This window comes from Balaenoptera musculus, chromosome 10 (assembly GCF_009873245.2).
Source record: "Balaenoptera musculus isolate JJ_BM4_2016_0621 chromosome 10, mBalMus1.pri.v3, whole genome shotgun sequence".
Lineage (NCBI taxonomy): Eukaryota > Metazoa > Chordata > Mammalia > Artiodactyla > Balaenopteridae > Balaenoptera > Balaenoptera musculus.
In genome coordinates, this window is record NC_045794.1 from 84,251,110 (window position 1) to 84,497,050 (window position 245,941).

Sequence of the window (245,941 nt, forward strand, 5' to 3'; positions counted from 1 at the left end):
GTGAAGAGGATGGGCTTTGGCGTCAAGAGCCTGGATTCACATCCCTGCCCTACCGTTTATTAGCTGTGTGACCAGGGGCAAGTTAGATAATGGCTCTGAGTCCATTCGAGTGAGAAATGGACCCCTGAGCCCACTACAGAGTAAGCACTCAGTTCATGTTAATTAAATATCCTTTTTATTCCACCCAAAAGAGTTTTTTAGGCTTACCATTGCAAGTTTAAAAGACACCAATAGCCAAGACCTAGCACAGTGCTGGGTATGTCATAGATGCTTAAAAAGTGGGAGTTCACTGGTGGGAATGTAAGTTGGTGCAGTCACTGTGGAAAACAGTATGGAGGTTTCTCAGAAAACTACAAATAGAACTACCATTTGACCCAGCAATTCCACTTCTTGGTATATATCCAAAAAAAATGAAAACAAAATTTGAAAAGATACATGCACCCCAATGTTCATAGCATTATTTACAATTGCCAAGATATGGAAGCAACCTAAGTGTCCATAAACAGATGAATGGATAAAGAAGTTGTGGTATGTACACACACACACACACACACACAATGGAATACTACTCAGCAATAAAAAAGAAGAAAAGTTTTGCCGTTTGCAGCAACATGAATGGACTTGGAGGGTATTATGCTAAGTGAAATAAGTCAGACAGAGAAAGACAAATACTATAAGATATCACTTATATGTGGAATCTCAAAAATACAACAAACTAGTGAATATAACAAAAAAGATGCAGACTCACAGATATAGAGAACAAACTAGTGGTTACCAGTGGGGAGAGGAAAGGGCGTAGGGGCAGTATAGGTGTAGGGGATTAGGAGGTACACATTATTATGTATAAAATAAGCTACAGAATATATTGTATGACACAAGGAATATAGCCAATATTTTATAATAACTATAAATGGAGTATAACCTTTAAAAATTGTGTATCATTATACTGTATACCTGTAACATATTCTTCATCAACTATACTTGAATTAAAAAAAAAAAGAATGCACTGGTGAGAGAGGCACTAGCATCAAGAAAAAAAAGTGGGAGTGCAACATAAGGGTGCAGGGGTTCTCATACTTGAGTGTGCATTAGAGTTAGCTTGAGGGCTGGTTAAACCACAGAGAGCTGGGCCCCTCCATGAGTTTCTGATTCAGTAGGTCTGGTGGGGCCTGAGAATTTGCATTTCTAACAAGTTTCCAGGAGATACTGATGCTGCTGATACAGGGACCACACTTTCAGAATGACTGACAGGGGTTAAATACACCAACCAACTCTGGGTGCCAGACTGGTTGCATTCAAGTCCCAAGTACATCTCCTCACTAGGCATGTGATCTCCAGCAAGTTGCTTCATCTCTCTGGCCTCAGTTCCTTTATCTGCAAATAGAGATAAAATAGAGCCTTCCTCTAGAAGTTTAAATGAGGCCTTTCACCTTGTAATTGTTCAATACACATTGACTGTTATTTGAAAATAAAAACCAATTAAAATGAATTTTTAACAGTGCTATCCAGTAGAACTTTCTGGGATTATGGAAGCGTCCTCGGCGCTGTCCAATTCGGCAGCCATTAGCTGCACGTGGCTACAGAGCATTGAAATGTGGCTAGCACAACTGAAGAGCTGAATGTTTAATGTCAGTTTCAATTAATTTGAATTTAAGTAGCCACATGTGACTAGAGAAGCACAGATGTCCAGTTAGCATTCCTCCCCGAGACCTGGGCAGAGCCATCTTGGTGGCAGCTCTTTGGAAAGCTGACAACGCAGGGTGGCGTGAAGACCTGGGTGTGCGTGGATCTGCCACTTTCTGACAGCTGACCTTAAGCAAGCAGCTCAACTTCCCAGTAACTCAATCCCATCTGTAAAATGGGAACAGTAACACCTGTCCTGATTCCTCAGGAATTCTCTGTGTGTTTTAGTGGGATAATTAATGTAAAACCATAGATGCAGTACAACTGCAAGGATTTCCTTAAAGCTTTATATCACTTCTTCAGATTTTCTTCCCTAGGACCTATTTTAAGGGTTATGATTCTTCAGCCTTTTGTGTCCACAGTGTCCAACACATAGTAGGTCATGAGTTAAAATGCAGCCTCCACACAGACTGTCTTCTCAGTTGGCCTGCGTATATCAGTGCTCTATGACATGTAGCAAAAAGGAGGAAATATCTATGTTATTTTAAATACACCAATATTCCTTTTAAAATTTTACTGAGGGAATTCCCTGGCGGTCCAGTGGTTAAAACTCCACACCTTCACTGCCGAGAGTGTGGGTTCGATCCCTGATCGGGGAACTAAGATCCTGCAAGGCACGCAACATAGCCAAAAAGAAAAGTTATTGAGAAGACTCTGGGGCTGGTGCCCACCACTGGCAGGTGAAGCCAGGTCCTGGGGTTGGTTTAGTGCCGGTCTACCAGCAAGCAGAGCTGGTTCCTGGAGTCTGGCTTCAGGGCCCAGGGATCCCAGACCTCGTTTCAGATCGTTGAGGGAGGGTGGGTTCCTAACACAGTTGGGTATGTGTTCTTTTTTTTTTTTCCCCCCCTATTATTTTCCTTCCAGCTTCTGCTGTATTTAACTCTTTTTTTTTTTTTTTTTTAGTTTTATTTATTTATGGCTGTGTTGGGTCTTCGTTTCTGTGCGAGGGCTTTCTCTAGTTGCGGCAAGCGGGGGCCACTCTTCATCGCGGTGCGCAGGCCTCTCACTATCGCGGCCTCTCTTGTTGCGGAGCACAGGCTCCAGACGCGCAGGCTCAGTAGTTGTGGCTCACGGGCCTAAGTTGCTCCGCGGCATGTGGGATCTTCCCAGACCAGGGCTCGAACCCGTGCATTGGCAGGCAGATTCTCAACCACTGCGCCACCAGGGAAGCCCGAGCATGTGTTCTTGAGTGTCCTGAAGGTTGCGCTGTTCTGCTAGTGGGCAGGACCAGGGCTCAGATGGTCCCAGGATAGGATCTGGCCTATGTTCCGGGAACCGTAGTTTCTTGCTTCTGGTGTCTGCCCCCTGGTGGATGCGGCTGGTCTAGAGGCTCATGCAGGCTTCCTGGTGGGAGGGGCCAGTGCCTTGGCCCTCCGGTGGGCTGGGTGAGCCCAGAGGAGGCGGTGGGCCCTTTAATCTTCAGAAAGCCTGTCTGCTGATGGGTGGGGCCGTGTCCCTGCCTAGTTAGTTGTTTGGCCTGAGGCGTCCCTGCAGGCTGTTGGGTGGGCTCAGGTCTTAGAGCTAATGAGCCAAGATGTCAGCCGCTTACATCAAACGGGTTCATGCGGCTGAATGTTCCCCAGTGTGTCTGACACCAGTGACACCAGTGTCAGTGTCCCCAAGGTGAACCACGGCCGCCCCGGCATCTCCAGGAGACTTTCCAAGACCAGCAGGTAGGTCTGGCTCAGGCTTCTATCAAATTACTGCTTTCGCCCTGGGTCCCGGTGCACGTGAGATTTTATGCCCGCCCTTTAGGAGTGAAGTCTCTATTTCCCCCAGTCCCGAGGGGCTCCTGCCAATAAGCCCTGCTGGCCTTCAAAGCCAAATGCTCTGGGGGCTTGTCTTCCTGGTGCCAGAGCCCTGGGGAGCCTGTGGGAGAACCTCTGCAATATTATTATTCTCCAGTATGTGGGTCACCAACCCAGGGTGTATGGGATTTAATTATATTGTGAGTCTGCTTCTCCTACCCGTCTTGTGGTTCCTTCTTTGTGTTTTTAGCTGTAGAAGATCTTTTCTGGTAGTTTCCAGTCTTTTCATCGATGGTTGTGATGCTGAAAGCTCGGCCTCTCTGCACCCAGTGCCGAACTGAATCTCGGAGACAGAGTTTTGGGTGAAGTAGAAAAGAATAGCTTTATTGCTTTGCGGGGCAAAAGGGGGACACAGCTGGCTCCTGCCCTTGAAAACTATGTGTCCCAACCCAGGAGGATTTGATGAAGAGTTTTATAGCGATAGTTCAAGTGTGGGCTTGGTGACGAGATTAGGGTGTGTGCAGGGTCTCAGATGGTCAGTCTCCCAATCTTGATGAGCTTCTCTGGTGCCCCCCTCCCCCACCGCCTTTTTAAAAATTTTTTGGCCGTGCTGCATGGCATGCGGGATCTTAGTTCCCCAACCGGGGATCGAACCACCACCCCCTTCACTGGAAGCGCGGGGTCTTAACCACTGGGCCAGCGTCTGGTCCCTTTAATCTCGCCTCAGGGGGTTTCTTGCCTGCTCCTCCCTTGATTAGCAACTGTTCGAATCTGCCCTTTGGAACTCACGGAAGGTCATGGAGGCTGGAGTCTTGCCTACAAGAAATGGGGGACCAAAAAAGGCTTCCATGCCCAAGAGCCCCACAGGGTCCTTCTCGGTTTCAGTTGTTCGGCAGATCGTTGTGATTTTGGTGTGCTCGTGAGAGGAGGTGAGCTCAGGGTCCTTCTACGCTGCCATCTTGGCCGCTCTCCCCATTCTGAAATGTTTTGCCTAGCGTTGGCACTGAAGGTGGAAGCACGTTGTAGGAACCAAGGGAGGAGATAGACCAGCAGGCTTCAGGGCCCACGGAGAGGACTGGCTGGAAGAGGGTAGGCAAAACACTGCCTCTGCCCACCTGTGAGCCCACACTAGCCCCGGGGGCCCCCTAGGATTCCGCAAGCAGCCGCCTGGTGACCGGGCCCTACTAAGCAGCACCCGTACAAGGCAGGGCCTGGCGACCAACCAGACTCGGGGCCTACATGACCGCCCACGTAGTTAGCCCATGAAGGACCCATGCAGCCCTCTTTTAAGGGGAGCCCCTAGAGCGTAAAAAAGTTATTGTTCAAAAATAATGTTTATTTTGTCACAATTATGAACAACACATACTTATTTTAAAAATTGGAAAACGCAGGGCACTATATAAAAAATATTTAATTCTCCCACAATCCCTCCACCAGAGATAACCCTCATTAACTTTTTTTTTTTAAACTTTGATCACACCGCACAGCACGCGGGATCTTAGTTCTCTGACCAGGGATTGAACCCGTGCCCCGTGCAGTGAAAGTGCAGAGTCTTAACCACTGGACTGCCAGGGAATTCCCACCCTCATTAACATTTTGAGGCATTTCTTTCCAATTATGAGTATGGGTGTGTATTCATTCATTCATTTAATAAATATTTTTTGAATGCCTGCTATGAGCCAGGCACTTTTCTAGATGATGGTAATACAGCAATGAACAAAATAGACCAAAAAAAAAAAGTTGCCCTCATGGAGCTTACATTCTAGTGGATGATATTTGAAAACTCAGTAAAATATACATACAAATTTAAAAACATAATTAGGCTAATATTGTTTATACCATTATATATGCTGCTTATTGTGTTTTCCCCTTTGCATTATGTTGGGAGAATTTTCTAATTTTTGTTTTTTTAAGTAGGTCTGTCCTTATACCCATTGCCTGCTGAGCCAATACACGGGGCTTGCTCAGACAAAAGGAAAAATAAATACTTAAGTTATGTGTTTAGAACCTTGAAAGCCTGGGGTGTGATGTTCTTAGGGGATCAACTAGACTGTCCAATACTGTGTCCCTTGGAATATCCTGTGCAAAAGCAGATAATCCAAAGTCCAGGAGTCAAGGTTCACATCTCGGATTTTACTGAGTCTTTAGGCATCACCGTTTCATCTGTGACTCTGACACATTTCTTTAGGTTTTAAAAAAAGTTTTCTGGAGTCCTCAGGACCCATATTGTTTGTGGTTCACCCTCTTCTATTTCTGCACGACTAACCTGGCGAATTATTCTACTCCTTTGTAGGTTCAGGTGAAAACAACTAAAACTTGAATCCTGAAAGAGGCTTCTGAATCAGACTAGTGAGGAGCATGGGCGGGGGCAGCAAAGCTCATACTATGATGAGGGGAGGGTAGTAGCCACTGGACAGAGAGAGCAAGAAGAGTTTGTCCTCTTCTGTGCCCTGGGCCTTGACAACCGTGGTCCCCTCCTTTAAACACGGAGACTTTTTCTTCTTATTTCTTCCCTTCCTCCTCTCTCCCACACCCCACAGACTTTGCCCCTTAGGGTCTGCAAAAGGAACCCAAAGGAACCCGTATTTCCTCAAAACATCAAGGGCAGGGATCTTGTCTGACTTGAGAATAAAAGAACAAATCCATGAGTGAATGAAATTCACTAGGGTAACCTTTGATGGGCAGCAAGTGTGTTCTGTGGATGGGCCCCAAGGTAAATCATCAAGAAGGGTGTTTTTTTCTGTTGTCTAGAAGGCAATAAGGAAGATGTCAGTTGGTTGCTGGTGTCTGCCCATCAAAGGTTTCAGCCAAGACAGAGTCAGAAATGAAGAGACATTCTACACAATGAATAGCATCACAGAGCTATATGTGCTGAAGACAATAGCCAACATGTCTTGCTGCTTTGGGATTTTACTGCTGATAATTTCAGATGACATCTCTGCTTCTCTTCTTTTGTTCCACATTCTTCACTGCATCATTCAGGTTGACAATTCATTTACGTTGCTAATAGTCATAAAAATGCAACCATTAGCAATGAAGGGCTTTGCTACCAGAGGAGGAGACCGTATAACGTAGTATAAGAGTGTGGAGCAGAGCTGTCCAATAGAAACAGAATAAAAGCCATGGATATATTTGAAAATTTTCTCATAGCCACATGAAAAAAGAAAAAAATAGATGAAACTAATTTTGATCATGTCTTATTGAACGCTGTGTATACAAAATACCATTTTAACGTGTAATCATGAGAGAAATTGTTAGAGATATTTTGTATACACGCCTTCAAAATCTAGCGTGTATTTTACACTTACAGTGCATTTCAATTCCCACTGGCGACGTTTCATGTGCTCAACAGCCACGTGGGCCAGTGGACACCGTATTGGGCAGTGCAAGTGTGGGCTCTGCACTCGATACTAGGATTATACGAGGGGTATAATCCTAGGAAAGTAACATAATCTCTGTGTTCAGTTTCCTCATCTGTAAACTGGAGGAAATGTTAGTCCCTACCTCATTTAGAATTAGATTTTATGAGGATTAAATGAACACTTAGAACATTGCCTGACACAAAGTTGGCGATTAGTAAATGTTAGCTCTTACGATCTTCAGATATATTATGTTCACCACCGTCCTTATAATGATCAAAGCTGTCTTTCAGTATGGTCTTACTCTGGGCTTTCTAAATTGGGACTGTATGTCTGGTATCTTGCAATGATGAAATTATATGCCACTTCAGAATTCCTATCTCACTTCAAAGATTTTCAGGGAGAGTTGTGTCCTGAGCTGTGCTTTCACAAAGCTGGATAACCTGTAATTTAACGAACTTCTTTAATACTATTAATGTCTGCAATTAGAATCCTTTTGAATTTTCCAAGTAAGCAGTATCATATTTTTATTAGGAGGTAAAATTAGGTTGACAGCTATAAAGTTATCCAGCTTGCTTTTTGATGATCTCTTTTTTTTTTTAATTTTTTTTCATCCATTGTGCTTAGCACTCTGATGGGCCCTTTTAATTTTTTTTTAAAGATTTATTTATTATTTATTTATTTATTTTATTTATTTTTGGCTGCGTCAGGTCTTAGTTGTGGCACGCGAGATCTTTGTTGAGGCATGCAGGATCTTCACTGTGGCGCGCGGGCTTCTCTTCCCTAGTTGTGGCGCGCAGGATTACAGGGCGCGTGGGCTCTGTAGTTTGCGGCATGTGGGCTCTAGTTGAGGCGCTCGAGCTCAGTAGTTGTGGCACGTGGGCTTAGTTGCCCCGCGGCATGTAGGATCTTAGTTCCGTGACCAGGGATCGAACCCACGTCTCTTTCATTGCAAGGCGGATTCTTTACCACTGGACCACTAGGGAAGTCCCTTGATGATCTCTTAAGAGACTGAAACCATGTTTCACTACAGTAAGAAGATAGCACTTGTCTTCTTGAAACTATGGCTTACAGCCACAAATCCTTATTAATATCTCAGGATGTATTTCAGGGCCTAAGCACCATGATATAGAAATTGTTACCTGCGGCGCTTTTATGACAGCTTTTGAATAAACAATGGAGTAATTTTACAACAGTTGTTTTGGACCACTTTAAAAATCAGATCTTCCTCGACTTATGATGGGGTTACGTCCCCATACACCCAGCGTTAAGTTGAAAATATTTAAGTCAGAGATGCATTCAATACACCTAACTTGGGGAATATCATCACTTAGCCTAGCCTACCTTAGTGTAAGTGCTCAAGAACACTTACATTGACCTACAGTTGGGCAAAATTATCTAACATAAAGCCTATGTTATAATAAGGTATTGAATATCTCAAGTAATTCATTGAATACCGTACTGGCAGTGAAAAACAGAATGGTTGTCTGGGTACAGGATGGCTGTAAATGTATCAGTAACTGCGTGAGCGCCAGGCCTACTGGCAGCTGCACCGGCTCCCACTGCCCAGCATCATGAAAGAGTATGTGAGAGAGTATCCTACTGCATAAGCGAACCAGGGAAAAGATCAAAATTTAAAATTCAAAGTACAGTTTCTACTGAATGTCTATTGCTTTTGCACCATCATAAAGTAGAAAAATCCTAAATCTAGCCATCGTAAGTTGAGGGCCATCTATATATCTTAGAAGTTTCCACGTCTCTAATTCTTTTTTTTTTTTTTTTTAAAGGCATACTCTTTTTTTTCTTTTTTTAAATTAATTTATTTATTTAATTTATTTTTGGCTGTGTTGGGTCTTCGTTTCTGTGCGAGGGCTTTCTCTAGTTGTGGCAAGCGGGGGCCACTCTTCATCGCGGTGCGCGGGCCTCTCACTATCGCGGCCTCTCTTGTTGCGGAGCACAGGCTCCAGACGCGCAGGCTCAGTAGTTGTGGCTCACAGGCCTAGTCGCTCTGCGGCATGTGGGATCTTCCCAGACCAGGGCTTGAACCCGTGTCCCCTGCATTGGCAGGCAGATTCTCAACCACTGCGCCACCAGGGAAGCCCCCCACGTCTCTAATTCTTTCGTTTATTTATATATTCACTCATTCATTCATTCATTCATTCAACTATTTGTTTATTCAACAAATATGCATTGAAGGCTTACTATGGGCCAGAAACTTTGCTAGTTACTGAGGAGTCGATAGTAAGCAGAACATATAGTCCCTGCCCCCGCAAAATTACAATCCAGGCGGGGAGAAAGATGTTAATCAGATAATCATGCAAATAAAATTGCCAACTGGCATGATTGCTATTAAGAAGAGGAAAAGTTGCTTTGAGAGTCTATGAGGAAGGAATTTGATTTGGTCAGAGAAGTTTTCCCCAAGGAGGTGCTAATGGGGCTGAGAGCTGGAGGAGTAGGAGGAGTTAATGAGGTGGAGATGGGAGGGAACTGCATTCCAGGCGGAGGGAACAGCATGAACAGAAGTTCTGAGGTGGCAGGGACGTGGTGAAGGGAGAGATGGAAAGAGGACCATGAGCCTGAAACAGAGTGAGGGTAGGCTGGCTGAGGTTGAGCTGGAGAAGTAGGTAGAACCAAACATTGCAGGTTCCTGATGGGCACATTAAGGATTTTATATTTATATTTTTAATTTTATTGAAGTATAGTTGATTTACAATGTTGTGTTAATTTCTGCTGTACAGCAAAGTGATTCAGTTATACATATATATATATATATATGTTCTTTTTCATATTCTTTTCCATTATGGTTTGTCACAGGATATTGAACTTAGTTCCCTGTGCTATACAGTATGACCTTGTTGTTTATCCATCCTATATATAATAGTTTGCACCTGCTAATCCCAAACTCCCAATCCATCCCTCCCCCCACCACCATCCCCCCCACCTTCCTTGGCAACCACAAGTCTGTTCTCTATGTCTATGAGTCTGTTTCTGTTTCAGAGATAGGTTCATTTGTGTTGTATTTCAGATTCCACCTATAAGTGGTATCATACGGTTATTTGTCTTTCTCTTTCGGAGTTACTTCACTTAGTATGATAGTCTCTAGTTCGATCCATATTGCTGCAAATGACATTGTTTTGTTCTTTTTTATGGCTGAGTAATATTCAATTGTGTGTGTGTGTGTGTGTGTGTGTGTGTGTGTGTGTGTATACACACACATACATACCACGTCTTCTTTAAGGATTTTATTTATGTGAAGAGCATTGGGAAGTTGTCATTGGGAGCCCAAAACTCGGGGATGCTTTTCTTTGCTGGGTCAAATCTCACTCTGATTCTTTGTAATTATGATGAAATTAAAATCTCAGGACACCAAGACGTAGAGACAAGGCAAAGGGCTACAAATGACCCTTATTCCTTACCAAGTGCAACCCAAAACAACAGCCACATTAACTCCTGCCTCTGGTCCTTCCTTAAGCTGCTTTTCTTCAGTTTTCCAACCAATTCTGGGCCTTGATCTTTGTGTTTCTCTCTTGGTGTTTGGAAGAACAGACAATAGAGGAGTTTTGACCATAGCTTAGATGTGAACCCCTGAAGAGACCAACTTTCCCAGAAAAGGAAGTGAAGCTCTTACATATTTTAAATCAGACTGATGAGTCTCAATTCTGGATAGGAGACAAAGAGGAGAAACATGATCATATTTGCCTTTTGAAAAGATAACTAGATACAGTGTGAAAAAAAAAAAAGAGGAGGTTAAGAGAGGCTACAGAGAGACAAGAAAAACTATTGCTGTTGTGGTGATGTTAAGGCAGAGGTGTTAGGAGCCGATGTTAAGAGGTGATGCTAAATGTGAATGCAAGTAGACATATTTACAAGATAGAAGGCAAAACCAACTGGACTTGGAGATGGATCAGATATAAAAAGTATAGGAGAGGAAGATGTCAAGATGTTCTAGAATCTTAAGCTGTATAACTAGATGAATGGTCATAGCATTCAAGATATGGAGCACAGAGAGAAGATTTAAGGGGAAAAAACGAGTTGAATTTTCAACTGGTGGAATTTGAGATGCTTCAAAGATTTCCAAGAGATGGGATTTAAGCAGTGGATGTTAAGCTCTGGCATTCAAGGCATACATTCTCCAAGATGCTTGATGGATGTTTTCAGTCCGGAAGCTCAAGTCCTTCAGTCTGTAAAATGCTCTTGAATTATTTCTTTGAGGCTTCCCTTCCCTTCATTTTTCTCTGTTCCTTCTACAACTCTTGTTATTCAGGTGTTATCTTTTCTCTATTTTAAAAAAAAATTATTTATTTATTTATTTATTGGCTGCATCGGGTCTTAGTTGTTGCACGTGGGCTCTTCATTGCAGTGCGTGGGCTTCTCTCTAGTTGCAACATGCGGGCTCTCTAGTTGTGGTGCGTGGGCCTAGTTGCCCTGTGGCATGTGGGATCTTAGTTCCCTGACCAGGGATCGAACCAGCGTCCTCTGCATTGCAAGACAGATTCTTAACCACTGGACAACCAGGAGTCCCTCTTGTCTCCATTTTTTATCTCTTTTTTTTTTGACATATTTTCTGGAAGATTTCCTCAAATTTGTCACCCAACACTTCTACTGAGTGTCAGAGAAAAAGAAGTAAATGTAGGCCTGGCCTCACAAGGAGATATCTAAAAATGATCACACAGAGCTTCCCTGGTGGTACAGTGGTTGGGAGTCCGCCTGCCAATGCAGGGGACACGGGTTCGAGCCCTGGTCCGGGAAGATCCCACATGCCGCGGAGCAATGAACCCGGGCACCACAACTGCTGAGCCTGCGCTCTAGAGCCTGCAAGCCATGACTACTGAAGCCCACGTGACTAGAGCCCATGCTCCACAACAAGAGAAGCCACCGCGATGAGAAGCCTGTGCACCGCAACGAAGAGTAGTCCCCGCTCACTACAACTAGAGAAAGCCTGTGCAGCAACAAAGAACCAATGCAGACAAAAATAAATAAATTAAATAAGTAAATAAATAAATAAATAATAAAATAAAAATGACCACACAAACCTGAGTGGTGATTGGTGCTGCTATAGACAAAATGTTTGTGTCCCCACCAAGGTTCATAGGCTAAAACCTAATCCCCAGTGGTATTAGGGGGTGGGGCCTTTGGGAGGTGATTAGGTCATGGGGAAGGGGCTCATGACAGTATTAGTGTCCTTATAAAAGAGACCCTGGAGAGCTCCCTTGTCCCTTCCACCATATGAGGATACAGTGAGAAGGCAGCCGTCTATGAACCAAAAAGCCATCTCTCATCAGACACTGAATCTGCGGACGCCTTAATCTTGGACTTCTCAGCATCCAGAACTGTGAGAAATAAGTTTGTTGTTGTTGTTTGTTTGTTTGTTTTAAATATTTATTTATTTATTTGGCTGTTCCGGGTCTTAGTTGCGGCATGCGAGATCTTCGTTGTGGTGTGCAGTATCTTTAGTTGTGGTACGTGGGATCGTTTAGTTGCGGTATGCGGGATCATAGTTGCAGCACGTGGGATCTTAGTTCCCTGACCAGGGATCAAACCCAGGCCCCCTGCATTGGGAGCACAGAGTCTTAACCACTGGACCACCAGGGAAGTCCCAAATGTTTGTTGTTTAAGGCAACCCAGTCTATCGTATTTTTGTTATAGCAGCCTGGACTAAGACAGATACTTTCCTAAAATCTGTCGATTGTTGCCTCTCTTGCTATGATGACTCCTCCTCCCTTCTTCTACTCCTTCATATTATATTAAGGTTGAGTTCTGCCATGCACCTATGCAGTGTCCATGGGTATTACTGGAAAATCTTACATGTAAGAGAGGAAGAATCTAACAGAGATTCAGAAAATGAAAAGAAGAGGTAAAAGGGAGAATAGTTTATGATGGGAATTTGGATAGCCTCTATCTCTGCATATCTTTGATTAATTAATTTTTCTCTTAATTATTCTGTCATCATAATTTGGAGGGGGAAAAAAGATACTAGTTGCATCTAAAAGGTCATGATTTCAAAGCAGTCCAGGCTAACCAAACTCAGAAAATGAGTTTGAAGAAAGTGTCCTCATGGCTTAAAAGTAAAAGTTGCAGCTATTGCTTCAATGGGAGATTCCATGAGGGACAGTGTTTTTGTTTTTGTTTTTGTTTTTGGCTGCATTGGGTCTTCATTGCTGCGCGTGGGCTTTCGTATTTGCAGCAAGCGGGGGCTACTCTTCATTGTGGTGCGTGGGCTTCTCATTGAGGTGGCTTCTTTTGTTGCAGAGCACAGGCTCTATGTGCGCGGGCTTCAGTAGCTGTGGCGCATGGGCTCAGTAGTTGTGGCGCGTGGGCTTAGTTGCTCCACAGCATGTGGGATCTTCCCAGACCAGGGATCGAAGCCGTGTCCCCTGCATTGGCAGACAGATTCTTAACCACTGCGCCCCCAGGGAAGTCCCATGAGGGACAATGTTAGATGGTGCATTGTCCATATTTTTTGAAAGAGAGGCTTGAATTGACATTTAACATATACTTAGGTTGACCTGAACCCTAACCTGATGCCCCTGATAGAGAAGAGAATCTCTATCAGGGGCATCAATAATGCCAAGTGAGAAGTCAAGTTAACTTCCTGGAGTATGATTTCCCAAAGTGGCCCTATGCTTTAAGCTGACCTTTTTCAAGATATACATGCCTCTCCTCCACTTAAAAAAACAACAACAGCACCATATTGATTTCTTCCTTTTATTTAAATCCCCATCCTCTAAGCTCCAGCATTTTGAGTTCACTAAAAAATATTTTTCAAGTCGCCTTTGCAAACTCCTAAAACAGAGTCCTGAAAATGTACTAGGATAACAAAGGCAGTCCCGTCTCCAGATGGAGTGACCCTAAATAACTCTCTGTGTCTTAGTTTCCTCATCTCTCAAAGGAGAGTAATAATAGTACCTACTTCAGAGGGTTGTTGCAGGGAGAAAAATCAGTCTATACACGGAAAGTGTCTATATGCTTAGAATAGTTTCACTCAAAAAGTGTTAGTGATACTTTGTTATTATTATCAATGCTATAATTATATGAGAACTGAGTGGCTGGTAGGAGACATTCCTGGCCCAACATTCTCTTGGGATGATATCAGAAAGAGAATGAAGTGGTACTTGAGGGGTCTTGATCTGTCCAGGATGGATGACTGTGTTACAGTGTCTTTCTGTACCCACCTGAGACTCATGTGGACCTTAAACTTTGCCCTTGAGATTTTCTAGGGTACCTAGAGTTGCCAAGCAGGCAGAAGATTCTTTGAGATTCTAACCAATTGTTATTTAAACCTATAGATCCAGAAGATAATGCCCTTCACCCTTATGAGGAGCTCAAAGGAGACAGGATTTTTTATCCACCCCAGAACCATAACACAAACTAAAGCAAAGGTGCCGTGACTGTGATATGGCTGGTGTGGCAAAGTACTGTCTCACGAAACAGGCCCTGCTCAGCTTTTTATTTACAGAGTGTTGGGCAGTTCTATTCCTAGGGCTGATCTATTTGCACAGCAACCCCTGCCCCTTGCTCCTCACACAGGGTGTGATTTATGCCTGGCTGAAAGCACACCAGCTAATTCTCTTTGAGCCTGACTCTTTCCCCAGCTTGCCATTTGAAGATGGTTTATGGACACAGAGCTCTTGTCTGGAATGCTGAAAGAGCTAAAGGTTTGCCCAGTGGGCTCTGCACCAAAGGCGGCCCCAGCTTTATAGCCGTGATGGTTGATTCAAGGCAGGATTTTGCAAATCTATCTTGTAGCCCCCTTAACCAGAGAGATAGACTTCTCGCCTTTAGGAAGGCATACAAATTCACAATTCCTTTTACCTAAACTGAATCAATCCTCCACTCCTGTCCCAGGTTCCTGATTCCAAGAGCAAATCTTTCATATTATTTCTGTAAATTAACTATGACTAGAGAAGGGTCAAAGAGCTTCAGATAAAATTCAGATTAATTTTGAAGTGCGAGATTATCGCAACTGAATTTGAGGTGGTCCATTCTTTTCAGCAGCTGGTGTTATATTTTCATATGTTGTATAAAAGTATTCTGTACAAATGTCAATCCTACAGATCTGGGGGCAGGACATAAGGTAGATTTAACCAATCGGGAGATATTTTTCATGCCATCTCAAAGTAACTCACAGATGCCTGACAGCTGCAGCTGTCCTGGCCCCTCTCGATGGCATTGCTCTATGACTCAGAGGGATGTTTATGCCAGAGAATGCTGCCACTGCAACACTACCCCAGAGATGCCCCAGGAGAAAATAATTTGGAGCAATGAGTGAGAGAGGAAGGTCCCTAAGCAGATTTAGTCAAACCCAGCATCATATCTGAGTGCAAACAGTGGTCTATGGAGAGGCGGAAAATGCATGAGCTTTGGGGTCAGATAGACCCAGCCACCATTCTTAGCTCTGGGCACTTTATATTCAGTCAGTCAGTCATCCAACTGACAGTTATTGAGGCTCTACTATGTGCCAGAAACTGTGCTATATGCTGGGATATAATGATAAGCAGGACTGACTACATAATTTGTGGGGTCTGTTCAAATAAAAAAAAATGCAGGGCCCCTTGTTCAAAAATTATTAAGATTCAGCGTGGCGACATCAGAGTGTTAAAGCAAGCATGGGGCCCTTCTGTGCATGGGGCCCTGTGCAACTGCTCTACATGAAGCTGGTTCTCATGAAAAGCCTTAGGAAACAAGAGACTTTGTGCTCATGGAGCTGAATTTCTGGGGAGAAATTCTTTAATCACACCAATTAATCTAAAATTATGGCTCTATAAGGACTGTTGAAGAACAAGAGCATGGTTCTATGAATACCTGTCAGAGCAAGTATCTTAGCTCAGACTGCTACAGTAAAACACTGTAGAAGGAGTGGCTTAAACAACAGATTTATTTCCTCACAGTTTGGAGGTTAGAAGGCCAAGATCAGGGTGTCAGCATGGTCAGGTCTTGGCGAGAGCTCTCTTCCTGGTTTGCAGGTGGTCTCCTTCTTCATGTCCTCACATGGCAGACAGAGAGAGCTCTGGTCTCTCTTCCTCTTCTTATAAGGGCACTAATCCCATCATGCGGGCCCCACTCTCATGACCTCACCTAAACCTAATTGTCTCCCAAAGGTCCCATCTCCAAATACCATCGCATTGGAGGGGAGGGCTTCAAGATATGAATTCTGGGGGGATACAAACATTTGTACCTGTCAAGGGGGTTTGATTAGTCAAGGAGACCAGGAAAGACTTCCCCAAGGAACTGATGCTTAAGATAAGGTTTGAAGGATGACTAAGCATTAACTAGCAAAAATGAGACCTGATCTTTGAGGGACTCCATCATTCCAAAGCCCGGTGGGCAGTTATGAGCCTGCAAAGGAGAAAGAGGAGACCATGTAAACGTAGGAGGAAAATGGAAGAGGCTTGAGTCATGGGAGCCAAAGGAGGGAAGTGTTTCAGGAAGCACAGAAAATCTACGTGGGTGACCCTGGCAAGTGACGTCTTGTATCAACACAGGGAAACACTCCCGGAGGTTTAATGGGATTCCTGAAATACACATCATTTTTATTCCTTCCTGGTAATTAATTGTCTCTACCCAAAAGTTGGTGCATCTTTACCCAAACAGGTGATTCAGTTCTGAATCTTGGTGCATAGTTCAGAGAGGGAAGTTGAGGCATAGAGAAGCCAAGTTGAAGAGACTCTTCTTCTAGGAGTGAGATAATGACCTTCTAGGGACAGACCTGTTAATACATGGGGTGTGAAGCCACCAGGCACCACTTCTAGTTCCACCCCCATCACCCGACTCTCACTGTGCTTTCAGTACTGGGATGTAGCACAGTCTCTCCCACGCCACGACCTTTGCAGTGCTGTTGGTCTGCCTGGAGCACTCCTCCGTTTCCACACTCAGGCATGGCTCAGACTCTTACTCATTCTTCTGACCTCAGTTTACTAATACTTCCTTAAAGAGCCTCCTGCCCCCAAAACTAAGTAGGTGCTCCCTGTTTTCCCCTTTTATGTTATCACAAATATAATATGTAAATAAATAACAAATACAAAATATAATTCTTCTCATAGCCCCTGTTCTTTTCTTGATACCATTTTTCTACTTATGTGTTTAGTTTCTAGTGAAGGTACATTGTTTCACCATCAACTCCTGGCAGGCAGATTCTGTGTCTGTGTTCCCCACTGTATGTACACCAATCACCTGGCACATTGAAGCTACTCAGTGAATGAGCATAGAAACGTGTTTGCCACAAGCCAAGGGAGCCCAGCAATGCTCTTGTCCAAGACTGACTTCGAGAGGAAAATATTCTCGAATATTATTTAAGCGTCACTTACAGTCATTTCTGTAAATGCCTCTCAATTCCATGGCTCTCTCATCACCATAGCAACCCACATATCCAAAGGGAAGTTTTCTGAAGCTTGCACTCTGTCTCTTCATTGAGGTAGTGTGTGTGTGTGTGTGTGTGTGTGTGTGTTTAGAGGAGAGGTCTTACAATCCATCAAACAAGATGTGACATCAAGATCAACACTGTACTCTGAGATCTCCTGTGACTCAGAATTATACATCAGTAGGGTTGGGTTCCTAACTGGGAGAAGGGAATGGGGTAGGGCTGGGGTAGGGAATGTAAACACTTGGGATTGATTATGGAAATGTCAGTTTAGACACATTCATGCCAGACTCCTAACAAAGAAAAGGAAAAGGAGCAGCTTCCAAGTTTTTTGTTCCTCTGAGTTCATTCCAACACCGTCTGAATATCAGACCTCCTTATAGATGATGTTGGGCTCTGCAGCATTTGTTTTCTGCAAGCTGCACTTGCTGACACTCGTCAACCAATACAGAAGCAAAGAAATGGAAAACCATATGACTAAGCTCACATGGGGAGGGACTCTAGGTGTCTTGTTCACCAGAGTATATCCAGCAGTTCAGAGCATACCTGGCTTAAAGTAGATATTCCTAAAGGAAGCACTAATAAAGAGGTAAAGGCCAGAACTAAGTATCTGTTGGGCCTGTGTTTGAGTTCTGGCTCTATTGCTTGCTGGTTGTATGACTTCAAGCATGTCATTTAACATCCTTGAGCTTTAGTTCCTTCATCTTGAAATGGTGATAACAGTAGTATCTAATTCAGGTTTGCTCTGAAGATTAGGTGAGATATGCATAACATATGATTACTAATACTACTTAATGACTTCTAAATTCAATGAATGAATAAATAGATGAATGAAGAACTCTATATGAGACACCGCTAAGTGAAAAAGTAGAACGGGACATGTGTGCTTTATATTAATTTTGTAAAAATTATTTACACAGTGATTAAAATCAAAACATCGAAAAGTTTGTAAATGTTAGTAGTTGGTATTTTAATGTGGAATTATTTGCCTCTTTAATTTTATTGACCTCTAACTTTAAAGTTGGTTAATTATGTAGTAGCTTAAATACGTATATAATATTGAAAGCAAATCTGAGACACAAAATTACTTAGCAGGCTATTGTTTGACAATAAGAAGAATGTGCTTGGGACAAATGTTTATTATGTCTCTCCCCACACTACTTCACACCCACACATTCCAGAATATCTCCATAGTCCCTGGGCTGCTCATCGAACTTGTGGCTGGCAGTTGCTGTCTTACCAAAATATGGAGTCTTCTAGGATGTCTTACCAGAAAGACCAAGGTCCAGGCTGGCAGAGACATTTGGAGCAGATTCACTCAGACGGAGATTGGAGAGCAAGGAACACACAGATTTTGTGTACTTAGTCAGGAAAACTATATAAGCCTGGTTTAAAATAATAGAAGAAGAGGGACTTTCCTAGCTGTCCAGTGGTTAAGAATCTGCCCTTCTACTGCAGGGGGCGCGGGTTTGATCCCTGGTTGGGGAACTAAGATCCCGCACGCCGTGTGGTGCCACCAAAAAAAATAATAATAATAAAGTAGAAGAAGCAGCCCAAGTTCCTTAGCAGGGCAGATAAGGCCCCTCTGAATCTGGCTTAGCCTCCTTGTTAGTCTCTACTCCTGGCACTGGGCAGGGCCCTTGCTCCAGTACCACCAGCCCTCTGGCCAGTCCCTGAGCATGGCATGATGTGCATGCCTCCATGCCCTTGTCCGAGCTATTTCTTCTGTTGGGAACGTCCTTCACACCCTCCAAGTTCCCTCTGTAAAAATTTCCTGATCATCCTCTTCACCTTTTCTGCAAAAGATGGAATCACTGTCTACTGTCCCCAGCAATGGATACATTTCTCCACCAGAGCACCTACCACCCTGTACTGTTAACTATTTGCTTCTATAATGTGAGACCCTCAACTAGAGTAACATCCCTACCCATTTTTTGTTTCTCTTTCACCCTGCACCGTCCCTCATAAATAACAGGCATCCAAGCCTGTTGGCTGACAAAATACATGGCGAATGAAAACACAGGAAGAAAATTGCTTATTCACTGATATCCAAGGACAGTTTAATTCAGCACCTTACTATTACACAACGAACTCTAGCAGAGCATTAAGTATAAACCTAGGTCATGTTCAGATGTCACCCAGAGGGTCCTAGTTACAGGAAGCACGAAAAGAACTATGAAAATAATTTCACCTAATTTTATCTCTGCCTTCCATGAACTCAAACATAGTAATATACACCACTAGATGTTAATTTCCTTTCTTTCTTTCTCTCTTTTCCTTTTTTCCTTCCTATCCATTTCATTCATACAACAAATTTTGACCAAGCACCTAGTATTTGCTTAGCATCATGATATGGGTGTACAAGCATTGATAAGATGTAATTCCTGCAGTATTTAGACTTAGAATCTTGGCACTATCACTTAAGAGTAGAATAAACTTTGGGGAAAACAATCTCTCTGACCCACAGTTCCCTCATCTTTGAATTGACCTAGCTTTTCTTCCACAAAGCAAGAATTCTCTTGCTTTGGGAAGAGGGAGAATTCTCTTTGGCAGGGGAGGGAGGAAAGGAAAATTGTGGATACTCTTACATGTGGTTTGTTTTTTTTTTTTGGTCTCATCACAAGGATGTTTGGCAACCTGCAGGAAAGAATGTGTCAGAGTCAAATGTCAGAGGAGAGTGGAAAGGCACATGACAGGAGTAACAACAGGTGGGTTTGCCAGGATGGACAGATGGAGTGACCCAACCATCTGATTGTAACTTAAAATATCTTTTTGACTCTATTGATATTGGATGTTACTAATGTGGTAGAATTTGAACTGTTGATGAATGGATTCTATCCATGGATATAAGGTAATCTGATGTCTTTGGAGAAAATGTTATTCCTTAAATTTTAAGTGCCATGTGTGAAAGAGAATTATTGAAGAATCAAATCAAGAACAAACACATCATTGGACTGTGCTCAAAACATATGAACAAGCTTATTTTTAAGTGGGGAAGATAAAATGAGAGACTGAGGGTGTCATTTAGCTTGTGTTTTCAGAATATGGACTGGGAGCCTGAAAATCTAGAGTCAGATCTCATCTCCACCACTTCCTAGCTGTGTAACCTTGGGCAAAATACTGAAACCTTTATTCATGAGTTTCTTCACCTATAAAATGAGGATAATAATACTACCTACCACATACAATTGTTGTATGTGATGAATAGTAACCAGTAATATTACACTAGCCTGCTTGAGATGGAGAGTTGTGAATGGTTTTCTTCATCTTTTTTTTTTTAAATTTATTTATTATTGGCTGTGTTGGGTCTTTGTTTCTGTGAGGGCTTTCTCTAGTTGCGGCAAGCGGGGGCCACTCTTCATCACAGTGCGCGGGCCTCTCACTATCGCGGCCTCTCTTGTTGCGGAGCACAGGTTCCAGACGCGCAGGCTCAGTAGTTGTGGCTCACGGGCCTAGTTGCTCTGTTGCATGTGGGATCTTCCCAGACCAGGGCTCGAACCTGTGTCCCCTGCATTAGCAGGCAGACTCTCAACCACTGCGCCACCAGGGAAGCCCCTTTTTTTTTTTTTTTATAAATTGATTGATTGATTTTAGTTTTGGCTGCATTGGGTCTTCACTGCTGCGCACAGGCTTTCTCTAGTTGCGGTGAGCGGGGGCTACTCTTTGTTGCGGTGCTCGGGCTTCTCGTTGCGGTGGCTTCTCTTGTTGTGGAGTGGAGCACGGGCTCTAGGCACGCGGGCTTCAGTAGTTGTGGCATGCAGGCTCAGTAGTTGTGGCTCGCAGGCTCTAGAGCACAGGCTCAGTAGTTGTGGTGCACAGGCTTAGTTGCTCCATGGCATGTGGGATCTTCCTGGACCAGGGCACAAACCTGTGTCTCCTGAATTTATAGGTGGATTCTCAACCACTGCACCACCAGGGAATTCTGGTTTTCTTCTTATATCAAACCTTTTGATGAACCAGAACTTGAGCATTATAATTAAATCTAAATGGGATGAGGAAAGAAAGCAAAGAGGCTAGGAGAAACTTTCTTTTGGCTGAGTAGTTATTAGCTTGGATAATACAGTCGTAATATATCACAAGCAAATAGAGTACTGCAGAGTTTTGGCCAGGTATTCATGGAAACCATTAACACTTAGTATATCAGAAGTTAAAACCTAACCCCATGAGTGAGGCAGTTTGAGCCTATATTTATGACTGTCCTGGAAGCCTGTTGCTGAGATGAAAGATCCTGACTCATTTGGGATCTTTGTCAAGTTCAGGCTAATGGTAGGAAGGGGTGAACGACTTCAGTTGGCTGGTGCTAATCTAACACAGGGCTTGGGATCGATGTCTTCACTTGTCACAGAGCTGTTTTCCAGAGCAGATACTGAGTGATGCTGAACTTGGAGGGAAGTTAATATTATGGTTAATAATATGGTTATCCAACTAACCATAGTGTGACTTGTTTATTCTTTTTAAAGTGTTTTTGTCTGTATTATTATCTAAACCTTATTCTCCTGTATCTGTCATAGGAGAGGCTTAAAGGCTTGAATATTCCTGAACTGCTTATCTGCAAGGAAAACTGACTTTGAACATACGTTCTTGGTTTTGCTATTTTTCCTTTTCTAATTCAACTTCCACCAGCACCCAGTGCAGTGCTATGAGGACAAAGTTGGCTAAAACCAAGTGTAACTAGAGTTACTAAGATTTTTTTTACTGTACCTGTCACTAGCTATATCAGATGCCCACTCTGTGTTTCATCAGTCCTATCAAATGTTCCTTTAAGCAGACTATTATAAATGCTATGGAGAAAACAGGGCTAAACATAGGTGTGGGAATGCTATGGCTTTTTAGGAGAAAGGCAGACCAAGAGAATGGAAAAGACTCCGATTCACTAGCCTTTTGATTGGGGTTTCACAGTTGCTTCAGATTCTGGGCACTTAAAACACTTTACTCCTGTCTGCAATAGGATAAGGCAAGGAGAAGTTCTTTGTTCAGGGTTCAAGTACTCTTGCGACCATCTCAAAATAACTTGAGTGTAATACAGTAGGGCCTCACGTAGCTAAACCCTCAAGCCTTTGACCTGTCATGATTGTTACCCCAATCGTTCTTTGCTCCTTTTTTAGGCAAGCCAGGCACTTGAATAAAATTTTCCGTCAACACTCAGAGTTGCATAAACCCCCTCTTTTTGCTTTTCCAAATCCACTAGGAGTCTCCCTGTCAGTTAAAGAGAAGAGTACATAAGCTGGACTTATCAAGCACTTCTCTTCTAATAAGTTTTCCTAGTGGCTTATACTGTTCTTCACTCAGATTTGAATCAGGTTAAGTCCATCTTCCCAGTTGCTTTCGATTCACCAAAGGATCTTACTTTCTTAATTTGTCAGATTTTGCAAGGATTGTGACATTTTCAACCAGCCCTTTATTCATGGGGCCGTGTTTGTCACTGTTCAGCATGTATTTATTCCATCAGGCAAGTTGTTGTGCTGAGTTGGACATTAAAGAAATCTGATCATTTCCTTGCTCTCTGTTTTGGAAGATGCTGGAGTTTTAGCCTTGGTGACAGCATGAAAACAATACGTAACTAGATTGACAAAGAGAAGGGGTTGAGATGGGAGGGTAAAGCTACGAATATTTTGTTTTAAATTACCTTAAGTTGCAGCTGGGAAATGAAAAAAAGAGTGTCTTTAAAACTAGGAGTTTCTAGAGTTTTTGTAATGTGACACAGAAAAGCAGTGCATAAAATATACATGTGAATAGAACAGTGTGAAATTGACACCAAAAGGAAGGAAATACACCAGTAACATCAGATACTTGGAAAATGGAATTGCAGGTGATTTATTTTTTTCTTTTGTATATAGTATGGGATCTTTCCCTTCTTCATTTCCATAGCTTTTCTTTTTATTTATTTATTTATTTATTTTTGGCTGTGTTGGGTCTTCGTTTCTGTGCGAGGGCTTTCTCTAGTGGCGGCAAGCGGGGGCCACTCTTCATCACGGTGCGCGGGCCTCTCACTATCGTGGCCTCTCTTGTTGCGGAGCACAGGCTCCAGACGCGCAGGCTCAGTAGTTGTGGCTCACGGGCCTTGGCATGTGGGATCTTCCCAGACCAGGGCTCGAACCCGTGTCCCCTGCGTTGGCAGGCAGATTCTCAACCACTGCGCCACTAGGGGGAGCCCTCTATAGCTTTTCTATATCTTCTCTATATCTACATGATTTTACACAATCTTTGCTATTTTGTGCAGGTGTTTTTTGTAGAATAAATTCCTAGGAAAGGAAGTGTATATATAAACCAAAAATTTTAAAATAGGGTATAAACCATTTTTATTTTATAAATGTATAAAATCTAAATAATAAAACATTACATAAGCTAAAACCTTACAAATTTTTCATTTTCCTTTAAATTCATTTGTGTTGGTTTCCTTTTATCCTGGTTGCAAATGGTATGTGTTACTACATTACGATAACAGTAACAGTAACAGTAATTGAAAACTGTTACTATTTTAGTGAACAATCCTCCATATTATTATTATTTACAAAACAGGATCATATTATAATACTGTTCTGCAACTTGCTTATTTCTCCTGACATATCTCTAACGTATCAGTCCATGTCAATATATATATATAACTCAACTTCTTTCTTTTTGATGGCTGTAAGCTCCTTTGTATGTACCTTTTCACTGTGTAGCAGATATATATATATATATATATATATATATATATATATATATATATATATATATATATATATTCATAATATATTTAATCAGACTCCAATTACTGGGCACTTGGCTCATTTTCTTAGTAATTGCAAACAGTGACACAATAAACATCCTTTTACATCATCTTTACCATCCTGTACACAAAGTTTTGTAGACTAAATTTATAGAAATGGAAGTTTCTAAATCAGGCTGGAGAATGGGTTAGACAGTAAGCTTATCATGACCACGGGATGATGACTTGTGTATCCTGCACGCTGCAGTGTCTGAAAAGACACTCAGTTTTGTTGGAAAAATGGAAAAGTTTTCAGTTTCTTCACCAGTAGATGGCACCTAGTCTTTTATCTTGACTAAAATCCCCCCTAAATTTAGCGCATTCCCGGCGTGTCACTACACCTGCACTAACAAAGCGATGATCGCATCACATACAAATGCCCCAGTCTCATTCCACTTATCCCATGTTTGTATTGTTCTGGTTCCAGGACGCTGAGACTTTAAGCCGGAGGCTCTGACTTGAGCAGGAAGTGTTTATTTTGGGATGAAGAATCTTCCCCCATAGGAGGGCCTCTCAACCAGTGTCTATTTCTTCGTCTTTAGAAACTGGGAAATGCTGGAGGAGAAAATGTTTTCTAAATCTGCAGCATTGCGTCTTTCTCTCAGAAAATATCAGATTCATGTGTTGGTCTGATTTTCTCAGTCTATCGTAGGGGAACAGAGTTGCAGAGAGGTTGAGGGGTCATGCTGAGAGCGATTTCAGTCCATTATGCTTAGGAAAATGACCCTATAAATCTCCTTAAGTACATAGAGTTGATGGTTCAAATATACACAAAGTATCCATTTCATCAAACCTATAAATATACATGTTTAAAGTGGCCAGGGAGGAAGGAAGAGCAAACTGTAATTTTTAAAAATGTGATGACACATCATTTTGTTTTGTGTAGGTGTCAGTTTTCTTTAAAATAAATATATCTGAAAAGCTCAGGCTAAAAGTTTAAAATTTTACTTCTTAAACATTTTCAACAGAGTGACTGTAAATTTTCTCCCACCCAGAATACATTAGTATGACCTTGAATAAACGTTTAAGAGAAATACAGGAGAGAACTGGAAATTCATGATTTGCCTTTTCTATAAATATGGAAATGTCTCGACAGAGTTCCTGTCTCTCCTAAAACAATGATTCAGACACCTGGGTTTTTCTCAGAATAGATAAGAAGGATGAGCTTTGGGTTTGGTAGGAGAAGACAAAGAACAGTTATGATACATTTGGCTAATTGTGCCATGAGCACTGTGAAAATTCCACTTTGGGCCCTCTGGGGACCATTTTACACTATCATGCACAGAATTTGCTTATCATCACCATAACTTGCAAAAGTATAGTCCTTAAAAAATACCGAGATCTTCTTCCTCCCTTCCTCCCTTTTCCCTTTCAAATCCAGATAGAGAATGTAAGGCTAGGGTCTTTTCGAACAGAATATTTCATAAATGATTAGGCGATATGGCCCAGTAAAATACAAAAACATGTTTTGTTCTAAGTTAGCTGAACACATTATTAGGTTGATCCCCCTCCCCCCAGAATATCATGATATCGACATTGAGGAAAGAAATAAGTGGGGAATTTTCAACTTAAAAATTTATAAAATGTAAAATTATTGGCTCCCATATTTATGCAACATTCTTTTTTGGCTATAACATTGTGTTTTTAAATCTTCTTGTCCAGCTTAAGTCTGATACATCAAAATCCCATCTTAGCCTAACTTGAGATTTTATTTTTTTTAATTTTTAATTAATTAATTAATTAATTTATTTATTTATTTATGGCTGCATTGGGTCTTCAGTGCTGCGCATGGGCTTTCTCTAGTTGTGGCAAGCAGGAGCCACTCTTCGTTGTGGTGCGCGGGCTTCTCTTGTTGCGGAGCACGGGCTCTTGGCGCAGGGGCTTCAGTAGTTGTGGCCCGTGGGCTTTAGTAGTTGTGGCCTGCGGGCTTCAGCAGTTGTGGCTCACGGGTTCTAGAGTGCAGGATCAGTAGTTGTGGCACTTGGGCTTAGTTGCTCCGTGGCATGTGGGATCTTCCCGGACTAGAGCTCGAACCCGTGTCCCCTGCATTGGCAGGCGGATTCTTAACCACTGCACCACCAGGGAAGCCCCTAACTTGAGATTTTAAAGGAAAGGTAAGTGATAACTTTGGTAGGAAATGGGGAAGAAAACTGTTTTTTTTTTTTAATGTGACTGATGAACAGAATATAACCTTTTATACTCAGCTCAGTATTAAACTTTCTAAAAATAATCACAAAACTGTTCACTACAAGATTCCTTTTATATCCTCTTTCTTGGTGGATTTAGTGATAGTTATTAGGTCCTTAGCTACTTGACAAAGAAGCTGAAGTGTCAATGAACAACTACAAATGAAAAAATAGGCCTTTTGAAATTATAAAGTTAGTGAGTAAGAGGTGCTCTAATACAGTGACCTTTCGAAAATACTTCCATTGTATAAAGTCAGCTATGCCTGTAGGAATCCTTCCTCTGGACCAATCAACTACACCATTTGGTCCTTAAAACTGTTGAGACCTGTGGTTAGAAACCTGGCTGCACATTTTAATCACCTGGGTTGGGGGGGACATTCATAAAAAAAAATACTGATGCCAGCCCTGTCCCACCCACCCCAATTAAATCTGAATGTGGGTCTGGATAAGGCAGTGAAAGCCCTAGTATGGGTACTTCTTCAAAGTCCCCCAGGAGAATTAGACCTGTATAAGGGTTGCAAACTACCGATCTAAACCTAAAAGAAATTCTCCATTTCAAATTCCCTGAGCAACTTACAAGCATCTGGTTAGAACTTGAAGTTTCTTCCTCTCTTCCTTAGAAGGGGGCAACTGGACTGTGCTAATGATGTAACCAAGACAGTTGGGGAGAGAACAGAATGTGACTTATGGAAAGGTCCAAAGATACCCACAGAAATTGTTTAAAGAAAGTAAGCTTTTCTTGCTCAGGGTGCCTCATGGCTACTGTTTATGATATCGTGCTTGCCAAGATCTTTTTCTCCTTTCGGAGACAGTTTCCTAAGAAAGGATGAAGCTGGACCGTTTAGTTGGCTTCCTCCAGTATCTTGTCCTAGCTCCCATTTAGTAAGCCCTAAAGATGACTTGAGCCTGTGCAACTTTCAAGTGGAGAACGGTTCTGGTCAAATGGAGTCCTCCTAGTTTAGGTAATGGGAAAGCGTCTTATCATTTCTTCCTAGCTTTTCGTGTGCATGAGAAGCAGTGCACCATGGGAGTTAAGGTAGGCATTGGAGACAGACCACCCAGGTTCAAATTCTGACTTTTTTAAAAAAATAAATTTATTTATTTTATTTATTTATTATTTGTGGCTGCACTGGGTCTTCGTTGCTGTGTGCGGGCTTTTTCTAGTTGCCGCGAGCTGGGGCTACTCTTTGTTGTAGCGCGCAGGCTTCTCATTGCAGTGGCTTCTCTTGTTGCAGAGCACAGGCTCTAGGCGTGCGGGCTTCAGTAGTTGTGGCTCGCGGGCTTCAGTAGTTGTGGCTTTTGGGCTCTAGAGCGCAGGCTCAGTAGCTGTGGCACACGGTCTTAGTTGCTCCGTGGCATGTGGGATCTTCCCGGACCAGGGCTCAAACCCGTGTCCCCTGCATTGGCAGACGGATTCTTAACCGCTGCGCCACCAGGGAAGCCCTCAAATTCTGACTCTTGTACTTGCTAAATATTTATATATTTGGACAAATTACTCAATTTCTCTGAAGTTTGTTTTCCTCATCTGTGAGATGGTGATATTAATTTTCAGGGATATCGTAAGAATTAAATGGAATAATGAATGCAGAATGTAAGGATTAAATGAAATCATGGATGCAAAATATTCAACATAGCGTTTGACTCAGAGTTAGTAGTCAAGAAATAATAGATATTATTATCTTAATTGTCTTTATCCACCTCCACTTAGCTGACTGGCAAAATTAACCACCTCTCTTTACTCCCTCTAAAAAAACATGCTGACCGATGCCTCTAGCGCCCTGGAATACTCTTTTTTTTTTTTTTTTTTTAAGAAATTCACGTTCATTTATTTATTTATTTATTTATTTATTTATTTATTTATGACTGTGTTGAGTCTTCGTCTCTGTGCGAGGGCTTTCTCTAGTTGCGGCAAGTGGGGACCACTCTTCATTGCGGTGCGCGGGCCTCTCACTATCGCGGCCTCTCTTGTTGCGGAGCACAGGCTCCAGACGCGCAGGCTCAGTAGTTGTGGCTCACGGGCCCAGTTGCTCTGCGGCATGTGGGATCTTCCCAGACCAGGGCTCGAACCCGTGTCCCCTGCATTGGCAGGCAGATTCTCAACCACTGCGCCACCAGGGAAGCCCCCCTGGAATACTCTTAAGCACGTAGGCTTACTTCTCCTACCAGTTGAATTATAGCCTTATCAAGAGTATTATTTGTTCCCAAACTTGTTAATGCCAGTTATTCTTGTTATTGGAATTTAATTAAATATTAAGTAAACCGATGAAATACAAATGTGGAGAGTTGTTTCTATGAAAACTAGGTTGAATGCATAAATAAATGCAAATTGCCAAAAAAAAAAAGTAGGTGTGGTACAATAACTAACTGTAACAGACTTAGAAAATGGTAAAAATCTAGAAGAGTTTAAGGCATAGTTTGATTTTTAAACGACCTTAACTTTTGTCTCTGTTTTTGAAAAACAAATATTGGCAGTCATATGAATGTTTTATGTAATAATGATAAGAATCTCTAATCAGCGTATCTAATAAGGAAAAAAACTTGGTCTTACATCAAAAGGTTGATGATTGAATGCACACTTATAGAATTTACATTAAAATATTGGTACATATCATTTTTTAAATTATCAGATCTTTTTTGATTAACCCACCATCTTGTCATATCAGATAAAGGGGCTTTTACTGAATAATTTTCCAAAGATTTCACAATAGGAGAAAGGTGGGAAAGGTGATTTTGTTCCTTCAGGGCAGCCTCTTTCCGGTTAAAATTAGCATGAGATAGATGAGAAGCTTTTTTTCTCCTGTTTTTGTGTTTTTACTACCCAAATTTTTAAACATAAGAATATTATAATGTATGCCCACTCTATAGGTATAATGATCCATCATCCAGATTCAATAGCAACTAGATTGTGTAGGCAGCATCTAGACTGAAAAGCAGAATATTACGACTTCTAACTGCATAGATTATTAGCTTTACCTATTTTGTTCTTCATAAGATGGAAGTGTATAGTGTGTTATCTTCTGTGTCCAGTAGCTTTTGTTTAGCACATTAGTTTGTGAGATTCATCCATATCATTTATTCTCATTCCTATCTAATATTCCTTTGTGTGAATAGATCACAATTTATCCATTATAGTGTTGATGAACAATTGGATTATTTCCAGTTTTTTGATATTATGAATATTGCTGTTATCTTGTGTGCATAAGAATATATTCCTATTGGGTGGCTAGCAGTGGAATTACCAGGTCATGTTCAGCTTTTGTAAATGGTGCCAAGCATTTTTTCCAAGTTGGTTGTCCTAGTTTCAGTTTTTAAATATTTGCTTCGTGGTGTTAGCCTGGGGGATTCAGACAGCACATGAGGATCAGAAGAAATTTTGTGGTGAAGTTCTTAATCTAAGAGGCTCTTGGATAGCATAACTGAACCTCCTCCTTCTTTAAGACCTTTCTGGAGAAAATTTTAAATTTCCTAATTGGGATTATAGAATAGATCCAAACTTCATGGGAGATGGCCAGGGTCCTGTGTGGAGGGCGCAAGATGACATGCAAACTGTAGGATTTTAAAAGTGCTACTGGATAGAGTCTGTCATACAGAGTGAAGTAAGTCAGAAAGAGAAAAACAAATACCATATGCTATCCCATATATATGGAATCTCAGGAAAAAAAAAAAAAGGTCACGAAGAACCTAGGGGTAAGACGGGAATAAAGACACAGACCTACTAGAGAATGGACTTGAGGATATGGGGAGGGGGAAGGGTAAGCTGTGACAAAGTGAGAGAGTGGCATGGACATATATACACTACCAAACGTAAAATAGATAGCTAGTGGGAAGCAGCCGCATAGCACAGGGAGATCAGCTCGGTGGTTTGTGACCACCTAGAGGGGTGGGATAGGGGGGGGGGGGGAGGGAGGGAGACGCAAGAGGGAAGAGATATGGGAACATATGTATATGCATAACTGATTCACTTTGTTATAAAGCAGAAACTAACACACCATTGTAAAGCAATTATACTCCAATAAAGATGTTAAAAAAAAAAAAAAAAGTGCTACTGGAGGTTTAGGTCATTTATGTAAAATAAGTTTGAGATGTGACTCTGTTGATCTTATACTTGGGAGTATGTCCCAGGAGGCAAGTTATACAGAAGCAAAGACACTTGAATGTAACAGGTGACTTGATCTATGTGTGCAATTATGATAATCTCTCTTTGTCCCTGAGAAGAGAAATGACCATGGTGTTACGGTGGAAATAGACTTAGTAGATCTTGGAGAATGGTGGGGTCAATGAGGAGTCAAATTTTCTGGCTCAGATGATTGGGTTAATGGTGGAGTTATTAACCCTGATAAAGAATATGGGAGAAGCAAGTCGTGCTGTGTGTCTAATGCAACTCTGACTCCAGGAAGTCTTTATGTTGGGAACGTATTCTTTAACCAGTGAAAGAAGTCATATCTGGCTTCTTAAATAGTTTCTTGGTTTCACCAGCAAACCATACTTAACCAACAATGGCAAGATGGCACCAGCAACAGTGAGCTCTAGTCTACTGGGTGGTACTGTGAAAAGATGTTCAACCCGTGCACTACTTTGAGGGTGATAATGTGGTGAACTGCAAGGTGTCTGTCTCCCCAGCAAACTATAGGCTCTTTGAGGGCAGACGCTAGGTCTTTTCATTGTTGAATACCCAGTGCTAACACTGTGCTAGGCCCAGAGGACATGCTGCATAAATGGGCGTTGAGCTAAATTGAATTGAGGTCTCTTTTAAGGATTGGGCATAGGAGTCTTGTTTATTTCGAGACTGTAATTGAATTAAATGACAGGTAAAAGATGCTTCCTGTGCATGGAAGGTTTAGGGTGGAGCTGGAAGCTTTTGTATGCAGAAAAGATTATTCAGAGTTTACTTTGGAATAAAAAATCAGCCTGAAATTGATTATAATCACACATTCATAAACCTAGGGTTTTTTTTTTTTTTAAGCTTTTAAATTGAGCTTACAAATCTAGTGATTATGTTTTTACCTCTGGCAAAATTTAGCCATCACGTTTAAGGAGATAGCATAACCAGATTGTTCCACTTACAAATCTAGTTAGCTAAATTATCTCTCTAAACAGCACATGACTCTAATAGGCTAGATTTTATAAATTTAATATATTTGGTTTTATTTTTAAATATTTTACTTTTATGAATTTAATAAAACTTTAAATACTTAAGTAACCCTGTGTGTATGTGTAAAATAAAATTCTCTGAGATCTGCTAATGTTGCCCATGAACTCAATGAGATTTCAACTTAAAACCACAAATCTAAATCATTTATTCAATTACATATTTAAATTGGAATTACAAGACTGTCTCCTAAATAGCACAGTACAAATGCCAAATGCTAAATAAAGATATTATTACCATGGTTTAAAAATTTTTTTATTGGATAAATTTGATATGTAACATTGTGTAAATTTAAGGTGTACATCATGTTACTTTGGTACATTTATTTTTTTAATATGGTTGCCATTGTTATGATATTTATCACACTACATACTTATAGTGCAATATTATTGTCTATGTTCAGTAAACTGTACATTAAATCCCTATCACTGTTTTAGTACTTGTTACAGGTTTGTACCCTTAAACACTATTAATCTTATCCCGCCACCCCCTATCCCCTGGTAACCATCATTTTGCTCTCTGTTGTTGTTGTTGTTGTTTTTATATGTTTTATTTTTTTAGATTCCACATATAAGTGATATCATACAGTACTTGTCTTTGTCTGGCTTATCTCACTTAACATAAAGTGCTCAAGGTCCATCCATGTTGTTGAAAATGGCAGGATATCCTCCTTTCTCATGGCTGAATAGTATTTTATTGTGTATATAGTCTTTTCCACACCTTTTTAATTCATTCATCCACTAATGGGCATTTGGGTTGTTTTCATTTCTTGGCTATTGTGAATAGTGCTGCAATAAGTGTATTTACAATAATGAGTATATAAGTCTCATCAAATTCCTGTTTACTTGCCTTTGGGTATATTCCCAGAGGCAGAATTGCTGGATGGTATGGTAGGCCTATTTTTAATTTTTTGAGGAACCTCCATATTTTCCATAGCGGTTGGACTAATTTACATCCCACCAATAGTGTATAAGGATTCCCTTTTCATCAATAAGTGCCGGCACTTGTTGTCTCTTGATAGCCATCCTAACAGAATACCATGGTTTTGATTCTCTCAACCTTTGCTACACTTAGTTCTAAATCTTCCTGGAGTTTAAAAAAAAAATTCATTATTCTCACTTAACGAAGAAGCTTACTGTGATAGTTAACTGAGGTTGCCCTTTCACAATAAAGATAGATACCTTCCAGTTAGTGGTGGTCTTTTAGGACTGGAGATTTGGTCCAGACTTGAGACTTGGAACTCCAGAGATAGTTAGCGATTCTTCTCCTGACTCCACTGTCAACCTGAGCTGCTTCTCACAGTCACTGTGTTTTGGGTCTTGAAACTTGAAAGGAGGTTGCCCTCTAATCTGCATTACCCAATTCTCTGTCTATTGTCAAGTATCTGAAACTCTGGACCAACTCAACACCCAGCTGATCACTTCCTTTCATTTTGTGTTTCTTCAGCTTTTAAGATATGCTCCTGGGTTTCTCAGTTATATCTAAAGATTTTTGGGCTTAACAGGATTTGAAGATACATAAATGTTTTTTTCCCTTTAACTTAAAAGACTTCAAACTTGACTAAATACTAAGATATGAAAATGTGTCTCTATTTTTCTTGATGGAAACTAAGGCCAATCTAACTTTCAGGAATATTTTATATGATGCTTATGACTTTGTCTGACTTGTGGTCCTAAGTCATGAAATCATTCTATTGATATATCCCTCAAAATTAAGACACTGAAACTCTTATTTCTGGAAATTTCCCCTTCATAATCAATAGATAGACATTCTGAAGGTCCTTTGCAGACTTTGCTAGTTGATCACTGCATTTTCCTCATTTTCCCAGAGCCCTTAAAAAGTAGCATTGCAGGTGGCACTACGAAGATCTATGGACTGAGCCTAGACAGGACACATCTTTGCCACCTTCTTTGTCATGCTAAGGGATCAATGAACATCTTAGGATTGGGAGACATGTGTTTTCAAATGAAAGATATTCACCTAAATTTATTTGCGGAAATATAGTTTAATGGTTAAGACCTTGGATTCTGGTAAACATACCTTCTTTCAAATACTGGCTCCACCTCTTCCTAACTGTGGGCTATGGAAAATTACCTAACTTCCTTTTACCTCAATTTCCTCATCTTAAAATGAAGATAGAAATGCAGCATTTTATCAGTATGAAAGGAGATAATGCATGTAAAATGCTTAGCAGAATGCCTGGGACACTGGAAATGTTTACTAAATGCTGATGGTCACTTCCCTGAATTTTCTGGGAGTGAGATGAGGGAAGAAGCATACCTTCAGCCAGGGAGGAAAATGAGGGCACTGTGTGACAGCAGCAATAGTCCGGGCAGCTGAGCAGGACCAGAGTCTTTTCAAACAAAGGCACCGGGCAGAAAATAAATCTGAGCTGCAGAATCCCATCTCAGAGGCCCCAGCACTGCAAATAGCAGCTGCAGCTGCAGACCAAGGGCTGGTCTTTACACGTCCACAGTGTGAAAAGACTCACGGTGACAAACTGATCTTTTCCATCACACCCACACAAAGCCAGCAATCGCACATAGGAGTAAATTCTGAATATTTAGCAGCCATATTTTAGTAGAGTATAGTAGACTAACTGATAATACAGATTACGTATATGGGAAATAGGGCTTGGTGAATTTTGCATACTGATTAGATGTTCTTATATGTTCTATAGATGATTCTGGACTGTTTAGCTGCCAGTAGTAACTCCTTCCATCTGTAGGACATTTACCAGGTCCAGACACTGTGCCAAGGACTTCACACGTGTCAGCTCATTTAACCCTCCTGCATCTCTACAAGGCAGATGTGATTGTTGTCCCAGTCTAAATCTTGAAATGGGACCAGCAACAGATGAGGAAACTAATGCTCGGAAAGTTAAATACTTTACCATACATTGCAGGATTCTAAGTACAGAGCCGAGATATAAACCCAACTCTGTCTGACTCCACTGTCTCATCTGTTAAAACTTTGCTGTGCTGCCTTAAAATGACAATGATATCTTGCTCACAAATTATTTCATGTGCTTATTTCTTGTTGTCCCAAATAGTACCCCCATGAGGCAGGGCAAGGTGCCACACTTGCTTGTTTTGTATCTCCAAGCTTTCAATGCCTAGTAGAAGGTGAATAAATACTTATTGAAAGATAAGATGTTATGATGAAATAGGGGAATGGGAGAAATTGGTCGGATTCCATTGACATTACCTCAAAGTTACAAAAATAAAAATAAAAAAGAAGAAAGACTTACCTGTCAATCCATAGGCATTTATTTTTTTCAGCTACAAATTACTACATGCCTGTTGCAAGCTATAAAGACAATTAAGACAAGGTGCTGCCTCAAGAATACCAAAGTTTTGACTAAGTATTGCAAATTCAAATGCCCACCTGGGCTCCATACTTAACATAAATGAGTGAAGTGGCCCAAGAAGCAAACTGGGGTGATCCCTCCTCAGCTCTAGCCTATTGTTTCTTCCTGGACCCAGTATTTTCAAGAGAAGCCAAAAATTCATGATTTAAATGATTTTTATATTTTTTACATGAAACAAGTGTCCCGACCAGGCAAAATTCACTTGCAGACTGGGTGTAGCTCACAGGCTACCAGGTCAAGTTCTCTGGTTTAAACAATAAGACACATAAGTAAGAACAATAGGAGTTAGACTGTAATTACCATACAAGGAATATATGTAAAGTATTCAGTGAAGTCAGAGATAATTTCCAGCTGGGGCATTAGAGAAGACTGTGTGGAGGAAGTCACCTTTGAGTTTATCCTTCCAAAATGCATCAGCTTTGGAACCACTGTGGTGGGAAGGAATGCTGTTTCAGCTGCAGGAAATAGTAGGAGCCAAGACCTGCAGATGGGAAATCATAGGTCAGGGTCAGGGACCCCTGAGTTACACTGTACTTTGGTCTTTTTAACTTGTTTCATTTTGGTTTGTTTTTTCGTTTCCTACTAAAAATAAATTTATTGCACATGTAACCTATAGTCATCAGAATTAGGAAAATGTGTTTTTCCTATGAACAGTATAAGCATGGAGAAGACATGGAGGCTGAAAATTGTTAGGGTCCATAAATTAAATGAAATTTTAAGGCAATGGAACTCTCAGTGATTGTAAACTACTGCATGCTGTGTGACAGGACACGAAGCTTAAAAGAATATCCGAACCTTGGAAAGGATCCAGCAAAGGCACCAGGACTAATTTGGGAGATGAAGGGTATGTCTTATGAGGAGAGGCTTAAAGAGCTTAACATGCTTCAGCTTTAAAATAAGGCGGGTGAGCAGAGTTCTATTGATAGCCTGCAAAGCTTCCAGTATGAACTTGTACTTGGTGTGAGATAAAATTCAAAGTCACACTAAGGAATGTCAAGAAGGCGGGTTTCTTTCTTTTTCATTTTAAGAATGGTGAGTCCAGGAACATTTTGTGCAAGAAAGTTTTTAAAAATGGAATGGATTTCCATAAGTATTTGGGGGAACAGCTTCAATTTTATCACCACCCATTCACTGAAGTGCTAAATTTAAATGTCAGTTATTCATGATATCAATTTATAATGTGAGTAGAAACATCAGTGTCCTGGTATCTGCAAGTGCACATAGAATACACTTGAGACACACACAGAGATAGAGGCAGAGATAGAGAAACGAGAGAGAAAGAGAGAGAGGGAATTTACTTAGCAATCACTTAGTAAAACTCTGCTAAAATTTTACAGATTCACAAAACCTGCACCACCCTCGCCACTTGTTCCTTCTTGTTTCACATATAATGAGGCAGTTTATGGCAGGGGGAACTGGTAGACCTAAGAATGTCAGTAACAATTCTGTGGGATCAGGCTTCAATTTTTAAATCACTTGATAACCTGCTTTCTTTTGTATTTTGACTAATTTCATTTTGCATCCTGGACTTCTGCTCTTCACGACTTAGTTAAAGCTCAGAAATCTTCACAAAATATGCATAGGAAAAAACTGGGAGAAAATACTACAATTTTAACAATTTTTTATCTCTAACTGTTTAAATTTTTAATATTTACTATACATTGTAGGTTCAGAAGTAGAGCTCAGGATCAAGGTCAGAGGTGGATTCTGAAAGTTGTTCACACAGTAGTAGCTGAGGATGTGAGAGGGGACTAGCTCACCCAGGGAGAGAATGTACACAGAGAGGCAGAGGTCCAGGAGCAGAATCTTGGGCAAAGTTCTCCCACCTCCACCTCTGCCCAAGGGCCCAGGCAAAAGAAAAGAGGGAAAGCAGGGAGAGAGGCAGGGTCTATCTACTGCCATTTAGATCTGTAAGCCCCTTCCTCCTGATCACTTATTGGTCATCTAAACAGAGCCCGTTAGCTATTCACATATCTTTTTGCTATGGACTGAATTGTGACCCCTTCCCCCCAATACATGTGTGAGCCCTACCCCACAATGTGATGGTATTTGGAGATGAGACCTTTTGGATGTAATTAGGTTTGATGAGGTCATGAGGGTGGGAAGCTCACAATGAGATTGGTGCCCTTATAAGAAGAGTCACCAGAGAGCTTTCTCTCTGTCTCTGTCTGTCACGTGAGGACATAATGAGAAAGCAGCCATCTACAAACCAGGAAAGGAGCTCTCACCAGAACCTGACCATGCTGGCGGTCTGATCTCAGACTTCCAGCTTCAGAACTGTGAGAAATAAATTACTGTTAAGACACCCAGTCTATGGCATTTTGTTACGGCAGCCTGAGCTGACTAATGCACCTTCAAAATTTTTTTTTTGAATAATCTTTACACATTTTCAAATTGAAATTTTAAATTTTCTATCATAAGTTTAAATCATTTCAAAGAATGTAATTTCCAGCCTTCTGTGAAAGATGACATTAAAAATAAAACTGTAACCTCATTATTTTAAATATCTCCCATAGAATAAAAATGTCATAGTAATAGGATACCCACCATAATATATTAAAGACATATAAATAAGATTATATCAGACAGAATAGATTTTAATTCAAAAATTGTCACAAGAGACAAAGTCCATTATATATTGATAAAAGGGTCAATTCATTAAGAAGAGGCAACAAGTATAAGCATATGCACACCAAACAACAGAGGCCCAAAACATATGAAGCAAACATTGACAGATTGAAGGGAGAAATAGACAGTTCTACAACAATAGTTGGGGACTTCAATATCTCATTTTTAATAATGGATAGAACATCTGGACAGATGATCAGTAAAGAAATAGAGGACTTTTTAACAACACTATAAACCAACAAGACCTAATAAACATCTATAGAACACTCCACTAAACAATGGCAGAATGCACGTTCTTTTTAAGTATACATGGAGCACTCTCCAGGGTACACCAAACGTTAGGTCACAAAATAAGTCTCAATAATTTTTTAAAAATTTAGATCATACATATATTTTTCTATGACTACAATGGAATGCAGCTGTAAATCAATAACAAGGAAAACTGGGAAATTCACAAATATGTGGAAATTAAACAACACATTCTTAAATAACCACTGGATCAAAGAAGAAATCACAAGGGAAATCAGAAATCACTAAGAGATGAATGAAAGTGAAAACATATCAAGATTTATCAGATGCAGTGAAATCAATGCTAAGAGCGAAATTTATAGCAATAAACACCTACACTACAAAATAAGAAAGATCTCAAATTAATAACCCACTGTGCGCATTAAGGAACTAGTAAAAGAAGACAAACTAGATCCAAAGCTAGCAGAAGGAAAGAAATAATAAAGATTAGGGCAGAGATAAATTGAAAATAGAAAGAATCAATAAAACCAAAAGTTGGTTCTTTGAAAAGATCAACAAAACTGACAAAGCTAGACTGACAAAGGAAAAAAAGAGAGAAATGTAAGTAGCTAAAATTATAAATGAAAGTGGAGACATTACTACCAACATTACTGAAATTAAAAGGACTATAAGAGAATACTATTAACAAGTATATGCCAACAAATTACATACCCTAGATGAAATGGGAAAAGTTCCTAGAAGACACAAATTACCAAAACAGACTCAGGAAGAAATAGAAAATCTGAACAGATTTATAACAAGTAAAGGCATTGAATCAATAATAAATACTTCTCAACAAAGAAAAGCCTAGAACCAGAACCTGGTGGCTTCTCTGGTAAATTCTACAAAACATCCAGTAAAAAATGAACACTAATCCTTCTCAAACTCTTACAAAAAATAGAAGAGGAAACATTTCTTAACTAGTTTTTTGAGGCCAGTGTTATCCTGAAGCCAAAGCCAAACAAAGATACCACAAGAAAACTACATAACAATATCCCTCATGAATATAGGTGCAAAATCCCCACAGAATAGTTGCAAACTGAATCCAACAGCATATTAAAAGGACTGTACACCATGACCAAGTGGGATTTGTCCCAGGACTGCAAGGGTGGCTCAACATAAGAAAATTAATCAATGTTATACCACATTAATAGAATGAAGGGAAAAAACTCACAAGATCATCTTAATTGATGTAGATAATGCATTTGGCAAAATCCAACACCCTTTCATGATAAAAACTCTCAGAAAACTAAGAATAGAAGGGAACTTCCTCAACATGATAAAGGGCATTCATGAGAAACCCACAGCTACATCATACTCAATGGAAAAACTTTTCCCTTAAAATCAGGAATAAGACAAGAACACCCATTCAGTACTGCTATTCAACATTATACTGTGAGTTCTAGCCAGAGCAATTAGGCAAGAAAAGATAATAAAAGGCATCCAAGTTGGAAAGTAGGAAGTAAAAACATCTCTTGGGAATTCCCTGGCAGTCCAGTGGTTAAGACTCTGCGCTTTCACTGCTGAGGGCCTGGATTCAACCCCTGGTCAGGGAACTAAGATCCCACAAGCAGTGTGGCAAAACAAAACAAAACAAAATAAAAAAACCCAATAAAACGAGGCTTTCCTTGTGGCGCAGTGGTTGGGAGTCTGCCTGCCAATGCAGGGGACATGGGTTCGAGCCCTGGTCTGGGAAGATCCCACATGCCGTGGAGCAGCTAAGCCCGTGCGCCACAACTACTGAGCCTGCTCTCTAGAGCCCGCAAGCCACATTTACTGAAGCCCGCGGGCCTAGAGCCTGTGCTCCACAACAAGAGAAGCCGCCACAATGAGAAGCCCATGCACCGCAACGAAGAGTAACCCCTGCTCACTGCAACTAGAGAAAGCCCACATGCAGCAACGAAGGCCCAACACAGCCAAAAATCAATAAATAAAATAAATAAATTTAAAAACAAAAACCCATCTCTCTTTGCAGCTGACATAATCATGTATATAGAAAATTCCAAAGAACACACACACACACACACACACACACACACACTATAGCTAATAAATGAATCCAGACAAGTAGTGGGGTACAAGATTAACACACAAAAATCAGTTGCATTTCTATATACTAGCAAGGAGCAAATCAAAAAGGAAATTAAGAAAACAATTCTACTTACAGTAGCATCCAAAAAAATAAAATACCTAGGAATATATTTAACCAAGGAGATGAAAGACTTGGACACTGACACTATAAAACATTGTTGAAAGAAATTAATGAGACCTAGATAAATGGAAAGACATCTCATGTTCATGAATTGCAAGGCTTAATATTGTTAAGATGGCAATATTACCCAAAGCCTTCTATAATTTCAATGCAATCCTTATCAAAATTCCAATGACCCTTCTGAAGAAATGGAAAAGCTGATTCTTTTTTAAAATTATTTATTTTTTAATTGAAGTATAGTTGATTTACAACATTGTATTAATTTCTGCTGTACAGTAAAGTGACTCAGTTATACATATATATATACATTCTTTTCTATTTTTTTTAAACCTCTAATTTTTTACATTCTTCTTTTTATACATTCTTTTCTATATTGTTTCTTTTAATTTTTTAATTTTTTTAATTTTTTTGGGGCTGTGTTGGGTCTTTGTTTCTGTGCGAGGGCTTTCTATAGTTGCGGCAAACGGGGGCCACTCTTCATCGCGATGCGCAGGCCTATCACTATCGCAGCCTCTCTTGTTGCGGAGCACAGGCTCCAGACATGCAGGCTCAGTAGTTGTGGCTCACGGGCCCAGTTGCTCTGTGGCACGTGGGATCCTCCCAGACCAGGGCCCGAACCTGTGTCCCCTGCATTGGCAGGCAGATTCTCAACTGCTGCGCCACCAGGGAAGCCCTATATTGTTTTTTTTTAATATCTCTAATTTTTTTTTTGTTGGCTGTGCTGCACAGCTTGTGGGATCTTAGTTCCCTGACCAGGGATTGAACCCTGGCCTTCAGCAGTGAAAGCGCCGAGTCCTAACCACTGGACTGCTGAGGAACTCCCTTTTATATTCTTTTCCATTATGGTTTATCACAGGATATTGAATATAGTTCCTTGTGCTATATAGCAGGACCTTGTTGTTTATTCTATATATAATACTTTGCATCTGCTAAACCCAAACTCCCACTCCATCCATCCCCCAACCCCCTCCACCTTGGCAACCACAAATCTGTTCTCTATGTCTGTGAGTCTGTTTCTGTTTCATAGATAAGTTCTTTTGTGTCATATTTTAGATTCCACATCTAAGTGATATCATATGGTACTTGTCTTTGTCTGACTTACTTCACTTAGTATGATAATCTCTAGTTCTAGCCATGTTGCTGCAAATGGCATTATTTCATTCTTTTTTTATGGCTGAGTAGTATTCCATTGCATATATGTATCACATCTTCTTTATCCATTTATCTGTTGATGGACATTTAAGTTGTTTCCATGTCTTGGCTATTGTGAATAGTGCTGCTATGAACATAGGGGTGCAGGTATCTTTTCTAATTATAGTTTTGTCTGGATATATGCCCAGGAGTGGGATTGCTGGATCATATGGTAATTCTATTTTTAATTTTTTCAGGAAACTCCATACCATTTTCCATAGTGGCTGCACCAACTTACATTCCCACCAATAGTGTAGCAGGATTCCCTTTTCTCCATACCCTCTCCAACATGTGTTATTTGTAGACTTCTAAATGATGGCCATTATGACTGGTATAAGGTAGTACCTCATTGTAATTTTGATTTGCATTTCTCTAATAATTAGCGATGTTTTCTTTTCATGCACCTCTTGGCCATCTGTATGTCTTCTTTGGAGAAATGTTTGTTTAGGTCTTCTGCCCATTTTTCGATTGGGTTGTTTGGTTTTTTGTTGCTGAGTTGTATAAGCTGTTTGTATATTTTGGAAATTAAGTCCTTGTCAGTCTCATCATTTGCAAATATTTTCTCCCAGTCCATAGGTTGTCTTTGCTGTGGTTTCCTTTGCTGTGCAAAAGCTTGTAAGCTTGATTAGGTCCTGAAAAGCTGATTCTTAAATGAAATGTCAAGGGACCCTGAATAGCCAAAACAATACTGAAAGATAAGAACAAAGTTGGAGGACCCAACACTTCCCAATTCCAAAACGTACTATAAAGTAAGTAATAAAAATAGGGTGGTACTAGCATAAGGATAGACATATAGACCAACAGAATAGAATTGAGAGCCTAGAAATAAACCCTCACATCTATGGCCAAATGATTTTCAACTAGAGTGCCTCCATTCAATGAGAAAAGAATAGTCTGTTCAACAAACGGTGCTGGGACAACAGGATATCCCCAGGCAAAAGAATGAATTTAGACCTCTACCTCACACCTTTAAAAAGTTAACTCAAAATGCAACAAAAGGAAGGAAGGGAAGGAGGGATAGAGGGAGGGAGGGAGGGTGGGAGGGAAGGAGGGAAGGAGGGAGGAAAGCATTAACAACCTAAATATAAGAGTTAAAGCCATAAAATTTTTAGAAGAAAATAGCGTGAAATCTTCATGACCTTGGAGTCGGCAATAGATTCTAAGATATGACACCAACAGCATAAGCATCAAAAGAAAAATCAGACTTCATCAAAATTAAAAACTTTTGTGCATCAAAGGACATAATAAAGAAAGTGAAAGCGCAACCTACAGAATAGGAGAGAATATTTGCAAATCATCTATTTGATTATTGTTTAGTATTCAAAATGCATAGGACTCTTATTACTCAACAACAAAAAGCCCAATTAAAAAATGGGCAAAGGACTTGAATAGACATTCTTCCAGAGAAAATATACAAATAGCCAACAAGCACATACAAAAATGCTGAACACCATTAGTCATCAGAGAAATGCAAATCAGAACAACAGTGAGATATAACTCCACACCTTCCAGGACAGCTATAATTTTTAAAAAGGAAAATAATAAGTGTTGACAAGAATACGGAGAAATTGTGACCTTCATACATTGCCAGTGAGAATGTACATAGTGCAGCTACTAAGGAAAACAGTTTGGTGGTTGCTCAAAAAGTTAAATACGGAATCACCACATGATCCAAAAATTAATCCTAAGTATATATCCAGAAGAATTGAAATCAGATATTCAAAGAAGTACATGTACACACATGTTCATAGCAGCATTATTCACAAAATGTGGAAATAACCTAAATATCCATTAAAGATGAATGGATAAGTAAATTGTGGTATATCCATATGATAGTATATTATTCAGCCATAAAAGGAGTGAAGTACTCCTTTTTACATACCACAATGTGAATGAACCTTAAAAACATTGTTATGTGAAAAAAGCCAGACCCGAAAGGTCATATATTATATGATTCCATTTATATAAAATATCTAGAATAAATAAATCCATAGAGACAGAAAACATATCATTGGTTGCCAGAGAATAAGCAAAGAGGTGAATGGGAAGTAACTGCTTAATGGGTAACAGGTTTCCTTTTAGGATGGTGAATGTTTTGGAACTAGATAGAGGTGGTGGTTACACAACATTCTGAATGTACTAAATGCAACTGAACTGTTCACTTTATAGTAAATGGTTAATTTATGTGATGTGAATTTCACCTCATTAAAAAATTAGTTTAAAAAATAACCAAAAGAACTTAATTCCTTAGAAATTAAGAAATGCCCTTTTAGGGGCTTCCCTGGTGGCACAGTGGTTAAGAATCTGCCTGCCAGTGCAGGGGACACGGGTTTGAGCCCTGATCTGGGAAGATCCCTCATGCCGCGGAGCAACTAAGCCTGTGCACCACAACTACTGAGCCTGCGTTCTAGAGCCTGCGAGCCACAACTACTGAGCCCGAGTGCCACAGCTACCGAAGACTGTGCGCCTAGAGCCCGTGCTCCACAACAAGAGAAGCCACTGCAATGAGAAGCCTGCTCACTGCAATGAAGAATAGCCCCCACTCATCGCAACTAGAGGAAGGCCGCGCGCAGCAACGAAGACCCAACACAGCCAAAAATAAAATAAATAAATTTAAAAAAGAAAGAAATGCCCTTTTAAATAACTCCTGGATCAATGAGAAAATAAAAACCTAAATCTAAGATTATTCATAAATTAATGAAAAAGTAAGAACTCTAAATCAAAATGTATGTGATACAACTAAAGACCTAGGCTGTAAATAAAGTCTAAATTAAATTCTCAACATAGAAAACAACAACAACAACAGACCAAAAGAAGTTAGGAGAAGAAAAGATAATAACATCATAAACTGGTTCTTTCTTTTTTTTACATTTCACGGAAAACCTCTTGTTGGCCTTTTGGATAGAAACGGGAATATATTTGCCAGGAAGGATGATCTCATCATACTTCTGCTGGAACCAGCTCATGGCCTCCTTTTTGCTGATTCTGTTTAGCAAAGGAATGCAGAATTGTATTAATAGAATAATATACCATAATGAAATAGGATTATTACCAGGAAGGCAAGGATTGTCCAACATTTGTCAATTTTTCAAAATATGTAACTCATTATATAAACAAATTAAAGAAGAAAAACGTGATTACAATGATGTATACAAAAATACATTTGATAAAATTCAGTAGTTGTTACTAATAGTTAAGTAGAAAAAAAGGAAACTACCTAAAAATGATAGACTATTTACTACAAATAGCAAATATCATATTAAAGTTTAAATACTAGATCCATTTCTAGTAAAATCAAGAACAAGAGAGGAAGACCCACCTTCTGCATTATTATAACATATTTGGGCTTCTAACTAATGTAATAAGAAAATAAAATAAATAAAATTGAAAATTAAAAAACCAAAATTATTATTTGTGCATATTATATTATTATCATAAATTATAGTAAATAAATCCAAGTGACTTTCCTAAAAATCCTATTTGAACTAAAAAATTATTTGATTAGGTGTCTGGATACAAAATAATTAAACAAATAACTTCATAGCTTTTCTTTATACTCTCAGTAACCAGTTACAAATGGAAATGGAAAAATGAGATTCCATTTGAAATAATAACAAAACTATAAAATGTCTAGGCACATATTTAACATGAATGGTATAGGATTAAAAACAATTTTTTTTAAATTAAGGTATAGTTGATATACAATATCATATAAGTTTCAGGTGTAAAACAGAGTGATTCACAATTTTTAAAGGTTATACTCCATTGATAGTTGTTATAAAATATTGGCTATATTTCCTCTGCTGTACAGTATACCCTTGTAACTTGTTTATACTTCTCTGCCCTCTTTGGTTGTTGCACGGAACATTACTGCTTTTATTTTGAAAGGTGTGGCAGAGATTGATATTTACCTATTTAACATTCATTCTCATTCTCTTTAGTAAAAGAAGCTCATTGCCACTGACAATGAAAGACTTTATTTCCCAGCTTCTTTTGTAGCCAGATATGACCATGTAATCAAGGTATGGCCCATGGGAGGTATCAGATATTTTATGTGAGACTTCAAAGAAGTCCCAAAGATATTAAGAACGTGAGTCCTTTTTTCCGCTGCCTGGAATGTGGATGTAATGGCTAGAGCACTAGCAGCCATTTTAGACCATAAAGTTACCTTGGATGATAGAGCAGGATGAAAGAGTCTAGATTCCTGATGACAGTGTGGAGTCACTACAATGACTCTAAACTAATTACTTTTGAACTTGCTTTATGTGAACGAGAAATACTACTCTCTTGGTTTAACTGTTATTATTTTGTGGTTCTGTGTTATATTTAGCCTAATCTCATCCTAAATAACACAAAAGGAAAAACCCAGTAAAGGATTTAGTAAAAGAAAAAAAAAAAAGAGCCCTATTGACCATTTTCCCCCTTCCTGAGAGTGAGGTTGGAGATACGTTCTAGATGAACGTATGACATCTGAAATAGAGGTCATGTGTTCTTAAAACGATACAGTCCTGGGAAAATTACACATGTCTACTTATTATTCTAATTTGAAATCTTACTTTAACCATCTAATACACTCTACAACTATTTATCTTGAAATTTGTCCATACTTCCAATTCCTCTAATAATGTTTTATCTTTTTATAATCAAGTCCTTAATTACCAAAAAGTTCCCTGGGTCGTAAAATATTTTCTTCATGGGTTGCAATATTTCCTGGCACGTGTTCACTTCAGTAAAATGATCAGTGTGTTAAAAACCCAGTGCAGTGTCTGCAGAAGCCAAAGATGGCATGGCACCTCTTTTGTGGCATGTGTGAAATCTGCCTATCACTATAAACATTCTTTGCAACATGACACTTTACCCTTATGTCCATTTCATATGTGGTATTCAGTGTGCTGGGAATGCTGAAAAAAATGATTTTTTTTTTTTAAGGTATAGAATCACAATGTTAAACCTAGAAGAGGCTTCAGAGGTCATTTTTTAAAACCCCTCATCTTACACAAAAGGAAACTGAGGCCCAGAAAGGCCACTTGACTTTCTTAAACTCTGCTAGTTAATGGCAGGTCCAGAAATAGAAACCAAGGGTCTGACTTCAAATTCTAGGTTCTTTGTTTCATCTTAATTGATACTCTTATGATAGACTTGGTAAAAAAAAGTTACTGTTTTTTTCTTTCAATATATCTGACTTCGTATTACAGAATATGCTGTATTCTGGCTGACATTTAGCTGTTTGGCATCTAAGATAAAGGAATATTTTAAAAAGCAAAACAATGTGCTCAGTAGCACGATGTGGTTGAGAAAACGCTTTCTTTGTAGAAGATGTTCATTGACCTTCTTGACTGGCTTTCCTCCCCCCTCCCCACTACAAGTAGCTAAAGCATGATGCTATTGAGTTCTAAGTTGAGTTTCCATCCTTATATGAAAAGTTAAGAATTTGGTAGAGCTAAGTCTGACCAGCTGTGCTCTCAGCCTCAAGGGAAATTAAATGAGACAATGTGGCTGGTTCAGCACAGATCAATCAAAGTCTCTTGAAAATGGTCTTGAAAACACATAGCAATAAAAGCACACAAGTAGTTGTCTTTTCATATAAACTAATTTTAGTCCTGGTCTCTAAGGTGCCATGCATGTGGACAAAGAAAGTAAGATGTCTTTTTTAGGTTGACCATTTGGTAGCTCATATTTCTCCATCAGTTCCATGAGAGTTTGGGGAGAAAGTGGCCAAATCTGATAGTCTACCAATACCTTAAGTTAGATTTGTGTGTATGTTTGCCGTCTTGAAGCAAAACAATTGCTACTGGTCTATCTGAATTTCTTTGCCCATGCCCCATATATTTTTAAATGTATAATTCAGTGGGTTTTTTTTTAATATATTCACAAAGTTGTACATCCATCATCACTACCTAATTCCAGAACATTTGCATCATTCCCTGAAGGAACTTCATGTCTACTAGCAGTCACTCCCAATCCCACCTCCCCTCAACCCCTGGCAACCACTAATTGAGTTTCTGACACAATGGATTTGCCTATCCTGGATATTTCATATAAATGGAATCATACAATATATGGTCTTTTGTGTCTGGCATCTTTCACTTATAATGTTCTCAGGCTTCATGCATGTTGTAGCGTGTATCAGTACTTCATTCTTTTATATGCACTGTAATTTTTTTAAAGGATGTTTTTTGAAAAGAAGGTAAATGCTAAGCATTCCTTAATAGAAAACCTTGCTATTCTTGGAGGAGAAAATGAGACAAGATATTCAACGTAGAAATTTGGCATGACAAATTAATGTTAATATGTTGATAAAAAGAAGAAAAAACTTAAACCTAATAATTAAGAATAGACAAAAACAAAAAGCTAATGGGAGCCTAACATTATCATCAATATAGAGATTCTTCTTTATAATGTTAGTGAAAATTAAAGTAGATATTGAATTAGCATGTTATAATTTTTAATTTGATTTAATTTTTTATTATCAGGCAAACTTTTTGCATTTCTGAGTTGACACATGTCTCTGTCAGACAGAAAGTGAAGAGCAAGAAGGAGCACAAGACTGCAGCTGAATTTAGAAAGTTAGAGGTGTCCTCATAGCCACATGAGATGGACAGAAGATTCCTTCCAGTAGGCGAGAGAGCAGAATACAGACAACAGATGTGAGAAAGGTCCTCATAGCTGTCAAGTTCCAGCATCCTTGTGCTGCAGAGGGGGCGGTGCCAACATGATTGATATTCACAGGGAATATAAAAGCACCAGACTTCTACCCAACTGCTTGTCACACTGACCTGTACCATCTCTCTACTGCTCGTGGGGTTTCTGTCAACTAGTACTGGAAGGGAGCACACTCGTTGGAGAATAACATTTTATTGTGGCCATGCCAGAACCCACTAAGAAAGAGGGTAAGAGTCAACCATAGATCTTTTTCTTGTACTTTTTAATAAAGCATGTTTCTTTTGGTATTTTCAAACAAATATCCAATTTCTTAAATAGACTGTAAAATAATAGAATCACTATGATTTAAGGAAAAGATCCTTTAGAGTAAACAGACCAGAGGGAAAGTAAAGGAAGAGTATAACCAATTGAAAAATATCTGATAATTATTGTTTATGAAGGAATATTAACTGAAATGATCAAATTATAATTTTATCATATTTTTCAAAGAATCTTTAAAGTTTAATGTAAGGGTGTTAATTGGTCATGATGAGCAGATTTCATCTCCAAGTGTATTTTCTTAGGTGCAATCACAAATTTTTCACCATGTATTTGCAGTTTGTGGGGGGCGGGAGGGGCTTGGAATGCTTTCTTAAATAGTAAATAAATTTGATCAAGGTTTCGAAAAAGAATTTGTAACAATATTTCCAGATTTGCTCTATTTTTCTACTGGAAAGACATTTAAAATATGCAGATGCATGTATTTTTTTGCTTTTATCATTTTGGAGCTTTATTAGTTATGACATTCTTACGTTCTTGCATGGAAAGAAAATCTAACACCAGTGATATCTTTGAATATCACTGATAGATTGTGTTCTTTATGAGCTTTATTGAAGATAATTTCACAATATGTAGACGTTTAAAAATAATTAAGCTGAAAATAGTCTTCGTTAGAAGAAATGTTTCCTCCAATAAACAGTTTCTCCTATACATAAAAAAATCAATATCTAAAAACTACTAATTAATTACATAAATAAGCTGGAATTAGAAATTACTAAAATAACTAATGAAAAGCACAAATTAACAGCACAAGTATATTGAGTTTAATTTTAAATGGAGACATCTTTTAAAAATATTTTTTCATTCATAGTAGTCTTCATTAGTGCTTAGTAAATCTTTATTTTTCACTTCTGTAAATAAAAGCAACAAACAAACAAACATTAGCAGGGAGCCAGGGAGCATAAAAATGGTATTTAGTTTTTTTCATTTTTTAATTCTAAAAACTCCTTTTAACCATTATTTCAAAGAACCCTGAAAAAGATGCTAGACTTGAATCCAAAGTTGAAATACTAACCAAATTATCAAAAGTCTTTGAAATATATTTTCTTTATGTAATTAAGTAACCAGTGTTGACAGGCTGTGGTGATCAGTTTACAGGTTGGCTTTACTTTGTGGCGGAGGGCATTGATGGATGAAGTCTTCCACCCAAAATAACCACACCAAATGCATGCATTAATATGGGAACTTAATCCTATCAGGCAGTGAGTCCAACCCCTGCTAAAGTGTCTTATTTGTCATGCAAATGATTTGCATGTGTATTAAGTGTCCTTTTCATTTGATCTGTCACTTGACTAGCCTCTTCAAGGCTTATTTGGATGAAATGCATTCTATGTTTCCTGACTGAGGACAGAATATTGTTTTAATTATCCTGCATTTAGTGGATCAATTTGCATGTGTTATTTTAAAGCCCATTGGAAAATGATAAAAAAGCTGAGAAACTAATAAATAAGATGACAAGCTGTGGAGCCTATAAAGCTAATTAAATTATTTGGATTGCAGATATGATAAAGTTTTACTTTTTGTCTGACAACTCAATCTGATCCATTCTACTTTTAAAGACAATGAAATTTTAGAGTGGCAAAGAGGAAAGTATATCTTCAACTTCAGCTCCCCCCGAAAAACCACGTATATATTTTGGTTATAAATCAACATACATACCAAAGTGCCCATGATCTTTTGCTATAAAAGCACTGTTGATATTCTGTGTAGGAGTTCCCCTCACCCAGCCCAGTAATTTTATACTGATTCTTTGGTTAGTTTAAATTTGGATGGTGGGGAGTGGGGACAAAAAGAAGGTTTTTTTTTTCATTTAAAATCCTTGGAGGAAGTACAGGGATTTTTTGGTTTCCTTACCAGCAGAACTGATTTTTAAAAGATCTACACCTTGAAGAGTTTTCTTAGTGAAATCATTGCATTTTTATTGTTTACATCAGAAGAGTAAGGAGTATGGCAATTCTGGAAGTTTTCTGGTCCTTGTACCTTCTCCTAACTGATTTCACTTTTACTGGGGTTGGTTGGTTTTGTTACATATGAGCATCCCTCTGAAAGACAGCCTCAAGAATAAAACATGCCACCAAACCAATTCTTCAGAGTCATTTCAAACTATCTGCAGAAACATTCCCCCAACCAGGTTTCTCCAGTCCCTACGGGTCTTCTTACATCTCTTCCTTAGCTGGGAGAACCATGCTCAGGAATAGCATGGGCACTTGCTGTAAATCTTGATAAGACACACGAGCTGGTTTGGCCCTCCTATGATCCAGGAGCACCTGACAACTCTTAAAAAGAGACTGAGTTTTCAGCATCTGAAGGTGCAAAAGATGTCTCTCTCAACTGCCTCCCAACCTGCAGTGGTCTAATTCTGGGAGATTCATGTTGGGTCCTGGGAGAGCTGGTCCTTCTAAGGAGATGGGGGAAGGACAGGTGTACCTTTAGACCTCAAGGAGGAACTCTAATGGAAGTAATTGGTCAACGGTCCTTACTTAGACCCTTCAAAATATTCTGGATGGCTCTGTAAGCCCTTTCTGAGAAAGAAAGCATTATTTTTAAGGAGAAACCACTTCCCATTGTCCTCCTCTGCACCTTTATCATTTGTATGTCTGTTCACTGGAGAACTATACTCTTGGTACTGTCAGTTCCAAAGTTAAGGTCTGTCTTACACTTTAGATTGATGCAGAACCTGAGACCCAGTAAAATTAAATTGTTCTAATCAAATAGCAAGAGAAGATATGGTAGGAAGTTTCAGATTTGTGGGAATCTCCCAGGATGTCTCATTTACATACCATCTATTAATTGAGCACTTACTATGAACTAGTCGCTGGGATTTCAGAGATGTACACAACATGGTCTATGTTCTAAAAACCCTTACAGTTAATTGCCCGTGGGTCCTACTGAGTAAAGGAATCAACTTTCACTAGAATTTTCTCTTTTCCTGTCAAAAAGTTATTTTATCAAACTAGAAATTAGATAAGTAATTTTATGAAATTAGAAATTTGCAATAGCCTTTCTTCTTTGTTTGAATCTCTAATAGTTTAAAAATACTATTAATATTATTTTTGCCTATAAATCATTTCTTCAGAATTTTATCTCTGTAGTACGTGATGATTAAAACCATAAAGCCTGGTTCTTTCATCTACTTAGACAATTGTTAACTATCAGATTCTATAGAACCTAGAAAAATTCTTTTCTAAAACACCAAGTTCGGGCCTTAACATGAATTTTACTTTTTGTTATGTGATATATCAGGCCCTATTATATTTTATGTACTTAACTTGTAGGAAAAAGGCAAGAGTTCCTCCTTGGTGCTTGTGTGTCATTCAGAAAACCTTGGAAGAGTCACTGTAACTTTCCTATCCTCCATGTAAGATTTCTTCTTGAAAACTCAATCATATGGCAAAACATAGCTCCATTGATGACCATCATTTTAAGGGGCCATTCTGATAACTCCAGGAATCAAAGTATGGCATTGTTGTTACAGATTCTTTTGCTATATCAACATGAAATATCTATCTATCTATTCTACCTTGGCCTATTTCAGTAGGATTAGGTGGAAACATGGGCATGGAGAATAATGTTTTCAGTCCACAGGAGTTTTTCCTTTGCTATGTCTTTTCCTTGGTCCCTAGAGATTTCATTACATTTTAATGTTCTGCTAAGCCCCAAACCTATCTGAATGCAGAGCAGCATTCATCACCTCTTACTGTTTCGCAGCATAACTCAAGGCTTAGTCATCATCAGAAAAGGAGGCCTGGTGATGGGAAACCTTCCTCTGATATTTACTCCTTGACCTTCAGTTTCCACCTGCATCTATTTCAAACACCAAAATAAATTTGTCTTTGGAGAAGTCATCTTACATGTAGGCTATTACCTTTCCCTCAAATTGGGGAAAAGTACCTTTGTTGGAAGTAAGCAAAAGAAAGGGAGAAGAGGGAGGAGATATTTGATCGAGGGCAGCTATTTTCCTCCAAACTTCAAATGGTTCATTTAGGGCACATTGAAGATTTGGATGAAGAATAAAGAAGTTGCATGAATGAATGCCAATGTTTTTCCCCCTGAAGAAACTTTGCCAGGCTGTACTGGAGAGGCACAGGGTAGGTTTGAGCTATCTGCTGTAAGGAGGAACACGCTAGAGGGGCTTAATACTTGGCAAAATCATTCTTTTTCAGTAGCCTGCTTTTATGACTGTCCGACTGCACCTGTTAGGAAGATAAATAAAGGACTGGCCAATTCTTTCCTCTCAAGCGCCCTAAATATATCGCTTAAAAAAAACTTTGAAAAAAACAGGTCGTATCCTTGCTTCTCATCCAGTAAGTCCGAAGCAGTCTCCCCCAGGCCTTGCAAAGAGCAGGGGTAAGGGAGTTCCTGAAATGAACAAAGGTCAAGCAAGGTTAGGCTCTCTGGCTGGTTTGAGAGACCCAAGAGAAAGGAAAAAGAGAAAAACGTATAATCCTTTGTTCTCTCAATGCCTCACTTTATTTTGGCCCAAGATACGGCCTTGAAACATTTTATTTTAGGTTCCTCCTGGACACACAATTCACAGAGTTTCCTTATTCATAGCAATTTCAAAGTATCCCTTAATTTGACATGAATGTTAGAATAAACTGCCCAAGCTGAAGTTGCTTTAAAGAAATGCTTGGACACAAAAATAAATAAATAAACCATCTTTTAAAAAGCTTGAGCGAATACGAAACAATGTTTTTGAATCTTTTTGTAAACCCATATATGCTTTTTTTTTTTTTAGAGAGAGTTGTGAGAAAAGGCTGTCATGAAAGGAAATAGTGCTGTTGTTTTTACAGCCCTAGAAAGCAGTTTTGTTGTTTTTGCTTAAATTTCTTATGATTGTTTGATTTAAAATTTATTTTTCAACTCTTTATGGTCAAACAGAAGAATTTTTATTGTTGTTAATAATTACTATTTTTATCTGCACTCCTCCTTAATTAGTTTATGAAACCTATATTAAGAGACACAAGATACTCTTGGCAGTCCATGACTGTGGTAATTCTAGACCTCATCTCTAGACATACTTGTGTGTGTTAGATAATAAAGAACAGGATGAAAGCTCTAGCAATCAAAAATAAGCAGAAAACTATTAATTTCATGTGTGTACCTGCATAGATATGGCCATGTCTTTTCCTTTCTTTTTTCTTTTTTTTCCCATTTCACTTCTTGATGGGAACAGATGTCTTTTCTGGAGTCCTTAGTTTGTTCGTAATATTGCACCCTGGGGAAGCCCAATAAATACACAGAAAGGTAGTTATTGAAATACAGTGTTTTGAGTTAGGTTAATCATGAAGTAGCTATTGCTTATTCAAGAGCAGTTTTCTAAAATTTGAAAGCCTAGTGATTAAGGAAAATGAAACTGTGAAAAAGAAGAAAAGGCTTTATCACTTAATTTCCTACATGCATGCAAATTGTCTTGTAACTGGAGAGAACAGGGCATCTGTCCCCACAGCTTTTTACAAAAACAGCCCCAAAATATCAAAGTGATGATATTGTTGCACCCAGATCTCTTCTTCATGGATAGGCCCAGTTATAATTCACAAAGAGTATATTTGTTTTGGACAGCCACACAGATAGACAACAAGCCAAATTTCAGGATGTTCCCATGCAAGGGGCAGATTATTTATGCACTTTTACATGCATTTCCAGAGTAAAGTTTTAGATTCCATCAGATCGGGTCATGAAGTGGTTGATTTGGCAAAGAAAAAGACAAGGATCATTTAATCCCATGCCTATTTTTCTCTCTAAAATTAGTTCCCAAGAAGCTAACCATAATCTGACTTTCATTATGACTTTCAAGTCTGAAATCTACTTTGATAAGACTTTTGCCTTTTTATGCTCCCTAGGAATCTTTTTATGGGCCAGTTTGGCATATCAATACAATACCTAAAATCATGTTTATTAGTATGTCAGATGTTAGATCTTATAATTTTGTTTTTGTTTTTTGAATTGCACTTTAGATATTTACAAGAATTTAGGGCTCAAATTATTCTTTTTCTCCAAAATCATCCAGTTCTTCCTCTAAATCACATCAAATCTCTTTCGAAGTTCCTCAGGAATTCTTTGCTTGTAGCAGGTAATAGCTTCTTCCTTCTATAAAATTTTACGTTTTGGAGCAGAATGTTCTGCTTATAACTAAGAATCACCTAAAATTATGCAATTCTACAATTTAATTTCTCATTTTTTTAGTTACATGTCTTTAGACTTGTTCTGCATAGAGTATGTATTTTTGGGTTTTCCTCACATATATTGAGTAATAGTCATCATTAAACATAGTGACATAAACAAAGTATACTATTCACAGAACTTTCTAGACTGTTCAAATTCTAGCTGCACATGTATTGAGTTAGTTATACTTCATATGCCTCAGATTCTTCATCTGTTAAATGTGAATAGTAATAGTACCTAACTCACTTTTTTTTTTTTAATAAGAATTAAATGAGATAAATCTGGTAAAAAGCTCAGAATAAATCCTAGCATGTAATTAGAACTCAAGTCTTTTCCTTCTAAAGCAGCAAACTCAGAAATCTTGTCGGGCATAAGGCGTTAAATGTCTCACATTTAATATAAAATTTGAGGGCATTTCCGCCCTCTTATCAGTCACTGTAAGGTATGTAACAACCACTGTTCACCTCCTTACCTGCTGTTAATATTTATCATACGGTCCCAGACAGCTGTGGTTATTATCATAACCATCATTGCCACCACGACGAGTATTTCCTCTTTTTAAACTTGTGGTGAAATATCTTCCCTTTCACCCATGGAGGCTCAGATCAAATTAGAGGCCTACACTTCAGAGCCTCTGTTGTGTTCCCAGTGAAATGTGTTATGTCCAGCTGGGGGTCCCCAGTTGTTAGCCAGATGGTGATAACCATTGTGGGAGCATGGCCTTTCCCACTTAGATGAAAGAGTCACCCAGCACAGTTGAACATATAACTATATCCTCCACCAAAAGTTGTAAGGCTTGGGTGTTGGGGACATTAAGATTTTTCTTCCCACCCGGGGTGCTGTTGGCAGGTGGGGTCTTCCTCTGGTCTGAACATTTCTGAGATAACCACATAAAGAACTCTGCATGACCACATATGGATATGGTGGGTGATTGATTGAGTGGCTGTATTTACTGCTGTGGAATTTTATTTTTATGACCCCACCTGGCATCAGGCCTGTCTTTCCTCTATTTTTAAAAAGTCACCCAATGTGAGGCCTAGCAATAGCTTGGGGCAAGGCCTGTAAGGGATTTATTCTGATAAGCCTATAACCACAGAAGAGTGATACGATTGTAGGAATGGCCCACTCAGGAGCAGACCCCCAGGAAAGGCATACAAAGGGACTAAAGGGAGAAATCGTTAACGATTCAAATCACTTTTGCAATAATTTCCTTTTGACCTGTGCTAATTTTTTTTTTTTAAGTATTAATTATCTCAACCCATCTTTTTTTTTTTTTTTTTTAATTTATTTATTTTTGGCTGTGTTGGGTCTTCGTTTCTGTGCGAGGGCTTTCTCTAGTTGTGGCAAGCGGGGGCCACTCTTCATCGCGGTGCGCGGGCCTCTCACTGTCGCGGCCTCTCTTGTTGCGGAGCACGGGCTCCAGACGCGCAGGCTCAGTAGTTGTGGCGCACGGGCCTAGTTGCTCCGCGGCATGTGGGATCTTCCCAGGCCAGGGCTCGTGGGATCTTCCCAGGCCAGGGCTTGAACCCGTGCCCCCTGCATTGGCAGGCAGATTCTCAACCACTGCACCACCAGGGAAGCCCCGACCTGTGCTAATTTTTTAAGCTTCAATTTGAGTAAAGCTTCTTCTACACTATTGTTCACATCTATGTCACTCCCAACCCTCATTTGATTCTTACTTTAAGACATGGCAAGAATAATGATAAACAGACCAGTCATCAGATCTTAGCAAAAGGTCTCATTTTCATCCAGCTCCATGTTAAGAGTGAGAAGCTATTTGTTGCTGTGTAATAATAACCAGATTTTAATCTTCCTGTGTGGAATGACATCTTAAGTTAAAAACATGTATAATTAGAACGATGGAAGAACAAATTGACTAGGGAAGGGAAAAAACCCTGTGGATTCAGGGAATTTCCATCAAGCTAAATAAGGAGTCATTGAAAATTTACATACTTGATGCACGATTAGACTCCACCTATTCAGAGCCTTAGAATATAGTCTTGGGTGATATTTGGCCACGGTAAATAAATAATGGATTAAACTGATTGAATCAAATTCTGAATAGCTGGATTCGATGGATAGCTAATAGTTCATTTTGTTCTTGAACCTTATTATTTCAACCAATTTGGTCATCAACATGCCTAAAATGTAATATATTACTTCTTATTTTGAAAAACAAAGTACAGTGGATATAATTTAACTTTGTCATCAATTATAGATATCTGTTATCTTACCACATGATATCCCGAGAGCTCAGATTATTTGCCTTTTTGTTAATGGGCCCACATTGATTTGTATTTTGAATTTGTGTCCAACTTTTGACAGCTTTCCTGTTTCATCCCTTGCCAGGAGGCTGCTGTCTTCTTTAATTACTCTTACCAGTCAGTATGTGAAGCTGCCCCCTTCTCGCCCCTCTGCTGTTTGCTTTGGATCCCAGCCAGGTCAATAATCTGGCTGAGTAGGGCTGCCCTGCAGAGCACTGTATTTAAGGAGGCACTCATTCTCAGCGTCGTGCAAATGCAAGGTCCGCACCTGAGGTCAGTGCCTCCTTAAGTGTTGCTCCCTGGGCACCTGGCTCGCCTCACCCTAGTTCCAGTTCCAGGGCTGGGGACCTGGGGTGGGGGGTGGGGGGTACTTCTCTTGGGAGTAAAGCATTTGCGCTCTTAGTGTACCAAGTAGGAGGAGCTTGAGACAACTCATTTTGCTCTTCAGAAGCCCTTACAATTTGCTGGTCAGCAGCTGTTATGTGGATAAGTGAGGTTGCTAGATAGCTGAATTCTAAATAGGGGACGTGGTACTAGACAATATTACCCTTTTGTTCCCATTATTATGCACATTGGAAAATAAGTTACTGCCCTCCAAATCAGTTTATGGCTTTTATTTTGATGGCTTCATTCGTTTTATTAAGCAAGGCTACAGATTTTTCCTAAATGACGCATATGACATGAGTTGTTTTTTTTTTTTAAGTGTACACACACAAAATAATTTTTTAAGAAGATTTACCATAAATTCTCAATGATTCTCAAATTTTTGGTCTCAGATCCATTGGCATTCAATAATTACTGAGGAAACTAGAAAGCATTTGTTTCTGTGCATTCTATCCTTCAATATTTACTGCATTTGAAATTAAAATTAATAAACTTTTAAAACTTAAGAGTACAAAGCACATGTTCTATTCACTGTCAGAGTGTTGGTGTCATCACACATTATATATCCTCTGGAAAACTCCATGGCCTGTTTGTGAGAGAATGTGAGTGAAAAAGGCATATAATGTCTTAGCATTATTATGAAAATAGTTTTGACCTTTTGGACTCCCCAAAAGGGCCTCAGGGGCTCTTGGGGATCCCAGACCATACTTTGAGAATCTCTGTGTATAATTCCCCCTTAAATCCCAAGGTGTAAAATATCCAGACCTGTAGGCTATAATGAATAGAACAAAATAAGTATATAACTGTGAAAACATTAAATTACACATTAATTTATGTCCAAAAATCTTTACCTCTGCTGCATAAACAATGTAAACAATATGGCCAGTATAAATGCGCTGCCACTTGTGTTTGCTAATTTTTTTGGTGAAACTTATGATTCATATAATCAAAACTTCAGTAAATGTTATGAATGTCCCCATGCAGACAACATTTTACATTAAAGCAGTTTCCATTGTGCTGTTATCTAGGCATATGAGAGATAGGCTGTGACATGTACACAGTGCCAGACCTCACTATCAACAGGGGATACACCTGACAGTGTTTACTGCATATTTAATCTAAAAGGGAGGATAACTTGCTATATTACCAAAAGTAACAAAACAAGGGTTGGCCAGATAAAACCTTATTCACCGTGATTTCACAATACATAAAGCATTCACATATTTTATTTCAAACCAAGAACTTGAGAATAAGAAATAATAATTAGTAATAACATAAAATTTTCTCCTGTACCCCAGATTACCAAAGAATAGTTATAGTGTGTGTTTTATCCCAAAAAAAGTGGCAAAAAGAAAGCCACACATACATATACACAAAGATGTATAACCCTACCACTCAATGATAACAACTGTTATTATGTTCTTATCTTTTCTATGCCTATATAACATATTCATATGATGTAATTATGCTCTCCATGCTATTAAATGGCTAAACTGAATTGCACATGAGGGCCCGTAAAATAATTTTAAGTAAGTCAAGCAACGTATTATTTGAGCAAGTGAGCCCACGGGAAGGAGAGAACTCAGTTAATCATATCATTTTGGTGTACAGACACAGAGGGAGAGGCAGGTTCATGCCTCCTAAAATTAAAAATTTTTTTCCCTTTGGAACTTCCCTGGTGGCGCAGTGGTTAAGAATCCACCTGCCAATGCAGGGGACACAGCTTCCAGCCCTGGTCCAGGAAGATCCCACATGCCACGGAACAACTAAGCCCGTGCGCCACAACTACTGAGCCTGTGCTCTAGAGCCCGCGAGCCACAACTACTGAGCCCGCGTGCCACAACTATTGAAGCCTGCGCGCCTAGAGCCCGTGCTCCACAACAAGAGAAGCCACCGCAATGAGAAGCCCGCGCACCGCAAGGAAGAGTAGCCCCCGCTCGCTGCAACTAGAGAAAGCCCGCATGCAGCAACGAAGACGCAATGCAGCCAAATATAAATTAATTAATTTTTAAAAAATCGTTAATTATAAAAAACAATAAAATAAAAAAATAAAAAATTTTCCCCTTTAATTTACTGACGATGGGACACTTGATTATGGAAAATAGAAATGGACGGCATTGGAGGGAGCCAACCATTTATGGAGTGACCGGGTTCCTGGTCTTTCAGCAAAGCACGAAGTCCACTTATGGGCTGTCTATTTAATAGCGGCCACCAGTGCCCGTCAATTAGAATGCCCTGGCACTCACTGTGCAGGCCTGCCATTGGTGGCATACCTGCGCTTTTTACAGTAGGTGGTCATAGGAAAAATCCACCATAAATAGATCAAGCCCTTTGAAAGCACGTCAGCGTTGCAGAGGGAAAGAAAGTCTATATCTGCGAATTAGAAAAGATCAAAGCACAGCCTCCCTTGCTGAAGTAGGAAGGAGTTAGCTTTAGTTGCTGGTTCAGAATCTGGTTAATTTTTATGTTGTCCATGAAAATATTTCCTTGGGCTTAATTTTTCAAAGTATCCTGGTTTTTTTTTTTTTATTATTATCATTCATAAAAAGTTTAAAAACAACAACTTACATAACCCTGCTTCTTGAGTCCATCCTGTTGGTCTGTTTTCCAATAGTGACGATGGGTGAGGACGGATGAGGGGGACGAGAAGCTAACTTTATTCACCTGGCAGAAAAGTCCCATGGAATTTGCCCTGTGGTGTTTGAATAAGCAGGAGTATAGTAGGACCTCACTTCAATAGATACCTGTTAGCTCAAAATCTCAAGCTTTAGAGAGCTTCCCGAGGCCTTGTGCTTCCTGACAGTAACAACATGGCGAAACTAGGGGACAATGGAGTTGGCGTGGTTGGCTGAGGGTTTTTGCTAAGACATCAAGCCCAGATTTTGAAAAAGGAGAATCCTTAGAAAAGCAAGTGGTGTTTTTTTTTTTTTTTTTAACTTTTTTTGGGTTTATTTATTTTATTTATTTATTTATTTATGGCTGTGTTGGGTCTTCGTTTCTGTGTGAGGGCTTTCTCTAGTTGCGGCAAGTGGGGGCCACTCTTCATCGCGGTGCGCGGGCCTCTCACTATCGCGGCCTCTCTTGTTGCGGAGCACAGGCTCCAGATGCGCAGGCTCAGTAGTTGTGGCTCACGGGCCTAGTTGCTCCGCGGCATGTGGGATCTTCCCAGACCAGGGCTCGAACCCGTGTCCCCTGCATTGGCAGGCAGATTCTCAACCACTGCGCCATCAGGGAAGCCCCGCAAGTGGTGTTTTGAGGGCCAAAACTCTAGTCCTAATTGCTCTCCCAAAATGGAAGGCGTGCTGACGATAAGAAGAAATCTAAATGATGGGGTTGGGTGAGTGCCTGGGAGCGGTCAGCCAGCAGGAGGGTCACCAATGGATGACATAGTGTTCCCTGTGGGTAAGGCAGACGAAGAAAGCTGCCTTCGGAGTGCCAGGGGGCGGTTCTTGATTTCTTGGCAGCGAGCGGAAGGGGCTTTTGTGCGGGTAGGAACAGCCTGCCAGTCAACTATATTTACAGAGCACCTGCTGTGCAGAATTTGAAAAGGAGGAGGAGACAGGCCTTGTCCTCAAGAAGCTTGTGATCAAAGAGAGAAGAGAAGTTCCCATGTACTGTGAACCCATTACCTTTCACAGTCATATTTGGAATGCAAGAGGATTTGATGACCTTGAAGGCACAGTCTGAGCGTTCTTTTTTTTTTTTTTTAAATTTTATAGCTACTTTTATTTTTATTTATTTATTTATTTTTGGCTGTGCTGGGTCTTCGGTTCGTGCGAGGGCTTTCTCTAGTTGTGGCAAGTGGGGGCCACTCTTCATCGCGGTGCGGGGACCGCTCTTCATCGCGGTGCGCGGGCCTTTCACTATCGCGGCCTCTCTTGTTGCGGGGCACAGGCTCCAGACGCGCAGGCTCAGTAGTTGTGGCTCACGGGCCTAGTTGCTCCGTGGCATGTGGGATCTTCCCAGACCAGGGCTCGAACCCGTGTCCCCTGCATTAGCAGGCAGATTCTCAACCACTGCGCCACCAGGGAAGCCCTGTCTGAGCATTCTTATTCAAAGTATGGGTCGTGGGCCAGCAGCATCACCAGGGAGCCTGTTAAAAATGCAGAATCTGGAACCCTGTGCAGACCCCCAGAGTCGGAACCTGCACTGGACCAAATCCCTAGGGGATTCGTATGCCCATAGCAGTTTCAGAAGCACAAGAGGGGCTGTGGAGGTGCTGAGTCTCGAATGTTTTGAGAGAGAAAAGCCACCTGGCTTGGTAACTAAACTGATAGAAAAAGGCAGTTCATTTACCTGAGATTCTTTTTTTAAAAAAAATATTTATTTATTTATTTATCTGGCCGCACCCGGTCTTAGTTGTGGCATGCAGGATCTTTGGTGTCGCGTGTCGACTCTTAGTTGCGGCATGTGGGATCCAGCTCCCTAACCAGGGATCGAACCACAGCCCTCTTCCTTGGGAGCCTGGAACCTTAGCCACTGGACCACCAGGGAAGTCCCTACCTGTGAGATTCTTAAACACAAACATCTCATCTTAGCCAACTTTATAAACCCCGCCCTTGTTAAATTCATAATGAGGCTCGATGAATTCTGGTTGCATGGGTGCTTCTTCTACAGTCCCTGTTCAGTGGGGTACACTGGAAATTGTTGTGAATGAATTATTGTTATAGAGGCAGCTCATGGATTTGGGGAACATGCAAATGATTCTTAGAGGCGTGGGCAAAGCTGGGCATGACAGAGCCTGTCAGAGACAAACATGAATAAGAGAGATGCATGAACAGTTATTTTAAGGCAAAAGTGGGGAATAGCTCAAGGCCCTGAGACTTACCCACAGTGGTTCATTTTCAGTCTAAGTCATGTGCTGCTTGGCCTTCACCACTCCTGGTCCCCCGTCTCTCCAGATTTAGAACAGCTGGAATTCTTTGTCTCAACTGCCTTGAAGTCTACTGAGAGTTCATCTTCTTATCCTTTCTGTCCCACCAGGACTGATTGATCAGTTTATTTATATTGCACAAACTCTATAATGCATGTAGAACTCATCAAAATAATAATTATTACCATTTTACAGTAGGAGAGTGAGGGCCCTCCCTCCTCTGTTCATTTCCCGGATGCTTCCTCAGCCCCGACCCCAATTCCAAACATGTTCTAATGTGATGCAGCCCACAGACCTAGACATAAGGCAAATCCCAGCAGGTAGCATGTGAGGAAAGACTTGAGTGTCATTCTCCCAGGTTATGTCACAGTAAAATCATGATCATAATGACGAGAGCCATGAAAAGAGAGAGAAAGCATATATGACGTTTACCACATTCCCTGCCCCTGCAGGAACTCCTTCATTCCTGCCAACAAACCTAGAGATAGGTTTTGCTATTATTTCTATTACATAGATGAGGAAATTGAGGCATATTCCACTCCCCATTCCATAGGGCAACATCCAAAGGAGGCTCTGTGGCCATGACAATCTGACCGATCGATTCAGCAGGGAAAAATGCAGGAAAATCTCTGAAAAGCCCATCAGCCCACTTCTGCCTCCACAAGCGTGAGCAGCTGAGAAGGGAAATGCAGCCCCAACCTGCAGAGGCCAGGTGCTGACTCTAGCCGACCTGGGGCAGAGCCTGGTTCCACCCTTCATGGGCGGTGGGACCCCGCAGGGCCTCAGTTCCCATCTGCAAAGTGGGGATAGTGATAGTACTGACTGCATAGCGTTGTAAGGATTGTAAGAACTAATATATACTAGGTCATGCATGCCGTGGGTGCCCATACATGGTTGTTATTTATTTATTCCTTCACTGGCTGTCAAATAATGGGAATTCTATGATTTTAAGAAGGAGAAGTTGTGGCTCTGCCTATTCACCAGGCAGGCATGCATTTGCCTACTTCTATTTGTCACGGCTATCCTAAAAATGCACCAGCATTAATATCCTATCATGTTTCTGTAGTTCTGACTATCTGATACAGTTGGCTGTTAATGATGGATGTTCTGTGGATTTGTTGGAAGTGGAACTAAGCCCTTTAAATTCTCATTTTGGTCTGATTTGTTACATAGAACACTGGGGCTATAGACACCATGGAAATGAAGAATTCACATTCAGGGCACTTTTACAGTTTCAGTGTCCAGAAAGTTTCTCTTTTATTTATTTGATTAGAATTCACCCTTGGCCTTTTTTCCAAAACAGGATTTTAAGCAACCTCAGCTTCCCTTACAAAATAAGCCTTCGTTTCCAAAGATGCTGAGAAAGAATAGCCAATTTGATAGCTCACACACAGACACCAAAGAAACCCTTCTTAATTCTTTTTTATCAATTCATTTTGCATTTAATATGGTTTCAGCAATTAGAGGAGGTACCAGGGAGACAGGAAAGGAATGAAAGATCTGTGTTTTTGTTTAGTTGGGAGGGACAAGAAACACAAATATATGGAGACAACTGGAAAATACTTTTAAAATAATTAGGAAATAAATAGTGTATCATGAGGTGGTCCAGAATGCCTCCAGAATAAAGGAGGGGAACAGAACTGAATAATCAGCTCTGAGAGTCTTAAGAGAAATGTCAAAAAGACAGACCAAGATTGCCAAAGAATAATAATAGTAATAGTTATTGCTGTAAATTATAGAGCTCTATCTACACGCCAGGAACTGTGCTATGCATTTTACATAGGATTAGCACCCTAAGAGGTCATTTATCTTATTATCCTTATTTCACAGATGAGAACACAAAGATTGACAGAGATTAAGGAATTGTTCCCAATTACACAACTTGTAAGGCGTAGTGTCAGGATTTGAACCTAGATCTGTCTGACGCAATCACATGTAGAGGAAAAACAGAAGGTCTGTTGGGGAGAAGATCACCACTCTTCTCAGTGGCAGGAAGGTCAGAAGGTGAATAGAGAAACCAACTCTAGAACAGGGGCCACTGGGGTCACTAAGAAGAAGGAGAGGCAGGAGGTGCCTGCCAACAATGGCTTTGACCCTTAACCTGGAGAGTGTGGACCTAACCTAGTAGGTAATAGGGACCCTCTTGGGTAGAATAACAGGATGAAACACAGTGGTAGCATAAGTAAACCTGCAGCTGTGGGAAAAGAGACTGGAAGGCAGAGAAACTTGTCTTAAAGGGAGCCAGGAAGATGTCCATGGGCATTGGATGACGATGGCCAAGTCCAAAAGATAGAGTGTCAAATAGGCTCCTCGCTCTTGGTATTCTGATACCTGTGTGTAGCCCCAGCTCACCCAAAGCCAAGAGGTCAATATTAGATTTCCATTGCTGCGCTCAAATCTCTGAAAATAAAATGCTTTGACAGAGGGTTTCGTCTCCTGGTTGACACTGGCAGGAAAGATCCTTTCATGACGTGGCAAAGAAACGAAAGTGTTTCTGGTGTGCCATCTACGGGACACTTGTGCTATCACCGTATCTTCAAACCACATCACATTGACCACATTATCTTCTGCCTGTCTGTAAGGTGATATGTCTTTTCTCCTTTGGTTAGATTTCCCCACCCCCACCTCATTAGTAAATCGTAATATACTTGTTTAGGATCATCTGAATGAAAATACAGTAATCATGTATTTTTAAACAATAAATTGGAATTTGTCCCCAGCACAAAAAATTAGTGATGAAAGAAGACATTGCTGTTTCCTGGCAACCCTGCATCACTCCTCTCCTGATTGCTATTGCAGGGCAGGCTACTCCTTCTTCTGTCTCCTCCCAGCCTGCCTAGACTAAAACGGGGCACTTGGCCTGCCCAGTGATGACTCTCAGACCAAACTACTTGTTGTGAGGTATTGTCCTCTTTCCTTGGAAAGAGCCACTTGTGGAAAAAATGTGGAAAATCCTAGATCTGGACAAAGATAAAGCTCCTGGGATCCCGCAGTGTGTCTATACTACAAAAACTTTTCTTTGATATTTATTTATCAAACAGAAAATCATTTTTAAAAAGGTCACCTTCAATAACTGCCTCTTCCTCCCCTGGAGTAGTAGCAGCTGGCTCACATGCCCATCACTAATTCCCTGTTCTGGGCATCCGTGGGGATTCAGCAGGGGAAACTCTATGCCCGTTGGTCATAGGATATGCCTTTAGCTACTTGGACATAGTATATTCTTTAAAAGAAGTTTCTTTAACAGACTTTACCACCAGACTGCTCTATAATCCTGGATATCCAAAGCCTAGGATAAAAACCTCAAAACCAGAGCTCAGAAACCTTTGGATAAGTGTAGGTGAAAATCTGCTCCAGGCATACAAACTTCCAGAAATGACTGTGACGGAGGGGGGTTGATTCTGTTTCCCAGAACAGAATAGTGGTTCTGAACAGTGATTTGCCTTGTAATAAAAGGAAACGCTGCAAAGCCAGAGGACTTTGGTCTCAACATCATTCAGAAAGTATGTCTCACGAGGGCAGGATGGTGTCAGAGATGCTGCAGTGTCCTTGCACTCTGGGGAAAGTGGGGTCTCATTTACAGAGCACCTTAAGCTCTAAGGGACGTGCTGGGTACTCACGGTGTCTCATTTCGTCCTCACAGCAACCCTATGCATATGAGATAGGTGTTGTGTCCATTTTTCCAGAGAAGGGAAACAGGCTCAATGCTATTAAATGCCCCACCTGCTGCCTGAGGGGATAACTAAGTGGAAGGATGTCTGGATGCCCATTTTACCTGCGCTCTGTCCGTCACTAAACGCTGCCCCTCCTGGAAGTCTACATATCTTCAAACCGCATTTAGATCCTCACCTCACACCATACACCAAAAGACAGTGTGTCTTGAGTTGATGCTTTTCTTCTCGTCAGGCCAGAGAAGATGGCTGCCTGGAGTTGAGCAGAGCCTGGGGCTGTGGAAAATATCTTTTCTCAGGATAAATGAGACTAACACTTCCATTACTCTTTTCATTTCCAGAAAATGAAGTGCTGGCCCCAGCACCAGCTCCACCCCGGGAAGGTGAGTAAAAACATGGCCTTATATGTTTGGGCCGCAAATACAGAACATCCATCCCAGCATGAGCTGGCCTCCACTGAGGCTGTGAACTTTAACCCAACTCCCATGGAGAAGCTGGATGACCACAGTTCTTATAGGTTTGTAATAATAACCATACCTTGTGTTTGTATAACTTTCTTATGTTAATCTGACTTGGATGGCACGTCATATACTTATAAAACCTTTGAAGTTATGCCGAAGTTGTTGTTACGCCCATGCTTTAGCATTGTGGAGACTGAGTCTCCAAGGGGCCGAAGGATTCACAGTGATTTTTCACACATAACTAAAGGCAAACAAAGCCCACATCTTTCTTGTGAGAGTGGGGTGATCCTACCTCAGACCTGGAAGATGAGCGGCCCTTTCCTTACTTGAACTATGTCACCATCAAGCACCTCCAGAAACTCCTAGGGGAGTTTCCAGGAAGGTTTGGTGGCCTCCAAGGCTCAACATCAGCGACAACTTCTCCAGTCTTTGTACCCTGTTGTCCAGCAGGGGGCAACAAAAAAGCAAGCAATAAAGAGTTCCAGTGAACTGCTTGGCAGGTAGAGGTAGTGCCCAGCAACACAACAGGTAAAGCCTGCTTTTATATCCACCAACACCTAAGGAAGAGAACAGGATTAGAAGAATGGCAAGCCCAGGACTTCCCTGGTGGTGCAGTGGTTAAGAATCTGCCTGCCAATGCAGGGCACACGGGTATGAGCCCTGGTCCGGGAAGATCCCACATGCCACGGAACAACTAATCCCCGTGCGCCACAACTACTGAGCCTGCTCTCTAGAGCCTGCGAACCACAACTACTGAGCCCACGTGCCACAACTACTGAAGCCTGCGTGCTCTAGGGTCCATGTGCCGCAACTACTGAGCCCGCGTGATGCAACTACTGAAGCCCACGTGCCTAGAGCCCGTGCTCTGCAACAAGAGAAGCCACCGCAATGAGAAGCCCACACACCGCAACGAAGAGCAGCCCCTGCCGCAACTAGAGAAAGCCTGCACGCAGCAAAGAAGACCCAATGCAGCCAAAAATTTAAAAAAAGAATGGCAAGCTGAAGTGGAATCTCCAGAACCATTTGTCTGCTCAGCCCCCCGGGTGGGGGCAACCAAAATTACATGCATTTTCCCATGAGGGCACCAAAGTGCCCTCTCTCATCACTCTTCCTCCTAAACAAGATGAGAAACTGGCATCCATTCAAGTATTATTCACAGGATATTTACCATGTGTACACCTCTACCCTAACCCTTCAGAAGGTTACAGAGCTACCTATCAAATACTTATTGATAGCTAGATGCAAACGTACTCTACCAGATGTAGTCGAGGAATTCTAAGTAGGAAATATTTCCCTGTATTCAGTTTGCTTACAGCCAAGTAGGAAATGAAATACAGCCCAGAGAACAATTAAGTTAAATACAAACACAATATTGAAACATCAGACATTACTGTAAGAACCTCACAAGGCAGTATGTGACTTAATGCAGGTTAGTTGAATTGACAATGTGGTGTGAAGCCAAGGGCTAGGAGGTCACCATAGCCCAGTCCAGCCTGGGTGAAAGCAGGAATTGAATAAGGCCTCAGTTGCTGGTATTTTTGCATGGAAATTTATAAGAGGATATGACGCTCTTCTGCTTTAGAGATTATTTCCGGGAGGGCAGTTTGAGAAATCTAACTGCTCAGAGGAATCCCCTCCGTCCAGCTAAGAATACTAGATTCACACACTCAAAATCCTTACATAGTAAAGAAGAGTACTGCTATGTGTTAAAATGAATGAAACAGGGTCAGTGCCATGTTCGTTCAAACAAGGACAAGTTCAAGTTTAGTTTTCTTTCAAACCCATGTAAGATGTGTGACATTCTTCTTAGGAACTTCTTCTTTGGTGTGTTTTCTCCTTGCACATACAGATTTATTTTTTGCCAGCACTGAGGACACTGAGAACCTGCAGGCCATTACTGACATAACCTTTCCCTTCTGCTCTTCAGATCAGCAGCTGTCACTGGGCCACTATAAAGTTTCCCTTGTTACGCCACGTTTCATATTCATTATACAATACTGACCTCCTGTTCCTAAAACAAGTCTTCTTCCAAAGTCTACTAAAATTATCCATATTAGTTAATTAAGATTCAGATGTCAGGGTTTCCCTGGTGGTGCAGTGGTTAAGAATCTGCCTGCCAATGCAGGGGACACGGGTTCGAGCCCCAGTCCAAGAAGATCCCACATGCCGCGGAGCAACTAAGCCCATGCACCACAACTGCTGAGCCTGCACTCTAGAGCTGGTGAGCCACAACTACTGAAGCCCGCGTGCCACAACTACTGAAGCCCGTGCGGCTAGAGCCCACGCACCGCAACAAGAGAAGCCACCGCAATGAGAAGCCCGCGCACCCAAAGAAAAGTAGCCCTCGCTCACCGCAACTAGAGAAAAGCCCATGTGCAGCAGTGAAGACCCAACGCAGCCAAAAAATAAAATAAATAAATTTATATATAAAAAAACTTTAAAAAAAAAGATTCAGATGTCAATTCATTGATCAAAAAAAAAAAAAAAGGAGGCATTTATGGTTGAAACAATTCTTTTCTTATATATACCACGAGTCAGACACCATTTGCAGGTATCTAAACTGTAATATGATTCTAAATAGAGAGAGATGCAAACCAGAGGGTCTCAACTGATATAATCTGATGTTCCTGCTCTTGTATTGCATTTATTGCCACTTAAATTCATCAAGAAGATTAATATGTGAATCAAATATTTTCTTTCAAACTACTGTACAATTGCAGATTTTATATGCTGGCTCTTTACTATATTATCTAGAAATCCAAACTATTGGAACCATTAGATGGATCAAACTTCTTTAAAAAGTCTGTCCCTCGTTGGGGTCTAAAATGAACTGACCCTCATTTTACACTCATTCCATACCAGCATATTACAATATAACATGGTCCCAGCATAGCTCAGCTATTTTAACAAAATCTGTATTGCATATTTCTATGTATACTTTTTTTCCAACATGATCAGATTTATTAACTGATTTTATTAGAAGTTTAATGTAACTCTGTATTATCATTCCCAAATTCATAGTTCATATATAGCATAATAAATGAGTATGTAGCATCATTTATGCTCTGTTCTGTTGTCATTAATTTCTTCTCTCTCCACCTCCACCCTGTTGCTCATCACACAATAAAATGCTTTCTTTAAGATACTTTTAAAAATGTGTTTGGGGCTTCCCTGGTGGCGCAGTGGTTGAGAATCTGCCTGCCAATGCAGGGGACACGGGTTCGAGCCCTGGTCTGGGAAGATCCCACATGCCGCGGAGCAACGAGGCCCGTGAGCCACAACTACTGAGCCTGCGCGTCTGGAGCCTGTGCTCCGCAACAAAAGAGGCCACGATAGTGAGAGGCCCGCGCACTGCGATGAAGAGTGGCCCCCACTTGCCACAACTAGAGAAAGCCCTCGCACAGAAACGAAGACCCAACACAGCCAAAAATAAAAATAAATTAATTAATTAATTAATTTTTAAAAAATGTGTTTGTACTTTCTACACAGCACCAAATAAAGAGAGGGAGGCCAGAACTTCAATAGCAAAAGGTGAGTTGGAGGGATGGAGAGTGAGGCCGAATTCAACAAAATTAGAAGCAGAAACAGCTCAGTAATGATTACCATGGAGGCCCCATAGAATTTGTCCTTATTAGTTAACTGAGATTCAGATGTCTATTCATCAATTTTTAAAAAAGAGAGAATTCATGGTTGAAACAATTCTTTTCTTACATACATCACAAGTCAGCCACTATTTGCAGGTATCTAAATTAATATGATTCTAAACAGAGAGATTCAAACCAGAGGGTCTCAACTGACAAAATGTGATGTTATTACTCTTGTATTGCATTTATTGCCACTCAACTCAACCGAGATTACTATGTACACCCAAATATTTTCTTTGAAACTACTGTACAATTGCAGATTTTATACCCTGGCTCTTTAATATTATCTAGACGTCCAAACTATTGGACCTCAAATTTCCATAAGAAGTTGTCCCTTGGGCTTCCCTGGTGGCACAGTGGTTGGGGGTCCGCCTGCCAATGCAGGGGACACGGGTTCAAGCCCTGGTCCAGGAAGATCCCACATGCCGCGGAGCAACTAAGCCCGTGCACCACAACTACTGAGCCTGCGCTCTAGGGCCCATGAGCCACAACTACTGAGCCCACGTGCCACAACTACTGAAGCCCGCGTGGCTAGAGCCCATGCTCCGCAACAAAAGAAGCCACCACAATGAGAAGCCTGCGCACCGCAATGAAGAGTAGCCCCCGCTCACTGCAACTAGAGAAAAGCCCGCATGCAGCAACGAAGACCCAACACAGCCAAAAATAAAAAACTAAATGAAAAAAAAAGAATGAGTTTAAAAAAAAAAAAAAAAGTTGTGCCTTGTTGGGATCTAAAATGAAGTGATCTATATTTTATACTGTTTCCACACCAGCATGTTATAATATGTTCCCAGAATAGCTAAGCTATTTTAACAAAATCTGTTACATGTTTCCATGTATACTTTTCCCCAAAATGATCAGATTTATTAACTACTTTTATTAAGTTTAATGTGACTCTACATTATAATTCCCGAATTTGTAATTCACGTATAGCATAATAAAGGAGCATTATAGCATCATTTGTGCTCTGTTCTGTTATTAATTTCTTCTCTCTCCACCTCCACCCTGTTGCTCATCACACAATAAAATGCTTTCTTTAAGATACTTTTTAAAATGTGTTTGTACTTTCCACACAGAACCAAATAAAGAGAAGGAGGCCAGAACTTCACCAGCAAAAGGTGAGTTGGAGGGAGGGAAAGTGAGTCTGAATTCAACAAAGTTAGAAGCAGAAAGAGCTCAGTAATGATTGCCATGGAAGCCCCATAGAATTCCTCTGCATTATCTTTCATCAGTGTGTTTCAGAGTTCTTCCTTTGCATCTTATCTGCATAACCCAATCAGCATAATGACGAACGGCGCTTTGATCAGTTTTCATTACATTTTTTAAAGAAAAACAACAATGATAAAAGTATCACAAGCAGTTGTTGAGATGCCAGCAAATTTATTTGTAGTTTCAAAGTTCCCATGTGCATGTGAAGGAAAAGAGGTGTCTGGTCTTCTTGGGATTATACCAATTTGGAAAATTATCTTAATTACCCAGATTTTAAAAAATTTAATATTTTCATGTTACTGTGTAAACTGTTCCAGGTTTCACTAGTAATTTTGAAAACTAGCATCTCATTTTGTAACATTTGTGTTCATGGAGACTTATGTAATGATTTATATAGAGGGACAATATCTTAAGCAAACATCACGTTATTCCTTATTGAATTGGAAACATTTGTTTCTGTCCTGTTTTTCTATTTTCACTTTATATGGAGGTAGTCCAGTTTTAGAAAATGAATAACCTTTATCATATACTTTTTCATGGATCCATGAAATACTAATTCCTTTGTCTCCCCATGGAGGAAGTCATTGTCATTACTGACCATTTGTCTTAAGTAAAGGAGCATTAGTCTTCTACAGAAGAAAGTTTTCACAGAGGTAGACCTGACAATTTTGCTTTGTATGTTTGTATCATCATTTTAAAAATTTATTTTTTATTTGTGCACTGAATAACACAGTTTAGATTCTGGAATAACCCATTATTTCTTGACTACAATAAGACCTTTCTCTTTTTTTCTGGACACCACTCAAAAGCATGTTAAGTATCTCTTTGTTCTTACTATGTCATATTTCATTAACTAATTCATATGATATTTTTGTCTTCTATATATTAGTAAAATACTTTTTTTCTTTCAGTACATTGGACCACTTTTCTTCAGCTAACTTGAATTTACAGCTCTCATAAATGAACACATAGTGTTAGTATACTTACTTTGTCCTTGACCTTCAGTGGCTCCGTGAATAGTAACATGAATCCTGGCCACATGGGCCACAGTCTGAAGGTTATTTGCATATGGAATGCAAACAGTGCAAACTCCTAGAACTCCTTCCATGAGATGGGTTCAAGGAGGTTTGGACATCCTGGCTGAAGTTATTATAACATTCTTCTTTACAAGGCTGATGGCATACGCCTCTGTTTCCAAATTTGGAAAGGTGCTTGGACCAGGCTGTAAGGCTCAACCAACAGAGCAGATGATGTAATCCCAGAAGGCAAACTGTCAAATGTTTAAACAAAGCCTGTGCCTGACCCTTAATCTGAAAAGTCATATTATATTTGTATGCTTAAATGTGAAAATGCCTTTCTGTAAGTTAAAATCAACCAACCAACCAACCGACCAACCAGTCAACCAACCAACCAGTCTACCAATCAACAAAAACCCTTTTCCTTACACAGAACACAATATGATGAAAGAGCAAGGCCAGATGACCAAGAAAGGCATCCTGAAATTAGTAGCATTTTTTTCCTGACATTTGCAGAAGTTAAACAAGGTCATGGCCACATGCAGTCATGTGCCCAGGTACATAAACTGCCACGTATGTATTTGCTCTACATGCCTAGAAAGCAAATCAATTTAGGATAGAAAGGGACATCCCTAAATAAAGAAGATAGGTGGTGGAAGTTATTTCTAAATATACAATCCCCTTCAACCATTACTTACTTTCATCAAGGACAGGGAAATGTCAAAGAAAATACCCAAGTGAAAAGTAGACACAGTAATCATTGCTATTATGTATAGCCCTGGTTGAGAAAGAATTCTTGCATGAGCATAAACAAGATTGACAGGTGCAACAGACCTGCTCTCCAGCTTACACTAGAATCCCTGTCCTCTACCCTCCCCCAACCCTCAGTCTATCTAATTGTTTTTTTTTTTTGAAAGAAAAGTAATGTATTAAAAAAAAAGAAGAAGAAGAAGAAAGAAAGAAAAAAGAAATTTACGGAACCATTCAAGTCAAATGTCACTCCTTTGTGCATCTTTCCCCTGACCATCCTAACTCACTTTCACTTTCCTTCCAGAAAAATTACTGCCCTTGGTAATTGTTGCAATGGAAGTAAAAACTTACTTTCTTTTCCCAGGCATCATCACTAACATTACCACAAACTATCATGAATGAACCCTGTGTGTATTAACGACCTCATAATTTGAGATGAAGATTCTTTTGGCATGAATGTGGTTGTCAGATGAGGAAGTGAATCAGCAGAAGTTCCAGCGAATTTCTCCTACATGCTATGATTTTTTTAAATTAAAAGAATGATTAAGTTTTTTCTTCATTTAGGTCCCTTTACATCTGCAATATCTTTATCTTGGTGCTTCTTACTAGCATGCTAAAATATTTTTGTGCCATTTTACCTTTAGGTATCAGACAATCAACCATCTACTAAAATGTCTCTGCTTTACCTGTGTATTCCAACTACATGATTTCTTTGTAATGAACTTTGTTAAAAATTAATATCACTGTACTTCACGATTTTAAAACACAACGATTATAAAATACAACATTGATTTAATAGATTTGGGGGAGAAAAAAACTCATTAAATAAACGTATTTATGATAAGATGAATCCTGATTTCAGAAGCACCAAAGCATGGAGACATGTGTCTTCTCATTCAGAAAATATGATAAATGAATCAAATGCCTTACAACATGATGAATTAATGTTAGCTGTTTTTGTTATTGCCTTCCATATGTGGTTGTTTTTGTTGCTGCTATTATTTTGGTAACATATGCCAATATTTACTACAACTGATTACTCTGCTTGAGGAATTCATAAATTTGTCTACATCAAACAAGGTATTGTATCAGTATTTAACTGAGGTTTGTTTACAGTACATTTTAATTTTATATGCTTTTATTCTAAAATCTCAACAATTGTCCCAAGTACATATACTTTAAAAATTGATTTAAAAGGCAATTTAAGTCAACCATACGTAGAAGTTATTTTATGCCCAAGAGAGCTTGGAAAATTATAGGAATGTACACGTTCCACTGTCTCTGGCGTTCTCTCCCTCACATTCCAGATTTCCTTCTGTGGACCCCCCAAAAAATTCCAGGCTTGTAATATGAGACCAAGTTCTTTCCCTACTTTCCAGGTGTTCTTCATTGGGAACTTCTGTGTTGAAAGAATCATTTTTATGGTTTTATAAATGCGATTTTCGCATGACTTAAAGACACATTTTGGTAAATTTCCTTTCTACATAGCTAGGGAAGATAGGTCTGTCGCTTTCGGTCCGTGGTGTCATGTAGGCCGTATTCTAAAGAGCCAAAAATAGATGTTTAAGTTTTCATCATCACTGTAGTCACTTTTAAATAGAAAACAAGAAAATATGACATATATTTTATTTTTTGTTTGAAAATGTTCTTTGTATGATGCCATACCTTTCATATATGTGATGTTGGATCAGGCATAACCCAGAAGATTTGGATATTCAGTTTCCCTACTAGCAGTAGAACCTGTTTTTCTATGGTAAATAAGAACAATTAAACCTTTCATTCTTAACCAACTCAACCAAATTCAACCAGGCAACTTTTCAAGTATTTTGGGTCAGAATCCCAACATCTTAGCTATATATCCCAATCTAAGGGGATGCCAGGACCAAAACTACTTTTATTTATTTATTTATTTAAATATCAACATTTTGTTTTATTTCTATTTATTTTTAAAATTTGCATTTATTTATTTATTTATTTTGGGCGTACTGTACGGCTTGCAGGATCTCAGTTCCCAGACCAGGGATTGAACCCAGGCCACTGCAGTGAAAGCCCAGAATCCTAATCACTAGGCCACCAGGAAACTTCCCAAAACTACATTTAAAAGAAGGGAAACAATAAATGTTGGCCCTCGTCAACTGTATTTTTCTAGCACTTCAGTAAATTTGAAAATGCATGTACAATGACTCAAATATTGCCCACTGAGAAGTAATTACTGTTTGGAAATAATGTTGGATCATCTAGAGTATCTTTTATGATACTTTGAAGCATTGCTTTCATATGTGTTGTCTTAATAGTCTAAAATAGTTGTGTATGTCCCCCACATAGTCTTAACATTTAGTGGACTTTGAAACTACTCACCCATCAAATTTTTGCTTAAAATATGGCTTCTCTTTTTATTTCAGTTTTATGAACGTGTGTGAACACTCTTTTCCCAATCATTTTGCATTCTAAACAATTAACTCAAGGGTTTATTAGGCACTGTGCACAAAGCAAACAAACAACCACCAAACCTGTATAAAATGAAGTGTTCATCTGACTAAAAATGGTTCTAGTTTCTAGTTTATATAAAACAAAAGAAGCTCCTTTCTAGGATGTGGTTGAGTTTTAAAACTTCATTTTCAAGAATTTTTACAGGACTTTAGATCAAGATTCTTTACATATTTTAGTAAATAAAAGCCTTCAAATAGGTGTCAAGAATAAAATACTACATACTGAGTTAAATGTACGGCAAATAAAATAGAAAAATTGCAAGGTATTTTATTTTTGGTTATGTAAAATTTTAATTATTTAGCAGTCTTCTGAAATACAGAATTCCCCTAAGAGCTCAGAAATACCTATACTTCCCCAAATGCAAGATTTTGTGGAAAGTTAATGGATATTCCAGGAGAAAAGGATTCAAATGTGAACTAAGTTTGGGAAATGCTAATAGTGTGTCATTTCTTATCTCCATCCCCAGTGCCAACACACATGAGCACACTGATGGCTTTGAGATATCCTTCGGTAAAAGCACACAAACAATACAATAAAACACAAGCATTTAACTTTATTTAGCCTAGCGTTTTCCAAGCTTCTTTGACCACAGAAAGCTTCCTCTGAAGAATCCCGAATCCCACGGTATCCAGTGAATCACCTCTTGGGTTCTGAAGATATGACATTAAGGTTTTCTATATATTACATTAGTTATTTTGTTAAAAAGTAACAAAACATATCTCTGGTTGACAGTTTAAGAAATTTCAGACTAGTAAATAATATATGTTGTAAATATACTAATAGGTTATACCTGTGCTCTTTTACCTCTTCTTGTCAGAAATTTTTAAAGCACTTTTTAATTAACAGTCATGTGCATTTGTTTTCTGTATCCTATTTTATATAGTCATTTAAGTTCATATTTTGAAACCCATAATTATTCTAATATTTTAAATACAAAGATTATTATTATTTACACTAACACTAGTCTTCATGCTTTGGGAGGGAAGGAGCAGAGGTTCAGATAACACCAAATACCTATTTAAGCATCTAAAGTGTAAGACACTATGAAATTTAGACATGTTAGAAAAGGGAATATTCAGTGTCTGTGCACAAACACTACAAGGCATATTTTGAATTTTACAAATGGGTAAATATTTTACACATATATAAAATATTTGTAAATATTTTACAAATTGGTAAATGTTTTTCAAATTATATCGGCCAACACCAATATAATCTTGGGAAAAAGTAGATAAAGTCCCTATAATAATTATTGGTGAACTTAGTAAGTATGACAAATTGATTTATACTAGTTAATGTTGACTTTTGTTACCTAAATATAGAAGGGGAATTAATTATAAGGTTTTCTGGGGGTATTGAGTTTTCAAATTACATAAAAACATATGCTTTTATGTCTGTGTCCAAATGGATGTGGTATATGAATTATGCTGTCAGTGACTTTGGCTACAAAATAAGAACTCGAAAACCACCTCCATTGTTGATGTTATCAAGGTTAGATTTTTAGCATTAATTTTTTTCCTAGCTTACAATTATATAAAACGTTTGCATAGAGTACCATTTTTAAAGCTACTTTCATTGGGATTACCCAACTCTCTCACCCTTTTATTTGTTTATTTTTCTCTTTGGCCTTAAACACTGAAGTTTAATCTTTCAGGTGGAAAGTCTTCTAAGGCTTAGTAATCAGTTGAGTGTTTTGTGTAGTTTCTCTTCTTCTTTTGCAGATTTCTCTTTTCTCAGGATACTCGGGATGAAGTTCTTTTCTCCTTAACTTTTTATTCCTCTTTCTTATTTCAGATGAAGAGGAAGCCTCCCCGCCTAGTGCCCTGCCTCCAGGTTAGGATGATTCCAACCCCTTTCCCCACTTTGTAATTTATTACTAATTGACAGTAAAGATAATGAACCGACAGAGCACCTTGATGAAACAACGCTCAGAGCAGGGGACTCAGATCTTGCCAGTGCCAAAGAGGGAAAATGTTGGCTTTAATGGCAATTTTTTTTTTAATTTAATTAATTAATTTATTTATTTATGTCTGTGTTGGGTATTCGTTTCTGTGCAAGGGCTTTCTCTAGTTGCGGCAAGTGGGGGCCCCTCTTCATCGCGGTGCGCGGGCTTCTCACTATCGCGGCCTCTCTTGTTGCGGAGCACAGGCTCCAGACGCGCAGGCTCAGCAGTTGTGGCTCACGGGCCCAGTTGCTCCGCAGCATGTGGGATCTTCCCAGACCAGGGCTCGAACCCGTGTGCCCAGCATTGGCAGGCAGATTCTCAACCACTGCGCCACCAGGGAAGCCCCAATGGCAATTTTTTTTTTTAACATGAGAAACTTCTTAAAAAGAGGCTCTCTTTGTGTCTTTATTCCTGTCCTGCCCCTAGGTACTTTGTGAAATAAATAAAAGTAGTAACTCTTGGGTATAAATTTTAGGGGCAAAAATGTCTTTCATTTCCAGCTATATACTCTTTTCCCCTGTTCTTTAGATATTTGGATTTTTAAAAATTTTATTATTGTTTTTTAAATAAAACACATACATTTTATAGACGTTTTCAAAATTAAAGCCCTACTGATTTTCCATCCAAGCCAACTTCTAGCTTTTTGTCTCCCCATCATGAAAAGAGACAGGATTTGGGGGATCCGAGAAGGTTGAAGTCAGCACTCCATTTTCTCCCCCTCCCCCTTGTATGATCCAAATCACTCTTTCCTTTCAGGTTCGGGTAGTCGGGCCCTGGAAAGAAAAGATTCAGGTGAGCACATGCCAGAAGCAAGGCGTCCCGACCCCATCCTAATATAGTAATCACTAATGATCTCATTTCTTGAAGCTGTATTTGATTCTAATCTTGGTTTTATTCAGTTTGTAGCTTTTATAGCAATCTCTTATTACATTCCTCTGACTAGAAAACTAATGCATTGAGAAACAATTAATTTTTCATGATGCACACACACACACACACATAAATTCAGGAATCTAGCCACGTATACCACAGGTTCATTTGTTTCATTATCACTATCATTTTTTTTTTTTAAATTTTATTCATTTATTTATTTATTTATGGCTGTGTTGGGTCTTCGTTTCTGTGCGAGGGCTCTCTCCAGTTGCGGCAAGCGGGGGCCACTCTTCATCACGGTGCGCGGGGCTCTCACTATCGCGGCCTCTCTTGTTGCGGAGCACAGGCTCCAGACGCGCAGACTCAGTAATTGTGGCTCACGGGCCCAGTCGCTCCGCGGCATGTGGGATCCCCCCAGACCAGGGCTCGAACCCGTGTCCCCTGCATCGGCAGGCAGACTCTCAACCACTGCGCCACCAGGGAAGCCCTCACTATCATTTTTAACATTTGGCAAATACACAGAGATGAAGAGACTTTTTAAATCGCCATTCCTGGGATGTATCGACATTAGATAATAATTCATATTTTTATGGAAATTTACATACAGTTGAAAGAACACCTCCAAATTCTGCATGGGGCCACAATTCTGGATTGTTATTTATTTATTCGTTCATTTATTCATTCAACAAATTTTTTTGAGGGCCTACTATGATCCTGCTATGGGAGTCTTATGGGCCAGACATTTTTGCAGACGCAGATATAGAAATGAACAAAACAAAAAAAATCCTTGTCCTCTTGTTCCAAACATTAATGGCCACTATTTGCTATTACTTATGAATATTACAATTACACACAACATAAAATTTTAACATCAATTTGGGTATTTTAAAAAATTGTGTAATCACGTGACTACATTGCCTAACTTCATTGTGAAAATGATGGCCTATGAATAGAAATACTAAGCATGATTGATACATGGGAACTAAAATAACTAAATCTACATTTCCTCCTTTTCAAGGAACATTAACAGGTTGAGAGTTGGCAACCCACGCATTTTTTTTCCAGTTATTAAGTGGCTAAAACGGAACTTCTCTTCATTCAGTTCTCAGAGACAGGGGAACTTTCTACCGTTCTCTCTCCTACCCTCTTCATTGGAGTTGACTGCTGATTAATACCTTCTAAGCACCTGGAGTGCAAACTAGAAAATGCAAAATAAACTTCATTTCTAGCTTGTCTGTCTTCATGGGAAAGCCTCAAAGAGTTTATTTTTCTTTCTGTTTTTCTAGTTTTTTCCTTCCCTTTCAAGACGCTCCTAGAATTCTTGAAATCTGTGCCTGCAGGTCATGATCTGTTACTTGTCAAACTATGGCCACATCTATACAACCCTGATAGAATTATCTAGTCATACAACAGCGAGGCATCTAGAAATTCAAGGCCAGGCTTGTTTGACCTTTCCCACTTGAGCTGCAAACTGATCCATCCCTTTAGTCTTTTCCAACTCAGATGTTGTATAGACATGGCCTTATAGCCGGTCATCTGGAAAAACAATGAGAGTCCTGCTTTCGTAGCCTGCCCAACATTATTTATCAGGGGAGAGGCAGGATTGGGAAACAAAGGAAACTTGGCTGCCAGGAAAGAGTAACAACCTTCCTGAAAAGTTTTGCTATTTCTAGGAATTAGAAAATGTTCCTTGATCCCATCGTGGAAGAGATATCCCTGTAAGAATGCGAATCTGTCACTCTCTACTGATGGCTGTCAGGGAGGTGGATAGAAAGAAAGATGTTATATTTATCCAGGTTAATTAGACAAAGAGAAGCTTCAGCGTTGACAAGAACAACAAACCCAGGTAAGTCTGCCCTGGAAGAACCTGGCCCTGAAATGATCCTTTTCCTCCTTTCTGCTCATTAGAATGGTCTGTTGGCGAATCACCAGCAGGGGAGGAGCAGGATAAGCAGAATGCCAACAATCAGCTGTCCACCCTGTTCGTGGAAAAGCCTCAAGGTGGAACAGTGAAAGTTGGTGAGTGCCAAGCATTAAATCCTGGGTTTTTTTTCAAATAAAGATGAAATTCACATAACATAAAATTAACCGTTTCAAAGTGAATAATCAGTAGCTATTAGTACGCTCAATGTTGTGCAACCAAGTTCCCAAATATGTTCATCACCCCAAAAAGAAACCTTGTATCCCATTGAGAGTTATCCCTCATTCTCCCTCCAACCCCTGGCAACCACTAATCTGCTCTGTCTCTAAGAATTTCCCTATTCTGGATATTTAATATAAATGGAATCACACAATAATATATGACCTTTTATGTCTGGCTTCTTTCACTTAGCATAATGTTTTCACGGTCTATCCAAGTTGTGGCATGAATCAGCACTTCATTCCTTTTTATGGCTGAAAAATATTCTATTGTATTATGTACTAAATCCTGCTTTTTATAACCTGAAAAAGTGAGTGACAGCTTTCATTTCAGTAACCCGTACACGTAGTAGTTGAGTGACTGGACCCTGGAGCCAGGGTAGGTTCAAATCAGTTTCCTCATCTGTAAAATGGGGATAATACCACCTGTGAAGTACTTTGAACAGTACCTGGTACATCTTAAAGCTCAGAACCAGTGTTTGCTGCCATTTCAACACACCTCATTCCATAAGATGATTATAAATCTGCAGACATGCTGGATCATGAAATGTAGTATCTCAGAGAAAGCTGGTCAGACAGATGGCTCAACTTTGGATATATCCATTTGAAACGTATCGATTACACACCTCCTGTTTTAGAAACTGTGCTGAACACTGAGTAAAATATGTGATCACTCAGAATTTACAGTCTTAATGGGAGGAGCAAACAAGAAGAAATTTAAAAAAACAGATCATCACAAAAGCCATCACAAGTGCCATGAAGGAAATAAACAAGGTGGTAAGCCAGAGAATGACCAGGGGGTCCAGGAATTTTAACTAAATGAATTTTTATAAGGAACATATTGTAATCAGAACTAGTCTTTGACACTTACCAAATATTATGCAAATGAACACACAGCTGACTACAGTCTGAAAATTACATCTTTCAGGTCTAGAATGTAGAAGCACACTGGATGTGAATCAAACTGTTTGCTCCCCTCGTGTTTCTGCAAGACACCAAAATGCTAGGATGGCCACTGGGCTAATCCTTTGAGTCTAATGAGTCAATACAAACAGGAGTGTTGAAAAAATAAACTCAAAAAGATGGCAGAGTAGAAGGACATGCTCTCACTCCCTCTTGCAAGAACACCAGAATCACAACTAGCTGCTGGACAATCATCGACAGGAGGACACTGGAACTCACCAAGAAAGATACCCCACATCCAAAGACAAAGGAGAAGCCACAATGAGACAGTAGAAGGGGCGCAATAACAGTAAAATCAAATCCCATAACTGCTGGGTGGGTGACTCACAGACTGGAGAACACTTATACCACAGAAGTCCACCCACTGGAGTGAAGGTTCTGAGCCCCACGTCAGGCTTCCCAACCTGGGGGTCTGGCAACAGGAGGAGGAATTCCTAGAGAATCAGACTTTGAAGGCTAGTGGGAATTGATTGCAGGACTTCAACAGGACTGGTGGAAACAGAGACTCCACTCTTGGAGGGCACACACAAAGTAGTGAGTGCATTGGAACCCAGGGGAAGGAGCAGTGACCCCAGGGGAGACTGAACCAGACCTACCTGCTAGTGTTGGAGGGTCTCCTGCAGAGGCGGGGGAGGTGGCTGTGGCTCACCAGGGGGACAAGGACACTGACAGCAGAAGTTCTGGGAAGTACTCCTTGGCGTGAGCCCTCCCCGGAGTCTGTCATTAGCCCCACCAAAGAACCCAGGTAGACTCCAGTGTTGGGTTGCCTCAGGCCAAACAAACAACAGGGAGGGAACCCAGCCCCACCCATCAGCAGTCAAGTGGATTAAAGTTTTACTGAGCTCTGCCCACCAGAGCAACAGTCAGCTCTACCTACCACCAGTCCCTCCCATCAAGCCTCTTGATAGCCTCATCCACCAGAGGGCAGAGAGCAGAAGCAAGAAGAACTATAATCCTGCAGCCTGTGGAACAAAAACCACATTCACAGTAAGACAGACAAGATGAAAACTCAAAGGGTTATGTACCAGATGAAGGAACAAGATAAAACCCCAGAAAAACAACTAAATGAAGTGGAGATAGGCAATCTTCCAGAAAAAGAATTCAGAATAACGATAGTGAAGATGATCCAGGACCTCGGAAAAACAATGGAGGCAAAGATCGAGAAGATGCAAGAAATGTTTAACAAAGACCTAGAAGAATTAAAGAACAAACAAACAGAGATGAACAATACAATAACTGAAATGAAAACTACACTACAAGGAATCAATAGCAGAATAACTGGGGCAGAAGAACGGATAATTGACCTGGAAGACAGATGGTGGAATTCACTGCTGCAGAACAGAATAAAGAAAAAAGAATGAAAAGGAATGAAGACAGCCTAAGAGACCTCTGGGACAACATTAAATGCAACAACATTTGCATTATAGGGGTCCCAGAAGAAGAAGAGACAGAGAAAGGACCCGAGAAAATATTTGAAGAGATTATAGTCGAAAACTTCCCTAACATGGGAAAGGAAACAGCCACCCAAGTGCAGGAAGCACAGCGAGTCCCATACAGGATAAACCCAAGGAGAAACACGCCAAGACACATAGTAATCAAATTGACAAAAATTAAAGACAAAGAAAAATTATTGAAAGCAGCGAGGGAAAAACGACAAATAACATACATGGGAACTCCCATAAGGTTAACAGCTGATTTCTCAGCAGAAACTCTACAAGCCAGAAGGGAGTGGAATGATATACTTAAAGTGATGAAAGGGAAGAACCTACAACCAAGATTACTCTACCAGGCAAGCATCTCATTCAGATTCAATGGAGAAATCAAAAACTTTACAGACAAGCAAAGGCTAAGAGAATTCAGCACCACCAAACCAGCTCTACAACAAATGTTAAAGGAACTTCTCTAAGTGGGAAACACAAGAGAAGAAAAGGATCTACAAAAACAAACCCAAAACAATTAAGAAAATGGTCATAGGAACATACATATCGATAATTACCTTAAACGTCAATGGATTAAATGCTCCAACCAAAAGACACAGGCTTGCTGAATGGATACGAAAACAAGACCCATATATATGCTGTCTACAAGAGACCCACTTCAGACCTAGGGACACATACAGACTGAAACTGAGGGGATGGAAAAAAGATATTCCAGGCAAATGGAAATCAAAAGAAAGCTGGAGTAGCAAGACTCATATCAGATAAAATAGACTTTAAAATAAAGAATGTTACAAGAGACAAGGAAGGACACTACATAATGATCAAGGGATCAATCCAAGAAGATATAACAATTATAAATATATATGCACCCAACATAGGAGCACCTCAATACATAAGGCAACTGCTAACAGCTGTAAAAGAGGAAATCGAAAGTAACACAATAATAGTGGGGGACTTTAACACCTCACTTACACCAGTGGACAGATCATCCAAAGTGAAAATAAATAAGGAAACAGAAGCTTTAAATGACACAATAGACCAAATAGATTTAATTGATATTTATAGGACATTCCATCCAAAAACAGCAGATTAGACTTTCTTCTCAAGTACACATGGAACATTCTTCAGGATAGATCACATCTTGTGCCACACATCAAGCCTCAGTAAGTTTAAGAAAATTGAAATCATATCAAGTATCTTTTCTGACCACAATGCTATGAGATTAGAAATGAATTACAGGGAAAAAATGTAAAAAGCACAAACATATGGAGGCTAAACAATACATTACTAAATAACCAAGAGATCACTGAAGAAATCAAAGAGGAAATCAAAAAATACCTAGAGAGAAATGTCAATGAAAACACGATGATCCAAAACCTGTGGGATGCAGTAGAAGCAGTTCTACGAGGGAAGTTTATAGCTATACAAGCCTACCTCAAGAAACGCGAAAAATCTCAAGTAAACAATCTAACCTTACACCTAAAGGAACTAGAGAAAGAAGAACAAACAAAACCCAAAGTTAGCAGAAGGAAAGAAATCATAAAGATCAGAGCAGAAATAAATGAAATAGAAACAAAGAAAACAATTGCAAACATCAATAAAACTAAAAGCTGGTTCTTTGAGAAGATAAACAGAATTGACAAACCATTAGCCAGACTCATCAAGAAAAAGAGGGAGAGGACTCAAATCAATATAATTAGAAATGTAAAAGGAGAAGTTACAACAGACACTGCAGAAATACAAAGCATCCTAAGAGACTACTACAAGGAACTCTACGCCAATAAAATGGACAACCTGGAAGAAATGGACAAATTCTTAGAAAGGTATAACCTTCCAAGACTGAACCAGGAAGAAATAGAAAATATGAACAGACGAATCACAAGTAATGAAATTGAGACAGTGATTAAAAATCTTCCAACAAACAAAAGTCTAGGACCAGATGGCTTCATAGGTGAATTCTATCAAACATTTAGAGAAGAGCTAACACCATCCTTCTCCAACTCTTCCAAAAAATTGCAGAGGAAGGAACACTCCCAAACTCATTCTATGAGGCCATCATCACCCTCATACCAAAACCAGACAAAGATATTACAAAAAAAGAAAATTACAGACCAATATCACTGATGAATATAGATGCAAAAATCCTCAACAAAATACTAGCAAACAGAATCCAACAACACATTAAAAGGATCATACACCACGATCAAGTGGGATTTATCCCAGGGATGCAAGGATTCTTCAATATACGCAAATCAATCAATGTGATGCACCATATTAACAAATTGAAGAATAAAAACCATATGATCATCTCAATAGATGCAGAAAAAGCTTTTGACAAAATTCAACACCCAGTTATGATAAAAACTCTCGAGAAAGTGCGCATAGAGGGAACCTACCTCAACATAATAAAGACCATATATGACAAACCCACAGCAAACATCATTCTCAATGGTGAAAAACTGAAAGCATTTCCTCTAAGAGCAGGAATGAGACAAGGATGTCCATTCTCACCACTATTATTCAACATAGTTTTGGAAGTCCTAGCCATGGCAATCAGAGAAGAAAAAGAAATAAAAGGAATACAAATTGGAAAAGAAGAAGTAAAACTGTCACTGTTTGCAGATGGCATGATACTATACATAGAGAATCCTAAAAATGCCACCAGAAAAGTACTAGAGCTAATCAATGAATTTGGTAAAGTTGCAGGATACAAAATTAATGCACAGAAATCTCTTGCATTCCTATACACTAATGATGAAAAATCTGAAACAGAAATTTTGGAAACACTCCCATTTACCATTGCAACAAAAAGAATAAAATACCTAGGAATAAACCTACCTAGGGAAACAAAAGACCTGTATGCAGAAAACTATAAGACACTGATGAAAGAAATTAAAGATGATACCAACAGATGGAGAGATATACCATGTTCTTGGATTGGAAGAATCAATATTGTGAACATTACTATACTACCCAAAGCAATTTACAGATTCAATGCAATCCCTATCAAATTACCAATGACATTTTTTATGGAACTAGAACAAATCATCTCAAAATTTGTATGGAGACACAAAAGACCCCGAATACCCAAAGCAGTCTTGAGGGGAAAAGACGGAGTTGGAGGAATCAGACTCCCTGACATCAGACTATACTACGAAGCTACAGTAATCAATACAATATGGTAGTGGCACAAAAACAGAAACATAGATGAATGGAACAAGATAGAAAGCCCAGAGATAAACCCACGCACCTATGGTCAACTAATCTATGCTAAAGGAGGCAAAGATATATAATGGAGAAAAGAGAGCCTCTTCAATAAGTGGTGCTGGGAAAACTGGACAGCTACATGTAAAAGTATGAAATTAGAACACTCCCTAACACCATACACAAAAATAAACTCAAAATGGATTAAAGACCTAAATGTAAGACCAGACACTATAAAACTCTTAGAGGAAAACATAGGAAGAACACTCTTTGACATAAATCATAGCAAGATCTTTTTTGATCCACCTCCTAGGGTAATGGAAATAAAAACAAAAATAAACAAATGGGACCTAATGAAACTTCAAAGCTTTTGCACAGCAAAGGAAACCATTAACAAGACATAAAGACAACCCTCAGAATGGGAGAAAATATTCGCAAAGGAATCAACAGACAAAGGATTAATCTCCAAAATATATAAACAGCTCATGCAGCTCAATATTAAAGAAAAGAACAACCCAATCCAAAAATGGGCAGAAGACCTAAATAGACATTTCTCCAAAGAAGACATACAGATGGCCAAGAAGCACATGAAAAGCTGCTCAACATCACTAATTATTAGAGAAATGCAAATCAAAACTACAATGAGGTATCACCTCACACCAGTTAGAATGGGCATCATCAGAAAATCTACAAACAACAAATGCTGAAGAGGGTGTGGAGAAAAGGGAACCCTCTTGCACTGTTGGTGGGAACGTAAATTGATACAGCCACTATGGAGAACAGTATGGAGGTTCCTTAAAAAACTACAAATAGAATTACCATATGATCCAGCAGTCCCACTCCTGGGCATATACCCGGAGAAAACCATAATTCAAAAAGACACATGCACCCCAATGTTCATTGTAGCACTATTTACAATAGCCAGGTCATGGAAGCAACCTAAATGCCCATCGACAGACGAATGGATAAAGAAGATCTGGTACATATATACAATGGAATATTACTCAGCCATAAAAAGGAACGAAATTGAGTCATTTGTTGAGACGTGGATGGATCTAGAGACTGTCATACAGAGTGAAGTAAGTCAGAAAGAGAAAAACAAATATTGTATATTAATGCATGTATGTGGAACCTAGAAAAGTGGTACAGATGAACTGGTTTGCAGGGCAGAAGTTGAGACACAGATGTAGAGAACAAACGTATGGACACCAAGCGGGGAAAACCGCTGTGGGGTGGGGATGGTGGTGTACTGAATTGGGCGATTGGGATTGACATGTCTACACTGATGTGTATAAAATTGATGACTAATTAGAACCTGCAGTATAAAAACAAACAAACAAAAAAAACAACTAATACTAAACTTTCTTTGGGTTATTTGTATGGAAATATGTTAATATAAATGTTTCAGACATTACATGAAAATTCCAAAAATCTTATATATTCTGGTATAATGTTATAAGTCATAATTCTAGTTATTACTTTAAAATGTATATCTCAGAAATAACTAAAAAAAAAAAAGGAGTGTTTACGTCAAAAAGATCAGTTTCATTTAGTCATATTCTTATGATTCCAGACTTGTCATTATCTTGCCTAATAAGGATGGAAAAAATCTATGTGTGTATATATATATTATATATATAATATATATACATACATATATATGTATACATATATATGTATATTGTGTGTGTTTTCCAATTTTTTTATTTCATTTTTTTCATATTTATGCATACCTTGAAGATACTGTGGATTTGGTTCCAGACCACCACAATAAAGCAAATATCATACTAAAACGAGTCCCAAGAATTTTCTGGTCTCCTAGTGCATACAAAAGTTATGCTTACACTATACTATAGTCTATTAAGTATGCAATAGTGTTGTGTCTAAAAAATAATGTACATACCTTAATTAAAGATACTTCATTGCTAAAAAATTCTAACCGTTACCTGAGGCCTTCAGTGAGTTGTAATCTTTTTGTAATAGTAACATCAAAGATCACTGATCACAGACCACCATAACAAATACAATAATAATGAAAAAGTTTGAAATATTGCAATAATCACCAAAATGTGACACAGAAACATGAAGTGAGCAAATACTGTTGGAAAAAATGACACCAGTAGACTTGCCTGATGCAGGGTTGCCACAAACCTTCAATTTATAAGCAAATGAAGTGACCGACAAGGGATTAATCTCCAAAATATATAAACAGCTCATGCAGCTCAAGATTAAAAAAACAAACAACCCAATCAAAAATAGACATCTCTCCAAAGAAGACATACAGATGGCCAAGAGACACATGAAAAGCTGCTCAACATCACCTCACACCGGTTAGAATGGGCATCATCAGAAAATCTACAAACAACAAATGCTGGAGAGGGTGTGGAGAAAAGGGAACCCTCTTGCACTATTGGTGGGAATGTAAATTGATAAAGCCACTATGGAGAACAGTATGGAGGTTCCTTAGAAAACTAAAAATAGAATTAGCATATGACCCAGCAATCCCACTACTGGGCATATACCCAGAGAAAACCATAATTCAAAAAGACACATGCACCCCAATGTTCATTGTAGCACTATTTACAATAGCCAGGTCATGGAAGCAACCTAAATGCCCATCGACAGACGAATGGATAAAGAAGATCTGGTACATATATACAATGGAATATAACTCAGCCATAAAAAGGAATGAAATTGGGTTATTTGTAGATACGTGGATGGGCATAGAGACTCATACAGAGTGAAGTAAATCAGAAAGAGAAAAACAAATATCGTATATTAATGCATATATGTGGAATCTAGAAAAATGGTACAGATGAACTGGTTTGCAAGGCAGAAATAGAGACACAGATGTAGAGAACAAACATATGGACACCAAGGGGGGAAAGTGGAGGGGTGGTGGTGAGATGAATTTGGGAGATGGGGATTGACATATATACACTAATATGTATAAAATAGATAACTAATAAGAATCTGCTGTATAAAAAATAAATAAAATAAAATTCAGAAATTAAAAAAAAAAAGAAAACTCACTATCTTCAAAGTGCAATAAAGCAAAGTGCAATAAAATGAGGTATGCCTGTATATGTTATTTTATACATATTACTTTTGCTTGAATTCCAAACAAAAATTATTTCCACTGATTTCCCCATTGCTCTTTTTCTGCTCCATAAACCTCAAAAGCAGAAGCAGTTAGAGTATCCTAAGAACTAGGGTACTCAAAAAAAAAAATCAGGGCCCTTTCATTGTTCAATTCCAGCAGTGCCAGTCACATCATAGGCTATGCCGTGTATTCCTGTCTAACTCCTTCCATCCAAGAGCAAAACAAACGGCAATTTTAAAACCACAGTCTGAATTACTTGTGCTTTTTTCCTAGGTGAAAATATCACCTTTATAGCCAAAGTCAAGGCCGAAGATCTTCTTAGAAAGCCCACTATCAAATGGTTCAAAGGGAAATGGATGGACCTGGCCAGCAAAGCTGGGAAGCACCTCCAGCTGAAGGAAACCTTCGAAAGGCACAGTCGGGTATGACCCTGACCTCCTGCCGCAGGGGCTCAGCCAGCTCATTCCTCTGTGTGCGTAAAAGGTCATTTTCGGTTCATCTTTGACAGACTTCAGTCCCAGAACATCTGCTGGAGTTCCCATTTCTAGTGTTTACACTCCAGTGTGGTTGCCCTGCTGTCTCCAGGGGCTTCAGAGCATTGCATTGACCCCTCCCATACTGAGAACATTGTACCGGAATCCCCAGATACAGACACGTCTTTAAGCCAATGCTGAGGAACTGGGGAAATAACTGCAATGTGATGGCCTCTTTCTGTCGGCAAGGTAGGGCTGAAATATGTCCGGATACATTTCATTGCAGGTGTACACATTTGAGATGCAGATCATCCAGGCCAAAGAGAACTATGCAGGAAACTACAGATGCGAGGTCACCTATAAGGATAAGTTTGACAGCTGTTCCTTCGATCTTGAAGTACATGGTAAGAGAGACTTCTAGTCTGGATAAGTTTAATTTTTTTTTGTTTATGAGGTATGAGAGGATAGAGGAGAATAAGGCCATTTATTAGTATGAGATTTTGGAAATAAAGTTTCCTTTAAAACTGTGTGTGTTTCTGATTGTGGTAGTCTCAGCAAGCTTGCTGAATTAAATTGTCATGAGACAATTTTAAAACAGAATTTGGAGGAATTTATTGTAAATATCTCTTATCCATGCTATCCATGCTATTCAATCTCTCAGATAAGGGCCAATGACTTTTTTTGCTGCTACTGAATGTACCTGTTTCATTTGGTCCTCTTATTCCCACTCAGGTTTGGGGATAAGTTAATATGGGATGAAGATGCTAGGATACCCAGGTAGAAGGGAGGATTTCTCTTATAAGGACTGATGTCAGATATGGAAGTTCTCCATCTATATGTTCTGTGTACTGCCAAGAGTGAATTTAGTAGGAATAAATTAAAGATATGTATGTACATAGGGGAAAAGACAATACTTTGATAAGTATACAAAGGGAAAGTTGACTTGGCAGCAAACATCATAAACTTAAAATGAATCCGAAGTGTGATGTAGCTACAAAAGACAAAGCTGAGGTAATTTAAAACCAGAGCATTACAAGTGTTATAGGATCTAGGTTTAGGAAGTGATACCACTCTCTGTAACATGCTACTTGTTCCACATTTGAAGTAATGCCTTTGGCCATGGGTACCATACCTCCACTGGGATCCCTCCTGGAGCAGGGTAGCTGGGAAGATGAAGAATCCAGGAACTATGCCCCATTCAGCTTGAATATGTAGGTGAAGGAGGCCAGGCATTTATGACTCATTGTAAATAGGGGAAGGGCTGTCACACAGAAGGAAAAGGCCATTATCCATGTCCTCGAGAAGTGTTTAGGCAGATTAGAATCAAAAGGTGGAAATTAAGAGAAGGTGAATTTTGTCTTCACATTAGCACAAGCTCTTTCCTTAAAGCTATATAGAGACACAACAGAAGGTTGTGAGGGTCCCAGTCCGAGAGTTGTCAAGCAGAGGCTGGGTGACCATGGGTGGTGGTGCTGTCGAGATTTCTGTATTAAGTGGGAATTTGGTCCTGAGCGCTGCTTCTTCAACCTGGCCAGGCATCTCTGAGAATCACCTGAGGGGCGTTTTCAGAATATTGATTTCCGGGAGCCCATCCCTGATCTGGTGAATCAAAATCTCCAGCAGGGAGATCAAGAAGCTGACATTTTTTAAGCTCCTCAGGTGACTCTAATGGGCAGACAGGTGGAATGACAACTGGATACGGTAACTCCTACTAAATCCCTTCATTGATTCCGTGCCAGGGGGGGTGAGGTGTGATACCTCCGCAGCTCACCCGCTGGGAGGAGAGCCATCCCCCCCTCACCTGGCATCCCTTCCATCTGAAGAATCCCCACAGCGGGGAAAGGAACTGAACACAAAACTGCCTTCTTAATGGGTATTTATTTTACTGTTTTCTTTCCTTTCAAAGAATCTACTGGGACTACCCCAAGCATTGACATCAGATCTGCTTTCAAGAGAAGGTAACTTCAAAAGGGGAATCTAGGTAGCTTTTGTATCACATGAAAGTGGAAGATTTTCAAAACGCACTTTCCCTTCCTCCACACTCTATATTCCAAATGAGATCAACTCTTTTCACTGAAGTCAAACATGCTAAATATTCAAAAGTTAGTGTTCAAGAGAAGCTGTGGGTTTAATATGCCAACTCGTGTATATGCTGATCATTTTTCAGACTATTCTTGTTATAGGAAGCTCCCATTTTACGGGTCTATGAGGCTTCTTCCTTAATTGTATTATTTTCTACCAAATGGCCCACAAAGATTATAACAATACACATCTCATACAGCATCAGTTAAGTGATATCAGAAAACTTATATTGCCTTTTATCTAGAAATCACGTATGGAGCAATTAAACCATGTGCCCAGGAAACTGCAATTAAGTAGCTACTTACTGAAGTTAGCGCTATTTAAATGTGGAATTATCCTAAATGAAAGACCACTGAGTCTGCTGGAATAAAGAACATTGTAGAAAGGCAAAATATAGATACTTAATTGATTTATTTTGCAACTGCCAAGGCTGAAATATCAGGGGGTCAAAGAAGAAAAATGAAAAGAATTTTCTAGCCTATGAGAAATGTGACTAGCCTTTTCCTGCCATTATTTTATGCTCTGTACTTAATTCTTCCAAAATAAAAATTCATTCATGAGAGCAAATGTTTTGTTCTTCTTAAGACAGAATCCGCATAACAGTGTTGTTGAATAAGGAAAGTCATCTGAAACTAGCATAAAACAACGATTTAGTCTGTTAATAAAAGTCATAGTTCCCTCCTAAATTATGAACAAATGAAAATTGTAATTACTTTTAAAAGATATTTAATACTTCCTGATCAGTCAATTGTATTTTTTTAAGTCATAACTTTCAAAATCTCTTACCTTCCCGTCACCCCACGTTCAGCAAATGCATAGATCTAAAACTACATTCATCTTATGTATAAGCCTATTTTAAGAGAGGAAGACGTAATCTACTAAGTTTTGGGCTTTAAGAGAATAGAAATGTGTTTATGTCAAAAGGTCTTCTCCAAATATGTGCTATTAGAGAAATTTTGAAAACACACGATTTGAGCTCAATTCTTATAACTTACGTGTTATACACGCTGTTTTTAAACCCACAGACTCTTTTCTTAGAAACCATAACTAACATTTGTAAAAGAGCAGGAAACAAAATCTTCATTAAAAAATTAAACACGTAAGTAAATATGTAGTGCCATTTAAATGTCAGTTCCATAACTTCTGTTATATTTAGAATTTACATGAAATCATGAAGGTGGCTGCATGCCTAAATTAAGATGCATTTCTCTATAGGAAAGCACTTTTAAAAACTCCTAGTAAAGGGCTCAACAATTCCAAGACAAATTTTTGGAAAATACATTTTAAAAGGTATAAATATTAATAAGAAAATGAAAAGCTTATAATCCTTTCTCTTTAAAAGAGAAAGGAATGCATCTTTTAAAAAGCTCTGCACTAGCTCCATTTTTGTTATGTTGGTATCACATTATCTGATTAATCTATTGATGGACACAAAGAGGTTACCTTTAAATATAAGTTTGGTACTTATATATTTGACACTGGTACACTTCGTCCTCCAAGCCAATCTCTGTCTGACATGAATAACAGAGATCAGCAAAAGTCCTTTGCTTTTTACACAGGTATGTTTCCAGCGCCCCCAACTTGCAAAAACAAAGTACTTTGTGTTGCTTGGCTTAAGCGCATTTGTGTTCCTCTGTTTGAACACAAATCCAAGCAGTTCTATATATGCAATCTACAAAAATGTGCCTTCCGAAATCGTAGAGTAACACAAGCTCCTCATGTTTACTTTTCCACAAGTACATTCTCCAAAACTTAAAATGTCACTTGTGTGAAAAGAAAGTGTTTGTGTTGGTTTAGTCCTGTGACTTGTGTGCTAGTACAAAATTGCATATACGTTATATGTAGAGTGTTTGGGGGAAACTGTTGTGTATGTGTCTCAGCATTAAACCCGGATTTGCTTTTCTTTTGTTAATGACAGTGGAGAAGGTCAAGAGGATGCAGGGGAACTTGACTTTAGTGGTCTCCTGAAACGTAGGTGAGAATCCAGTGATGGAGTGAGGCGCTTTGGCCTGGAAATCTTTTAGATACCCACTCAGAGGAGTCAAGTTTAAAGTAGATGTTTTTCAAAGAATTTCTCATTTCTTAAAATGCGTTTTGCTTATGGAATACTATAACAGCGTTGACTAAGAAAGAGACAGAGAAACAACTGCATACTAATCTGTTAAAGATTTTAGCTGATGCTTTTACTTTCTTTTTAAATGTTTCATGAGTCTTCACATACTTTCTTAGAAGGGGATGAGGAAATCTGAAAACTGAGACAGAGACTTAAATACGTGAATACTTTTTATTTCTCTCATGATTTCTGTTATTTCAATCATGATTCCTTGTCATGATTGAATAAATAAAGCCTCCATTCTTCTGCTTTTGATATTTGACTGAAAAATCAATTTCAAAATTTTGGTAGAAGTCTTTTGGTAGAAGTCTCAGCAAGTATATATATATATATATATATATATATTTTAACATAGTATTGGTGATTTACTATATTTCATCAAATCTAAGACACCATTCATGTTAATATATACCTGTATTTTATAAATCACTAAGCAATGAAAAAAATTGCTCCAAATTGTTTATTATGACATACTATTGACTATAAGGTACATCCTTATTTCAGAGATGTTTAAAATGTCCAAAAATGTGCATTTTTAGACGAGATAAAATATAGTAGTAAAATGGAGATGTGTTTAGTATTATCACTCACACTCCCTTAACTTTGTACTCTCCGGCAATAAAATTTATAGATTTTCATTATGGATATTTAGTATACAACCATTTTATAGAATTTCTGCCCATAAATATGCATATACATAATCATAAATATACTATATTATATATATGTTATATATAAAGATATACATATCTAGATATTTACTATAGCACAGAAGCAACAAAAAGAAAATGACTTTTGCTGGGATTGTGTTTATCTACCAAACTTGTGAATAAACAGTAAAACTATAATTCTAAATTAATGATATATAATATTGATATGTTTTCATTTAGCATTTTAGATTCACTTTTTATTATATTTACTGCTTTCTATGGTTACTAAAAAATCGTAAGTATAGATAGAAATGCTTCAAAACAAATTACAAATAGTAATAAATGGGCTTGTGTTCATTCTCAGTTTAGTTGGATGGCTTTATTCAAGTCCCTGTGAATGAAAAATTCACCCCCAGCTCTAAACATTTAGGTTGAGAACAGAAATATTAACAGGTGCCATTTATTAATAATCAAATGGATATTAGCCAATCAATAGACTTTGGCAGAATCAAAAACATTTTTCCTTCTCTGGATACTTCAAATAATCATTAGTCTCAATAATATTTATTAATTCCCCAGATGTATTTAAAGCAATAGTATATGAATTGACCTTAAGCGAGGCTCACTCTTCCTGTTCTACAGGTGAGAAACCAAAGACCAGAGATGTTGAGTGACTTACCCCAAGTCACACAGCTAGTTAGAGGAAGGGCAGGGACCTAAATCCAAGTTTCCCTTTTCTGAGTCAGCACATTTCCTGTGACTCCACATAAGAAACGCCACTCTGAATCTGCCTCAGAAGTTGGCGCCTCGGACATTTATAGCACAAATTGAAACTTTAGGAAGACAAGAGAGGTTTTTTGTTTTTTGGGGGTTTTTTTCCTGCATTTACTCAACCAGGAAAATACTAAATGCTCTCTTTGTGTAGAATATAATAGTAGGTGATGTGAGGAAAAGAAATCCAGTGCCTTCCAGCACTTGGCACGTAGAAAGAGATAGATACATATTTGTGGAAAGGAAAAGGTAGTGGTTAAAACATGGATTTGAGTCTCAACTCTCCCATTTACTAATTACTGTGCATGACTTTGGTCAAATTATATGTCCTCCCTGAGACTTGTTTTCCACATCTGTAAATGTGGAGAATAAAACTACTTAAGAGAATTATTGTGAGAATTAAGTTAAACGTAAAAGGCCTGGCTAGTACAGGTGTCAAATAAATATCCACTTCCCCCCAAGATGTGACATTTTCCCTTGAAGAATTTATATTAGTAAAGTGACAAAATACACATACACATACACACACACACACAATCAATAAAAATGTAATACAGTAGATTATTAGGTGCCAAGTCTGATTAAAAGGAAAAAGAAAGAAAAAAGAACAGACTAGTTCTGCCAGTAGTTTGCAGAGTAAAAGAAATCTAATTAATGGTCAAAATGACTAAAGAAAAAAAAATTACTAGAAAAAAAAATTACTAGAAAAAAATGGGCAGTCAACATGTCTCCAGTTCTCATTTTCTTTACATCCTCTAATTATTATTTTGACTCATAATTAGATTATTGTTATCATAAGACTATATTCATTTAATATACTATATACTAGTGCACCAGTATAACTTTAGAAATCATTGTGTTTTCCTACTAATTTGTGAATTGCATGTGTTTTCATTGTGGTAATGACATGTGGTTACCATTTCTACTCCTCCAAGAGTCTGTGGCAAAATCCGTATGAGTATAAATATCATTACAACCAACATCTTTATACAACGAAAGATCTCCCTGCCCTGAACAAAGTCAGCCTATTTCAAATAGACATTAGATAAATGACAGACAGTCTTTTGGGCAGTATCTTGTTATGGGACTTGACCTATATAAATAGTTAAAAGTTTATTCTACATAAAATTTCTATAACTGCTTTATATTTCACTAGGAGTGTCAAGTTATAGAAATTTCGATGTAGATGGAAGTACTGTAACTGTTATATAGGTCTATCCCCATGCTTGGAAAGGAATCAGTAGTGCCTATAAAAATTTGGCTTTTTCTCCCTACTGAAGCTTAATGTAGCCATGCAGATAGGGTCATGTGCAGCTACCACAGTAAGTATAGATGCATTCTGAATGAGTAAAGGAGATGCTACAGATGGCAGCCTTGACCTCACGTTCCAGTACAAAATAATGAATCCATCTCCTTGCAATTTGGGATTCAGTGAAGTGATGGAGAGGAAAGGAAGAAGGAAGAGGCAAGAGGTCATTGGTGTTTGTATTAGGATTAAGGTCGTAGTAGAGTGGGGTGTATTTTGGTGTTTTAATGAGAAAAAAATGGTGAGGATGATTGGTTTTATGAATCTACCAACAAAAGTGACTCAAGAAACACACTGAAAGTGATGATCTTTATTACTGGCTTCCTCATATGAACATTCACCTCATTCATCTAGGTATATCTCAGTGTTTGATTTGTGCCTCTTGTTATCTATTTTAATCTAGTTTGATATCTTTAAATCTTTTCATCAATGTCAGGAGGACACTTGAAATGTGTATGTAATTCTTCTTGGTTGAGATACAAATTGAACACAATGTAGTATGGCATAATTTTACAATGTGGGAACTCAGGCTAATGTGACAAAAATAGAGCAATAATAAAGTGGATTGAGGAAAGACCCACAGAGAATATATACATATATACACACATACACATTTTAATTGCAATTCTCCAAGACTTCCTACAAAATATTTAAATGTTATATTTGAAATTTAGACTGCTTTCAGGCAGTAGATATAGTAGATCAGGCAAATTATTACCAATATTTCAACTTCAGGACAATTTTCTTAAGCTTTTCAATTTCCCCATGTTAATAGAGGGTGTAATTACCATTTCAGTGAAATGAAGATACTAGTTGTGTCTTGAGTCTTTAAGAGGCACATTTTCCTAATGGTGTTGCTAGTCCTTCCCACAAAGGTTACTGATGGACCAATGACCTCTCACTTCCTTCCATGTCCCAGATTTACCTCAGCATCCTCTACTGGGCAAAAGACTTACACAACAGTGGAAATTAGATATGCAGAAGTCATCCTTGCCTAATGCCACCCTAAACTCTATGTTCATATTTATATTCTCCTCCCCTTCCCTATGATTGCAACCCAGTCTTTCCTCAAGAAATTCTGAAGCAGGTGTAATTAATTGGACAATGCAAACATATGCAACTCATTATTTGCTAACATGATAGCATGAATCTGTTTTCACACTGATGTTTAAGATGTGTTGACCAGTTTTCCTGGAAAAATCATATCCAAACCAGCATTATTCACAGTAAGCAGTCACTATAACATTTCCAAATTAACCTTAGTTGATAAAAAGAGTCAACTAAGCTTAAACAAAATTAGGACTACTTAGCTAGTGAAGGAAATCAATTTGAATTATATTTTGCATTTATACTGTCTCTTTCCCTAAAAGTGTTTATTCCTGAGTTTTGTTTCATTTTTTGGTTTTAAAATACAGACAAGTGTATGTACTTTAAATCATATATATGTGTGTATATATATTAGTTATATATGTTCTTTATATGTTCTTTTGCCAGTGATCAAAATTTAGAGTTATAATTTTGATAATTACGCTAAGAAATTACTTTCGCCTTGTTCATGGAACGCTTAATGACTTGCTTTACAGTTTCACATTTATATTTTCATGATTCATACCCAACCTGCTTCCAAAAAAGTTCAAGACAATACTTTAAGATGAAATACGAGAGATTTCTGGATCTCATTCTCTTTTTTTACTCTGACAATTTAGAAAAAAATAGTTTTCTCTTAAAAAGAATTATGTATACACAAAAACCATATGAAAAACAACCAAACCAAAACCAAAACAAAAAACAAACGCTTAGTCACAGTTTCAAATGTTTTTTGTATTAACAAACAGCAAAAATGGTTAATGTACACATTTACTAACATGGTAGGAAAAATGCTATTTGCAAAATCCGAAGATTTGAAATACTGTATTTGTACCATCTCCATATAGAGCTAGGGTATGCACGCCAATGAAGGTAGAAAGAGAGCATTGTTCTTTCACAGACCAACACCTAAAATCTTCTAGTTCTTAATCCTTATTTCAATACCGATATCCTAGATGAAAACATTTAAGTTCCTTAAAATCTCACCTCCTATTTAGACTTGCAAGTTGAAAATAAGTAAAAATATCTTAAGGATATTTCCTGGTATCCTCCTCTCCCCCTAATATTGTGTTTTTAACTAGGATAAACGAGAGCGTTAATATAAGTGCACGTATCTGATCTTTGACTATCTGGAAGTTTCCCTGAGACTTCAGGCAAAGTACACTTTCCCCTCGGCTTTAAGGACTCAAGCTTTAAACAGAGCTTGTAGCACTGACCCGAAAAATCGGTGCCATACTCCGACCTTCCTTGTCTTTAAGGGCCAGTGGGCAGCTATTAAACTAGGCAATGGTTCTCCCCGGTTAGGGAGGTGAAGCAGCAGGAGGAAGTACCTGAGGTGGACGTGTGGGAGCTGCTGAAGAATGCGAAACCCAGCGAGTACGAGAAGATCGCCTTCCAATACGGCATCACCGACCTGCGCGGGATGCTTAGGCGGCTCAAGCGCATGCGCAGAGTGGAGAAGAAGAGCGCAGGTGAGCACCCCTGGGGCAGATCTTAATCCTTGCTATTTCCTACTGGGTTTGGGGACGGACTAGTTGGGGTGGAATCTGCAGGGGTTACTCTTCTCTTCGTTAACTTGACTTCAGGTGAAGTAGTTTACTGCCCCGCACATCGCACAGGCTAAGCGGGTAGCAGACAGCTGCTGAAGGTTTAAGGTAACAGAAGGTGCATTACAGTGACACATACAATGTATTATATAATGGAATATTAAACATTCCCGCTGTTACTGGGAATTTCTCAGCGGCCCCTTTCTCCAGCCTCTGCATCTCCCCCTCACTCTCAAATTCCTGATTCTTATTTAGGCAGAGTAGATTCTCTGTTTCTTTGTTTTACTGTTATATTCTTCCACCCATTTGATGAGGCATGGGGAATTCACTTCTCACACCCGATATGGTTACGCAAGTGTTTAAACATGCCAATATTTGGGCAAGTTTCCACAGTACAAAAACTTTGATAAGCCTACTATTTCAGTCAGTCAAAGGCATTCCATTTAAGCTCACGAGTCATCGAAAGTATCTCATAAATTATATGATAAAAAACTGTGACATAGATGTACACAGATAATCCCAATGATCCTGATAATAATCATATTAGGAGAATGAGCATGTTCTTCAAGTCCAAATTTCATTTGGATACTTTATATCATACATTCCCTGAAGAATGAAGGTAATCATTTTTGAAGCCTCTTCAATAATTCTTTTCTTATGTTTCTTCCAAAAGCATGTGGATTCTCTTTACATTTTTAAACCATCTTATTGTTTATAAATCGATGCAGACTCCTAAAATATAAGGGATAATTTGGAAGGTTCCTAATTCTTTCTTCTTCAGTCTCAATTTTTTATTTAGCTTTAGGTTCTCATACATATATTGACTATTTAAATTCATAGTATATGCATGTGAACATAGTTTTGCTTCTTCTCTCTTCCAGCTTTTGCAAAAATTCTCGATCCTGCATATCAGGTTGATAAAGGAGGCAGGGTAAGATTTGCTGTGGAACTGGCGGATCCAAAGTTGGAGGTGAAATGGTATAAAAATGGTCAAGAAATTCGACCCAGTACAAAGTAAGTGGAATTTGTGAATAATCAATGGTAACTATACAAATCAAAGAGTAATTTGACTTAATTTTCTATGCCTAAAAGCACTTTTTAGTTATACCTGTATGATACAAAATCATATAGAGGGACAGCAAAAACTTTTCATGTATTTTGGAACCATCAAAATTATAGTACTATATAAATTAAACCCTGTTTTATGTTTTAATCCTATACAAACTATTTCAAGTGATTCCTAACTATGGATTTGTGTCACTGTAGGTTATATGTGATTACTTCAGAGCATTGCCAAACTTCTCCCAGTATTTTTAAAATCAAATTTTGAAAAAAATTGAAATCTATATTTGATATACCAGCTGGGAATCACACCTTATAATTAGATAACTTTTGTTTTTCCAGAGTAGCATCTAAAGCCTGTGTTTTATTGTTTTTTGGCCCTTTCCCAAATGAAGGAAACAGACTAATCCCCGATATCTGATGGTATCGCTAGTCTATTATGAAACTACTTTACAGAGATCCTTCTCAGTCTGAGAGATTTTCAACTCCAATATATATTTTGTAACTTAACAGGAGCCACTTGCATATTTATAAAAGACTTTAATCCTGAATATCTGTCACTTCTGTGGTACAATTAGGTGGATTCCAATTTCTTAATGTGGTCATGCTCTCAGAGTGACTTTGTGATAATAATGTTTATATCTGGTAAAAATCTCTTGAAGGCAGCCTGAATTTACCAAAAACATAACTTTACTTGGTTATCTTTATCTAGAAAATTGTTGCTTAGTGTTTTGTTCTTGAAGTCTTCAAGTTGAGAATTTCCCAAATGAGAACTTTTTCTTTAGTCCGTTATGATGCCCTAATATACCCATCCATAATCTAGGTCACAGATAATCAAATTTTGCAATCTTCTTAGATTTCAGGTTTTTGTTTCCAAACACTCAACTTCTTTCTTAGTAGATAGTAACTGTGATATGATAACACTAGTTCTTAAGCTCATTTAAGAGAATATCACATTCTATAGAATTCACCATCTATGTTAATGGTTAAGTTCATATTATTGCTTAAATTGTATAATCATTTATTCACCCAATAAAATCTGTCTCACTGGGCTAGCAAGGAGTGAAATCAATGAATCAATGAAAAAGATCGTCTCTGTCCCTCTATAAAGTAGATGAATTGCTCATTTTTTAAAATGTACAGAGTTAAAAATCTTAGCCAACCCTATTTTCCAACAATAGGTTCATTGGCAAATATGTGAGTACTGATTTATATTTGAAATGAAAAACATACATAAAAGAAAATGACAAATATTATGTGTAAATATGCATATGTGTTACATTACGTGTTATAAAGATAGAAATTGGTTTCATGTTTGATGTTTATTAAACTATGTAAGACATGGCTACATAAATTGCAGATCAAAATTACTATTTCTGACTTTCAAATATTACCGAATTATAAGCCAAATTTGCTGGCAATAAAGAGAAGAATAAAATCAAGTTCACGGACTCTGTTTATCTTCCTTCTGTTTAAAACAGATACATCTTTGAACATAAAGGATGTGAAAGAATCATGTTTATCAATAACTGTGTGCTAACAGATGATTCAGAGTATTATGTGACAGCTGGTGAAGACAAATGCTCCACTGAGCTCTTTGTGAGAGGTAAAGTGAAATTCCTTACTGTAGCCAGCAAGAGCCAACAGCTCTCCTTCTCTCAGGGGTAATAATCAAAATGGAAATGATGAAGTGAGCTTTTGAGCTCCAGAGCAGAGACGGTAGTACCTCTAGAGATGGTTTATCTTGGGTGTTAGACTGGCTCTGGATTAAAGCCTCTCTGTACTGGCAGTTATTGTGTATCCTAATTAATCTTCAGGTTTGTTGAAGACTAGAAAAGCCATGGGGAGAAAAAAACTGCTGAGTAAAAGTGCCTTGTAGTTTTGGCTCAAGCAAGCAGTATTTTGCCATATAATTGTTCTCGTGATAACTTCTGAAACCCAATAAAGTCTACTGGATAACCATTTAACACACTCAGCTGATCACAAATAGATTTCCCTTGAAACAGCTTCATTAGTAAAGGGCATCAATCGTTGGCACTGAGATCACTGAAGACCATCATTTACTAAGACATTGTGAAAGAGCTGGAGGGTGTCAATGAAGCCATGAATCACTTATTTTCTTTATGAGGACCTATGATTAAGGCAGCTCTGTAATCTTGAACATCAACTATACTTCAATTAAAAAGTTTTGTAAAAAGACAATTCTGCAATCTCTATCATCCGTCTAGAACCAGAAGTAGAGAATTTTAGTGTTATAGGTTCTCCTTCCCCAGAAATGCCTACCATCTGGTATCTTATTTGCCAAAAGAAGGATATCTGATACAATGTGTCTGCTCTCTAAAACAATAATTTATTTGATTTGAAGAGTTCTTAGAAAATTGGAAAAACTTACCCAGGGTTGCCAGCTATTTATTTTGCCATGAAAAAATCATAAAAAACCTACCTACTACCTACCACCATCTAACCATGGCTCTATGATGGATGATACTTTCTTATTGTTGGTTTTTCATCTGTGAACAAACCCTGGGTCACAAGGCAGGTTTTTGGACATTTAATGATTCTGATTTTCCTTTTTTTCACACTAGAGCCTCCAGTTTTAGTGACCAAACAGCTGGAAGATACAAGAGCGTACTGTGGGGACAGAGTGGAATTAGAATGTGAGGTGTCTGAAGATGATGCCCATGTAAAATGGTAAATAGCTTTCCTGAGGTCTGTCCTTTTTTTTTGGCTGTGTTGGGTCTTTGTTGCTGCACGCAGGCTTTCTCTAGTTGCGGCGAGCAGGGACTACTCTTCATTGTGGTGTGCGGGCTTCTCATGGCGGTGGCTTCTCTTGCTGAGGAGCACGGGCTCTAGGCGCGCAGACTTCAGTAGTTGTGGCTTGCAGGCTCAGTAGTTGTGGCTCGCAGCCTCTAGAGCGCAGGCTCAATAGTTGTGGCGCACGGGCTTAGTTGCTCCGCAGCATGTGGGATCTTCCTGGACCAGGGCTCGGACCCATGTCCCCTGCATTGGCAGACAGATTCTTAACCACTGCGCCACCAGGGAAGTCCCTGTCCATTTTTAATAGACAAAAAAAGTACCTTCATAGTTTGGAGAACAGGAAATTGCATTTACAGATATGAAAAGGATTTCAACCTCATTCGTGTTAGAAGAAGTTTTAACTAAAACTATACTAAGATACTGGGGTTTTTTTTCACCTGTGAAACAAAACTGAAAAAAGATCCAGAAATCTATATTGGTAAGGATATAGGGAAATAGGCACTTACTAATAAATGGATGGCTCAAGGTTCTCCAGGTCTATTTGACTCCAAAGCCCATGGGTGCTCTATACCATGCTTACTCTCACTATGCCATACTGGCAAGTTACGTGGAAAATATACTTTTCTTCAAAAAAAAAGAAAAAGAAAATATACTTTTTTCATGTTATTCCTAGTAACTTTATTGCTACAGTGTCTCAGAAAAATACTTTAGACTGAGAATTACCAATTACTTTAACATTTCTTAAAAATAAAAAGCGTAGTTTTGGGGTCAGATGGGAGGTGTTTTCTCAAGTTCTCTGTGAGTAACCTCAAAATTAAAGACTAGACGATTCGGAATCTTAAAATCTTAATTGAGAAACAGAGTAAATTATGCAGCAGGAATCTCTAGTAATTGGTACGAATAGATTGTTCATTCTAATCTAGAATCACAATTGTCTTTAAAGTGTATTAAAATGATATTCTTACTAGTGTGCATCAAGAGCCCAAACATAGGTAATATCCGCTGTTAGCATCTTTATCTGATTGATCTTAAATGGAAAGAGTGAGCTTATGGTTTTAATGTCATTTTTCAGGCAATACTTGTTACAATATTAATCTCTTGATACATTGATCCATACATTCTTTAATTCAACAAAAAGTTCTTGAGTGTCTGGTACCTGTCTCCTGAAGGGTCTTTTATAAAACTTTTTTTTAATAATCTATTTTGACTCAGGTTTAAGAATGGTGAGGAAATCATCCCTGGTCCAAGATCAAGACACTACATTAAAGTTGATGGCAAAAAACACATTTTGGTCATAGACGAAGCAACAAAGGCTGATACTGCAGAATATTCTGTAATGACAACAGGAGGGCAGTCATCCGCTAAACTTAGCATTGACTGTAAGTAAGACTTCCTTGGATGTCTTCCAAGCTGTTTTACTAGTGTGTTGTGTTTGTTAATTCAGTTTTAGGAGAGTTTCAATCTATTTGACTTCTACTTGTGGCAATTTTCAATATGTAAAATTAGATTCCATTCCAGCTGAGTGTCTATGTCATATCAATCAGGGTCTCTAAGAACTTACTACTCAGTTTAATAGTAGAATACCAATATTGGGAAGGAAGTATAAAAATCACCTGCCAGAGAAGTTACCCAAATGATTAAGAAATATTTCAATCCCCAAACCACATAAATAGATGATAAATACTTAGATATGATATCAAATCCTGATATCCTGTTTGCTTAATCCTTTGGTGACCTTTGGTTTGGTGAACTTGCTATCTCTTCAATAAACATTCAGCATTCTTCAATTACATTTGGGCTGAGAAGTTGCTCAGACTAATGGGCCTCAATTGAGAAGACTAAGAGCTAATTTGCCGATATGCTTTATTTATTTTTTTTAAACAATTTTTTAAAAGATTTTTTTGATGTGGACCATTTTTTTTTTAAGTCATTATTGAATTTGTTACAATATTGCTTCTGTTTTTTATGTTTTGGTTTTTCGGCTGTGAGACATGTAGGATCTTAGCTCCCCAACCGGGGATCGAACCTGCGCCCCTTGCATTGGAAGGCAAAGTCTTAACCACTGGACCACCAGGGAAGTCCCCTGATATGCTTTAGAGGCGTGAAAGGATTCATGTCCTTTCCCAAATACCCGCTAACGGTAGTCAGCTCTTAATGGCAGAGTCTGTCCCTTCCAGTTAGCTATGAAAATTAGAATAGCAAACTTCACAAGAAGATCGGCAATACATGCAGAGCAGAAACCCTGCTTCCTTATTTCTTTCTAAGTCCAGTTGCAATTCATATGATTATTGAATTATTTGGAAGTAATCGCAATACACTGCTTATGTTTTGTGGAATGATGGCCATTGTAGTGTAATATCAAAAAGTTTTTTCAACCATAGGCAGATCCTTATCTGATATTTGTATCCATTTAAAGCAATTACAGTCAGTCCTGCTATAATGTAACATATGCATTTCTAAAAATTACTGTGCTGTACAACATCATGCAATAAAAATCATAAGGCTAATGGGGAAAGTGGGGTTAAGGACACAACACTCAACAATTTTGTCAGGGACACATTTTTTAAAAAATAAAATGATAAGAACCTAATAAGAAAAAAACAGTAGTACAGTTTTACAGATGTTAAATGGTTAATAAATACTACAATAAGTATGGCACTTTACCTTGAAAAAGACCTGAAATTTGCTTGTGGAAGTGGTATCAGAAGTGTTGCAGTTTGTGAGCTATTGTGAAGTAGTGGAAGGAGGTTATTTGAAACTGGATGGAGAGCTGTCATCTTGGATGTGCATGGATCTCAGATGCGCATGGATGTGGCTCATTTAACGTGGGTGAACTAAAGTAGCTGGTCGATGTCTGAGGTGTATGTGTGCGCTCTGTGCAGTCCTACCTGACTCAGTTCAGCTGGGTGCCATTTTCTGGATTCATCTAGTCTTTCTCATGAATAAAATCATGCATAATCAAACGTGAAATGTGTGTTATGCTCTAATTGTCCCCGAATATTTCAACTGCATTGAACAAATTCTCATTTTCAAAACAAGCATTATAGTGAAACTGTACCATTGTGAAATGACACCGTCTTGGCCTGTCTGGAATTTAGATTTGGCACTTAATAACCATCTATTATTTCTGCAGTAAAACCTCTGAAGATATTGACACCTCTGACAGATCAGACTGTAAATCCTGGAAAAGAAATCTGCTTGAAGTGTGAAATATCTGAAAACTTATCAGGAAAATGGACTAAAAATGGCCTACCCATTCAGGAGTCTGACCGTCTAAAGATTATTCACAGGGGAAGGTAAGTAAGCTAGGGTGGTCCCTAAGTGAGGGCTGGTCCCCATCTTCACTTCTTCTGCTTCCTAAATAACATGACTGGTAAGGATGTTTGGAGAGTACTCATAGGGAGAGGCTCTATTTCCAGTTCTTTGCTTTCAAATAGCAAGACTATGTGAGTTCTCTCTTGTACATCATGTCCTACCTGTGATCCTGTACCTGTACCTTACAGTGAGGTGCTGTGTTATTTCAAAACCCATTGACTGAGTCTTTCCATATAAACATGAGCTTAGAGGAATGATACTGTATTCTAGTTGAGGAACTGGTTGAATTGGATTCACTGTCCCTGGTTGAATTGGATTCACTGTCCCCTCATATGACCTTTCCACAGTTTTTTTTTGCTGAGGGGGGGACGGTTTGCATAATATCCTAGAATCTAACAAAGATGTAGGACAAGAGTTCTTAAACTAGGATCCATGGATTTTTAGGAGACTGTGAATGAACTTCAGGGGCCCCCACAAATCCTTTGAAATTGTAAGCAAGTTCTGTGTGTGCAAAAATACTTGTTTTTCTCCAGATTGAGGAGCCATAGTGTCCATCAGATATTCACTGGCTCATGATGCCAATAAAGTTAAGAACTATTGCTCTTATGCCAATACTTTATAATAACTATAAATGGAGTATAACCTTTAAAAATTGTGAATCACTATGTTGTATACCTGAAATATATAATAATGTACGTCAACTATACCTCAACCTTTTTTAAAAAACAGAACAATTGCTCTTAGGTTTGCATAAAAAGCCAAAGTCAGGTTATTCTTGGTAATTTCTTGAATCTTAAAATATGGCATCAGTGAGGTGTTATCTTCTATCCTTTTTTAGGCTATGAGATTTTAAAAAGGCACAAGAGATTCTTGCATAGTAAGCAGGCTGTATTTGTAGAGATAGTTTCATATAGCGCAAAATAAATACTGAATGTGGATCAATAAATAGGATAATTAAGGCATCACATTATTCTCAGTCTCTCTCCAGGCTGCACTAAACAAGTTAAGATAAAACCAGGTGTCTCCTCAGTTTGGGTCCTACACAGTCTAAATCTTTGCAAAGTCTTAGAAATATGTTTTTTCATTTCCTTAGAATCCACAAATTAGTGGTAACCAATGCTCTCGTTGAGGATGAAGGTGATTATGTATTTGCACCAGATGCCTACTCTGTTATTTTGCCTGCCAAAGTTCATGTTATTGGTGAGTAGATAAAAGAAATCATTGCAGAGTTATGTTCTTGTTTTTCTGGTTTTGCTTACCTGGAATTATATTCAAAATATGATATTTAAAGAAAAATACATGAATTGGTAGTAATCACTAATCATAATAGTTGATTCTTAAGAGGTCTTAACAATGAAGTAGTTTTGCAAGGTACCAGGCACCAACTACTTTGACTCCGCTTATATCCTTTTTGACCAGATAAAATATTGGTTACTACCAATGTTTAACACTAGCCGAGTACTAACCCATATGATCACATGGAAATAACCGTCTGATAACAAAGGCCACGGTTAATATTCCAGATCCTCCAAAGATCAACCTGGATGGTCTTGATGCTGACAATACAGTGACAGTAATTGCAGGAAACAAGCTTCGTCTAGAGATTCCCATCAGTGGAGAACCACCTCCTAAAGCCATTTGGAGCCGAGCAGATAAGGTTTGTTCTACACACACACACACACACACACACAAACACACACACAGCCTACCTTACTCCCTGCTTCCCATGAGTCACATGAAAGAAGGCAGCAAATAAATGTACAGTAAAGATGTAATTCCTTTAATAAAGAAAGATCACTGATTTTCAGGCAAATATAATAACTATTCATTTGCTTTTCATATTTCTGACTACCTACTATGTGACCCTGTGCATATGCATATGAATGTTATTATGTGCAGTGAAGAGGTTCTACCTTTCCTTCTAATGTGTGTCAGGGAATGGGGTGGAAGAGAAATAGGCAATGAATTATTAAATAAATAAATAAACAAAGTCACTTTGGATAGTAATGAGTGCTACGAAAATTAAAAAAACAAAACAAAACAGGGTGGGACTTCCCTGGTGCTGCAGTGGTTTAAAATCTGCCTACCAATGCAGGGGACATGGGCTCAATCCCTGGTCCGGGAAGATCCCACATGCTGCAAAGCAGCTAAGCCCGTGTGCCACAGCTACTGAGCCTGCTCTCTAGAGCCTGCAAGCCACAACTACTGAGCCTGCGTGCGACAACTACTGAAGCCTGTGCGCCTAGAGCCCGTGCTCAACAAGAGAAGCACCACAATGAGAAGCCCGTGCACCGCAAGGAAGAGTAGCCCCCGCTCGTCGCAACTAGAGAAAGCCTGCGCACGGCAATGAAGACCCAATGCAGCCAAAAATAAAATAATTAAAATAATTATTTAACAACAACAACAACAACAAAAAAACAGGGTAATATGATTAGTAAGTGACTGCATGGGGCATGAGAACAGCCTCTATGAATGACAACAAGGAACCATTTTGAGAAGATCAAAGCAAAGAGATTTCCAGTTGATGTCAATGCAAGTGCAAAGAACAAGAGGAGAGAATGCACTTAATGTGTTGGAGGAATACAGAGAAGGCCAGTGTGGCCAAGGCAGTGTGAGTGAGGAGGAGAATAATAAATAAGATTGGAGTGGTAGAGTAGAGCCGGCTCAAGTGTGACTCTGCGGCTTCCTATATAAACTGTTTTAGGCGCGGTAAAACTGTTCCATATGATACTAAAAGTATGGATATGTGTCATTATAGGTTTGTCAAAACCCATAAAATGTACAACACCAAGAGTGAACCCTGATGTAAACTATAGACTTTCAAAGATAACAATGTGTCAGTGTAGGTTCATTAATTATAACAAGTGTACCCACTCTACTGGGGGATGTCAGTAGTGGGGAAAGTTATGTGTGTGTGGAGACAGGGGTTATATGAGAACTCTTTGTACTTTTTCCATTCAATTTTGCAGGGAATGCAAAGCTGCTCTAAAAAATAATTTGTTTTTTTTTTAAATGTTGGAGAGTGTTTCCTCCTTTTCCATTTTCTGGAGGAAAAAAAAAAAGCTTTAGTGAGCTATGGAACAACTTCAAGCAGTCAAATCTATGTGTAATTGGAGTCCCCAAAGAGGGGGACATAAAAATATGTAGAGAAAAAATGGCCCCAAATTTGATAAAAACTAGAAAATCTCAGATACAAGAAGCTCAATAAAATCCAAGCGCAAGGAGCATTAAGACGTCTACACCAAGACCCATCATAATCAAATTGCTCAAAACGTGTGGTTAAGAAAAAATCTTAAAAGTAGTCAGAGAAAAAGTCACATTAAACCCGTGGGAACAAAGACAAAGATGACAGCTGATCTCTCTGGAAACAAAGCAAGTGAGAAGACAGTGGAGCAACGTTTAAAGGGGGAAAAACTGTCAACCTAGAATTCTATACTCAGTAGAAATAATTATCAGAAATGAAGGCAAAATAAAATTATTTATATACAAAAGCTGAAAGAAGTCATCTCCAGCAGATCTGCACTACAAGAAATGTTAAAAGAAGTCCTAAAGTCAAAAGGAAATGATACTAAGATGAAAACATTTTCACAAAGGAGCTATCAATAAGTGGGTCAGAAATAATAACTACATGGATAAATATATAAGAATTTTTTTCTTATTATTTAAATCTCCTTAAAAAGATACTTGGTTGTTTAAACAAAAATAATAACAATGCACCATGGCCTTCAAACATAAGTGTAAGTAAAATTTGTAACAATGAAAACATAAGGCCAAGAGAGGAGAAATGGAAGTAAGGATTGAAAGGAGTGAAATGGACGTATGCTATTGTAAGTTTCTTTTGCTAAATGTAAAGTATCATAATACCACATGAAGGTAGACTATACTATAAACCCTAAAGGAATCACTAAAATAATAAAACAAAGAGTTATAGCTAATAGGCCAACACAGGATGTAAAATGGAGCCACAAAAACGTATCTAATGAATCCAAAAGGAGGCAGAAGAAGAGACACAAAGGACAGATGGGACAAATAGAAAACAATTAGCAAGATGATAGAATTACAAAGAAAAATAGGTAAGTTAGAGATTTTACTACTTTTCTCAATAGCTGATAGAACAAATGTACAAGTTTTGAGAAATACTATCAACCATCTTGATGTAGTTGACATTTATAGAACACTCCATTGAACAAAGTAGATTGGGCATTATTTTAAAATGCACATGGAAGATTTACCAAAATAGACCATAAGTAAGTCTCAGTAAATGTGAAAGGATTCAGGTCATGCAAGGTATATTCTCAGACCACAGTGGAATTAATTAGAAAACAATAACAGAAAGATTTGGAAATTTTCCAAATATTTAGAAAGTAAGTAGCTTTTTTAAAAAGTAACTCATAGATCAAAGAAGAAATTACAAGGGAAATTAGAAAATATTTGTGAACACAACACATATCAGAATTTGCAAAATACCACTAAATCAGTACTGAATAGCCCTATATCTATGAAGAAATGGAATTTGTAGTTTAAAATCTTTTCACAAAACAAATTCCACATCTAGATGGCGTTATTGGTTAGTTCCACCTAACATTTAAGAAAGAAATAATACAAACTCAATACAAACTCATCCAGAAAATTGAAGAAGAGAAGATAGGAATACTTCCCAACACATTCTTGAAGGCCAGTATTACCCTTATAGCAAAACCAGAAAAAGACATTACAAGAAGAGAAAACTACAAATCAATATCACTCCTGAACATAGATGAAAAAATTCTAAACAGAATTTAGCAAATCAAATCCAAAAATACATAAAAGGAACAGTACATTATATCCACGTGGGACTTATCCCAGGAATGCAAAGGTAGGTTTAACATTTTCAAATAAGTTAATATAATTCACCATATTAACAAACCAGAGAAAAAATGTGGTCATCTCGATAGACACAGAAAAGCATTTGACAGAATCCAACATCATTCCTGGTAAAAATCTCTCAGCAAACTAGGAAGTGAAAGGAACTTCCTCAGCATAATAAAAGACATCCATAAAAATCCTACAACTATAATCCTACTTAATAGTGAAAGGTTGAATTATTTCCCTTTAAGATCAGAAAGAAGAGAGAAAAGATGTTCACTCTCACCACTTCTGTTCAACATTGTACTGGAGGTTCTAGCCAGGGCAGTCAAGCAAGAAAGAGAAGCAAAAGACATCCATTTTGGGAAGGAAGAAGTAGAACTGTCTTTATTTGCAGATGACATAATCATCGATGTAGAAAATCCAATGTAATCTACAAAAAAATCTACTAGAACAAATGGTCATAGTAGCCTTATTTGTAATATTCAAAAGCTGAAAACAATGCAAATTCCATCAGTGGGTGAATGGATAAACAAATTGTAAGAAATTCATACAAGGGAGTACTAAGGAATAAAAAGGAATGAATTAGTGATATACTGCAATAACTTGGATGACTCTCAAAATAATTATGCTGTGTGAAAGAAGCTGGAACAAAAAACAAAGAGTATTTTTTAAAAGCCATTAAAAAAAACCTGACAGTACCAAATGCTGGCAAGGATATGGAACAATTAAACTCTCATACATTGCTGGTGGGAATGCAAAATTGTACATCCACTTTGGAAAACAGTTTGGCAGTTTTTTATAAAGTTAAGCATGAGCTTACCATAAAACTCCACAAGGCTATTCTGAGGTATTTACCCAGAAGAAATGAAACACATGCCCACACAAAAACTTGTATAGGAATGTTTATAGCAGATTTATTTATAATTGTCAAAACCTGGAAATGACTCAAAAGTCCAATTGTACAAACATATTCCAACTGCACGTGGAATATGCAATGGAAAACTACTCAACAATTAAAAGGAACGTACTAGTAATACAAGCAGCAACATGGATCAGTCTAAAAATATGCACTCGGAAGACTACATACTGTTTGATTCCATTTATATGACATTCTGGAAAAGGGGAAACCAAAGGGGCAAATAACAGACCAGTGGGTGCCAGGGACCAGGATGTGGGGTTAGTGGGTTGCATGCCAAGGAGCATGGACACACTGTGAGATGTGATGGAAACAGTCTGTAGCTTGATTATGGGGGTGGTTATACACTCACATAAATTTGTCAAAATTCTTAGATTATGTATCTAAAACTATGAATTTTATTTTATGTAAATTATAGCATAACAAACAAAATAAAACATAGAAATATGAAGAGGATAATATAACACCACCCTAAGTAAGTTATTTTTCTTTTCAAGCAGAACATCTTTTACAATCTTAAGATTAGAATTTGGCTAAAATGAGGAAATTTTGTTCTATTATAAAATGAGAATTATGAAAGCCATTTCAAGTATTCTTACCGTTGTCACAATCTTACGTTATTGAAGACTTACAAGTCCTAATCCAGACACAAAAGGGTAGAGCTGACAATAGTGGCAAATTACCCTGTTTCTAAATTGCCTTGACCTTCTCTGTTTTTCCTCTTTGTATATTGACTGTCCATTATTGCATGGAAGATATGACCTGGGAATCAGAAAAATGTAATGCTGCTTTAAACTTCTGGTGTAAGAAAGAAGGAAGGCGAGAAATGAAGGAAAATAAGAAGGGGAAAAGGAGAAGGAGAAGAAGGAGAAAAGAAAGAAAATATAATAGAAGTCTCAACCTCACTCTGTCTTTACTTTGGGAATTAGATGTTCATTCTTTCATGTCCTACTGGAAGGGAAAAATCAGTACTCAACTTGTATGGGAAATTGGCACTGTGGCCTTCTTCAACCCTTTTCAGTATTTTTAAATTTCCAAGACATCTAAAGAAATGAACAAATCATTATTTAGTTTCTGATATGAGTTTAAGGATTTCTAATTTCATGTACAAAGAAACTCTTCTCCTAGAATGACACTTCTGCGCTTATATTTTTGGTCCTCCAACTTTCTCTTTAAGGAGTTAATGGGTAGTGAACTTTGGAGTCAAATCCCAGTTCTACCACTTCTTAGCCGTGTAACCTTGGGCCACAGTTTTTCCCATGTGTAAAATGGGATGACAATACTTTTGTCCTTAGAGGTGGTGGAGGATTAAACTAAGAACACATATTTCAGGCATTAGCACCATGTCCAGCTTAAGTGCCCAGGCACTCTGGAGGTGTCCTTGTTGTTTGCACAGGTCATGCCACATTGTATTTCTTTCCTCCATAGGCTATTATGGAGGGCAGTAGCCGGATAAGAGCTGAACATTACCCTGACAGCACCACTCTGGTTATTGATGTAGCAGAAAAAGATGATTCTGGTGTTTACCACATAAATCTGAAAAATGAAGCTGGGGAAGCACATGCAGCCATCACGATTAAAGTTGTGGGTAAGCCCTCTGAGTCCACAGACTTCTAGAATCAGGCTGACATGTCTAGATCCAAAGTAGATTTGCAGGTTCTTGGTTCTCTCAGCTTTTCTGGGTAGCCAACAAAGAAGCACACGGTGTAGCTGTATTTTATAAATCACTGCCTTTCTTTTTTTTTATCTTTGCCACTTCTTGATATGTCTTTCTTTCTCTTTTCTTTCCTTTTTCTTCCTTTTCCTCTCCTTTCCTCTCTTGTCTCTTTGTTTGCCTAGAGGACTAGTTGTGGCGAGGAGTAGCTAAGGTTAGCCTTTTGAGGTTGCTGTCATTAGCTCTCCACAGCCACACTCCCTTTCAGTGCCCTCTACAGTCACTGACACACAATTGCTAAATAATTTCCAACATCACACTCACTGTAGAGGAGTGAGATCTGCTTTGGTTCTTAGACGACCATTTAAGTACATTTTTCCTGACCTTGAAATCAAGTGAAATGAGTATGGCAGATTACTGGTGCGCCAAGGTCTCATGATCTCTTCATCCCACTTTAGCTTTCCCTTAAGAAACATATTCCTTTTTTTTTCTTTTCTCTCTCTCTTTTTTTTTTTTTTTTGGCCACGCCATGTGGCATGCGGGATCTTAGTTCCCCTACCAGGGATCGAACCCGTACCTGCAGCAGAAGTGCAACATCCTAACCACTGGACCACCAGGGAATTCCCAAGAAACATATTTCAAACTGATCCAAAACTAAGGTCACTTTGTTATGTACTGAACTATATTTATAAGACATGGTAACTTGCAATTTTTGACTTGGATTTCTACCAGTCAACATCTTATACAACAACTGATGTAAAATGTGCAGTAATTAGTCCTTGATTCAGTTCTGCTGCAAGTTCACTTCTGTGGTTAAAAGACAAAAAAACAAAATCACGTCCAACACTTAGGCAGTAATTTCTTCGTCGCCATTTTCAATGTAAATACCAAGAGTCTTGGGTTTCATACGGCTCTGTAATGTGACAGTAGTTTAAAGGATTTGGAGACATCATGATTTTATTTGTATTGGGCTCATCTTCCCTGATTCCATATGGAGCATGACCTTGTACCCAAATTAGTTACCCGTGCATTTCAGTAAACATGGAAAAATAATACGAAATAACCTTGCTTCTATGATTATCATCCAAAAACATACTTTCCAATGAACATTCTTCTTTGTGCTCTCACTCCCTCAATTTTATTTTTTTTTATTCTATTCTATTTTTTGTTTGCTACAGACGTCCCTGATCCTCCAGTGGCGCCGAGTGTGACACATGTGGGAGATGATTGGTGCATCATGAACTGGGAGCCTCCTCTCTATGATGGAGGGTCCCCACTCTTAGGTAACTGCATGTTGGTCCAACTGTGGAACTGCCAGTGGAGTTGGTGTCCCCTTTATGCATATTAGTACAAAGTACATTTTAAAATACTGCATTTAGAAGAAAACTTTTAAATATCCATTCACACTGAAATATATTGGGGGATGCTTTATAAGTACTTGAGATTTAAATAGCTCTGATGAATATCATCTGATTGCCTGTCCTCTTTTTTTGTTTGACATTTCTGTTCAATATCTAATTTTGAAACAACTGTAAGTCTAACTTTATTCTGGTCAGTAAATGCCTAGATCCATAGAATTATGTCTATGAGGCAATTTCTTCTAGAGTTAAATACTTAGAAGAATTTGCTTCCCCTGTGGAACAGGAACCTTCTTCTACTTGCTAATAATGAAACTCACAAAACTGGTTATTTCCCCCTTCTTACATTGCTGAGACTCAAAGCCACATCTGTTGCTCAAATAGAGTGACTATGTAAGTTTCTATGGCCTACATATCTGTGGTTTATTTTTTTCTCTTCTCTTCCTAATACAATTTTAATTTTTTCTAGTCTTGTTATTTTTATCTATATCCCATGATGTTAATATTTGTATTCTTTATAATCTCTCTCAAAAAACCAATGGAATAAGATGGGTTAAAAATACATATATGACTATTTCACTTAGAGTGCTGAGAATATGGGAAATTTTTGAACATTATAATATCTGACAAAGTTTAATTTTGGAGACCAAGGAAAAAACGTCAGTTTCCATTTTGTGTCCCCTTCAGGTTACTTCATTGAGAGGAAAAAGAAGCAAAGCTCCAGGTGGATGAGGCTGAATTTTGATCTCTGCAAAGAAACAACCTTTGAGCCCAAGAAGATGATTGAAGGTGTGGCCTACGAGGTCCGCATCTTTGCCGTCAATGCCGTTGGCCTCTCCAAGCCCAGTATGCCCTCCAAACCTTTTGTTCCATTGGGTGAGTCAAGAGAGGTGTGTCTTTGTCATGAAAATCGTTGCCCCAGATTGTGACTGCTTCCTACTGACCTCTAACTGGAGCAGACCTGGAAGCTTCTTAGAGTGATACAGGAGTAGGAGACTAGAGGTGGTTAGGGGCAATTTTCTAAGAAATTACAAACAACACAATAGAGTTGAATGCCTTCATAATGTAGGCCCTGGAATTTATTACCAGAATTCCAAGGACAGCTGTGGGTGGCTCTGTTTGCCCCTCCCCACTGGAAACATGTAGCTGGGCCCATTGACACAAGACTACCCCCATTTGTCCTTCTGAAAGTATAACCCAGCACCCTGGTGTAAACACTATAACTAAAACAAATTGACATCAAGTCAACCAAGCACACTTGAAAGCTAGTCTCTTTGCTTTATAGTCACACTTTAAATGTTATCTATTGAACCAAAAAGTCAGTTCAGTAAAGGCAAAGAAAGAGAAGACAAGACATCTCCACTATTTTCTGATAGTGAGTAGATTTTTCAGTAGAAATATTTAGTACAAGAGTTTGCACTTTAAAATTAGAAAGTTATGGGAAATTTACTCTAGATCATTAGATCTCAAACTTTGACTTTTTCAACTTCCTGGGCCTCCCAGACTCCCATGTCAACCTCCCAAATGGAGGGAAAGTGTGACAGCGTTGATAAAAAAATTTTCACATCTGGCAGATCTTTGCCGTAAACACAGCATATGCTCGAGGAGTCTCGTTGAATTTTATTAACACGTGGGGGGCTTCTGTGTATATTTTTTATTATTTATTTATTTATTTACTTACTTATTTTTAGCTGTGTTGGGTCTTCGTTGCTGCGCATGGGCTTTCTCTAGTTGCGGCGAGCAGGGGCTACTCTTCGTTGCAGTGCGTGGGCTTCTCATTGTGGTGGCTTCTCTTGTTGCAGAGCACAGGCTCTAGGCGTGCAGGCTTCAGTAGTTGTGGCACAAGGGCTTCAGTAGTTGTGGCTCGCGGGCTCTAGAGCGCAGGCTCAGTAGTTGTGGCTCATGGGCTTAGTTGCTCCGCGGCATGTGGGATCTTCCCGGACCAGGGCTCGAACCCGTGTCCCCTGCATTGGCAGGCGGATTCTTAATCACTGTGCCACCAGGGAAGTCCCTGTGTACATTTTTATTTGTATCCTAGTTCATTTTATCACAGTTCCTGTGCCATAATTCTGTAGTGAATAATTTCTTCTTTTTCTGTCTCTTTTATCTCTGAAGCTGTAACCAGCCCACCTACTCTTCTGGCTGTTGACTCTGTAACTGACACCACTGTCACAATGAAGTGGCGGCCCCCCGACCACATTGGTGCAGCAGGTTTAGATGGCTATGTGCTAGAGTATTGCTTTGAAGGAAGTAAGTACAACTAGTAGTTCAAACGAATACCCTCATCAATAGGTGACATATGCCCCCCTTTTGTTTCTCTTTCTTGGGAACTCATCTCCTTCCTCCTGAAAATGACAACGAGCCAAAGGTCATCCTTCTATGACGGATGAGAATTTAGCCCTTCTTTGTTACTTGACTAACAAACTGAGATCTCAAAAATATCCCAGGTAGGCTCCCAGATCCGACAACACGAGCGATCTAGGACATAGGAGGAGAGATTCTGACCAAACTTCAGGGACTCCCACTTCTTGAATTGGTGGAATTAAAATGTACCAAAGCAAAATAAAATTCTAGGTAGGATAAAGCAAGTTGGAAATTCTAAACTCTATACTGAGCAGAGGTCAGCTATCAACAGAGCTGCCTATTTCTGGGTAATAAAGAGAGATTATATACTTGACTATCTGGTGATCAATTCTGCCTTCTTAAAGGGAAAAAAGAGAATAATTAAGGACAACTTTCAGTGTTTAAAAGAATCAGCATTAAATCCCAGAGGGTGTAAGAAATAGATTCAACATTATGGCAGTAACTTGTCTCAGGATATGAGTGCATAAAAATTTAATGGCTTAAATTTAGGAGGGGAAGAGAAACAGGCAAAAAAACCCTTGTTGATAGAAATAATAGAAAAAGAAAATGACACAAGAAAATATAGGCCAGAGTGTACCTAAAACCAAAAAAAGATGTGAAATTCACTAAAAGCCTCTTGTGTTTTTGATTTCATACTTGTCATGATTTGGAGATGGGTGAATAAAATTGCCCCAGCTCTGGACTCGGGCTGCATTCTAGGTCATGGTAGGGAAACAATCCACCAGGGAAGTTTGTTCCTATCTCCACAAATGAGAGGCCAGACTTGGCCTCTAACTCTAAGAAAACTCTTTGGACCCCAAACTTTAACGTGGATCTTACGTGAAGGAAAGAGAGACTCCAGAGCACATTTGGGAAACCAGGAGTGTGAACACCTCCCCAGAAGGAAAACCTCTATGGAGAAGAAATTTCTAACTTTGAAGAGAAAACTGCTGAAAAAGAAGCCCCAGGCTTCTGGATGGGGGCACGCATGGAAATAACCAGTGTTGGTCGGGAGAGTAGAGAGAAAGGGGGAATAAAGCATCTTGTTAACACTCAGTTCCGTTCACATGCACTCACTCACAGAACACTCTTGCTGATTTTTCCAGGGCTTAGAAAGCCACTAACCAAAACCTGTGGAGACATTATAATCTTGAGTGCTTTGGAGTATGGTTTATTCCCATTCCATTCCCCTCCCCCAATTTGAAAAACTCCCAAGCCCTCCTCTCTGTTATTTATACCACCCAGCTAGCAGAACCTCCCAATCTTCTGTGTGGTGGGGCTGCTGAGTACAAACCTTTTGTGTATGTATGAAACAGAGCAAATTGTTTACTCTTTTCTTTCTGATAGGTTTAAAAAGTAAGAAGATACAGCAAAATGATAGATGGCTGTCATTTTGATGTGACCCACCTTAGATAAAATACAACGAAGTGTATTTTGCATAATTCTGTGTGTGGTCTATGTAGATATATATGTATACCCGCATATACATATATATATGTACGCAGTCATTATTATGTATATATTTTTGCCACATAACGTTTTGGAATTAGCTTTCTATGGAAGTTCTTTTATAACGTGTATATCTTTCTTCTTGCAGTCTTTTCTTACTTCCTTTATGTGGCTGCCCTATTCTTCATTCTCTTTTAATGGCTGTTGTCCTCCAGACTAATTTTCTGTAGTGTTTAATGCTTTTAGATATGGCAGGTTTTATTCTGTAAGAGAATTCTTTCTTTTATAAGATCGTGTGTTGGTTTGGACTCTGTCTTTCTCTTGGTGTTTATTTTATTGTTTAATGCCTGCACCATTTTACTCTTCATCACCCTGGTTCTTTCTTTTCTTCCTTAAAAATTCTCCTCATGTATTAAATAACTTTCACTTTCCTTTCCCTTCCCCTGGACACCGTTTTCTTTCTCTCTTTCCCTCAAGTAGTTCAAATGCGAAGAGATGTTTTCGTTTCCCTCTGATCTTGTTTCATCCTGTTTTCTCTTGAAATTTTCTTCTTCCCTAGTTCTTCACTCTTTCATGCATGTTTTCTCAGTCTCCTCTTTCACGTTCTCATCAATCGTCTCTTGATTATGAAAACATCAACACAGTAGCTCCCAAACAAACCATTGGCTTCAAGATGTAGCTCTTTTTCCAAGTCCTAAGTAATGTGTATCATCCACATGCCTCTCGCTTGCTGCTCCTTCAACCTGATACTCCTAGAAGGGTTGAAATAAGAGAGAGGAGAAGGTTCCAAGAGGGGCCAGTCTAGTCCCCATCCCCCTGCTCCATTCCCTCCACCCATGTGGAATGCAGCTCAGTTTGCCAGACCAAGAGCTTGTTGTCATGGCAACCAGGGGCTGCCTCCTGGGCTGCTGGGGCAGTTTCCACTTCCATGGAGAGCATTTTCATTTCCTGGTAAGACAGGGCTGGCCGTATCTCAAGTGCCCTCACTCCCAGACTCTGATGTGTGAGCCCCATAGTGGGAGAACTGTGTTCCCTGGGGACCCACAGGACCCTCCCAGGCTGAAGTAGCAGGGACAGGAGCAAGGGTAGACTGTTCCACTGGGCATTGCTCCCCTGTGGAGTCCAGGACCTGCTCCGCCTTTGTCTTCAGGATCTTGCTTTGTTGTTCTCTACCTCTTGCTCCCACAGTTGGAGGTGCCCCAGCCTCCTTTCTCCTCCTCTTCTCTGTGGCAGGTGCCTCAGGACAAAAAAAGCCCACGGTCTGAACAGAGCAGGCTGTGCCCCTCCTGAGGAACTCCCCCCTCCTCTAATGTGTTTGGTCTCTTCTCACTGTTCTGAAGACAAATATCTTTGCATACGTTGCATACTTTACTAACAGAGAATGCTGACTACTGGTACGATATTCTTCTGTTGTGAAAGTGGGTGTGTTTAATTAATTTTAATGATGGATTCTCAAAGGTACATCAGCAAAACAGTCTGGTGAAAATGGGGAGGCTGCATATGATCTACCAGGTAAAGTATTCTCTGAAAGCTCTCAAACTTTCTTACTGTATGATAAAGTTTCTGGGAATGTTCCATGCCCCAGCCTGAAGTACACCCACACACAAAAAAGCCCTTAGAGATGGAGGGGGAGGGCGGGCGGTGAGTTTACAATGTGGGATCCAAGCTTCTTTTTTCCCCCCCGTGGTTATAATAATGCATACAAACTTTTAGAACCTGAAATATTTGTAAAACCTGGATGCTGGCTTTAAATTTTCTTGCTGTTGTAGACAAAGCCACCAAAAGCATTTTAAAAATCAGAACTTTTGATTGCGGTAGAAGATTGTGCCAATTCCTTATGAGGTCTTGGCTCCTGAGTTGTGGTTCCTTTTGCCATGGATATAAGCATCTTTTCTTCATCATTGGGAGCATGATCAGATTTCCCCTGCCCATATTAATGTCTTATGATAATAAACCAGCCAGGATAAAATGGAGAGATCATATGACTGTAAAGGTTGATGTCTCTCATTCATAAGAATAGCATTTTCCTCTTTTCTGAACTTTAATGTGTATAGATGGTTAAACATCATGGTTACATCAATTGTAAAAATGTACCTTGTAAAACCAAATTGGGATAAACTACTACAAAATTCCTGGGACAGTTACCATTGTTCAGGATACCCTAGTATCCTGAATAAGAGGTTTTTCAAAGATGGTAGAATCTGATTATCATTCTTCCTGCTATTTACATTAGCCATTCTAGGCCATTTTTCATTTAAATATGAAAAACACCCAGCCATGTGGTCTGAGTCCAGACCAAAGTCACATTCCCTCCAAATGATTTAATTTTGAGTAAAATACTAATTTGGAGTTGACTGTTTAACAGGATGATTTCTTTCACTAACCACCATTCTTCCTTCTTGTCTTTTGGTTTTGTTTTTTTTTTTGCCTAATGGATTTTAGCTGACAGCTGGATAGTTGCAAACACAGAGCTGATCGAGAAGACCAAGTTCACCATCACAGGTCTGCCAACGGATGCAAGGATCTTTGTGCGCGTGAAAGCTGTGAACGCCGCCGGTGCCAGTGATCCCAAGTACTACTCTCAGCCCATCCTTGTGAAAGAAATCATAGGTAGGTGGCAAGCCTTTCAAAATTTTGTCTCCATTTCACATTTTTTTTAACCTCTTTCTTTCTCAAACCCTCCTATTTTGTTGTCACTCCTTTGATATTTTATTAATATCTCCTGGGAGTTAGAAATGAACAAAACTGCCCTTTATAGGCAGCGTGGGGAGTCAGCTCCCGGTTTATAACTTGGTATGAGGACCAGATAACTACACCAGGTTCCATGAGCCAATAGGCAGCTGGGCTGCCTAGTCACAAGGGGTGGGGGGGAGCGGCGGGGGGGAAGCATTTCAGACGAACCATACAGCAGCAAAATGGCTCAAATGAGTCTGCGAGGTCAAAACCATTTTCATAATAATATGAGCACATTGTTTTCCCTTTTCAATGCTTGACCTCTGCACGGATGGTACAAAAGTGATGGTGTGTAGAACTGCTTGTGCCTTAGCACAGCTCCAATCTGTGCCACCAAATTGTCTGGCTGGTCTATTCTTCCTCACCCCCATGCACTCGCAATTAAAATTAAAGGGCCAGTTTTGCCTTGGAGTGTTCTTGATGATACACACAGATCATTCATATTCTTTTTTTTTTTTTTTTTTTTTTTTTTAAATTTTTTATTTATTTATTTATTTATTTGTGGCTGTGTTGGGTCTTCGTTTCTGTGCGAGGGCTTTCTCTAGTTGCGGCGAGCGGGGGCCACTCTTCATCGCGGTGCGCGGGCCTCTCACTATCGCGGTCTCTCTTGTTGCGGAGCACAGGCTCCAGACGCGCAGGCTCAGTAGTTGTGGCTCACGGGCCTAGTTGCTCTGCGGCATGTGGGATCTTCCCAGACCGGGGCTTAAACCCGTGTCCCCTGCATTGGCAGGCAGACTCTCAACCACCGCGCCACCAGGGAAGCCCATCATTCATATTCTTAAACCTTGGTTCTTGAGTACACTTTTTTCCTATACTCTGTATGACAATGAAATGCAAAGTATATGTGAAACTCTTACGCTAAATACCGTAGTACGATGGTTGTCTCTAGGAAAAGCATTTGTGCAACTGAATTAGAGCCTAAACTCGTGACCTTTTCCATGAAACTCCATTCTTCCTCGAAAGAATGACAGAGTGACAAACTCTGGCTAGTCAGACTTGGGTATTTGGCAGACATTTTCTAGAAAATGAATGGAGTGAGCCTGTTACTTGAAGGAAAACAACTTACAGTATTTATTGTCCACTTGTCAATGAAAAACTTTAATCTTTGAAGCAAAAATTAAAATTATGGAAAACTGGTATCCACCGTCATGGACTTGGCAGCTTTCCAATACTTAAAATCTTTTCTGATGAAGTAGGTGGTGATAGTAGCAAATGTAATTTTTTGACATTGAATAATGCAGTATTTCAACATTTGGACAATCTGCATAATTCATTGAAGCAATATTTTCCAAATGACCAGTGCAAGTTAAAAAAAATCATGCATGGGTAAGATACATTCAAAATGGAAGGCAGACCAATGGGCTTTAATGTAACAGATATGAAAAGTTCATAGAAGGTTTCAGATTCCATCCTGCAGCTAACCCTTAAGAAATTACAACTCGTGTTTTAGTGTAGAATCAAAGAGGAATACCCACAATTGTCTGAAAAGTTTATTAAAATATTCTTTCTGTCTGTGTGAAGCCAAATTTTCTTCATGTACTTCAACCAAAACAGTGTATTGCAACAGATTAGAGGCAGAAACAAATAAAGTCCAGCTAGCCTCTATTAAGTCAGAGATTAAAGAGATTTGCCAAAATATAAAATAATGCCACTCATATCACAGATTTTTGTTAATGTAAATATGGTTGTTTTCATTTAAATGATATTTATGTTGTTATTATTTTTCAAGCAATAAATATATAAGTATTTCAAAATTTATTGGTTTTAATTTCTAGTATGGTAAATATGATAGATACAGTCCACATAAACAAAAGCTTTGCGGGGCCTTTGATGATTTTTAAGAGTGTAATGGGATTCTGAGACCAAAAAATTTGAGAATCGGTGCTCCAGGGCAAAGAATACTGGGAAGGGGCCTGAACATCTGGGTCTGGACCACGTTGAGCCACAGACTTACGGTGTGACTGCCTGAAACCTTTTGGGAGTAAGTTAGAGGATGGATGGATGGATGGATGGATGGATGGATGGATGGTAGAAAGTATGAAGCATGCACATTTTCTTAGTAGATTCTGGAGACAGACTATGAAAGCTGAGTCCTGTTTCCTTCATTTATTAACCATGTGGTCTCAGGCAAGGGACTTGATCTTCCTGTGCCTTAATTTCTTCATCTGCAAAACGGATACAATAATAGTACTTACCACATCAAGAGGTTGTGAGAGTTGAATAAATTAATCCATGTTATTTGCTTAAAGAATGCTGGCCACATAATAAGCCCTTGGTATATGTTAGCTTTTATTATGATGATGGTGTAATGTGCTACAGAACCTCGCTGAGTCTCCTTTTCCTCCTATGTAAAGTTAGGGAGTTAGAGGATCTCTCAAGTTCTCTTCCAGCTCCAACATTCAGAAGTCACCACCACTACCATCATCATCATCTTCTTCCCCTAAAGTTTATTGAGCACTTACTATTCTCAGCCATTATGCGAAACGCTTTATATGGATGACCTTATTTAATCCTCACTACAATGCTGTGAATTAGATGCTGTTATCATACCAGTTTTACGGAATAGGCTGAGACCAGATCTACTGTCTGATCTGGAACTCAAACCCAGATCTCTCTGACCCCGCAGTCCATGTGTCTAAGCAGAGCATAGGCACCGGAAGCTGATTCCAGGTCTAATCCTGGCTGTGTCACCTTGGGGCAGGTGACTTAAACCCCTGTTGCTTTAGCTTCTTCATCCTGAAGTAAAAACAGTACCTGTGTCATAAGGTGGCTATGAGGTTTAAACTGGTCCCTTCGTGAAAAGCATTTATCCCAGTATCTGTTCCATACAGAGCCCTCAAGTGATATGACCCACCTCATCGCTGTGAGCCATGAGCCTTGATTCTCTGCTTCTGATGGGTTTACATCCACATGTTCTAGTATCTTCGTGGTGTTTAATGACTGAACATTAATATACAGTGGGCTAGGGCTGCCTATTATATACTTCACCTTAGTCATAAAGGGAGAAAGTTACCATCAAATTCTAACATAATTACATAAATAACAAGTGCTAGGTGCTAAAGCCTTTTTTATTATTCTTTTCTGGTGAGAAAAAATGGGCAGTCCTACCAGCTAATGTGGTGACTGCAGATCTTTTATGGAATGTTCATTGGAGAATATACTCACTGTTAGAAACTAAGAAAACAATATATAAGGCCCTAAGAGAAAATTTAGTGTTTTTCTAGAAAGTTGCTTTAGGCTTATAATAAAAATAGGAAGTTGTAGTAAAATTAAGGAGGTCAGGGAATAATCTTGTTGAGTCAAACTGTTAAAACATCTCTCCCTGAAGGGAACATTTGGAACCAAAGTTACCACATATAATCTGTTAGTAGCCCAACTGAGGTTTTACTTCAGAGACATGAGCGTAGGGAAGTCCTGGTGAGTATCATGACAAGTATGCTTATGTAATGCTGCTTCCAGTGTATGATACTGACTGCAAAATTACACTCTTCTACTCTCATTCAGAGGCTCCAAAGATTCGCATCCCAAGGCACCTAAAGCAAACCTATATCCGCAGAGTTGGAGAAGCCATCAATCTGGTTATACCTTTCCAGGTAATAATTCAGGGTCGCTCATTTTCTCTCTCCCATGCTGGTGTGTTTAAGGAGTAGAGGGAGGGACTTCAGCATTTAAGTTATTCATGATTCAGAATTTCCTCAGAAGAGGAGCAGGAAAGGATGGAGGAGATTTGGAGAGTGATTAAACAACCTCCTGCTTTACAAGTACAGAAATCTATAAAACTGTCATAGATTTTCCTTCTGCATGAGATAAATGAGACCTAGTCTTGTCTGAAGCTCAGGGACCACAGGGTGCCAGAGAGGAAACACCCAGGAGACACCGCAACAAGAAATGCTTAAAGATCTTTCTGGTTCTATCCATCTGTAAAACTGATCTTCCTTTTAAGGGAAGTTCTTGGTGTAACATGCAGGAAAACAACATGTGCTTACTTCCCATGATTACCTCAAACCACACTCAAATCACCCAAATTCCAATGAGGGATAACTGAAATTTGAAATTTTGATGCCCCTAACTGAAATAAACGAACATTGTTAAATCATCGCTCCCTCAAAAGAATCTGTTGTTTATAAGATTAACCAGGCTTTGCATATGATAATCACTTTTGGTCTCTCTCTCTCTCTCTCTTTCTCACACACACACATACACACACACACACACACACACACACACACTGCACCATTACCTCCTTACTCATTCGATTCCTTTTATGCCTCTAAACAGTGCTGTTCAATAGAACTTTCTGTGATGATAGGAATGTTCCGTATATGCAATGTCCAATATGGTAGCCAGCAGCCAAATGTGGCTGTTGAGGACTTGAAAGGTGCAGCTAGGAACTAGGGCAACTGGGGAAATGAATTTTTAATTTTCCTTAATTTTAATTAGTTTTAGTTTAAATGGCCACATTGAGCTTGCGGCTGTTACGTCAGACAGCATGGCCTTAGAACTAGAATTTAGGTCTCTGCAAACATTTGGATACACACACACACACACACATACACACACACGCAGAGCTGGTTCAAACACAGGCTCCCATGAAAACTAACCTCAAGGGACAGCCAGTTCAGGCCATTCTCATTGCACCTGGGGCCCAGCCTTAGAAGAGGCAGTTAGCTTCTACATACACAGCACATGAAATCAGAACGGAAGTCAAGGAGGATGTGAGTGTGAACACAGCAGAGGAGGAAGGCGATGGCTTGGCAAGGTTCCTCCCACTCCTGTCCTCCCATAGCCTAAAAAAAAAACCAGGAGTTGGCACAAGGCGGGCACCCAGGACCCAGCCCCAGCCCCAGCCCTGGACTGGGGCTGAATCAGCTCTCTAGTTTCCACATCATGTCAACAGCTAGGGCTAATCCCAGTTCCCGGATCTTGTTGGGGGTGGGGGAGTGTATTCAGCTCTGTCCCTGGGTCTGGGAGAGGAGAGAGCATGAGAACAGGGACCTCATAGGTATGGCACCCCAGGGGCTGGTCAGCTACCAGGAAGGGGGTGATGAGACTGGTATGTCATGTTTGTATATTTATGTAACCTCTAGAGTTCTCGAATCTTTTCTCATTTGAGCCCCAGAAACACCTTGTGAGGCAGGAATGGCAGATTTCCTTACCCCCCTTGAGAAGGGAAGAAACTGACATTCAGAGAAGTTAAGTGACTTGCCCAAAGTCACACAGCAAATAAACGGTAGTGCCATGAACAGAGTCTATATCTCCAGATACTGAATCCAGTGCTTTTTTCACTCCATACGTTATCAGAGAACTCAAATTTTTTCCCCAGTAGTTAATAGTAAATTGTACACTTAAGGAAATGAGACTTGGAACTATTTTTCCCATCTTTAACAGTATTGTTCTCTACTTCCCATATGCACATCTGAGCACCTGCAACCATTCTTCAAGCCCTGTGGGGAGGGGTTTGATGTGTGTCTCTCACATTCCTTAGCAGAACCTATCAACAAGCCACATTAGGAGCCCATGGTTAGGCTGTGCGTTACCCAACGGAATTAATGCTTGGTTCCTGTCTGTGGGGTGAGCCTGGGCGCTCAGGAATCCTAGGAAGTTCCTTTGTAACGTAAACTGAAACTCATGTCCTTGAATGAGATTATAATTACTCAAAGTCTGCTCTTAAAGAATAGTTTCAGCTGCTAGAGAGAACAGAGAGAGAATTACAGACAAGTCTGAACTGAGCAACACAGTACAGTGGAACAATAATAATCATTAGCATGTAGATGATATTAATGAAACACCTCTGCAGCGCGCCGAAGCTTTCTAAGAACTTCAGTTGTGATAACCACCCTGAAGAAAGGTACTCTCATTCCATTTCACAGATTGGGAAACTGAGGCAGAGAGTTTAAGTAACTTGCCCAAAGTCACACAGCTATTAAGTAGTGGAGTCAGGATCCAAATACAGATTCTAGGGTCCCAGGGCCCATGTTCTGAACCATTAGGCTGTGATGTGCAGGCTTTGGAGCTGAAGAGACCTGGCTAGAAGACCAGGTTCCAGCACTTAGCTGCAAGGCCTTGTGCAAGTCATTTAATACCTTTATCAAAAAAAAAAAAAATGAGGATAATGATACTTATCCTGATGTGAAGAGTAAGGGAAGTTATAAATATCGTGTACCTAACATAGTACCTTGCATACAGAATGCAATCGATGGGCAATAGTGGATATTACGTTACTGCTGTAACTGCCCACCACCAGACCATTTTCCAACCTTGCCTAGGATGGGGTAAGCCACTGCCCATTTTTTTAATGCTGAAAAAAAATCTGGAGACAATCTGATCCCCTCCCGCCTCTACTTTTTCTGTCTTTTTTTTTTTTTCTTTTAAGGGAAAACCAAGACCAGAATTAACTTGGAAGAAAGATGGTGCACCTATTGATAAGAATCAGATCAACATTCGCAACTCTGAGACCGATACAATCATATTTATCAGAAAAGCAGAGAGGAGCCATTCTGGGAAATATGATCTGCAGGTCAAAGTGGAAAAATACGTGGAAACTGCATCCATCGATATCCAGGTTGTTGGTAGGTTTGGAGGAGGGAACTAGAACATTCTATATGGAGACAAATTGTTCTTGTCAATAAGGCAAGAGTCAGAATTTCTTCTGTTAGGCTGGCTCTACAGAAAATTCCTCTGTTTAGAATTAAAAAAAATAGATAAATTAGGAAGATTGGTTAGCATATTAGAATAATTTTTCACTGACTAAAAGGACTAATCATGGGAGACTTAGGGCATATATGGTAAAGAAAATTAATGTATGTACTTTCTAGTGAAAACTATCAGTGCTGTTTTACAATCCACTTCTCTCTTACTGTTTCTCAACGCTTCAATGCTAAAACTCTTTCCCATGTTGAATTCTTGCATTAAGAAAACATAGATTCTAGATATAGTTCAACATGTTTCTTACTACATTTAAAATTTTCTAATAGTAACGTTAATGGAGAATGAAGAATTTTTATTAAATGTAAGAAAGGTATACCTAAACAGAGTTAAACAGTTAAAGACTGAATTGTGGTTGGTCGTGCAGGGCTTAGATACTTACCTGTCCAAACAAGGTTAGTTCTTACTTGTTTCCACAGTTAGGGCAATAGAGGGAGGGTCTCTTACAAGTAGACCCTTCTCGCTTGAACTGTTCTAGAATTTTTGCAATGTCAAGAAATAAACTTAAGAGCAGAGTTAGGAGAAGCCTTGTCTCCAATCAATTTTATGATTACAGTTTAGCACACGTGCTAGAACTAGAGGTTCTCTAACCAAAGGAGCAGCTTCCTGTGGCAAGCCTTCCCTTAGGTGAAAGGTCATGTCCTTTGAACTAAGCAATCTTTTCGTGCTGACTAAACTGTCTTGATTTTTGTTAAGTTGAAAGGAGTGTTGAGGATGTTATATGTGCCCTTGGGTCTGGCCTGGCTCCGTTTTATTTTATTTAATTTATTTATTTTAAACATCTTTATTGGAGTATAGTTGCTTTACACTGGTGTGTTATTTCTGCTTTATAACAAAGTGAATCAGCTATACATATACATATATCCCCAAATCTCCTCCCTCTTGCGTCTCCCTCCCACCCTCCCTATCCCACCCCTGTAGGTGGACACAAAGCACCGAGCTGATCTTCCTGTGTTCTGCGCTGGCTCTATTTTAATGGAAGCCCTTGTGGTTGGGTCTGGAAGAGCCTTGCCCTCTGAAACACGAGGAGGGACTTTTTTATTTTTCCTACTTTGCCATGTAGTTACTTTACCAGGTAGTTACAAGTCCCTGGCACGTCACTCACACGCTCAAAGTGTTCAATAAATAATAACTATTAGTATCCTACTTATTTTATTAGTCCCAGATTTATGTTTCTGCCATGACTGTAAAAATCTAGCCATTTACTGTTGGGGAGCAAGTGTTTGAAAAGCCAACGTGAACTTTGAAGACAAAGCAGACCTGGGGTGCAGGTGGGAAGTTGAACTGGGAGAAGACATCTGTCTGTAGGACAAGTTGGTGAAAACAGGAGATAGAAAGCTGTGGTTGTAGAGACTCGTTGTTGGTAATCGTAGAAAGGGCTCCACCCCCGGAGCCCATGAAGACTGCATGTTAAATGTTGCTTAAAAGAGAGAAAAACATGACCAGAAAGCACTCTGATGTTTATTCTTTTCAATCTGACATTTCAAATAGAAATAATTATAGTTGCCTTTTAAAACCTGAAAAATATTTCAGGGCAGAAAGGGTACTGCTTGCACTGCAAAGGATAACAGATGTGAAATTTCCCTGAAAACATTAAGAAGTGCTATGCAGATACGTAGTATGATTATTGTCCTTCCTTGCACCTCTATGCGTGATTTTTTTTTGAGGGGGGGCTCCCAATGAAGATTTAGTTTTCTTTTTTATTAATTAATTTTTCTTGAAGTATAGTTGATTTACAGTGTTGTGTTAGTTTCTGCTGTACAGCAAAGTGAATACCTATACATATATCCACTCCTTTTTAGATTCTATTCCCATATAGGTCATTACAGAGTATTGGGTAGAGTTCCCTGTGCTACACAGTAGGTTCTTATTAGTTATCTATTTTATATATAGTAGTGTTATATGTCAGTCCCAACCTTCCAATTTATCCCTCCCCCCAAGTTTTCGTTTGCTTGACTTTTGGCCTTTCTGAATGTTACTGCAATTTACTGGAAGGTCAGAGGTCACAGAAATTCATGGTGCAGAAAAATAAAGTGAAGAAAGACTTGATTTCTTCATTAATGCATTCTACTTCCATAAAATGGAAACACTGATAAATACAAATGAATCTTGGAGGGAGAGATGGCAGAGGAAATAAGTTTTCCTCACTCCCATTAAAGGTGCTTTTTGAGTGCAGCAGAGGACCTCTCTCACAGACTGTGGGCTTCAGGGCTCTCACCGAAAGCTGGCGCTACACAGCCCAGGTAGGCTCTATGATTTCAAGTCTAGCATCAGCTTACCTTTCCATTAAGCAGGGTAGCCTGTGACTCACTGCCAGTTAGTCGGCCCCTGGAGGGATGGTTAATGATGTTTGAAGTTTCATTTACATTTTCTTTTCAAAAATCCTTTTCTTTCCATGAGATGAAAGTCAAGGGTTTCCAGATAAGTTAGTAGGAGTGCATTGTACTTCTCCGGAGAAGAAGAATGCAAAAGAAACGTGGGTAGAAATACAAGAAGAAAAGGACATTTTTAAATATCCTCTTGTAACAAGGTCTAGGTTGGGGGGAAAGTGACCTCACAGTGATGCCATGAATTCATCCTACAGACCGTCCGGGTCCACCCCAAGTTGTGAAGATCAACGATGTCTGGGGAGAGAATGTTGCTCTATCATGGTTACCACCAAAGGATGATGGAAATACTGCCATTACAGGGTACACGATCCAGAAGGCCGACAAGAAGAGCATGGTAAGGTCTGGCTTTCTCTGGTTCAGCAGCAGCAAAATAACATTTCATCAGAAGTAAAGGGGGAAGCCTGAGGTCCTCTCTGGTGAGGAGCTCATGAGGGTCATGGAGAAGTGATGTGGCACAATGGGAAGGGTAAAGCCTTGGGAGCCACGAAGAGTTGGACTTGCATTTCCACTTAAAACCACATACACATGGACAGTCACTTAACCTCTTTGATCTCCATTTCCCTCATCTGTAAAATAAGGACACTGATGTTTACCTCGCTTGTTTATCAAGAGGCTAAAACAGGGACTCCCCTGGCGGTCCACTGGTTAAGACTCCATGCTTCCACTGCGGGGGGTGTGGGTTCGATCCCTGGTCAGGGAACTAAGATCCCACATGTCGCGCAGTGCGGCCAAAACAATATAAAGCAACTGGCAGAATGCTCAGTAGAATTCAATAAAGTTATTCGTTCAACAAATATTTACTCACTCTGGATTCTGACTCAGATCTGCACCCATGCAACTTCTTTCTCCTTGTAAAATGAATATTGGTAGCATGGACTGATGTCTTTAAAAAAAAAAAAAATTCCAGTTAGAAAAGAAAGATTCTAAAGGTAACAGCATATGCAAAGGTCCTGAGGAGGAAAAGCATTTAGAGTATTCAAGAAGCAACTCAGTTGGAGTACGAATTATTATTAGCTATGTTTTATAGATGAGGAAACAGAGGCTCAAAAGGCTAAATAACTTGCTGGAGATCACCAGATTTTAAATGTTAAAGTCGAGGTCTTTCTGAATCAGAATCCATCCACTACAACTACCATTGCTCTACCTGTAAGTCAATGAATGAATAAATGAATGTTTGGACACAGAATGGCTTGGAGCCACTATTCATTCTCATAGGAAGAGTAAAACATCATACCAAGTGATATTGATAGGAAGTCTGCAGGCATTTACACTACTAGATCTCAGTAAGAACTTAGGGTATAAGGTTACATTGGATTAATAGAAGGGGAGAGGGTTGGAAAGAACAGTCTAAGTAACCGGAATGGATTTCAAGCCTTGCCTTTCCATAAACTATTTCTAGCATGTCTTTCCCCCCACCCCTGGGTGGGTGTTACATGACAAAATAAGACTTGGCATTTAAAGAAACATGTTTCAGCCAAACCTGGACAGCTTGAGAGCTAGATCAATGGATGACTTTGCAGGGGAGGTATTGACCACCTTGGATTTCCTTAGCAATGAGGGATCTTCTTTGGACCTTGATCCATATACTGGCAGTGAATCCAGGGGTACCACACTGCCTGCAGGTGCCCCCCCATTCTTCCACCCCCACCACATTGCCAACACTTGTCTTCTCAGATATCTAGTCAAGTCCAGCTGAGCCAGGACTTTCCTGCTGCTTCGTGTGTCTGAGGTCTGCCTGCTGACAGGAGAGGAGCCCCAATCCCATCCCCTTGTGTTTCTGGTGCATTTCAGCAGGGACAGACCTACAGACCAGAAGACGCTCACTCTGCCCAGTGCACGTCCCCGGAGGTCGCCACACCACTGTCTCACTGTGGCTACAGATGCTGTTTTTCACTTAAATTCCTATAGTCCTTTATACCTTCCATAAACATTGTCTTCACGATGTATGCCAACACATTCATTTATTCACTCATTTACTATTTGTTGAGCACTGTTCTAGCTGGTGGATCAAAAACAAAAAGACAGCTCCGGCTCTTGGAGCACTCATAGTATAAGCAAGCAGAAAGACATAAAACCAAATGATAAAACAATATAATAAATGTTGGAATAAAGATTTGCATAACGTGCTTGGGAAATAAAGGAGGGCATAACTACAATTGTCTGGTGTCTTTAAAATATCCCAGATATAGAGATGATCATGGCCCCTAAAAGTTGCAAGGAAAATCGTTTTCCTTTCTGAAATTTTTTGTCAGCAAATGTATTTTCTCCATTAGTGGTACTAAACATATGTAGTACAATGTGGTTTTCTACTGGTGGCAAGATAAACTTTGAAACCACTATATTTCTTGACATGGTGAGGAAAAAGTAAAAAAAAAAAGAATAATATAGCTTTAGCTCATTCATTCATTCTTGTATTCAATGAACATTTGTTTTATGCATGCTATGTACTGTATACCAGGTGCTGTGATAAGGCACTGGAAATACAGGGGTGAGAAGAAAAGTCCATTTTTACCATCACTGTGTAGCCATTCCAGTGGGGGAGGTAGCAGATAAGCAAGTGAAATAGTAAGTATGTCATATATTTAAGGTAACAAGTGCTGTGAAGAAAACGTAGCCAGGTTAAGGTGAAAAAGTATGACCAAAGTGGAGTGGTGAGAGGGTAAACAGTAGAGGAAGTAATATCTGAGCAAAGAATTGAAAGAACCTACGGTAATAAAGTTAGGCAAGTTGATTGGGTGATATTAATTGTTGTGATTTAGCATCATCTCTCCCTCAGAATAGATAAGTTGGCATGAAAATTCTATAATTATATTTTGTTATACAAAAGATAAATAGACAGGCAGGTAGGTAGGTAGATAGATAGATGACAGACACCGCACAGTAATGAAGAAAATATAAAGATAGTAGTTGACATTGTCCATGGAAATAATCAATAACCAATTTACTATAAGAATAGAGGAGAGGACTGTAGCCTGGGAGACAGCCTCTCAGACAGCTCTGAGGAACTGCTTCACAGAAGCAGAGTTTTCAACCGTGTCTGAACAAAGAACCTCAGATATGACAGGGATACATTCCTTCAAGGTTTCCAAAAGAGACAGTTCAGCACATACACAGCAAGTCATCATGACCTTGGTGCCTGGGAAGGGAGCTTTATCACGGAAGGAGTACTAACATTGATGTCCCAGGAGAGGAGGCATTTATCTGGGTCTTGAAAAGAGACCTTCTTCACTTCTGGACAGTGCATGCTTTTCTTTAAATGGTTAAAGCAGATGTACAATGTATGTTTATTAGACCCCAAAACAGGCTGTTCTAGTTAGCATGAAGTTTAAGTTAAACCACATATAAGCCAGAATGACTTCTTCATACCTCAATATATGAAAATTTCTTCCATCCACATCTAGGGTAAACGAATCTAATGTGTAAATGAAGATTAAATTACGTAGTCAAGTGTAAATCAATTGTAAAGCGTTAAACAAATTAAATATACATTTCTGTTACCCTCAATATAAAAATTAGTGCTTTTTTTCCCTCTTAGTTAACGCAACATCCCTGTTATTTATTCTAATCAACAGATGAAATAGCTGTGTATTTTTAAGTGATTTTCCTCAAATTATTTTTTTTTTTTTCAGGAGTGGTTCACTGTCATTGAGCATTATCACCGAACCAGTGCCACCATTACTGAACTGGTTATCGGAAACGAGTATTACTTCCGGGTCTTTGCTGAAAACATGTGCGGCCTCAGTGAGGATGTAACAATGACAAAAGAGAGTGCCGTGATTGCCAAGGATGGTGAGTTGGAAGCGGGCTGGACATCTGGGAACCTTGATTTTCAGTGATGAGACAGAAAGAAAACGATGTGGTGAAAGGGAATAAGAATATCATAAACGCACATTTAAAATTACGGTAAGGAGATGCAGCCACAGGCCAGGGAATGCTGGCAGCCGCCAGAAGCTGGAAGAGGCAAGGAACAGATTCCCTGCTACAATCTCCAGGGGCAGCGTGGCCCTGCCAGCACCGTGATTTTGTATTTCTGGCCTCAAGAACTGTGAAAGAATAAATTTCTGTTGTTGTAAGAAATAAAAAATAATAAATAAATAAATAAAATTATGGTAAGAATGTCCAACCAAAATGTTAATCTTCCAAGTAAAATGTTTTCAGGAAAATTATATTATGATTGCATTTTTTAACGTACAAGCTTTCATTCATGGCAACATCTGGGTAGTGGGTCTCTCAATGGCTAAAATCACAAGGGTAGGAAAAAGTCACCATGTACTTTTAGAGCTTGGGTTACTTTTATTCTTGGACACCTTCAAGGATGCTACACATGAGATCCACTTTTCAATGAAAGGAGAAGTTGGATTCCACCCCTGTCATTTCATTTCCTCATAAACCACGTCCTTCCGGCCCTTCCTCGTTACTTTCACGTTAAAGCACATTGTTGAGCAAAACACCCAGACACTGAATTCTTCCCAATATTTATGTCAGTTCCAGATGACCCCTCTGGCTTTCTTTCTTGTGTGTGATGGGCTGTACATTGGTATCCTTCTGAATGAATGCCCTGTGGCCTTCACACATGTTTTTCTAAGCTCAGGGAAGTTTTCAACGTGAGTCAAGTATGCTAAGAGTAATATATTCTCAGGCCAATTTGTATATCTCTAATGCTTGTTTTTAAGGTAAAATCTACAAAAATCCAGTGTATGAAGACTTTAATTTCACAGAGGCACCCATGTTTACTCAGCCATTGGTCAACACCTACGCCATAGCTGGTTACAATGCCACCCTGAACTGCAGTGTGAGAGGAAATCCTAAGGTACCATGTTTTTGGGTTTTTTTTTAATCATATTAATTAAATTTAAAAATTAATCCCAAACTCCCTCTTTTATATTCGCTATGTTATAATTATAAGTAGTAATATAAACTGACCTTCCAACTGCTATTTGTGTCTTTTTATGGGATAGGGAGGGGGGATACAGGGTGGTGGTATTGGTGGATAATTAAGGACACTATTTAAATGTAGAAAAAATATTTATATTTCTTTACGAACTAAGGGATACTTTCTAAGGAAAAACCAAACCACTTATTTTTAAAAGAACTGAGAGATCAAGAGATGGAAGTAATATTGTGTCACCTGAAAAATTAGATGGTGATACTGATTTATCAAGCTTTCTGTAATAGCGTAAAGCAAATAGTTGTACTATAATGCAAGGCAGAATACGAATGTACAGTGATAAGGGTACAGAGTACCAGGAAGGGAGAGATCGCATCTGACTGAGGAGATTTAGAAAGGATTTCAGGTTTCATGTTGCTGGCATTTGAAAAGAACAGCAAATTAATGAATGTTGCCCGTAGAGCTATCTATCCCTGGGTGGCACTGAGAGAAAGTGCCCTAGAATTTGGAACAATTGTAGACAGTGATATTTTTCCTGCATATACCATGAGCAGAAATAGAGAAGTCAAAGGGAGAAGGCAGCCTGAGGGTGGGAGGAGATGCTGAATTCATGTTAATTGGAGGTGATGTTGGTAATTCAAGCGGGAATGACCAGGGAGCGAGGGAGCATCGCCCAGAGCTTGGGAGAAAGGCGAGGGCGGTGTGACTCTTGGTTTGGGTGACCCAAGCATGGGGACACTACATCCCACCCCTTGGAGCCAAGGCTCCAGAAAGGAATATCAAATGAAAGAGAGTAGTGAAGCAAAATGTCAAGGAGCAAGGTGTGAGCCTCAGGAAATACTCCCATTTGAAAGGCGGAAGGAGGAAGAGGACGGTGTGAAGGACACTGAGAAGTGCTGTCTCTTGGGTCTGAGCAAACAAATCATAAGAGGTAGAGGAGAGAGTGTGGAGGGTGTGCATTTACAGAAGAAGGAGAAGAAGACAATATGAAAAGAAATGGCAAGTCAGTGGTATCGACTGTAGTTCAGAAGTCAAGCAGAATGGAGTAGCCTTCCTGGGCGATTGATCTGGGATTATCTGTTTGGAGTAGATCCATCCATTGCCACCAGGTGTGAAAACAGATGTCAGAAGAGAGATTAAATGGTGAGGAGGCATAAGCAGCCCTAAAGAATTAGAAAAGCATATCAGGGAAAGGAAGTAGAGAAAATTGGCTGGTGATGACACCTTACAGGGATTCTTTGAAAAACACTGAGCAATATACACTCTCCAGGATGAGTTAACCTCATGGACCTGTAGATCAAATTTAAATGTAACTGAATCTTTGGGAAGATTGCCCCAGGGCTGTCCTCTGAACAAATCTGGCTGGCTTCTTCAGAACTGCTCATTCGCTTTCTTGCCAAGCATTAAGTAGAATTTAATTTGAGAGGAACTGTTCTCAAGTTGATGTGGATTCTTCTTAGATGTAGTATTTTCTTTCTAAGCCATGCTTTAAAATTCTGTCACTGGCTTTGATGGTCTATTATTAGGCTAAGTACAGATATGTTTTGACCAAATTTGCTTCCATCTTCAGCCCAAAATTACCTGGATGAAAAACAAAGTTGCTATTGTGGATGACCCAAGATACAGGATGTTCAGCAACCAGGGGGGTCTGTACTCTGAGATTCGAAAGCCCAGCCCCTATGACGGAGGCACCTACAGCTGCAAAGCAGTCAATGACCTTGGGCAGTGGAGATTGACTGCAAACTGGAGGTGAAAAGGTATGACATCCCAGATCTGTGTAGGCTGGAACATGAAAGAAAAATCATTTAATTATTGTCCTTACTGCAAATCCAAATTATTGTCAACATTTTTCTGGGGGAGGGGAGGAAGGGGGGGAGAAGATTTGGGGAGAGAAGACATTTTTACATTCTGAACTCACTCTTATTTGTGATGGCTACTTGATTTTTTAAGTTGACTTACTTTCATCTCTTGCAATTCTTGTTAACTAAAGCACTATTAATTTCAATGAATTGTGGTATATACACAGCATGGTAACAATGAATCAAGTCAAAGGGGTATTACTTTGGTGATGTAGTCCATCTTAGATAAATAGAAGCCTCATGTAAAAACTCATCTAACGAAACTGCAGTTGAGGAATTTAACTATTTTTAATTCGTTTACTATTTTTGCGAAACTTTCTATGTATATATAAATTGCTAATTTAGTACTTAATATTACACATGTAGAATTCAGCATACACATATTATAACTGTTCCTTTTAAAATCTCACTAGAGAATTTCCATTTGTAGGTATGCATTCATTTATACTAGTTTTCAGAAGTGTTGCAACTAATGTAACCAAGAAAACACATAAAGATTTATGTGGTAGAAAGTCTCAGTGTAATTGTCCTCTTAATCAATTTTCATATTAATTGAGTATAATTTTTATCCTGAAGTTTTTTTCTTGACAATCAATACCTACTTTGGGATATGATGAAAACTCTTACAGCTGTCAGAGTCACCGTTAGGAGATAAGGAGTGACATGATCCTAATGTCTTTTCTCTCATTCTTATTGCATTATTTTGCCATTTTGTGATAACCAAAGTCTTTACTTTTCCTACCTCTCTATAATGAAGAAATTATAATCTAAAAGTCAGATATAACTTTATAAATATCTATTTTAGAAAAAGGTAGTAAATGCTTAGGGTATTTATATAAACAATAACAAACAACAAAAGAGTTTTTAAGTCCTAATCTAGTGTAAATATAGTAGAGAAACTTCTCGAAAAAAGTTTTTCCTTCTGTAACTTTAAAAAACCAGTAGTTTCTCTGTTATGATTTTTGTCCATCCTCAGATAATACAGGATAGTAGATTCACAATTGAAAGAAAGAAAATTTGTAAATTTTTTCCTCTTAAATGTAAAGCATATAATATTCTTAGAAAATTTCAAACTTTACTATTGAGATAGTGGATACAAATTTAAATGTTGTTCTTTTAGCTATTTATTAGTTTTTTTTTATTTTTCGGCTGTGCCACGCGGCACGTGGGATCCTAGTTCCCCGACCAGGGAACGAACCCCGTGCCCCTGCATTGGAAGCATGGAGTCTTAACCATTGCACTGCCAGGGAAGTCCTACTTATTAGCTTTAAATGCAGATTAAGGTCATAGTTGCAAACACATCTGGTTTCTAAACTCCTTATTAGTTCCAAGGTATTGTTGGTACTTATGTTCAACACCCAAAAACAAGAACCCAAAAATCAAAAACCCGATACCACTTCTGCATGCTTTGAAAATAACTGAGTGTTGCTAATGATATAAAATGATGGTTTCAAAATGGTTCAACATTTGGGGTCCTCCATAAGTGAATAATGTTATGCATATAAATGCTATATTCTTTATAGTAATTATATAGTAATTGAATTTAATAACATAAATAATGTATTCTAGTATATAAATTCATAATAAGGTATCAACTGTGATATATTAGTAAAAGCTTTTGGTCCTAAAAGTAAAGCCAAGATTATTTATCATCAGATTGTTATCTGATAATAGGTGACTTGAATCAAGTTAAGCTGTGAAAAAAAAAAATGGTAAGACTGTCAACCGAGAATAAATAAATACTGGTGCAAATATTCTAATTCTGCAGTGATATATCAAGGAGTAAATTCCCCTGGACAACCAGTCTTCCTGGCGGGGCAGCAACAGGTTTTATAAGTTCATATCCCACTGGATATTTCTTCTTTCCGTTCCATTCCTCTTACATGAAATCGCACTTTGCATGTAAAGCTTGTCTTTCTCATTTGCTTTTAATTATATTTCTTAGCAGCTCATGGCATACAGTGGTTATGCCATGAACAAGGAAGGCAAAATTATTCAAGGATATTAGGTAATATAGGAATAAGTGTTGTCAGAAAACTAAGGACCGTACCACAGGTTTCCATAAATAAAGCCAGAAAGCCACATTTGAAGATGACCTCATTTTAGATATAATATTACCAAAATTTGGGAATCATTTGGCATTTCTTTAATATTTTCAAGTGTAGAGAGAGATGTTCTTCCTTTAAGATAGCTTCCAGTGTGGGTTCGTTAGATTCATGTTGAAGTTCAGAAAATTGAACATTTTTCCATCGCTAAGTTGTAGAAAAATTGTTCTGGGCATTTTTTTTTTTTTTTTTAAAAGCTAGTCTTTTTTTTTTTTATTTATTTATGGCTGTGTTGGGTCTTCGTTTCTGTGCGAGGGCTTTCTCTAGTTGCGGCAAGCGGGGGCCACTCTTCATCGCAGTGCGCGGGCCTCTCACTGTTCGGCCTCTCTTGTTGCAGAGCACAGGCTCCAGATGCGCAGGCTCAGTAATTGTGGCTCACGGGCCCAGTTGCTCCGCGGCATGTGGGATCTTCCCAGACCAGGGCTCGAACCCGTATCCCCTGCATTGGCAGGCAGATTCTCAACCACTGCGCCACCAGGGAAGCCCGTTCTGGGCATTTTTGATGGGGAGAGGACACAGATAAAAACTATTTGGACTATTTGGATCCAATATTTGGAAACTTTCATATTTAAGATTTTCCAATGAAAAATTCTCTAGTAGAATGGCTGTAACCCATCTATCTGTTGAACATTTTGGATAATTTCATGGGACCAAGATTATTTCATATATTCATGAACTTAAAAGGAAAAAAATTCTAGGCCCCATTACTAAATGTATTAAGTGATAAATGAGTCCTACAGTATATGTATGATTGACCCCCTATTTGGAAGAGCGAATTAAGAAGTTCTTTGGGGCTGGGTGAACAACCTGATGTAAACTCTAATGACATAGACCCATGCCTGAGTTTACAGTGTTTGCTCTCTGAATTCCTAGAGATAATGTCAACTTCGAAAGAGGAAAGAATTAGGACTCTTTATTTTTTTTTTAAAAAAAATTTATTTATTTATTTATTTATGGCTGTGTTGGGTCTTCGTTTCTGTGCGAGGGCTTTCTCTAGTTGTGGCAAGCGGGGACCACTCTTCATCGCAGTGCGCGAGCCTCTCACTATCGCGGCCTCTCTTGTTGCGGAGCACAAGCTCCAGACGCACAGGCTCAGTAGTTGTGGCTCACGGGCCCAGTTGCTCCACAGCATGTGGGATCTTCCCAGATCAGGGCTCGAACCCGTGTCCCCTGCATTAGCAGGCAGATTCTTAACCACTGCGCCACCAGGGAAGCCCCCAGGACTCTTTCTTTAAAAGTTTTGTAGATTGCACGTATAGTCACTTTCTAGCCTGTTTTTTTAAGCCTTGCATTTATTTAGATCAGTCATATATAGTCAGTTCAGAATACAATATTCTAGAATAGTCTAATTTCTATATCCACTTGATAATTTTGCCTTTTAGAATTTCAACATATATATATGTATACTAATGCTTTGTTGATTGTCCATGTTTTTCTGTTGTTGAAAAACACAATATATATATGTTGTAGGGGGGTTTCTTTAGCTAATGGTTTGGAAACTGTTACCATAATTATTCACTTTACAGTCGAATTGGCTTTGCCACCTGTTCAGGCAAAGTGGTTGTGCATATTAATAAATGTTTTACCTATTAATGATCCTTTTGAAGTGACTGGATCCCAGCCCTTCATTCCGTGCGCTTCTATTTTCCTGTACTTTTCACCTGACTAAGGATTAATGAAATCACCTCATCATAATCGTGACCATAATTTCATCCAACAAGTACTCAACTTTGGTTTTAGCACTTTATTAATGCTTACAACATGTCTCTCTCTCTCTCTCTCTCTCTCTTTCTCTCTCTCTTTTCCTTAGTTGTAGCACAGTAAGGATTTTTGAATGTATATTATCATCTAAGGTAAGCTTTCATATGGTTTTGGCATATGAAGCTTATGACTGTCATAAGCCATACAAAGCCTGTGGAGTATGGCATGATTTTCATTACGTAACCCAATGAAAATAGACTATTTAAACTCCCTAACATTGTAGTTTTAATGTGTATTTCAGTATCTTGACATTAACAGCTAGTACTTATTCATCACAACAATCTTCTGTTGACATGAAGCAAGTTGTTGAATGCAGTAGAGCATGAATTAAAGCATTTAATGTAGATGAAAATGAGTGATACCCAAGCATTCTGAACTCTTTGCATCAAGGAATGGACATGTACATAAGTGGCATCATTTCTACCAATATGTGACTTTTTTTAAAAAAAAAAAAGGAGAATGACTTTCCCAAATTGCATTGAAGAAGTTTTAAGAATGTTCAAATGGCATGCTGTTTTTGTCTGGACGTGAATTTATTAGCAAGTAGTAAAACACTTCTCTAAAGGACCATTTTTATGGTTTCATGGGTTCTCTCGTGAAGGGTACTTTTATTTTTTAAATATAATTCAGAACCATGGAGGGTAAGTATGAAATATTAGTAGGTGTTTCTCTCACCTTCAGAAGGTATTGGACAGGTTTTCCTATTTTTAACAAAATATTTCCAATTTTTGCACTTTTGACAGTGTATGAATAGCCAAAGTTAAAGGAGTAGTTCCTTTTTTCTTCTCCCATGTGCTTGAATGGGAACTCTTTGTGCTTAATTGAAAGGAAACATTAACAAACTGGAAACAGTTCTTCCCACTGATTTGTAACATGATTTGCATTTTATTCTGCCATTCAATCAGAACACTTAAATCATCTATAGAGGAACCTCAAAACCTCAAAAAGAGCGATAAAACACTCTCCAACTATGAGGAATTTAAGAACGGATAGTAGTAGGGAACAAAAAACTGCTATGGTCTGCAGGGAACTTGCTTTTCCTTCTAGATGCCAAGTGTTTTAGATTCTAAATGTTGCTAAACCCAGGAGAAGATTTCCAAGTAGGGACTGAATGAATCTTTGTACGAACTGGAACATAATAGTCACATTTCCAGGTAGCTAGTCAAGAAGTCTTGTTTCAGGGATTTTTCACGTGTAGACGGTTTTGACTTTGCCTTTTCCTTCTCGTCCTTTCTAGGTGGTCTTTCCTTCTGCAGGCTCCTCTTGCAAGGTGTGCCTCCTAACGTAATTGATTCCTATTTGCGACACTTGCACTCAAGCAATCCTGAGGAATACTAAGGGCCTGGGCACTGCCTCTCTGCTCACCACTGCTTTGAAATCGGGTTGCAATGAGAAAGCGTTTTCTGTTTTGCTACCAGGCTCCCAAGTGTGGTTGTTTTCTTTCCTCCTGATGTTGAAGAAAAAAAAAAAGATGTTTGCACAGATTGCTTAATTAAAAATTGCAAACAAAATCTCATTTGAAGTTAGCATTTTGGTCATTGTTGTCTGTGCTTGGTCACTGTACTTTCCAAAAAAAGCAAGCTCTAGAATAAGCAAAAGCATTTATTTTAATTTAAAATAGTAAGCTCTAAATGCTTTGTTTTCCCCTAGAGTAAAAAAACAGTACAATACACCGTAATAGAATCTTGAAAACCCATCTTTCTTTTGATCTAAGAGATTTTTCTAAGCAAAGAAGAGTTGTTTATTTCATACAACCCTACTTAACACCAGGGGATCTGTGCCCTTTTTCCCATTTAAAGTCATTACAAGACTTTTTAAAGTCTTTCAGACAAGTTTTCTCAACAGAAGGGAAAATGTATTCAATGAATGGTACAATAAATCTGAAGTGTTTATGATGAAATGACACAGTATTCGTTTATGTGTTTCGGGTTGCATGATCAGACAGAACGGAGGACGAAGGCTGGGAGCCAAGATGCTACCGAACTCAGGCCTGACCCAAATCATGTCTCTGGCATAGCATCCTGGCCAGATCCACCAGAGTTCCTGCCAAAACAGCTAGTCACAGTGATGGAGAGCTGTTGCAGACTACAGAGCAGTTACAGATTTAGAGTTTGCTGATGGCCTCCATTCAAACTGATGAAAACCTTTCCCAAAATCTAGAAACTGAGAAACCTTCGTACAAGCCTGTAATCTTTTCAGCAGCATCCTTCACTCTTCCTGATGTTACAGAGAAAGTTTCCGTTAGGGAAGTGGAGTAGAAGGGGGAGTAAAGTACCATACCATTATTGTTTTCTCCCTTGCCTCCCTCCCTTTTGTTCTTTTGGCCTTTTGTTCTAGGAGCTAAATATATCCTGACCTACAGGGAGACCCACAGCGTCCTGGGACAGCATCTTAAAGTTTCTGCTCTGCTTTCTTTCCGGATCAGAGCTGGGAAGATGTGATGATAGGAACCTGGGTGGTAGTTGTGAGGCTCATAAAGGGAAGGAGTGGATGATCCAGGTAGTTGCAGTACTTTTGGGAAAAGCAAGGGAAAACTTGAGTTCTTGTCCAAACTCTGGTGGCTGCCTCTTTTTCTGTTTTGTTTGGTTGGTGATCTTGCCTTATGTCTGTTAAGAATATTGGCTATCACCCCATGTTCTCAATTACCTTCAAAATAATAATGTGTGCAATTCCTATGTAAATACCCATGTTAATCAGGAAACCTATTTACACATTATTGGCTAAGATATTTTACATAAGAGAAATCTGGCTAATCTGTAAAGATGTGAAGACCATACCTCCATGTGCAAACCAAACAAACAAGAGCGTGGCCAAACTTGTCGGCGTGGTCCCCACAGCCCGCTGCAGGGTCAGGGCCTCAGTGCAGCTTCTGGACTGGTTGCTTAACTCAGATACTCATTGACCTGTTTTGCCAAGTCATGGTCAAGTTTGTTATGCCTTTTATAAACATTGCCTAAATGCAACTATAGAGCATTTTTACAAAATATTGTTTCCCCAGTCATGACTTATCCACTCTAACTGTATTGTATGCTAGGTAATGTTATTTTTCTACACATGATGTCTCCTCATATTAAGGGTACTTACTGTAAAGTTCCCATGAGGAAGAAAACATCTATTTTGAAACAAAGCAAAGAACAAAAAATATCAGAAGCTGTCATTGCTATTAGCTTTCCTATAATTTTGTTCTAATTTTGTTTAAATTTTGTTCTATTAAAGAAAAACATTATATCACAGGATTTACCAAAAATTCTTTTGGGGAGCTAAACATATAACATTAAAAATTTTTAAAGCATTACACTATTTACTCACTTTAAAAGAAAGCTTAATGAATGTTTTCATGTAGGTTAATATAGAAGTAGAAAAAAACCCTACTAGTTCCAAGAAACATTGGAATAAGGCAATACATCCTTAACCACTCACTTTTATTTTTATTTTTAAAAATTTTATTGGAGTATAGTTGATTTACAATGCTGTGTTAGTTTCAGGTGTACAGCAAAGTGATTCAGTTATACATATACATATATTCATTCTTTTTCAGATTCTTTTCTCATATAGGTTATCACAGAATATTGAGTAGAATTTCCTGTGCTATTCAGTAGGTCCTTGCTGGTTATCTATCTTACATATAGTAGTGTGTGTATGTTAATCCTGAACTCCTGATGTTTCCCCTTTGGTAACCATAAGTTTGGTTTTGATATCTGTTAAGTCTGTTTCTGTTTTGTAAATAAGTTCATTTGTATCATTTTTAAAAAATTAGATTCCACATATGAGTGATACCATATGTTACTTGTCTTTCTCTGTCTGACTTACTTCACTTAGTATGATCATCTCTAGGTCCATCCATGTTGCTGCAAATGGCATTATTTCATTCTTTTTTATGGCTGAGTAATATTCCATTGTATATATGTACCACATCTTCTGTATCCATTCATTTGTCAATGGACATTTAGGTTACTTCCATGTCTTAGGTATTGCAGATAGTGCTGCAATGAACATTGGGGTGCATGTATCCTTTCAAACCACGGTTTTCTCCAGATATGTGCTCAGGAGTGGGATTGCTGGATCATATGGTAGTTCTATTTTTAGTTTTTAAAGGAACCTCCATACTGTTCTCCATAGTGGTTGGACCAATTTACATTCCTACCAACAGTGTAGGAGGGTTCCCAGGGTTCCCTTTTCTCCACACCTTCTCCAGCATTTATTGTTTATAGACTTTTTGATGATAGCCATTCTGACTGGTATAGGGTGATACTTCCTTGTAGTTTGGATTTGCATTTCTCTGATAATTAGTGATGTTGAGCATCATTTCATGTGCTTTTTGGACATCTGTCTTCTTTGGAGAAATGTCTATTTAGATCTTCTGCCCATTTTTTGATTGGGTTGTTTGTTTGTTGATATTGAGATGCATAAGCTGTTTGTATATTTTGGAGATTAATCCCTCGTTTGTCACTTCATTTGCGAATATTTTCTCCCATTCTGTGCGTTGTCTTTCATTTTGTTTATGGTTTCCTTTACTGTGCAGAAGCTTTTAAGTTTAATTAGGTCCCATTTGTTTATTTTTGTTTTTAATTTCATAACTCCAGGAGGTGGGTCAAGGATGATATTACTGCCATTTATGTCAAAGAGTGTTCTGCCTATGTTTTCCTCTAAGAATTTTATGGTGTCTGGCCTTACATTTAGGTCTTTGATCCATTTTGAGTTTATTTTTATGTGTGGTGTTAGAGAATGTTCTAATTTCATTCTTGTACATGAAGCTGTCCGGTTTTCCCAGCACCACTTATTGAAGAGACTGTCTTTTCTCCATTGTATCTTCTTGCCTCCTTTGTCATAGATTAATTGACCATAGGTGCATGGGTTTATTTCTGGGCTTTCTATCCTGTTCCATTGATCTATATTTCTGTTTTTGTGCCAGTACCATACTGCTTAACCACTCATTTTTAAATTGATTTCTGAAACATTCTATTCAACTCAACAAATGAGTTCTTGAATGTCTGATGTGTGCATGGCACTGTGATGGATTCAGCTAGGAACTCAGTGAGAAATAAGCCACTTCCTGCCTTCAAGAAATTGATAATATACGAGACTACCACCCAAAGGGAAGCACATAAACAGAGCATGCTGCAGGCGTAAGAGAACGCCATAAGGATTCAGAACTCGGATCATGTGGTTTATGTATTTGTTATTATCAATGCATGTATCACACTAGGTTGGAGTACAGGACATGCCACATGATTTTATTTTTCTAAATCAAATTAACTATGACTCTGAGCTCCCCACTAGCCAGAGAGATTGAGAAATTCTCTCTGTCCTCCTTCTGGGTCCTATCTCAGGCCCTGGGTCAACTGGAATCTTTCTTGGTGCCTAGAAAATGGAGAGAAGGAAAGGCCTCTGGTCTTCAGGCTATACTGGTGACTGCAGGATGCCTATGGTCCAACCCAGTAGAGTCCAGCCAAAGACAAGTGACTCTGAAACTTCCTTGACAAGTGTGGACCTGGGGTCTTTCAACCTCCAAGGCCAGAGCTTGGCTATTTACCTGCTACTTTTTTTTTTTTTTTTTTTTGGCCACGCCGCACAGTTTGTGGGACCTTAGTTCCCCAACCAGGGATCGAACCCAGGCCCCGTGGCAGTGAAAGCACCAAGTCCTAACCACTGGACCGCCAGAGAATTCCCTTTATCGGCTACATTTAAACATGTTCTTTGTGGGGAGACTGGACAGTTTTACCACTTAGTATTAGCCTTGGACCTGGGCAAGAGGGACCTCTATATTTTCCAGAGCCTCACTCTGGCCCTCCTCTAGCCACATCTCCCTCCACAAATTAGGGAGGCCATGGAACCAAGGGGATGTGCATACTTAGAACTCTTACAAACCCCCCTTTCTTGCAGACGGCACCCAAGTCCACTTTTAAAGATTTTGTGGGCCTTTTCCTTGAGTTCAAACCCCCAAGGAAGAACCAAGTGGCCAGAATATATACCCTGAGGCCCAATGGGTGGCCTAGAGGCACCTGTTTGTCAGGGAGTTGGGGTGTGGAGGATCTGACTGAGCTTGTGCATGAGGCAGGGCATCTGCCTGTGTACACCTGCGACCCCTCATGGTGCAGGAGGGAGCAGGGCGGAAAGCGCAGGGAGACCTGAGCCTCGGTGGGCCACAATATTTTGGCAAGTATCTCTGAAGACTTGGATAATTCTACATTCAAATCTAGCCTTCCAAGTCATGATGAGGGTATCCCCCCAAAAAACTGGAGGCTACAACTATTTTATTAACCATTGGTTAGCTTGATTTATAACTGCTAAACATTTATGTACGTGAGCTATAAAAACGAGGGGTCAGCCAGCCCCCAACCACCTCTGTTCCCTTTCCTGGGTCCCCTCCTCACTCTCCTTTACTAAGATCTCTCTCACCTCTCCACTATCACCACTTCTTCTCCCCTGACTCCAGGCCTGACCCTCCATCTCCTTCCTCACTTCAGTTCCTTTGAATGGAATTCTAGAAATACAAATTTGGCCTTCTTTTCCTAGGAGTAGTAGAATAAGGAATAAGAAAAGCAGACAGACTTCTCACCAGCTCCCCCTGTAATATTACTTGATTCTAAATTGAACTCTATCTTTATTTCCTTATTTTAGCTGGGTCACTAATTACCATCCTTGCACCAAAGATTTAGCTGATTGCTACATGTAGGTATTTATATAATCCTTTGTAATTAAACTTTGATAACTTAGAATGGACGAGAGAAACAAACGCACTAATGGAATGACCAATTCTCCTGGTTCGAAGGGCTGTCATCACCCTCTTAAACTCACCTGATGATCTCTCTCTGTCCCCAGATGCATTGGCTGGAGTAGCCTCTGGCCTAGATAAATATTTTTCTTCCATCTGGAGTTGATTGCTAGGGACAAAACACCAGGGAGGTGACAGGTCAGTTAAACACTCCCAGGGGGGTCACTCAGAGTGTGGCTTGGGGCACTGGCAGACTCACATCTTTAAAGGCAAAAACCTTGCACTCAAGTGGGTAATTGACCATAACATCTTCTTCTCCCAAGCGATAGCTTTAGAGAGAATGTCTCTGTTTTTCATAGATAAGCACTTACACAGCCATCCACAGGCAAGAGATTTCATCCTTCCAGCCTTCTCCTCTCACCTTCATCCTAGTCTTGGAGACCAAGAAAATTCATTAAAGATATTATACACTGGGCTTCCCTGGTGGCGCAGTGGTTGAGAATCTGCCTGCTAATGCAGGGGACACGGGTTCGAGCCCTGGTCTGGGAAGATCCCACATGCCGCGGAGCAGCTGGGCCCGTGAGCCACAACTACTGAGCCTGCGCGTCTGGAGCCTGTGCCCCGCAACGGGAGGGGCCGCGATAGTGAAAGGCCCGCGCACCGCGATGAAGAGTGGCCCCCACTTGCCGCAACTAGAGAAAGCCCTCGCACGAACCGAAGACCCAGCATAGCCAAAAATAAAAATAAATAAATAAATAAAATAAAAGTAGCTATAAAAAAATTTAAAAAAAAAAAAAAGATATTATACACTAATTTAAAAACCTTGGCTTAAAAATTTTTTTAAGTTAATGAAAAAAAGAAGAAGAAGAAAGAAAGAAAAAATAACTAGGCGTTACCAGCAACACTGTGGCAAAGAAAGGAGCCACTATTCAGAGTTTGTAATGCATCCCTCTTGGACAACTGGGGTGAGGAGTAATTGGAAGGGAGCCACATTTCAAAATAAACCAAGGCTGATTTGAAGTCATGTGGTCATTTGGAAGATTCCAAGCACTAGAGAGCCAAATGATGTATCCCCTGCAAGCTATGGGATAAAGTGCCATTGGGTGGGTTATCCCAGCCTCATTCCTGAGTGTCCAAGTGGGCTCACTGTAAACTCAGTTCTCATTCCTGCCCTGGGCAGTACCACTGAGCTGGAGGCAGGTAGGGTAATAGTGGAGGTTGCCAAGAAGGGACAGGGCCTCTATATGTGGTGTTATTTTTATGTGCTTCTTAATAGCTCCTAGCTAAGGCTCAAGAAACATTATCTTGCAATAGAAGCGGGAGTTCATCGGTGAGACAAGTTGTTTCCTGGGTCTTCCCATGACTGTCAAGCCTTCATAGTGGCCAGCATGGACTTTGACCCAAAGTCTGCCTGTAGTAACTCCACTCCCTGAAGAAGTTAAGCAACAGTGATGGACAGACAGGGAGGGCGTGGCAAGAAAGGGCTCAGTGAAGGCCAAGACCAAGATCAACGTCAAGTAGGAGGGAGGAAAGGAGGACAGACCAACACATTATTATTTGTACAGAGGGAAGGGCAGTCAAGAGCAGCGAGACAGAAATGAAGCCAGAAACAACCTCACCAGACAAGGAACTAAAGAAAGAGGAAACGGCAGTGAGAAAATCAACACTAGAAAGAAAAGAGCTCCTGCTTCTGTGCTTCGCGGGCATTGTCTCCGTCACAGGTTCTTCCCCCTGTCTACCTCGACAGCCCTCCTCTCTGCAGAAGAAAGGAGAACTTTGGACAGGTTGTGAGAGCCCAGTGTGAAGCCACTGCCACCACCCCTCACATGCTATTCATTAAAGTTTATCCACATGCTACCTTCTTCTCCATGATATATGAGTTTATTTAATAGAAAAGTAATTTTTTTCTTCCCAGATCTTCAAATGGATGTTGTTCCAAGCATATTGTCAGGGAGCTAAAGGTATCCCAGTCTGGGAAGCACAGCAGAATGTTAGAAAAGACTCATCAACACTGAACAACAAACACCCTCACTGAGGACCAACAAGTAGATCTCAATTCCACTGTAGGTGGTCTTACATAATCAGTTTTATATATATATATATATATATAAAATAGAAAATAGAAAAATAAAATAGAAAAATTTGATATCTATCTATATATCCCTTCTTTGCCCTGGAAAGAACAGGTTTAACCAAAATTAAGTGAGCCAGCCTGGCCTTTCTTATCCCTTAATTGTCCTCAGCCCTGTGTCTCCTCGTTGTGCCCCGTCCCCCTTCCACCTGGGGCCTGCTCAGAGCTGAGCCTCCACCCAAGCCTCCTGAGACTCAATATGCTTCAGTCCCTCATCAGTCAAAATGTGGTCGGTTATCAGCGGCATCAGCATCACCTGGGAGCTTCTTAGGAATGAAAACTCTTCCCTCCACTCTCTCTCCAGATCCGCTAACTCAGAACCTGAATTATCACAGAATCTCCAGGTGATTCCTGTGCTCGATCATGTTGGGAGTTCAGCTTCAGCCCTCTTTCTCGCAAGTTCCTTGCATGGCTATTTATTTGGAGCCATTCTCTCTCAGGTGTCTCAGAGGAAAGACATTCTGATAAAAGCATCACTCCTAAGGTGTTATTTTTTAAACATAAATTTATTTATTTATTTACTTTTGGCTGCATTGGGTCTTCGTTGCTGCACGCGGGCTTCCTCTAGTTGTGGCGAGCAGGGGCTACTCTTCATTGCGGTGCGTGGGCTTCTCATTGCGGTGGCTTCTCTTGTTGCAGAGCACAGGCTCTAGGTGTGCAGGCTTCAGTAGTTGTGGCTCGCGGGCTCTAGAGCGCAGGCTCAGTAGTTGTGGCGCACAGGCTTAGTTGCTCCACGGCATGTGGGATCTTCCCGGACCAGGGCTCGAACCCATGTCCCCTGCATTGGCAGGCGGATTCTTAACCACTGTGCCACCAGGGAAGCCCTCCTAAGGTGTTTTTGATAATGACCTAACCTATCGTGGAAGTCTGACCTACTCTGCTTATCCTAAAAGCCCCAACCCGAAAATAGGAATAACTCATTGTGGGGCTTTACTCACCTCAGATTGCTGAAGAAGGAATTTTTGAGGAAGGGGATTCCCTCTAGTGCCCTCAGATCATACCATGGAAAACATTTTAAAGCAGTAGGATGTGAACTCAGAAAAGGATAATAAATAAAAGACAGTTAAAGGATATAAATAGGGCAGAATGCTAAGAACTGTGTCTCTGAGGGAAATCAGTTTCCAACCCTAAATCACTTTTGCAATTTCAGATAAAAAGCACAGTTACAACATCTGAGGGATTCTGTTGTGAAATTTGCTTTTCTGACCTTGTTCCAGAAATTAAGCATTTCTCGAGAAGACAGCAAAGGTTTTTGTCAATCTGTTATTGACAACTGTATTCTGCTCGTGTATTTTGTAAGGTTCCATGGTTCTATAAAATTTAGACTTTAGAGTCACAAAGTACAAAACTATAAAAACAAAATAAACCAAAGCAAGTAAATGAGAAAAGGCAAGTATATACTACAGAACTATACTAATCTTCCTAAGTACTCTAGACTGTGGGTCCAAAGCTCTAAACCCTTACACAGATAGCTTGACTCCCTGAATGATAAAATTCTGCTACACAGCAAATCTAGCCAGGTGATTTCTTGATTGCAATCCATGCCTTTTTCCAAACCAATGAAAGTCAGGGGCTTTTTGAAGCAGTTATTTTACACCTAATGTGGCTATATGAGACAATAACATTTTGTGGGAAGTTGGCCTAGATGTTGAAGACGCTGAGGAAGAAGATTTGAAATGTGAGTGCAAGTTACGCAAAAAGAACCAGTAATAAAACCAAGATAAGCAACCAACTAAAAACTTGTGGATGCCTCTTGTACCGTGGATACGTAAGACGTTGGGAAAGGCTGGGGGATGAGTACCCGGGATCTCTCTGTACAATTTTTGCAACTTTCTGTGAGTCTACTATTTCAAAACAAAGAGTTTTTAGAAGTATGGATGTCTGCTGGGTGCCAAGAACTCAGGAACACGCTCGGTGCAGGGATGTGGTCCTGATACTCTGACGCTGGACAAGAAACAGATCAGTACATAAATAAGTGCCCCAAGACAGACTGGATCACAAGGTACAAGGTACTCTGTGTGGAAGCAGGAGAGGTCAACTGGAAGAATAGGAGAGGCCATCTCAGAGAAGGTGGAATTTAAGCTGAGCCTTGACTGATAAGCAATGTTTTAAGGGTGATGAGGGATGGAAGGTACTCCCCAAGCCCAGGGAGCAAAGTGGGGCGGGGCATGAGGAAGCGCTTGGTATGTTTAGGAACAGCTAATGGACCCGTGAAGCTGGAGCATCGGACTTAGGGAGGGGAGTGAGGGAAGAGACACTTGGGAGATAAGACTGGAAAAGAAGAGTGGACCTTAGAATGCCAAGCTAGGGAGGTTGGACTTTACCAAAGTCCTCTGAGCAAGGGAATGATTCATCAGTTTCAGTAAATTTAGTGAGATGATATATAGAAAAAGGACTGCTTAATATTGACAAAAATACTCATCTAAGTCTGGTATTTAATATATGTAACTTATTAGGTGACATTTAGCCATAGGTAGGAGTGCAGGCTCTGGACTCTGACGACACTGGCTGGAATCTTGGCTGTATCTCTATTCTAGCAATCATGGGCAAGCTATTGAACCTCACTGTGTTCCAATTTCCTCATCTGCAAAATGCGGACTAATAATGGTACCTACTTCCTAGGATTTTTGTGAGGATTAAATGAAATAACTCCTGATGCTCAGAACAGTTCCTGGCATAGGATAGGAACTCCTAAGTGTAAGCTGCCATGTTTGTTCAGGAAAAGGAAAAATTACATAGATATCAATCACTATGTAATAAACCATGATAATCAAAGGAAGCCATGATGCAAGAGGTAAAATAATAGGAAATCTCTAATCTACTTTTCTTTGACATTAGACAGATACGCCTTGAATTAATTTGAAATTTCCAAAAATTCACCAACCGCCGCCCCCCACCCCCCTCCCCCCCCGCCCCTCAAAAAATAAAAACCATGGGAAAGGTGAAAAGCAGCTTAGGAGCATGAGTGTTAAAGATGTGCTTTTTGTGTGCTTTTTTTTTTTTTAATTTTTGACTTTTACTACTTTTTAACTATTCCATATTTGCAAAAGAAAAGGATTACACATACATATAGCATAAATAATAATAAAATGAATACCATGTTCCTATTACCTCGTTTAAAAACTGTGGTTGAGACAGCTAGGTGACACTCCAATATCCATTCCCCCACTTTTCAATAGAAATTTCTTAGCTGGAAAAATGGTTGGCCTGCTAAAGCCTTCATTTCCAGCCTCTTTTGCAGCTAAATGTAACCATGTGACCAAGTTCTGGCCAATGGGATGAAAGCAGGGCAATGTGTGCATCTGTAGGCCATGCCCTTAAAAGGAAAGGAACACAGGGTCTCCCCTCTTTTCCCCCTTGCAACTGATTGGAAGTTGTGGCCAGCCATTTCTGACCACAAGGACAAGGGCAACACACTAAGGTGTCAGACTAATAAAATGGAAGAAATCTGTGTCCCTGACACCTTGGAGCTGCCATACCAGCCCTGGATTGTCTACCCAATTAGGTGTGAAAAAAATTAACATCTATCCTGTTTCAGCCTCTGTAGTTTTGTATCCTAACTCATACAATTACCAATATTTTTGAAGCCATCTGTGTGCCCTTCCACAGTCCCATCTTCTTTCCTCTCTACCAGGAGTAACGACTCTCTGGAATTGTATTCATCATTTTTTCCTTTTCTTCATAGCTTTGCCACATATGTACGTATTCCTAAACACAAAATCTTGCCTGTCTTCGAACTGTATATGAATGAAATCATACTGTGTGCATTTTTTCTGTAAGCTTTTTTGTCACTCAGTATTATGCTTGTTCAATTTATCTATGTTAATAAGCATAGCTTATTAAACTTGCTAAATAATATTAAATTATGTGAAAATACCACAGTTTATTTATCCATTCAGAATTGGTAGACATTTAGGTTATTTACAGCTTTTGGTTACTGTACAAAGACGCTATGAATGGTCTTATATGTGTTTCCTAGGACACATGCAAGAATTTCTCTGGGATACACTCCAGGATCAGAATTGTGATGTTACAGAGTATGGGCACATCAACTTTACCAGATAATGCCAGACTGTTTTACCAAATGATTGTACCCATCTATTCTCCCTTGATAACACTTGAACTTAGGTAGGCTGGTGATTAAGTTCTGGCCAGTGGGAGGTATGTACAACTGTTGTTAGGGACTTCTGAAAAAGCATTCTACTTTGCTGGCTGAGTTGAGTGGCATCAGCTTTTTTCCTACCCTCTTCCACTTTCCTGCTGCTTGAAATACAAATAGGATGGCTGGCACTACAGCAGCCTGTTCAGAACCAAGAGATGACCTTGTAGGTAGAAGCCAGAGTGAGGATGTTGGAGCAGAAAGACAGAAGAGCTTGGGTTCCTGACGACCATGGACCCACCATCCCCGTCCTGGGCTGTCAATTCTAAACTTATGTGAGAGAGAAATAAACTTCTATTTTGTTTATGTCACCACGTTTTGGGGCTTTTGTTATAGATATCTGAACATAAATCTAGTTTATTGTTTTTCTATTTCTTGTGGATTTTTAGGAATTCTTTATATGATCTGGGTACTATTCAATATGGATTTTATTTGAGGGAAATACCTTTTTCCCGTTTATGGCTTGCCCTTTCATTCTTTCTGATGTTCTTCATGTATATTAGAAATTATCTGTAATATAGTTAAATTTATTTACCTGGAAAAGGACTTTTCCTTGGCTTACTCATGGCACTAAGTTAAAAGACAGGTATTTCCAAGTTTACTGTACAAAAAACCAACATAGTTAAAAGTGGATCTCTGTCGTTCTGATTCCTTTCCTGCATTTGTCAGCATCATTTTTCACATTAAAGATTAGGAGATGTATATTCAGTGCATGGTTTGGTCTGCAGACACCCTCATATTGCTCTAAGGAAGGGATTGCTAATCTTTTTTATGGTAAAACGCCAGACAGTCAATATTGTAGGGTTTGCGAGCCATATGCTCTCTGTCACACCACTGAACTTTGCCCTTGGAGCATGAAAGCAGTCATAAGCAATATGTAAGGCATAAATATGGCTTTATTCTTGGCACAGAAATATGAATTTCATGTAATTTTGCATCACAGAAAAAAATTTTTTTCAGTGATTTAAAAGTCTAGGGACTTCCCTGGTGGCGCAGTGGTTAAAAATCCTCCTGGCAATGCAGGGGACACAGGTTCGATCCCTGGTCGGGGAAGATTCTACATGCCGGGTAGCAATTAAGCCTGGGCTCCAAAACGACCAAGCCTGCGCTCTAGAGCGCACGTGTCACAACTCCTGAGCCCACGTGCCACAACTACCGAAGCCCATGCACCTAGAGCCCGTGCTCCGCAGCAAGAGAAGCCACAGCAGTGAGAAGCCCGCGCACAGCAACGAAGACTAGCCCCCGCTCGCTGCAACTAGAGAAAAGCCCATGCACAGCAAGGAAGACCCAATGGCAGCCAAAAAAAAAGTCTAAAAAACTGTACTTAGCTTATGGGCTGTATGGAAACAGGTGGTGGGCTGGGTAGTAGTTTGTTGGCCTGTCTCCAAGGTGTTGTGGTGGACTCTGTGGGATAAACTGCACCTGCCGATAGCCGCTGCCCTACCGAACTATCACGAAAGCAGTTTCTGAGCTTGTTCTATGCCTTAGAGAAGTGCGTAATGATAAGAACCAGGAGGTGAAGAAAAAGGGAAGTGGCAAAGGTTGTGCAAAATGACGTGTTTATGACAGGCTATCCCCTGTCTAAATGGGTGCATTGTGAGGTAAGGGCCTGGTGAACTGCCATTGTGTGGCAAGCATGCTTGCTCCGTGGGCCAGTGGAAGATACCACCTGGATCCCTGTCTTTGGGAGGAAGGGCGTGTGTAAAAATATCCATTGTTATTGGTATCAGATGCTCTGAGAAATAGGCATTTATTTGGCTTTCAACCATTCAGTCCCCTTGTTAGACGGTGTTTCTAAGTCCTGAGTGGTAGGTCCAATACCTTGGAATCTGAACCCTGAACCTTGATCCCTGAACCTGCAAGTGAGGGTTCTCTAGAGCTAATACACAGCCAGGGCCCCAGTCCTCGGGGTTGGAAGGAAGAACTGTGCCCGTGTGTTTATCAGGCAAGACCTCTCTTCAGGCCGACGGATGGGGACCTCACGCCGGTGACCCAAGACGTGCAAAAATCATGTTCTCACACAATACCCCGCTCCCCACCGCCCGGCTCTGCAGGCTGCGGCGTCCTGCAGTGTGGTTAAAGGCCAGGGCGTTCGCACACTAGGAGATCTGAGCTGTGCACACCGCATGAGTTAGAGCAACCCGCTTCTAACTGTCCAGCCGTCGAGACTTCCCTCTGGGGAGCGTCACCAGCCGTCCCGGGAGAAGGATCGGGTCTTAGAGGCAGGTGCATCAGGCTCTTGGGGAAGTCTGGGCCCTTTGCGCGCCAATTAGAAAGTGACAATCGGCGGAGCCACCGCGGTGACCCGGTGGCCAGTGCGGGCCTGTCCCACCTGCCCTGACACCTCGCGGGGCGGAGGCGGCCCCCTCCCCCTCCCCTCCCCCTCCCCCTCCCCTCCCCCCCCCCCTCCCCCTCCCCCTCCCCTCCCCCTCCCTTCTCTCCCGGAGCCCTCCCCCCCCCCCCCCCGCCGCCGGCCGCTCTGGGGGCGGGGGCCCCGGGACCAGGGGCGGCCCGGCCTGACCTCGCCCTCGGCCGCGGGCCCGACCGACGAGTCCCACCGGGCCGGCGCAGGCCCGGGCCCGCGAGCCCCTCCCTCCACCTGTCCCCGCCCGGGCGCCCGGCGCGGGCTGTGCTCGCTCGCAGCGGCGGGGCCCGCAGGCGGCCATGGCGGCGGGCGCCGGGGTCAGGCCGGCGCCGCGCTGGCTGAAGGCGCTGGCCGAGCCGCTGAACAAGGCGCAGCTGCGGCGGCTGGAGGAACACCGCTACAGCGCCGCGGGCGTCTCGTTGCTTGAGCCGCCGCTGCAGCTCTACTGGACCTGGCTGCTCCAGTGGATCCCGCTGTGGATGGCCCCCAACTCCATCACCCTCCTGGGCCTCGCCATCAACCTGCTCACCACGCTCCTGCTCATCTCTTACTGCCCCACGGTCACCGAGGAGGTAGGGCCACCGCCCGCCCGCGGCCCCGCAACTGCTCTCCCCCGGAGCCCCGCGGCCCCGGCCCGAGCCGAGCTCGCCCCGCCCCGGGTGCGCCTCTGGAGGCGCCCGGAGAGCCCCCCGCGCGGCCGAGCCTCTCGGGGCCGCGGAGGGGCGAACCCCGCCTCTGCCCCCGCGCCGCAGTCGCCCCGACCCTTCCCTGGCCCGCCCGAAGGCTGTCACGCCGCTACCCGGTCCCATGTCCACCCCGAGCCTCCCCCGGACGGCGGAGGGGCTGTCAAGGTCACTGCCCAGTCCCGTGTCCACCCCCACTCTCCTTCGGGCGGCGGACGGGCGGTCTCGGCCACTGGCAGCGGGGGTCGCCTGCCTGCCTGGCCGCCGCCCCATCCCGCGCCAAGCGGTTCCTTTGCGCACTGGGCACTGAACACCCCCAGCTCCGTGCCGCCTGGCTCCGGGGATTGTGGTTGGGTTGGCCAAGCCCGAGATGCCCTTTGGACACTTTTATACTCAGCCGTCCGTTTCTCAAAGGTTGCGCTAGTGATCCTGTAATTACTGGTAGCACTGATCAGAGATAAGTTACTTTTAAGAGGTTCCTTCCTCGTTGCTTCGTTGACTTTCTCGTGGAAAACAAAAGTATTAGCAAAGTGTTAATCCTTATCCTCACGACCCAGGGATCGTAAAAGCCATCGGATTTTATTAGCAATGAATATTTGACCTATGTCCAAAATAAGACGAGTAAATAATGTGGGCTTTCTATACTTGGTAATCGGGAGCATCCCTTGGGCTGAGTGTGATAAGGGTCAGGAGGCAGAGGGAGCTACTCCCATATATAGCTTTTTAGAGTACGTGGGATAAATATTACTGCACGTTTTGTGACATTGCTTTCTTTTCCCTCAAATAGAGAACTCCGTTTATAATCATATTTGAGTATAGGTACTATGGAGAACTAATTCGAGATGAGGTTGGATAGCAGGAATACAGTGGAAATATTTCATGCCCTCCATACATGGATCCATTTTTTAAGTGTTTGATGAAACCTACATTTTAAACATATTGAATATCTTGCTGATTGATGGATATGTTATTATATATGATTTTTCGGCAGACGTTCCCGTTGTTAATTCATTTACATATTGTTTTTAAAAAAGTAAGTTGCGGCCTGTTTGCAGAATTCCCCAGAGGCAGTGCGCCAGAATGAAAAGTGCACTGGGTTAGAAGTGAAGGCTTGGTTCTAATGTGGCTCTGCCACAGCATGGAGTGACACGTGGGTCTTGCCTTCCCTGTGTAAAATAGAAATAATACCTGCCAAGCCAATTTCACAAGAATGCAGTGAGGACTAAATGATATATTACATGCAGATAAATGCAGAAAATTAGAATTTGTTCAGCGCGTTACAAATATCACTGGTATTAAAAATGTCCTGAAAACCTATAATAAAATTTAGTTTTTACTGGGCCTAGATTTGGCTAACAGCATTTGGATATTTCTGATATTTGCCAGTTAAATTGTGAACTTTTCAATGTTATTATTAATTTAAGAACCATTTGTTGAGCACTTCCAAAAAGCAGGGCATACCAAGAAGTCCAAGAGAATCTGTTTAGGGATGTCGGGGTGAGGATGGGGGGCTGATGGAAAAGGTAAAATTATGATTAAATTAATTTTTAGGCTATGCCTCATTTAAAAAAAAAAAAAAAAGGTGGCAGGTGGGAAGAATCTGAGGCACTCTTCAAAAAAAAAAATATCGCAATGATCCAAAAACGGGAAGTAAGGGTTGAAATAATAAAATGAAACTGAGAAGAGTTTCTGAAATGTAATTAGATCCTGCACTGCTTCCAAGTGGCTGAAGCAGTGAGGGGAAACACCATTACAGGATTCACATTGCCTGTCTGATAAAATCCCAGCAATAGCACAAAAGAAGCATAGCAGTTCAGGCTATTTTGCTTTCAGGCCACAGAGCTAGTAAATGACAGGACCTGGTAGGGTTCAGACCCAAGTCGGTCTGACTACAAAGCCGGATTCTTTTTACCACATACCACCACCATCTCATCTGCAGTTCTTGCCTTTCTGTGTGATGTGTAGGAAAAATACCTTGTGTTCTATGTAATGCTTATTAGGTATGTAACGTACGTTCACATCCATTATTGCATTTGTGTCTTATGTCAACTCAAGGAGGCTGGCAAGTTTTTTCCCTTCCTAGAATGGCCATCACACCATTTTAGTATTTCTTCTATCCATCCATCCTGAAGTAATAGTAGCATACATTTTTATTAAGAGGAAATTGAGGCCTGGAGGGTTAAGTGACTTTAACTTGGCTTGAAACTTGTTTTCTGATTCTTAGACTTAAGAATTCTTAGTGCTTTTTCATACTTGACAAATTGCTTCCAGAAAGGGTCAGGGAAAACCCATATGGTTTTTGGACTCTGATGCTTGGGTTTATCTACCCATTGAGGATGTAATGCTGACTACATATCTATATTAATAATAATATTTGATCTATTTTTTAACTGTATTGATATTTCTAGGACATGACTGGGGATGAAGGGAAATTAATAGAAAAACAGTTAAATGATTTATATTAAACTTCTACAGTGGTGTTCTGAACTGTATTTCACACCACCATTTCCTTAAGGAACTTTCCGCTCCAGCCAAATTTAACTACTTTTTTTTTTTTTTGGGCTGTGTTGGGTCTTCCTTGCTGCGTGCGGGCTTTCTCTAGTTGTGGTGAGCCGGGGCTACTCTTCGTTGCGATGCGCAGGCTTCTCATTGCGGTGGCTTCTCTTGTTGCAGAGCACAGGCTCTAGGCGTGCAGGCTTCAGTAGCTGTGTCTCGCAGGCTCTAGAGCGCAGGCTCAGTAGTTGTGGCGCGCAGGCTTGGTTGCTCCGCGGCATGTGGGATCTTCCCCGACCAGGGCTCGAACCCGTGTCCCCTGCATTGGCAGGCGGATTCTTAACCACTGCGCCACCAGGGAAGCCCTGAACTACTTCTTATGGCAAAGATTTCTCTCCTTCTTGTCCCTCTCTTTTCTCCTTCCTCTTCCTTTCTCCTGTCCAACTTAATCTCTCAGTGTCCAGTCCTAATGCTACATCCTTAGGAAATTTTTTTTTCTTCTCTGGAGTCAAACCAACCACTTAATCCTATAAACTCCCATAATAATGACAATGATTGCTGACATTTACCGGGTTTTACTTACGTACTAGGCATTAATTTAAGCTGCTTTTGTCTATTATCTCATTTAATATTCTCAACAACTTTCCAAAAAGGTATTATTATTATCCCCATATCATAGATGAGGAAACGGAAGGGAAATAAATTAACCTCTTTAAGCTGATACCAGGATTCCAAGCCAGAAAGCTATACTTCCACCACAGGTCTTTGTAGCTCTCTTGTGGAACGTCTCCATTTTATTTTGGTTATGTGTGTGATGTGATGTTTGGTTGTGTATATCCTTACTGAGCAAGACAGTCTACCATATTTTAAGTTCAGACAGCAATTGCCCATTTGCACATTCTCCACAGCATAGTGCCTTGTGTAAAGCAGGTGCTTGGTAAATATTTGCTAAATTATTGCCTGCATGCATGAAATAACAAATTGTAATCTTGGGAGATGATGTTTTTCCACCGTTATTCAGTTTTAGCTGGTCTTAGATTAAATACTTAATCAATTTGGCCTGGGGAATTTTAACATGAGTAAGCAAGAGTTGGGGCAAACAGAAAACAAAAACTGAATTGCATCACCCTCACCTTGATGAAGCAATTCTGTCTGAATGCTGCTCTGTATATAGTCCTTGGCCCCCGTTCCTTGGCTCCTTAATCCTAAAATAGAATCACAGATTCTGACTGCTTGAAGGACCTGAGAGCCTCTTTAATACAATTCTTACATTTGTAGATGAGAAAACTTGGTGATTCGAATCTGGTTCTTCCGGCTTCAGCTTAGTAGCATTCTCTACCACAAAACACTCATATGCTTGTTTCTGACTGGAATAAACTGTGGCTCCATTCCCTTTTCAGCTTATTTGAGTAAATATTTTTGCTCTGCCCTCTCTTTTTTTTTTAACATCTTTATTAGAGTATAATTGCTTTACATTGTCGTGTTAGTTTCTGCTGTATAACAAAGTGAATCAGCTGTATGTATACTTATATCCCCATATTCCCTCCCTCTTGTGTCTCCCTCCCACCCTCCCTATCCCACCCCTCTAGGTGGTCACAAAGCACTGAGCTGATCTTCCTGTGCTATACGGCTGCTTCCCACTAGCTATCTGTTTTACATTTGGTAGTGTATATATGTCCATGCCACTCTCTCACTTCGTCGCAGCTTACCCTTCCCCCTCCCTGTGTCCTTAAGTCCATTCTCTACGTCTGCATCTTTATTCCTGTCCTGCCCCTAGGATCTTCAGAAAGATTTCTTTTTTTTTAGATTCCATATATATGTGTTAGCATACGGTATTTGTTTTTCTTTTTCTGACTTACTTCACTCTGTGTGACAGACACTAGGTCCATCCACCTCACTACAAATAACTCAATTTCGTTTCTTTTTATGGCTGAATAATATTCCATTGTATATATGTGCCACATCTTCTTTATCCATTCATCTGTCGATGGACACTTAGGTTGCTTCCATGTCCTGGCTATTGTAAACAGAGCTGCAATGAACATTGTGGTACGTGACACTTTTTGAATTATGGTTTTCTCAGGGTACATGCCCAGTAGAGGGATTGCTGGGTCATATGGTAGTTCTGTTTTTAGTTTTTTAAGGAACCTCCATACTGTTCTCTGTAGTGGCTGTATCAATTTACATTCCCACCAACAGTGCAGGAGAGTTCCCTTTTCTCCACACCCTCTCCAGCATTTATTGTTTGCAGATTTTTTGATGATGGCCATTCTGACTGGTGTTGAGGTGATACCTCATTGTAGTTTTGATTTGCATCTATCTAATGATTAGTGATGTTGAGCATCCTTTCATGTGTTTGTTGGCAATCTGTATATCTTCCTTGGAGAAATGTCTATTTAGGCCTTCTGCCCATTTTTGGATTGGGTTGTTTGTTTTTTTTGATATTGAGCTGCATGAGCTGCTTGTATATTTTGGAGATTAATCCTTTGTCAGTTGCTTCATTTGCAAATATTTTCTCCCATTCTGAGGGTTGTGTTTTGGTCTTTTTTATGGCTTCCTTTGCTGTGCAAAAGCTTTTAAGTTTCATTAGGTCCCATTTGTTTATTTTTGTTTTTCTTTCCATTTCTCTAGGAGGTGGGTCAAAAAGGATCTGGCTGTGATTTATGTCATAGAGTGTTCTGCTTATGTTTTCCTCTAAGAGTTTTATAGTGTCTGGTCTTACATTTAGGTCTTTAATCCATTTTGAGTTTATTTTTGTGTATGGTGTTAAGGAGTGTTCTAATTTCATTCCTTTACATGTAGCTGTCCAGTTTTCCCAGTACCACTTATTGAAGAGGCTGTCCTTTCTCCATTGTATATTCTTGCCTCCTTTATCAAAGAAAGGGTGACCATCTGTGTGTGGGTTTATCTCTGGGCTTTCTGTCCTGTTCCATTGATCTATATTTCTGTTTTTGTGCCAGTACCATATGGTCTGATTACTGTAGCTTTGTAGTATAGTCTGAAGTCAGGGAGCCTGATTCCTCCAACTCCATTTTTCTTTCTCAAGATTGCTTTGGCTATTTGGGGTCTTTTGTGTTTCCATACAAATTGTGAAATTTTTTGTTCTAGTTCTGTGAAAAATGCCAGTGGTAGTTGAATTGACTCTGTAGATTACTTTGGGTAGTATAGTCATTTTCACAATGTTGATTCTTCCGATCCAAGAACATGGTATATCTCTCCATCTGTTGGTATCATCTTTAATTTCTTTCATCAGTGTCTTATAGTTTTCTGCATACAGGTCTTTTGTCTCCTTATGTAGGTTTATTCCTAGGTATTTTATTCTTTTTCTTGCAGTGGTAAATGGGAGTGTTTCCTTAATTTCTCTTTCAGATTTTTCATCGTTAGTGTATAGGAATGCAAGAGGTATCTGTGCATTAATTTTGTATCCTGCTACTTCACCAAATTCATTGATTAGCTGTAGTAGTTTTCTGGTAGCATCTTTAGGATTCTCTGTGTATAGTATGTCATCTGCAAACAATGACAGTTTTACTTCTTCTTTTCTGATTTGGATTCCTTTTATTTCTTTTTCATCTCTGATTGCTGTGGCTAAAACTTGCAAAACTATGTTGAATAATAGTGGTGAGACTGGGCAACCTTTTCTTGTTCCTGATCTTAGTGGAAATGGTTTCAGTTTTTCACCATTGAGAATGATGTTGGCTGTGGGTTTGTCATATATGGCCTTTATTATGTTGAGGTAAGTTCCCTCTATGCCTACTTTCTGGAGAATTTTTATCATAAATGGGTGTTGAATTTTGTCTAAAGCTTTTTCTACATCTATTGAGATTATCATCTGGTTTTTATCCTTCAGTTGGTTAATATGGTGTATCACATTGATTGATTTGCATGTATTGAAGAATCCTTGCATTCCTGGGATAAACCCCACTTGATCATGGTATATGATCCTTTTAATGTGCTGTTGGATTCTGTTTGCTAGTATTTTGTTGAGGATTTTTGCATCTATGTTTATCAGTGATATTGGCCTGTCGTTTTCTTTTTTTGTGACATCTTTGTCTGGTTTTGGTATCAGGGTGATGGTGGCCTCGTAGAATGAGTTTGGGAGTGTTTCTCCCTCTCCTATATTTTGGAAGAGTTTGAGAAGGATAGGTGTTAGCTCTTCTCTAAATGTTTGATAGAATTTGTCTGTGAAGCCATCTGGTCCTGGGCTTTTGTTTGTTGGAAGATTTTTAATCACAGTTTCAATTTCAGTGCTTGTGATTGGTCTGTTTATATTTTCTATTTCTTCTTGGTTCATTCTCGGAATGTTGTGCTTTTCTAAGAATTTGTCCATTTCTTCCAGGTTGTCCATTTTATTGGCATATAGTTGCTTGTAGTCATCTCTCATGATCCTTTGTATTTCTGCAGTGTCAGTTGTTACTTCTTTTTCATTTCTAATTCTGTTGATTTGAGTCTTCTCCCTTTTTTTCTTGATGAGTCTGGCTAATGGTTTATCAATTTTGTTTATTTTCTCAAAGAACCAGCTTTTAGTTTTATTGATCTTTGCTATTGTTTCCTTCATGTCTTTTTCATTTATTTCTGCTCTGATCTTTTTGATTTCTTTCCTTCTGCTAACTTTGGGTTTTTTTGGTTCTTTCTCTAATTGTTGCTCTGCCCTCTTGATCTATGCATATAAATCCATGTCAGTGTCTGTTAAGAGAGTGTTTGTAGCAGATAGGTGCCCAGCCTAGGGTGGGTCAAAGGGCATTGAATAATTTCTTTCCTTCATGATGATAGAAAGTTGAATCGAAAAGCAAGTGTATCTGTGGAAATCAGAATGACCTTAAGAAATGGTTTATTCCCTGTCTAAATAATTCAGATTTGAGTGGATTTTGGACTATAAAGTAAAGAGTTATTTGTTGGGGGAATAATAAGAAAAGGCAATAACCTAGTCACATTCTTTTATAGGTTTGGTTTCTTTGAAATCTAGAATATTTCCTCTTTTTTGAAAATCACCTATCTCCCTCTATTTTTTTTTAAACAGTTCAATAACTTAAGAAGCATCGCTTATTAAGGCAGGACTCTTGTAAGAGAGTGGCCTCTCTTACTAAAGCAAAATAACTTGCAGGAGGTGAACATTCTAGAAGCAGGGCACAGAGTAGAGTGAGGCCAGCAGGCATGTGCACGACCCTGAGAGTAGTAAATGCCGCCTTAAATTCTGCAGCCACGGTGACTTGCTTGCCTCACCCTAAATCCAGCCCTGTCTAGAAGGAGCTTCTGCAGGTAATGTAGAAGTAGCTTTGCTTTGGGGGTCGTCCCTTTGATTCCTGTGGCTTTCCTATACTTGATTCCCAAGAAACAAGCCGTTTCTCCTTTAGAATTCTGGTTCAAGTGTGGATAAAACATGGCATTGTGGTGTATAGAAGGAGCTTTAAATCCCACTCCTGGTGGCTTTGACCTGGGCAAGGGTCCGACCACTTGGTTTCTGTGAAGTTAAAGAGCAGAACAGATGTAAAAGCACCCAGCACAGTTGATGATGATAGATCTGCCCAGGGGATTCTCTTCATTCCCCTCTCCCTGCCTGTTTCCCTTGGCCCAGTGAGAGGCTGGCATTTTCAACAAGAATTCTAGTAAGTACTAAAAGAGGTTTTTAAAAAGAATACAACTAGGGGCTTCCCTGGTGGCGCAGTGGTTGAGAACCTGCCTGCCAATGCAGGGGACACGGGTTCGAGCCCTGGTCTGGGAAGATCCCACATGCCACGGAGCAACTGGGCCCGTGAGCCACAATTACTGAGCCTGTGCGTCTGGAGCCTGTGCTCCGCAACAAGAGAGGCCGCGATGGTGAGAGGCCCGCGCACCGCGATGAAGAGTGGTCCCCACTTGCCTTAACTAGAGAAAGCCCTCGCACAGAAACGAAGACTCAACACAGTCATAAATAAATAAATAAATAAATAAATAAAAGAACGTGAATTTCAAAAAAAAAAAAGAATACAACTATTCACAGGAAATTTACAAACAAAGAAGAATGCCTTTCAAAGTAAAGACTTCTAATGTCCTGAGAAAGCCCATCCGGCCCTGATGTGCTGGTTGCCTGGTGTTCGTGCCCTGCCTGGTTTCCTCCACCAGCTTGTAACCCGCCTTATTTCCTGAAGATGGGTGTGCTCCTCTCAAATGCTGGCCTGCACCCGAGCTGAAGCCAAAGCTCGGGGTGAAGCAGTAAGCGGCTAGGGTCTTCCTGCTGGGCAGGACTGAGAGTGACCCCACCCTTCGTGACCACCAAGCCTCTGGAGCCTCCCCAGCCTCGGTTCCAACGGGAACCCTCCTTCTGTAAACAAGGAAGTGCCCCTGGCCACAGGTTCAGCTGTGTCACAGGCACATAATACAGGTTAGAGCCATGTCAGATTAGCAGCCTATTAAAATTCCCCTTCGCTTAAAAATCACTAGGATCACTCGACTGGGTACAAAGTCCATCTTCTAACACCATACCAGCGTTACAGTTTTTCACATATGCCTGACCTGTCTTCTGATTTTCTTTCTTCCTACCTCTTATAAATGCAGTTTCTATTTTTTATGGAGAGAGAAGTCAATTGATGTTCGGATAATTGAAATCTCCCTATTACCAGCTGACCCAGCCGTTACTGATTATGTAATACCTTTTGCATCTGTATCAACTTATATCCAAAGCTATTTAAAGCAAAGAGACACTTTTTAAGTATGAAAATTCATATAAATAGGCATTGTATAGTTTCACTATTTCCTAAATTTTAATTGAGGAAGATTTTTGCTTTTGTGTATTACCTATGCTATTTTTTACTTACTGTTTTTCTTTACATCAACTTTAAATCTACTCCTTTTTAAAGACTTAGACTCGAAGCCTTAATATCTACAATCATAGATTTGATAGCTATGCTAGATAATTTTTAAATTAATATTTTCTAAAATACATTAAATAAAGACATAAGTATTAAAATGAAAAATTTATCTATGAATCACCTAAAATTATCTTATATAGTATCAGAAATAATAACTAAAATGTACTGAGCTCTTCCCATATGCCAGGCACTTTTCTAAGCCCTTGACATGTACTAATTCATTTAATTCTCACAGTGAGATAGGAACAGTGATTATTCCCATTTTTCATAAAGGGAAACTAAGGCACTGAGAGGTTAAGTGGCTCATCCAGCTCACTCAAGGATCAGGTGCAGGTGGAATGCAGAGTCTACACTCCTAACCACTCTGCAAGAAAAACCCAGCACATGTATTCTTCCTTTTGGAAACCATTTTACCTGATAGGTTACCAGGTAACCTATTAACCTGATCATCAGTTGATTTTAATCATCTAGTTATTTAGCTCTCATGGTATAAACAGCAGATTTTAAAAACAGAGAACATACCTCCTACTCTTGAGAGGATTCTAGTTCCATATTAAAGATGGGGCCTTAGAGACTACCTAGTCTAGCGTCTTCATTTACAGAAAACCTAAGAATGTATTTCCCAAAATCCAGTATTCTAAGGTCTGAGCTGTAAGTAAAATTTGTCCAGTGAGCAGAAATGTGTTCACTGGGACCTCCCTGGTGGCACAGTGGTTAAGTACCCGCCTGCCAATGCAGGGGACACAGGTTCGAGCCCTGGTCCAGGAAGATCCCACATGCCACGGAGCAACTAAGCCCGTGCGCCACAACTACTGAGGCTGCGCTCTAGAGCCCGCAAGCCACAACTACTGAAGCCTGGGCACCTAGCCCGTGCTCCGCAACGAGAAGCCACCGCAATGAGAAGCCCACGCACCACAACAAAGAGTAGCCCCCGCTCGCCGCAACTAGAGAAAGCCCGCGCGCAGCAACGAAGACCCAACACAGCCAAAAGAATATAAATAAATTCATTAATAAAAAAAAAAGAAATGTGTTCATTGATCACTTTCTAAATCTTTTCGTCCTTTTCCTGATGTGTGTGCTCATTCAAACACGTATAAAAAGAGGTATAATACCCAGGATAAATAATTGATCTATATATGAGTGTTCTCTCTGATCCAGAGTTATTTTGAACAAGAACAATTGCCATACGGTCTGGTTCAAATCTCTGGTTTCTCTAATCCTTTATTTCAAGTAACTGGAAAAAGTAAAATATCGCAAGTACTTAGTTTTATACAGTTCTTTTTCAGTGATGTAACTGAAAAGCAATTTAAATATATTAGTGGGGTTTTTTTAATGACTAGGGCTTATGATTGATTCTTAGTAATTATTTTGTCTTCTAGAATAAACTTATATAATAATCTTTCACACAGTCATGTAAGATTCATCATTAGTGAGTTATTACTTAAATTGTGATATAGCCACATAATTGAATACCATGCAGTCACGTAAAAGAATGATGTAGATCTTTATGCTTGACCTGGAAAGGTTTCTATGATGTAGTATAAAATTCTGATCTTAAAGGATACAGTAGATCTTATAAAAATTATATAATTAAGAACGTTAAATATTAAGAATCTAATATGATCTGGAGAAGTTCCGCTTTTTATACAGTCTCCTTCTGCAGAAGTATTCTGATATATTGCTTAAGACTTTGTAATCCACACCTGATTTTCCCACGCTTACATTTAAATTTTTTAAAAATAAGTTAACATGAAAACTAGAATTGAGTTGGGGTGGCTCTGTAGCTCCTGCTTCCACCCAGAGTGTCTTCTGTAGTGACACCCACGTTAAGCAGACTCCTGGAAGGAAGAGGCATGCTGCTCCTGGCAAGTGGATCCCCCGGCTGGGGCCTGTTTTGCAGAGATAACAGGTGAGAAAAGAAGTTGAAAATTTTCAAACTGTTTCATAGCTCCCAGATGGGAATGGAGGTGATGACAACAGAGTAAAGAGAAGATAGGTCCAGCTTCTGTGGCCTTGGGAAGACTGGAAAGGTAGCGAACGAGCAGCTGGCGGGCTGGTATGCCTTTCTGGGCTTAAAAGGAAAGAAGTCTCTCTCAGCTGCAGCGCTTTCCCACCCGTCTGGTTCACTGCACCTGGAATTGTATTGTGGGGGCAGGAAAGTGCTTCTCAGCAGGTTTGAAAGAATAGGTAAGAATCCAGGTGGGAAGCTGCATCCAGTCTGTGTAGCCTGCAGCACGACCGATCTGATAGATCTACCATAGGGCAGGTCAGAAAACCTGGGTTTGGTTCCTAGACCCAGTCTAGCTGCTCTTCTCAATGGAACTTTATCACCCCTCCCTAAGTTTCTCTTTTATCTGTAATGCAAAGAACATGATAATGCGTTGTCTGCCTTGTCTCTGTGGATTGCTGTATCAAATACAATAATGCATTTTTAAAATATATTATTTATTTATTTATTTTTGGCTGCGTTGGATCTTCGTTGCTGTGCGCACGCTTTCTCTAGTTGCGGTGGGCGTCATTGCGGTGCGTGGGCCTCTCATTGCGGTGGCTTCTCTTGTTGCGGAGCACGGGCTCTAGACACGCGGGCTTCAGTAGTTGTGGTGCATGGGCTTCAGTAGTTGTGGTGCATGGGCTCAGTAGTTGTGGTTCGTGGGCTCTAGAGCGCAAGCTCAGTAGCTGTGGCACACGGGCTTAGTGGCTCTGCGGCATGTGGGATCTTCCTGGAATAGGGCTCGAACCCATGTCCCCTGTGTTGGCAGGTGGATGCTTAACTACTGTGCCACCAGGGAAGCCCTTCATAAGTCTTTTAAAGCAATTAATAGTGTAGTCATTAATACTGGGCATGTAATATTAACAAATAATGAAATGTTTATTGAAGTTCAAAGTAAACTTCTACTTACTTAGATTGAAGACTGAGGTAGCAGGTTGATTGGTATTTGCAGAATTACCACATAGAGCACTTCCCTGGTGGTGCAGTGGTTAAGAATCCGCCTGCCAATGCAGGGGACACGGGTTCGAGCCCTGGTCCGGGAAGATCCCACATGCCGTGGAGCAACTAAGCCCGTGCGCCACAACTACTGAGCCTGCGCTCTAGAGACCGCGAGCCACAACTCCTGAGCCTGTGCACCGCAACTACTGAGCCCACGCACCACAACTACTGAAGCCCATGCGCCTAGAGCCCGTGCTCCGCAACAAGAGAAGGCACCACAATGAGAAGCCCGCTCACCGCAACAAAGAGTAGCCCCCACTCGCCACAACTAGAGAAAGCCCGCGCGCAGCAACGAAGACACAACGCAGCCACAAATAAAAATAAAGTTATAAAAAAAAAAAAAAAGAATTACCACATAGACCATACATACATTGATATTTTAAAAACTATATTTGCCACTAAAAATATGCAAAACACAATTTAATGACAATAGCTAACCTTTTTTTTTTTTTTGGCCACTGTGCACAGCTTACAGGATCTCAGTTCCCCAACTAGGGATTGAACCCGGCCCACAGCAGTGAAAGCCCAAAATCCTAACCACTAGGCCACCAGGGAACTACCTACAATAGCTAACCTTATTGAGCACTTACTATGTGCCAGGCTCTGCGTAAAGAGCCATCTAAGAATTTTTTCATCAGATACAACTGTAAGTTTCATTCACATCTTACAAATGAGGTCACCAAAGTTTAGAGAGTTTAAATGACTTTCCCTTTTTTATAAAGTGCTGAAAGAAAAGAATGGTCATTTTTAAATCCTTTTTCTCTCTCTTGTTTAAATTGCATCATTTCTATTAATCTACCTTCAAGTTTACTCTTTCTTCTGCCATTATTATCTATGCTTCTGTATGTAATGTGTCTTTTTCCTCTGGCTTCTTTAATGATTTTCTCTTTATCACTGGTCTTCAGTGATTTGATTATGATGTGCCTTGGTGGGTTTTTAAAAAAAAAAAAAACTTATTCTGCTTGGGGTTTGTTGAGCTTCTTGGATATGTAAGTTTATAGATTTTTATCAAATTTGGAAATTTCCAGCCATCATTTTTTCTTATATGTTTCATGTCCAACCCTCTTTCTTCTCTCCTTCTGAGATTTCAATTACATATATGTTAGACCACTGTTGTCTCACAGGTCACTGATGCCCAGTTCAATTATTTTTAGTCTTTTTATTTCTGTGCATGATTTTGGGTAGTTTCTTTCGGTACTTTGCAAGTTCACTGATCTTTTCTTCTGCACTGTCTAATATGCTGTTAATCTCACCTAGTATATTTTACATTGAAATATTGTACTCTCCATTTCTAGAGGTTTCACTGTAGTCTTTCATGTTTTCCTCCACCTTCTTGAACATATGAGGCATATTTATAAGAACTTTTAATGTCCTCATCTGCAGATTTCATTGTCTCTGTCATTCCTGGGTCTGATTCTATTGATTGATTTTACTCCTAGTTGTAGAGCATATTTTCCCACTTCTTTGAATGACTAGTAATTTTTATTGGATGCCAAACATTGTGAATTTTACATTTTGGGGCACTAGGTTTTGTGGGGTATTCCTTTAAGATGTTGTGCTTTGTGTTGGCTTTAGTTAAGTTACCTGGAATCCGTCAGATCCTTTAGAGGCTAGATTTTACATCTGTTAGGGCCTTTGGTCTAGGGCTAATTAATGCCCAATGCTAAGGCAATACACTTCTGAGAACTCTACCCAGTGCCCTAAGTATTACATGGTCTTACATGCTGTGCCTGGTGGGAACATAAACCATTCCCAGCTTTGTGTGGGCTTCAAGAATTGTGTGGTCTTGCGCTGTCTAGTGGTTCTTTCCCTGGCCTTGGTTAGTAGTTTTGTCTCATTAGGCACAGGTCACTTCTCAGCCAAAGACTCTAGATCTCCACAGTTTGTGCCCCTCTCCTCTCCAGTGCTCTGCCCCACAGATTCTAGCTGCCTTGACCTTCCTGAACTCTGCTGCATTTCTCCTCAGCTCAGCAGGATTGCTGGCCTCTGTTCCGGTTCCCCACTCCTGTACTGTGGCCTGGAGACTGCCTATAGGCACTAAGCTGGAGCAGTCACAGGGCTCAGGTCATTTGTTTCCCTTCTGTCAGGGATCACAGTGCTGCACTGCCTGCAGTGTCTGAAAATGGTTGTTTTATTTATTTTATTGCTTTTCTAGTTATACAAGATGGGAGAGTAAATCCAGCCCCTGATACTCCATCATGAAAGGAAGCTGGGGTCTGTGGTTTGTCTTTAAGATCTTCTTTCATAGCAGAGACTTACTGAATAATTTCAAATCCGTGCCATATATGAATAGTATTATATTAAACGAGCTGTGGACTAAGAATCAAAATCAGGGTCCTAATCCTTGCTTGCTCATTTAACTTTCGGCTTCTCACGGTACAGACTTTTGTGACACTCTACCCAGGTGACCTAGAGCAATTCATTTCTCAATTTAATTCTCATCTGTAGAAGGAAGGTTATAAATGTTCCTTGTAACACACTGAGGTGATATAAAGTGTGAACATAAGAAAATGTGTTGCTTGGCTTGGGTTGAGCTATTTTCAAACAGAAGCTAGCTTATTGTCCCTCACCAGTCTTCACTGTTTACACTTCTTTTTAGGCACCGTACTGGACATACCTTTTATGTGCATTAGGACTCTTCATCTACCAGTCACTGGATGCTATTGATGGGAAACAAGCCAGAAGAACAAATTCTTGTTCTCCTTTAGGGGAACTTTTTGACCATGGTTGTGACTCTCTTTCCACAGGTAAGTTTTTAGTGGAGGTTTTTTTCCTATAGTTGTTTTTGTTTGTTTGTCTTTTAATGATGGCTTAAAAACTGAGCTGTTTGGTTTGTTTTGGTTTACAGTTGGAAGCAATTTTGCACAGTGTATTTTTAAAAGTATGTTCAGGAATTTATTTTGTTTAGTGTGCCTTATTTTCATGCCAAGATTGTGCACCTTAAAATTCTGTATTTCTAAACAGTCAATGGCAATTATTTAATTAATTATTTTAAATTATTAATGGTTCTTGTTTCTTTCAGTTTTTATGGCAGTTGGAGCTTCAATTGCTGTTCGCTTAGGAACTCATCCTGACTGGTTGTTTTTCTGCTCTTTTATTGGGATGTTCATGTTTTATTGTGCTCACTGGCAGACTTATGTTTCAGGCGTGTTGAGGTTTGGAAAGTAAGTATGTATTTTAAGTTGTACATTTAAAAATATAATCAAATTCATTTTCACTATCTGTCATACTTCATTTATCCATACTAAGGGGGACAAAGTGTCAATCAGGAATTCAAGTTACCTTTTAACTTATTGAAGCATCCATAAATGCTACACCTTAATTTTAATCTTTTAGGTATTCTTCATGTTATAGTTACATATTTGAGGATAATTGTATTTTTTCCCCCTTCTCCAACTTACTAACCCAAGTTTACATTAGACAGGAGAAAGAGAAAAATAAGGGACCTGAATAATATAGAAAAAGGATATGCAGTACTTAAAAAAGTAGCATTTACAGCAAAGGAAAGCATAAACAAGACGAAAAGACAACCCTCAGAATGGGAGAAAATATTTGCAAACGAAGCAACTGACAAAGGATTAATCTCCAAAATATACAAGCAGCTCATGCAGCTCAATAGCAAAAAAACAAACAACCCAATCCCAAAATGGGCAGAAGACCTAAATAGACATTTCTCCAAAGAAGATATACAGATTGCCAACCAACACATGAAAGGATGCTCAACATTACTAATCATTAGAGAAATGCAAATCAAAACTACAATGAGGTATCACCTCACACCAGTCAGAATGGCCATCATCAAAAAATCTACAGACAATAAATGCTGGAGAGGGTGTGGAGAAAAGGAAACCCTCTTGCACTGTTGGTGGGAATGTAAATTGATGCAGCCACTATGGAGAACAGTATGGAGGTTCCTTAAAAAACTAAAAATAGAACTACCATACGACCCAGCAATCCCACTACTGGGCATATACCCTGAGAAAACCATAATTCAAAAAGAGTCATGTACCACAATGTTCATTGTAGCACTACATACAATAGCCAGGACATGGAAGCAACCTAAATGTCCATCAACAGATGAATGGATAAAGAAGATGTGGCACATATATACAATGGAATATTACTCAGCCATAAAAAGAAACAAAACTGAGTTATTTGTAGTGAGGTGGATGGACCTAGAATCTGTTGTACAGAGTGAAGTAAGTCAGAAAGAGAAAAACAAATATTGTATGCTAACACATATATATGGAATCTAAAAAAAAAAAAAATAGTACTGACGAACCTAGGGGCAGGACAGGAATAAAGACACAGATGTAGGGAATGGACTTGAGGACACAGGGAGGGGGAAGGGTAAGCTGGGATGAAGTGAGAGAGCGGCATTGACATAAATACACTACCAAATGTAAAATAGATAGCTAGTGGGAAGCAGCCGCATAGCACAGGGAGATCAGCTCTGTGCTTTGTGACCACCTAGAGGGGTGGGATAGGGAGGATGGGAGGGAGACGCAAGAGGGAGGGGATATGGGGATGTAAGTATATGTACAGCTGATTCACTTTGTTATACGGCAGAAACTAACACAACATTGTAAAGCAATTATACTCCAATAAAGATGTTAAAAAGAAAAAAAAGTAGCATTTGGCTTATGTGATAAAATAATGAGATATGGAATCTAAAGGTCTTTTTGGTCAAATTTTTGTGTGTCCAAAAAGGGTAACCCCTTTACAGCAGTCACCAACAACAGTAATCATGAGAGTCTCAGCTGTGGTAGACAGTTGATGAGATAATGTAGTAACATTGTAATATTTGCCCCGATGCCTCATTCTTGGACACCAGGAAATAGTGCACAAGGCAGGAACTCTGTTCTCTATCCCTCTTTCCATCAGCTCCCTTTCTGCCTGATCCTTTAATAGCTGTCTGCCATTGGTGCATTCTCAGCTTTGGCTTCCCCGTCTACTGATTCTTTTTAGCCACACTTTATTGCTGCACAGGAAAAACAGTAGCTCTGAAAAAAAATCTCTGATAATGATAAATGAAAGGAGAAGCTCAAAACTATGGATCGTTTAGCAGAGTGAAGGCCTTTGGCAGTTTTCCACATTGACTCTAAATTAGGGAATAGTCACAGCTATCACCTCTTGAGCACTTGCATGGTTCTGGCATTGTACTCAGCGCTTTACATGCCTTATCTCATTTATTCCTCACATTAATCCTGTAAGGGTATTACTGCCACTGTACCGGTGAGGCAGAGAGATTCTGTAACTTCCTTATACTGCTAAAAAGTGTAGAGCCAGGGTTAAAACTCAAGTCTCCAAACCCCACACTTTTAATGACTGCTGCTCAGTACTGTGGGATTATCAATGTATTAGGTACTGTGGAAGGATACAAAATGCATTTTTTTTTTTTTATATTTTATTTATTTATTTATGTATTTATGGCTGTGTTGGGTCTTCGTTTCTGTGCGAGGGCTCTCTCCAGTTGCAGCAAGTGGGGGCCATTCTTCATCGCAGTGCGCGGGCCTCTCACTATCGCGGCCTCTCTTGTTGTGGAGCACAGGCTCCAGACGCGCAGGCTCAGTAATTGTGGCTCACGGGCCCAGTCGCTCCGCGGCATGTGGGATCTTCCCAGACCAGGGCTCGAACCCGTGTCCCCTGCATTGGCAGGCAGATTCTCAACCACTGCGCCACCAGGGAAGCCCACAAAATGCATTTTTAAAAAGTCCGTTTTAGGAACTATATAGTATACTGTATTAAAGGGATAGGATAATACTTCTGTGACACTGCTAATACAGTCCATAACCATGTGAAAAATGACCTGCTTTAGGTTTCCATAGCACTGAAAAAATCCTAAGTAAGGAGAAGCTGGCTGTAGGCTGAATTAGTTTAGGAAAGCTTTTATGGAAAATGTGAGTCTTCAGCTGATTCTTTACCTACTGGTCAAGAACCCAAGGATCAAATTCCCAGGCTAGGGAGTTCCCTGGCGGTCCACTGGTTAGGACTCGGCACTTTCACTACTGGGGCCTGTGTTCAATCCCTGGTCAGGGAACTAAGATCCTGCAAGCCGAGCAGCTAAAAAACAAAAAAGCCAGGCTAAAAATTCAAGGCAAGTATGTAAAATTAAGAATCTGTACCTATGTATAGATTAAAACAGGCTAAAACAGAAACATAGCTTTGCAAACTCTAACGCATTTTAGTTAATATGGTGAACTTGCTATGGTAAACTGGAGTAATATAACAATGCAATGTTCTGGTTAATTGTTGTTATTTAATGACAAATGCAATGTTCTGGTTAATTGTTGTTGTTATTGACTCAGACTTTACCTTTCTGGCTTATAACTTCATTAAAAATCTTTCTAAAATGAATTAGTTCACATTCCTGGCCCAGTTGTATATTTTATACTCATTTGCTATTGACTGAGAGCCTAATGTGTGCCTAGAACTGCACATACAAAGATGAGTCACTTGCAGATGGAATATGCCAGACAGATTGGGGTAAAAGCATTCTAGGCAGGAGCATGAGGAAAGGAAGTACTCAGAACATTAGGGAAATGGCTGTTATGGTTGAGCACCATGCATGTCAGGGACTGGAGGAGATCCTGCAGTGCCCAGGGGTCAACCATGTAAAGTACTTACTCTGTATGGCACAGGTCCTAATCGTGTATTTTTTCACTTTACCAAAGTAAAGATGCCATTGAGTATTCAGTAGGATACATTGGGTCCAGCTTAACACTATAAGAAGGATCTGTATGTAGGACATCAACCAAGCCTCTGGAAATGCTTACAAACTCAGTATCAATTGTTGACTAGGACGGATTTCCTGAAAATCTGTCACTTTTTGAGAGGTTTAATTTTTATAGTGTTTATGTTATTAGAATACAGATAAATGATACAGATATATGAAACCAGGCCAATCTCAGAATCTACTGTGGAAATTTGTTTTATGAATGTATTCTTGGTTTAAGCCTACTTAACATGGTTTCCCTTGTTCTGAAAGACTGAAGAAAAATATGCCAAACGAGAGCTTAATTGGACTAAAAAACTTACTACATTTTGCTGTTTAATTTTTTTCCAATTTTCAAAGCCCTTTAAGTTATTTATTACTATTGCTCCTGTTTTAAGTTTACTAGTGAAAAGCATAGGCTCTAGAATCAGATTGGGTAGAATCAAATTCTGTCTCCAAGATACCAGTTGTTTGACCACAAATAAATTATTTAACCTCATTTTCTTCAGTTTCTTCATCTGTAAAATGAGAATAATCATAATTGTGTTAAAAGGTTATTGTAAAGATTAAATAATAATGTATATAAAGGACTTAGTACAGAATCTGGAGGACAGAAGTACTCAGTAATAAGGTTAGCATTATCATGACATATCCTTTAATTTAATTCAATTTCTTTTGTATATTTACTTTGAGTGACATTAAAAAGTAACTCTTACTAAAAGAAAATCAGATGTCATGTATTAATCAGTAAGTTACTGATAAGGAGCCAATTTCATAAGGAAATAAGCATACAGAAGAAACTGAGTTAAAATAAATTTGAGGATAGAAGGTCAATATAATTTGAGTGATTTTATTGACTACTGATGTAATATTTTTACAATGAATTTTAATAAATATTTTTGCAGTATTCATACAAATATTTATTAAGCATCTGGTATATGCCAGGCCTTGTTCTAGGTTCTAGGGTAACATGAGTAAACAAAATATGAGTAAACAAAACAGACAAAAATCCCTGCCCCCCTTGGAGTTTATGTTCTAATATAGGAGACAGACAATAAAGCAAGCTAAACAAGTAAATACTGCACATAACACATTAGCTAGTGAGTGGTAAGTGCTCTGTGTCATGAACTGTAAAGAGTCTGGGATTTTACCCTTACAAGCTACCAAGCAAGCCGGTTAATGTTTCATGGATGCTGAGAGAAGACACAAAACTCCTGGGTCAGAGGCAGAGGACAACTTTATAACTCAGGGCAAAAGCAGTAGCCTGAGGTTCAGGTTCATGCCGGGTTCCCTCGCTCCACTCCCGAGCCCCATGGGGTCATGCGGTGGGACTGGATGAATGCCTGCACATGTGATGGGTGGCATTATGGGAGAGGAACACTGAGGGATCTGTTGCTTTTATAGTAAGTGGAAGCAAGCCTGCTCTTTGCGGGGAGATGTAACCTCATCCTTCAAGGTTGCTCACTGCATACACAGCCCTGAGAAGTGGCCCGGGTGAAGGGTGCTCAGGATCTTGGATTCTTAGCACACCCCACAAGAACGTGCAGGGATGCTCAGGGTCCGTGGCAGATTGCCTCTCCTAACTGTATGAAGAAAAATTAAACAGAGAAGGAAGAGAGCTACTAAATACTATTCTGTTTTTCTTATGACCATAAAAATACTGTTTTATACTGTTTCATAGAACAGAAAAAGAAATACTATTCTATTTTACTTGTAGATATTTTGTTATATGTTTTATCTCCTGAAAATACGTAGATTTTAGTACAAATATGAATTTGTTATCTTGAATAAGATAATTTAAATGACAAAACATTAATAACTATCTCAAACTATAATTTTCAACTTTTAATTAAGGATTTTTTAAAGTTAATCAGTGATATATTAGTATTTTCCTTAGTATAGTTAGTGAAATAATTTATAGGATTACAGTTAAAATCTGTCCCTATATTAATGCTTGCCATGTGAGATAAGGCATATCTTATTTATAGCATGTTTGCTCCCATGTATCAAGGGTCTACTCCCATGCAATTCAATACAGCAAACAATCCTTAAAGTTTAATTAAAAAATCTAAACCAAGTCCAATGTTGACTTGTATTATGTGGTATTTTGTTATTTACATGTGAATATTTAGACTCAGTGTTAATTTTCCCTTCTTTCAAAATCCTTAGAATTTCCATATGGTATTATGTCCATTTTTCCACATATTTGTGGTAAAGAACTAATTTCTACCCCGCCCGCCCCTCAAATCCATCATGGAGAGATAACATGCAATTAAAAAAATAAAAAACAAAAAACAGACTTACAAAATGCAGTCCCCCATATTTCATTCAATTCAAGAAATACAAAATTACTCTATCAGACTATGATGAAAGTTTCTAAATGCTTGCTCTCAATTTCTATACTTACTGCGGACTGTAACAAACCCTAGACCACACTTTGAAGAGCACTGTTGTAGATTGTTCTCTATAATAGTTTGAGAATGTACCTGCACCATATCCCCAGTATCCATCTTTCTTGGATTTTTTATGTCTTTGGATTTACTTTTTAAAATCTTGGACCCACTAATGAGTTCTCTAAGTTTGTAAATTGTTATACAGATTATTCTTTTATTTGTCTAATATATCTTTCAAGCTTCAACTGGCTCTTCATATTTCAGATATTTAAGGATTTTGTTAGTGATTCCACCCTTTTTACCATATCCTTTCAGCTTTCTTTTTTCCAGACTCAAGAATTGTCATTTAACATACATGTATGAACACCAACATTCTTCATTGTAAAGAAAAAAATTACTGAGAAAAAATAAACAGTAAAAAATTTCCAAAAAAAAAAAGAATTGTCATTTATTTAGTTTATCCTTAAAAGGCAGAGAGGAAGAATGAAGCTTTCAGTTTAATTTAAAATCTGTGGTGTGAATGATGCATATGTGAAACCAAGGTTCCTAGCTCAATCCCTGTATGTGTCATTTAGTTCAGAGAAAGTTTGTTCTGTAACTTCTGTCAGCTTTTCTAGTTGCTTCTGGTCACTAATCATATCCTGGAAAAATTATGGATTAACTTAATGTAATTCTACCACTATTACTGGAAAAAGAGTGCACAATTCTAATAATAAATCATAGATGTAGTAGCAAGAATGTTGGCTCTGGAGTCTTTTTCCTATAGTAATATCCAACTGTTTCAATACAGGCATGAAAAAATCATTTCAATTTCCCCTTCCCAAAAAACAGGCATAATTTATAGTTCATAAGACTCATAACAGATCTTAGTAAATGTTATTACTTTTCCTTTTTCTCCACAAAATACCGTACATTATATTATTACATTTACCTTTTTCAACTAACTTGACTATTTCTCCATGCAGCCTGGAGGCCTTGGTTTGCCCATCACTGATCTTACAAATACTGGATGTTATTACATTTTCCTTTTATTTGTGCGTTAATGTTCCATTCACCTTCTCCTTCTAAATGCCCCCAAAATAACGCAGTTGAGAAGTCTTTTCTTCTGTATCTGGATCTGTTTTATCATCTAATCCCTACATTTCTTATATTTGCAGAACAATAAGTATTCCTCTAGCATCTAAAGACTCCAGGGCATCCGAATGGAGATGCAAAGTAGGTAGACAGATACAAAAATTTGGAGCTTGGGAAAAAAAGATGTGGATTAGGAGAAGTGGATTTAGAGGTCATTAGCATATAGATGGTAGTCTTAGGTATAGATGTAATACTCAGAGAATCTAAAAAGAGAAAAGAGGAATTCTGGAAACAGTAGCATTTAAGATGTGGAGGAAGGAGCCTGGGAAGAGCTTCCAGCAAGGTAGGAGAATCACGAGAGTACATGGCAATAAAAACATAGCAAGGGCTTCCCTGGTGGCGCAGTGGTTGAGAATCTGCCTGCCAATGCAGAGGACACGGGTTCGAGCCCTGGTCTGGGAAGATCCCACATGCCGCGGAGCGGCTGGGCCCGTGAGCCACAACTACTGAGCCTGCGCGTCTGGAGCTTGTGCTCTTCAACAAGAGAGGCCGCGATAGTGAGAGGCCCGCGCACCGCGATGAAGAGTGGCCCCCGCTTGCCGCAACTAGAGAGAGCCCTCGCACAGAAACGAAGACCCAACACAGCCATAAATAAATAAATAAATAAATAAATTTATTAAAAAAAAAAAAAAAACATAGCAAAGCATTTCAAGAAAAAGGGAGTGATCAGCATTTTAAATATTGAGAGGAGTTATGCGAGATAGTAACTGAAATGTATCCCTTGCATTCAACAAATTGAAAAGTCACTGTTTACCTTAAACAGTTTTAATAGAATGGGGCCAAAAACTGGACTATAATGGATTAAGCAGCAAATATGAAGAGAGGAGGAAATTACAAATGTGGACTACTTCTCAGCCTGTTTCTGGAGCAAAGGAGAGAGGAGTTGATAGCTTCAGGGGATGCAGATTAGAGACTGATGTTGGTTTAGTGGGTTTTTGAAAGAAGTTTAAGTATGTTTATATATAGGGGGGAAATGTCTGTGGAAACCAAAAAACTATAATGCCTGTTAGTAACGTAATGAGAAAAACTGTTGGGATTTTCCCTACTTTTTAAATGAAATTCACTTGAGAGTGTTTAAGAATTTGCCTTAAATCATCTGGTGGTTTTTATATTATCATAATTTTTCCTGATTACAAGAGTAATACATGATTGTTATTAAAAAATTCAAACTTTGCAGAAGTATGTAAAGTAGAAGATAAAAAGCCTTCTGTAATCTCAGTGATAACTGTTATCAGCAATTTTATATATGCTATACAAGTTTTTTACCTATATGTAAGCGCATTGTTGTTCTGTAGGCTTTTTCACTTAACAGTATAGTTAATTGATGATTCGGTGATGAAACTAAAGGTAAAAATAAACTAAGCCTATAGAGATTTTTACATCTTTTGATTTTAATATAAGGTTAATTAACCTTCATATTTAGGAATTTGGTTTACAAACATCTGTTCTTTATCTTTCCTCTTTAGAGTGGATGTAACTGAAATCCAGGTAGCTTTAGTGATCATCTTTGTGTTGTCTACATTTGGAGGAGCAACAGTGTGGGACTATACGGTAAATCTGAGGATTTAAATTTATATTTAAGTACTTTAAAAATATTTAGGAAAAAGATTGCATTGTTAATTTTCTTCAGAAATCCTTGGAGTTGTATTTAATAGTCATTCCATTTCTTAACCTTTTTTCTTCATTTTATAATTTTACTATTCTATATACCTTATTACAGCATGAATATACTACCCTATGCATGAATATACTACCACATAAAGGAAAATGACCCCATTTCCCTAATATAAAATTAAACAGACTAGTTGAACTACCTTTTCAGGCCAAAATTTATCTCATAAAATAGATACATAAAAAGTAAATTCAGTAAAATATTTTATGCTTGAAACTTGTCCCTCAATATTAGGAAAGAAAAGTTGCTAATTTGCATTTTTTATAACCTACTATAGTGAAGTTTCCCATGTTAAGGAGTGTTTTTATTTTCTGCGTGGTTGGAGACCTCAGTATTTTGATAAAAGTTGACTCTCAGGAGGCCACTGTTATAAATTCATGCTTTGTATAGGCAGAAAATTTATGAAGAAACTATTCCGTCTCTACAACCTAAGTTTACAGTATTGGCTGACTCAAAACTTCATGCCCAGAGAGTTAAGAAGAGTAATAAGGATAATATCAATAGTCAACAACTAATACTTACTCAACATTTACTATGTTCCTAAATATTTTACTATCACTGTTTTCATCTGACCCTCAGAACAACCCTGTGAAATAGATACTGTCATTTTTGTGTTTTATAAATAAGTCTTAGAATGATTAAGTAATTTGTCCAATGACACATAGCTAGTAAGTAAGTAATGAAGCTGATTCCAGACTCTGTTTTTAATCACTAAGCTATACAACCCTGGTAAAAATAGTAAGAGATACAAAACTAAACATGCTCTTACCATAGGATCCAGCGACTATGCTTCTTGGTATTTACCCAAATAAGTTAAAAATTATGTCTATGCAGGGAATTCCCTGGCAGTCCGGTGGTTAGGACTCTGTGCTTTCACTGCCATGGGCCCAGGTTCAATCCCTGGTCAGGGAGCTAAAATTCCACAAGCTGCATGGCACAGCCAAAAAAAAAAAATTATATCTTTGCAAAAACCTGAACACAGGTATTTATAGCAGCTTTATTCATAATTGCCAGAACTTGGAAGCAAGGTCTGCAGTAGATGTCCTCCAGTGGGTGAATGGATAAACTATGGTACATCCAGGCAATGGAATTGTATTCAGTGTTAAAAAGAAAGAGCTATCAAGCCATGAAAAGACATGGAGGAAACGTAAATGCATGTTATTTAGTGAAAGAAGCCACTCTGCAAAGGCTCCATATTGTATGATTCCAATCATATGATATTCTGGAAAAGGCAAAATGATGGAGACAGTGAAAAGACCTGCTATTGCCAGAAGTTACAGGGTTAAGGAGGGATAAATGGACAAAGTCCAGGGGATTTTTAGGGCAGTGAAACTATTCTGTGTGATACTATAATGGTGGATACCTGTCTACCTGTCATTATGCATTTGTCATTTATGCATTATGCATTGTCACAGAATGTACAACCCCAAGAGTGAACCCTAATATAAACTATGGACGTTAGGTGATAATGATGTGTCAGTGTAGGTTCATGGATTGTAACACATGGATTGTATCACTCTGGTGGAGGATGTTGATAGTGGGGAAGCATGTGTGTATGAGTGCAGGGAGTATATGGGAACTCTGTGTACTTTCCGTACAGTTTTGCTGTGAACCTAAAATTGCTTTAAAAATTAAGTCTGTTTTTTAAAAATTGTAAGAGATTTCCCTGTGGCATTTAGTTTCAGAATTGCCAATCACAGTTCATATCACTAGGCTCAGAAATAGACTTTGAGCATATTTTTAAGTAGAGGAACATTCCCTGAGATACTCATATCCCTTCTTATCATGTAAGAATAAATAATAGAATCAAGGATACATAGGCCTCTAAAATATGCTAGAGGGATGCGATGTTATCTTTCATGGTACCTGTTCAGCCAGTACCCATTAGAAGGTGAACGTGGACTTAGAGGCAGTTCGGCAACTCTGTCATTGTCAGATGTGGTTGTTTTAAATTTGGAATTCTGATTTGGTTATACTGGGGAAGAATTTAATCTTAAAATCATTTCATTCAATGTTTTAGCAATACCATAGGAAGAAAGCATACCTACTTATTCTCATCAATAAGAATGCTGAATTTAGATATAGATCTTCTAAATTTAATTGTTGATCTGTAGTTTCCACAGATTTTGGTACAGTATTTCAAAGTATATTTTCAATACACAATAGCCTACAGCTTTTGGCAATTCATTGTTACTGTTTTTTAAATCCTTTGCTGCCTTTGGAAGTTTTCTTGAACAGCAATTGACCAACAGGTAAATATATATTGCTAGAGATTTAATCCTGGATATTAACTACACAAAACTTTTGCATGCACACACGTTTGTCACATTCATGATGCAGACCATGGTGTCTGACTGTCCTGTGATGCTGCCTTTTAGACGTACTAAAGTCAAGTGAACTATCCTTTTTCATGTTTCTTAAGTCAGATGAAGGCTTGTGAGATAAAATACTTCATCCCACTTATTTAAATAGACTTAGCTGGATTTTTCACTTTAAGAGATAAAACCATTAAAAGAAAAGTTACCACTTCAGGTTACATTCCAGAAGTTAAGGTTTGATTATAAGAAAAAGAATAGCTTATTGTACAGGGCTGTATCATAATGTTTCTTTACTTTTTAATAGGAAAAGAAATTCTGTTTTCTTAATGATGTGTTTCTTTCCTCTACCCCTAAAGATACCCGTCCTAGAAATAAAATTGAAGATCTTACCAGTTCTCGGAGTAGTAGGTGGAGCAATATTTTCCTGTTCAAATTATTTCCATGTTATCCTCCATGGTGGTGTTGGCAAGAATGGATCCACTATAGCAGTAAGACATTAATTTCATCATCATTCAGTATTAATTTTATGATGAATTTTCTTTTCACCCAGCTACAGAGATACTAAAAATATGACAAAGTTCAAGAATAGGGAAGGAAACTAAAAATATGACAAAGTTCAAGAATAGGGAAGGAAACTAAATATCTTAAAAGAATTCTTTTTAGGCACATAATACAAAAGCATTTTTAAAACAGTTTAGACTGATGTTAAAGAATTTTTCCTCTTTCTACAGCCTTTCTCAGAGTAGACTTTTGTGACATTCGATTTAATCATCTGCTGTTTCATTACTGTACATAATTAAGAGTTACCATTTGTCTTCTTGCTCGTTGTGCCTGGCCCTGATATAGGAGAGGAGGAGGAGTAGGGAATGAGTTCCTGATTGAATGTCAGGAAAGCTGCCAAACGTCATGGTTTCACATATGGGGCAATTTCTTAGTCATGAAGTAAATTTTATTGAAATTTCACTGAAATGTATTTTTAAAACTCTCCTAATATTTTAAAAGGTAAAAATTTTAACCTCAGTTCTGGAGTCGGTACACCTTGTATTTGTGTTCTTTACACTTTGCTCATCTATAATTCTTTTGTATTTATTCATATTTGTTTTCTTAAAACTTCTTCAATACTTTTACACAGGAAAGAGGCAGAAAGGAATTCTGCCCGGTTTTTAACAAATATAACATAATATCCATGTGTTTAAAAAAACATATTGTCATCTTCAAGGTAGTTGATCATAAGATAAGTACTTATTCCAGTGATGCCATCTTCTGTCAAAACATTCTTGGAATGCCTTTAAGCTATAGTTCATTCTCTTTAATTTCTTCAGTGCTGTAGTTCAAAATTTCTGTCTTTTAAGGGTGGGTTTGATTTTGAGAAAAGTCAAAGTCATTTGAAGCCAGCTCTAATAAATAAGAGGAGTAAAAACATGAAATATAGCATTTTTAGTTTAAAAAAAGACTCATTCTCTTAAATGACTTATACATTGGCTCTTAAGGCTATTTCAAAGGAATCCACCTAATGCATAAATTATCAATTTTTATGAATATATTTTATATACATAATTCAAAGGCAAAGTATAAAACTCAGATACATAAGTTCTGATATATTTGGAAATTTTAATTTGTTGTGTTTTGAGGTGTTTTGTCAGTTAACCTCAGAATTGTTTTAGAAATGTTAAAGTATTCTGCATAAGATGCTTAAGAGTACTTTTTGCTTGACCATGGATGATAAAATAGAATACTTGCTAGAACATGAGTTCCACTAAAGACGATGAGATTTAGTGATGATGAGCATCCACTTTAGAATATTTTACTAAGACATAATTCATTAAATGTTTGAAGGAAGACAAGAAATCAAACACTGTGTCTAAGGAGTGGTTGATTTCAAACTCTTAAACTGGTGGTTTTCCAACTTTTTTAGCAGCAGATTTCCTTGAATAAAATTTATAGAACCAAAGTACAGGTAAAAAAAAGCACTATTTTAATAATCTAAATATTTATAACATTACTATATAGTATAGTGTTTTATTAAGATATGATTTTGTAATATTTATAATATTATTCGTGTAATTTTATAGTAAGTTCTAATTTGTAACATATAAACGTAACAAACAAGAATAAGCCTGCTTTAATAGATACATTTAAATTGGTGGTTATATATTTAGTAAGCCTTAAAATCAAATTTATTTCAATATTTTGTTTAGGATAAGCAGTGCTGAGAGCATCCTGATTCGCATAGATAAAAATGTAATGGGTCGGGTTGTACAATGTTACATAAGAGGGCATTTGTAGTCTAAATGCAAAAGGCAGGGGCAGGGGTGGGATATTGGTATAGAGAGAGACCAGGGCAGAATTAAACTCCTCCTAATCAGTGATTAAGATATTGTGTAAAAGTGGCAGGTTAAGCTTTATTTCAATATCTGCACAAAAATATGTTAACTTGGCAATTGGAGTGTTGATGGCCTTCAGCATGGTAAAATTCGGTATAGAATAAATCACGTTATTTTTTTAGTGGTTATTAGTTTAAAATGTGTGTTCTTATAAAATTGGAATCAAACATCTAAGCACTGTATTACCTCTGTGTAACCCTAGGTTTCTGTGGAAGTTTGAAAAGCATGGCTAAGGTCTGTATACTCCTTTAGGCCATACATTATCATACTCTTCTCTAGGTCTCTAGTTCCTAACACAAAATAGATGCTTAGAAAATATTTGCGTTGTAATAAATGCATTTTTAAAATTTGGTGCTGATTTTCTGCTTTATCCATTAGGGTACCAGTGTCTTGTCACCTGGACTCCACATAGGAAAAGTTATTATACTGGCAATAATGATCTACAAAAAGTCAGCAACTAATCTGTTTGAAAAACATCCTTGTCTTTATACCCTAATGTTTGGATGTGTCTTTGCTAAAATCTCACAGAAATTGGTGGTAAGAAATTCTTTTAATTTATGATTCATGGTATAAATATGTACTTGTTCCTCAAACACAAAGCTGGAAACTATTTCATACAATGGGTAGGTTTTTTATGGTGTTATCATCACAATAGTTAGCTCTTTGTGCTCCAAGTAATACTGTAAATGAATGTTAGATTCACAGACAGACTCCTTAGTGTATAGTAAGTTCTTTTAATTATTTGTTTAGCAATGATTATCAATTATAACCTTCTGATATCAAGGAATTTAAATATTGGAAACTTTAATAAGCTACCCAGTCATGAATTTGAGAAATTTTAGATTCAGTATTCCCATATCAACTGTGAGATTAAATAAATGGTCTCTTTATCCTTATTTGTCTTAATAGTAAATTAAACTTCTAGCTAATTCTATCCTGAAACTAAAAGCTAAAACATTTAAAATTTAATGGTGAAATTATTTTGTTTACTTTTTTATAGATAGCTCACATGACCAAAAGTGAACTGTATCTTCAAGACACTGTCTTTCTTGGCCCAGGTCTTTTATTTTTAGACCAGTACTTTAATAATTTTGTAGACGAATATGTTGTTCTATGGATAGCAATGGTAAGTGCTTTTTTGGTAAGATTTTTATTTATTTTTAACAAATGTCAGATAATACTATGCTTAAGAGTCATTTCAGTGAGATATCAGGTAGCCTTACTTTCTAATCTATACAGTAAGTGTTTCTGAACATTTAAAATTACTTCTTTAAAGCTTGCTTTATATTGTGTTTGAAAATGGCCCACATATCTGGAGATCAGGGTTCCAACAACCTAAATCCTTAAAAACACAACTGTGTACCTTAAAAAAAATAGTACCAAAAAAACAGTACTAAGGGCTTCCCTGGTGGTGCAGTGGTTAAGAATCCGCCTGCCAATGCAGGGGACACGGGTTCGAGCCCTGGTCCGGGAAGATCCCACATGCCGCGGAGCAACTGAGCCCGTGTGCCACAACTACTGAGCCTGCGCTCTAGAGCCCGCGAGCCACAACTACTGAGCCCACGTGCCACAACTACTGAAGCCCACACACCTAGAGCTTGTGCTCCGCAACAAGAGAAGCCACCGCAATGAGAAGCCCGTGCACCGCAACAAAGAGTAGCCCCGCTCGCCTCAGCTAGAGAAAGCCCCCACACAGCAACGAAGACCCAACGCAGCCAAAAATAAAATAAATAAATAAATTAAAAAAAAAAAACAAAACAAAAAAAAACAAAAACAGTACTAAGATGTCAAAAATCACTTCACTCTCTGGCAAAGGACTACAAACATGTATTAGTGTCTGACTTATTTAATCCAGCTTGTTAGAATTATTATGAGCTTATAGCAGATAACAGGTAAATTAACTGTAGTTGGTGTTAGCAGAGGTGGGCACTATTGTATCAAGAACTGTCAGCTAATACTGAGGAAACAAAACAGAACAGACAGTACTACCCAGTACAGGGTTCTGGGACCATTTTGTGCTAGAAGTAAGCAACCCTACGTATCTGTATGGCCCTTGAGGATAGTGCAAAATTTATATTAATAATGATGACTCTTATCAAGCAAATTAAATTCTCATTGATTGCATCCTGCTTAAAAAGTGATGTGGATAATACATATATTAATTTCTATTCAAAATTATTATAAAATAGAATTTGGTGCATAAGAGGGAAGCTTTAGCCATCTGAGGAAAAGAAAATCATTGTTGGTAACACTTTAATCACACAAGTGGATAAAGGAGGCATTACTAAATTTTTTATTTTACTAAGACATTATCTTTATGGTTGGTCTTCAATTAATGGTAGTTCTGGACAATTTTGCTGTATTTTTCCCTACCTCCAGACCTCACTGGACTTCACCAAATTGTTAGTGATATACAAAAACTGATACTAAAGTTAGCTAAAAGAAACACTGAACCTTTTGATAATTTAAACGATCTCACACTATTTGTTAGATAGAGGTATTAAAACAAAGCCTATCTGTTCTGTGCATGGACCCCTGGGGTACATCTGATCATCCTTTATACTAGGTTCTATAGTATTATACTTTTTTTCAGAGTAAGTTAATAACTTAATATCCATTCAGAAGTCTTCCATTCTTCAAATAGTGGTGAGATGTAAATCTTAGTCCTTGAAAGTTTCTCAGGCAATATTCTAAAAAATGTTTGAAAATCAGAATAATTTCCTTTAATTTGCTATCCACTATAAATATTATTAGGGCTCCAAAACAATCTAAATGTAAGAAATAGGTGGTGATTTTTCAAAATATCTGAAAATTCAATGTAGGGTTTCTTTTAGTGAACGTAAGTATTACCAAATGGAATTAACAGAATTAAAATAGCAGGTGTTAAAAATTTGAGCACTTAATTTGTAATGAGTGAGTTGGCCTGGTTTTACGTCAGTGGTGGAGATTATGGTGAGAAAGTCGAATTCAATTTTTCTTTAAAACACTTTGTGGACCACAATTAAAAACAAACAGAAAAACACTATGTGGACCAAAATAAACATATTGTGCCCTTTGGCATCCTTAGGGAAAAGGCTCTTGCTTCAGAGAGAAAAGAGTCAGACGGAGTTTTTCAAGTAAATGATAAGGAGATGTTTCCCCTCAGTGGTGAGAATTCCCTCCACCGGCAGAGCTGTGAGGCTCCTTTTTCTAAAAGGAAGCATTTGCCCCCAGCCTCTGGGAAAGTTCTTAAATAGTGTGCCTCCCTGCTTAATTTTGTAAAGAACACAATTTTGTATGTGCCTTCCCTCAACTATGATGTCTCTTCCAGGCCTTTACTTTCTTACAACTACTCTCAAAGGAATAAGGAAAAAGAAAAGTATATGATGGAGTGATTTCATTATAATGACTGATAGCCCCTTCTAGTAGAAAATTTGAGGCTTTGTTGCACAGTAGAAAATTGAAAGGATATGGAGTCAGAAGACTTGAGTTCTGTTGTTTTCCAGCTTTTGTAATTTAGTCTATACCTTTTACCACTCTGAGCCTCAGTTTCTGTAACTGTGAAATACCCTGCATATTCCAGAGGACTACAGTGAGGTCCAAATATGAACTATAAAATGTAATATTTTCGGTGAAGAATTTTTGGTTAAGGTTTGAGTTTAGGGGGCGAGGGGACAGAAAAATAGCTGCTGCTTTAGAAAAGATAGACCATAATCCATTTTATATTTTCTTTTTTGCTTCTAAAGGTCATTTCTTCATTTGATATGATGAGGTACTTTAGTGCTTTGTGCCTGCAAATTTCAAGACACCTTCATCTAAGTATCTTCAAGACTTCATGTCATCAAGCACCTGAACAGGTTCACAAGCATATTGACTAATAGCCCAAGGAAAAGAGGAGAAGCAGTTAGGGGAACCTATGAGTGAAGGAAATCTCCTTTTTCAGGAGGCTAGTATACTATCAAATAAGGTTATATTTTAATATAAACATTAAGTCCTGTAGATTCCATTATGTCTGTTTCAGTGGCAAAGCCCTCGTTGTGTATCAACATTTTTTATCAAGGTATTATCAGAGTAATACAATCTATAAATTAATTAGAAACAAAACCAAAGAAAGAAATTTCAATTTTCTGAGTATAAGAAATTGAACCACTGTAGTTCTAAAGAGCAATCTCTTTGTCTCAGAAATCCTTATCAGACAATTGGGGTTTTCTCTGCCAAAGGATTACATAAAAATTCAGGACTTAAAGGATTTTAGCCATCTTGAGGGTGATGCTTACTTCGCTAAAAGTTGACAAGTGCGTTCATAATATTGCATAAGTGCATGAATTGTAATAGTGTAATTATTGAGTCACATGATGTTATAGGTATTTTTTATTAGCCATTTTCAAAAAGGTATGTTAATTACTATTGTATAAAAGGAAATACTTGCTTTAGTATACCAACTTCTGTAAGTTGTAGTTAGTAAGAGGAATTATCTTACCAGTTCAGAAAAACAAATGAATCTTTACAGTGAGGGCAACTTGTTCCTTGATATTCTGAGTTTAAATTTCATTGTCACAAAAAAAGTAGACATTAAACATTTCCCTTTGTGAAAAACAAAACAGTAGCTAAAGCACAACTGACATGTAAGAAAATTAGTAATTTATGAAAACATAGCAAAAATATCTTCCCTTTAGAATATCAGCTAAAGCTACTTCAAGTACACTTTTACTCATTTGAGGTAAAATGGGGATAAAATAAGTATCTGTTATTCAACCACTAACTACATTATGTACTGATTCTCATCTTTCCACTCTCACTTAAAAGTGTTTACCTTGCTCATTATGAATAATAGAACTATCACATGGGTCTTTGGTGATCCAAATCTTCGGACTCCCATCTTACCTGTTTGTAATTTTATCCAACAGTTCTGTAGACCATAAGCCATATGGTGAAATAATTGTTTTTTAAAAAGGAGTAATGAACATGTACTATATCTTAATATGCAAGAAAAAGGCATATTGAAAAAAGAGTGGAAGTTGATATTCCTTAAAAGGAAAAAATAGGGACTTCCCTGGTGGTCTAGTGGCTACAACTACATGCTCCCAATGTAGGGGGCCCGGGTTCGATCCCTGGTCAGGGAACTAGATCCCACATGCCACAACTAAGACCTGGTGCAGACAAATAAATAAATAAATATTTTTTTAAAAAAGGAAAAAATATATACTTATGTGAATTAAGTACACAGAAAATACTCTGGAGTACTTATTTTGCCTCTGAAACAACTGGTAAATTCAATAAGAACCTTCTTAATTTGAATAGTACTTAAAATTTATATTAAATTTTATAATACTTAAAATTTACATTCCAGCATGTACTTTGGCTTAAAAGGCTTTACAAAACGCAAAAATTTAGGAAGTAAACTGTCCCCTTAATGTCAGATATTTGTTAACGGTGGAGGACTAATTTCTTCCTATATAAGTTAGCATAGTTAGAAAAAGAGGATCAGTATGGATTCATTTTTTAAAACTTGGAAAACCTAAAACTGAGATGTGTGGGTTATGCAGCAAAAATTAGAATTTAAAATATGGAAAAACAGGACAAAGTCACTCCTTTCTCCGTCTATTGGGCATATTTTTTGTTTTTGAATGATTCAATGAAAGGAGTTTCAGCAAAAAATAGTAAGTTTAACTCAAATATTTCAAACAAATGCTGAAACAATTTAATATTTATTAAATCAAGAGTTTCTCTATGTTTAAAAAAATGCACATTTTAAAATACAGGGTATAGGAATTAACTGTTCAAGTTTGGAAATGAATGTAAAAACATCCATATATTTACTGAATATTAAAACTGAAAAACAAGACAGTCTGTGTAATTTATAGTTAAAGACAGACGTGAAGTACTTAAACCGTAAGTAATTAGGTATGTTAATGATATGCTCTTAATCATTACTAAGGGCATGTGTCATTTAATTGTGGACTGAGTCGAATTAAATGGCATTTTGATGTCGTTGTGGAAATGACATTCACAAATCCATGTCTTAAAATGGATTATTTATATATCTTGTTCGGTTGTGTTAATGGTTTTTAGCAGTTTAATTTATTCCAGAATGGAAACTTAAGTTGTGTTTAATAGATTTTGTAAGTCAATAGAATGTATTTTCTTTTGAAATCTTATTTTCATTAGAATTGGTAGTGTAACTTAATGAATATGCATGAAAGGGTGTACGTATAAAACAGATTTTGTGTTTTTTTCCCTTAAAGAAGAACAAAATTAATTAAGCATCTATACCTGTGCTTTCTACCTTTTGGAAGTGATACAAATGCACTGAAGCGAAAACTTGAAATTAAATCATATTTATTGCTAAGAGTTAATTGACAAATGTTAGACAGAAAAAAAATCACTATTAGTATTAAAGAGCTGAAAGCACGGTGGCACATTATAATTTAGGAATTGCTGCTACTTGCATAACTTCATTATTTTATTTGGAGATGAAGAAGAAGAAGGGTCTTGCACTTAAGCTAATGATTAATATGATGTAATATTTTTTTTTTTTTTTTTTTATGATGTAATATTTTAAACCAGAATTTTCAACCACTCTAAAAACTTACATGCCTCTTAGCTAATGTTATAATTGTATCATATTACTTAGGTTCAAGTTCTTCCTTCAAAGAGTCATCAGAATAACATGGATTGAAGAGACTTTCGAACACTTGCCATCTCTTGCTGCTGCTGTCACATGAAAGGAGATATTAAACATTTGTTTAATTTTTAGATAAGTGTTATACATATTTCAGCAAATAAAATATTTCAATGCTTACAATAATCCTTATTTTTTCAATTTTAAATATAATAACTTACCGTTTCCATCATAATTTTTTTTTGCAACATAGACATTTCTTTTCTAAGTTCATTTTGTGCACCAGTAAGTAGATAATCGTGATTCTTCTCCAAGTCCTCCATACTCTAAAACACAAAAGGCTAGTTCAGTTACAAACCACCACTTTTCATCTCAGGTTCAAAACTTATACAATTAATTTTCAAAAGTAGGAACTTTTTAATATTCAACAATGCACATTATTTATCTCAAAAATATTCTAATACATGAAAACCAAAATATCCACTAAAGGAATAGAAAATGTCAGACATAAATCAAATATTATTAAAGGAGGTACAATAGTGTACCTTCTCACTGGAAGAAACAAAAATAACACAAAATTTTATAAAAGGAATAGAAGCACAACTTCCTGTAGCTATGTAGTAGAAAATGGGGATTTAATTCCAATTTAGTTGGCAAAAGAGTAAGACTGAAAGGAAGGTTAGGAAAAAGGGTTAAAAGTATTCTAGGGCAAGAGCATAAACAAAAGCATGAAAGTGCAAAGTGAGTGAGTTCAGAGAAAGCCGTTACGTGGAGGGGTGGAAGTAATGGATGAATGTAGTAATTGGAGCATTAAAAAAAAGGATCATATTATTGGGGGGTGAATCTTGAATGCCTAAGAATTTAGAATGAGAAGCTACTGACAGTTGTTCAGGAAGGAAAAGGTAATGTTATAGAAAGATAATAAGGCAGACCCATGAAGGATGGGTTGGAAAACAGAGAAATCAGCTAAGAGTTTTCATAGTATAAGGAAAGAATGATGAGGTTCTGAACTAGGGCAGTAGCAGTGGATGTGAAGAATAAGAGAGATGGAGGAGTCAAATATAGTACTAAAGTTCCTACACCAAGTGGTAACACTTAGTTATCGTATTTAGCACTTAAATTAAATCGAACACAATGCATTCAAAATGGAAAACTGTTAAGAATTTAAAATGTATAAGCGAAATGTTTTCCCCTTAAACTGAGAAAAAAATTATCTTCTACTTACACACATGAATTATATTTTATAAGAATGTATTATGTTACCAAATATAACAAACCTTTATGAACTGCTCATATAATTGTTTAATTGTTTTCAGTCTCTGGCTCTGAACAATTCTAGACTGTTGAAAAACTTTTTGTTGCTGTCGAAACATATTCTACAAATGTAAAAGAAAAAATTATATAAAACAATTCGGGTAAAATTTAGCAAAAATTAATTCTACATTACACTTAAAAGGAATAGTTTTTAAATCAATATTTTTAAGATTTTAACATTTACTATGACTGAGTTTAGATAATTTGTGTTCACCACTTATATACAACAATAATATAATAACCCTACCACTCATTGAGTAGGAAATCTCAACAATACTCAAAACATGTCCTAATTCTTGGTGCTTTCAATGTCAACACAGATGATCCTTACCATATTGCTGGTCTTTCAGTTTCTTGGCCTGTTTTCCACCAATGATTTTTGTTGTTCACCCTACTTTAGCCAGCCACTTACATACGCATACCCTAGATTTTGTCATTACCAAAAACTGTAACCTCTGCATAGTATTAATAACAGCAAACTTGATATTAACAATGTGTTAGGAAGCAAAGACCAACAGCTTTTATGAGTATGGTATGTGCCTGTACTTCTGCATTCAGCAGAACCAAACTCATAGCCAGCAGTGGGCAATGGAACCTGGCTAAGGTCCATGGGTGTACTGCAAGGCCGGCCTCCCCCTTCCTACTTGACACTTGGTTATAGTAGATTAATTATAAAGCTATAAAGCTAAGCATAATACTAACAGCTAGTTTTTCTTCTTGTTCCTCAGCTTTCTTCACATCTATATCCCACTGCTGGAACAAAGTCAGAAACTGCTGAGAATATTCTTGGTTAAGCTTCTGCCTGTAAAGCGTAATGAATATTGTCATATTTCACATCAATATGGAAAACCTTTCAAAACAAAACTGATTTGACATAATTATACTATAATAAAAGAGAAAATAATATCAAATTTTCAGATGTGAAGCCAAGAAGTAAAGTTATGATTTATGATGATTCAGAAGTATTTATTTTCCTAACCAACTAACAGAAAATCCCTCTCATGTGCTTTAAGCTCTTGAAAACTAAGGGAGTTTTATTGTACATATACATTTTCCAGAAAAGTCCATTTTATCTCCAAGCAATTTATTTTTCATTTTCTCCTACTGAATATAGGTTGTGATATGATAAATAGATTCACTGAAGTTATTATATTTATCATATAAGATTTCCAAATAGAAATATTTCACTTAATTTTTCCCCATTTTGGTATAATGATTTTGTACAAAAGAATAGTTAATTCAGCTAAAATATACAAATTATTTATAATACATAAGGTTGATCTTTTTCTACACTGTTAAACAGTTAACTATCATTAAGACTAATGGTTTATATGACATTTACTTTTTATTCAGCTAGTGTATTTTTAGAATGAATATAAATTACCTTTATTGTTAAAAAAAAACCTCAAACATTATTTAAAAGGGGAAAAAGGACATCTTTATTGATTTCTAGGAAATATATCTCAAGTCTGTGAAGGAATGAAGTTATAGGACTAAAGGACTTAAAGGAAAATCAAGCCAAATATACTTTTTTACTAGAGATCCCAATAAGTAGAAGATGATAGTACTTCTCATAATTTGCACCAATGAATACTAAGAAATGATGCAAATGTTGTGGCAGTGAAAAAACCAACAGCCTTACCTTTGCTCTTGTTGGGTTTTCCAAACATTTTCAATTTTCTGGTTACTGGTTTTGAGAGAAGCCTTGGTATACATTTCTAGTCTTTTTCTCTTGGCAAGAAGAGCCTTGTTAATATCAGCTATATTGAAAATAAATACTCATTAAATTTAATGTGGAAGAAAGTTACTTTGTTCCCACATATTCAAATAAACATGGATAAAGCTGGTTCAAGAGTTTTGAAAAGATCTTTAAAAATACACATAATATCAAAAAGCAAGATCATTTCCTTGCTTTTTTTTTCTGAGAAAACTTTTAGTTATTGGTATCCCAATTCTGATTTTCCTAACTAGAGATAATTTTTTAATTTAGAGGTGATTAAAAAGAGCTAATAACTGGAAAAAAGGGTCTCAAGGACAGACTTTAATTTCTTCATAAGAAAACACTAATAAAGGCTAAATTTAGAACTCATTATATGAAACAAAACTATTTTGAGTCTAAAAAGAATAAAAATAGTTAAAATAATTTTTTAAAATATAGTCAGTGATACTTTAAAATATATTTTTTACTAAAAGAGACAAAGACCAACCAAGCATAGCAAAATCTTATTTTAAGTAAATATCTAAATAAATTCAAGAACCCTTTTAAATACTTTTTTATAGAACATTTTTACCAATAATATTATTAAGTACTGCATTTCATAAACTTTTTAATACTTCAGGTAATTCTTTGCTAGGCACGTGCATATGGATCTACCATCAATAGTTATTTTTCAGTAATCATGATGAGGTGACCTACACTATTACATAAATATTTTGTATTTCCAATATCCATCTATAATAATAAATTTATAAGACAGATTATAAAACAAGCATTTTGTTACTACCAAATAGGGCAAAGCTTTCAAAAAAGACTTGATTATATGAATAATGCTAGAGAGGAGCCAAATATTGACTCTTTTTTTTTTTTTTTTTTATAAATTTATTTATTTATTTTTGGCTGTGTTGGGTCTTCGTTTCTGTGCGAGGGCTTTCTCCAGTTGCGGCAAGCGGGGGCCACTCTTCATCGCGGTGCGCGGGCCTCTCACTGTCACGGCCTCTCCCGTTGTGGAGCACAGGCTCCAGACGCGCCAGCTCAGTAGTTGTGGCTCACGGGCCTAGCCGCTCCGCGGCATGTGGGATCTTCCCGGACCGGGGCACGAACCCGTGTCCCCTGCATTGGCAGGCGGATTCCTAACCACTGCGCCACCAGGGAAGCCCCCAAATATTGACTCTTTTATAAGAATACTATCCCCTAACACGGTTAATGTAACTGATATTTGACATACAATTTAAAGTTTATGAACTTTTTATCTGATCTCTTACTAGCAAGGTGGTCTTTAATTCTCAGCTACATAGTTTAATAATGTAAAAATAAAAATGAAGAGTTATTTTAAAGGCTTCAATTTACATTGCCCTTCCTAAAGAAAAGAACACAGGAATGCCATAGAAAATAACTAAATTGAGAAAATGAAAAACTGACACATACACAGATATGTGCATATGTTTGTATCACTTAGTCCGTGAAAGTCCAAACAAAGAGGGATAGACACTTTTCCCATCCATTTTTGCTCTAAAATTTCATAGTCCATTAAGCTCACACATCTATAAAGTAACAGGACCATTCTTAACTCACCATCGTTAGCACCATCTCTTTTCACATCAACAACTGGAAAAGGTTAGTAAGGAAATCTATGAAGCCGAACCACATATACTTGTGCAAAATCTTACATATGAGAACAAAGCATTAAATAACAGTCTTATAGTCCACTGATTATTATTTACTATTATACAAATTATATGGTTTGAATACAAATATCTCCTAAAACATACCTCCAAATCTTTCCAGCATATTCTGTACTTCACCCCTGTGAAAAAAATTACATCAAACAACTTTTAATTAAGGATCCATAAAAATATCATTCTTGTTTTGGAAGAAATATCACATGCCCAGTATTTTACATACAATACTCGTTGGACAACCAAATAGACTTTTCTTGAAGTCTAACAGGTGAAAATTGAGCATATTACCCCATGTCTTCAACTATTCCTGCAGAAGTCCTCTTTTTCCCATGTTTATCAAGTACTGGAGTCTTCCCTGAATTGACAGTAAAAAAAGAAAAAGAGTTGAAATTAAGTATGCTATTTTGGTAATTTTTAAACGGAGTAATATCTTAATTTTGAGGTTTTTTGAGGCTTTGTGCCAAGACAAGTTTTTAAAGCAGACATATAAATGCACTACTTTCTCTGCAGGTTAGATGGAATTAAATCAGGATCCAAGACCATTTTATGGGAACAATTTTGCAAGTCTTCCTGTGTTAATGTCATAATAATCTATGTACTGTTTATCAGACATCAGGCGAAAGATGCTATAGAAGCTTCACTGAGTCCGAATAAGAAACACGAAGTACATGAAAATAAATGCAGGACATGGTCACTGCCCAACACCATTAGCTATACGGTACCTTCAGTGACATCCTCCTCTGAACCACTCAGATGTTTTTTATCTGCTTTCTCAAAGTCATAGCCTCTTATAACCTGATCTTCCATGGATGTCTTCCCAGATTTCCCGGTATGTTTTCTTCCAGAGGGCACCATGTCTCGATGTTTTCTGATTTAAAAAAAAAAAAAAGATCAAACCTGCTGAATCCAAAGACACCATTTAAATAAACTGGCAAATTTCAAAATGAGCGATATCAAATAAAGATGATTTTAGTTGAATACCACTTGAGGAGTCTCTTCATCTATTCTGTTGGACCAAAAGTTAACAGGAGAAGATAATGACTGCGCCGCCCCTGACGCCGGCGGTGCTGTGATGGAGAGTTCGCCTCTGAGGACGGGGAGGGCGGCGGAATCCTAGCCCGGCCAGGTTCTGGCTAAATCGGGGCAAATCTAGATCCTGCTGATTTCAGTCACAATGTGCACATCGTAATTACTGACAGGATCGATCAGAGCCCGCCCCAAAGAAGTTGCCAGCAACAGAAATACAACATAAAACGTTCTGCGCCCTGGGCCACAGAAAATGACGTCAAGATTTCCACGACCCCAGGCCTCGAGGACCAGTGAAGGGGAGCCCTGGCTTCATCTAAATGGTTTCTGCGGGGCGTGGGCGCGCTGACGAGGGCCCACCCTCCTCGCCTGCTGTCAACCTGTCCATCCGCCCGGCGTCGCGTCCAGTCCCGAGGCAGCCCAGCCGGCGCCTTTCCGCCCACTCACGGCCCTGCCCGCAGGGAGCGGTACTGCCTGCAAATTCCTGTCAGAGGCCCCAGGGAGAGCCAGCGGCTAAGATTTACCTCACAGGTCAAGAATAACCCCTGGCTCAGATTCCCGCGCGGGACAAACGCTCCCCTCCTCACACCTGAAAAACACCCCAATGGTCGACGACCACAGTTATGTGTCTCCGTACAGGCGTCCCCGCCGCTCCCGCCTCACCTGCCCCAACGCCTCAGACTTGACCTCTTCACAGCCTCGACACTCCTCCGAAGCAAGTCAGAATTAGCGCGGCAGAAAAGCCGACCTCGCCTCGCCCGGGAGCGTCTCTGATTGGCTGGCAGGAGGGCGCATGCGTGCAGCGGCCCCGGGGCTCCGCTCCCTCGGACGGCATGCCCAGCGAGAGCGCTGACCCAGAGCACCTTGCGGGCGGCGATCTATGGCTAGTACACCTGAAGCGAGGCACTTTCCAGTTTCTTTTTGTAACTTAAGTTTAAAATTTTCACAATATTTTAATAATAAAGTTGCAACAGAATATAAAGAACACACAACTTAATTTGTGAAGTACAGTTTTACCAGAGCCTATTGCATCTCCTCAGGGAGTCCTTTCCCTCCCATCCCCCCCATTCCCTACTCAGAGATTTTTTTTCTTTTTTAATTATCTTGAATTTTGTGTTAATCATTGGACCCTCCCATTTTCTAAGTTTTGTTACCGCGTGTATGTGCCCTGAGACAACTCTGCTTAGTTCTGTTTGTGTTTGGGTAGTATAGAAAGTTGTACCATATTCTGTGTAGTACTCTGTCACTCGCTTTTTTTTTTTTAAACCATTCTTTTTTTTTTTTTTTAATCAGACATCAATTTTATACACATCACTTTATACATGTCAATCCCAATCGCCCAATTCAGCACACCACCATCCCCACCCCACCGCAGTTTTCCCCCCTTGCTGTCCATACGTTTGTTCTCTACATCTGTGTCTCAACTTCTGCCCTGCAACCCGGTTCATCTGTACCATTTTTCTAGGTTCCACATACATGCGTTAATATACGATATTTGTTTTTCTCTTTCTGACTTACTTCACTCTGTATGACAGTCTCTAGATCCATCCACGTCTCAACAAATGACTCAATTTCGTTCCTTTTTATGGCTGTGTCACTCGCTTTTTAAACTTAACATTACGTCACTAAGAGAATCTAGATGATTACACGTAGCCATAGTTCTTTCATTTTCACTGCTGCAAAATATCCCATTGTGCCTCTATTCCACCATTTATTCATTTATTTTCTTGTCTGTGGACATGTGGGTTATTTTCAGATTACAGCCTATATAAACAATGATACTATGAATATTCTAATCTCCTGCATATATGCTAAAGTTTTTACAGAGTATCTGGGTGTGAAGTTGCTCGGTCATAGGCTAGATGATGTAAAGCCAAATTGGTTTCAAATTTATACTCCCACCAACAGTGAGTTCCCATTGTTCAATGCACTCATCATCACTTGGTATAGTCAGATTTCTTAATTTTGCCATTCTAGTGGGTGTAAAATGATATTTCTTTAGGGTCTGCTTTTGTATTTCTCCAGTCACTCATAAGATTAAGCTCTTGTTATGCTTATTGGCCATTTGCATTTCCTTTTCCTTAAAATATCTATTTGGGTTTCTTGCTCATTTTTCAATTGGGTTATGTGTTTCTTATTGACTTGTAGCTCTTTATATATGGGGGCAGTGTTAATATTTATGACTGCTTTCTGTATCTTTTTAAAGGAATTTATTTTTATCCTGAAGTCATAAAAATACAAAAGTTTTAAGGTTTTATTTTTCATTTTTAAGCCTTTGTTCATCTAGAATTTATTTTTGTGCCTGGTGACAGGTAGGGTCCAATTACTTCCCGCCCCGCCCCTCACTGTGGAAACCAGTTGATTGAATAGTGCATGCTTTCCCTTTAACAGCTACGTCATCTGTCATGTTTCTGTATGTTCTTGAGTCTGCTTCCCCAGCCTGTTCCACTGGTCAGTTTGCCTATTCCTGTGCCAAAGTCAGTTTTCATCATTCCAGCTTTATTAAAGGTTTGGCATCTAAGAGGGCAAGCCACATCGTATTTTTTCTTCAGGAGTATCCTGTGTATTCTTGAACTTTTGCTTTTCTAGTAAATTTTAGAATCAGTTTTCCAAGTTCCAGGAAAACAAAACAAAACAAAACAACCTACTGGATTTTAATTGGAATGGCAATAAATCTATACATCAATCTGGAGAGAACTGAGTCTTCCGATTCTTGAATGTAGCATATTTTCCATTTATTTAGAACTTCTTTAATATAATTCAATAAAGTTAAACTTTTTTCTCTGTGTAGAGTTTGCACTTTTATTAGATTTATTTATAAATAACTTATATTTTGTCTCTATTTTGTTCAAATTGTTATATAATTTTGTTCTAATTGGTATATAAATATCCAATTGATTTCTGATATGGGTCTTATTTCTTTTTAAATCCACATTTTAAAAGTTTATTTATCTGTTTATACACAACATTGTTCCAGAAAGGGTTTAAGGTGGCTTAAAAGACTCCATAAAATACACCAAGGAATTAGTAATAGAAGAACCAGGAATGAAGCGTATGCAAAATGCTTATATAATCCTACTCGTTTACTCTAGGTGGACCGCAAATTTGGCTCTAAGTTTTTAGCAGGCAGTCAGAAAAGGAAACTTAGTTACATCATTTACAGTGTTCGTAAAGCAAAAACAAGCCAGTTACCCAAGCGAAGCACTGTTATTCCTAATATTAAGACCAGAAAGAAATTTCTCTTGAGAGGCTTCATAAAGAGGTCAGTGTATGATGTAATTAATAATCAGTGTTCGCAGTAGCAACCTAATGGGAGACACAAAGATGAATGCACAGGGCTCTTTCTTCAATACAGGCAGATAACATCACATCAACTTGAAAATCAGGAACAGCAATTTTATCATGAGTTTGGGGGTTGATGGGGGGAACACAATATGATATGGTCAAGGTACTCAGCTCTTTGCTTTGCTCAACAAAACCAAAGATACATTTTGGAACAACAGAGTTGAATCCAGTACCCAGAATGACTCCGGAGAAGTCCTGAAACCCTTAAAAAATTCTATGCAACATTTTCTGAATAGGTGCGTTTATTCTTCTTGCCAGAGAAAACATAGTTTATCAGATACACTGTACTCAGCGTACCCAGGTGATACACATAAATTAGGAACCATTTCTTTAGACAATCTAGAGAATTAGACTACAAATCATTCATGCTATTCAGATACTTATGTTTTCTTCTTATAGCCTAGCTTATTTTTCCTCTGCAAAAAGAACCTTTTTTGTTTCCATGTGGTGCCACGGCTTGGGTGAAGGTTTCAGGGTGGTTAAAAAGTTGCCTCCTGGCTGGAGGAAGGGGCTCGGGCAGAGATCTCGAGGCGGGGGAAGGCAGGGGGGTCTCGCAAAGGCCGCCGGGCTCTGGAGGCTCCTAGTCGCGCGGACAGGAGAGCCTTTCGAAGAGATACTCGCCCAGTTCGGCCTGGGGGCCCGGCCAGACTGCGCAGGTCGGTCAGGTGCACGCCCATCTTCTTGAGGAGCTTCTTGATGAGCTCCTCCTGCAGGAAGCGGCTCTCCAGCAACTCGCAGAGCTGGGCGCCTGCGCTCTCAGAACCCGGGGCCTGCAGATCTAAGAGCGTCCGGCCCAGGCTCCTCTCCAGGGCCGTGGCGGCCTCCATGGCGCCCCACTCCTCCCGGGACAGCTCCTGCCCGTCCTGGAGCGGGGCGCGGCCGCCCCACTGCTTCCGCATCTTCAAGAGAGAAGCTGGGCCCCCTTGCGCTTCTCCACAGCCAACTCCCGGAAGAAGCGGCCCACGCCCTTCAGAGCCACCTCAACGCCTTCGAAGTAGAGGCTCAGAGAGAGGTAAGGGGACGAGGCCCGAGGTGCGGGTTGATCAGGCGGCTGACGGCGGCCTCCACCTCGGTGGAAGAACTCTGCTGGATCGGGGTGAGTCAGCAGTGAGGAGGCCTTCTCCGTAAAGTGTGCTGTGAGGATGCGCCCGGAAGCAGGGACCTGGGTCTTATTCTTCTCTCCAGCAACTTGCTAAACACTTTTATTACTTCCAATAATTTGTCTGTAGAGCCTGGGATCTTATAATAATATCATCTGTGAATAGTGACATTCTCGTTTCTTTATAGTTCGTAGGCTTTTTTTCATTTTCTGCCTGCACTGATTAGGATTTTTAGTACGAAGACGAATAAAAGCATGGATACTAGACATTCTTCCTAATTTTAAAGGGCATGTTTCTAAAGTTTCTGTTAACAGCGATGATACTGAAACCGTGGGTTAAATCCATTTCACCTGCCGTCACTAATCAAGGTCGTTTTAAGATTTGCCTGACCTCCAAGCTGCACTTAGCCTAGACAATAAGGTGTTTGCCCAAGTTGTTTTCCAGCTGCTATAGTTTGAGCTGAGCTGGGTAAATCTGGATTGGACCACCCACCCTTCAGCTGGGCATTCCAGAGTGTCTTCTTGGTGACCTTTTGACATCAAAGGGCTAAAAACTCTACCCTCAGAACATGCAGAGGCCTGTTGCCTAGTTACACCTGCTCAGAATGTCAGTTACCACACCTTTTTCCAATCACGTTTCCCCACACTCCCCATGCCTTGGACCGCCCTGCTTCTTTATTCTTTATCCCATAAATACCCCCGAGCCCCTTGCCTTAGGAGGCAGAGCTGGGATTGGTTTTCCTGTCTCCTCGCTTGGCTGTCTTCTGAATAAATACCCTCTTGGCTGCAAACCTCGGCATCTCAGTGTTTCATCTTGCTGGGCCTCAGGCAAGACAAACCTGGTTCGGTAACATATACCATGTGTGTGATTTTGGTAGTTGCCCTTTTTGAAAGCTTAGCTTCTATTTTTAGTTTGCGAAGAGTTTTTTGTTTGCTTGTTTTATTTTGTTTTTTAAAATCATGAATAAGTGTTGCGTTTTATTAAATTCTTTTCTGTATCTACTGAAACGATCTTTTCTCTTTAATTTGTTAATGTAGTGAAGAAAATGTATATCATCTCCTAATGTGAAACCAAATCTACATTCCTGTGACAAACCCAAGTTGATCACGATGTACTAACTTTTTAAGCACATTGCTGTGTTTGGGTTGTTCAGCTTTTTGTGTCCATTTTCATGACTGAGATTGGCTTGTAATTTTCCCTTAGCCTACTGTCCTCATCTGGTTTGTAATCAAGGCTATGCACATGGCTTGCTCCCTCTTCAAGTCTTTGCTCAAATGTTCATCTCAGTGAGGCCTTCTGTGCCTCCGTTTTTAGATATTGTAATTGTAAACTCTGCACCTTTATTTCTCTTCTTTCCCTAGTCTCCTTCCCCAGCTACCTTTTTCCTACCACTTACTGCTTTCTGTTGTATGTAATTTGATCATTTACTTAACCCCAAATGTTTGAAATTCTTTTGTGAAACTATCTGAACCTAGTGACATCATTGGAGTAGTTCCTTGAAAGTTTTCTTTTTTATCTTTATTTTTTTAACATCTTTATTGGAGTATAATTGCTTTACAATGGTGTATTAGTTTCTGCTTTATAACAAAGTGAATCAGCTATACATATACGTATATCCCCATATCTCCTCCCTCTTGCATCTCCCTCCCACCCCTCTAGGTGGTCACAAAGCACCAAGCTGATCTCCCTGTGCTATGTGGCTGCTTCCCACTAGCTATCTATTTTACATTTGGTAGTGTATATATGTCCATGCCACTCTCTCACTTCGTCCCCGTTTACCCTTCCCCCTCCCCGTGTCCTCAAGTCCATTCTCTACTTCCGCATCTTTATTCCTGTCCTGCCCCTAGGTTCTTCAGAACCTTTTTTTTTTTTTCAGATTCCATATATATGTGTTAGCATGACACAAATAACTCAGTTTTGTTTCTTTTTATGGCTGAGTAATATTCCATTGTATATATGTACCACATCTTCTTTATCCATTCATCTGTCGATGGACACGTAGGTTGCTTCCATGTCCTGGCTATTGTAAATAGTGCTGCAGTGAACATTGTGGTACATGACTCTTTTTGAATTATGTTTTTCTCTGGGTATATGCCCAGTAGTGGGATTGCTGGGTCGTATGGTAGTTCTCTTGATAGTTTTATTGATTTTTAACTTTCTTCTGTAGAAATTGGTCTTTTTAAGCATTTGTCTCTATTGGGGTCAACTACAGTAAAGTGTTTTTTCTAAGGAATCCTCTATTTCATTTAGTTTTATAAACTTACCTGCATAGAGATGTATAAAGTAGTCTCCTTTGATTTTTTAAATTCTTCTGCATTAATAGGTATTTCCCCTATGCCTGTCTCTTCTTTCCTTCCTTCCTTCCTTCGGAGTTGGATTGATTCTCCCCCCTCGCCCCCCAATTTCTAAGCATTTTGTGGACAGGGTTTCTAGTTCAAGAGCACCTTCTTCTGTCAGTATAATGAAGTGCAGTTTTTTTAAGCAGTAATGGAGTTGGGGTGAGGAGGAGAAGTTGATGTGTCTTGTTTCACTTTTGTTTTTGCAGGATCTTTAAGTTTTCCTCTCTTGTCTTTCTTTCTCGTAGCTCCAAGAGGCACCACTTCTTTTTTTCCCCTAATATTTATATTATTTATTTATATTTATGTGTTTATTTTGGCTGCTCCAGGTCTTAGTTGCGGCATGAAGGATCTTCCTTGCAGCATGCGGGCTTCTTAGTTGCGGCATGAGGGCTTCTTAGTTGCAGCATACAAACTCTCAGTTGCGGCATGCACGTGGGATCTAGTTCTCCAACCAGGGATTGAACCCCGGCCCCCTGCAATGGGAGCACGGAGTCTTACCCACTGGACCACCAGGAAAGTCCCAGGTGCCACCTCTTATCTGATTCTTCTCCAGAAGCAATGTTTCTTTAAGGCTGCCATCACTATTGGTCCTGCTTTCTTTCAAAACCCAGCCAGTACTGTAAACTACCAAGTCCCTGGCCTGTCTTCCTTGTTTTGCTTCTTAGTTGTATTAGATTTTGTCATTCTAGGAGTTATTTTATATTTACTTCATCTAGGTCTTCTGCTCCCCAGCACTCCTTTGCATATAGTCTCTTAAGCTTCCCCTCCTACAGGCTCATACTGTTCCCACAGGCTGACAGCACTGGCAAGAGCTCTGTTAGAATTTGTTGTCTATTTCTCTACTAGGAGAAGTTCATTGTATTCTCTGTCTCCTGAAAATGCGGAAGGCGTGGGTTACGTGTGAAGTCTTACTTTTCTACTTCATTAATTTCTGCTCTTACCTTTATTACCTCCCTACTTTCTTTTATTGTTCTTTTTCTGACTTTTTATGTTAGACCATTAGGTTGTTCATTTCCCGCCTCTCTCCTTTTCCAAGATGCTCATTTAAGATGATAAATTTCCCTCTATGTATCATGTAGCTGAACCCCACAAGTTGTGATAGGCAATATTTTCATTCCCATCCAGTTCTAAGTATTTTTAAGTTTCCACTGTAAGTTCTTCCTTGATTCATGAGTTTCTTAATATGTGTTTTTAGGCTTTCAAACAAATTTGGTTCTTAAAATTTATTGTTGGGCTATTCTAACTGGATACCCCTATAATCTGAATCATACCTATGATTTGAAATGTGTTAACTAACACAAGGTCCATCTTAAAAAAATATTTTATCCACGCTTGATAAGAATGGGTATGCTCTAATTTGGATGTGCTGGGTTCTAGATATATCCAAGATATATCAAACTTTTTAATTGTGTCATTCAAATCTTTTACGTCTTTGCTGATATCTTTGTCTCCTTGGTCTAGGAATAATTGAGGAATGACTGGATATGTGTTAAAATCTACTCTGATAGTGGATTTATAAATTTTTTAAAAAATTAAGTAACTTATTTATTTTTGGCTGCATTGGGTCTCCGTTGCTGCATGCGGGCTTTTCTCTAGTTGTGGAGAGCACGAGCTACTCTTTGTTGCAGTGCATGGGCTTCTTATTGCAGTGGCTTCTCTTAGTTGTGGAGCATGGGCTCTAGGCGCACGGGCTTCAGTAGTTGTGGCACGCGGGCTCAGTAGTTGTGGAGCATGGGCTCTAGGCGCGCAGGGTCAGTAGTTGTGGCACACGGGCTTAGTTGCTCCGCGGCATGTGGAATCTTCCCTGACCAGGGCTTGAACCCGTGCCCCCTGCATTGGCAGGCAGATTCTTAACCACTGCACCACCAGGGAAGTCCGGATTTATAAATTTTTCCTTATAGTTCTATCAACTTGATTTTTGTATTTTGAACCTATTTAATTAGGTGCATACAAGTTTAGAATGCATACATCTTCTGTCAGTTGAACCTTTTTTTTTAAAAACATCTTTATTGGAGTATAATTGCTTTACAATGTTGTGTTAGTTTCTGCTGTATAACAAAGTGAATCAGCTATATGTATACATATATCCCTATATCCCTCCCTCTTGCGTCTCCCTCCCACCCTACCTATCCCACCCCTCTAGGTGGTCACAAAGCACCAAGCTGATCTCCCTGTGCTATGCAGCTGCTTCCCACTAACTATCTATTTTACATTTGGTAGTGTATATATGTCAGTGCTACTCTCTCACTTCGTCCCAGCTTACCCTTCCCGCTCCCCGTGTCCTGAAATACATTCTCTACGCCTGCATCTTTATTCCTGACCTACCCCTACGTTCATTAGAACCATTTTATTTTTTTTAGATTCCATATATATGTGTTAGCATACGGTATTTGTTTTTCTCTTTCTGACTTACTTCACTCTGTATGACAGACTCTAGGCCATCCTCCTCACTACAAATAGTTCAATTTTGTTTCTTTTTATGGCTGAGTAATATTCTATGGTATATAGCCACATCTTCTTTATCCATTCATCCGTCTGTGGACACTTAGGTTTTTCCATGTCCTGGATATTTCTGCTGCAATGAACGATGTGGTACATGTCTCTTTTTGAATTATGGTTTTCTCTAGGTATATGCCCAGCAGTGTGATTGCTGGGTCATATGGTAGTTCTATTTTTAGTTTTTTAAGGAACCTCCATATTGTTCTCCATAGTGTCTGTATCAATTAGCATTCCCACCAACAGTGCAAGAGGGTTCCCTTTTCTCCACACCCTGTCCAGCATTTATTGTTTGTAAATTTTTTGATGATGGCCTTTCTGACTGGTGGAGGTGATACCTCATTGTAGTTTTGCTTTGCATTTCTCCAATGATTAGTGATGTTGAGCATCCTTTCATGTGTTTGTTGGCAATCTGTATATCTCCTTTGGAGAAATGTCCATTTAGGTCTTCCGCCCATTTTTGGATTGGGTTTTTGTTTTTTTGATATTGAGAGGCATGAGCTGCTTGTATATTTTGGAGATTAATCCTTTGTCAGTTGCTTCGTTTGCAAATATTTTCTCCCATTCTGAGAGTTGTGTTTTGGTCTTGTTTATGGTTTCCTTTGCTGTGCAAAAGCTTTTAAGTTTCATTAGGTCCCATTTGTTTTTGTTTTTCTTTCCATTTCTCTAGGAGGTGGGTCAAAAAGGATCTGGCTGTGATTTATGTCATAGAGTGTTCTGCCTATGTTTTCCTCTAAGAGTTTGATAGTGTCTGGCCTTACATTTAGGTCTTTAATCCATTTTGAGTTTATTTTTGTGTATGGTGTTAGGGAGTGTTCTAATTTCATTCTTTTGCATGTAGCTGTCCAGTTTTCCCAGCACCACTTATTGAAGAGGCTGTCTTTTCTCCATTGTATATTCTTGCCTCCTTTATCAAAAATAAGGTGACTGTATGTGCATGGGTTTATCTCTGGGCTTTCTATCCTGTTCCATTCATCTATATTTCTCTTTTTGTGCCAGTACCATACTGTCTTGATTACTGTACCTTTGTTGTATAGTCTGAAGTCAGGGAGCCTGATTCCTTCAACTCCGTTTTTCTTTCTCAAGATTGCTTTGGCTATTTGGGGTCTTTTGTGTTTCCATACAAATTGTGAAATTTTTTGTTATAGTTCTGTGAAAAATGCCATTAGTAATTTGATAGGGATTGCATTGAATCTGTAGATTGCTTTGCGTAGTATAGTCATTTTCACAATGTTGATTCTTCCAATCTAAGAACATGGTTTATCTCTCCATCTGTTGGTATCATCTTTAATTTCTTTCATCAGTGTCTTATAGTTTTCTGCATACAGGTCTTTTGTCTCCTTAGGTAGGTTTATTCCTAGGTATTTTATTCTTTTTGTTGCAATGGTAAATGGGAGTGTTTCCTTAATTTCTCTTTCAGATTTTTCATCATTAGTGTATAGGAATGCAAGAGATTTCTGTGCATTAATTTTGTATCCTGCTACTTTACCAAATTCATTGATTAGCTCTAGTAGTTTTCTGGTAGCATCTTTAGGATTCCCTATGTATAGTATCATGTCATCTGCAAACAGTGACAGCTTTACTTCTTCTTTCTGATTTGGATTACTTTTATTTCTTTTTCTTCTCTGATTGCTGTGGCTAAAACTTCCAAAACAATGTTGAATAATAGTGGTGAGAATGGGCAACATTGTCTTGTTCTTGATCTTGGTGGAAATGGTTTCAGTTTTTCACCATTGAGGACAATGTTGGCTGTGGGTTTGTCATATATGGCCTTTATTATGTTGAGATAAGTTCCCTCTATGCCTACTTTCTGGAGGGTTTTTATCATAAATGGGTGTTGAATTTTGTCAAAAGCTTTTTCTGCATCTATTGAGATGATCATATGGTTTTTATTCTTCAATTTGTTAATGTGGTGTATCACATTGATTGATTTGTGTATATTGAAGAATCCTTGCATTCCTGGGATAAACCCCACTTGATCATGGTGTATGATCCTTTTAATGTGCTGTTGCTGTTGGATTCTGTTTGCTAGTATTTTGTTGAGGATTTTTGCATCTATGTTTATCCGTGATTTTGGCCTGTAGTTTTCTTTCTTTGTGACAACCTTGTCTGGTTTTGGTATCAGGGTGATGGTGGCCTCGTAGAATGAGTTTGGGGGTGTTCCTCCCTCTGCTATATTTTGGAAGAGTTTGAAAAGGATAGGTGTTAGCTCTTCTCTAAATGTTTGATAGAATTCTCCTGTGAAGCCATCTGGTCCTGGGCTTTAGTTTGTTGGAAGATTTTTAATCACAGTTTCAATTTCAGTGTTTGGGATTGGTCTCTTTATATTTTCTATTTCTTCCTGGTTCAGTCTTTGGAAGGTTGTGCTTTTCTAGAATTTGTCCATTTCTTCCAGGTTGTCCATTTTATTGGCATATAATTGCTTGTAGTAATCTCTCACGTTCCTTTGTATTTCTGCAGTGTCAGTTGTTACTTCTTTTTCATTTCTAATTCTGTTGATTTGAGTCCTCTCTTTTTTTTTTTTTTTCCACACACACACACTGTATTTTATTTTTACAAGAGATAAATAGACTGACACCAAGCATTGTACATGGATGACCACAACAAAAGCAACAATGATTGCAATTACCAAACATGAAACACACTCATACTATGTCATAATATTGACATTCAGTCCAGTAATCCTCCACTGTAACAGCTCCTTTACTTTGCAGTGAAAATTTATTTGTATATTCTTTGCCTCTGAGTCCTTGTGGGATTTTTTTTTTTTTAATTCAGACAGAAAGTCACGAAAATTATACTCATCCTCATCAGTTCACTCAGTCCCATGTAATTCATTTTTTTTTTCATCTTGATCTTTTGTTAGCACTTTTATGAGTTCATCAGTTTTTCATTAGAGTTCTGAAAATGCTTATTCATTCAGTTCAGCAGTACAGTCAGTTACCAGAAACCTGTACTTGTCAGAGTCTTTTCCATGAAATTCTTGAAGATGAAACCCTTTTATAGGAACATATTAGCAAAATCATCAGAGTACACCCAGAACTGTCTGTAAATGACAAAAGACTTAAAAATGACCACGGTTAAAGATTTGATGAAAGTTCATAATAATGCAGTTGACAAGAAAATTAGTTATTTCTGAGATATACATTTTAAAGTAATAACTAGGATTATTACTTATAACATTATACCAGAACATATAAGATTTTTAGAAATTTCATGTAATGTCTGAAACATTTATATTAACATATTTCCATACATATTTCCATACAAATACAAATATAAGATTTTTAGAAATTTCATGTAATGTCTGAAACATTTATATTAACATATTTCCATACATATTTCCATACAAATACAAATATAAGATTTTTAGAAATTTCATGTAATGTCTGAAACATTTATATTAACATATTTCCATACAAATAACCCAATGAAAGTTTAGTATTAGTTGTTTTGTTTGTTTTTTTATACTGCAGGTACTTATTAGGCATCAATTTTATACACATCAGTGTATACATGTCAATCCCAATCGCCCAATTCAGCACACCACCATCCCCACCTCACCGCAGTTTTCCCCCCTTGGTGTCCATATGTCCATTCTCTACATCTGTGTCTCAACTTCTGCCCTGCAAACTGGCTCATCTGTACCATTTTTTTAGGTTCCACATACATGCATTAATATACGATATTTGTTTCTCTCTTTCTGACTTACTTCACTCTGTATGACAGTCTCTAGATCCATCCACGTCTCAACAAATGACTCAATTTCATTCCTTTTTATGGCTGAGTAATATTCCATTGTATATATGTACCACAACTTCTTTATCCATTCGTCTGTTGATGGGCATTTAGGTTGCTACCATGACCTGGCTATTGTAAATAGTGCTGCAATGAACATTCGGGTGCATGTGTCTTTTTGAATTATGGTTTTCTCTGGGTATATGCCCAGTAGTGGGATTGCTGGGTCATATGGTAATTCTATTTTTAGTTTTTTGAGGAACCTCCATATTGTTCTCCATAGTGGCTGTATCAATTTACATTCCCACCAACAGTGCAAGAGGGTTCCCTTTTCTCCCCACCCTCTCCAGCATTTGTTGTTTGTAGATTTTCTGATGATGCCCATTCTAACAGGAGTGAGGTGATACCTCATTGTAGTTTTGATTTGCATTTCTCTAATAATTAGTGATGTTGAGCATCTTTTCATGTGCTTCGTGGCCGTCTGTATGTCTTCTTTGGAGAAATGTCTATTTAGGTCTTCTGCCCATTTTTGGATTGGGGTGTTTGTTTCTTTGATATTGAGCTGAATGAGCTGTTTATATATTTTGGAGATTAATCCTTTGTCCGTTGATTCATTTGCAAATATTTTCTCCCATTCTGAGGGTTGTCTTTTCGTCTTGTTTATGGTTTCCTTTGCTGTGCAAAAGCTTTGAAGTTTCATTAGTCCCACTTGTTTATTTTTGTTTTTATTTCCATTACTCTAGGAGGTGGATCAAAAAAGATCTTGCTGTGATTTATGTCAAAGAGTGTTCTTCCTATGTTTTCCTCTAAGAGTTTTATAGTGTCCAGTCTTATATTTAGGTCTCTAATCCATTTTGAGTTTATTTTTGTATATGGTGTTAGGGAGTCTTCTAATTTCATTCTTTTACATGTAGCTGTCCAGTTTTCCCAGCACCACTTATTGAAGAGACTGTCTTTTCTCCATTGTATATCTTTGCCTCCTTTGTCATAGATTAGTTGACCATAGGTGCGTGGGTTAATCTCTGGGCTTTCTATCTTGTTCCATTGATCTATGTTTCTGTTTCTGTGCCAGTACCATATTGTCTTGATTACTGTAGCTTTGTAGTATAGTCTGAAGTCAGGGAGTCTGATTCCTCCAGCTCCATTTTTTTGCCTCAAGACTGCTTTGGCTATTCGGGGTCTTTTGTGTCTCCATACAAATTTTAAGATGATTTGTTCTAGCTCCGTAAAAAATGCCATTGGTAATTTCATAGGGATTGCATTGAATCTGTAGATTGCTTTGGGTAGTATACTCATTTTCACAATGTTGATTCTTCCAATCCAAGAACATGGTATATCTCTCCATCTGTTGGTATCATCTTTAATTTCTTTCATCAGTGTCTTATAGTTTTCTGCATACAGGTCTTTTGTCTCCCTAGGTAGGTTTATTCCTAGGTATTTTATTCTTTTTGTTGCAATGGTAAATGGGAGTGTTTCCAAAATTTCTCTTTCAGATTTTTCATCATTAGTGTATAGGAATGCAAGAGATTTCTGTGCATTAATTTTGTATCCTGCAACTTTACCATATTCATTAATTAGCTCTAGCAGTTTTCTGGTGGCAGTTTTAGGATTCTCTATGTATAGTATCATGTCATCCGCAAACAGTGACAGTTTTACTTCTTCTTTTCCAATTTGTATTCCTTTTATTTCTTTTTCTTCTCTGATTGCCGTGGCTAGGACTTCCAGAACTATGTTGAATAATAGTGGTGAGAGTGGACATCCTTGTCTCGTTCCTGATCTTAGAGGAAATGCTTTCAGGTTTTCACCATTGAGAATGATGTTTGCTGTGGGTTTGTCATATATGGCCTTTATTATGTTGAGGTAGGTTCCCTCTATGCCCACTTTCTGGAGAGTTTTTATCAGAAATGGGTGTTGAATTTTGTCAAAAGCTTTTTCTGCATCTATTGAGATGATCATATGGTCTTTATTCTTCAATTTGTTAATATGGTGTATCACATTGATTGATTTGCGTATATTGAAGAATCCTTGCATCCCTGGGATAAATCCCACTTGATCGTGGTGTATGATCCTTTTAATGTGTTGTTGGATTCTGTTTGCTAGTATTTTGTTGAGGATTTTTGCATCTATATTCATCAGTGATATTGGTCTGTAATTTTCTTTTTTTGTAGTGTCTTTGTGTGGTTTTGGTATCAGGGTGATGGTGGCCTCATAGAATGAGTTTGGGAGTGTTCCTTCCTCTGCAATTTTTTGGAAGAGTTTGAGAAGGATGGGTGTTAGCTCTTCTCTAAATGTTTGATAGAATTCACCTGTGAAGCCATCTGGTCCTGGACTTTTGTTTGTTGGAAGATTTTTAATCACAGTTTCAATTTCATTACTTGTGATTGGTCTGTTCATATTTTCTGTTTCTTCCTGATTCAGTCTTGGAAGGTTATACCTTTCTAAGAATTTGTCCATTTCTTCCAGGTTGTCCATTTTATTGGCATAAAGTTGCTTGTAGTAGTCTCTTAGGATGCTTTGTATTTCTGCGGTGTCTGTTGTAACTTCTCCTTTTTCATTTCTGATTGTATTGATTTGAGTCCTCTCCCTCTTTTTCTTGATGAGTCTGGCTAATGGTTTATCAATTTTGTTTATCTTCTCAAAGAACCAACTTTTAGTTTTATTGATCTTTGCTATTGTTTTCTTTGTTTCTATTTCATTTATTTCTGCTCTGATCTTTATGATTTCTTTCCTTCTGCTAACTTTGGGTTTTGTTTGTTCTTCTTTCTCTAGTTTCTTTAGGTGTAAGGTTAGATTGTTTACTTGAGCTTTTTCTTGTTTCTTTAGGTAGGCTTGTATAGCTATAAACTTCCCTCTTAGAACCGCTTTTGCTGCATCCCATAGGTTTTGGGTCGTCGTGTTTTCATTGTCATTTGTCTCTAGGTATTTTTTTATTTCCTCTTTGATTTCTTCAGTGATCTCTTGGTTATTTAGTAACATATTGTTTAGCCTCCATGTGTTTGTCTTTTTTACGTTTTTTTCCCTGTAATTCATTTCTAATCTCATAGCGTTGTGGTCAGAAAAGATGCTTGATATGATTTCAATTTTCTTAAATTTACTGAGGCTTGATTTGTGACCCAAGATGTGATCTATCCTGGAGAATGTTCCGTGCGCACTTGAGAAGAACGTGTAATCTGCTGTTTTTGGATGGAATGTCCTATAAATATCAATTAAATCTAACTGGTCTATTGTGTCATTTAAAGCTTCTGTTTCCTTATTTATTTTCATTTTGGATGATCTGTCCATTGGTGTAAGTGAAGTGTTAAAGTCCCCCACTATTATTGTGTTACTGTCGATTTCCTCTTTTATAGCTGTTAGCAGTTGCCTTATGTATTGAGGTGCTCCTATGTTGGGTGCATATATATTTATAATTGTTATATCTTCTTCTTGGATTGATCCCTGGATCATTATGTAGTGTCCTTCCTTGTCTCTTGTAACATTCTTTATTTTAAAGTCTATTTTATCTGATATGAGTATAGCTACTCCAGCTTTCTTTTGATTTCCATTTGCATGGAATATCTTTTTCCATCCCCTCACTTTCAGTCTGTATGTGTCCCTAGGTCTAAAGTGGGTCTCTTGTAGACAGCATATATATGGGTCTTGTTGTTGTATCCATTCAGCCAGTCTATGTCTTTTGGTTGGGGCATTTAATCCATTCACGTTTAAGGTAATTATCGATATGTATGTTCCTATGACCATTTTCTTAATTGTTTTGGGTTTGTTTTTGTAGGTCCTTTTCTTCTCTTGTGTTTCCCACTTAGAGAAGTTCCTTTAGCATTTGTTGTAGAGCTGGTTTGGTGGTGCTGAATTCTCTTAGCTTTTGCTTGTCTGTAAAGCTTTTGATTTCTCCATCAAATCTAAATGAGATCCTTGCCGGGTAGAGTAATCTTGGTTGTAGGTTCTTCCCTTTCATCACTTTAAGTATATCATGCCACTCCCTTCTGGCTTGCAGAGTTTCTGCTGAGAAATCAGCTGTTAACCTTATGGGAGTTCCCTTGTATGTTATTTGTCGTTTTTCCCTTGCTGCTTTCAATAATTTTTCTTTGTCTTTAATTTTTGCCACTTTGATTACTGTGTGTCTCGGCGTGTTTCTCTTTGGGTTTATTCTGTATGGGACTCTCTGCACTTCCTGGACTTGGGTGGCTATTTCCTTTCCCATGTTAGGGAAGTTTTCGACTATAATCTCTTCAAATATTTTCTCTGGTCCTTTCTCTCTCTCTTCTCCTTCTGGGACCCCTATAATGCGAATGTTGTTGCGTTTAATGTTGTCCCAGAGGTCTCTTAGGCTGTCTTCATTTCTTTTCATTCTTTTTTCTTTAGTCTGTTCCGCAACAGTGAATTCCACCATTCTGTCTTCCAGGTCACTTATCCGTTCTTCTGCCTCAGTTATTCTGCTATTGATTCCTTCTAGTGTAGTTTTCATTTCAGTTATTGTATTGGTCATCTCTGTTTGTTTGTTCTTTAATTCTTCTAGGTCTTTGTTAATCATTTCTTGCATCTTCTCAATCTTTGCCTCCATTCTTATTCCGAGGTCCTGGATCATCTTCACTATCATTATTCTGAATTCTTTTTCTGGAAGGTTGCCTATCTCCACTTCATTTAGTTGTTTTTCTGGGGTTTTTTCTTGTTCCTTCATCTGGTACATAGCCCTCTGCCTTTTCATCTTCTCTATCTTTCTGTAACTGTGGTTTTTGGTCCACAGGCTGCAGGATTGTAGTTTTTCTTGCTTCTGTTGTCTGCCCTCTGGTGGTTGAGGCTATCTAAGAGGCTTGATGGGAGGCTCTGGTGGTGGGTAGAGCTGACTGTTGCTGTGGCGGTCAGAGCTCAGTAAAACCTTAATCCACTTGACTGTTGATGGGTGGGGCTGGGTTCCCTCCCTGTTGCTGTGGCGGTCAGAGCTCAGTAAAACGTTAATCCACTTGACTGTTGATGGGTGGGTCTGGGTTCCCTCCCTGTTGGTTGTTTTGCCTGAGGCAACCCAACACTGGAGCCTACCCGTGCTCTTTGGTGGGGTTAATGGCAGACTCTGGGAGGGCTCACGCCAAGGAGAACTTCCCAGAACCTCTGCTGCCAGTGTCCTTATCCCCACGGTGAAACAGAGCCACCACTCGCCTCTGCAGGGGACCCCCCAACACCAGCAGGTAGGTCTGGTTCAGTCTCCCCCAGGGTCACTGCTCCTTCCCCTGGTCCCGATGCACACATTACTTTGTGTGTGCCCTCCAAGAGTGGGGTCTCTGTTTCCCCCAGTCCTGTCAAAGTCCTGCAATCAATTCCCACTAGGCTTCAAAGTCTGATTCTCTAGGAATTCCTCCTCCCGTTGCCGGACCCCCAGGTTGGGAAGCCTGACGTGGGGCTCAGAACCTTCACTCCAGTGGGTGGACTTCTGTGGTATAAGTGTTCGCCAGTCTGTGAGCCACCCACCTAGCAGTTATGGGATTTGATTTTACTCTGATTGCGCCCCTCCTCCCGTCTCACTGTGGCTTCTCCTCTGTCCTTGGACGTGGGGTATCCTCCTTGGTGAAGTCCAGGGTCTTCCTGTCAATGATTGTCCAGCAGCCAGTTGTGATTCTGGTGCTCTCGCAAGAGGGAGCGAGAGCACGTCCTTCTACTCCGCCATCTTGGTTAATCCCCCAACCCAGCTCCTGAGTCCTCTCTTTTTCTTGATGAGTCTGGCTAATGGCTCATCAATTTTGTTTATCTTCTCAAAGAACCAGCTTTTATTTTATTGATCTTTGCTATCGTTTCCTTCATTTCTTTTTCATTTATTTCTGATCTGATTTTTATGATTTCTTTCCTTCTGCTAACTTTGGTGTTTTTTTGTTCTTCTTTCTCTAATTGCTTTAGGTGTAATGTTAGGTTGTTTATTTGAGATTTTTCTTGTTTCCTGAGGTAGGATTGTATTGCTATAAACTTCCCTCTTAGAACTGTTTTTGCTGCATCCCATAGGTTTTGGGTCGTCGTGTTTTCATTGTCATTTGTTTCTAGGCATTTTTTGATTTCCTCTTTGATTTCTTCAGTGATCTCTTGGTTATTTAGTAGCATATTGTTTAGCCTTCATGTGTTTGTATTTTTTACAGTTTTTTTTCCTGTAATTGATTTCTTGTCTCATAACATTGTGGTTGGAAAAGATAACTTGAGATGATTTCAATTTTCTTAAATTTACCAAGGCTTGATTTGTGACCCAAGATATGATCTATCCTGGGGAATGTTCCATGAGCACTTGAGAAGGAAGTGTATTCTGCTGTTTTGGGATGGAATGTCCTATAAATATCAATTAAATCTATCTGGTCTAATCTGTCATTTAAAGCTTGTGATTCCTTATTTATTTTCATTTTGGATGATATTTCCATTGTTGAAAGTGGGATGTTAAAGTCCCCTGCTATGATTGTGTTACTGTCAATTTCCCCTTTTATGGCTGTTAGCATTTGCCTCATATATTGAGGTGCTCCTTTGTTGGGTGCATATGTATTTATAATTGTTACATCTTCTTCTTGGATTGATCCCTTGATCATTATGTAGTGTCCTTCCTTGTCTATTTTAACATTCTTTATTTTAAAATCTATTTTATCTGGTATGAGTATTGCTACTCCAGCTTTCTTTTGATTTCCATTTGCATGGAATATCTTCTTCCATCCCCTCACTTTCAGTCTGTATGTGTCCCTAGGTCTGAAGTGGGTCTCTTGTAGACAGCATATATACGGGTCTTGTTTTTGTATCCATTCAGCCAGTCTGTATCTTTTGGTGGGAGCATTAATCCATTTACATTTAAGGTAATTATCAATATGTATGTTCCTATTACCATTTTCTTAATTGTTTTGGGTTTGTTCTTGTAGGTCTTTTCCTTCTCTTGTGCTTCTTGCCTAGAGAAGTTCCTTTAGCATTTGTTGTAAAGCTGGTTTGGTGTTGCTGAACTCTCTTAACTTTTGATTGTCTGTAAAGGTTTTAATTTCTCTGTCAAATCTGAATGAGATCCTTGCTGGGTAGAGTAATCTTGGTTTTAGGTTTTTCCTTTCATCACTTTAAATATGTCCTGCCACTCCCTTCTGGCTTGCAGAGTTTCTCCTGAAAGATCAGCTGTTAACCTTATGAGGATTCCCTTGTATATTATTTGTTGCTTTTCCCTTGCTGCTCTTAATATTTTTTCTTTGTATTTAATTTTTGATAGTTTGATTAATATGTGTCTTGGCGTGTTTCTCCTTGGATTTATCCTGTATGGGACTCTCTGCGCTTCCTGAACTTGATTGACTATTTCCTTTCCCATTTTAGGGAAGTTTTCAACTATAATCTCTGCAAATATTTTCGTAGACCCTTTCTCTTTCTCTTCTTCTTTTGGGACCCCTATAATTCAAATGTTGGTACATTTAATGTTGTCCCAGAGGTCTCTGAGACTGTCCTCAGTTCTTTTCATTCTTTTTTCTTTATTCTGCTCTGCAGTAGTTATTTCCACTATTTTATCTTCCAGGTCACTTATCCGTTCTTCTGCCTCAGTTATTCTATTGATTCCTTCTAGAGAATTTTTAATTTCATTTATTGTGTTGTTCATCATTGTTTGTTTGCTCTTTTGTTCTTCTAGGTCCTTGTTAAATGTTTCTTGTATTTTCTCCATGCTATTTCCAAGATTTTGGATCATCTTTACTATCATTACTCTGAATTCTTTTTCAGGTAGACTGCCTGTTTCCTCTTCATTTGTTTGGTCTAGTGGGTTTTTTTTACCTTGCTCCTTCATCTGCTGCATATTTCTCTGTCTTCTCATTTTGTTTAACTTACTTTCTTTGGGGGTCTCCTTTTTGCAGGCTGCAGGTTTGTAGTACCCATTGTTTTTGGTGTCTGCCCCCAGTGGGTGAGGTTGGTTCAGTGGCTTGTGTAGGCTTCCTGGTGGAGGGGACTGGTGCCTCTCTGCTAATGGGTGGGGTCGTGTTCCTGTCTTGTTAGTTGTTTGGCATGGGGCGTCCAGCACTGGAGCTTGCTGGCCGTTGGGTGGAGCTGGGTCTTAGCGTTGAGACAGAGATCTCTGGGAGAGCTCTAGCCGATTCATATTACGTGGGGCCAGGAGGTCTCTGGTGGTCCAGTGTCCTGAACTCGGCTCTCCCACCTCGGAGGCTCAGGCCTGACACCGGGCTGGAGCACCAAGACCCTGTCAGCCTCACGGCCAGGTACGTGGGGAGTTTCTTGCCTTTTGGAAATCTGAGGTCTTCTGCCATCGTTCAGTAGGTGTTCTGTAGGAGTTGTTCCACATGTAGATGTATTTTTGGTGTATTTGTGGGGAGGAAGGTGATCTTTACATCTTACTCCTCCACCATGTTGAAGGTCCCCCTGCAATAGGAGACTCAACTGAAGACACCAACCCTGCAAGAACTAGAGGTGTAGAGGCATTTTTTTCAGAGGGTTTGCAGCTTGCTTTTTTTTTTTTCTTTTCCTTTGTGCTTTGTGTAGTTTCACTTGTTCACAGGGTGCTTCATGCAGAGGCCTTGCACCCGGCACTTCAGATCAGAGTGCCTAGTAAGAAATGGCTGCGCTGACACCTCAGGTCCATGGTCCGGTCCCTGTCAGTTGAACCTTTAATCATTATGTAATGATCCTAATAATGCTTTTTGTATTAAAATTCTATTTTGTGTGATATTAATAAAACTTCTCTATGTTTTTTTGTTTTGTTTAATATTTATCTAGGACATCTTTTCCCATCCATTTACTCTCAGACTTTCCATATCCTTTTATATTCATGTGTATCCCGTAATGCATATGTGGTTTTGTTTTATGATACAATATAATAGTTTATCTTTTAACTGGTAAGTTTTGTCCGTTAACAGTTACTGTGACTAACTCACACTTCTGGGCTTCTTCCTACCAGGTAGTACTTTATTTTTTTTTCCTTACCTTTTCTTTTTCTCTTGTGTGCTTTGTGTTGAACGGAGTGTTTTTGTTTCTGTTTTAATCTCACATTTTACCCACCTCTACTCATTCAGAAATTATATGTTCACTTTCTAACTCTTGTAGTTTACCATTCACACTTAAAATCTAAAATTACTCAATTTCGTGTTCTTTATAGAATTTTTAAAAATTAATTTATTTTTGGCTGCATTGGGTCTTCATTGCCATGCATGGGCTTTCTCTAGTTGCGGTGAGTGGGGGCTACTCTTTGTTGCAGCACATGGGCTTCTCATTGTGGTGGCTTCTCTTGTTGTAGAGCACGGGCTCTAGGCGCACGGGCTTCAGTAGTTGCAGCATGTGGGCTCAGTAGTTGTGGCTTGCAGGCTCTAGAGCACAGGCTGAGCAGTTTTGGCACATGGGCTTAGTTGCTCCATGGCATGTGGGATCTTCCCAGACCAGGGATCGAACCCATGTCCCCTGCATTGACAGGCGGATTCTTAACTACTGTGCCACCAGGGAAATCCTCAATTTCATTTTGAACAGCTTTCCTTTGAACACTTTGATTCCAATCATCCCTTTCCAGTCATGATATATATACATCCCAGTGTATACATATATACGCTATTGTTATCCATTATTTCTGGCTTTAATCCCTGAAGTTAGACACTATTATTATTGTAATAATATACACAGACAGTTGATAATTTACTTATGTATTTGCCAATTTCTGCACTCAGAAAATACTCCTTTTTGGATCTTAGACCATCCTTCTGGCATCCTTTTCCTTCTTCCTGAAATAACATCCCTTAAAAGTTCTTTTGGTAGTAAACTCTATTTTCACTTATCAGAAATTGTCCTTATTTGCCTTTTATCTTGAAAGATCATTTTCTGAGTTGATATTTTTTCTCAGCAGTTCAAATATATGCCTCCATTGATGCTGTTAAGAAGTCTGCTTATTGTTGCTTCATAGGCAGTTTATTAAATTGTAGTTCATTTTTATATGATCTGAACATTCTGTCTTGCTACTATGTTTTTTAGTGTTCTGTAGTTTCATTACAATGAGTCTAGGTGTGGATTCTTTTTATTTGTCCCCTTTGGTTCTTCATATATCTGTAGATTCATTTGTTTCATAGAAACAAATTTTATGGAAAATTCTTAGCTATTCTCTCTTCATTCTATCTAGGACTCTAATTAAATTAGATCTTATTATGTCCATGATATCTGTTAACTTCTATCAATTACCTGTTGCTACATAGTAAACCACCCTAAAGCTTAGTGGCTAAAAGCAAACACCATTTTATTTGTTCACAATTTTATGGGTCGTCGCTTTGGGCTGATCTCACCTGTAACTCATGTGGCAGCAATCATCTGGCAGGTCTGTGGGGACTGGATGATCTAATATGTCTTTGCTTACATGTTTGGGGATATGCAGGCTAGTGGCTATGGTGCTTCAGTTCTCCTCTAAGTGGGCTCTCCAAGAGGCTAGCTCAGGCCCATTCACATTAAGGTTTCAGGGTTCCAACTGAAGCCAAAAGAGGGCAAGCAGAAACAGTTTTTAAGCCTCTGCATGTGTTCCATGTGCCAAAGCTATTCAAATAGTGAAGCCCAGCTTTAAAGAGTGGAGAAATAGGGGCTTCCCTGGTGGCGCAGTGGTTGAGAATCTGCCTGCCAATGCAGGGGACATGGGTTCGAGCCCTGGTCTGGGAAGATCCCACATGCCGCGGAGCAACTAGGCCCGTGAGCCACAACTACTGAGCCTGCACGTCTGGAGCCTGTGCTCCGCAACAAGAGAGGCCACAATAGTGAGAGGCCCGCGCACTGCGATGAAGAGTGGCCCCCGCTTGCCACAACTAGAGAAAGCCCTCGCACAGAAACGAAGACCCAACACAGCCAAAAATTAAAAAAATTAATTAATACAAAAAAAAAAGAGTGGAGAAATAAATTCCAATAAATTGGTGGGAGGAACAGCATAGTTACAGTGCAAAAGTCCGTGCATACAGGGACAGGAGGGATTATTGTGGCCATCTTTACACATAAGCTATCACAAGTCTCTTTCATGGGAATTCCCTGGTGGTCCAGTGGTTAGGACTCTGTGATTTCACTGCTGAGGGTCTGGGTTCAGTCCCTGGTTGGAGAACTAAGACCCTACAAGCAGCACAGTGCAGCCAAAAAAAAAAAGAAACAAAACCAAAACAAATCTCTTTCATATTTTGCACCTCCCTGTATCTCTGCTGGGATGTGTGTATTTATTTTTGGTTAGTCACTATGTGAAATGCAGCCAAATGCAATTCTGAACAATATAGAGGTACATAACTGAAATTCATTTTTTTACCTAGTTTGCATTAGCTAAAATGGACTCTTACTGGGAGAAATCCAAGCATATATAATGACTCAAAAATTTTATTTCTTCTATAACAGTGCTGGGCAAGTGAATAGGTCCTTGGGCCAGTTTTCATCCATGTGGTCATTCAGGGACCCAAGCTGATAGAAACTGCCATCTTCAACATGTGACTTCCAAGTTTGCCCTAGGGGTGGTCTCCATACTCTTTTCCCCTTCTAGCTGGCTGGGATGGAGTTTTTTATGGGCTAGGCTTGGAAGATCTAAGCAGTTGACACATCATTTCTGCTCGCATTTTATTGGTTAGAACTTAGTCACCTGGTCACACCTAACAGGAAGACTGGCAAATGTTGCCAAGCTGAGGGCCCAGGAAGAGAAGAACAAGGATTTAGGTGAGTAGCGAGCAATCACTGCTTCCTACCAAGAAGAATTCCAAAAAGAATCTTAGAAGTTAAGTATAATATTACCCAAGGAGAAACTCATTCAAACGGTTTAAAATGTGACATGAAAATCTAGGACAAAATTAAATTTGGCTCTGCCACTTATTAACCGTGAGAACTTGGTCAAATGACTTGAGTTCTCTAAGCCTCCACTTTCTTCACTAACATAATGGCCATAATAATAGTATTTATCTCAGAATTTTTTCTTTTAGGAAAGTGAAATAAATGCGTAAAAACTCTTAAGTTAGGTACTCAACAGCATATAGCAAGTACTCAGTAGATATAAGCTATCGACATTGATAATATTATAATGGGTACTTGTTGAGTCACTGGTGTAGTATTTCCTGAATATCAAACATATGAATGCCTACCAACACCAGACTTATTTAACATAAAAAATTAAAATTTTATTTTAAAAAGTAAAAGTAATATTTTATCAACAAGTGTAGATTTTTAGATGGAAATATAACAGTTCTTTCAAATAGAAGAGTTACTTAGGTTATGTAGAAAGCATCTGAGTCCTTAAGGAAGTATTTCCAAAAGAAGATCTAAGGGGACTTCCCTGGTGGTCCAGTGGTTAAGACTTCACATTTCCACTGCAGGGGGCACAGGTTCAATCCCTGGGCAGGGAACCAAGATCCGGCATGCTGTGCAGTGCAGCCAAAAAAAAAAAAAAAAAGGATCTGAGAAGTTGACAGCTATTTAATCAAAAGGAAAACTGTTTGCATAGACTGGTTTAGAAGGACCCTATGGGGTAGTCAGTGCTTTCACAATCTTAAGGCCAGTCTCATTCCTTATCCCATCCAATTCTGCCTATAATTGGCAAATTATATTGATTTTTATTAAGTTTAGTGAACTGACACTTTGCACATCAAAGAGAACAACTTCCTAGACATCCCTTTAACCAGGGAGCCCTTTCCCTCCAAGACCCTATAGGAGAGCTTCACGGCAGCTGCCAGTTCCCTCCCACTGTGTCTCCTACTTGCTCGCCTCCCCACTACACCTTTATTTTTCCTTTTTCCTGTTACCCTGGATCTTCCCTTTTGTGTTCCTCTGTCACTTTCTTTTGTAAACAAGATAACTTTCTCATGCTTTTGTTGCATCCCCTCTATTACTCCATTCACCAAAACAAAGGAGCCTCCTAAGAAGGTCTGAAAAGGACAAAATTATATGTAACTATTGATATTTTTGCAATCATAGTTAAAAAGAAAGCTTAATTTGGAAAGTTAATCTTCTAGGCAGACGTCCTAAGCAGCCTTGATGTGAACCTCTTGGTCACTCCTGTTCACTCACTGAGCACTATGGCATCTGGCACAATCTTCTCATGTTGACTCCTGCTGCCCTCGTCCTTTGGCCTCTCCGTTCCTTAAGATTCTTGTCTAAAGTGACCTGCCCCTGCACTCCATGCAATGTCCTCCAACTCCTATGGCCATACCTGAAGCTGTTCCACCTTCAGAATTCCTCTTTCAGAAATCCTACCCTCAAACCATTTCCTCCTACCTTTCTTGCTCAGTCTCATCTGTTCCCACTATAACCATTTGCCAGACTCATAAGAACTTCCAATCCTTTACCTTTTTATATACTTTTCCTCTCTCCATGAGCCCCACTCTTGTTGTCTTAGACTCAGATTCCATCATTTCACTCAGTCTCTTGCAAATAACAACCTGTGCTTCCACTGCATTTGTCTGGCAAAGTGTTACTCCTGCAAAAATCCAACTGTCTTTCTCTATGCCTACCCCAGCTCTGGTGCCTCTGAAGAAAATTACCCAATGGGGAAAATGTGTAACATTTAAATTTATGAGTTCTGGCTTCATTTGGGCCCTCAACATTGCCCCAGATTCTCCCATTTCCCTCTAGCCAATTCATTCTCTCCAGTAAGCCTTTTCTACTCTATTCAACCTTCAACCCTGCCACCTCCCTTCATGCTTAGTATTTGTTCCTCTTCCTATTTTTTTCTGAGGAAATAGTTGAGACTGAAACCCCCAAAACTCCTGCCATCCAACCTACAACCTACCTGCATCTGTGTCCATCCTCTCTTCCTCTTAGACTAAGGAAGATGTCCCTCCTCCTGTGATCTAACTTCTATGGCCTCTTGTCTTCCAAGATTCTTATATTATCCATTATTTCTCTCTTTCTCTGCTCAATCCCTCCCATTAACATTTACAAATACTCAACTCTCTCAGCTTAATTCCTGAGCCTTATTTCCAAACAAACTGCTACTGTCCTGTCTCTTCCTCTTAGCAGCCAAAGTTCTAGAAAGAATTATCTAAGTATGTTGCCTCAATTTCTTCTCCTCCCATGTGTGCTTTAAGCCACTTTAAACCAACTTTGGCCCCTCCCACTAATTCAAAATGGTGATCGCTCTGAAGTGACCAGTGACCTCCGTGTTGCTGAATTGAATGGACGTCCTCTGGTCCTCACCTCACTTGACTCTCAGCAACAGTCAAAACTATCACCCACTCTTTCTTCCCTCATTCTGTCTTCCTTTGGCTTCTTCCACAGCTACACATTCTATTGTTCCTCTTATCGTGGCAGCTTCTCAGTACTTTGCCAGCTCTTTCTCCTCTAATCGACCTTTAGATGCTGGAGTTCCCCAGGAATTGGTTTTACTCGTTTTTTTTTTTTTTTTTTTTTTTTGGCTTCCACTCTTTCTCTAAATGTTTTCGTATATATATATGGCTTCAAATATCACTTCTGCAAATTTGGTTCATGGGCCAGCCTGTACCAGGATCACTTGCAGAGGATGAAGTGGGGCGTGTGGCGGAGTGGGAGAAAGGGGTGTTAAAATTCAGATTCCCCGGCCCCATCCAGGGCCTACTAAATTAACTTTGTGGGTGGAGACTGGGAATCTTCATTTTAAATTCATTCTCCAGGTTATTCCCATACCAACTAAAGTTTGGAACCACTAATTTGATTTGTCACATTAACAAGGATAGCTCAACATCTCCATCTGCTGACTTATTAAAGTCATTGCCTTATTTTCTCAAATGTTAGGAAACAAAAATCTGAAATACAGGAACAAAGGAAGGAACAAAAGACATGAAAGAATTATCTGCCTCATGAATAATCAAGGTTGGATTATGTCAGCTTTTGATTTTCCTAGCTCCAAATGAGAACTGTTCTGTATTTGGGTTTCAATTTTTAATCCTTATCCAACTGAATAAAAATGTAACAATTGGAATGACTATTTCATCACACACAGTCTCTTAAAATGCAGCATTTTATTTTTCTTTTTAGTTATTTCTGAGATATACATTTTAAAGTAATAAATAGAATTATGACTTATAACATTATACCAGAACATATAAGATTTTTAGAAATTTCATGTAATGTCTGAAACATTTATATTACATATTTGCATACAAATAACCCAAAGAAAGTTTAGTATTAGTTGTTTTTGTTTGTTTGTTTGTTTTATACTGCAGGTTCTTATTAGTCAACAATTTTATACACATCAGTGTATACATGTCAATCCCAATTGCCCAATTCAGCACACCACCATCCCCACCCCACCACGGTTTTCCCCCCTTGGTGTCCATACGTTTGTTCTCTACATCTGTGTCTCAACTTCTGCCCTGCAAACCGGTTCATCTGTACCATTTTTCTAGGTTCCACATACATGCGTTAATATATGATATTTGTTTTTCTCTTTCTGACTTACTTCACTCTGTATGACAGTCTCTAGATCCATCACGTCTCAACAAATGACTCAATTTCATTCCTTTTTATGGCTGAGTAATATTCCATTGTATATATGTACCACATCTTCTTTATCCATTTGTCTGTCAGTGGGCATTTAGGTTGCTTCCATGATGTGGCTATTGTAAGTAGTGCTGCAATGTACATTGGGGTGCATGTGTCTTTTTTTTTTTTTTTTTTTTTTTTTTTTTTGCATGTGTCTTTTTGAATTATGGTTTTCTCTGGGTATATGCCCAGTAGTGGGATTGCTGGATCATATGGTAATTCTATTTTTAGTTTTTTAAGGAACCTCCATACTGTTCTCCATAGTGGCTGTATCAATTTACATTCCCACCAACAGTGCAAGAGGATTCCCTTTTCTTCACACCCTCTCCATCATTTGTAGTTTGTAGATTTTCTGATGACGCCCATTCTAACTGGTGTGAGGTGATACCTCATTGTAGTTTTGATTTGCATTTCTCTAATACTTAGTGATGTTGAGCAGCTTTTCATGTGATTCTTAGCCATCTGTATGTCTTCTTTGAAGAAATGCCTATTTAGGTCTTCTGCCCATTTTTGGATTTGGTTGTTTGTTTCCTTAATATTGAGCTACATGAGCTGTTTATATATTTTGGAGATTAATCCTTTGTCAGTTGCTTCGTTTGCAAATATTTTCTCCCATTCTGAGGTTTGTCTTTTCATCTTGTTTATGGTTTCCTTTGCTGTGCAAAAGCTTTTAAGTTTCATTAGGTCCCATTTGTTTCTTTTTGTTTTAATTTCCATTACTGTAGGGGGTGGATCAAAAAAGATCTTGCTGTGATTTATGTCAAAGAGTGTTTTTCCTATGTTTTCCTCTAAGAGTTTTATAGTGTCCGGTCTTACATTTAGGTCTCGAATCTATTTTGAGTTTATTTTTGTGTATGGTGTTAGGGAGTGTTCTAATTTCATTCTTTTACATGTAGCTGTCCAGTTTTCCCAGCACCACTTATTGAAGAGACTGTCTTGTCTCCATTGTATATCTTTGCCTCCTTTGCCATAGATTAGTTGACCATAGGTGCGTGGGATTATCTCAGGGCTTTCTATCTTGTTCCATTGATCTATGTTTCTGTTTTTGTGCCAGTACCATATCGTCTTGATTACTGTAGCTTTGTACTATAGTCTGAAGTCAGGGAGTCTGATTCCTCCAGTCCATTTTTTTCCCTCAAGACTGCTTTGGGTATTCGGGGTCTTTTGTGTCTCCAGACAAATTTTAAGATGATTTGTTCTAGTAAAAAATGCCATTGGTAATTTGATAGGGATTGCATTGAATCTGTAGATTGCTTTGGGTAGTATAGGCATTTTCACAATATTGATTCTTCCAATCCAAGAACATGGTATACCTCTCCATCTGTTGGTATCATCTTTCATTTCTGTCATCAGCGTCTTATAGTTTTCTGCATACAGGTCTTTTGTTTCCCTAGGTAGGTTTATTCCTAGGTATTTTATTCTTTTTGTTGCAGTGGTAAATGGCAGTGTTTCCATAATTTCTCTTTCAGATTTTTCATCTTTAGTGTATAGGAATGCAAGAGATTTTTGTGCATTAATTTTGTATCCTACAACTTTACCAAATTCATTGATTAGCTCTAGTAGTTTTCTGGTGGCATTTTTAGGATTCTCTATGTAAAGTATCATCTCATCTGCAAACAATGACAGTTTTACTTCTTCTTTTCCAATTTGTATTCCTTTTATTTCTTTTTTTTCTCTGATTGCTGTGGCTAGGACTTCCAAAACTATGTTGAATAATACTGGTGAGAGTGGACATCCTTGTCTCGTTCCTGATCTTAGAGGAAATGCTTTCAGTTTTAAACCATTGAGAATGATGTTTGCTGTGGCTTTGTCGTATATGGCCTTTATTATGTTGAGGTAGGTTCCCTCTATGCCCACTTTCTGGAGAATTTTTATCATAAATGGGTGTTGAATTTTGTTAAAAGCTTTTTCTGCATCTATTGAGATGGTCATATGGTTTTCTTCAGTTTGTTAATATGGTGTATCACATTGACTGATTTGCATATTTTGAAGAATCCTTGCATCCCTGGGATAAATCCCACTTGATCGTGGTGTATGATCCTTTTAATGTGCTGTTGGATTCTGTTTGCTAGTATTTTGTTGAGGATTTTTGCATCTATATTCATCAGTGATATTGGTCTATAATTTTCTTTTTTTTGTAGTATCTTTGTCTGGTTTTGGTATCAGGGTGATGGTGGCCTCATAGAATGAGTTTGGGAGTGTTCCTTCCTCTGCAATTTTTTGGAAGAGTTTGAGAAGGATGGGTGTTAGCTCTTCTCTAAATGTTTGATAGAATTCACCTGTGAAGCCATCTGGTCCTGGACTTTTGTTTGTTGGAAGATGTTCAATCCCAGTTTCAATTTCATTACTTGTGATTGTTCTGTTCATCTTTTCTGTTTCTTCCTGGTTCAGTCTTGGAAGGTTATACCTTTCTAAGAATTTGTCCATTTCTTCCAGGTTGTCCATTTTATTGGCATAGAGTTGCTTGTAGTAGTCTCTTAGGATGCTTTGTATTTCTGCGGTGTCTGTTGTAACTTCGCCTTTTTCATTTCTGATTTTATTGATTTGAGTCCTCTCCCTCTTTTTCTTGATGAGTCTGGCTAATGGTTTATCAATTTTGTTTATCTTCTTAAAGAACCAGGTTTTAGTTTTATTGATGTTTGCTATTGTTTTCTTTGTTTCTATTTCATTTATTTCTGCTCTGATCTTTATGATTTCTTTCCGTCTGCTAACTTTGGGTTTTGTTTGTTCTTCTTTCTCTAGTTCCTTTAGGTGTAAGGTTAGATTGTTTACTTGAGATTTTTCTTGTTTCTTGAGGTAGACTTGTATAGCTATAAACTTCCCTCTTAGAACTGCTTTTGTTGCATCCCATAGGTTTTGGATCGTCGTGTTTTCATTGTCATTTGTCTCTAGGTATTTTTTGATTTCCTCTTTGATTTCTTCAGTGATCTCTTGGTTATTTAGTAGCATATTGTTTAGCCTCCATGAGTTTGTGTTTTTTACGTTTTTTTTTTCCTGTAATTCATTTCTAATCTCATAGCGTTGTGGTCAGAAAAGATGCTTGATATGATTTCAATTTTCTTAAATTTACTGAGGCTTGATTTGTGACCCAAGATGTGATATATCCTGGAGAATGTTCCATGCACACTTGAGAAGAAAGTGTAATCTGCTGTTTTTGGATGGAATATCCTATAAATATCAATTAAATCTATCTGGTCTATTGTGTCATTTAAAGCTTCCGTTTCCTTATTTATTTTCATTTTGGATGATCTGTCCATTGGTGTAAGTGAGGTGTTAAAGTCCCCCACTATTATTGTGTTACTGTCAATTTCCTCTTTTATGGCTGTTAGCAGTTGCCTTATGTATTGAGGTGCTCCTATGTTGGGTCCATATATATTTATAATTGTTATATTTTCTTCTTGGATTGATCCCTTGATCTTTATGTAGTGTCCTTCCTTGTCTCTTGTAACATTCTTTATTTTAAAGTCTATTTTATCTGATATGAGTATAGCTACTCCAGCTTTCTTTTGATTTCCATTTGCATGGAATATCTTTTTGTATCCCCTCACTTTCAGTCTGTATGTGTCCCTAGGTCTGAAGTGAGTCTCTTTTAGACAGCATATATACACATCTTGTTTTCGTATCCATTCAGCAAGCCTGTGTCTTTTGGTTGGAGCATTTAATCCATTCACATTTAAGGTAATTATTGATATGTATGTTCCTATGGCCATTTTCTTAAATGTTTTTGGTTTGTTTTTGTAGGTCCTTTTCTTCTCTTGTGTTTCCCACTTAGAGAATTTCCTTTAGCATTTGTTGTAAAGCTGGTTTGGTGGTGCTGAATTCTCTTAGCTTTTGTTTGTCTGTAAAGCTTTTGATTTCTCCATCGAATCTGAATGAGATCCTTGCCGGGTAGAGTAATCTTGGTTGTAGGTTCTTCCCTTTCATCACTTTAAGTATATTATGCCACTCCCTTCTGGCTTGTAGAGTTTCTGCTGAGAAATCAGCTGTTAACGTTATGGGAGTTCCCTTGTATGTTATTTGTTGTTTTTCCCTTGCTGCTTTCTATAATTTTTCTTTGTCTTTAATTTTTGTCAATTTGATTACTATGTGTCTTGGCGTGTTTCTCCTTGGGTTTATCCTGTATGGGACTCGCTGTGCTTCCTGCACTTGGGTGGCTATTTCCTGTCCCATGTTAGGGAAGTTTTCGACTATAATCTCTTCAAATATTTTCTCGGGTCCTTTCTCTCTTTCTTCTCCTTCTGGCACCCCTATAATGCGAATGTTGTTGCATTTAATGTTGTCCCAGAGGTCTCTTAGGCTGTCTTCATTTTTTTTCATTCTTTTTTCTTTATTCTGTTCCACAGCAGTGAATTCCACCATTCTGTCTTCCAGGTCACTTATCCGTTCTTCTGCCTCAGTTATTCTGCTATTGATTCCTTCTAGGGTAGTTTTCATTTCAGTTATTGTATTGGTCATCTCTGTTTGTTCTTTAATTCTTCTAGGTCTTTGTTAAACATTTCTTGCATCTTCTCGATCTTTGCCTCCATTGTTTTTCCGAGGTCCTGGATCATCTTCACTATCATTATTCTGAATTCTTTTTCTGGAAGGTTACCTGTCTTCACTTCATTTAGTTGTTTTTCTGGGGTTTTATCTTGTTCCTTCATCTGGTATATAGCCCTCTGCCTTTTCATCTTGTCTGTCTTTCTGTGAATGTGGTTTTTGTTCCACAGGCTGCAGGATTATAGTTCTTCTTGCTTCTTCTGTCTGCCCTCTGGTGGATGAGGCTATCTAAGAGGCTTGATGGGAGGGACTGGTGGTGGGTAGAGCTGACTGTTGCTCTGGTGGGCAGAGCTCAGTAAAACTTTAATCCACTTGACTGTTGGGTGGGGCTGTGTTTCCTCCCTGTTGGTTGTTTGGCCTGAGGCAACCCAACACTGGAGCCTACCTGGGCTCTTTGGTGGGGCTAATGACAGGCTCTGGGAGGGCTCACGCCCAGGAGTACTTCCCTTAACTTCTGCTGCCAGTGTCCTTGTCCCCACGGTGAAACAGAGCCACCCCCCGCCTCTGCAGGAGACCCCCCAACACGAGCAGGTAGGTCTGATTCAGTCTCCCCTGGGGTCACTGCTCCTTTCCCTGGGTCCCGATGCGCACACTACTTTGTGTGTGCCCTCCAAGAGTGGGGTCTCTGTTTCCCCCAGTCCTGTCAAAGTCTTGCAATCAATTCCCACTAGGCTTCAAAGTCTGATTCTCTAGGAATTCCTCCTCCCATTGCCGGACCCCCAGGTTGGGAAGCCTGACATGGGGCTCAGAACCTTCACTCCAGTGGGTGGACTTCTGTGGTATAAGTGTTCTCCACTCTGTGAGTCACCCACCCACCAGTTATGGGATTTGATTTTATTGTGATTGCGCCCCTCGTACCATCTCACTGTGGCTTCTCTTTTGTCTTTGGATGTGGGGTATCTTTTTTGGTGCATTCCAGTGTCTTCCTGTCAATGACTGTCCAGCAGCTAGCTGTGATTCTGGTGTTCTTGCAAGAGGGAGTGAGAGCACGTCCTTCTACTCCGCCATCTTGGTTCCTCAAAATGCAGCATTTTATGGATTTTCAAAGTTAACTTTCCTGGGCTTGGCTAATAAAAACCATTGTCCTTTCCATTAAAAATTTAACATGTGTCATTATGATTCTACCTAATATTTAATGTTCTCGTTTTAAAAGTATTCATTCTAAAACAGTTTTTAGAAGATAAATAATTTATGAAGAAATGAAATTCACTCATAATCTCACTACCAAGAGACAATACACAATTTTAAATTTGGGGTATTATTTTCTTTCTTCTGTATATATATGTATTTCCCCCAAAATAATGTAAAAGTATATTTTGACTTTTGTACCTGCCTTAGTTTACTACCAGTTCTGCAATTTATTTGTCTGTTTTTAATTATATATTTTTACCTCTTTAAGATTTGGCAAAGGCTTCAGGATTTTATTGACTTTGATCATACTTATGAGACTGCCTAGTTCAAGTCTCAGGGCTAATTCTTAGAAGACCACATTGTTAATATTCGTCCATGTATGTCATTTGCCCATTTATTCCCTCTAATTACATGGATTCCTGACAAAATGTTTTCTCATTTTCTTTTTTTTAAATTGTTGCACATTTTATCATTGAAGTATAGGTGATTTGTAATATTGTATTAGTTTCAGGTGTACAGCATAGTGATTTGGTATTTTTGCAGGTTATATTCCATTATAGGTTATTAGAAGATAATGGGTATAATTCCCTGTGCTATCCAGTATATCCTTGTTGCTTATTTTCTTTATATATTGTAGTTTGTATCTGTTAATCTCATACCCCTAATTTGTCCCTCCCCACTTTCCTCTCCCCTTTGGTAACCACAAGTTTGTTTTCTGTATCTGTGAGTCTGTTTCCGTTTTGCATATACATTCATTTGTATTATTTTTTAGATTCTACATATAAGTGATATCATATAGTATTTGTTTTTCTGTCTGATTTATTCTCTAGGTCCATCCACGTTGTTGCAAGTGGCAGTATTTCATTTGTTTTTAAGCCGAGTAATATTCCATTTTATATATATATATATACCACAACTTCTTTATCCAATTGTCTGTTGATGGGCACTTGGGTTGCTCCCATGTCTTGGCTATTGTAAATAGCACTGCTATGAACATTTTGGTGCATATATCTTTTTCAATTAGTGTTTTCATTTTTTCTGGATATATACCCAGGAGTAGAATTGCTGGATCATATGGTATTTCTATTTTTAGATTTTTTTTTTTTTTTTTAGGCTGCACCATGCGGCATGAAGGATCTTAGTTCCCCGACCAGGGATCGAACCCGTGCCCCCTGCATTGGGAGCGTGGAGTCGTAACCACTGGACCGCCAGGGAAGTCCCTATTTGTAGATTTTTGAGGAACCTCCATATGGTTTTCCATAGGGTCTGCACCAATTTACATTCCTACCAACAGTATATGAGGGTTCCCTTTTCTCCAAATCCAGTATTTCTTATTTGTAGACTTTTTGATAGCTATTCTGACAAGTATGAGGTGATATCTCATTGTGTTTTTGATATACATTTCTCTAATAATTAGTGATTAGCATTTTTTCATGTGCCTGTTGGCAATCTGTATGTCTTCTTTGGAAAAATGACTATTCATGTCTTCCCATTTTTTTGATTGGATTTTTTTTTTATATTGAATTGTATGAACTGTTTGTATATTTTAGATACTAACCCCTTGTCAGTCACATCATTTGCAAATATTCTCTCCTGTTCTGTAGTTTGTCTTTTCAATTTGTCAATGGTTTCCTTTGCTGTGTCAAAGTTTAATTAAGTCCCATTTGTTTTTTGGGTTTTTTTTAGGGTTTTTTTTTTTTTTAGACATTTTTATTGAAGTATAATTGCTTTACAATGGTGTGTTAGTTTTTGCTTTATAACAAAGTGAATCAGTTATACATATACATATGTTCCCATATCTCTTCCCTCTTGCATCTCCCTCCCTCCCACCCTCCCCATCCCACCCCTCTAGGTGGTCACAAAGCACCGAGCTGATCTCCCTGTGCTATGTGGCTGCTTCCCACTAGCTATCTATTTTACATTTGTTAGTGTATATATGTCCTTGACACTCTCTCACCCTGTCACATCTCACCCCTCCCCCTCCCTATATCCTGAAGTCCATTCTCTAGTAGGTCTGTGTCTTTATTCCCATCTTGCCACTAGTTTCTTCATGGCCTTTTTTTTTTTCCCTTAGATTCCATATATATGTGTCAGCATACTGTATGTGTTTTTCTCTTTCTGACTTACTTCACTCTGTATGACAGACTCTAACTCCATCCACCTCATTACAAATACCTCCATTTCATTTCTTTTTATGGCTGAGTAATATTCCATTGTATATATGTGCCACATCTTCTTTCTCCATTCATCTGTCGATGGACATTTAGGTTGCTTCCATGTCCTGGCTATTGTAAATAGAGCTGCAGTGAACATTTTGGTACATGACTCTTTTTGAACTATGGTTTTCTCAGGGTATATGCCCAGTAGTGGGATTGCTGGGTCGTATGGTAGTTCTATTTGTAGTTTTTTAACGAACCTCCATACTGTTCTCCATAGTGGCTGTATCAATTTACATTCCCACCAACAGTGCAAGAGTGTTCCCTTTCCTCCACACCCTCTCCAGCATTTATTGTTTGTAGATTTTTTGATGATGGCCATTCTGACCGGTGTGAGATGATATCTCATTGTAGTTTTGATTTGCATTTCTCTAATGATTAATGATGTTGAGCATTCTTTCATGTGTCTGTTGGCAATCTGTATATCTTCTTTGGAGAAATGTCTATTTAGGTCTTCTGCCCATTTTTGGATTGGGTTGTTCGTTTTTTTGTTATTGAGCTGCATGAGCTGCTTGTAAATCTTGGAGATTAATCCTTTGTCAGTTCCTTCATTTGCAAATATTTTCTCCCATTCTGATGGTTGTCTTTTGGTCTTGTTTATGGTTTCCTTTGCTGTGCAAAAGCTTTTAAGTTTCATTAGGTCCCATTTTTTAATTTGTGTTCTTATTTCCGTTTCTCTAGGAGCTGGGTCAAAAAGAATCTTGCTGTGATGTATGTCATAGAGTGTTCTGCCTATGTTTTCCTCTAAGAGTTTGATAGTGTCTGGCCTTACACTTAGCTCTTTAATCCATTTTGAGTTTATTTTTGTGCATGGTGTCAGGGAGTGTTCTAATTTCATACTTTTACATGTATCTGTCCAATTTCCCCAGCACCACTTATTGAAGAGGCTGTCTTTTCTCCACTGTATATGCTTGCCTCCTTTATCAAAGATAAGGTGACCATATGTGCGTGGGTTTATCTCTGGGCTTTCTATCCTATTCCATTGATCTATATTTCTGTTTTTGTGCCAGTACCAAACTGTCTTGATTACTGTAGCTTTGTAATATAGTCTGAAGTCAGGGAGTCTGATTCCCCCAGCTCCATTTTTCGTTCTCAAGATTGCTTTGGCTATTCGGGGTCTTTTGTGTTTCCATACAAATTGTGAAATTTTTTGTTCTAGTTCTGTGAAAAATGCCATTAGTAATTTGATAGGGATTGCATTGAATCTGTAGATTGCTTTGGGTAGTAGAGTCATTTTCACAATGTTGATTCTTCCAATCCAAGAACATGGTATATCTCGCCATCTATTTGTATCATCTTTAATTTCTTTCATCAGTGTCTTATAATTTTCTGCATACAGGTCTTTTGTCTCCTTAGGTAGGTTTATTCCTAGATATTTTATTCTTTTTGTTGCAATGGTAAACGGGAGTGTTTTCTTAATTTCACTTTCAGATTTTTCATCATTAGTGTATAGAAATGCAAGAGATTTCTGTGCATTAATTTTGTATCCTGCTACTTTACCAAATTCATTGATTAGCTCTAGGAGTTTTCTGGTAGCATCTTTAGGATTCTCAATGTATAGTATCATGTCATCTGCAAACAGTGACAGCTTTACTTCTTCTTTTCCGATTTGGATTCCTTTTATTTCTTTTTCTTCTCTGATTGCTGTGGCTAACACTTCCAAAACTATGTTGAATAATAGTGGTGAGAGTGGACATCCTTGTCTTGTTCCTGATCTTAGTGGAAATGGTTTCAGTTTTTCACCATGGAGGACAATGTTGGCTGTGGGTTTGTCATATATGGCCTTTATTATGTTGAGGAAAGTTCCCTCTATGCCTAGTTTCTGCAGGGCTTTTATCATAAATGGGTGTTGAATTTTGTCGAAAGCTTTCTCTGCATCTATTGAGATGATCATATGGTTTTTCTCCTTCAATTTGTTAATATGGTGTATCACGTTGATTGATTTGCGTATATTGAAGAATCCTTGCATCCCTGGGATAAATCCCACTTGATCTTGGTGTATGATCCTTTTAATGTGCTGTTGGATTCTGTTTGCTAGTATTTTGTTGAGGATTTTTGCATCTATGTTCATCAGTGATATTGGCCTGTAGTTTTCTTTCTTTGTGATATCTTTGTCTGGTTTTGGTATCAGGGTGATGGTGGCCTCGTAGAATGAGTTTGGGGGTGTTCCTCCCTCTGCAATATTTTGGAAGAGTTTGAGAAGGATAGGTGTTAGCTCTTCTCTAAATGTTTGATAGAATTCACCTGTGAAGGCATCTGGTCCTGGGCTTTTGTTTGTTGGAAGGTTTTTAATCACAGTTTCAATTTCAGTGCTTATGATTGGTCTGTTCACATTTTCTATTTCTTCCTGGTTCAGTCTCGGCGGGTTGTGCATTTCTAAGAATCTGTCCATTTCTTCCAGGTTGTCCATGTTATTGGCATAGAGTTGCTTGTAGTAATTTCTCATGATCTTTTGTATTTCTGCAGTGTCAGGGGTTACTTCTCCTTTTTCATTTCTAATTCTATTGATTTGAGTCTTCTCCCTTTTTCTCTTGATGAGTTTCCTTCATTTCTTTTTCATTTATTTCTGCTCTGATCTTTATGATTTCTTTCCTTCTGTTAGCTTTGGGGTTTTTTTGTTCTTCTTTCTCTAATTGCTTCAGGTGCAAGGTTAGGTTGTTTATTCGAGATGTTTCCTGTTTCTTGAGGTAGGCTTGTATTGCTATAAACTTCCCTCTTAGCACTGCTTTTGCTGCGTCCCATAGGTTTTGGGTCGTCGTGTCTCCATTGTCATTTGTTTCTAGGTACTTTTTGATTTCCCCTTTGATTTCTTCAGTGATCACTTCGTTATTAAGTAGTGTATTGTGTAACCTCCATGTGTTTGTATTTTTTACAGATCTTTTCCTGTAATTGATATCTAGTCTCATAGCATTGTGGTCGGAAAAGATACTTGATACGATTTCAATTTTCTTAAATTTACCAAGGCTTGATTTGTGACCCAAGATATGATCTATCCTGGAGAATGTTCCATGACCACTTGAGAAAAATGTGTATTCTGTTGTTTTGGGGTGGAATGTCCTATAAATATCAATTAAGTCCATCTTGTTTAATGTATCATTTAAAGCTTGTGTTTCCTTATTTATTTTCATTTTGGATGATCTGTCCATTGATGAAAGTGGGGTGTTAAAGTCCCCTACTATGATTGTGTTGCTGTCGATTTCCCCTTTTATGGCTGTTAGTATTTGCCTTATGTATTGAGGTGCTCCTATGTTGGGTGCATAAATATTTACAATTGTTATACCTTCCTCTTGGATCAATCTCTTGATCATTGTATAGTGTCTTTCTTTGTCTCTTGTAATAGTCTTTATTTTAAAGTCTATTTTGTCTGATATGAGAATTGCTACTCCAGCTTTCTTTTGATTTCCATTTGCATGGAATACCTTTTTCCATCCCCTCACTTTCAGTCTGTATGTGTCCCTAGGTCTGAAGTGAGTCTCTTTTAGACAGCATATATATGGGTCTTGTTTTTGTATCCATTCAGCCAGTCTGTGTCTTTTGGTGGGAGCATTTAATCCATTTACATTCAAGGTAGTTATCGATATGTATGTTCCTATTCCCATTTTCTTAAATGTTTTGGGTTTGTTATTGTAGGTGTTTTCCTTCTCTTGTGCTTCTTGCCTAGAGAAGTTCCTTTAGCATTTGTTGTAAAGCTGGTTTGGTGGTGCTGAACTCTCTCAGCTTTTGCTTGTCTGTAAAGGTTTTAATTTCTCCATCAAATCTGAATGAGATCCTTACTGGGTAGAGTAATCTTGGTTGTAGGTTTTTCTCCTTCATGACTTTAAGTATATCCTGCCACTCCCTTCTGGCTTGCAGAGTTTCTGCTGAAAGATCAGATGTTAACCTTATGGGGATTCCCTTGTGTGTTATTTGTTGTTTTTCCCTTGCTGCTTTTAATATGTTTTCTTTATATTTAATTTTTGACAGTTTGATTAATATGTGTCTTGGCATGTTTCTCCTTGGACTTATCCTGTATGGGACTCTCTGTGCTTCCAGGACTTGATTAACTATTTCCTTTCCCATATTAGGGAAGTTTTCAACTATAATCTCTTCAAATATTTTCTCAGTCCCTTTCTTTTTCTCTTCTTCTTCTGAGACCCCTATAATTCAAATGTTGGTGCGTTTAATATTGTCCCAGAGGTCTCTGAGACTGTCCTCAGTTCTTTTCATTCTTTTTTCTTTATTCTGCTCTGCAGTAGTTATTTCCACCATTTTATCTTCCAAGTCACTTATCCGTTCTTCTGCCTCAGTTATTCTGCTATTGATCCCATCTAGAGTATTCTTAATTTCATTTATTGTGTTTTTCATCATTGCTTGGTTCCTCTTTAGTTCTTCTACGTCCTTGTTAAATGTTTCTTGCATTTTGTCTATTCTATTTTCAAGATTTTGGATCATCCTTACTATCATTATTCTGAATTCTTTTTCAGGTAGACTACCTATTTCCTCTCCATTTGTTAGGTCTGGTGTGTTTTGACCCTGCTCCTTCATCTGCTATGTGTTTTTCTGTCATCTCATTTTGCTTATCTTACTGTGTTTGGGGTCTCCTTTTCACAGGCTGCAGGTTCGTAGTTCCCTTTGTTTTTGGTATCTGTCCCCAGTGGCTAAGGTTGGTTCAGTGGGTTGTGTAGGCTTCCTGGTGGAGGGAACTAGTGCCTGAGTTCTGGTGGATGAGGCTGGATCTTGTCTTTCTGGTGGGCACGTCCACGTCTGGTGGTGTGTTTTGGGGTGTCTGTGGCTTTATTATGATTTTAGGCAGCCTCTCTGCTAATGGTTGGGGCTGTGTTCCTGTCTTGCTAGTTGTTTGGCATAGGGTGTCCAGCACTGTAGCTTGCTGGTCGTTGAGTGAAGCTGGGTCTTGATGTTAAGATGGAGATCTCTGAGAGATTTTTGCCGTTTGGTATTACATGGAGCTGGGAGGTCTCTTGTGGACCAGTGTCCTGAAGTTGGCTCTCCCACCTCAGAGGCACGGCCCTGATGCCTGGCTGGAGCACCAAGAGACTTTCATCCACACGGCTCAGAGTAAAAGGGAGAAAAAATAGAAAGAAAGAAAGAAAGAAAGAGGCTATAATATAGTGAAGTAAAATAAAGCTATTATAAAGCAAAGCTATACAGATAAAATCTCACCCAGAAGCATATACATATACACTCACAAAAAAAGGAAAAGGGGAAAAATTAATATATCCTGCTCCCAAAGTCCACCTCCTGAATTTGGGATGATTCGTTGTCTATTCAGGTATTCAACAGATGCAGGCACATCAAGTTGTTTGTGGAGTTTTAATCCGCTGCTTCTGAGGCTGCTGGGAGAGATTTCCCTTTCTCTTCTTTGTTCGCACAGCTCCCGGGGTTCAGCTTTGGATTTGGACCTGCCTCTGCGTGTAGGTCGCCTGAGGGCGTCTGTTCCCCGCCCCGACAGAACGGGGTTAACGGAGCAGCTGCTTCGGGGGCTCTGGCTCACTCAGGCCGGGGGGAGGGAGGGGTACAGAGGAGGCGGGGTGAGCCTGCAGCGGCAGAGGCTGGCGTGACGTTGCACCAGTCTGAGGTGCGCTGTGCGTTCTCCCGGGAAAGTTGTCCCCGGATCACGGGAGCCTGGCAGTGGCGGGCTGCACCGGCTCCCGGGAGGGGCGGTGTGGAGAGTGACCTGTGCTCGCACACAGGCTTTTTGGTGGCGGCAGCAGCAGCCTTAGCATCTCACGCCCGTCTCTGGGGCCTGCGCTGATAGCCGTGGCTCATGCCCGTCTCTGGAGTTCGTTTAGGCGGTGCTCTGAATCCCCTCTCCTTGCATGCCGCGAAACAAAGAGGCAAGAAAAAGTCTCTTGCCTCTTCGGCAGCTGCAGACTTTTTACGGTCTCCCTCCCAGCCAGCTGTGGTGTGCTAACCCCTTCAGGCTGTGTTCACGCCGCCAACCCCAGTCTTCTCCCAGCGATCCGACGGAAGCCCGAGCCTCAGCTCCCAGCCCCGCCCGCCCCGGCGGGTGAGCAGACAAGCCTCTCGGGCTGGTGAGTGCTGCTCGGTGCCGAGCCTCTGTGTGGGAGTCTCTCCGCTTTGCCCTCCGCACCCCTGTGGCTGCGCTCTCCTCCGTGGCTCCGAAGCTTCCCCCCTCTGCTACCCGCAGTCTCCGCCCGCGAAGGGGCTTCCTAGTGCGTGGAAACCTTTCCTCCTTCACGGCTCCCTCCCACTGATGCAGGTCCCGTCCCTATTCTTTTGTCTCTGTTATTTCTTTTTTCTTTTGCCCTACCCAAGTACGTGGGGAGTTTCTTGCCTTTTGGGAGGTCTGACGTTTTCTGCCAGCATTCAGTGGGTGTTCTGTAGGAGCAGTTCCACGTGTAGATGTATTTCTACTGTATCTGTGGGAAGGAAGGTGATCTCCGCGTCTTACTCTTCCGCCATCTTCTCTCTGGATCGTCCCATTTGTTTTTGCTTTCATTTCTTTTGTCTTAGGAGACTGATCTAGGAAAATACTGCTACCATTTATGTTAAAGAGTGTTCTGCCTGTGTTGTCTGTCTTCTAGGAGTTTTATGGTTTGAGGTCTGACATTTAGGTCTTTAAACCATTTCAGTTTATTTTTGTATATGGTGTAAGAGAATGTTCTAATCTCATTGTTTTACATGTGGCTGTCCAGTTTTCCCAGCACCACTTGTTGAAAAGACTGTCTTTTCTGCATTGTATCAATATATTCTTGCCTCCTTTTGTTGTAGATTAATTGACGGTAGGTGCATGGTTTTATTTCTGGGCGTTCTATTCTGTTGCATTGATCTATGTTTGTGTTTTTGTGCCAATACCATGCTGTTTTGATTACTGTAGCTTTGGAGTATAGTCTGAAGTCTGGGAGGGTTATACCTCCAGCTTTGTTCTTTTTTTCTCAGGATTGCTTTGGCAATTCAGCGTCTTTTGTGGTTACATACAAATTTTAGGATTATTTGTTTTATTTCTTTGAAAACTGTCCTGGGTATTTTGATAGGGACTGCATTAAATCTGTAGATTGCTTTGGGTAGTATGGCCATGTTAGGAATATTGATCCTTCCAATCCAAGAGCATGCGATATCTCTCCATTTCTTTGAATCATCTTCATCTTCAGTTTCCTTAATCAATGTTTTATAGTTTTCAGAGTATATGTATTTCACATCCTTGGTTAAGTTTACTCCTAAGTATTTTTTTAAAATTATTATTTATTTAATTATTTATTTTTGGCTATGTTGGGTCTTCGTTTCTGTGCGAGGGCTTTCTCCAGTTGCGGCAAGCAGGGGCCACTCTTCATCGCGGTGCACAGGCCTCTCACTATCGTGGCCTCTCTTGTTGCAGAGCACAGGCTCCAGACGCACAGGCTCAGTAGTTGTGGCTCACGGGCCTAGTTGCTCCACGGCATGTGGGATCTTCCCAGACCAGGGCTCGAACCCGTGTCCCCTGCATCGGCAGGCAGATTCTCAACCACTGCGCCACCAGGGAAGCCCCCTATGTATTTTTTTATGCAATTTTAAATGGGTTTTTTTAAACTTATATTTCATTATTAGTGTATAGAAATGAAGCAGTTACTGTATAGTAATCTTATATACTGCAACCTTGCTGAATTCATTTATCCTAATTGTTTCGGGTTGGAGACTTTAGGGTTCTCTATAAAAGTATCATTTCATCTGCAAATAGTGACAGTTTTACCTCTTCTCTTCCAATTTGGATACCTTTTATTTCTTGTCTGACTGCTGTGGCTAGGGCTTCCAATACTATGGTAAATAGAGGTGGTAAGAGGGGTATCCTTGTCTTGTTCCTGAATTTGGCTGGAAGGCTTTCAGCTTTTCATCGTTGAGTATTATGTTGGCTATGGGTTTGTCGTAAATGGCCTTTATTATGTTATGTTCCCTCTGTACTCTCTTTGATGGGAGTTTTTATCATGAATGGATGTTGAATTTTGTCAAATGCTTTTAGAGATGCATCTGAGATGATGATGTGATTTCTGTCTTTTGTTAATGTGGTGTATCACATTGATTTGCATATGTTGAACCATCCTTGTTACTCTGGAATACATCCAACTTGATCATGGTAATGATCTTTTTAATGTATTGGTTGGATTCAGTTTGCTAGTATTTTGTTGAGGATTTTTGCATCTATATTCAAAAGATATTGGCCTGTAATTCCCTTTTTCTGTAGTATCTTTGGTTTTGGTATCAGGGTGATGGTGGCCTTGTAGAATAAATTTAGGAGTGTTCCCTCCTCAGTTCTTTTGGAATAATTTGAGGATAGGTATTAGTTCTTTTTTATATGTTTGGTAGAATTCCCCTGTGAAGCTGTCCCGTCCTGGACTTTTGTTTGCTGAGAGTTCTTTTTTGTTTTTTGTTTTCTTTTCTTTTTTTAACAGATTCAATTTCACTTCTAGTGATTGGTCTGTTCAAATTATCTGATTCTTCTTGACTCAGTCTTGGCGAGCTGTACATTTCTAGAAATTTGTCCATTTCTTCTAGGTTGTCCAATTTGTTGGCATATAACTGTTCATAGTATCATCTTATGATTTTTTTCTCTGTGGTATGGGTTGTTATTTCTCCTCTTTTATTTCTCACTTTATTTGGGTCCTCTCTCTTTTCTTCTTGGTGAACCTGGCTAAAGTTTATCAGTTTTATTTATTTTTTCAAAAAAACAGCTCTTGGTTTCATATTTTCTAATTGCTTTTTTGATCCCTATTTTATTTCTTCTCTGATCTTTATTTCCTTCCTTCTGCTGACTTTGGGCTTTTTTTGTTCTTTTTCTAATTCTAGGTTGTTTGAGATTTTTCTTGCTTCTTGAGGAAGGCCTGTATCACTATGAACTTCCCTCTTAATATATAGATATAGCTTTTGCTATATCCCAGAGATTTTGGAAATTTGTGTTCTCATTTTCATTTGTCTTGAGGTATTTTCTGATTTCCTCTTTGATTTCATTATTGACCCATTGGTTTTTTTAGTAGCATGTCATTTAGTTTGCACATGTTCCCCCCCCCCTTTTTTTTCTGTAATTGATTTCTACTTTCATCCCATTGTGATCCAAAAAAATGCTTGATATAATTTCTATGCTCTTTAATTTGTTGAGGCTTGTTTTGTGACCTAGTATGTGATCTATCCTGGAGAACATTCCATGTGCACTTGAAAAGAATGTGTATTCTGCTGTTTTTGGATGTAATGTCTTTGAGATATCAATTAAGTCCAACTGGTCTATTGTGTCATTTAAGACCTCTGTTGCCTTATTCATCTTCTGTCTGGATGATCTGTCCACTGATGTCAGTAGGGTGTTAAAGTCTCCTACTATTATTGTATTACTGTCAGTTTCTCCCTTTATGTATGTTAGCATTTGCTTCATTTATTTAAGGTGCTCCTGTATTGGATGTGTATATGTTAACAAGTATAATATCCTCTTTTTGTATTGATCCCTTTATCATTATGTAATGCCCTTTTTTTGTCTTTCATTATAGCTTTTGTTTTAAAGTCTATTTTGTTTGATATGATTATTGCTACCCCCACTTTCTTGTCATTTCTGTTTGCATAAAATATCTTTTTACCAGCCCCTCACTCTCAGTCTGTATGTCTTTTGCCCTGAAGTGAGTCTCTCATAGGCAGCATATTGAAGGGTCTTGTTTTTTTATCCAATTAGCCACCCTATGTCTTTTCATTGGATCATTTAGTTCATTGACATTTAAAGTGATAATTGATAGGTATGGATTTATTGCCATTTTATTCCTTGTTTTCCAGTTGTTTTTGTAGTTCTTCTCTGTTCATTTCTTCTTTTTGTTTCTCCCATTGTGATCTGATGGTTTTCTTTTGTAGTAAGCTTAAGTTCCTTTCTTCTCAGTTTTTGTGTATCTATTGTAGGTTTTTGATTTGTGGTTACCATAGGGTTCATATATATTGACCCATAATTATATCTACTTGCTTTAAACTGATAACCTTTTAAGTTCAAACACATTCTAAAAGATCTACATTTAAATTTTTTTAAACTTTTTAATTGAAGTATAGTTGATTTACAGTGTGTTAATTTCTGCTGTATAGCAAAGTGATTCAGATATATATATATATATATACACACATTCTTTTAAAAATTCTTTTTCTCTATGGTTTATCACAGGATATTGAATATAATTCCCTGTGCTATACAGTAGGACCTTGTTGTTTATCCATTCTGTATATAGTGGTTTGCATCTACTAACCCCAAACTCCCAATCCTTCCCTCCCCAACACCCCCACCCCCTGCCTTGGCAACCACAAGTCTGTTCTCTGTGTCTGTGAGTCTGCTTCTGTTTCATAGATAGGTTCATTTGTGTCATATTTTAGGTTCATTTGTGTCATATTTTAGATTTCACATATAAGTGATATCATATGGTATTTGTTTTTCTCTTTCTGACTTACTTAATATGATCATCTCTAAGTCCATAAAAGATATACATTTTTTGGGGCTTCCCTGGTGGCCCAGTGGTTGAGAGTCTGCCTGCTAATGCAGGGGACACGGGTTCGAGCCCTGGTCTGGGAAGATCCCACATGCCGCGGGGCAACTGGGCCCGTGAGCCACAACTACTGAGCCTGCGCGTCTGGAGCCTGCGCTCCGCAACAAGAGAGGCCACGATAGTAAGAGGCCCGCGCACCGCGATGAAGAGTGCCCCCCACTTGCCGCAACTAGAGAAAGCCCTCGCACAGAAACGAAGACCCAACACAGCCATAAATAAATAAATAAATTAAAAAAAAAAATCTTAGATTATAAAAAAAAAAAAAAAACAAAAGATATACATTTTTTATTCCCCTCTACCATGTTTTGTTTTTCATGTCATATTTTATATCTTCATGCTTATCCCTTTACTGTTTATTGTAGTTATAGTTGTTTTTCAATTTAAAAAAGTTTTTAAATCTATCTACTGGCTTATTTAAGTGATCTTCAATCCTTACTACATATTTGCCTTTCCTACTGGGATTTTTCCCTTTCAGAGAAGACCCTTCAACACTTCTTTCAAGGTAGATTTAATATTGCTGATTTCTTTGTTTTTGCTTATCTGAGAGATTCTCTCTCTCTCCTTCTATCCTAAAAGATAATCTTGTTGGGTAGAGTATCTTAGGTTGCAGGTTTTTCCCTTTTGGGACTTGGAATATATCATGTCACTCCCTTCTGGCCTTCAAAGTTTCAGCAGAGAAATCAGCTGATAACCTTATGGGGATTCCCTTGTATATGACTCTTTTTTTTCTCTTGATGCCTTTAGAATTCTCTGACTTTTGCCATTTTAATTATGATATGTCTTGGTGTGGGTCTGTTTGGGTTCATCTTCTTGGGGACTTTCTGTGCTTTCTGTACCTGGATATCTGTTTCCTTCTTTAGGTTTGGGAATTTTTCAGCCATAATTTCTTCAAATACATTTTCAATCCCCTTCTCTCTCTCTTCTCCTTCTGGAACCCCTATAATGTGAAAGTTGGCATGTTTTATACTATCCAATAGATCTCGTATATTGCTTTCATTGTGTGTTTTGTCTCTCTGTCTGCTCTTCCGATTGGGTGATTTCCATTATTCAGTCTTCCAGATCACTTATGTGTTCTTCTGTGTCAGTTAGTTGTCTATTCACTGCTTCTAGAGTGCTTT

At 39.0% G+C, this 245,941-nt stretch overlaps 3 protein-coding genes, 1 long non-coding RNA gene and 1 pseudogene across 6 annotated transcripts; 2 read left to right on the forward strand and 3 right to left on the reverse strand.

The window, feature by feature from the left end:
• The first annotated feature begins 47,693 nt into the window (after positions 1 to 47,693).
• MYBPC1 (myosin binding protein C1) lies at positions 47,694 to 142,250 on the forward strand. Its single transcript, XM_036866505.1, is given in 32 exon segments — positions 47,694 to 47,812; positions 65,599 to 65,640; positions 69,208 to 69,249; positions 70,439 to 70,480; positions 76,622 to 76,660; positions 77,529 to 77,564; positions 79,554 to 79,664; positions 88,767 to 88,915; positions 89,253 to 89,370; positions 90,873 to 90,924; positions 92,967 to 93,023; positions 98,280 to 98,446; positions 99,403 to 99,535; positions 101,065 to 101,189; positions 102,169 to 102,274; positions 103,553 to 103,719; positions 105,474 to 105,636; positions 106,749 to 106,855; positions 107,179 to 107,312; positions 112,848 to 113,007; positions 114,252 to 114,356; positions 115,119 to 115,307; positions 116,547 to 116,681; positions 120,666 to 120,833; positions 124,461 to 124,549; positions 127,330 to 127,525; positions 130,246 to 130,385; positions 133,681 to 133,840; positions 134,725 to 134,861; positions 136,510 to 136,660; positions 136,663 to 136,693; positions 141,900 to 142,250. Coding segments are annotated over 32 exon segments (3,579 nt in total). The 5' UTR covers positions 47,694 to 47,787; the 3' UTR covers positions 142,003 to 142,250.
• On the reverse strand, positions 140,038 to 148,335 carry LOC118902321. The gene is made up of 4 exons (XR_005021547.1): positions 148,276 to 148,335; positions 147,751 to 147,812; positions 147,463 to 147,548; positions 140,038 to 140,073 (listed from the first exon to the last, which is right to left on the reverse strand). It is a non-coding gene; the product is annotated as an uncharacterized LOC118902321 (long non-coding RNA).
• Positions 148,336 to 156,200: 7,865 nt separating this feature from the next.
• On the forward strand, positions 156,201 to 198,986 carry CHPT1 (choline phosphotransferase 1). Of its 3 annotated transcripts, none has more exons than XM_036866005.1 (9): positions 156,201 to 156,606; positions 171,644 to 171,791; positions 172,067 to 172,208; positions 180,753 to 180,837; positions 183,633 to 183,764; positions 186,039 to 186,197; positions 186,661 to 186,786; positions 189,386 to 189,496; positions 192,274 to 192,447. In XM_036866005.1, the coding sequence occupies exons 1-9, from the start codon at positions 156,334 to 156,336 to the stop codon at positions 192,316 to 192,318; spliced, it is 1,221 nt and encodes a 406-aa protein (XP_036721900.1). In that variant the 5' UTR covers positions 156,201 to 156,333; the 3' UTR covers positions 192,319 to 192,447. The 3 variants fall into 3 exon arrangements, 2 of the variants coding, with proteins under 2 accessions (XP_036721900.1, XP_036721899.1); XM_036866004.1 differs by lacking the exon at positions 192,274 to 192,447 and adding an exon at positions 197,796 to 198,986 and having other exon boundaries at positions 156,213 to 156,606; XR_005021511.1 differs by having other exon boundaries at positions 156,218 to 156,606; positions 189,386 to 189,585.
• On the reverse strand, positions 192,300 to 197,840 carry SYCP3 (synaptonemal complex protein 3). Its single transcript, XM_036866006.1, has 8 exons — positions 197,697 to 197,840; positions 197,263 to 197,329; positions 197,065 to 197,099; positions 195,218 to 195,335; positions 194,278 to 194,377; positions 193,539 to 193,637; positions 192,483 to 192,587; positions 192,300 to 192,353 (listed from the first exon to the last, which is right to left on the reverse strand). Exons 1-8 carry the CDS (start codon positions 197,827 to 197,829, stop codon positions 192,300 to 192,302), a joined length of 711 nt encoding a protein of 236 aa, XP_036721901.1. The 5' UTR covers positions 197,830 to 197,840.
• Positions 198,987 to 201,925: 2,939 nt separating the features above from the next.
• Positions 201,926 to 204,715, reverse strand: LOC118902805 (annotated as a pseudogene).
• Positions 204,716 to 245,941: the final 41,226 nt, after the last annotated feature.

What these genes read in the sequence shown, in the direction of transcription:
- CHPT1 (XM_036866004.1), top strand. Translation starts at nt 156,334, where the DNA reads ATGGCGGCGGGCGCCGGGGTCAGGCCGGCGCCGCGCTGGCTGAAGGCG. An exon ending in CAACAGTGTGGGACTATACG is followed by an intron (nt 180,838 to 183,632) that starts GTAAATCTGAGG and finishes CTACCCCTAAAG; the next exon opens with ATACCCGTCCTAGAAATAAA. An exon ending in GTCATCAAGCACCTGAACAG is followed by an intron (nt 189,497 to 197,795) that starts GTTCACAAGCAT and finishes ATGTCTTCCCAG; the next exon opens with ATTTCCCGGTATGTTTTCTT.
- SYCP3 (XM_036866006.1), bottom strand. Translation starts at nt 197,829, where the DNA reads ATGGTGCCCTCTGGAAGAAAACATACCGGGAAATCTGGGAAGACATCC. An exon ending in AAAACCCAACAAGAGCAAAG is followed by an intron (nt 194,378 to 195,217) that starts GTAAGGCTGTTG and finishes TACGCTTTACAG; the next exon opens with GCAGAAGCTTAACCAAGAAT. An exon ending in AAAAAATTATGATGGAAACG is followed by an intron (nt 192,354 to 192,482) that starts GTAAGTTATTAT and finishes TTCATGTGACAG; the next exon opens with CAGCAGCAAGAGATGGCAAG.